The 282,317-nt window shown below is 52.4% G+C and overlaps 6 protein-coding genes and 2 long non-coding RNA genes across 21 annotated transcripts; 3 read left to right on the top strand and 5 right to left on the bottom strand.

Moving 5' to 3' along the window:
* Positions 1–2,537: 2,537 nt before the first annotated feature.
* On the bottom strand, positions 2,538–20,109 carry SH3D21 (SH3 domain containing 21). The gene is made up of 16 exons (XM_030539366.1): positions 19,846–20,109; positions 19,175–19,235; positions 16,837–16,952; positions 15,793–15,883; positions 15,383–15,477; positions 14,914–14,989; positions 14,399–14,499; positions 13,488–13,586; positions 12,740–12,776; positions 9,199–9,267; positions 8,271–8,388; positions 7,817–7,902; positions 6,605–6,720; positions 5,312–5,484; positions 4,595–4,658; positions 2,538–4,091 (listed from the first exon to the last, which is right to left on the bottom strand). Exons 1-16 carry the CDS (start codon positions 20,107–20,109, stop codon positions 3,996–3,998), a joined length of 1,662 nt encoding a protein of 553 aa, XP_030395226.1. The 3' UTR covers positions 2,538–3,995.
* A 1,546-nt stretch (positions 20,110–21,655) lies between these two features.
* LOC115637666 lies at positions 21,656–27,279 on the top strand. 2 transcript variants are annotated; one of them, XR_003997322.1, is made up of 3 exons: positions 21,656–21,884; positions 23,739–24,302; positions 24,594–27,279. It is a non-coding gene; the product is annotated as an uncharacterized LOC115637666 (long non-coding RNA). The 2 variants fall into 2 exon arrangements; XR_003997321.1 differs by having other exon boundaries at positions 23,739–27,279.
* Positions 26,636–99,211, bottom strand: THRAP3 (thyroid hormone receptor associated protein 3). Of its 7 annotated transcripts, XM_030539145.1 has the most exons (15): positions 99,104–99,210; positions 88,008–88,091; positions 63,603–63,694; positions 61,140–61,167; positions 60,778–61,018; positions 48,348–48,509; positions 43,757–44,662; positions 41,080–41,820; positions 38,037–38,209; positions 37,352–37,463; positions 35,751–35,835; positions 33,266–33,450; positions 30,257–30,449; positions 29,471–29,620; positions 26,636–28,169 (listed from the first exon to the last, which is right to left on the bottom strand). In XM_030539145.1, exons 6-15 carry the CDS (start codon positions 48,482–48,484, stop codon positions 27,948–27,950), a joined length of 2,904 nt encoding a protein of 967 aa, XP_030395005.1. In that variant the 5' UTR covers positions 48,485–48,509; positions 60,778–61,018; positions 61,140–61,167; positions 63,603–63,694; positions 88,008–88,091; positions 99,104–99,210; the 3' UTR covers positions 26,636–27,947. The 7 variants fall into 7 exon arrangements, with proteins under 7 accessions (XP_030395005.1, XP_030395004.1, XP_030395007.1 ...); XM_030539144.1 differs by lacking the exon at positions 61,140–61,167; XM_030539147.1 differs by lacking the exons at positions 60,778–61,018; positions 61,140–61,167 and adding an exon at positions 92,449–92,525 and having other exon boundaries at positions 99,104–99,202.
* Positions 99,212–104,771: 5,560 nt separating this feature from the next.
* On the bottom strand, positions 104,772–141,459 carry MAP7D1 (MAP7 domain containing 1). 5 transcript variants are annotated; one of them, XM_030539170.1, is made up of 18 exons: positions 141,388–141,459; positions 121,149–121,991; positions 120,584–120,652; positions 119,081–119,244; positions 118,470–118,584; positions 115,140–115,250; positions 112,420–112,542; positions 111,442–111,587; positions 110,794–110,930; positions 110,330–110,601; positions 109,617–109,785; positions 109,120–109,300; positions 108,366–108,470; positions 107,719–107,772; positions 107,193–107,256; positions 106,576–106,693; positions 105,903–106,099; positions 104,772–105,484 (listed from the first exon to the last, which is right to left on the bottom strand). In XM_030539170.1, the coding sequence occupies exons 2-18, from the start codon at positions 121,852–121,854 to the stop codon at positions 105,474–105,476; spliced, it is 2,742 nt and encodes a 913-aa protein (XP_030395030.1). In that variant the 5' UTR covers positions 121,855–121,991; positions 141,388–141,459; the 3' UTR covers positions 104,772–105,473. The 5 variants fall into 5 exon arrangements, with proteins under 5 accessions (XP_030395030.1, XP_030395026.1, XP_030395027.1 ...); XM_030539166.1 differs by lacking the exon at positions 141,388–141,459 and adding an exon at positions 141,021–141,313 and having other exon boundaries at positions 111,442–111,584; XM_030539167.1 differs by lacking the exon at positions 141,388–141,459 and adding an exon at positions 141,021–141,313 and having other exon boundaries at positions 110,794–110,927.
* A 16,067-nt stretch (positions 141,460–157,526) lies between these two features.
* LOC115637760 (probable beta-D-xylosidase 7) lies at positions 157,527–169,411 on the bottom strand. 2 transcript variants are annotated; one of them, XM_030539354.1, is made up of 15 exons: positions 169,294–169,411; positions 167,915–168,090; positions 167,181–167,341; positions 166,806–166,965; positions 165,075–165,245; positions 163,782–163,873; positions 163,008–163,165; positions 162,419–162,522; positions 161,879–162,103; positions 160,774–160,859; positions 160,279–160,415; positions 159,687–159,776; positions 159,064–159,272; positions 158,478–158,684; positions 157,527–158,125 (listed from the first exon to the last, which is right to left on the bottom strand). In XM_030539354.1, exons 2-15 carry the CDS (start codon positions 168,059–168,061, stop codon positions 157,838–157,840), a joined length of 2,235 nt encoding a protein of 744 aa, XP_030395214.1. In that variant the 5' UTR covers positions 168,062–168,090; positions 169,294–169,411; the 3' UTR covers positions 157,527–157,837. The 2 variants fall into 2 exon arrangements, with proteins under 2 accessions (XP_030395214.1, XP_030395213.1); XM_030539353.1 differs by lacking the exon at positions 169,294–169,411 and adding an exon at positions 168,774–169,043.
* Positions 169,412–172,290: 2,879 nt separating this feature from the next.
* Positions 172,291–192,829, bottom strand: LOC115637673 (angiopoietin-2-like). 2 transcript variants are annotated; one of them, XM_030539159.1, is made up of 9 exons: positions 191,225–192,829; positions 184,831–184,986; positions 183,523–183,644; positions 181,318–181,550; positions 180,600–180,724; positions 179,807–179,908; positions 177,832–177,998; positions 173,296–173,426; positions 172,291–172,880 (listed from the first exon to the last, which is right to left on the bottom strand). In XM_030539159.1, the coding sequence occupies exons 1-9, from the start codon at positions 191,528–191,530 to the stop codon at positions 172,720–172,722; spliced, it is 1,503 nt and encodes a 500-aa protein (XP_030395019.1). In that variant the 5' UTR covers positions 191,531–192,829; the 3' UTR covers positions 172,291–172,719. The 2 variants fall into 2 exon arrangements, with proteins under 2 accessions (XP_030395019.1, XP_030395020.1); XM_030539160.1 differs by lacking the exon at positions 191,225–192,829 and adding an exon at positions 190,753–190,833.
* Positions 192,830–218,230: 25,401 nt separating this feature from the next.
* Positions 218,231–228,388, top strand: TRAPPC3 (trafficking protein particle complex 3). The gene is made up of 5 exons (XM_030538892.1): positions 218,231–218,348; positions 223,573–223,670; positions 223,948–224,047; positions 224,873–225,055; positions 225,626–228,388. Exons 1-5 carry the CDS (start codon positions 218,307–218,309, stop codon positions 225,743–225,745), a joined length of 543 nt encoding a protein of 180 aa, XP_030394752.1. The 5' UTR covers positions 218,231–218,306; the 3' UTR covers positions 225,746–228,388.
* LOC115637553 lies at positions 219,318–222,671 on the top strand. Its single transcript, XR_003997289.1, has 2 exons — positions 219,318–219,946; positions 221,825–222,671. It is a non-coding gene; the product is annotated as an uncharacterized LOC115637553 (long non-coding RNA).
* Positions 228,389–282,317: the final 53,929 nt, after the last annotated feature.

A 282,317-nucleotide genomic window follows, 5' to 3' on the forward strand; every position in this document is an offset into this window, starting at 1 on the left:
ATGTGCTTTTATAAACAGCATGAACCCTTCCCTGAAGCTGCGTGGTCTCTCATGGCATCCGGGGCTAGCCCCCCTTCCAGCCCCAGCTATTCTCCATCCTGGCGCTCAGCTCTGCCTGCTGGGAGCAGCCTGGTCCCGTGCACCAGATGAGCGCAGGGAGCCCCATGCTCCAGCGACAGACTCCAGTCCCCCGAGGGCTGTGCCTGCCCCTGCCCAAGGATTCACCCAGCACAGAGTGAATGCAGGGCAGCACCCAGGGCCTGGGGGAAGGAGCCCTGGGGGAGTGGATGCAGCATGCTCGAGACCTGGCTGATGGCAAGGTGGAACCAGGCAGGGCCAGCCCACAGCAGGGCCAAGGGGCTGGCCTATAACATTTTGTCACGTGAGGCGGGGAGCTCAAGTGATGCCCCCTTCCACCCTTGCTTGGGCCAAAACATTGAAAGGTCTCAATTCTGGGTCCTAGTAGTGCCCCCTGCTCCCTCCACACACATACAGAGTCTGGTACCTGGGGCAGCCGCCTCAGTTCACCTCATGGTAAGGCCAGCCCTGGCAGCTCTCCAGCCCTGGCCCTGCACCCTAGTTGCTGTGCAGTTGGGTCAACATCCCCTCCCCTCTGCACCTCAGTTTTCCTGGCTGGAGCCTGGGGGTGAGAACCCTTTTGAGCAGCTGCCAGGGCAGTAGGTGCAAGGAGCAGTGAGGTTCCAGGCATTAGAACCTGCACCCTTGGCAGGCAGATGCCCCAGGGCACCTAGGAGCCCCAACCCAGCAGCTGTGCCTGCCTCCAGCCCCCATCCCCTTGGTCCTGAGCCCAAGCCTCCCCCTGCCTTGCAGGAGCTGCTGTCTGGAGAAACCTTCCCAGGCTCCTTCCCCTCCCCTGGCCCCAGCATTCCTGCTAAAATTAGCTGCTGTCCCTTTCCGGCAGCATCTGACTTGCCCCATCAGTCACTCCTGCTTCCTGGATGTTGGGGGAGGGAGGGAGAGTACTGCCGGTTCTGGGGTGGCTGCCAGCAGGGTAGCCCAGCGGCCTGCGGTTAGTGCAGCCAGCCGCAAGCCAGGGCTATGGGGCGGCTCCCAGCTCGCTGGGGTTTGGGCTGCTTTCAGAGTCCATGGCAAGCTACCACCCCCCCATCCCCAACCCCTCGAGCCAGGGGCTCCCAGTCGCTCTGCACCCCAGCCAGCTCTGCTGTTTGTTCAGGGCCTTGTGTAAACACGCCCCAGGGCACATGGGGATGTGCTTGCTGGAGCTGGCAAGGTGCCCCCCTGGCCAGCCCCCTTTAGCCCCTTGACTAGCATGAAGGACCCCCCCCGTGCCTCTCACCTCCAGGAGTTGGCACTGAGCCCATGGCAGCCCAGAGCCACCTGCCTATGATGGTGCAGTGCCACATGGCACCAAGGGGCCGACCACTCAGCCTGCTGGCTCCTGGGCAGTGAAGGGCCCAACAGCCCGAGCTGTGCTTAGCCCGGTCCAGCCCAGGGCTGCCTCTGCCAGGCCATGGCTGCGCTAACCAGTCCTAGGGCAGCCCCTCCCTGCCTTTGTGTGGGAGAAGAACGAGACCTTCCCACGCCTGAGGCCACAGCCCCACTCTGTCCCAGCCCAATGTACAAAAATAGCTGGTTCCCACCAGGGCTGGGCCCCCTGCCGCCAGCTGTAACAGGACCCAGATGTTTTCCAGATGTGCCCTCCTAGCCCCAGGGTGAGCAGGCTGCCAAGAATGCAGAGAGGTTTGTGTCGACCTGCACCAAGCTGATAAACAAGGGCAGGGGGCTGGGTGCCAGGTGGGACCCTCCGGGACTGAGGCCTCTGGGGGGGCAGGGGCACCAGGCTGACAGCACGGAGACGGGCTTTGCCTGGCCAGGATCCAGTAAGCAGCTTCCTGGGGACGCTGCAGGGTGTAGAAGGGATGCCTGGAGCCTTTGTGGGGGGAGGGGACAGGAGCCCAGAGCCAGCCAGCTGCCCTCCCATGCCAGCCTTAGGCAGCTGTGCATGATGCCCCTTGGCTTGGCTGTGCCCCACTGGCTCATCTCAGGAGCCTTTGCCCTGCCCTGCTGCCCAGACAGGGACTGGGGGAATCACCTGCTTGCACAGGGACAGATTCTGATCTCCCTGCTGGTGCTAGGAGTGGGTATGCACCAGTCATCTCCCTCTGTGCAGCGAGGGGCTTGCTATCTGTCCCTGGACCTCAATAGGCTGATTCCTTGATCCGAGCTGATTTAACTGCCCAGCCAGGAGGGGCTGGAGGGAGCCGGGAAAGCGCTAGGACACAGACTGCTATTTAACCAGGCAAAGAAAACCCAAACTGGCCTTGCCTCGGTTTCTCGCCTCCTCCCTACCCCAGACTGAGAAACACTGCGTGGAGCTAACCTGGCCTGCTGATCAGCAGCGAGCTCCTGGCTTTCAGGCTGACCCCTCTCCCCAGCACTTTGCCTATGGCTGGACTGTTCCAACTCATCAGGTCAGGGACCGGCTTGCCCCTCAAATTTGTACAGGGCCTTGCACGTCGCAGATGCTGTCGACACTACAGCAGCCAGGCAGCAGCTAAGATTTGTATAAAAATAGTTTATTAAAATTTTACACATTTATAAAATAGTTTTTAAAACCTCAGGCTCTCGGCAGTGGGACAGTTTCTGGGGGCGAGGGACACTCACAGCTGTCCCAGCCCCAGCTCGTCAGACACGGATAGCCGGAGCGGAACCGGTGGGCACTGCAGCAAGCTGCTCCCAGAGCCAGGGAGAAACGCCCAGTTCTCAGGATGAAAGGGCAGTGGAAGCACCAGAGAGGTCAGACAGGGCTCCTGAGAGGGAGGGGGCTGGCGGAGAACTGGGTCACTCTACAGACACCAATGCTCGGTCATGTTTGAACACATGCTCACCAACACAACTTGATTCTAGTGCAGACAGAACACCAGCACTGGCTGACTTGTGGGGGACCCTAGGGCCGTGAGGGTCCAGCCTGCACGAGTGATCACAGCTTAACTAGGATGAGGATTCCCGCACCTACGTCTGATCCAGGGACAGCTTAGCCAACACATCCGAGCGCCCTAGTGCGGACAGGGCAGGATGTAACATGTTAGCTGGGAGGAAGCAGCTCACTCCACGGGGCCAGCTGACCAGGACAATGCAGATGGTTGTCTGCACTAGGGTGAAGCTGTTCCAAACCATTACCCTGGTCTAGTCAGAGCCTGGGGCCAGGTGATCCAAGGGCTGACGCGCAGCAAACAGGGCTGGGGGCAGTCAGCACAGGGATTTTTGTCTGGGAGGGGTCAGCATCAGCAGCCCCCAGGAGGTTTTAAGGCTAGGGTCAAAGTTGGGCTCTGAGAGCTGTGCTGGGCTAAAAGATGGTTATTTCCCCCTCCCCCCCTCAAACACCCCCCACACCAACGGAGTGGCTGGGAACAGCACAGAGATGAGCACAGCCCAAGGCTGGGACAGGTCAGGGGCGGGGGGAAAGAGGAGAGCCAGGAGCTCAGGACCAGTCTCCAGAGAGGGACACATGCTGCTGGGACATGGGTGGCCTCTCCTGGGGCAGGGGGATGGAGGGGCCTCTTTTGGCCTAGATGCAGGAAATTCAGAGCTGAGCAGGTGACGGGGGGTGATGACTGCCCAGCGCTGGCTAAATCCAGGCAGCAGCCAGTCGCTCCAGCGAGGCCAGGCCTACGCGCTGCCGGCATTAGCTCTCTGGTCCTGCTAGGGCATCACTAACTCTCCTGGCAGCCCCCAGCCCTGATTCTTTCCCAGCAGGCAGGTGCCCCATGCTGCCCATCCCCCAGAGGGTCAGCGCAGCAGGACTGCGCCCCACCACAGTGCTCCCCCTGAGGGCCCAGGGAGCAGACGCAGCAGATGAGCTGGAGGGGCTCTGGGCCTTCTCCCCACTCCCCGGGGCAGGGATCTGGCCTTGGGGTGAAGAGACACCAAGGGGAATCAGTGGCCAGTGATTCTCTTGTAAGTTTAACAGCTCCCGTCAGAGTTTGCAGAGCGAGGCCTCTGCACAGTGGACATCACAGCATGGCCAGCAGTTCTGCTGATTCACTGCCCTGCACAGCTGCTCCTGCTCCTTCGAGGGCAGACATCCGCTTCATGCTCTCAATTTCCACCTGCAAAGGAGAGACGAGGGGGAGCGAAGGGAACCAGGGTAAACCCCAGACCCACTCCCTGTGCTGTCCAGGCAGGGCACCTGCCTGTCGCTCAGAACGGGCATCCCTGAGCACTCGGTGGAGAGCAGCAAGACACCCAGGCCCCAGGTTACTGATGGGAAGAGCGCAGGAGACAGGGTCAGTGCCCATTTGTGTGGCATTCAGGCACTACACAACGAAGACTCAGTTACCCTCCATCCACAGGCTCAGCTGTTAATCCTTCTAGATCCAACTCCAAGTGCCAGCTCTTGCTCTGACCCACCCCCTGCCCCATGGGTGGAGGCCAGGGGGATTTCACTGACAAGACACAGAACTCCCTGCAGCAGCAGCATGCGAGCTGGGGTTCGTGGGGGTAGCACCCTGATGACAAGCTTTGGGTTTGAGAGATTCCAGTGAGGGAGAGGCTGGGGTAACCCCCCACCCCTGAATTTTCCATGCAGCGCTGCATCCCCAGTGGCTCTCACCTGCAGCACCATGCGCTTGGCCTGCTCCTCCTTCATTTCCATCTTGAGCTCCTCCATGTCCTTCCTGCAAAGGGCAGTGCACAGAGCTGGCCGGGGCTGGCCCTCTGGGGGCCCGGGGGCTGGGGCTCAGGGCCAGAACCTTAGCCAGCTCCAAGAAGTCACCCCAGGCACATGGGCCCTAGGAGCACCCAGCTCTGCAGGCCACTGCTTCTCATGCAGGGCCTCCCATGAAGTTCAGTGCCAAACCTCGATCTCCCCAGGCCATCACCTGACTGTACAAACATGGCAGGCACTCAGACCTCATTCCCCCTCCAGCCATGGTGCCTTGGGCCGATTCACCGCTCTTCCGGCCCCACTGACACGACCGGCCAGTGCTGCTCCAAGACGCTGGCCACAGGGCTCTCAGCCAAGGCTGGCACCAGGCTTGCCCCCCCCAGGGCTCACCAGCCCTGAATGGGACACTGCCCACCAGGGCAGACGTGCACAGGGGCTGGCAGACCAGGCCAGGGCGGAGGCTGCTGTAGGCAGTCACCCCCAGCCCAGGAGAGAGGCAGCTCCAAGCACAGCTAGGAAGCAGAGACTCATGCTGCCCTTGGGGATGGGGAATGCTGCATGCAGCAGGCGACTCGGGGTGCTCTGGCTGGCCGTCAGCTTCTGGGGTCAGCCCCTGCCAGGGCTCCAACAGCCCCCACCTCCCCTACACCCAGCCCCACTCACTGGTGCTGCACCCTCATCAGGTCCATCAGGATCCGCAGGGACCGGAGCTCGGCCACCAGTTCCTCCAGAGACAGCTTCTCCTCTGCCTTGGGGGGGTCCCCCAGGCTCTCCGGGGGCTGCAGCTCCCTGGCCTGGATGCTGCTCTTGGCTGGGACCAGAGGTGCCTGCACATGCTGCAGAAGCAGGGAAAGCCAGTCACTCTTTGCAACTGGGGAATCCCACAGCTGAGCACCCCCACCTGTCAGTCACAGAGCTGCGGGCACCAGGCGGGCATTCCCCTAAGAGCAGCACCTCAGGGAAAGCAGGTCTCCAGCACCCACCTCCCCACTGATGCTACCTGGCTCCATCAGCTGACAGGCCAAGGACAGAATGGGTCCTGCCAGCCAGGTTCCCCCTTGGATGCTCCTTGCTGGGCAGGGCCAGACATGTGCAAAGCCTCGCCAGGTGCACGGAGCTGGCCCTGGCGCTGCCCATGCTGCAGCTTCTCCCCAGCTGGGAGGAGAGGGGCCAGTATGGGATCAGAAAGGTGGTGCAGGTGCAGCTCCCCTGACCTGAGTGCAGAACCAGGGAAGTGGCCCCTGCCCTACCTGCCCCACACACACACTCCCATCCCTGTTGTGACCCTGGCAGCGAGGTGGCACCCTGCTCTTCTGCTTCTCCTCACCCCCCGCACCCAGGTGCGGCACCCCTCCCCTCCCCCATTCCTCCTACGGGAGCTCCAGAGAGCTCTGGTGCTGCTGACCCATCCTACAGGGCTCCTGGGGCCGAGCGCTGGGGCCCGCCCTCTGGGAGCCCAGCCCCAGGGCACAGCAGGGCCAGGTGAGTAGCCTGCACGGTGGCTGATATCAGGAGACAGTGACTCCTGCTGCCCACTGTGCCACTCTGCTGCTGTGTGGAGCTCCTAGGTGGGTTTATGCCGCTCTGCCTGTGCATGGAGTTGGTTCTACACCCTGCAGTTTACACTCGCTCACTTCACCAGACCCTGCTCCCGTAGGCCAAGCCTGGCACTGGCCCATTATTTCAGCACCTTTAAAACCAGTTGGTGCCAAGGCCAGGGTCCCTGCCCTGGTGCTGAGCACACACCAGCCCCTGCTTGACATTCCTCCCCACCACAGGGACTCTGCGGCTAGGGGAGTGGCACAGAGCGGTTAGAGCCACTCACCCTCCGGACAAGGCAACTGCAGCAGAGAAGCTGTGGGCAGCAAATGCAGCACAAGGAGCTTGACCACACAGCCCAGCAAGTCCAACCCTTTCCCATCCACCCCCAGCAAGGGGTGCTGTCCGGGCACTCACCGGAGAGCTAGCGGGCGGCTGGCTGGGCGGCTTCCTGCCTGGCATTTTGGGACGAGTCGTGGTCGGGTGGCTCAGTTTGGCATTGGAGATCAGGACAGCATCGAAGCCATTTGCATCTGCAGAATCAAGAGGCACCAGCAGCCCTCTCCCCATCAGCAAATGCGGCTGGTGCCAGACTCCAGGGCAGGCCCTGAGCTCCAGGGGCTGGGGGAGCCCTGGGCACAAGGACTCCACCAGTTCCAAGCTGTGCTGTCAGGCTGAAGAGCTCTGCATCCAGACCAACCACACCCTGCCCATGCACCCTTGGGCCAGGGCGACCCACACTCCTATAGCCAGACAAGGCAGCCAGGTGCAGGGCCAGCTCCAGGGTTTTCGCTGCTCCAAGCAGAAAAAAAGCAGCGCGATCGTGATCTGCAGCTCTACCGCCGCCGCTTCAGCGGCAATTCGGCAGCTGGTCCTTCACTCTGAGAGGGGATGAGGGACCGGCCGCCGAAGACCCAGACATGCTGCCCCAAGCAGCTGCTTGCTGGGCTGCTGCCTGGAGCCGGCCCCGGCCAGGTGGCCCAAAGATTGGCCAGCGAGGCCTCCACAGAGCTCACCCACTCGAGGGACTGAGCTCTTTGGAACGCCCGCGCCTTGGGCTGGGCACAGCACAGGGCTGTAAGGGGACTGACTGCTCCCTGCCCTCCCAAGGCAGGGCCCCCTTTCTGCTCCTGACGAGAGGTAGAGATTTGGGCAGCTGCAGCAGGGGACTGGCCAGCAGGACTCCCGGGTTACACACCGAGTGGATTAGCTGGGTGAGCCGGCACCTGGAGGCCTGGAGCTGCAGCAGGGGACTGGCCAGCAGGACTCCCGGGTTACACACCGAGTGGATTAGCTGGATGAGCCGGCACCTGGAGGCCTGTTGCATCGTGTGGGCTCCTCACATGCAAACAGCAGCAATTTCCTCACTTTCCTAGCCCAGGCCAGAGGGGCGTGGGGGTGCTCAGAACCCAGGGCAGAGCGAAGTCTGGAGGTGCCAGCCCTGCCCCAATGCCCTCAGTCCTGCCCGGGGCAGAGACTCCACCCATGCAGGCCTGGCTCCAGTCACCGCTACCGGTGGGCAGCTTCCGCTCGGCCCAGGGCTCTGCTGGTGGACACCGGAGGGAGTGATGCTACTTGCCCACCCAGTGAAGGGAGGGGTCAGAACGTGCCAGATGGCAACAGGCTTACCCGGGTCCTTGGGCTTGCTCTTCTCCGCACTGGCTGGGGCACAGTTCGTCGGGGTGCAGGGGGGCCTGCCAACGGCAGAGACATTCCTGCACATTAGGGGGCTGCAGTCCTGCCCCCTCATGCCTCTTCCCCCCCTTCAACCACACACTGTGTCCATCCCACTCCTGCCACTTCCCCACCCACCTGGGGGGCCAGGCCGGAGGGAGGAGCCTAACTCAGTTGCTCCACCCCTTGCAGAGGTAACAGCCGGCGATGGCATTAGCGGTGCCAGAGGCAGGCGTCCGCCCCCAATACCAAGATTAACCCCTGGGAGGTTTGCGAGAAGAGGCCCCCACCCGACAAGGAGGGGGGTTAACATCCCCAGCAGCCTGCAACAATGGCTAGCTCGTGCCTAGACCTCCCCTCCAGCTAGCGCCTGCCCTCTGCCCAAGGGAAGGGGGCAGGGGCTCCTTACCTGCCGGCAAGGCTGGAGGCCAGTTTGGTCTTGGCAGGGACGGGAGGGGCTGGAGCTGCTTTCTTGCTGGCAGGGAGGTTCATCTTGGGCAGGTCCATCTTCTTCTGCACCTTGGGCTCTGGGGGCAGAAGGAGGGGTGAGCAGCAGGAGACTGGCTGTTCCCCAGGACTTACCCTCCCAGCCCACGACTGGCCAGGGGCTGTGGCCTGGGTCCCAGGACAGTCCCCAGCCAGCAGACAAGGGCCCGCAGCTGAGACCCCATCATGGCCAGGTCCCCTTCAGAGGCACATTCTTGGCCAAGTGTCAGGGGAGTTTCCCCAGGGGCCATGGAAGTGCTGGTGTTTTACTGGTGTTTGAACGTTTGCCCTGGCCTGGGCCAGCAACTACCAAGTGTTTCAGCCTCTGGGCCCGGCTGGCAGATTGGCAGTGCGCTAAGGTGACACCTCTGCACACACCAGGGAGTCACACAAGGCAGGAAGCCCTGCCTGCTGCGCTCTCGTCTCTTCCCCAGCTGCCTCGAGCCTGGCTGGCCCCAAGGGGCACGGACCGAAGCAGGAGGGGGTAGGCAGGCTATAGCCTAATGCAGGAAGCGGACTGCGACGAGCTGCTGTCCTAGCCATGCCCTCCCCCTCAGCTCCCCTCCTGACCAGGGATCCTGAGCAGCCTCTCTGGGCTGAGGGGAGGGAAAGCTACGGCCTGTCGCCCACGGGGAAGGAGGCAGACCCGGCTGAGGCAGGACTAGCCCCTCACACCCCACCTCTACCAGCCGGCTCCTTTTTAGTCAGCTGGGTGCCCACGGCACATGCCCTCGGCACGTGCCCTCGGCACGTGCCCTCAGGCGCATTCACTGAACTCACTGGCACATGCCATGCACCCCGCTACCAGGATGGAGACTTGACGCTTCCCCCAGCCCCCTGCCCTCATTTACCTTTGGGCTCGTGGGGGGGCCGCAGCTCTGCTTTGCTGGCGCTGGAGACTTTCTTCTCCGGCCTGAAGACTGGCAGAGAGGAGCAAGACGAAGAGTGAGGCACTGGCTGACTTGGGTTGGGGGCAACATGCTCCCCCCGGCACTGTCCCTGCTCCCTCAGCCCCAATAGCCCCCAGCCCTGTTTGCCCCAGGCCCTTCTTTTGGGGGGGTGGGGGAAGAAGAGGAGGCTGGGCTTGGAACCACCTGGCCCGAGTGGCCGCCAGGGCCCTGTGAGGGCAGCCAGCCCTGCTCCCTCCTGTGCTGGGACCGGCTACATCCACCCGGGAGTCTCACCGCCCCTCAGAGGCCATCACCTGCAGCTAGGCCTGGGCTGGGGTCACACCAGGCCACCTCCACCCATTCACCTGGGTTGGGGGCACCTCAGCAGACACCCCAGGGAGATCGATGTAGTTCTGCTTACACCAGAGACTCCCCCTGGCTGCCCAGGGGAGGGGAGAACCTGCCCTGCCCAGGCCTGGCAAGGGGAGCAGAGGTGCTCGCTCAGGGTTGTCAGACGCTCCCAGGAGGCGAGTGAGTCAGCAGCATGGGGCTGACACCCACGCAGCCCAGCCTGGTGCATCCGGGGAGCTACAGCAACACCCAGCACGTGTGTGTGAATGCGCACGGGGGGGGGAGGGGAGAAACAGTCAGAGGGGGCCGAGCTGCCCCAGGGGACAGCTCAGAGCAGGGCTTTTGGTTGGCTTCACGCTGGCTTGGACTCTGCCTGCACTGCCAGCCTCACTGCCCCTGCGCCAAGGGCACCAGGAGGGGGAGCTGGGCACTGTCCCTGGGGGTGCTCACAGCAGCTGGGATCTCAGATCACAGGGTGCCCCCAAAATACACCCAGAGTCTGACTCCCATGGTGGGATGAGCTCAGAACCGGCCCATCCCCCAGACAGCGCTGAGCACCTCCCCACAGCAGCTACAACCCCCCCTCCACTCGCTGCCACATGCAGCCCACGGTCCCCAGCCAGAGCTGGAGTCTGCAGCCTGCACTTCCTCTGCCGGCTGCTGCACCAGCTCACTCCCCGCGTAGGGATGGGCCCCCCACTGCAGGGCACGCAGCCCTCTGGCCGACAGCCTCTGCCCCAGCCGCCTCCCTCCCGCCCCGGCGCCGCAGTCCTGCTGAGGGCCCATCTGGGAAGCCAGCCCCAGCCCCGAGCTCTGGGGCGACTGGGCCCTGGGGACAGGTTACACCACATAACACCAGGGCAGCTCAGCCCCACCGCAGCCCTGCTAGCTCTCACCAGAGCAGTGCTGCCTCTGCTAACCAAGCCCTGACCCCTGAGGGTTCACACAAACCAAAGCCACCCACTGATTTTGTCCCTTTGCCAAGCCCCGAGGCTGGAGCACCCCTCCCCACAGCACCCCCACCTGGGTCTCACGCCCCTCCCCACAGCACCCCCACCTGGGCTCCACACCCCTCCCCACAGCACCCGCGCCCCCCACCTGGGTCTCACGCCCCTCCCCACAGCACCCGCGCCCCACCCCACAGCACCCCCACCTGGGCTCCACACCCCTCCCCACAGCACCCACGCCCCCCACCTGGGTCTCACGCCCCTCCCCACAGCACCCCCACCTGGGTCTCACGCCCCTCCCCACAGCACCCGCGCCCCCCACCTGGGTCTCACACCCCTCCCCACAGCACCCCCACCTGGGTCTCACGCCCCTCCCCACAGCACCCGCGCCCCCCACCTGGGTCTCACACCCCTCCCCACAGCACCCCCACCTGGGTCTCACGCCCCTCCCCACAGCACCCCCACCTGGGTCTCACGCCCCTCCCCACAGCACCCCCACCTGGGCTCCACACCCCTCCCCACAGCACCCACGCCCCCCACCTGGGTCTCACACCCCACCCCACAGCACCCCCACCTGGGTCTCACGCCCCTCCCCACAGCACCCGCGCCCCTCCCCACAGCACCCCCACCTGGGCTCCACACCCCTCCCCACAGCACCCACGCCCCACCCCACAGCACCCCCACCTGGGCTCCACACCCCTCCCCACAGCACCCACGCCCCACCCCACAGCACCCCCACCTGGGCTCCACACCCCTCCCCACAGCACCCACGCCCCCCACCTGGGTCTCACACCCCTCCCCACAGCACCCCCACCTGGGCTCCACACCCCTCCCCACAGCACCCACGCCCCCCACCTGGGCTCCACGCCCCTCCCCACAGCACCCACACATCCCTTCCCACAGCACCCCCACCTGGGTCTCATGCCCCTCCCCACAGCACCCGCGCCCCACCCCACAGCACCCCCACCTGGGCTCCACACCCCTCCCCACAGCACCCACGCCCCCCACCTGGGCCCCGCGCCCCTCCTCACAGCCCCCACACATCCCTTCCCACAGCACCCACCCTGCCTGGGCCCCGCGCCCAGGCAGGGGTGGGCACGAACCCCTCCAGGCAGACCCAAGGGGAGAGCCCTGGTGATGGAAGCTGTGCCCGTCCTGGGGCCAGAACCATTCCAGTGGGTTCAGTCTGCCACTTCCTAATAGCCCCCTGCACTCCCCAGCAATAACCAGTCGTCAGGGGACACTGCGTGGGGCTGAGAGATGGGCTGGGGAGGGGGGTGGAGGCTGAAAGCTGAAAGACGACAACACTTCTGGAGCCTACAAAGCCCCTGGTCCAGCAAAGGCCCCCATGGTGCAGATCGCCAGAGCCACTGAATCCAGCCCCAACCCCCAACCAGCCAGCCCCAGGGTGCAGCTGCTGTGTTCCCACCCCAGGACGGCTCCTGTACACCCAGCACGTTGGGATCCTCCCAGGTGCTAGAGCGGGAGGGCACAGGGTTGGCACAGCGAGTGGTTGCTCGCAGCGGGGACCGCTCCCCTCCATACCACTCTGCACCACACGCATGCCATGGACAGCGCAGAAAGCAGAGGGGATGTGGGTACCTGCCACCACAGCCACGGATGGGGCCTTCACAAGCTGTTTGCAGGATGAGGGGGTCCGGGGCCCAGGCTCCGGCCTCCAGCCGTCGGCTGCACTCACCGGCCGTCAGCAGGGACCTGCCTGCGGCGCCCCAGAGCTCTGCTCCGAGCCAGCCTTCCCCAGGATGCTGCTCAGCCCCTGTACCCTGGGCACGTGACGCAGAGGAAACTAGCACCTCGCGGGAAAGGAAGTCACAGACGCAGAGCACCCAGGGCTTTGCAGCTCAGGAGCCTCTGCCATCACCTCGGCCCTGCCAGCTCCCCTGCTGGCTGCCCGGCAGCGCTACCCAGAAGCCAGCCAGCCTGGCAGGGGGAGTCTTGGTGACCCTGCAGCACGGGCCATGCACAGACTGCTCTGAGCTGCACTTGGACCCACAGCTGCTCTGTTGATAAGCCCATGTCCAGGCCAGCCTCTGGGGCTGGCAGGACCCCCAACTAGCCAGGCTGGCTGCCCCCCCCTTGGCAGCTCCAGCCCATGGCCTCCACTGGGTCTGCTTCACTAGGGAAGGGCTTGCAGCCAGGCCCCCCGCCAGCTCTGACCCTCCCGCCATGGGCTCCTTACTCACTCGACTCTTGGCTCCGCGCAGGCACCACCGCCTTGATCTGCAACAGAGCAGAGGACGATGAGCAGGAGGGGGCACATCCTGCGGTGGTTCCTGGCCACTCTTTGCCCCATGTTCAGAGCATCTCTGAGCTAGGTGAGGCCAGCCCCGCACAGGGCAGGAAGAGGGGCCGTCGGCGACCCTGCAGCTGGGAAGGATTCTCTCTCTCTCCCCCCACCCCAGCTCACCCCCAGCCAGACGCGTCCTGGGCTCTTCCATTTCAGCAGCTCCAGGGACGGGTGCTGGCCGGGGCAAGCTGCTGGCCCGGCGGAGGTGAGCCCAGCGGCTGAGCAGGAGCAGGGTACCAGGCTAGGAGGGCAGGGCTCAGCTAGGGATTTATTACTACAATTGCCAGCTTGCCCTGCGGATTTCCTCGCCCAGCCCCAGAGCCTGCGTGCCCAGCCGGCCCAGGAAGGAGAGGGACATCTGGCCCCTGCCCAGTCCCTGGCCCCTGCCCGCGTCTCTCACCAGCTGAGCGAAGGGACGGGCATGGGCCACCCCTGGTTGTTCCCTCGGGGTCACTGCGCACCTGCTGGGGGAACACAGAACCTGGAGCGTGGCAGTTCCCTCCCCCCTGCAATGGGGCCAGGAGCCATTTGCCCAAGTGACTGGCTGTCCCGGTGTCCGAGCCCCTGTCCCGAGGTCTGCGCCCCCCTGCCCCCCACAGGGCCGCTCGCTGGGCCCCCCACGCCAGCCAGCCCGAAGCACTCACCTTTGGCACCAGGGGCTGCAGCAGCATCACAAAGTTATCGGGGAAGAGGCCTCTCTTGCCATCACATTCCCCTTCCCACCAGCCCTCATCCTCTGTCTCCTGCAAGGCAAGCAGGGAGTGCCCAGCTCAGGCCGGGGTGCTACCCCCATGGCCCAGCACCCCAGCCACGGCTCAGACATCACGAAGCACCAGGCCAAAGCCCAAGGGGGTAGCACCCACTCCAGCCGGCTCCCTCACAGCACTGCCAGCAGAGCCCATCCAGAGTCAGACCCCTTTAGCAGGAGGGGCTCAGAGTGCCCCGAACGCCCTGGCTCCAGCAGGTCCCTGGCAGCAAAGGCACTGCGGGGGGCATTGTGATGCCCACAGCTCCCGCCATGAAGGGAGGGGATCGCAGCCCTGTGCCCAATGCCTCCCTGGCCCACAGGCATGGTGCATTGCTGGGGGTCCCTTCAGGGCACGACGGCTGGCACGGGAACCTTCCCCCAGAAGCTGCAGCCAGCAGTGCCAATGGACCAGCAGCAAGAGCAGCTCAGCTGGGCTCCTGGAGCCGGGAAGCCAAAGGGGGACTCTGGAGCCCTTCTGAGACAGGACAGGGTGTTGAGGGAACAGAGCGCGGTGAAGATGTGGGGCTGAGACCCAGAGACTCACGCCCTCCAGCAGGCTCCACCATTTGGGTTTCCCCGTCTGGTTGGTGGAGCAAAGGGGCCGGGGATGTTGGCTGTGTCCCCTGTATCACGCCCAGAGGCCACAGTGATGGGCCAATGACACGCTACTGAGCTGGCTGGGGGGCAGGCAGCTGCGAGGGGGCTGGCTACCCCACCAGTGAGATGGGCAGATCAGCACCCCCTCCAGGGGGGTTCACAGCATGCCCTGGCAGCCCCACCACTGTCTCCCACTCCCCAGGCTCCCACCTTGCAAAGAACCAAAACGACATCTCCTCTCTTCAGCTGCAGCTCGTCCTGGAGCTCTGGCTCGTAGTCGAACATGGCCTTGCAGTACTCGGCCTCGCAGTCTGGGCAGGAGGGGAGGGAGTCAGAGGAAAGCCCCACACGGTCGCCAGAGGGGGGGCGCTGTGCTGCTCAGAGGGAAAGGAATCAGACCCTGCTCGAGTGGGGGCAGGGGAGGGTCCATGCTCCTGCCCTGCAGATGCAGCGGGAGCACAGGCCTGGGGGCCTGGACTCCAATCCCAGATCCTGGCCCCACCACTGCCTAGGTCAGAGGCCCAGGGGCAAGTGGCTTCCCTGGGATGGGGGGACCCATCCTGCCCTGGGGCAGTGGCTGGGAATTGCTCCTTGAGGCCTGTTGGGGGCATGGTTCTCCCTTCCATCCACTACAGCCCCAGGGACGGCCCCACAGGGGACACGGCTGCTCAGCAGAGGCAGCAGGCTCCATGGGGCGGGGGGAAGTGCAGGCAGGTCTCACTCACACGGCTGCAGGGGCTGGCTTGGCGGGGGGCTCTGGGCTGCGGGGATGGGCTTCTCCAGCTTCTTGGGGGGCTCTGGCTGTGGAGGAGACAAGGCTCATTAGCGCTCAGGGAGTGGGTGCTCAGAGCACTGAGCTTCAACCCCCCCCCCCCCCCAGGACCACCCCAGAATGGGGGCTGACGCTCCCACTGACCCTCCTCCTAGAGCCGGAGGAACCTGGGCCCAGGTGAGCCTGGGGTAGCCAGCAGTGCCTGGAAGAGCCTGGGCAAGCACCCATCAGCCCAACCGGCCACCCCTGGGTGCGGCTTTATGGCCTGGGCCCAGGAGCAGCCAGACAGGTTCACCTGCTGGGTCAGGCCACCCACTAGCCTGTCTCCAGGGAGCCGGGGGTGGAAGGTGAATCCCAGGACTGTCCCCCCCGTCCCTCTGCCCACAGTGCCAGGGGCTGCCCCCCAACGAACACACACTCACCTTCGCTGCCTCCTTTATGATGAAGGTCTCATCAGTCAGCTTTGGCCTCTGCTTCCTAGCCCCATTCTTTGGGACGGCCTCCGGGGCCAGCAGCCCTGCACACACCACGGGGGACGGGTTATCTCAGGGCACCTGGGATGGGACAGCCCCTCTGGGGTGGGCACAGATGCTGCTCTGACCCAGAGCCCCAGCAACCTGCCAGCTCTCAGGGCACAGGGGCCCTGCCCACCCCCCACTGGTGGGGACAGAGCACTGGGGAAGCTCACACTTTGCACCTTGGAGTCTTCCCAGCTCAGCCCCTCCACATGCCACAGGCTGCAGCCTGGGGTCTTTCCTGCAGGGAGGATCAGGGCAACAGAAGAGAAGAGAGCCAGGCCCAGCTACCCAGCCCCATTGCCGCTCCCCCCTACCTGGGGGCAGCCGGTCCAGCTCCTGGACGAAGTTGGAGGGGAAAGCACCAACCTGGCCGTTCTTCCTGCCCAGCCACCAGCCATCCTCAATCTGCCGGGGAAGAGAACGGCTCAGAGCTGAGCCCCACCAGCCGCTGACCCAGTGCGCCCAGAGCCTCTCCAGCAGCCAGGCTCGGAGGGTGCCATTGTACCCACCCCTGCCACCGGGGGGACTGAGCCCTGGCCCACGCCCCCCCCCTCCATGGCATTTCCCTAGGGCATTGGGAGACAGTACGGGTGTCTCAGCCAAACCCCAGCCTCCTGAAAGAACTCCCTGTAATGTCCATTGGACACAGACTACCTCTCCTCCCCTGGTCCTGACCCACCGCGTTGTGTGTGCTGTTACGCCACGGCCAGACTCCACCCCCGACATGGCTGCTCATTTCAATGCCAGGTGACACAGCCCTTGTAGCTCGAACATGAGATCCAGAGGGGCTAGAATGGGGCCAGGCTGCCCCTCCTGAGGTCTCCCGTCACCTGCCCAGCTGCCCACCTGCCTTTCCCCACCCTGCTTGGCCTTCCCATGCCCCTCCCAAAGCAGACATTAGAGCAGACTTCGGGGCACTTGCCTGCCCCTGGCTCCCTGCTGCATGGAGGGGTGGGAGCTGTGCACACCTCTCTGGTGGAGTTGGGAAGCAGATCTTACCCTGCCAGCTTGGCCTCGGTGCTACCCACATGGCACAGAGGGAAAGGGAGGCTGGAATGGAGCAGGCTTTGGCAGCACACAAGTTGGCCTTGGCCCTGTGCTGCTGGGCTGTAGCTAACTGAAGCCTGGTCCCTGCTCCCGCTGGGGTCTGGCCTCCCTGCCCAGCAGTGCCTGCAGCCAGCACCGCGACCCAGGCACAGGGGCTGGAAAGAGCCCTCCAGCCACCTCCCACTGCTCCCTGCCCCCCAGGAAGGAACAATGCACCTGCACCCCACCCCCCAAGTCATTCCCAGGCACATCAGCCTTGGTCTCTGGTCCCAGGCTCCTGGCTCCAGCAGCTTCCCCCCAGCCCTGCTCACCTCCTGCAGGATCTGCAACAGCTCCCCAGCTTTCAGCTGCAGCTCATCCGCCTTCTCTGGGGTATAGCTGAAGTTCACCTTGCACCAGCGCTGCCCTTGTAGTGGTGGCTTCTTCGCTGGCGTGGGAACAGCACGAGACATGTCACTCAGGGAGGGAGGCTGGGGGACGGGCTGCACCCTGCCTGCTGGGGGAAGAGCTCAGAGACTGATGCACTAGGGGCAAGCTGGGGTCCTAGCTTCACAGCTCAGCTTATAAGGCCCCCTCCAAGACTTAACCTGCACTGGGATTCCCCCCCTCCTCTGACTACCCCACTGCAAACCCTGGTAACCCCAGGAACGGGGCTGACTCCCAGCAGGGTGTCAAACCAGCCCTTCTCCCGCAGAGGCTGCCGCCTGTGCTCCACAATCTCAGCTCTCACTAAACAGTCAGGTCTCCAGCCCTTACAGGGGCAAAGGAAAGCTTGAAAACCTGAAACAAGAAGGAAGTGAGGCAGCAAAAAATGAGAACTCAGAGGTGGAGAACTGCCCTGTGCAACTAGAAGGGAGGTTGACTCTGAAACCTAAGGAGGGCATTTCTGGTCTCAGCCCTGATAACCATTTCACTGCTGATCAAAGCAGAGGACAAAGAAGGGTGATGGTGTGGTGAGCGGGAACCTCATTTTGCTGCTTTGTGGAGACGGAGCTTGGTTTGTAGGTGGAGCTTAGGAGACTCCCACTACTTCCACCTCCCACCCTAGTTTGAGCTCTGCCCTCGACAGGAGATGGCTCGGTCCACAATGTGCTGCTTTGCTAGTGTAGGGCAGGTACCTCCTGGGCTAGTCTTGCTGGCGGGAGGCCAGGCTGTGGGGCCGGGAGAGGGAGAGAGTTGTCAGTGTCTGGCATGGCCAGGCCCAAGTTGCTCCCCCTACACACTGCTCCCACACTCCAGGCAGATCCCTGTCAGCTCAACACCCACTGTGGCCTGGCCAGCAAACATGGCGCCTTCGGGTGTAAGAGGCAGGAAGCCCATTTCCCACCTCTCCCCAGTAGGAAACTTGGCTGCCTCCCTACTGCTGGAAGAGCCCTCACCCCCGGCTACCCCCCCACTTCTCTTCCTCTCACAGCCTGTCCCGAACCCCCATGGCCTCCACGCTGCTCCCCCACGCTGGTTCCTGGCCCAAGCAGTGGGTCCTGTCAGGCCCTGGCACACTGCAGTGGCAGGGCAGGAAGCAGTAGCACCCCCCAAGTCAGGAGCCAGCAACACCCCCCAGTATGGTGCTCCCTAGCGACTCCCCCTCCTGGCCCCAGCCACAGGAGGCAGATCAGCAAGTGGGTCCTGAGCCAACGGCAGTAGGCGCAGGCACGGGCCCTTACGGGGAAGGCAGCCAACGTGCCCCACTGCAAATCTGTGGTGTGCAGCACCACAGGGAGCCCAGGCAGGGCAGGGGTCAGTGGCATGGCACCTTCCCTCCCCAGCCCTAGTGCAGCAAAGATGCTGCTGCCCCACCAGACCCATTGTGATCTGCTGGGTTCCCATTGGGCTGGAGAACAGGCCCATTGTGTATGTCAGTCAATCAGAGGCCAGCATGTCAATAACAGGTTTGCTGTCAGGCAGTGAAAACGCCACAGCTGGGCTCTGGGTCCCGAGCTGACAGCTGCCACCATGGCACAGAGCCCTGTGGGGACCCCACCCCAGCTCAGGGGAAGGGAGCGGTCTCTGGCAGGCAGGACAGAGGAAGCAGGGGTCTTGTTCCCCAGGGCTCAGCGCACACAGTGGGGGCAGGGGGAAGGAGACACAGTCAGGGCACCTGGGAGCGGCAACTGGGGGACCCGGCTGGCCAAGGCACAGAGACTAAGGATGCCGCTCGGCTCCGGCAGGACGAGGAGCCGGTGAGTCTGGGACAGGCAGGTGATTCTGCACCAGTGAAAAGGGCAGTGCTATGCCCCCACTCTGCCCGCTGGCTGCATGCGTGGGAGAACCACTAGCATTGCCAACAGGTCAACTGAGCCCCCACCCCCCAGTCAAAGCACCTAGAGAGCCTGTAGGCTCCTTGCAGAGATGGCACTAGAACCCAGGAGTCCTGGCACCCAGCCCCCACCTCTACAGCTACCAGCCCATTTTCAAGTGTGTCTCCACCCCAATCTCAAAGCCTGAGTCCTCAGCTGCCCCTCCCCCCGGTTACTCTGGCACCCACCATTTGCACGCCCACTTGATGGTTCATGCCCCAGCATCCCTGGGAGTGAGGGAGTCTGGAAACCGTGCTCTTTACTCTGGTGTCCCACCAGCAGCACCCCAGGCCCTGGGTCTCTTGCACGCCCTGCCCGAGGGGCCCCGCAGTGCACTGCACCAGCCACTCACCAACGCGGGTCGAGCGGGGGCACCTCCGACCTCCGTCAGCCATGAGAGATGCTGGGATTTCCTGGGGCAGACAGAGCACAGGCCAGGTAAGGAGCTGATGTGCTGGGCCGGGGGGATGTGAAACCCACTGCAGCTTGTCACCCCTTGGAAGTGAAACTTTTGCAGCCACAGGGACGTAGCAACCTTGGAGATCTGCTCCCAGGTAATGGCAGAAGCTCAGGGTTCACGAGGTGCCATAATCTGCAGAAAGCAGAGAGTGCAGCAGGACCCAGCCCCACCCCAGGCAGGGCCAATACCAGCATCAGCCCTTGCTCATTTCCAGGTGCACCCCACCGGGATTGTCCAGAGAGGAAATGCCACAGAAGGCCCTGCCCAAGGGAAGGGGGGGTGCTCAGTGCTGTGCCTGAGGCAACCTCTAGCCCTGGGCTGCAGAAGGAGCCGGCTTCCACTAGCTCACCCGTCTTGCACAGCAGCCCCCACCCACAGCAAGCATCTGGAAAGTAGCTACTAGGAGAGTGGAACTAGCTGCCTGTCCTGCTTATATAGGAGACTTGGGAGGGTGTGGCCCAGGACCCCGCCCCTTTGCCCTGCCCCCAGAGAGGCCTAGGGGAATGCTGGGACACTGGAGGATTTGGGGCCTGTTTTGCATGGCATGATTTGCAGCTGCACACTGATTGCTCAGCACCCCTGAACTTCAGGCCGTAGGTGGCTCTGGAGTCCTGCAGGTGTGTATTGATGTGCACGCCTTCCAGATGGCTGCAGGGCGTGGGCGTGCGCACCTGTGGGGGTTGATGCACATGGTCCCCCGCCCAGGTCAGGTTTGCTTTGGGAAGCTGCCACGCCACCTCCAAAGCCCGGCCCGCCAGGCTGTGTGGGTAGGTCAGGCAAGCAGTAGATTCAGCCGTGAGATGGGCCTGTGCTGTGGGCAGGAGCATGTGGAAGATGGTCCCGTCCCCCAGGCAGGGCAGGGGAAATGCTCCCGCTTCTGCTTGGCAGCGTGTCCCTCCGTAACCCGACAGGATCCCCCACCCCACTCACCTGCACAAACTGCCGGGGAAAGAGCCCCGTCTTGCCAGCCAGCTCCCCCTGCAGCCACCCCTCCTCCGGGCCCGACTCCACCTTCTGCACGATGTCCCCAGCTTTCAGCTGCAGCTCATCATCCCGCTGCCCAGAAAAATCCACCAGCACCAGGACCTCCCCTAGCACCGCGACAGAGTGAGGCTGAGAGTGGGGTTCAGCTCGGCAGAGCCACCACCCCGCACCCATGGGGGCAGGAGCGGAGCTCCCTGAACAAGGCTGGGCGAGTGCAGGAGCCTGAGCCCATGAGCTGCCCTGTTTGCCCAGCCTGGTGCCAGGGCGCGGGGCCTGGAGCCATCTCTCTGTGCTGCCCATGGGGGCGCGAGCGTCAGGGCTGAATGGTGCCTTCCCCCCCTCGGTTAGACTGTGAGCCTGTTGGGGCCGGGACTGGCTGTGTCTGGGCCGCACCTGCCAGAGGGGCCCTGGGCACTTCTACAGCCAACAGTTACGCTAGCGGGGCTGGCGCCCAGGTGCTCAGTGGGGCCGGGCCTCGCGCCGGAGAGCAACGCCAAGGGCCTGGCGCTGCAGGTGGGACAACTCGCGCAGGCCCCGGGGGGAGAGGGGCGGCGCGGTCCCTGGGCCCCAGAGGGGAGGAGGTGACATGCTCCCCAGGCTCCGGGGTGGGGGCAGCACAGTCCCCGGGCCCCAGAGGGGAGGAGGAGACGTGGTCCCTAGGCCCCAGGGCAGGTGAGGGGGGAATGCGGTCCCTGGGCCCCGGGGTGGGGTGGGGGTGTGATCCCTGGAGGGGGGTGCACTCCCCAGGCTGGGAGGCTACTGAGCATTTGCGGGCAGGCTCCTGGCTTCTCCCCTCTCAGCGTGTGGACGGGGAGTGAGCTCTTCAGAGCCAGCCCTGCAGGGGGGCCCTACAGACGCCAAAGCCTTAAAGCTCAGGGAGCTGGCTAGCCCCAGTGACACGTGGGCGTGGGATCAGAGGCCCCTCTGCCGAAGGGGCTGCTCAGCCGAGGCCCAGCCCCGAGCCCGTATAGTTCAGTGTCGCTCCGTGGGGTCACGGGCAGCATGGCTCACTCCCGTCTGTCCTGACCAAGGGTTAAGGTGACATCCATGGATTGCCGAGTGTCTGTGGGGTGAGATGGGCAGTGCCCAATGTCCCCAGGCACGTCTCCTGCCTCCCACCCCTGACCAGAAGGTCCCCGCGAACCCTGCCCTGGGCAGACCAGCCCATGCGCTCTGGGCTACGTACCCATGGTGGTTCCTGCAGCCTCCTGCTAGACAGCGTGTTGGCAGCTCCAGCGCGGCGCAGGGAGAAGCGACTCGTGGAGCTGGGAGGGGAATGCCAGTTATGACAAGCCTGGCGTGGGGGCCGGGCTCCGGGAGGCAAACAGGCGAGGCCAGTTCTGATAAGTGCAGGTGACAGGGCCTTTTACAGCCTGGAGGAGCCGGGAGTGGAGCTGGAGCTGCAGGAACTGGGAGAAAGGCAGCAGCACGGCAGGACTGGCTCTGCCAGAGCTGTGGGCCAGGCAGCTCTCACTCTCCAGGGTCCCAGCCCAGGCTGGAGCAGTGATCGGCGGGAGTCTCCAGCAGGACAGGCTAAGGGGGCTGTGCCCTGGCCCTGGGAAAGAAGCCCAAACACCACAGCAAGAAGGCGAGGGACAGGGGCTCCCAGCCGGGCCAGGTGCGTGGGTATCCAGGAGCCGGGGGGGAGCAGCAGGGAAGTGTCCAATGTTGCCCTGTACCTCCCAGGCCTAGACACAGAGCAGAGCCACCATGCCCCCCTGAGCTCAGCCCCAGGTTAGAGGGGAAAGGAACTTGCCCAGGGTGGCACAGAGCAGGGAACAGAACCCAGGAGCCCCTGGCTCTCAGCCCGTGGCCCCGCAGCTCCTCTCCATTGTGCCAGTTGCTGCCCCAGTGCCTCTGCATCTGCTAGGTGCAAACAGATGCCCAGCAGGGCCTGACAGGCTGCAGGCCCTAGCACCAAAGCAGCCTCTGGGTGAGCATTAGAGCAGCCCAGAGACATGGCTGGGAGGAGCCTGTTAGATCTGGCTATGGTTAGGGCAGACGGGCAGCCCAGCCACTGTGTGGGGATCCCAGCATGCTGTGCTCCAGGCAGACAGCCGCCTGCTGCGTCAGGGCACAGTGTTCTGCTGTGTGTGGGTTAACAGCACCCATCACTGGGCCACTGGAGCTGTGGCGGGCAGCCCCCGTGACTAGCTCTGGAGCAAAGCCCGGAGCCCCTTCTTGCCTCTCCCACTGGGGTCCAACCATGGCATGGGTGTCAGCCTGGCCCTGTAATTCCCCCAGTGGCTCTGGTGGCAGCGTCCCAGGGGCACTTTGTCCAACAGCACAGGGTGTATTTTGTGAGAAGTCCCCAGGCAGGGCTAGGTGGGAGGGGCCAGACCTCTGGGATGGCATGTGAGGAAATACCCTCCAGCACTGTGGCCGGCTGGACCAGGGAAGGGCGGAGGAGGTGCGCTGACGGGGCAGGACTTAGGGGCTCTGTCTTGGGAACAACTTGAGGACTTCAGCTGACACCAGGCGAGCTAGTGATTAGTCTTTCTCCTCCCTGCCGAGCTGGGCAGGGAGCCCTGCCGAACACTCGGGTTAGTCCCAAGGCTGCAGTCAGAGAGTTTGATCCAATACACTGGGACTCCAGGGGCATCCCAAAGGACGCTGCTGCACCTGTCTCCTCCTGGGGAGGGAACGGCCCCGCCAGACGGGCTGGTTGTGCGCTGGTGGAAGGCGCTTGGCTCGTGGGGAGGAGCACGCTGTAAGACCCTCTCCAGCTGCAGGGCTGGGCTCAGCTGCCTAACAGAGTTAGCAGGAGTGTGACCTCAGCTAAGGTGAGAGCATTTCAGGCCAGGCACCTGCAGCCTCATGGAGCAGGGCTGGGGTTTGTTCCCAAGCAAGAGCTGCTCCCCACCTCCACCCCTTGGCTGAGTCCTGCCAAGAGCCCAGAGGGGATCAATACAGCTTCAAAGATGGGGGGAATTGCCTACTGTAGGAGGCCCTGACAGAGGTCACTGGCGAGAGCCGCCAGGGATGTCTGCTTTGCTCCTGCATCTGCAGCCCAAGACCTCCTGTTTCCTGTCCCTCTGCCATTGCCCTTGGAAATGGAGTCAGGGGTCGGGGGGAATGAGAGAACTCCACTTGCCTCTAGATCTCTGCTGCCCATTTAGGCACCAAAAGACATGCCCAGATCTTTAGACGAGCCCAACCCCTTGGGTGCCGAGCCTTGGATTCTGTCCCTCGAGGGGGCATGTGGCTGACAAGTCAGAGGCTGCTGCTCACAGAGTGCCAAGCTGGGACTTTGGGGCTGTAGCCCTTGGCTCTGCTCTGTGGTTTAGTCTAAAAAGCCCCCGTGGGGCATCAGCCCCCTCGCAATCACAGAGGGCTGGGGCTAGGCCAGGTCACTCACGCACCATGTCACCACACTGTTGGCAGGGCTAGTTACATTAATTTATTTTTGTTGGTTTGTTTTTTAAAGAAACTATATGAACCCATCCCCCCTCCGCATTTATCTCCCCACCAGGTGGTTCCTCAAGTCGGGGGTGAGTATAGCTGGAGACGATGGAGCAGGAAGCACCCGCCTATCAGCAAAGGAGACATTTGCTTTGGATAGGAGTAGCAGAGCAAACCGCAAAGGCTGGAAGGAAATACAGGAACATAAACAGCACCTGATGACATACATCCCTGGGTTGATTAAACCTCAGTCTGGCAAAGGGTCAAGGAACAGGAGAGCTCCTTGTCCACCATCTCTGCGCCCTGCCTAACACCTGCATCTTACCCCATTTGCGTGACCTACAGGACAAGTGGCAGAGGAGGAGTTGGTCCCCTCCTCGGCCCAAGATCACCTAATTGCCTTTCCCACTGTCTTTGGGAAGTTCCAAGATGTCAGCTCAGACAGAATCCTCTCCCCACAGGCAGGTGCCTCAGACTGAGGATTCAGACTGACCTGGCCTTTGCAATTGACCCTGTGCTGCTGGCTCAGGGGACACGGCCCATTGGCTGCAGGTTGAAACTAGAGCTTGTACCTTCAAGCTGCTCTTCAGCAACTCTGGATTACGCCAGTCGAGCCCTCTCCCCCACTTGCTGGGTAAGCAACCTAGGTCTGTGCAGTCACAGTCCCTATGCTCCTCTCCAGAGCTTTGGCCACTGGCCTGTCCTAACAGCGGAACTGTCCAGAATTACCAGAGCAATTAGCCTCTAGCCCTAATGCTCCTTCTATGGGCTGTGAGCAGATAACCAGAGCAATTCATTCCAGTTCTCCCCCAACGTCACTGCCCTGGCTCCCCTTGGGGTTGCTATCACTACTGCCATGCTGGAATCTACCTGGCACAGAGCAGCTGTAAAAGGGGTGCACACAATGTGTATTGATTTATTGCAGGGTGATGTCGGACCAGGAGTGGCAGCAACGGACTTCAACTGTGACAGAAGATCCAGGAGGCAGTTTCACTTGGCAATTCCTCATTTACAATTGCACCTTGAGAGCTTTCAGTTAACCAGCCTTTGACCCATTTTTCTGATTCAGTTTTTCCCAGCTGGGTTGGCTCAATTGTTTTCAGCTTTGTGAAATTGGCCCTTTAAAGCACCGTGTGTGTGTGTGTATATCAAATTACCTTTCTGTGCAAACAAATTTATATATATTTGTTTGCACATAAAGGTAATTTGATAGTTGTACATTAGGTTTCTGGCACCTTCCTCTGAAGCAGCTGGTACTGGCCAGCCGCAGTAAGAGAACACTGGGCCAATAACTGATCTGGGATGAAAATTGATACTTCCCTATTTAGGTGTTACAATGCCCAGGTTCTGCGAGGTGACAGGTTTCTAATCTGGGTTTTGTGAGCACTTCTAACAGCTTTTTACATGACTGCACCTCATATTGGGGGGGGGGGAAGGAGACCACATTTTCATGTTTAAATATGTAATTTTCAGAGAGTTACAGTTCTAAATTAACCACGAGTACTGCTGTTGAGCAGAACTATCACCACACCCCTCTGATTCAAGTACCAAGGAGTAGTGACCTCAGTGAGACAATAGTTCAGCTTTGACACCAGCGAAATGGAATTACCAATTCATTCTCTGCCAATTTACGGAGCTGTTTGTTTTATTGATGGCAAACTGGATTGGTGACTGTGGGGGCCAATTATAGCTTCAGTCTCTCGCTACCAAGCAAGCTCATTTTTGGAGCACGCTGGTGGGTGGTTTCCACGTTCCCCAGTCATAAGCATCTCTCACCAGACTGTATCATAATACTCTGAGTACCCTTTAAAGCTACTGAGCTTTTTACTACTCCTAGCAAGTCAAAGAGAAAAACGTTTCAGCCTGAAAAGGAAGCCTTGGGACTCTTACACTCCTCCAGTCTGCAGCTCTAATAACCTCGTCACACCAATAAAACCCAGGAGACAAGAACTGGACTGGTGATATGATACTGCAGACGCTAAAAAGATGGTGCAGCTAGAAACTAGCTGACAGGTGACGATGGGTGCAGGAGACACTCCCTCTGGATGCATACACTGATATTCTAACATCATTGCTCTGAGTTTAAGTGTTACAGTGGAGCTGCCCTCCCAGTGCCATGTGATCCAGAATGCGCAAGAACCATATTTCAAGAAAAAGCAGAGTGCATGCGGTGCATGCAGTTCGCTACAACAGTACCTGCCAGTGACACTCCCACCCTAAAGCAAGACAACCTGCCCCAGTTCTTGAGAATTTCATTTGCTTAAGAAACTAAGTCTTTACAAGAGAGAAGGCTGCTTTGTGTGAAAGACAGTGAACAATTCCCAGTGGGCAAATCCATCATCATTTAGGCAAAGGCGTGTTTTAACTGATCACCATTAAGGAAAAGTGTAGCACCTAGTGCCTGATTACTGTATCTAATCTGTACTGTACAATCCATGGGATAAATAATCCCTCACTAGATGTGTTACTATAGTAACATCTGAAATAATACAGGCAGCAGTGAGTGCATGGAGGCGGCTTGTTGTATTCCTCAGAGCAGGTCTCGTTTCTACACTATAGAATGAAATAACGCTGTCAGTTTTCCGCTCTCTCTAAGTACAGCCCTTCACACCCAGCTAACCATGTGGCCTAGGAACGTCTTGTTCTGTGCTTTAATTAAATCTGGAGTTAAGTGCAGTCAGTGCAAACATATGAACAATGCAGACAACCCCAAGTGCCTCAGCTCAGAATTCCCTCCCCCCACCTCTGCGTCACTTTGGTTGATTCTAGTTTCTCTCTTGCAGCTCAGTCAGCAGTTTTTAAATCCTCCATTTCCAACAGCAGCATCGATTGCACTATGATTCTACCCTGTTGCTGGACACCGCAGTTGCTACTTTTGGCTTCCCCTCTCCACTTGGAAGGCAAAGGTCTGGTGCAAGGGCAGGCCCCGTACTCAGCATGAGAAACAAACTGAAGTTACACCTATGCTTATTTTATTGTATTTTTATTTGCATGAGGAGTTGAAACAAACTTTAGGGGTTTACTAAACAGGAACTGTTCAAGTCAAACAAACTATAGTTAGCAGGTGATGGGGAGGGGAAGGGGGGGGCGCACAGCAATCCTGGGGAAGGCAGAGATGGAGGGGGGAAGAGGCTGATGTCTTTTTACAACATGTGCACACACTAAACCTGTGCATGAACGGGCCTCTCCTCCCTACAGGCTCACCAACCACAGAGCTATTTGCTAAATCTCTTCAGAACATTGTAAATGTAAAGCTGAAGGTAAATGAAACCACAACTTTCCTTAGCCAGCACAGGAGGGATTTGCTTTTTTTGTTTTAGAAAAAGATTAATAAAAATATTGAAAAAATTCTTCTCCTTTTATATATTTTAACCTAGAATTCAGCAGTTTCTTAGAAAACTATGTTACCCTGGAAAGAACATTCAAGTTCACAACCAGCTGCAAAGAAGATACACACAATGCCTACAAGCAGCTTGGGATTCCAGCACACAAGGACCAGGTCTAGCGGCATACACACTAAAATGGGTGAAGAGCAGGGTGCATTTTTGCCATGCTAACTATAACTTTCAGCAAAAAAGAAAAAAATATGGTGGTTTTAAAAAGGCTCTAAACTCAACTGATACATACAAAAATTAGTTTTTAAAAATAATCATAGCAGTTTGGTCCCAACTCCAAGTTAACATTTAGATGTTTATTCACGTGCTTGTTTTCTTATAAGAACCAAAAATAGTTTCCAAAATTAGCCATCTTTAATTGGTGTTACTACATATGCAAAGGCCTAAAATAAGTAGAATATGAATTTAAAAAACAAAATACACAAGAGGGGAGAAAAATAAGCAGGTGAGTTAATCCCCACCTTTATCATCTCAAATTATAAGAGAAACAAAAAATGTCAAGATACTGGGTTAAGCTGGGCACAAACTGAAATCCACACCGTCTTCAAAGACTGTTGCCAAAAAAATATCTGACCATCTAATAAGGTCACAAACAAGAGACAAAATTTATGATCACACTCGATATTGGACCTTATTCAGGCCAGCAGGTAATGTCTTTGGGAAGAAAGATATACTCCAAGAGTGGATCCGAATATAAGTGATCAGTCCCAGTCCACATGTACGGAGGCTGAGTTTTAAAAATGCAGTTAACTTAAGATAATTTCAAAGCTCCTTGGCAGAGCTCTGTTCAGCACTTCAGCATTACCCTGGCAGAGACTCCAACACTGCCTTGCAAGATCCTCTTTCTCCTTGCCAGGGTGCCCAGGGACATGCAGACTCCCTGGCTAGTCAGCAGCTGATTGTAGGTTGTCCTTTTCCTCTCGATTCTCCGTTCCACTTTCATCATCCTCAATTTCTCCCTCTTCTCCACTAAATTTGTCGTGGGCCCACTTGGGGCTAGTGCTCGATTTTCTGAACATGAAACGACCTCTCCCGCGGGGGAAGGAACCCCGGCCTCGGCCTCTATTCACCCACTTCTCACCACCTTCACCCTCCCGGTCATCGTGCTGCACAGGAAAGAAATCAGCCAGGTCAGACAACACTCAAATCACTTTCATCAATAAAAACGTACATAGGCACAATATCATCTGCTAAAATAACCCCATCTTAAGCTGTGCAACACTGCAGCACAAATTGGATCCCCTTGTTGTTTAGGCAGTGTGTGTCAAGTCGGATGAATAGTGAATTCAGTACATAAAAGAAGTACAAGCACATGTTTGTGTTTGAGAGTAGCAGCCCCACTGATTAAGGCTGGAAGGGCACAGCTCACTAAGCATGCTTTACTTTCCCCTCTACTTTTGTGCATGTGTTTCTTTTTCTGGCACAAAGTTTTTGGCAGTTTTCAGGAACAGTTAGGACACTGGGGGCACCAACACACTCCAGACTCAATGGGCCTGCAACTGATTCTGTGCTTATAGCTAGGAAGTTATTTTATGGAGGATTTTACATGCAGTTATGTTCGTCCCACCTAACTCTTCTGAACAGCTTCGCACCTATTTTCAGATGCTCTTTCGACCGTGTATGTCATGTTTACCACACATTTTAAAAATGTTTGGGAACATTTTGCATAAGAGAAAGATACTATTGGGACAGCTCTTTTTGATTAGGTTTATGGACTGGTTACATGACCTGGAATATTGTATCTAGGAGAGTAAAGTAGAGACCAACACACTATAGAATAAAGACTATGTCTTCAACAGCAATCAGAAGAGAGGGCAGAAGATGGGACAGCAAGAGTGATTTAGGACTAAGCCACATATGACCTTTATAATAACCCTGAAGAAAGATTAGAGGGATCTCAAATATCTAACAGAAAGGGGCAGGAGGTGTTGGTGCAAAAAGGCCATTTAAAGCGGATGGTACCTCAAAAGGGAAGCCCTGGGAGAAATCTATGCAGGATTTTGCCAGACTAGCAGATGGAAAATGAAAGAATGCTACAGCCAGCAATAAAAGTGAATTGCATTCGCCAATCCCAGAAGCAGCAGGACGCTGTGAGATGGATTCTAACTGGGTTAAGATGCATTTCCCATACTGCCCATGGAGGACATGTTCTTTTCCTGGGCCCTCCAGATTTTGATTACTGGCAAACAGCTCTACAACGGTCAGAGCCAACTGCTCCCTAGTTGTGAGTAAAGATTTCTAGAGGCCTCTTACGGGGGGCAGTGAGGCAAGAACCCCAGAACTGGTATTTTAGATAGTTCAATCGTTGCTGGTTCTCTCTTCCCAGAAGATGACACATAACCTGTAAGAGCAGACAGGATGCAGAGCAAGGCATGTTCATGCATATCCTGGTTCTTCCGAAACATACCAGATAATACTTTTTACTCTTGGGTGTGTACTCTGGGTCCCACTCCTCATCCCTGTTTCGCTTCTGAAAGTCATTGCTGCTGCTGCTGTTGTTGTTGTTATTGTTTCCCGAAAAGGTGCCTCTGTTCCATCCTCTCCCCCTTGCTCTGAACTGGAGTAGCACCAACAGAAGAGGGGTACAGAGAAAAGTACTTAGAGAAATGGCATTAGGTCTTTCTTTCATGTAACTAACTGTTCCCAAGCAAACCTTTAGCCTGGCCACAAGAAGACTGTCAAACACCTACACACTCATTACCTATTAATATTTTTGACCTTATCTGATCACATAGATGTGTAATTCTGTGGGGAGCTATCTATCTGTTTATATGCACGTGCAGGGAGTGCAAGGGAAGGCATTTCACCCATACAACGTGCAAACGCAGCAGGGCTATTTGTTTAAAACATCAGCTATTTCTAAGGAACCAGTGCAACTGCAGCCAGAAGAGTTATTAAAATGGCTTCATCGTAAGTTCTCTGACACAAGCTTGTCTACTGTCAGTGCTGCTGACACACACTAGAGCCTACTGGATTGGATACGGTCTCGGACATCATCAGCAAGACTGCCAATTTCAATCTCCAGAACTTATGCGGGGCTGGTGACTGGGAGTCACCATAGGGTGTAGAATCACAACCAGACTACTGTATTTCCAGTCACCTTTAAGATCACATTCTACCTGGTAAAAGCAGCAATTTGCACAAAGTCTTCTGCAAAGGTTTTTTGCTGCTGTTTTTTTAGGGGGTAACTTACGAAGGTCCCTCTAGCTCTTCCTCTCTCATTTGGGCCAGCAAACTCTTTTGTCCCAAGCCTGGATTTGTCAAAGCCTGTGGTACACTCCTCCCTCTCCTCGCTCTCCTCTGGATAGTCCTCCCCTTTGTACGAACGAGAAGATGGTGAAGATGAAGAAGTGGACCTGGATCTCTCACGCACTCTCCTGTGTTTCCTGTACCACGGATTCAGAGGGGGACAGGGGAGAGAAAATCACCAGTGTGGTCATTAACTTGGTACCGTCCTGTCTTGGCTGTGAAGTCACGTTATCACTCCTCCACCCTCCCTTATTATGTCCATGCACAGCCAAAGTCACAGCTCAGGATCAGCTACAATGTGCAGCTCTGAGGTCACAGGACAGCTCCTTTCCCAGGATTTCAGCTTATATTATTTGTAATAAGGTAGCAAACTGAAGCCCAACTGAGAACAGACCCCACTTTGATAGATGCTGTACGAATACATAGACAGTACCTGCCCTAGAGCTTACAGACTAAACAGATGAGATCAGGGAAGAGAGAGATGGGAAGTGACTTCCTTAAGGTCAAACAGCAGGGCAGTAACAGAGCTGGGAATAGGATAACCCAAGTCTTCTGACCCCCAGAGTCCAAGGCCCTGTCCACCAGGCTGTGCTCTCTGATCAGAGGTCTTTAAACCTATTGTACAGCTATACAGCCGGGACTGATTTATTCCTCCTACTGGCCTCCTTTCTCCAGTAGGTACCTCGACCTGCATCACGGGAGAAAAAAATCCATCCAGTTGAAGGGGCTTTTTTGGTAAGGGTTTCCAGTTATGACACATTTGTAAAAGAAATCCAGGTGCATTCTGTGTTATATGAGAAACTTCTATTTAAGGTAATGTCACTCCATGACATGACCAGATTTGCAAACTGCACCTTTCTGAGAGGAAATAAAATGGTCAGCAATTGCATGGCTAGAAGAACATTACAGAACAATTCCATGAGGCTGAGCTGTTCCTCTAGGGCCCTGATCCAGCAAAGCAGTTAAACGTGTTTAACCTGAAGCACAGGAATAGTTACATTGACTTTAATGGGAAAATTCTCAATTCATGGTGAGCACAAGTTTTGATGGATCAAGGCCCAGCCTGCCAGTTCTGTCTGAATGTATGAATATGCACGAAAAGGCTATTTCTTTGCCAATTTTGACAGCCATGGTGTCATTCAAAAGCCAGCAGCTTATAGATGAGCAGTACAGATATTTAAAAATTAAGTCACCTATTGGTCCAGTGAACTCAAAAACACATCACAAGGTTTCTCCTGGGTTACATACAAGTCACAGTGCCAAATTAATCTCTGTGCATTAGTTAAAAGGAAAATGGAACCAATGGGAAAGTATTAAAATGAACCGAAGAGCAAATAAGTGGAGTCACTGACCACATTTCTCCATTCTGTGTGAAGCGAAGGCAGTAACAAAACAAAAAGGTCATCTGCTCATCCTGGCACAAGCAGCCACTTAGTTTGTTTCCCTTGATTATTCAACATGTACGATAGCTGCACTTCCCCTTTGTAGTTCTGCATCTAATCACAGCAGCACAGCTCAGCTCTACTAGTTACAGCAGCAGGCACACTTCTAGGGCTGCCAGCAATTCATTGCACTGTTAAACAGCAGAATATCATTTATTTTAAATATTTTTGGATGTTTACTACATTTTCAAATATATTAATTTCAATTACAACGGAATACAAAGTGTACAGTGCTCACTTTCTATTTATTTTTTATTAAAGATATTTGCACTGTAAAAAATATAGTATTTTTCAATTCACCTAATACAAGTACAGTAGTGCAATCTCTTTACCATGAAAGTTGAATTTACAAATGTAGAATTATGTACAAAAAACCCTGCATTCAAAAATAAAACCATGTAAAACTTCAGAGCCTACAAGTCCAATCAGTCCTACTTCTTCTTCAGCCAGGCTCTAAATAAAATTTTACATTGTTTTTGAGTGCACTTGTATAACCTACAATTGTACGTTGTACTTTCATGATAAAAAGATTGCACTACAGTACTTGTATGAGGTGAACTGAAAAATACTATTTTATCATTTTTACAATGCAAATTTTTGTAATAAAAAATCTAAAGTGAGCACTGTACACTTTGTATTCTGTGTTGTAACTGAAATTGATATATCTGACAATGCAGAAAACATCCACAAATATTTAATAAATTTCAATTGGTATTCTATTGTTTAACAGTGCGATTAATTGTGATTCATTTTTTAAAATCATGATTTTTTTTGAGTTAATCGTGCAAGTTAACTATGATTAATTACAGGTGTCAGAGTTGCAGCCGTGTTAGTCTGTATCCGCAAAAAGAACAGGAGTACTTGTGGCACCTTAGCCTACATCCACACTACAGCTTTAAATCGATATTACTAAAATCGATTTTATAAAACAGGTTTTATAAAATCAATTTTACGCGTCCACACTAGGGCACATTACTTCGGTGGTGTGCGTCCATGGTCCCAGGGTACCATCGATTTCCAGAGCGGTGCACTCTGGGTAGCTCAGTAAAAGAATAGGACCAATAACTTCGATATCCGTCCACACTAACCCTAAATCGATTTAGTAATATCGATTTTAGGGTTACTCCTTTCGTTTAGCTGGAGTACAGAAATCGATTATAAGACCCCTTAAAATCAATTTTAAGTGCCTTGTAGTGTGGACGGTTACAGCGTTAAATCGATTTAACGCTGTTTAAATCGATTTAACGCTGTAGTGTGGACCTGGCCTTAGAGACTAACAAATTTATTTCAGCAAGAACTTTCGTGAGCTACAGCTCACTTCTTCGGATGCACGAAAGCTCAGCTGAAATAAAATTGTTAGTCTCTAAGGTGCCACAAGTACTCCTGTTCTTTTTATGATTAATCGACAGCCCTAGATACTATCAATTGCATAACGCAAGGTCTTGTTTCCAATCACAATAAAAGTGGCAAGGATCATGCAGTAAGGAAGTGAAGATTAGCCTTCTACATACTTCTTTTTTGACCCTTTGTGACTTCTCTCTGGTTTCTCAGTCGATCTTTCCCTTGAATGGCTTGAATCTCTTGAGTCCACGGATTCTCTCGACTTCTCTCGTTTAAGATCTCTTTCCTTATGTTTTTTACGACGTTCGATATCAAGGCGCAGGTCAACTGGGTCGTCTTTATATTTCCCTTCACTCTGCAAAAGCAGGGAATGGGTGAAAGAGTTTAACAGAAAGATTTAGCAGCTTATTAAAGACTTCAGCACCATTACTTTGCTACTGTCTGCAGAAACTTCTGGAGGGCATAAGTTTATAAACCAACCATTCAAAAATGCAGAATGATTCACTACAAGAATATAACATCTTCATTTGAAGTCTTCTGTTTTCCTACATATTGTATTATAGATACACTTTCCCTCTTTAAAACAGTATAAACATACATTGATAGTCCAGGGGTGGGGGAAGGGGGAGGAGAGGGGAACCATATCAGGAAACCAAAGACTAACTTGGATTATGTATCATAACCAGAGAAAATGGAGAACATTAGCAGCTAATGGTCCTCTAATGAGAAGTCAAGTCCCACTGATTTTGTATCACAACTGGGGCGCACACGCAGCCCTAGCTCTTTGGGTTTCTCGTGTCGCCCAGGGGATTGCCACCAAATAACAGAATTCCTCCCCCTCCTCAGACAGATCAGACCCATCTCCCTAAATGATAGAAGAAAATTTAAAGTGCTAGACCTGAAGGCAGCACTGGAGAGAGGGGCAATAGCGGTTTGCCACTTGGAAGATGTGATGCTAACATCACGGTTACTAATTCAAGCGGTGGAGTTACACAGAGGCCAGAGAAACGCAGCTGTTGAATTTATCTGGGAAATCTCATGAACATTCTCGGAATCTTGTTTTAATCACTGTCAATTGAAACCAAACCTCCTTACTAGCAGTGATCTTCTCTATGAATGACACGCCAGTTGCACTTTGTTCACAGAACCGGGGGCATTCTACACAAGATTTTCCCCTCCACGTATCTGTCTAGTAGGTCTATTAATGTAAATTACATTATGAAGAGAAGAGAAAATAGCCAATAACCAGAAAAGGCAGAATCAGGAATAGTACAATTAATTGTATGCAGAAAAACCTTCAACACTAAGTACAATCTTTTAAATTTAGTGAACAAGAGGACATTTTCTGGGTGTGTAACACTTGTCTTAATATCGTTTTCCAATTAAGAAATTCTCCCTTGGAAAAGGAAAATAGTTATTGGGCTAACTGAGTAGGCTCTACAGTATTTGCACACAGTGCTATGCTTGGGAACGGCATGACTGGATTTGCAACATGCACCAGATGATTAGATTTGCCTTGAATAAAAACAGGGATTAGTAATTCTCTAGCTATTAAATTTTTACTTACATGAATTTCTAAACACTTTTTTGTTTAAATAAAGATTAATTTCAATTAGCAGCAGGAGTGGGAGTTGGTGCTTTGTTTGTATTGTTTGCTCTTCTGCTTTCCCCAGGCAAAGGGTTTTAACTCAGAGCAAAAATGCTCCCAACACGATGGTTGACAGGTAAGTGACAAAATCATCAGCAGCAACCTTATGTAGCGCAGCAGACACCTATTTGCATTTGTGAGGGCACATCTGTTTCATGAAGGGCTGGAGAGCTGTTTGAAAACCACGTTTTTTATACACACTGCCAAGCTGGCGCTCAGAGATCAGGCCCATCAAATTCATCTCACCATCGTCCATGTCAAGCCACAAGTGTGTTTGGAAAAAATCAAAAACAAATATATGAAACAAGTAAGGTTTCAGCAGGACCGTTTAAATCTCTTCACTGTAAATATGTATGAAGTTGAACAAACAAAGGTTAAAAACCCCAAAATGTAACATTTTAGATTAATCCATTTTTATAATTGCTTATAGATTGTATAATGGCTTAACACTGTTCTACTCAAAATAGCTAATATACTGGATTCCCAGGTGCCTGTTCTATCAAAACAGATGCTGAGTGTTAAAGCAACAGCAATCAACAGAAATGATACAGTAAAGTGTTAGAACAAGCTTTATTATCTGCTTAGTAATAGTGTATTTGGTTTAGATATGGATTTATTTTTACTTTCCTTTTTGACATGCATGTCTTTTGAAAACATGGTTGGAAATATCGCATGTATACAATTGATTTAATAATACTTACAAGCAGAAAAATATCACAAAAAGTCTCTTCTCTCATCATGGGCACTTGTTCCAAATATCCTCTTTTTTTTTCTCAAGCTCACCTCAATTGACTTTGGGGTCATTTACCATATTCTAACCACTTCACAAAGGTTGTTGATACATTTTTAATAAAAATTAACCCTTTGTAGTTCATTTTTAGAATTATGCCCATCCTTAAAAGAAAAACACAAACTTAAGTAGAGAGTAATTTAAACAAAAACATCACTGTTAAGTTCATGCCCAATGCACTCATTTGGTTCAATTACTGATCAGATCAACACTTCACCTTGTTGCCTGGCTCTCTGGTGCTCTTCATTTCCTCTGGAGCGAATCCGTGTTTTCTGAAAGTACTGGGAGAAATATCTATCCTCCTAAAAATAAAGCAGAGAGTGAAGCTATTACAGCCTTCCCATAAACTGTACTCCAAGTTCTCCTAATCCTAATTCTATTTTAAAACAGGTAGTTTCTCCATTACAAACACACACACTATACGGCTTTTTAAGGAAAAGCTGAGCAGGCCATTACTCCCTGAAAGTGAGATGCTATGCATACAGAGCAACACAGAATCCTGATATTCAGACAGTAACAGGTGCATTATGTTAACGAACTGATCATTAGTGTATTAAAAGTCCTTGTAATATGATTTTCTTACCCATGATTGACTGGGAAGCTGCTGAGCATGTGTTACTGTGCTGGCCCCCACAAATCACAGGTCTCTTGTACAATATTTCATTGCCTACTTCAATGGCAAAGCCCAATAGCTCCAAAGAAAGAGTTATCTAGCAGATTGCAAATATGGTAAAGAGGTTATATTTATTTACAAAAAAGAGACTGGCAAATTTAAACTGGGTTTGGGCTGAAAATCTAGAGACACTTCTCTGTGCCTAGATAATAGGATAGATGACCACACATTCAGTGCAGACAATAATACTTAGCCCCTACTTGTGTTTCTGCCTATTTTAAAAAGATAAATTAATATAATTTGGGAATAGCCATATCATAGAGGCACTGATGTCACTCACTTTTGTGGGTTTAAAATTGTGTGTGTGATAAGACTAAACAAGAACAAGGGGACAGTCAATAAAATTGAAAAAAGAGAAATGTAAAGGTGAGAGAGCAAAAATGTATATGTGATGATTTTTTTTTTTTTAAAAGGACTAATCGATCTGTGGAATTTATTTCCTCAAACTAGAAGCCTAGAGCTAGCACAATTCAAAGACAATTAAGCATTTCTGTGACATGAACATGCAATTACATTAGACATCATCAAAACAATTTGATAAGGGATATAAGCCTTCATGCTTCAGAGCCTTAAGCCATCTAAAAAGGCCTAAGAACCACCTTTTCTGAGTCAGGTTATTCCATAGTTGTCCTTATAGGGTTTTTTACACCTTTCTCTGAATCAGCAGGGATTATCAGAGAATGGAAATCAAACTAGACCAGGGTTTCTCAAACTTCATTGTACCGTGACCCCCTTTTGACAACAAAATTACTACAAGACAGCAGGAAGAGGGACCGAAGCCTGAGCCCCCCACCCTGGGGGGTGACAAAGCTTGAGGGCTTCAACCCTGGGCGGTGGGGCCTGGACTTTGGCTTCAGCTCCAGGCCCCAGCAAGTTTAACGACAGCCCTGGCAACCCCATTAAAACAGGATTGTGACCCACTTTGGGGTCCTGACCCACAGTTTGAGAACCACTGAACTAGACAAATGACTGACCTTGTCCAAGGCCCAGGATGGCAATTACTATGTTCCTAACTAGATGGCTGATAAGTTGTGTTTACTGTTGGCTCCTCTTTTGTATTTTTGAATTATGCCCCATAGTTAACTATTGATATTTTAAAAATACCCCTGGAGGTTTAGAAAAAACATTAAAACAATACTCCCCACCTGTGGATTTCAGGGCTCTTCTTGTTTTTAGCTTGATCTTGCTCCATTCCTCTCTTTAGGTATTTTGTAAAGCGTTCGTTCAGTGTCATTCCTGAAGACCCAAAGTGATGCTCTGTCGGGGTTTTCAATGAAGAAACATCACACAATTAAGACAAGTCAGATTTTAGGAAAAGACATGTGAGCTCTACCATCATGTCTGCAATGGATTCAGAAAGTAAAAATGTGTCGCCAGAGGACAAATGGATGAGAGTCAATGGGCCGAGCAAATGAGGCCACCTCCTTGAAATCAAAGAAATGGCGCATGCCTGTGTCAGTGGTGAATTCTGCCCCAAATCTCTTTAACAATGAACATATTTTTAAAACAAAAACTAAATTTATGCAAATTGATTAGAATACCCCAAATATCTGCAGATCCCATGCCAGTCTGCGGCAAAAGTATTGCTTTTTGCTGTTTCAAGGGCAGGCAAGACTGCCTTCCCCCATCTCCTCCTACAGCTAAACGCAAGAACTTGGGGGAAAACATCTCACTTGGTTGCTATTCTACTCTATCACTTGCCCTGTTAGTCAGCAATTCTCTTGGGTAACTAACTAGCATGAATGGAACACTGTTCCAAGGAACAGACATAGTGGGGTGGAGAAGCAAGGGGTGAACTTTCAACCAAGAACGCATGGACATTTGACTCACCTTTTACATGATGGACTATAGTCACTATGTGCTGAGCAAACAATTCTGAAGGACTTCGCTGAGACTGAGCTGACTGTATATGGTGGAAAATGGAGCGGAACTCCTGCTCTTTTTTGTTGCTGTGCACTAAGTCACGACATAGCTTCCGCTCCTGTGCCAATAAACCACTTGGACTAGAAAAGAACATACATTTTAAAAATATAACCATCATAAAAGCAAGCTAAACAAAAGCAGCCTTCAAACTGCAAGCTGACAACCTTCAAAGCAATAAACTGGACTTATTCCAGCCATTGCATTTTATGTACTACTAGGAAAGTCATCTGCAATACAATTTTCAATGGTTCTGTGTTTGTCCCCTTATATGGCTTCTGAACTATGGGTTCCTCTTTTCTGCAAGGTTCATCACAAACTTCCCTATTTATAGCCAGATCTTGTTACAATCTGCAAATGATGGGCTATCTGCATCAGCCTCATATAGGAAGAAGTGTATTTTACTTTTTCCTTCTCCCTCCAACATCTGCAGCTAGATTTTAATCTCAGAAGCAGTAGAGAAAACTGGATAGGACCAGGCCCAGAAGCTCTTCTCAGCCATCATTTATTTGAAGCCCAAGTGTGTTAAATATCCCAAAAGAAGCGGAGGCAACCACAGAAGATGGAAGGAGGATCTTCAAAGCCCTGAAAAGGTTGGGTAAGACCTTAATATTGCCCTAGAATAAGTCTAATGAAAGCTGGATCTGTTAATAATAAATGTGCCTCTCACCACAGTGGGCAATCAGACCCACACTGAGGATGAGAGAGTAGAAGTAACAAAAGGTTGCTCAGGAAAAGGAGAGCTGACCGTCCAGTATTGCTCAACCAACATCCCAGTTCTTGCATGTAAGTCAAACCCTTCCCATCACATCATGGATACCCCCGACCCCATCATCCCTGGAGAAGAACAGCAGTCACCATCGCCCTGCTGCAGGACAGAGAGGTCTGATTTAAACCAAAGTGATTTAAAGCACCAAGCAGGAACTGTAAACTTTGATTTTAATCTCTACATTCTACATTTGTACTTCAGTATAACCTTTCTTTAGGAAAATAACTCACCAATGAGACTGGACCTTTACAACATATTGATCTACAACTAAATATAGCCTTGACCCAAAATTTGGTACTTTTTGCTAGCCAGGAAGATACACTGTATCTATACACATTTATTTAAGCAATTATATAGCATTACTTACTTTTGTTCAGATTCTTACATTATAAACTTGTGACTGATGCATTTCTTACATACTAGATGCTAATTTTTTTACGTGTGATTTGTGTCAAGCTGTATTTGGATGAAAACTGAAATTCAATTAAAAATGCACAAAAACAGCATTTCAGAATTTTTGATTAAATAAAGCTCCCTCTAAATGTGCCAGATACATCAGAAAAAAGTTTATCAAAACTTGTTTTGCATTTAAACCTGACTAAACAAAGGAAGAACAAACTGTAGTGAGCGAACAGACTACTTCTGGTCACCAACAGCCAGATTTTCAAAAGGTATCTAAGATGCAGGTATGTGTCTAATAGGATTACAAAAGCACCGGAGTTAAGCACCTGACTCCCACTGAAGTTAACTGGAGTTAGGTACCCTGGGTGCTTAAATGCTTTTGTAAACGCAGTAAGCACCTACATATCTTTGAAACTCTGGTCCCATGTTCTTCAAATTCATCTTTGAATGAACTAGTCCAACAGAAGACAGTTGTTTCACTACACCTGCTAGCTACACTGAAACCAAAAATAATTAAACTAAATGCTTTCCAGCCCAACAGAAACCGAAAGCACTTGCTGAAAGCATTTTCTCCAGACTAAAAATAATGAAAATATAGATCCATAATGCAGAACATAACATTGTTTCCCCTCGATTCTGTATAAAAAAGCAGCACCCTTTAACTCATTAAAACTGAAGAGGGCTCACTGATGCAGTATTTAATTACATTATTTTAACAGATTATAGTGAATCTAGGCCATGTTGTCATAATTTCAAATTTAATTTTAAACAGATTTTTAAAAAGAAAAATGTATTTAATATAAAGTCTGATTTTATTTGTTTAAAGTGAGGGTTTTTCCATCCACCCTGCTGCAGCAGAATATAATCCACCCATCTCCACAGCACACACCTCATGCATAGAATTGCTTCAGTAAAAGCAAATCTTGTGGCTCAGAAAAGGCTGTTTTTCAAAGCACATCCAAACTGCATAACACCACTAATGATCATTCTGATTGCTTCTTGTTTGCATGTTCAAAGTACTGTTCAGATATTAATCCCTGAAACCTGTGATGTGTCTCCTAACATCTCACTCACATGCTATTAGCAGCCATCTTAGTTCCTTTCTCTTCATGGCTGCTGAGATTTAGCGCTCCCTCTAGTGTTCCACTGAGCAAACTGACCTTTATTGCGTAGAGGCTCTTCCCTTTAGCAGAACTAACTTTACTCAGAATCCCCCTAGTGGTCTCCTGAAGCACCAGAGCCTTACAGAAAAATTTAAGTGGCTTTTGGGGCTTCTAGGATTTCACTAACAATGTTCCCATATATTGAGAAGAGGAACAAAGTGCCCTACAAACATACATTTTTTAAGCTGTAATGCTGACATTGCAACATTCTGAGTAGCTCTGGACAGTGGGGAGCAGAATTTGGATTACTGTTGAACACGGAATGGTGTGGTTTGAATGAAGGACTGGGATTCAGAAACTCCCGAGTTATAAACTGGTCTCTTTGCACTGACTTCCTGTGTAGCTGAAGGACAGTCACTTAAACTTTATGCTTCACTTTCTCTATCTGCAAAATGGGGATAACATGATTCACCTTCCACACAGGAGACTCATACTGGTGCGTTAACATTTAGAGATGCATGTGCTCTCTGTGACAAATGACGTGTTGGTAGCTGATTGTACAATATTCTTTATTTAACCTGCCTACGTTTTAGAAAGATCCACAAGGGGTTGGGGGGGAAGGGGGGGAAATAGACTAGTGAAGCCACTACCTAGATTTAACTTAAAGGCAAATCCTTACCGTGCAAGATCTTCATCAAAGGAATCCATTCGGACATTGACCTGGGCCTCCCGGGTAATGGAAAAGGAGGATTTGCCAGTGGCTAAACCATCTCCTCTGGTTCCAAGCTTTTCCCGACTCTCAGAGGCCTTTCTCACAGGTGGTGAAGTACTTTTTTCCTGACTTGCTTTGTAAGCAGTCACTCTAAAATTCTTTTCGGGAACAAACCCCCTGTGACCAGCTTCTGCTCTCTTGGATGCTAGCTTGTCTTCCTTTTTAGATCTTTCAGAATAGGGATCCTCCTCCATTTCCTCAGCTTTCCTTTGCTTCTCCTTTGCAGATGGTAAGAACACTACGCCTTCCCATTTACCTGGTCTATCCTCATCCTGATTTTTGCTGGAGGTTGCTACCACTTTAGACATGAATTTGGGCTCATCATCAAACTCCGAATCCTTTCGGCCCTTGGCCTTGTCTTTCTTATCCAGCTCATCCATCTCCTCTTTGCCATAATGACCTTCCTTGTGGAACTCAGCCATTTTCAGCTTCTCAAAGTCATCCCGAAACTTATAGCGTTTAGGAGACTGGCTGCTGCGATAAGGCTTTTCAGGGTCAGTTTTGGAGGTGTACAGATCTGATTTCGTCTTGCCATCTGCTAAACCCAACTCAGAGAAGCCTCCCTTCTCTTTCATTTTTTCCTTTTCAACATTTGTTAGTTTCTGTTCCTTGTCTTTCCCATTCTCAGTCTTCTGTTCTTCCAAATACCTATTTAAAAAACAAACACACACATACACACACACACACACATTTAAGCAATTCTCTTATAGAAGTATAGACAAGAGTCTTCCTAAAATTCAAAGCAAGCAAACAAGTCTTAAAAATGCCAAGACTTAAAAACATACAGAAGGCTCTCTCTGGTCCCTAATAAATAAGGTAAAATGTAAAGCAGGCTACCCAAATTTTTACTTTAGAAGACATGAATAAGGTCTTAATATATTCAGCAAATGTGCTGGAAGATGGGTATGCAAAATGGATGATGTGAGGTTCAAGAGCAAAGAGGAACAGCAAAAGCTCTTCTTGAGCAAATAAAAAGAGAACCAACTTACCTATATTTTCTAAGGAAAATATTAAGGTCTTACCCAATCTGTTTAGTCACTTACAAACCTGGTTCAGAAGAATTAACACATCAAAACTTTCAACTTGGACTGTTCTGCTTTAAACAACACACTGGAAATAAATGCCTCAAAAGCTACGTCACATTTTGATGCAAGTTTCCTAGGAAAGCTAAACATTTCATATACTGTAAACACAAATAAAAGCAAAAAAAAAAAAGGTTAATGGGAAAAATATTTCTTCTCCTGGGAGAAAAGATAGACACTTTATTCTAGTCCTGGGAATGACAATCCCCCAAACCAATTTGAAGTTTAAAGGTATGCTGGTGAAAGATTATCAGCACATATTTCAATGGGATAGCGGTGGGTTAAGTCTAAAAAGCACCTCAACACACTATTTTAAAAGTCAAGAGTGGAGCAAGATCTAGTTCTGCTAATACACCACTACCTTGATATAACGCCACCTGATAGAACACAAATTTGGATATAACGCAGTAAAGCAGTGCTCTGGGTGGGTGAGGCTGCGCACTCCAGTGGATCAAAGTAAGTTCAACATAACACGGTTTCACCTATAACGCAGTAAGATTTTTTGGCTCCTAAGGACAGTGTTATATCGAGGCAGAGATGTATCATCAAAGGTCTTTGATAATTAATAGAATTTGCCCCCAACAATCTTAAATTAACAGAGAGAAATGAAAATGATTAAGCAGCATTTGAGAACACAACAGTACCTTTCGAGCGAGGAGGTCCTTTAAAACAAAATTAATTAGAGGGACACTTGTCAGGAGTTTGGGGTGCTGACTGGATCAGACTAGAAAGATACTCCTGTACTGAAGATCTTTTTTCTCCTGATTCCAATCATACATAAAATTTACCCCAATGCATTTGCACCATGGCTCTCACAGTGCCTGTATTGGTTTGTTTCTATTAGGATATGCAGTAAGTTATGTGTTTAAGTTTTTTAAACAAAATTTTTCCCTTTGCAAACTTATAATATTTGCTGGAGCCCAAGAGCCAGAAGCTTATTAACTCAGATAGATTTCAAGAGGGAATCAATATTTTGTCTGTTAAACTTGACAGTGCCCAAAAGCAAGCAAACAAGCCTTCTGCAAGTGAAGGTTTTAGTTGCATCTGCACCTCTTCCCCAAAAATCAGCACGTCTGGCATCAGTACCACCAACTGAATTTTTAATGCTCTACTGTCCATTTAAAATTGGGAAATGCCCCAAAATAAGTAAGTAACCATAAGTGAGCCAAGGAATATACAACCACAAATATATATAAATTATATGCAGTGATTCAAGAATGTGACAATTTTTAGACTAATTAAAAAATCAAATTACTGGAAAAACTCCTTGAGCACTTAAATTTATTAAAATAACTTTCCAGTTCAGAAGTGAATTCTGGGGTATCTATGTAATCTTAACATCTTAACTTTGATAGTGCTGTAAAGAAGACAAAACTAGAGAACTACTTCCAATAATGCAGAATAAGGCCTACCACTCAATGAGAGTTACACACACCTCCCCAATTCCTGCCCCAGAGTACCTGGCATGGGAACTGAACACAAAGGAAAAATGCACAACTTGCCTCTTTGAAAAGGCTGCCCCGCCAGGAGCTGCTGCTTCCTCCTTCTGTGAGGCACCATAAATTGAACCGATTGCCGTGGGACTTTTACACACAGGACTCTTCCTCGTTGGGCTCAATCCTGATGAACCATGGTCAAATGGACCCTGATGTGAGCCTGTCTGAAATGAGGCACTGCTTTGTAAAACAGATCCCAGCTGTGAGGGGTTTGACAGTGGAGGACTGGGCTTCTGCAATGGACTTGGCCGAGGAGAACGGCGCCTCACCACAACAGACTGGAGAGGACTTTTTAGCGCAGGACTGCGCTCTCTTGGGCTAAGCTCAGGCACGGCAGACACTCTTGACACTGAACTTGTGCTGTAAGTGGTCATGTCTTGCCATGGCTTTGACCCCTCAGACACCTTGACATCTTGAGTAGCTCCTCCTGAAAATGGCTGATCCTTCGAATCATCACCTTGATTATCTCCTGCAGCCTGTGATGCCCGCGTGTCCTTGGAAGAGGATTTTTTTTCCTTTATGGACCTACGCTTGGAAGACTCAACTCGGCTGTGGTTCGAGGAAGACCGGGAAGACGAAGACCTCCTTGACCTATCAGAAGATGACTTATCAGAGTTTCTAGAATGGCTTCTTGATCTTGGTGATGGAGACCTTCTCTTTGGCGATCGAGAGCGGGAACGCCCTCTGCGAGGGCTGTAGGCTTGGCGATAATTTTGCCAATTTGACCTGTAATTTCCATAGCCTCCTCGGTTATATTGGCCCCATGGATAAAATCCTCGGTTCCGCCCACGGAAATAATATGGTCTCCTGTACCCTCTGTTATGACCTCTGAAATCCCGGCTCTGATACACTCTTGGGTGGTTCCTTTCTCTGTTGTGAGACGGAGAATATGATCTTGAACGGGACCTAGAACTGAAAAAGAAAAAACAGTATTTGGAAAACTCTTTCCCTCAATGCAGCCTTCTAGTTGAAAAAGTTTTAAATGTTATTTTACTGGTTTTGTGTAGGGTTCACTGCCCCTTAAGTAATTTTTCCTTTTCTCCCAGTGAACACTGTTGCCCCATCCACATACAATCCCTGGCAGCAACTTCATGACATCTGAACTACAGCTGGACAGGAAACCAACCTCCTTAGAATCATGGCTGAGACCATGATAGGGATACATTTGTTCTGACTGTCCTCGGACTAATATGGCCGGTACCCACCTTCAGAAATCCAAGTGGCATGTCTCTCAAGTGTCCAGTTTTCACAATCCAAAGAGTGCCAAGGGTATCTCTAATCCTTGGTCTCCTGCATGGCGGGAATGCATTTCTACCCCATAAGACCAGCGCTGTCTCATGTAACAGACTGAATTCTCCCTTCTTTGCAGCCCCAAATCTCATATGCTTTTAATTTTAAATTTCAAGAGGAAAAACCTTTCCTTGCCAGAGAAATTAAACGAACTTCAACACTTGTAAGTGAAAATGGTAGCACTGAAGAGAAAAACCAATGACTGACTTCTCTATATTTCTAATCTCAAACCATACATGAACTGCTGTTGTTCTTAATCCTGATCTCCATCAAGTAAAATAAAGACAGAGCATCAAGAAAAGATTGCCTAAGGCATTTAATGTATCCCTAGCCTGATGCCACATGATGGCACTGTTTATCAACACGTCGGCTTGCTTTTCAAAGGGTAGATATGAGCATGCAGGTTATTAGTGGAAGAAAGAAGAGAACGGAATTTAGGACTGAATGGGAGTGCTCATATCTGGGGTCACAGATTTAAAGAACACAACATTTCAGGGGATATGTAAATGCTGATCAGAGCTGAAGAAGTTCAAAGTGTTTTTCCAATATAATTGGATTTTGCTCAGTTTTATCAAGTATTTAAACAACTGAAGCAGTTGCAGTTTTAAAAGTAGCATCATGGCTCAGGATTGATCAGGTTAATGTACTTAATGAATATTGGACAACTGCAAAGTTGTACTGACAGGGAAAGGTATGAGCAACTATGTTCTTGTAAAATATGAAGGAAACTCCAACACTACACAGGGTTAAAAATCCCTGCAGCAAATCTCACTCATTGTTTATGATGATGCATATTTATTGGAAACATTAAAACTTTTCTTACTGTATTAATAAAGTTCCAGTTATCTAAAGAGTTGACTAACTCTGGCAGTAACAGTATTTAGATATCTTATCCTGACGGGCATCAACTTCTACATCTCTCTCTCCAAAATATTAGTAACTGTACACAACATTGCCACTGAAGTGTCTAAAGCTTAAAATCGAATCTCACTTTTTAATTGGGTTAAAATGAGGTTCTCTTTTGTCCAATTATCAAATACACAAATATTTAACAGGCAACGGCTTACATTACAGCACTAGTAACATCTGGTATGAATCTGCGTTAATATAAATTGCTTAATCGTCTGCTAAAAGAATTTGTGCTCCTTTATTCAAAATAAGAAAACAATGCAACTTACCTTAGATACTTTCTCATTCGAAAACAGTATCAACACAAGAAAGAAGGAAAGGCACATGCAGATGCAGGCAGTGAAAATGAACTGATTAAGAGAAGTGCTCCAAAAGCACTAAGCAGAATTCACATGCTCCTGTCCCCAGGCGCCTACTGCATTTGTTACCAATTACTAGTGAGGGACCTGTTGTATGCTGCTTCCAAAATCCATTCTGTCATTTTACTGAGGCATGGAACATGAAAATCTCACTCCAAAAATCTGCAGAGACTGTTTACAAGAAATCATTTAAAAAGGATGCAGTATGCAAAATACAATATACATGTGCCAGAAGTGAATTATTTTTGAAGTCTTTTGCACTGCATGGCTAGCCAGTTAATTTAATATACATTGTTCTAAAGTTCTGGCAATTCCACTCTTTTTACAACAGTCAAAAACGAAAAGAAATAGCAACATACCTGACCCTACAAACAAAAGTTAAATACACAAGACTAATCAGAAGCAAACATGGGGAAAGAGCATGGAATGCAAGTCAAACCACCAAAGAACATGGAAAGCAAAATGATGTCCCCAATTTTTTTCCCTAAACACAGATACATTTTCTAGTCTCTTCTCCCTAAGATATCACACTACACCTACCTCAGTGAGTACGCGAAAGCCTTGCAAGAAGAGGACTTGTCTATATTAACCCTCTCCATTCCAATTCTCTTTTACCAATTTATTAACAACGTCCAAGTTGTTTCAGCAGCAACACAAGACAAGATGTGTCCTGTTCGATTTAACGCATCTGGATTCCATAGTTACTTCAATGCTGGCCAGATGCTCCAAACCTATACTGCACCTCTTCTAATACTTCACCTTCCCTGCAAAAGAACTCAGTTCCACTTGAGTCTCCATCTCTGCTTTGGTTTTGTCCTGGCTTTCCTGTCATTCCAATAGTATTTTTATTATATTTCTGCATCCTGAAAAAAATCCCTTTTAATTATTAACAGTTGTGTATGTTTACAAGCCTAGCAATGTTCAGAATCTTCAGGATACATTTCAGATTCATGAAAAAACAGATGGACACTATAACATCTAGCCCAACTGGAATAGAGGGTTTTTTTTGTCTTGTTTTTTTAAAGTGAAGATCATTACCAAATGGTGGTGGCCTTGTAAGATATAAAAGCCTTAACTAGTCATATAGGATACTGGGTGATGGAAATCCACGCTTTCCTTTTATTTAGTCTTAAATTGGTCCAGTCAGAAGTAATTCAGAGATGCAGCAACTACCATGCACACCATAGATTTCTCACCATAGATCTCAACTAATTTACATGATTGGCCCATAGTTACCATTGCAGAATTCAGTTACTGACTCCCCTCATGATGGAACACCCCTCAACCTCCACACAGACATCCACCTTTCCCGTCTGAGGCTTAGACTGAGACTCTGGAAAAGACCGTCCTGAACTCAACTCTAAGAAATGCATGACTTTTCCTAAAGATCTTTTTTTAAAGCGGTTATCAATAAAGTTTCGGGGGGGTGGGTGGGGGAAGAGAACAAAGAAGCTAATAAATGAAAAGGAGCATGTTTCGCTGTGGAAATCTCTCAGTTGTCTTTCCCATTTGTCAGTTCTGACCAAAAATGTCAACACTCTCTGATTTCAGCCCCTTAAATCATCAAAGTGAATAATCTACAAAAAATTTGATCAAGAACAACTTCGGTCTGTTAAGAGGTTTAAAATGAAGCCTTAGGTGAGATGTTATTTACTGCACAAGAAAGTAAAGTTTATCCGTTCCTCCATTTAGTCTGGGTCAACATTCCTTCACTAACAGCACAGCATTCTGAGGAGCTACATCTACTTACATAACATACATATGGGAATATTCCATTAAAAGGATCAGCGATTATTCAAGAGTGCAGAAGAATGCAAGACACATGCGTGTTGTAGGACACCCTATCAATAGCATATTGCAAGACAGAACAGAGAGCAAACGAAATCAGTAACCCAAGAGACAGAACACTTCAGCTACTCTAGAATCTAACACAAGGCTTTTCACAGGAGGGTTTGTTAGTGCAGCCAACATCTGAGCAGGACAGAGGAAGAAGAAAAACTCTTTGAAGTAAAAGGGTGCAATCAAGCCGCATGCATTACCTGAGCCTGCGTTTTCTTGATCGTGAGACAGAACGGGAGCGGGAACGGGATTTGGAGAAGGACCGGGAGCGTGATCTCGATCCAGATCTTGAACGAGACGAGCGGGATCCAGATTTTGATTTGTTAGTTTTCGACATCTTTGAAAGCTCCCTTCAGTTACACCTGTCGATATGGGGGAAGGAAAATAGAAAACAGAAAACATGTAAGTGAATAGTTCTGACTACTTGGCTTCTCTCTCTGGCAGTTTAGATAGTTCCAGAGACTCATGCAGTTGCTGCTGAATCATGAAACCTTTTAATTCCTCTTTGCAAAAAGAAAAACCCTGGAGTGCAAATTTTTTTTTAAAAGAAGCAATTCAGCACAGAAACAGGAAGCAGGAGGCGGCCTCTGTGCTTTTTTAAGCATCCTTTTGCTCCAGATAAGTGAGTTAATCTCACCCGCCATTACCAATAATGATGGTGCCTGCACAAAAAAAGTGAATTAGTTCAGGTTTTCCATAAAGCTTTCTTCTGCTTTATATTTTCAAAAGGAGAAGCAGAGTAAGAGGCCATCAATAAAATAATCATCCTCCAAGATACCCTAATTTCACTCTTTTAGATGTAGATCTATTAAACCATGAAGTGAAGTTCTAGACATCTTACAAGCCCCACTGCTCCAAGTGTGGTTCATGCACTGCTACAATCAGTTACAGGAGTACACCACTCACTGATGAGTCCTGCTGCAGTGAAAATAATTCCTACGTCCTTCTCAGTATTCACCCAGTGTTTCAAATACTGACAATAAAGACGAATATCCCAAAGCATTAAATGACTTGAGAGAACCACTATATTATATAGAAACTTAATAAAAAAAGTGAATTTACCTGTGCTAGTTTCAGGAATATACCCAAGAAAAGCCAAACCAACCTCTTTGAACGAGACCTTAATGCCTACACTTTGAAACAATTGTGTAGTCACATGCCACTACCCAATCCCTACCAGATACACAATTCTTGAGGAAGGAACCAATAATGAAGAGCCACTGGAAAACAACATGTTGATGTAAAACTTGTCGGTTATTCTTGTTGTGGTTTTCCAATGGCTCTTCATTATTGGCTCCTCCCTCAAGAGTTGGATAAAATATAGCTAACAGATATAAAACATCTTAGATTAGGAAGTTTATTAAACATTTGGAACAAATAAACCAAGTAAAATTCAGATGTGACATTTTGTATTTAAAAACTGATTAACTATTCTTCTTTATTAGTATCCAATTAAGTCACAAAGTCTTGGTACACATTTTTCAGGGCCCAGATGTCGATCTTAAAAAGTCTAATCATGAAGGTTATAAATGCCCTCCCTTGGTAATGCCTTTCCAAAAAGTACTAGAAACAATTCTAACATACCACAGTCAGGGTCACAAAAGCTCTATTGTCATTTCTACCTAATAGCTCCAAAGCAACAGTAAGTCTCATTCCTCACTTTGTTCAGCTATAAAGCAAATCTTCAGAACTCAAGTTCTATAGTGCTGCAAAGAATATACCAACTTTCAATTCCTACTGGCTTCAACAAACTTTCCCACTCAAAGTGAAAATGCTTCTGCCTCTGAATTACCGGAGGAAAGTGCTGTTCCTCCAAACCTCAGGGTAAACTCTCTTTATTCTTCCTTCTACTCCATTCATTCCACAATAGCACTTACTGGGGTGAAACAAGGGTTAAATGCTAATGTTTTGGGATTTCTAAGGGGTCTTCACTGGCCACATTAACACACTACTGGAGCAGCGCTTTAACGTGGCTTGCATAGCTGTGGCATAGTGCTGGGAGAGAGCTCTCCCAGAGCTCAAAAAAACCCCACCTCCGCAAGGAGAATAGTTCCCAGCACTGGTGCACTGTCTACACTGGTACTTTATAGCACTGAAACTTGCAGCGCTCAGGGGGGTGTTTTTTCACACCCCTGAGCGAGAAAGTTGCAGAGCTGTAAAGTGTCAGTGTAGACAAGCCCTAAATATTCTACATTAGTGCTTGGCATAAAGCAGTTCAGTTTTACCTCCAAATGGCAGAGCAAAACTGAAAAGAACAAATGCTCCCAGTTTTAGCAAGAAAGCAAGATGGTATGCAATTCATCAAGCCCTAAACTTCACTGAATAATAGAACCAGCACCAAATTATTTAGCATGTAACACGACATTGATTGTCAACTGGTGAAACGCAGACCCCATTAAGAATCAGAACTTTAATGGAAGCATGGTTGGAAAATGGTACCAAAATGGGATATGTAATGCAACTTCTGCCTGAAAAGTGAGCAGAAATTTTGGATCGGTTTCAACACAAACTCCTGCCTCTTCAGTTTTCCTCAATTCTTTTCCTACTTGCCTCCCACACCCTACTTTAGAATTCTGAAGTATTAAGAGGTTTTAGCGCAGGGGGCCTAAGAGAACAGACAAGTAAGAAAGACCCAGTTAGGTTTCTGGGGAAACACTGGAAAATATTTGCATTCATAAAACAGGTCTGACAACATTTTCTCCATGATACTTTGTTTGCCATTCAAATACATACATATCAGGAAATTCCCTACATCAAGAATCAGCTGTTCCCTCCACCTCCACCCCTAACAACTTTTTCCAGATGCAAACTTTGTTTGCAACATGCAATTTATCTAATAAGTTGCCACAGCAAGACAGACAGACTGAAATTATAACTAGAAAAATGAACGTGGGTTTGTGTTTCAGTTTTACTAACATGGAGTACTGTATCTTTTGGGGACAGATGATAGACACAAGACATTTTAAGAGCATGAAAAAGGCAGGAAAAAGGAAACCCCTTGTCTCCAGCAGAAGGAGCACCCATGTCCAGTCTAATGGTTAGAACAAGAGACTAAAAGTGTGATGGAAAGCCCATGAAATCAACAGAAAGATTCCCACTGACTCCAGTGGGCCTAGAGCAACCCCTAAATCCAGATTTCTTGACTTCTCATGTAATCTTAGATTCTTTTTGTGACTAAATGATCTGTTCTAATTTCCTCTGCCTCAGGGAGATTACATAATTCAATGGACTGTTGTAAATATTAGTGCCAAATTCTATCTTCTGATATCTGCGATTCAGACGACCTGGTTCCAATGGGAAATGCATGTGCATATTCCAGGGTAAAAAATGGCTCAATGTTTGCAAAATGTGTTGACTGTTGACTTTTTAAAAAATTCTTTACATTGCATCGTCATTTGTCTAGAGTAACAGCAGGGATACAAAACACTACAGTTATAACTAGAAAGATTTTGCATTTTGAAAAAGTCGTTTTGCCTTTCCTGACATGTTCATTTCAAACAGAGGTCAGCTTTAAACAATAAGCTTTTCTGTCCATTTTGGAAAGTGACAGATGCAGACAGCACATCTAGAAATGTACATACCAGAAAAGTATTTACAGTTAGACTGCTTGGGACACAGGGATGGAAAAATTGGTAAAGTAAATATGCCTCTTAAGAGATACAAGGAACAGATTATAGGATCAATTTCCTCAAGCAAAACCTCTCAAGGACAGTGGCAGCTGTCTCCATAATTTCAAAATAAAAAGTAATATAATCACTTGGAATTTCTTTATAAGTGTTACCAGTTAAATTTTAAGATGATCTCTTTCTAAAATCTGTGTTGGCCCACAGATATTCAAGTTGGCTCTCAAGACAGGCTAGTATCACCTGCTTACTTCATTTATGGTAAAAATATATGGAAATAATAGTAGCGTAACCTGATCTTGTCAGAGGAAAAGCTCCCTACCATGCTTCATTAATTGCTTTAGCTATAAAATATGAGAGCACAATATGCCAATCCTTAATTACGATAACAGATAATTGTATTACTTACTTTTTTACAAATGTATTTATTCAGCTGCCACCATTAAGTTATACCTGTGTTCACACGAAGAAATTTTTGTCCCTCAAATCATGTTAAAACATTAACCAACTAGAACAAAAAACCCGCCAGGTTATTTAATATTCAGTTTTAAATTACCCAACGCCCCATATATCAGTCACATACAAAACCTAGCTCTAAACCCTCATTAACTTGGGACATGAAAATCTGTGTTTTGGAAGACAGTGAAAATCACAGCACTACACAACTAGATTATGTTGACTCGGTAAGATTATAGCTGCCATCCAGAACATTTCCTAAAAAAATGCAATCAAATACCTGCCTCTCAAGGTCACCAAATAGATATCTTATGCATTAATGGATGTACTTCCAATTAAGGAGTCAATCTCTCTGTTACTCTGCTCTACTGTGATATGTTGCCAACGCTCATAGTATTCAGTAACAGGTTTTCATTGCTGAAAGCCATCTGAAAAGTTTTATAAATCCTTATTCCTTGGCCTGTGTTTAACTATTTTTAGTAAGTTTCACATGCACATTTATTTATTTTCAGTAATTTTCTCCATAATCATCTGAACCAGCAATGTTTGATGTCACTGAGTTTATCCACATATCCTCAGAACAAGACAAGCCACACCGTAGAAGTAGACTATTACTGCATGGTACTTAAATAGGGTTGTTAATACCAAAGTACTGTACTTACTAATCAGTACTTGGTTTCGGTTTAAAATATAACCAACAGCACAATCCAAAGGCTCTTTCAGACATGGTGTTTATGCAGAAAATATTAAAATGAATAAGAGTGGTGAGGAAAAAAAAAAAAGAGACCATAGGTTCTTAACCCTGAAACTAAAATTCTGAAAGAAAAACCTCTAGGGTTATGTGCCTTCTAGCAGATGTTTATGCAGCTTTAAAGATGTTCTGTTAAAAATTTATGTTATGAAAACTGATTTTACTCAGTGCTATAAAGGAACATAAAACTAGACTGAAAAGTATTTTGCCAAGGCTAAAAACAAAAATACCAAGAAGCTATTAACGAAAGGACAACCATTACATGCTATTAAGCATGCAAGAACGGATTTATAAACTGGGCTCCTCAGTAACCCCTGAAATGTGTGCACTACAATATTACTTCTGGGCAGAGGAAAACAGGGGAATAGTTTAAAGCTAAGAGTAATGTTAACTGAATATGGAAAACTGGTCAAGTTAACACAAGGTTCAGTAACTTTTTTGTGGATCTGGTTAAAATAGTAAAACTTACGGTATGAGACCAGAAAGAAAAAAAGGAGCTAAACAGGTAAAAGCCTATTCTTTACCTGCTATTTAAATAAGCTAAATAATTCTATCTGCTGCTTGTGTCCATTTTAAGTGAAGTCCAGTGGATTGACTTGAAATGTTTTCATTTCCAGTTGCCGTCTTTGAGTCCAAAGTGTGTGGGATACTCCATCAACCACTGTCATCAACATCTTTTCAGGAACAGCATGATAGCATTAACGGAATCAGCACTATACAAAGTGGGTTATGCCCAAGAATAACAGATGAAGTTATCAAGGGAGATGTTACTTTAGTTTTTTCATTTTAAAAATGACACATGCCTCCCCATTTCAAGAAAAACTGGTAATGACAAATCTATTGACAACAGTTATAATATTCCATACTGTAAAGCATATGGAAATACATGTTTGCTGCTCTGGATGCCGAAAAATAAGCAGTAACAGATCACAGATAAGAAGCATCATCAGCAAAGTAGGAAAGCCCCAAATGACAGCCACTTTTCAATGAGAGAACACTTGTGAAAGGACAGTTTTTACATAAAAATTAAAAGAAAATCTTTATAAAATAATTATGTTGAGACATTGGCAGCTTTTCAAACAGCCATTAGCCAAACATGGACCAAAGATTAGATGGCCAAACTCAAAATACAGCGGAAACGAAGGATGTAAGTAAAATATAATGATGGAAGGAATTCAACAGTCCCTGGGCTTAAAAAGATATTAAAGGCCACAAAAGATGGTCCAAGTTGCACCTTGAACAATTAAGTCTTTAGTGGTTTTCATATAACAAAACTAACAAGAAGCTATGGCCTGGCCTGCACTAAAAAGTTAGGTTGACCCAACTATCTCTCAGGGACGTGAAAAATCCGCACCCAAGTGGCTAAGTTAAACCAACCTAACTCCTGGTGTAGAGAGCGATAGGCTGGCAGAAGAATTTTTCCTCCAACCTAGCCACTGCCTCTTGGGGAAGTGGAGTACCTGTGTTGACAGAAAAAGCCCTCCCATTGGCGTAGGTAGTACCAATACTGAAGCAGCTGCAGCTACACCACAGTAGCATTTCAAGCACAGACCAGCCCTGAGTTCTCCAAACAGGTTACCCTACTTATGGGAGTCTGAACCTTGACTATACCTTGATCAAGAAATTTGGATCTTGACAAAAAAACAACTGACTACCCCAATCTACAACATGCTAGACTCACACACTAGGGAGCCACCTTAATGAAGTCCTGATAACAAAGAGACTACTTTTTACCCAGCACAAAACTTTTAGAGGGTCTGAAAACACTATCACCTCCTCAGACTACTACTGACCACTTGGAGAAAACACTACCCTCCCTCATCCCAGGATTAGGTATAGGAACACGACCATGCTTAGAATAGGAAGATGCTATACTTTTAACTGTTCAGAGGTTTTAAATTTATGCTTCTCTTTCATGCAGAAGATCATAAAGTGGCCTGAGATGATCACAAAACAGGATCTTAAAGCTGAATATTGTTTGTTTCATCAAACTAAATATTAGGGGATTTTTTTGTTGTTGTCACCATGAGTCTACTTTGGTGTACAACATTTACTAGTCAGTCATTCTTTTGTCTGGTTTAAGTGCCAGAAATTCTCCCCTCGTCAAGCTGTTCTGGTTGCTTCTTTGACCGTCAATGTAACTGCATGCAATAAAAATAGGAAACTCATTCCTAGCAAGTGAGCTGGCTCCCAGATATAGCTCTTTTTAAACAGCCTCTGGACTCAAAGGGTTAAAACAGAAGAGCAAGCCAGACAGACTCCTCTCCCTCACTATGGTAACATTGCATTTGTAATCTAGAGTTCTGTCCTAAAGGAGTTAAATGATTTGTTTACCAAGATTGCCTCTGAACTTTATACTACAAAAATCCTAAGAATATAAATAGTTCCCTCTCTCCATTTCTTGTAGAAACTTGAAATAAATTCTCAGATGCTTGACGGAGGCAACGTTTCGAAGGAATTTATTTACTGTGACACAAGACTCCTGAAGATTACTCTGGTTCTAATGGAAAGGTTACCTGCAGGGCCGTCCTTAGGCATAGGCAACATAGGCAGCTGCGTAGGGCACCTGAAAATTTGGGGCACCACTGGGTCTTAGTGTCCACCCTCTTGTTTTCCTATCCCTGTTCTGACCCTTCCTGCAGGCTCCCACAGATGGCTGCTCTAGCCTGGTGAGTCTTCCTTGGGAGGGAATCTAGTAGTTAAAAGTGAAAAAACCTCCAGCCTGCCAGACCTATTAGCACAACATTGAAACTGTTAAAGAGACATTCAAGGGGTAATAAAGCCATTTAACAGGCATTTGCCAACCCCAAGGTATATACTGACAGGTTTCAGAGTGGTAGTCCTGTTAGTCTGTATCAGCAAAAACAAGGACGAGTCCTTGGGCTTGTCTATATCAGAAAGTTGCAGCGCTGGTGAGGGAGTTACAGCGCTGCAACTTTGAAGGTGTACACATCTGCAGGGCACCACCAGCGCTGCAACTCCCTGTTTGCAGCGCTGGCCGTACTCCCGTTTTGTCTCGGGTGTAGAGGATCCAGCGCTGGTGATCCAGCGCTGGTGATCCAATGTAGACATTTACCAGCGCTTTTCTTGACCTCCGTGGAAGGAGGAAGTCTCTGGTAATCAAGCTGGTCTCCTTTCCCGGTTTGCTCTCTCGTTCCCGGAACCCCGAGCAAGCAGGTCTCCTTCCCTGCGGTTTGCTGGGTGGCTCCGGGAACGCGAGAGCAAACCGCGGCGAAGCTGGTCTCCTTTCCCGGTTTGCTCTCGCGTTCCCGGAACCCCGAGCAAGCAGGTCTCCTTCCCTGCGGTTTGCTGGGTGGCTCCGGGAACACGAGAGCAAACCGCGGCGAAGCTGGTCTCCTTTCCCGGTTTGCTCTCTCGTTCCCGGAACCCCGAGCAAGCAGGTCTCCTTCCCTGCGGTTTGCTGGGTGGCTCCGGGAACGCGAGAGCAAACCGCGGCGAAGCTGGTCTCCTTTCCCGGTTTGCTCTCGCGTTCCCGGAACCCCCCTTGAAGCCACCGAACAGCGCTGCAGTGTGGCCACATCTAACACCACTTGCAGCGCTGGTTGCTGTAAGTGTGGCCACTCTGCAGCGCTGGCCCTATACAGCTGTACTAATACAGCTGTAACAACCAGCGCTGCAAAATTTTAGATGTAGACATGGCCCTTGTGTCACCTCAAAGACTAACAAATTATTTGGGCATAAGCTTTTGTGGACTAGAACCCATTTCATCAGATGTCCATGAAAGCTTATGCCCAAATAAATTTTTATACTGTCAGTTTCTGACTTTACTGACAAAAACAGTTGTGCATTAATGTAATATTTACACAGAACATGTCAGTCTACAGGACTTTAGTTTAAAATTTGCTTTAAAATATTTCATTAGTGAGCTGGTGAAGATTATAAAATCACATTTCTAAAAAATGCTTGCATAGAGTTTTAGATGCACAATCACCTTTATTTAGCCTTAAATGTGTGGATCTTCACACACAGTTTTTTAAATAAATCCTTCAAAAGACCTCCTTTATCTAAAATACACATTTTAATTACTATAGTTAAAAAAAAAAGTGCTTCCAAGTCTTCCTGTCCTTTTTGTCCATCCCTTCACCACCTCTCCCCTCACTGCCCACTGAAGAGAGCCCTTAAAGGGACAACAGTCCTTCCCTTCCAGATAGCTGGACAAAGAGTTCCCTTTCTTTACTTCTGACTATCCGACAAACTAGTTTTAAAAGAACCCTCCAGCAAAATCAGTACCTTAGTAAGACAAAATCCTTGTTATACCTAAAATCTTTGGAAACATTTTTTTTTAAAGTTGGTGAAATTTCATAACCATGTCTCTTGTTATGGAGATCACACAAAGTAAATTACTGTTCCCTTTTTCTAAAAGCAATGAACATTGTTATGAACACACTAAACCTCTCTGATTAATTTAAAAGAATGTCTTTGTTTCAGTGAGTTAAATATGTAGTAATCTGGAATGCTGGCTTAAGATTTGAGTATATTTAAAATATAAATTCAACTTAGAAATACTGATGAAGAAAATGTAAAACAGAGAAGAGCTGCATCATGTATTCCATTATATGTAATATTGTATTCAGCAGGACAGCTGACTCACCCTTACTATGAAGTTTTTGCAAATAAATCTCTGACAAACTTCAGGGCATATCAAAAAACCTGTGACTGACATTTTTTATTCCCAAATTTTAGTGCTTTTAATTAGGTACTTTCTTCATGTCCATTCTGCATGAGGGAGAGTGCATGGAAGTCTCTGCAGGGAACTGTGACTCTCTGCCACCATGAGGCAGGCTGGGCATCTCATTATCCTTTGCTGTCAAGTCCCTCCTCCCCCTCCCCCACCAGGCTGTGAGCTTGGGCTGCCATCCGGCATAGGGGCACCAGTTTAATAATACTGCGTAGGGCCCCATAAATCCTAAGGACGGCCCTGGTTACCTGTAAATGAAAGAGAGGGATTAACTAGGAAAGAGGCCCGGGCTGCACACTTACCTTGTTGTTTGGACTTCTTGATTGGATGGGGGAGAATCCACGTAAAGGAAACATGTGCACAATGCCTGACACGGCTGATAGAAGAAAGCAGCTCTGGAAGTGGGTAGAAAATGAAAACGTGCGTGGCCCTGCGAGTGGGGAGTGCAGCGAGTGGGGAGTGCAGCAGAAGCCTGTTGCACGTTGCACAGAGAGCTATGGAGGCTCCTCTTTAGGAAAGAAACTGCAAGAGGTCACATTTCCTTCCTGCTTTCAGTCCTGACGACACTTCAACCTCCACCCCCTTTCACATTTAAAGGGCAAGGACTGTTTTCCTCCATTGCAAAGTAGGTCTCATCTGACAGCAGAAAAAAAGCTTTAGTGATCCTGCCTGATCTGTTGCAGAGAGCAAGGCCGGAGCACGACTTGTGTGTGCACTTGGAACTGTTTTCATACAGAGGGAGCCAGTTTGACAGCCAATTTTCAACCAAAGCTGCTGATTTTGTCTGGAAACCAGGCGGCAACCTTATGTTAAAGCTGTTAAGTGTTGAAATAATCTTCCCAAATGCTGGTTTAAGTGCAGTGGGTCTCAAACTTTTTTTTTAATGGTGACCCCTTTCACATCGCAAGCCTCTAAGTGCTACCCTTCTAATAAATTAAACACTAATATTTTTAACACCATTATAAATGCTGGAGGCAAGCGGGGTTTGGGGTGGAGGTTGATAGCTCTCGACCCCTCATGTAATGATCTCGCGACCCCCTGAAGGATCTCAACCCCCAGTCTGAGAACACCTGGTTTAGTGAGTCTGATATCTAGGAACAGGATACACTCAAACTATCTTTCAGAGTCAAACTTTAAGGCAGTTCTACTGATGGATTGTAACTATTTCAACAGGAGAGAACAAATAGGAGCAGAGGCTTTACATCAACATGCTGGGCAGCCTCAACAATCCACAGCCCAGTTAAAATATTAATGAGTTAAAATACGGCCACACTGTGGAAATCTTAAAACAAATCTTTATTAAAATACAATTATATATCATGAACTTTTTGACATTTCATTTCTGATTACATAATCATTTCTGATGATCATTACTGATTATTGTAGGAAGATGTTTGGTACAGGGACCTTGGCTTACTGGTTTCTAAAGTACCATACACACTTAAGATGCTGTATGAACAGCAACCACCATTAAATCAACTTGGAATATAAACTGCTGCGTCTTTTTAGAGTTAGTTTAGTAAATTCATTCATATTTCAGTGGTTTAAAACATAACAGTTTCTTCCACAGTGAAGATACAAAACAATGAATCTGACACTGCTAAAAGAATCAGAATAATTAGTTAACAGGAACTAGCCAGCTTATTGGTCTAGTTGGGTCATAAGTACTTCACATTCTCAAAGTACTTAAGTATTAGTAGCATCATGTTCCGTTATACTATGTGGTATTTGATCCTGTTGATCACAGAACGCCACTGTTCCACCTTAGAGATGTAGCAGGAGTTAAAGGAAATATGCTCAGATGAACATAAATATGTGGACATCAGCTTGCTCTACCTCAAATGCAGTTAGCACCATCTACAATGCACTGTGATAGCTGCACAAGATCAGCAACTAGGTGAAGAGCAGCTGGCTGAAGCTAAATCTGGGCAAAATGGATCAGATACTGGTGGAGAAAAGAAGCACTCCAAAGAACTAGTTGCTATCACCAACATATCGCTTTCCTTGTTGGCATCTAGCAACCGATCAAGATGGTCCACAGCAACTGGATCCTCAGTGCTTCAAAAGGTGAACATTTCTTAAACTACATCATGTACTTGTTGACAAATCTGACCATCTTGTAGTTTGCATATTTCGAGAGCATCTACAGTTGTTAGATCTCAATAAAATGTGCTCACTCCAAGTTAACTATACTTCTCAAGTGTAAAAACATGTGTCTGAAAAGAGTTAGGAATTTTTAGTAATTTTGGCTAAACATTCTGTAGCAAGGTTAAGGGTGTTAAACATCTGAAACCAGAGTTCTTTTAGCCACAAGCCAAGAACCCTTATAAATCAAGCAGATGCAATGCAGATTCCACGTCACATCTATTCATTTGGTCTCCACCTTAACTGCAGAAACTAAGATTATACAGGCCACTAGAAGCCTTTGATTGCTCTGTCACTGCATTGCATTGTCTGAATAAGGAATGAAGTCAGTTTTTTCTTCTGATGGTTACTGAGTCATGGTTTTAAAGGTGAAATACTAATGCTGTATTTTTTTTTTTAATACAAACAGTCTGATAAAGATGGCTGAGAAATTCCATACTAGAAGGCCAGGGCTCAAACAAAAATGCAGCATGGTCAAGTTCTGGCAGTGCCTCCCTGCACAAAGTGTTCTCTCTTTCAGCTAGTGGCACAGGGAAAATGAGAAGTTCCTAAATGAGAGATGATGCATTTCCAGTCGCATAATTTTAAAATCAAGTAATCTTGCTAAAAACTAGATAGCATTGTTAAATTAACAAAACTGCTGTGATTTCCTGATTTTAAGGTTCACTTCACAGAAAAGGTGCCCCCCTCTAAATGACCACAGATTACAAATAAAGAAATCCCCCAGAAACAAGCCATTTAACTATCTTTTTTAGAACTTCATTTTATTCTATGTAGGAATTGCACTGCTTTATCTTTTTTTGGAGCCTAAACAGAAGTTCCTTGAATTCGGTCAAAATATTATTTGCTTGACTTGTTGAAAAGAATTCTCTCTCCCCCCTATCAGGCAAACAATTTGAACTAGATACTTTTCCTGCATAATGGAAAATAAAATAAGGACATATTTATGGACTTACCCGGGGGCCAAGTGAGAGTGGAGTTGCAGTATCTCCAACAGTCATTCCTTTTGGGTTCCGTGTAAATGCTTGCAAGCAGCAGCACTTAGAAGGAAATATTTCAGATATGTCTTTGCAGCACTGAGGTAAGGATAATCAATCCAGCCTTATTTAGTCACTGGTTTTCTAGGGACTAACATGAAGCTTAGTTGTTGAGTTCAATTACTGCATCTGATTCATCTATTTCCATATTAAGACACTTCTGCAAATAATTGAAAGCAAAATGTGTACAGCTACCATATCAAAGCATTAGTGTGTGTATACACACAAAATGTGGGTAAAATGCATTTAAATTAATTTGTATTTAAGCAAGGTTATTTTACCTTTTTGTTCTGTGTAGTCCTTGCTATTCTGCAGAAGATATGAAAAAACCATCAGCTAAAGCCTGCTTTTCTCTGAGCGTTGTGAGTACCACTAAACTAAAGCAACGCAATATCATCTTTTTCGAAAATCCTGAGCTGCATTCAGGAATTCTCTGTACTATGAAATTCCTATGGCAATAATCTGCTGTTGGAACAAACTTTCTTTTCAAACTCTCTCCTGCTAAGGGTTTATATGGAAATGTAAGTTAGAGTTTTCCAGAACTATGGAAATTTCACTTGGTGCTCAGAACTGGAGTTGACTCTCAGAATTTGGCTTCTCAGATAAGTAAAACACCATCGCACTTGCTTTTGTCTCCATTCTAGCAGCAAAGTTCTACATATCAAGCTTAACTTCATTTCACACATTAACCAAAAGAGCACACTGGGGGCTCTTGCTTCCACAAGAAATATATTTGGAGAGCAGGCAAACATAAGCTGGTCACAGTGCTGTGCGCAGGTCTAGTAGTATTTTTACTGACATTGCAAAGGATCCTGAAGCACTAAAAAGTATACACATTTGGTATAGCGCCACTAAAATGCTGCTACCTCAGAGATGGAAGGAAGACAAGCAGAGCTCTGAAGGGTACACAAGAGTGGAACAGGGACAAATTTTGGCCAAGAGCTATGAAACAAAGCTTAGTTCTCACAAAAATGCCACAGGGACTTGAACACCCATGAAGAAGAGGCAGCAACACTTGTTTTTTAAGGGCCTTGCCCCAGTGTTGCCCTCCACCACAGAGTTAAGTGAATGAAACTCAGTTAATCTATCATGGAAGGATGAAGGCCAGAGTCAATCCTACTGTGATTTGAACATGAGGTCTCAAGGTTACTGCAGAGGAAAAGCTGTGGGCAGCTTTCTGCAAAGCACAGGTAGCTATTTTCTGTACTTTATTAAAAACCAGAACATAGGGTAGCCATCTGCTAAAAAATAGCTAATCTGGGAAAGGTTAAACATACTATTTTAATAATAATGATGAAAGTAATACTAAGTATTTCTATATATTTCAAGTGCTTTACAATGGAGGACAAGGGTTAATATTCCCATTTTACAGATTAAAGATGGAGGCAGAAGGAAGTCATGGAAATTGCCTAAGGCTATAACAGACAGTGAATGTCAGATCCAAAAACAGAACATAGGGGGTCCTGACTCCCAGTGTGTACTTGCCTCAGTCCCTCCACCTATGTAAGAAACAGAGAGAACAATGCCCTCCCTTAACAAAATTTTTATCGTGACTAGCCAAAAAATTATCCTTTGATATACAAGCTGCACTGTATTGAAAACCACCTCCTTTTACTGTGTGCAGGTAACAGAATTAACCTTTCTGAGCAAAGACGATACTGGAACAAGTCAAACTGGATGTGTGGCAAAACATTACTTAAACGCACAATATTAGCTATTGTGTCTGAAACGCCTTATGCCCATTAATTGGGAACATTTTCCTTAGGTTTGGAGGCTCTGTTTCACATTTTGTAATGTAATGAGGGATTTTATTTCCTTTGGTATCTCAGCTCACAAATAAGACCCTTTGTCTGCAAGACACCATGGCATTCAAACTAAAAAAATGGAAGGAGGAGCTTCAGCTGAGCTACTAATCAGGACTTGTTGGCATAGAAGGCAGAGAACTGGTGTTGCAATATGTACACACTGTAAGGGAGGTTAATATTTTACAAGTGTTGAACTTTCGGACTGAACTCAAACAGCTGAAGATTTTTTTCAGTGCAAAAAGCAAATCCTTCTTTACACTGAATCCTTTAAAAGATTTGTGGTTCAGACACCCCCACTCATCATTCCTATTCTCTCCCTCCCTAACTTTTGAGTTTGTGGTTGAACTATCTTGATCCCCTTCCTTGCTAAGAGGTATCCATTTTAATGGCACAAGCATGTTACTCTTTCACAAAATTCATAGCTCATGACAGAGCAGGTTAGTACAATTAAACAAACAGCAACTAGTTTTTCTCCGTGATTCTCAATCTAAAAAAAAAGCAAGCTGTTGCAACTCCTATTAGTTGCCAGTGTTATAGACTATTCCAAATACCCTTTTCACCTAAATTAAAGGTTTTTGTATTCTGTTTTTCAAAGAGCAACCACTTCAAGTAAATTTTAAGATAAGAAGCATTAACTGCCAAGGTTCTATAAGGGGGAAAAAAAAGATTACATGCTACTCTGACCCAAGTTTATGACACAATGCTCAAATAAGGTCCACGGAAGGGAAAACATGGACTCTGACTCAGCAAATATTGATGGGTTTTAAGTACTCAAACAAGCAAAACAAATTCCATTTACGCAGTCAGCGCTTAAACTGTGAGGCAGCAATGCTAAAACTATAAAGCCTTGAGCTATAGGGTATAGTCCAAGGCTCAAAGAGAGGCACTCCCCCGCTCCCCCCTTAGAGATGTTAGGTCTTAATTTTGTAATAAACTTACCTGGCTGCTGGAACACGCACTCACACCTTCCACCCCTCAACAGTAACCTGTCCCTGTTTCAGCTTCTCCAATTATGAAATCAGGAAACAATTCTGCACAAAAAAAACACTGTGTTGAAGCAGCTGTATATTTAAGCTATACACCATTGGTTTTGTTTTAAGGCAAGAGGTTTTATACACAAAACTGTTGGCTTTAATCATTATCACCTTAAACCTGGGAATTGGTCACCTTCTGAGAAAGGAATTTGGAAAGTCAATCCATTTACCAGTCTTTCCCCAGTCACTATTTTTTCTCCCTTCTAATCCCAAACTCCAAGCTAACAACTGTCAGTGATCAAGTAATCACTTCCCCCCCAAGACAGTGCAAGCAAGGACAGCTGAATTCTGGCACCTACTCTAGAGACACCCTCCCTTTCTAGACCAATGTTCATACTTTGTCTTCAAACAGAACTGTAACTTGGTCTGCACTAACAGAGTGCTCCTAAACTGTGCGACAATCTTGCTTGGGCTGAGGAAGAAGTCTGCTGCGTGGTTCTGCCCAGCACAGTGAAGTATGGGATTTCTAAAATCCCTGTTCGCACTGAAACACCAAACTGAGCTGGTTACAACAGTGTGAGGAAAGGCTTGTAACTAGCATGGTTTGTGCCTCAGGAGGAACTGTGGCACTCCCAGCTGCTACCCTATAGCCCAAGGAGTGGCCATCAAACATCACTACAAACAGATCACTGCTTCAGCCATACAAAGTGGTGGCAATTATATCCAGGGCACCACTTTCAGACTCCTGCTATTTTGACCACAAAATAAAATTAATATTGGGTTTAAATTAAAGCAGGTGGACACAGTATTATGTACAAATTAATAGAGATTTCAAATGCACTGTTTATAAAGAGCCTTAAAGATAAATCACACTATATGCACTAAGCAATAACAAATGGGGAAAAGAGCCAGCCTGACTCTGCATTTCTCAAATCTCTCCAGGTGTGCTGTAAAGGGGACATGTATCTCCTGGGAAGGGAAGGGAAAAAACAGGATGCACCACACTTGATCACTACCACAGCCATACTAATCTGGGGAATGGCATAAACGATTATTGTACCTGAAACTTCAGAATGCCTTGGGGATTTATTCTCTTTACATTTAAGTCTTATGTCCAATATAAAGACAAAATTACAAGATATAAAGGAACAACATTAAGGGTATAAAGGGAGAAAAAAATTCAGAGGCACAAGCATTATTTTGGGACAAAATTTTAGATTAGCTATTTCACAATGAAATATGGTTTTTGACTAGAAGACGAAACATTTTTGGCAGTGATATCTTTGACACAGATACATCCATTCCTTTCCCACTGAATTAAGGCCCCATTCTGCCCTCAGTTGAATGAGTGTAACTAGAGTTAGAACCGAGTCCTAAGTCTAAATTGAAAATCTGCTAAAACTTTCTTTACCAAAGGCTTTTGCTGGCATCAGTGCAACAAGACAGATTAAGTTGTGATGGCCCGTGTTGAACATTTTGTCTGGGGACCAAGTCTGTTAAGGAGTTACATAGCAATGGAGATTTTTCAATAACAAGCTATGCATTTTAATGAATTTATTTAGAGTAAAGACTAATAGGTTCAAAGCAGCAAGAAAAACTCAACAAGACCGTCATCTGTCCAGGAAATATTACTAATTAATACTGCATTTTATAGTAACTTCCACACAAGACACTTATACTGTTTTACAATCTACTAATAAATTAAACCTCAACTTCACTGTAAGGATGCTATTCCAATTCTAACTACGGATAAACTGAAGAACAGAGGTGAAATGGCTTGCCCAAAGGACCATAGCAAATCAGTGGTTGAGCTGAGTATGAAACCTAAATCTCCTGATATCCAGTTCTGTGCATTACCCTCCAGATAAGGCTTTCTTCCTGCTCCAGTCTATGTTTAGCTATATGCACATTAAAGCAACTGCTGGTGTGTATAACTTCCACTACAAGAGGAAATGCAGATCTGAACTATTCATTTACAGCCTGATCTGAAATGGATGTCCACGGGTACCACCTGTTCAGAAAAACCAACTCAGCTGATAGCTAGTGGTGAAGTCATATTTTTGCTAACTACTTAAAAATAGACCAGCAGAGAATCACAGATTTCTGAGAGAAAAATACAAAAGCAACTGCAGACTGTGAATGTCACCAAAGTCCCTGGCTGGCTGAAGGAGGGCTCCTCGGTATCATTTGCCAGCTGCACAAACCAAACATGTGCTGTGTGACTGTATAACTAAAAACAACACTGTTTAGCAGCTCATCTTATTTAAGTTCACAAGTAGCGGGTGGTTTCAGGTTTAGCACCACTGCTGTCATTTAGTCATCAAATGCAGATGAACTTTCCAGTACTGTTAATCAGCATAGCAAGTAGCCCAGTTTAGGCTCAAAAGTAGTTAAGGCTACTAAAGTTAAAGGAAGCTATTTCCTGTTTCCAAATTCTTTTGTTTATTCATCCTTAAGTTCTGTTCTTAGATGTGGCTAGGAAGTACCTGGAGACAGCTGAACATAGACAAAGTTCACATCTTTATTCTTACAATTTCTGTGAGGGCTGGGGAGGGATTCCATACAATTGCTATGTTTGACCTTTCATTGGCAACGACAGTTGTCATTGTCATACCTCTAGATTAATCTATTTACTGAAATGCTGGCACATAGTTGCTACAGCGCAAAGTTAGGATAGACTTTTCTATCAGACTTTCCCAAGTTCTGAGGTGCCCCTGGAAGAGTACAGACAATATATAAATTAAGATGGCTAGGCTTTTAACGCCATATTACAGTGTGGGAGCGCAACTGGTTTCATTTTCCATGCCTGCATGACATAACTTCTTAATCTGAACCTGTATTTTGTACTTGCTACTTAACCCTGCACATATAGCCAGGATTGCTATTCTATATTGTTCTCTAAATTGTGTGTTTTACAGCAACCTGTACCTCCAATCAGGCATACCATGGGAGTCTGATATTTCCCCTTCTGGATCATTACCAGTGTTATCACCAAGGAAACCATGGGACTGATTGCCAAAGGCACTGCCTGGAGCTGTATTACATTTCTACATTTCCATGACTACGGATTGACAAGTTAACTCTCCAGACAAAAAAAAACCCCACTACTTTCCCCATGAGCATTTGTTTCACAGTATATGACAGTTCAAAACACATTTCATTGTTAACCTATGCTGGTTTTCCTTTTATTCTTGTTAGCGATCAGAGGACCAGGAGCATGTAATTCTCTTGACGTTAAAGGGAAACCACAAGCCAAGAGACATAGTTCCTTACTTTACACATTCATGTCAGCGTAACATTCCCGTAGAAGACCCATCTATTTAAATATGAATACATTAAGGCTTAATGGCTGAATCACGTTTTCAGGTTTCATTACATAATTCTGTATAAAGGGTTGCAATTTTCAGAAAAATGAGACAAACAGTAAATGTAAATGGCTCTTCAAAGATGACCACTTGCACAAGTAAATCAGATCAAAGATTCCGACAAACAGACTCGTTTCAGCAAGGACCAATAGTGAAAGTGTCATTTTTTCTGCGTATGCAACTGAAATCAAATTCACAAGCCCCTTTATCCCCATTTTTTTTTTGTTTGTTTTAAGTCAACTATTCACCACTAGTTCCACTTTCTTTACTGAATGCACAATCTCAAAGATTTCCTTTGGGTCTAGGCTATTATCAATGTTTTGTCAATCCTCTGAGAAACTCAATCATGAGATTTATAAACACACAATTAATTCCATTATTTTTATTGTGATTTGTTTTGACTCGACGGAAGACAGGGACATTTGTCTTATGCTCTATGAAAAATAAGCGCTCTGAGAATTTGCTGCCTTTCATAATCTTAATAGAGGAAAAATTCACCCATGTTAGATCCGTTTTCTCCTTTTACTATAAAAACCCTTTTCTATTTTTATAGCTTATTCCCCAGCACACTGATCTCAAGTATTTTTTTGTACTGATCTTTTATGTATTCCAAACATTTTTCTTTCAACTAAAAAGCTCCAATTAATTTAATTCTTATTATTTAATATTGCTTTTTATCTTCAGAGTAGTTTATCATAAGCATTAATCCAACACATCCAGGAAGTAAGCAAGCTTTATTATTCCCTGTTTTACAGATAGGGAAAGTGAGGCAGAGAGGTAATGCACTCAAGACTAAGGTACTGAAGCTGAGATTACAGATCAGAGGTTTTCCCTTTCAGCCCATTTTTAAGAACGCTTTCATGTGCCAAGACATGGGTCAAAACAAGAACATTTCTAAAGTTTACATGCAGTGCGTTTTTCTAGAACCGTTTCCTCTTTTTTTCCTTGTGGCCTCTGTTACATTATTTCTCGGGATTCCCTCTCCTCTCAATTCCTTTTTTGGAATATCTTTCAAGGAATCTATAATTATTACTTTAACACGTGAAAGGATTAAAACAGAAAAGAATCCCTACATATCCAGGCAAATTCTGTAGATACTATCGTAGATGAAAACTCTTAGCTTGCTAGATGACACTCAATAATCCTATAGAGAACTTCCATACCACAGATCACCACACGTTTCCAAGCCTGGCAAGCAAAAGCACAGCATACTGGTCTCTACCAAAAGAAACACTTCATTTGTCTTAGTATTTGTCTGCAAAGCATCTACCATAAAGCTAGGAACATTCAGTAATCAATGGAATTAAAAACAAAAAATTACTTACATGTACACTTTAATGTTTAAATGGCCACAAAATGACACAGAACCAATTGGGCTCAGTATTCTCAGAGACCAGGAAAATGAATAATGCTTTGTAAAGTTTTTGTAGGAAGATGCATTTAGTTGGAGAAAGAAAAATTAATTTTTACCTGCTCCCAATCTGGCCAGTTCTATTACCAAATTAGCCAATAACAAAAAAACATGTAGTTTGCTTATTCTATAGAAAGCACCCAAAATGAAGTACATGCTGCCTACAGAAAGGCAATTCCTTACCCAAACAGCTCACAATCTAATATAATTTAATAAATTCAATGCCAGAAAATAAGTCAGTTTTAGCTACAACCATTAAAATTTTCTTTATTTGCTTAAACTAGCCTTCATTTCATTTTCAGTAAAGATAAAATGCATTCTCCTTTAACATATTTGTACTCTATGAATCTGAACTCCAATAGCATGCTAACCAGAAAACCAAAGAAACAGTTGTGTTTAAGTTCAAAATGTACTTCGAATAATTAAACAGTGGCAGCCACTTGCCTAAACAGGGAATTAACAAAACTTGAGTAAAGGAAGATAATTTGAAACCTCATTTTCTTTGAAAACAGCAACTTTCCAATGTCTAAATTACAGACTTGAATGACTTATATTGCTTCAACTCATCTAGCCCTTGCCCACAGCCACAGAGCTGCATCGTTATCATTTGAAGACCACTTACTGTTGGTTGCCACAACTCCCAACCTATATTTTCCAAAATGGAGTCAGGGTTCTATACTGCTGACGTGAGTGGAAATGCAGCTGTTCAGTTCCTTCTGAAAACATTCAGTTTGCCAACTTGGGCCTTGGCTACACTGGCGCTTTACAGCACTGCAACTTTCTCACTCAGGGGTGTGAAAAAACACCCTCCTGAGCGCAGCAAGTTACAGCGCTGCAAAGCGCCAGTGTAAACAGTGCCCCAGCACTGGGAGCGTGGCTCCCAGCGCTGCAAGCTAATCCCCACAGGGAGATGGAGTACCTGCAGCGCTGGAGACCTCTCTCCCAGCACTGGCGCCGTGACCACACTTGCACTTCAAAGCGCTGCCGTAGGAGCGCTCCCGCAGCAGCGCTTTGGAGTTTCGAGTGTAGCCAAGCCCTTGGTAACTACCTGCAACAACAGGCTTCGGGATTCAACAACTGACTACTAGCAGAGGGAGAAGTGTGATATTGATCAAAGACGCCTGGTCCCTATTTTTGATGCTGTTATGGACTCTTCATCTGATCTTAGACAAGTCACTTACACGCTGTACTTCAAGTTAGCATCTGTAAAAAGTGATGACAGTTGCGTGCCTTCCAGAGAGGGGGCAGGGATCAGAGATGTACTTTGCATCTGTATAGTACTTCGGGATCCTGGAATGGAAGGTGATGTAGGAGTTCAAAGTATTAGCTCAAATTAGGGGCATAGAATAAGAATCAGGTTATTATAAAACAGAATAGACAGCTACCATCATATTAAGTATGTTTTATAATTTGTTTAATAATAATTATTATTATTATTAAACAATTAAACAAATTAAATAATTTGTTTAATAATAATTATTATTATTTCACGTTAATAATAATCCATGTTTTATGAACAGCAGTGTGACTGGAGTAGATCAAATTGCATGAGAAACAAATACTGAAAAACAATAGATCAAATTGCATGAGAAACAAATACTGAAAAACAAGGCAGACATCCCTCTATCTACACCAGACATGAGCTACTAGAATAATCTAACACAGACAAAACCAAAATAAACCATGTCCCTAGCACGTTCTCTTGTATGCAGGTACTACAAACTTACTGAAAACTGCTCCAAAGCAACATTGTAGCATCATGACTTTCTTGCTGTCTTCACATGTTTAATGTGTACATTTGGCAACTGAATGAGAAGGGGCACTCTTTCCCCTTCCACTCTAGAGCCCAAGTGGGATATTTTTCCTACTATGCATTAACTCCTTGAATAAAAGAAACCATACTCCAATGTTCATTTATCACTTGCACCTGTCATAGCTGCTGTATGGCCATCTGAGAATCAAACACAGTGACAATCAAATGTCTAGGGGCAGGTTTACGTTACAGGGCTAAGTCGACCTCAGTTACACAACTCCAGCTACGGAATAACATAGCTGGAGTTGACACACCTTAGGCTGACTTATTGCGGAGTCTACTCCGTGCTGGGTTGACGGGAGAACTCTGTCGACTTATCTTATGCTTCTCATTCTGGTGGAGTACTGGAGTAGATAGGAGAGCGATTGGCGGCCAGTTTTGCAGGTCTTCATTAGATCTGCTAAATTAACCCCCAGGGTGGATCAACTGCCACATGTTGAACCCCTGTAAGTGGAGACAAGCCCTAGAGAACAACCCAAAATCTGGACACTCCTGCATGCTCAAACCAATAGGCACTGTTTATGCTAAGAAATATGACACTTGTCCGCTCTCCTCCCCTCCCCCCCATCAAGACCTGGGAAACTTTTCATATCAATCTTGAGAAAGAAATCCTTAAGGTAACATTTGGATTCAAACCAGGTTTCTCAGAGAAGGATTTATTATCCCGTTGGCCCATTCACAAAGAAAATAAGCATGCCAGCAAGGAGTGACCATTTGCAATTTTCAAAAGGTGCTGCATTGCCATTTATCCTGCTCAGAAAGAAACATCCTTACTCTGAGAGAACTTACTGCAGTACCTGAGCCTGCTGTGGTTACTTTATGTGTTTTATTGTTAAAGCAAAAAAGACGGTTACTCACCTTTGTAACTGTTGTTCTTCGAGATGTGTTGCTCATATCCATTCCAGTTAGGTGTGTGCGCGCCACGTGCACGTTCGGAGACTTTTTACCCTAGCAACACTCGGTGGGCCAGCAGGTCGCCCCCTGGAGTGGCGTCGGTATGGCGCCTGATATATACCCCTGCTGGCCCGCCCACTCCTCAGTTCCTTCTTGCCGGCTACTCCGACAGTGGGGAAGGAGGGCGGGTGTGGAATGGATATGAGCAACACATCTCGAAGAACAACAGTTACAAAGGTGAGTAACCGTCTTTTCTTCTTCGAGTGCTTGCTCAGATCCATTCCAATTAGGTGATTCCCAAGCCTTACCTAGGCGGTGGGGTCGGAGTGAGATGTTGCAGACTGTAAAACCGCTGCGCCAAAAGCGGCATCGTCTCTAGCTTGCTGTACCAGCGCATAGTGTGATGCGAAGGTGTGTACAGAAGACCATGTGGCCGCACGGCAGATTTCCTGTATGGGGACATGAGCCAAAAACGCGGCCTAGGAAGCCTGAGCCCTGGTAGAATGGGCGGTAAGGGGTCCCGTTGGCACACTGGCCAAGTCGTAACATGTCCTGATGCAGGACGTGACCCAGGATGCGATACGCTGGGAGGAGATTGCCATGCCTCTCATGCGTTCCGCTACTGCCACAAACAATTGTGGTGAACGCCGGAAGGGTTTAGTTCTCTCAATGTAGAACGCGAGAGCCCTTCGGACATCCAAGGAGTGGAGCTGTTGCTCTCTTCGGGATGAATGCGGCTTTGGGTAAAAGACTGGCAGGAAGACGTCTTGGTTAATATGGAAGGCGGAGACGACTTTAGGGAGGAACGCCGGGTGCGGTCGCAGCTGTACCTTGTCCTTATGGAACACCGTATATGGAGGGTCCACTGTCAGAGCCCAAAGCTCCGAGACTTGCCGGGCCGACGTAATAGCGACTAGGAAGGCCACCTTCCAGGATAGGTACGGCAGCGAGCATGTGGCTAAGGGTTCGAAGGGGGGCGCCATGAGCCTGGTTAGAACCAGGTTCAGGTCCCAAGTAGGGGTAGGCCGTTTGACCTGAAGGTAGAGTCGCTCCAGGCCCTTGATAAATCTTGACACCATTGGGTGAGAAAATACGGACTTGCCAGCCTTGCCTGGGTGGAAGGTGGATATAGCTGCGAGGTGGACGCGTAGAGAGGAGATCACCAAGCCCTGCTGCTTGAGAGACCACACGTAGTCCAAGATGGTGGGGACTAGCACGGCGAATGGGTCGTGGCCGTGCTGACTGCACCAGCAGCAGAAGCGTTTCCATTTCGCTAGGTAGGTTGAACGCGTGGAAGGCTTCCTGCTGCCCAACAACACTTGTTGTACTGCATTGGAACAGCACAACTCGGAATGGCTTAATCAGCCAGGAGCCATGCAGACAGATGGAGGGACTGTAGATCCGGATGGCGCATCCTGCCGAAGTCCTGCATGATCAGGTCCGGCCAAAGAGGTAGGGCAATCGGATTCGCCAGGGACAGATCGAACAGCATGGTGTACCAAGGCTGCCGCGGCCACGCCGGAGCGATCAGGATGAGGCGGGCCTTGTCTCTCCGGACGAGAGGGAAGGGTGGAAAGGCGTAGCAAAGACGAACCGTCCACGGTATGAGGAACGCGTCCGACAGGGAGCCCGGGGAGCGACCCTGTAGAGAGCAGAACACCTGGCATTTCCTGTTCGATCTGGAGGCGAACAGGTCTATCTGGGGAAACCCTCACCTCTGGAAAATGACATAGAGGACGTCCGGACGGATGGACCATTCGTGGGACAGAAAGGATCTGCTCAGGTGATCCGCAAGGGTGTTCCGCACTCCCAGGAGAAAGGAGACCACTAGATGAATAGAGCGGGCTATGCAAAAGTCCCACAGACGTATTGCTTCCTGACATAGCGGGGAGGACCGGGTCCCGCCCTGCTTGTTGATGTAATACATGGCCGTTGTGTTGTCCGTGAATACTGCAACACAACGACCGTGCAAATGGCGTTGGAATGTCTGGCATGCTAGGCGAACGGCCCGTAGCTCCCGCACATTGATGTGAAGAGTCAACTCTCTCTGCGACCACAGACCCTGTGTACGCAGGGTCCCTAGGTGCGCACCCCAGCCCAGCGATGATGCGTCTGTTGTCAGGGACACTGAGGGCTGTGGGGCGTGAAACGGTAGGCCCGCACACACTTGGGAGGGCGTTGTCCACCAGCCTAGGGAACCTAGAACATTCGGTGGAATCGTTATGATTGTGTCTATGGCATCCCTGCCTGGTCGATAGACCGACGCGAGCCAGGTCTGCAACGGGTGCATGCGGAGTCTTGCATGTCTGGTGACGAAGGTGCATGCGGCCATGTGCTCCAGGAGAGCGAGGCACATTTGAGCAGATGTGGTCGGGAAGGCCCGCAGGCTTGTGATCATGGACACTATGGCTTGGAATCGGTGCCGGGGGAGGCTGGCCGTCACGAGGTTGGAGTCCAGCACCGCCCCTATGAATTCTATGCTCCGCGTAGGCACCAGAGTGGACTTGTCCGGATTGATGGTCAGACCTAGGCTCACAAACAGCTCCGTGATGATGGTGATGTGCCCGGTCACCTGCGCTTCCGACGTGCCTCGAACGAGCCAGTCGTCGAGGTAAGGGAAGACATGGATACGACGACGTCGCAGGGCAGCAGCGACGACCGCCATACACTTGGTGAATACCCGGGGGGCCGAGGAGAGCCCAAAGGGGAGGACCGTGAACTGGTAGTGGTCCTGATTCACCACAAAGCGGAGATACCGTCTGTGCGGGGGGAAGATCGCAATGTGGAAGTACGCATCCTTCATGTCGAGAGCAGCGTACCAATCTCCGGGATCCAGGGAAGGGATGATGGTTCCTAAGGTTACAATGCGGAACTTGAACTTTTTGATGAATTTGTTCAGGCCTCGCAGGTCCAGGATGGGTCGTAGGCCCCCTTTTGACTTGGGGATTAAGTAGTACCGGGAATAAAACCCCTTGCCCCTTAGCTCCCTTGGCACCTCCTCTATAGCCCCAATGGACAGGAGCTTGCGAACCTCCTGGATGATAAGTTGCTTGTGAGAGGGGTCGCTGAAGAGGGACGAGGAGGGAGGATGGGAGGGGGGTGGAGAAACAAACTGAAGATGGTAACCAAACTGCACCGTGCTCAGGACCCAATGATCCGAAGTCAGCTGGGACCATGACAGTAGGAAGTGGCGGAGGCGGTTGAGGAAATGAAGTGGATCCAGAGAGGGGATTGGTAAGCTGCTCTCGGGTGCACCTTCAAAAGTTCGCCTTGGGTCCCTGCGGTGGCTTTTTGGACCTGGAAGTGTTACTCCTGTGAGGACCTGACTGCCGTCTACGGGTTGGCCCGCCTCGCCTCCGGTTGAAATCTTGTCTGGGGCGAGGCGGGGGGTAAGTGCGCTGATGGTAGGGGCGGAATGGCCTTCTCTGAGTCTGGGGCGTGTGCATTCCCAGTGAACGCATGATGACCCGGTTATCCTTCAGGCTCTGTAGCCTGGGATCCGTCTTTTCAGAGAAGAGTCCCTGCCGTTGAATGGCAGGTCCTGGATCGTGTATTGTAGCTCCGGCGGTAGTCCGGAAGACTGCAGCCACGATATATGGCGCATGGCTACGCCCGACGCCAGAGTCCACGTTGCTGAATCTGCGGCATCTAAGGACGCCTGTAGCGAGGTCCTGGCGACCCTCCTGCCCTCTTCCAGGAGAGATGAAAATTCCTGGCGTGAGTCCTGGGGGAGCAACTCTGTAAATTTGCCGACAGCCTCCCAGGTGTTGTGGCTGTAACGGCTCAGGAGGGCCTGCTGGTTCGCCATACGGAGCTGAAGGCCTCCAGCAGAATAAATTTTACGGCCCAGCAAGTCCATGCGCCTGGCTTCCCTGGATTTTGGTGCAGGAGCCTGTTGGCCATGGCGTTCCCGCTCGTTGACTGATTGTACCACCAAGGAGCAGGGAGCGGGGTGTACGTAGAGGTACTCATACCCCTTGGATGGTACCATATACTTCCTTTCCACGCCGTGGGCAGTGGGTGGAATGGAGGCCGGAAACTGCCAGATGGTGTCCGCCTTCGCCTGGATCGACTTAATGAAGGGGAGGGCTACCCTGGTCGGTGCCTCTGCCGAGAAGATGCTTACTACCGGGTCCTCTACTTCCGGGACTTCCTCTACAGGAAGGTTTATGTTCTGGGCAACTCGCCTCAGCAGGTCTTGATGTGCCCGGAGATCAATCGGCGGGGGCCCTGATGAAGATGTGCCCGCTACCGCCTCATCCGGGGACGAGGACGAAGACACCCTAGAGAGGAGTGGTTCTTGCATGGAAGCCTCATCCAGAGGGGCCTCCGTTTCCCGGGCATCCTGCTGCACCAGGGGATCCGTGGGGTCTTCCTCCATACCTGAGGGGGGGGCCGATTGACTGTGGCCTCTGGTGCACGACGCTCCGATGGGTTGGAGCGAGCTTGTCCCGAATGTTCGCCCTGGGCTTGGTGGTATGCCCAGGGCGTCCAAAAGGACTATTGAGGTGGACCCTGGTCCGTGCGGGCGTGAACATCCGAACCCCTGTAAGAGGCGCTGTCCATATGAGAAGAAGCGGACGAGTGCCTCGAAGGCCATGGAGGAGCCGTCGATGACTGTGGCAGGCCTCTGCGCATCCCGACGTCGCTGCGCGGTGCCAGTGAACGGTACCGGGAGTCATGGCAGTACCGCGATCTAGACCGGGACCTGCTACCAGCTCGATGCCGGGAGGTCGACCGGTGCCGTCCACTGCCGTGCCGGGATCGGCTGCGGTAGGAACGTCGGTGCCGTGATCTAGACCGGTGCCGAGAGTAGTACGATGGCGACCGGGATGTTGAACGGTGCTGCGAGTACGACTGGTGCCGCAGGTAGCGGCCCCGGGACTGCGAGCGGCATCTAGATCTCAAGCGGCGACGCTGGGAGCGGTCCCTCGATTTGGAACAGGACCGATGCCCGGTAGTACCCGGCGAATGCGGCCGTACCATGGCGGGCTTGCCCATCGATTGGATAACCCGCACCGGCGGTGCCGGGGGTTGGGGCAGCTCGGGCTCTGTCAGTGCGATGAGGTCGCGTGCCACTGAGAAGGTCTCCGGCGTGGAGGGCGCGACAAGCTCAACCCCTGTCCTCACTGGGGAGCTGAAAGGCACCGGGCTCAACGGTCTCTGAGGGGCTGGAGTCGATGGTGCGACGACGCTCGGTGCCGCGGCAGATGACGGTGCCGGGCGGTCAGGTTTTGAGGCACGCTCTGACTATGGTGCAGTTGCAGGCACCGCAGGAGCCCTGTGCTTTTAGCCTTCGCCAGCGCCGGGCGGTCCGGAGCGGCGGCGATACTTGGTCCCAGTGCCGGAGTCAGTGCCAACGGTGGGGGAGTCAGCACTGCCTCCATCAGGATCTGCTTCAGGCGACTGTCCCGCTCCTTCTTCGTTCGGGGCTTGAACGCCTTGCAGATCCGACACTTGTCCACAAGGTGGGACTAGCCTAGGCACCTCAGGCAGGAGTCGTGCGGGTCTCCTGTTGGTATCGGCCGATGACAGGCCGCACAAGGCTTAAAGCCGGATGAACCGGGCATGGGCCCCGGCACCGCGAGGAGGAAAAAGGGGCGAACCCCCGATCCTCAGTATAACTATTTACAACTACACTTAATTAACTTTATAACTATAACTATTACTATAATAACTGAACTATATACACTAAACTACAGAAGAGTGAAACGCTAGGGAGGTGGAGAACGGCTAGCCGTGCTCCACAGTTCCAACGACCGACATGGGCGGTAAGAAGGAACTGAGGAGTGGGCGGGCCAGCAGGGGTATATATCAGGCGCTATACCGGCGCCACTCCAGAGGGCGACCTGCTGGCCCACCGAGTGTTGCTAGGGTAAAAAGTCTCCGACGAATGTGCACGCGGCGCGCGCGCACCTATTTGGAAAGGATACGAGCAAGCACTCGAAGAACTACATTTGTGCTAATGATTGTGGATGAAAGCTGAACTAAAATCACTGTCTCCATCTCAGTGCAAGGAGCAAGATCTGCCAGTTTGATTAAAGAAAAACATTATTGGAACAGTTTTTGACGAGCCTGAATATCTATAATAATAATAAATGAAGGATGAAAATGATACGGTGTTACTTCAGTATCCTAGACAGTTGTCAAATTTAATGACTCAAAGCCAATTAAAGTTGCTGTTCTAATGAACAGGCTAGCCTCATTAAAAAAGGATAATATCTGCTATGTGTGACAACTGCATAAAAGCTATTTACCAGCAGCATCACTCTGCAACTCTGATAAGGTAACAGTAAAACCCATCTGAAAAGTAAGAGGCACAGCTAACAACGTCATTGTTACTTCTCTCTGACAAGTGTACAAAAACATTTAAATTTTACAGAACACTGAAAGCACCTTTTGGTTTTGTTACTTCAGAAAATGAAGTCTCAGTATTTTACTTTTCTAGTAGGTTTTTACTTCTTAAGTCAAGGCTCAACCCTGCAGTGGAAGCCATGCAGGCAGAATCCCTTGAAGTCAGCAGGAAGGACCACTCACGCACATCCTGCTATAGTACTGGGAGCTTGCATAATTAAATATCTTTCATTCACAGAGTCCACAATCTCCACTAAGGCCTGGTCTATACTTAAAAATTAGATCGACCTAGCTATGTTGCACAGGGCTGTGAAAAATTTCACGCTCTCAGTGCTACAGTTAGGTCAACATAACCCCCACTGTAGATGCAGCTAGGTCAATGGAAGAATTCTTCCACTGACGTAGCTACCATCTCTCAACGAGATGAATTAACATCAACAGAGAAATGCCTTCTGTCGACACAGGATGCATTTACACCAGGGATCGGCAACCTTTCAGAAGTGGTGTGCCAAGTCTTCATTCATTCGCTCTAATTTAAGGTTTCGCGTGCCAGTAATACATTTTAACGATTTTAGAAGGCCTCTTTCTATAAGTCTATAATATATAACTAAACTGTTGTTGAATGTAAAGTAAATAAGGTTTTTAAAATGTTTAAGAAGCTTCCTTTAAAATTAAATTAAAATGCAGAGCCCCCCAGACCAGTGGCCAGGAACCGGGCAGTGTAAGTGCCACTGAAAATCATCTCGCATGCTGCCTTCGGCACGTGCCATAGGTTGCCTACCCCTGCTTTACACTATAGTGGCATAGCTGCAGTCCTGCAGCTGTGCCATTGTAGCACTTGCAGTGCAGACATAGCAAAGAAGACTGCATGGATCAACATAAGCCTGAACACTTAACACTCGTTACTAAAAATGTGACATTCAGAAACGTGTGCACGTCGGGGTGTGGGGTGGGGAATACTGATGATGGGTGATCACTTGTTACCAAGTAGGATCATCTTCCATGGGAGTTATGGGTCCTCAGGTGGCTAATAAGGCCAATCCTTGAATTACAAGTTCTATGACAACGAGGGCAGATGTTTTCAGGCTCAGCAGGAGGCTGTTGACCATGACTGAAAGCCAGTCTCTCCTTCCTCCTACGCCTCTTGTCCTCTTCAGCCTGTCGGTGAGCAGGTTCAAAATACAGAGGATCATAACTTAGGACTTCACCCATTTTAAGCAATCCTGGGCAAGTGGGAGTGTGGGGTGGGGAACATTAGGCACCTTAGCAACGACAGAATTCAAAAGCCAAACTAGAAAGGCAAAATTTAAAAATGATTTGAGTTTTTCAGTGAATCCAAAGTAAAAGAAAAAGGGTATTGCGGGTAATGCCTTACTGGTGTATGAAAGCTTAAGATAGAAAACGATATCGACATACTCAACATTATTTATTACAAGAATTTTCTAAGAACATAACCATGCAAGTCTGTTGAAGTTTCAAACATATCCCACATTAGTCAATTTTTACAATTTTTTCTTCTGTTGAGAATTTTATGTTTTTAATCACAAACACAACCTGTCCATTTAGCAATGTTGAAGCAGACTTTGCTTTTTATTTTCACTGGGCGCTTCCACAGAAAGCAGAACACTTCAATTCCCTTTTATAGATTAGAATAAAAGCAAAATGCTGGGTACTTAATGGAGATTCATGAGAGAAATTAGAGTACAGTACACAGAATATCAGTGGTTTAAAATAACTGCACCTGCCATACCATCTTGAAAGGAAACCTTCCTGGTCAACACTGCCACTTTAACTCATGCCAAATTTGCTTTAAAAACAAGGTTCTAATTACTTGACTCCTGCAAGGAGACACTAGCTTTGTCAAATATAGCTCTGCTTACCCTAGTTTCTATTCACTTTCAAAGATTGACTTTTTCCATATGAAACTGTAACCTAACTTTTAAGAGAGGTGTAATGGCATCAAGCTGTCAGAAATTTGGTTCATAGCATGGTAGAAAAGTTATTTACAGATATTTTGGAAGAAAATGTTTTACCCTACTGCAAGCAAGGGGTCAACTTCAAGTATATTTTTCAAGGCTGTTCCACAGTATTATACAGAGTTTTTTAAGCATCAGCACCAAGGATCCTCAAAAAAATTGCATTATGAATTTACATGGTGCTCTGAGGAATTGCTTGGTCAGTATTCTAGGGTCTCTAGAACAGCTGTTCTTCCAGATTATAAAGCAAAACTGTTTTTTGTCTGAATTAACAGTGTGGGATACTCCCTACGATACAGACACAGCAACATTGGGGCCCCATGCAAGTGTATTCTAAAACAATGAAATATGAAATGACAGAATAAATCTATTTTATCGACATTAAATATGTTTATTCTCTTCATGTAACACTGGAACAGAACAACCTATGTATTTGTTAACCAGCCTGAGGAACCATTCCCCCCAGTACATGAAATTACAAGGATAGAAACATTTAGCCAATTGAGTTTGCTGGGTCTGCTGGACACTAATACTTGTTACATTCTTTAACAATTGTTTCATGCAGAATGAAAAAAAACACACTTGACCAAAAACAGTACAATTCAGATATCACAACCACTTTAAAAAATAACTTTTTAATTTAATTCCTGATTCTACTAAAAATTCACTTATTTTATGATATTTGGTGATAAAGTTTTCTAAAGACAAAGCACTAGTGATTTTTCCAGCAATTACACTGCATTTGAAAAATGGAACTATGAAATTAGCACAAACCTCCTAAGGAATAAATGTCATGCAGTGCAATTTCTTATTTTAGGACATCAATTGTTTGTTTTGCAACAGATGTGTCACTGCTGAGCAATGCAGTTATGCATAATCAGTGGAAAGTACTGATTTGGAAAAGTTACCACAGAAAGCAGCAGCAATCCTTAAAAATTAGTCTTATTTCATTTTACACGTACAGGCACAGTGAGAAAACACATGCTTTCAAGCTTACATGAAATGCAGAACAAACAGCTTCCAGCAACAGCTTACTGCATAGCAGTAAAAACAATCACATAATGTATAATTTATGGTTTGATAACTTCCTGGTACAAGATCATTTGGTGTACTAGATGTTGCTAAGCTTTCTAAAACTGAACTTATGTTTCTAAGGTTAAGTATTTGCTGTCTCTGATACCATGAATCAATGTCATGGCATAACAAGAATTTAGGTATCATACATTTTTATCATGAAGCAGAGGGGTAGCCCCTATTTTGATATCTGAAGAACATCCAAAAGTATAATTATTAATTATAAAATATAAAATATGATAGTGTCTCATTCTCAAGAAGTCAATTAACCAAAGATCACTCATATTCCAACAACAAATACTTACTATGCTCTGCAGCTCTGTTTATCCAACACCCTCTTTACACAGAGTAGTGTTTGGGAGCATTGTGCTTCTGATGGTGCCAGATGTCCTGACCACTCAATTGTCAAAGATCCCCTGTTGCCTCCCCCCAGGCATAGAGACCTTCACTCTAAATTCCAGTTTAGGTATTCCATCTAACTATTGCTTCACTTGGCTATAACAGCCATTGCATGCTGTCTTACTGAATGTATAACGCTGATGGCTACTAGCTAATGCATTCTATCCCAAAGGCAGCTTGCAAAATGCTGTTAAAAGCACTTACCCCTTCAACAATTGTATTTCTTCTTAATCTAGGTTCGAAAAATAGATCTTAGCATCTCCCCATGATGTTTGGCATGGTGCCATTGGCTAAAAATCAATTTAAAGCTAAATTAAAGTCCTATCCACCTGAACACTTCTAGCCCATACTGTACAGACAGATTTCAGATCATCTTTCAGGAAGGAAGAAAATGGTGGTTAAATTCTATTTTACCAGCTGTGTAGAATTAAAAAAATAATAATAATAATAATAAAAAAAAATAAGCTCCTGAAAGCTAAACCAGCATTTGACTATCCAATTTCACCAACTGTTTAAAGGTTCTGCAATACACAAAATTTCTGGAAAAGAGGCCAGAAAGCATGCAAAATCTCTAACTGAGAAGTAATAAATTATTAGACTATGATGACCCAGGCAGAAGAACTGGTGAAACACCAAGAACTTATCTGAACTGGCATCTCTTTAAACTGCCTTGAATGGAAGAAAGGAGGGGGAATACGTTCTGGTTAAACTCTAGACACAAAATAAGAAGTACAGAGACCTCCTTGGGAAGGGCAAATTATAATCCATTTACCCAATCACTTGGTTGCAATTAAGGATACGATTTGGTCACGGAGGTCATGGATTCTGTGACTTTAACAGATCTTTGTCAGCCCTGGGCGGTGAGGCTCTGGCTTTGGCTTCAGTTCCGCTGTGACCATACCCTGATTTGTTTCTTCCCTCCACCCATGACTGTTCTGTGATTTTTACTGAATTTTACCATGAAAAAATTGTATCCATGTTTGTAATATACCCAGAATGTTGTTTGTAAACACCAAATGAGGGTGGACTGATACTCCAAAGTCAAATTTACATAAGAAAACAGAACACACAAAAATCCTAAACACTAGTAAAAAAACAAACAAAACCAAACCCACAGCTGTCATTTTTATGTTCCTTTTAAAAACAGTGTCCTAGTTATCATAACGCAGTTGGGAATGTCCTCTAGATTTTAAAATGCTTTTTTCCACTTGTTACTATACAAGAAATATGAACAGCCAACAGAATAGAAACATAATGGTGTTTCTCCTGCTGCTGCAGCAATTAAAACAAACTGTTCCTAGTGCCAAACTGACCCAAACAAAGGAAAAACATAGATCACTAAAAACATGGGGATGGGAAGGAGAAGATGTTTGCCAAGCAACAAACTCTCAAAAGGGCGTGACAAACAATGGAGAGAGAAAAAATAATAAGAACCTATAAATTTCACTGATTGCTGGAAAACAAATTTGCATCCAAGGTATGACAAATACAAATGATGAGTTTCACAAAGGAATGCTTTATAACAAAAGAAAACCCAACATCTTTTAAAGAATATAAATCAAAATCTTTATATTACCCAAAAGTATGATCCGTAAGTTACACCACTAGCAAGTCAGTGGCTGATCTGCCAATAGAACTCAGGTATCTCAACACCCAGTCCTGTGTTTTAAGACTACTCTTCCTAAACATACATCACACCCCACTAATAGTTTATAAGCTAATTTCAGGAGTTGTAGCTGTGTTTCCATTAGATAGCCACAGCTCACGTTTACAAAGAAACTCCACTCATAACTCCAAATAGCCATTTCACAGATAGGTTCTGGAATCAAACATGGAATATCATACAAATCTCACTGAGAGCGAGTCCCTAATGCATAATAAAGTGGATGAGGAAACTACACATCAAGGGATGCAGTTCACACATTTATTTTAGAATGGAAGAAAATAATCATGAATGCTTATGATCAATATTCTAATAGAGAAAGCACAAGGTGGGGTATTAACAGGTGTCTGCTACAGACCACCAAATCACACCTGAGAAATGCAAAAACCGAGGAATCTTGAGCAGCAGCAGAGCGGTTATTTTACCTCTGTATTTTGAACTGGTGTGACTGTTGCTGGAATACTATGTCCAGTTCTAGTATCCACAATTCAAGAATGGGATTGATAAACTGGAGAGGGTTCAGAGAAGAACCACGAGAATAGATTAAAGGATTAAAAAAACAAGCCTTATAGTGACAGACACAAGGAGCCCAATCTATTTAGCTTAACAAAGAAGCTTAAGGAGCGACTTGATTCCAGTCTATAAATACCTATGTGGGGAACAAAATATTTGATAATGGGGTCTTCAATCTAGCAGAGAAAGGTTAAACAGGATCCAATGGCTGGAAGTTGAAGCTAGAGAAATTCAGACTGGAAATAAAGTGTAAATTTTTGAGAGGGCAATTACTCATTAGAAAAATTTATGAAGAGTCATATCATGGTGGATTCATGCAATCTAGGAACTGGGAACTTTTTGCAGTTTTCCCCATCTCTGATATGAAGGAAAAATTGGTTGTTTGATGCAAGTGTCTCTCCTGAAGCAAAAAGCTTAATTGTATTCCTTGATCTATCTTTCATCTTCTTGGAAAACCTGGTTTCAAGTTGCGTTCTGAATTTTAGTCTCCTGGCATATTCATTTAGCAGTGCAACCATAGAGAAGTAGGGTTTAAATATAACCTCTCCACAGTATGAATTGAGAATCTGCAAGACATTTTACTTTCTGGGGGGAAAAAAAAACCCCAAAACACTGCCCTGGGTGCTATTTATCTGATGACAGTGTTTGCTTTTCCAGCATTCCCAGATATGCTTTTCTATAGCCTGGATTGCTGAAATTCTCCAATACTATTGACATAAATCAAGCTATGTATGTGACCGAAGACCGAAATACTCGATAGCAAGACATTATGGCTCCAGGTCAAAGCACTTTTCCAAACAGAACAAATGACGTAAAATGAGGAATATTAGATTTCCAATATTCCTATATATTAATCAATGTCTCCAACTCTGGCGCTAGTTACTTTACTACTAAACTGAATGTACAAATTACACAGAGTAAGAAGCCTTAGACTTCCATTAAAGTTATTAAATAATTTGGATCTCAAACATACCAACACATCCAACAGAAAACCCTGACTGGGTGTCCAGAACATTTAGATATTTGTAATAGGAAGCTGGAGACCTGGATTTTCTGTGACAACAGTAAAAATGAACAAAGGAAAAGTTTCCACAAAATACAGAGAAAAAATGGATTTTGCAGACATGACTTTTTTTTTTCAAATGCACGCAAAGAAACAGAGATGAATGAATGAGAACACCCACCAAAATTTCTCATTTCAAAACTAATGATAGTTTCCTCATAGTGATGTCCTGCTGATACTGAGTAGCTGTTACACTGACTTGTGCCACTGTGGAAGCAGTTGGAGATCCATTAATCCTGTTCAGATTTTCACACCCCACAAAAGGAGCAGGAAATGCTCCAAAAAGATCCTCTTTGCTTTGCATAATAAAACTACTCACCAATCAGTTCATAGAAAGGAAGACCAGACTCATATGCATAATTCAAGTTATTGTGCTACTTTCTATGAAGCCAAAGAAGAATAAATTGTGTGCCTGTCAGTGAAGTTTCCAACCCCCACCCGTCACTAATTCCAGTGTAATCTGGAAACCAGCAGACTCCACATACTAATCTAATTTACCTCATTAAAACTGCATAACGTTCCATGCAAAACTTTGGAAGTCATGTTTCCAAAGAAATAGTGAGTAATGTTAAAAACAACTGAATCCCAGTCCCTTTGGGGTCTTTTCTGATGCATAACATGAACAACTACAGCCAATATTGAATAATTAAGACCCTTTAGACATTTAGCCTACTATGAACCCGGAGAGCTTTTATTGACAAGCTGCAAAACCAGATCAGATGTCTATTCCCAAGAAGTGTTTTGATTGTTTATTTGAACCTCGACTTTAACTCCCACCCTGACCAGCAGAAAAAGTAGAAAGACAAAATGGTTTCAGATTGTGACAGATACGGCAATTCCCTGTGATATTTCAGTAAGGTCTTCCAAGGATAAGTTTAAGTATCTTTGGGATCACTTGTATTAAATGGTTTACTTATTATTGTGGTCTGGAATTGTATGTAACCTCTCAAGATGGGGACATGTGACAGAAGTCAGACCTAAGGGTTCAAAGGAATATATGGAAAAAATGTATCAAAACAAGACTGTGAATGGCTAGCCAACTACAAAAGCATTTTCTCCTTCCTTGGTGTTCACACCTCAACTGCTAGAAGAGGGCCTCATCCTCCCTGATTGGAAATACCAAGGTTAGTTCAGACCGATTCTGGTCTGCATATTTATACCTGCCTCTGGAAATTTCCATTATATGTGTCTGATGTAGTGGGTATTCACTCACAAAAGCTTATGCTCCAATACATGTTAGTCCATACGGTGCCACAGGACTCTTTGTTGCTTTTTACAGATCCAGACTAACACGCCTAGCCCTCTGATACCAAACAAAAGAACTGACTTGGGACAATATGTGTGAAAATGGATTTCCTTGGGAAGTCTGAGGAGAGGTTAATGCAAATTGCCCATCTTCAGTTATGCAAAACACAAGCCTTTTGAAGCTACTCCTGATGGGTTATTGTTTGCTGATCATCTGTTACATGAGACCAAGATCAAAGGCCCAAAATGTATAAAGGAAAGACTGAATTATTCACAGTTGTTCTGGTTCTGAATCAGACAACTATGAATTTGTAGTCATGGGGAAAATCCAGTTACAAGTTTTGAAGGACTGACACCTACCAGAGCCCAAGGCTGGATCTGGGGTTATCTCTGGTAAGCTTTTTTAGCATGTGTGTAGGTTCTTTTATTGGTTTGAATACATTTTCTCTGAAATGTTGCCACCTCAAGAATAAACATGCTTCCTTAAAGGGCTGTGTGGTAACTTCTAACTGCTGGCAATTATGTTGTTTATAGACTTTGGAGAGAAAGTAAAGCACAGAGGCTGGTCAATTTAGGTAGTCTGGCTACATGGGGATCTCATAGCATAGGCTGGGAACTGTTCAGAATGGAAAAACCCCGGTCAGGAGGGAGGGTCATGCAAGTCTCCACTTAAAGGAGGTGATGTCTGAGGAGCCAAGAGGCTAGAGTGGATGCCCTTGGTGGACCACAGGGGGTAAAAACAGGTGCAGTTGCCCTGAACTGTGCACTGATTATCTTTTCATGATGTAGTCCTATACTACATATTTAAGATTATGGCCTATCGCCACAGAATATACCATACTCATGTTTTGCTAGATTGCAGCACTGCTGTTCTAGAATATAGATTATTTATTACATTTTTACGTACTTCATTTCTCACCCCCCCCTTGAACTAGAGGAAAACTAACCACACTCCAGACATTGTTCTGCTACTATTTTACAGCACTCTTTATAAAACCCACTCTTTTTGCTAATAACTTTCTTGCTGCAACTCTCTTTCAGCCCACTGCTTCAATCCATCGAAATGCTCTTGTATTCTCAAAAGTGACTGCCTAAAAGTGAGATTGTGCAGTTCCATCTGCTGTTCCAGGGTTCTAGTGTTTCAGAGTCAAGATGAATTTTTTCTGGCTCATGCATAGACACCAGTGATAAAAATTATCTGCATCTGGAACTTAGTATAATTCAGTGGATGATGTGTGAGCCAAGATAGACTCCAGGTCACTCTCCCAACTAGCAGAAGGAGGGAAAAATCAGACTTTTTTTTTTTTTTTTTACAAGAACTGTGCACGTATACATGTATCTGTATCTATCTTTTATTTTAGATATTTACGGGGCACCTATCACTTTGACTCAGAAAACAGGAAATAACTCTTAATTAAGATGTCAAATTTTGAGAGCTTTGTTCGTTTGTTTACTTAGTTCAGAATCAAGAAGGCAAGAGGGATAACAGGCTCATTGAATGGCAATGCAGCAGAGGCTGTCAAGCAAGGACAGCATGGTATTTACCAGAGGTGGTTTTTACCAAGAAAAATACGGTCTCTTCCACTCCAGGAAAATCTAGTTAACACTGGTTGAAGGCATTTTCTATTTAAAAACTGTTTCATTAATGCACATCACATTACGCTTAGCTTTAGTTATATATTCAAACTGTGATGACATAAGGCAGTTGATACACAGATTAATTTAGGGTTGTACAAATAAAAAGTCAAACTGCATAGGTGTAATACTACCGTAAATATTATGTAATATATGTAAGTATAATATTGAACACTGGAATGTCTGCATATATTCTGGTTCTGTATTTCTCAAGGAAATTATACGTCATGATTCATATTTCAGTATTATATAAACAAAAGACAAAAACTATTCAATTATATGCAAACAACAATAATGCAGAGTTGCAGGCTTGAAGCATTAAGCAATCAGAAGCACGCAGAGCTGCAGATACCAGTCCAGATCCATTTGCCCATGCAGCATTCTGTAGCAGAAGACCAACTCTGATGCAGAGTATAGGCCAAGCCTATTCCTCAGTTTTGAATGGACGTAACCATAGTTTGATAAGATTTGCTGTATGCCTGCTGAACTTGCTGGACATTGACGCAATTATTTTTCCCAGTTTAAGGCAGGTTTAATCTGGTATTTACCAGCATCTTGTCCTAAACTAGCTTCTCCTTGGAAATTGCCAACCCAGCTGTCAAGAGAGATTTCCTTATTGATGTGATAGCCTCAATGAGTAGAGAAGATAGGAATAGTGTATGCAGTTAATTTTTATTCCCTCTGACAGAAGAACAATTGTAACTTTCAGGTAGTGGTGATTTAAAATACCCAAGATGTCCCATTTCAGGCAGTGAGATATTCATATCATCTAAACTGGCCATGCAGGACTCTCCAAAGTTCTACCTATCCAAAATGATTATTTACATTAATGGTTTGCTTGGTTTTGCCTTCAATGAGGTTCTGGTATCAGTTCCACACCCCTTATCATAACTTTTCAGTGCACATATTATTTGCAAACATGTAACATTTGAAAATTGACCAGACACAAGACTGTATTTACATACCTTGTGAAAGTCTCCTATTAACTGTGGTTCTCAGCTCTTAAACACCTTGTCTTTGTCGCAAATGGTTAAACTCTCCCCCAATTTCTAAATAAAAGAAATCATGTATCAGCAAGCACGTAGGTTTACTGTGATAAGACAGACAGACTACGAGTTTAGTCATTCTTCCCTGCAGTCCTCCCCACAAAGTACCAAAAAGTTTCAAATATTCAGTTGCATTAGCAAAGTAGTTAAAGACCTAAGTCAGCAAGTGATCACAACTATGACACTATACAAATAATAAATTAAGCTAGTTTCCAATGTATTTTATATTTGTTGCACATAAATAGGAACTGGCTCTCTTAATAACAGAATTTAAACATGAGAAGCAAGGAGCAAAAAAGCAATGTTTCCATGATCACAGTATGAAACCCAGGGGTCTATTCACTAAGCTTAGTAGTTTGTTTGCCCTTCTCACAGCAGAAACTGAAATGAAATACAAATGAGAACAAGCTTGACACACAGTAGTCTGGCTGTCTCTGGAAACTACAGCTCTCCTCTTCTTATAGCCAGTATCTTCTTACAGCCACATTACCACTATAAATCAAAAAGGAATGATCAAAGTGGCTGGGAGCCAGAATTGCCAGCTGACATGTGGGGCCAGGGAGACACCAGATGGGCCCTCTGTACATCTCCCGCCCCCAGAAGTAGAGAGGCCCCTTTGAAATGGTCAGGAGAAATTTTTTTATTGTATTGCATTAATTACAACCAGAGAGAGGCCACGTGTCATATATGGAGTGGGCAGGGATGAAGGAGCGCACTTGGGTTGAATTAAGGGCTGAGAAGGAGATTGACTAGTAGCTGAACTGAGGGAGGAAGGGTGAAAAAGGCTTATGGAGTGACAAGTGGAGAGAAACAGCACTGTAACTTCTGCCAAGTTGTTTGTTGTCAGTTTCTGTTTGTTTGTCTTATCATTTAGGCCCTTATCTTCATGGCCCTGTTTTCTATGTTTGTACAGCCTTGCATAAGGGGGCCCTCAACCTTGGTCAGGACCTACAGGGACTACCAGAACACAAATATTTCCCTCTTCCATGTACAGCAATAGTGCACTGTATATGGAGGGATGTGGTGTGACAGTACACTAGGGCTGTTGTAATGAAAAATGCAGCGTGATCATTATTATAGTGAAAATAATTTACAAATTTCCCACAGATCAGATACCAGTTAATATCACTTTATACTGCCATGAAACTATACAACGATGAAACTTGATAATGGAATATGCAAATTATCCACAGGAGATAATTGAAAATAAGATCCTAGCATACATGCAGACATCTATAAAAGAGCTGAAATCAAAATGCATGCTACTAGCTGGTACACAAGCCTAAGGGGGAAAACCACACACACACTTGACTCATTACATGGGGAAACCAAAATGGAAGTTCATTCTCAGAAGGTATTCCAGAGAACAATCCCAGCAACTGCCAGTCATCCCTTCAACATGCTGCATCATTCTAGGATAAAGTTACATGGCTCTACTGACATTGACCAGAACGGTCAGTGCACCATAAATTATTTGCTACGCAGCTTGCATATTCTCATATTTGAAGAGGCTTGAATTTTTCTGAACCTGTTCATCTTTACAGAAAAGGAAATGCCAGTGAAAGGCTTTTGAAAAAAAAAAATCAAATGTTGTCTCAGAGATTAGTGTGTTCCACCCATCACTACCCAATACTTTAGTGTTCTCTGAATTGCCACTGTGTTCTTTAAAACAGCAACTTCTGGTTACCATGGAGTGAAACCATGCAAACACGCATCTCATGCCAGTGAAAAAGTAATCCTATGGTGTTATCACTGTTCATAGCTCCAGTATTACAGAGTGAAAAAAGTAGAAATTCAAAGCTCTCTTACATCTAGTAGCAGTGATCACCTTCATTACTCTGCCCCTCTTTTTCAGATGCAATAATGTTCTTCACCAAGGGACAGAATGCGGAAAGACCTTTTCCAGCATAAGAGACCCAGGGAGTAGACTGAAGTAGTCACCCAGAGAACCTTCAAAACGGCAGCTATTTCTCTCCAGCCACTTCAGAGCATTAACAGAACAGAGTAGGCCAAGATGAGCTGCTGTAGGCACTTAAATGTGCTTTCATCCTCATTCAGGGATCTGCCATCAAAATGTACAAGCCAGCTTCTAAAATCACCCCACACACTGCTGTGGAGTGGTGAAACCAGCCAGTCTCTCTTTCCTGAAGGACGGACTCTAGTAACATGTCTCCAAGTGTGCAGCATGTTTGAAGGACACACACATACTGACCGCCACCATGGCTGTAATGGCTACAATTAATTCATGAGACACTGCAAACAGTTACCTTCCAAATATTTTCCAGTGAGTCACAGTACCTTTTGAAACCTAATGCTATTAAATCTATTTCAGATACATTTGTCAATGCCAGCAGATCTACACTAGTTTATATAAATGTAGAGCAAAAATATTCTCTCGCACACATTCAACAATTCTTCTTGTCACCATCATAACTAGTATTGAAACAAAAGAGTCAGATGACCTCACACATTCTATGTGCCAGGCAACTACTATCTGAACACATGCAGGTAGTAAACACAGCTCAAAGTAACCTAACTTTTCCAGCTACGGAAAAGCATTAAGGATATGCTGCTGCTTAAACAATTATCAAGTTCTAACAAGTCAAACCATCATTCTGTAAAGACAAAACCAGAAGAGTTGAAAATCCAGCAACTGGCCACTATTATTTTACACAGCTGGTGGTGAGAGTGGACAGGGAATGCCATGGCCAAAGACACCTTCAGACTTCATCTGTCCACCTAGATGCTTACATAGCCTCCAACAGCATACTTTTTCTTTTACGCTACATAAAATGAAATCTCTTGATGGGAACAGGTGCAACTCCACTGACTTTAGCGGAGTTGCACCTGCTTTATGAGAGTGGCAAATATCACTCAATCCATTTTGTTTTCTACTAACATCCTTGAGAGTCTGACCACAATTAAAGGAAATACATATCTTTAACTGGCTACCAAATTTCAAAATGCCTAACTGGTAGTAAACATTCAGAACACAGTTCCAATTTAACCTGAAAGGCTGATTGCTTGATTTTAAAATGGAATTTGCAAAACTCTTTGAATTAACCAGGCTGGATTATGCTGATAAGCCTCAATAACCTTTGTGCTAAACTAAGTGGTACTAAAGCACTATAATACAGGCTACACACATTTCATTTAGAAGCACCCATATCACAGAACAGCTCCACTAAAGCAATTCAAATTAAAAAAATTTGCAAGGGGCCTGCTTTACCATATAGGCAAGGCTGCCATCAGGCATGTTTAAATTTGCGTCTCAAGCTCCCAAAACTGACAGTGCATATAGCTCAAGGAGGACAATGCCTCACACACTACTCAAGCAATCCTCCTCCTAATGCTTGTTATTCTATAAAGGGTTGCCACAATGCCCTGGGGCTTGTCCAGGACAGGGCAGAAACATAGGGCAGGTAAAGTAATTTAGAGATGAGGGTGATTTCAAAGGTAAGATGAGCAGAAATAGCAAAGCATCTCTCAGCATGATCATAGACAGGACTTCTACAACTATTTGAGTAAAGTACAGAGCACCAAGTTTGACCGCACGTAAGCAGGGTGGACTTGATTTAAATCACTAGTCAGGAAGACTCGGTTTAATCATGGATTTCTACATAAAAGTGCATTCCTGTTGGTTGTTATAACCTTAATACATATTCTTCACAAGTCAGAGATGGATGTAGGTTTCATAGACTCAGACTTTAAGGTCAAAAGGGGCCATTATGATCATCTAGTCTGACCCTCCTGCACAGTGCAGGCCACAGAATCTCACCCATCCACTTCAGTAACAAACCTCTAACCTATGTCTGAGTTATGCTACTCAGAAAGCTGAGAGGTGCTGCTAGTTGCTCCAACTTGAGCCAACCATGGTAGAGAAGGAACTGAGGGAGGGCTGGTCGCACAGCACCAATTAATCGCCTGAAGTGGTGCAAGACGGGGACCGTACATGTGTGACCCAACAGGATACTGCTACCATAAATCTCCAATTACAAGCACAGGGATGCACAAACACCTAAAGTGGAACATCCATAGGGACATCACTCGAAGAATTACTCCAATTTCCAGTGACACTAAGTGTTTAAATGGCACTTACCAATTGATTGTATTTATCTGTATCCCATGGGCCTATTACCCACCTTTATTCCCCAAGCATAGGGCCTGGAACCTTCTCAGAGTTTAGAAACCTGATCCAGTTTGGGCCTGGGTATTAAGTAAGAATGCTTCTTTCCATGTCTTCCAGCATGCCATAGCCCCAAGAGGGAATGCCCATCTCCCTAGGCAGCTAATGTATGGAGAACAGAAGGTGCTAGCTGGGTGCTCATGCTACCCCTTTCAAAGACTAAAATCTACTCACATCTGCTGAAGTTGCACTTCAGGGGAAGTGGGAAGCTGAAAGATGACACTGCACAGTGGCTCCTAGAGACCTACATCCTGTAGTGGGCAAGAAGGAACAAGTCACAGCTGATACACTACTTCTCCTTTAAAAAGCAGCAGATGCCCTGGGAAATGTGTTGCACACTGTCCAGCTGCCTGAAAGGATAGAACCACAACTCCTAGGCAATATGGCCCCACATGGGATGGGCAGAAGTTAGCAGAGACATGACCCCAGTCTATAGGCTCAGTGGGACAAATTCAGCCTTGATGTGTGTTTGTTTCAATCAACAGGCTTAGACCAGGGCTGCATCTGTCCCAGTACCTTTGACACAGATTAAGGAAGGGAATTGTTCATTCTCAGAACATGGCTGGCTAAGAAGCAATGGTCTCACAGTAAAGGAAAGTTTAGGTTAGAAATAAAAATTCTTAAGTGTAAGAGAAGTTAAGCAGAGGGATAGATGTTCAAGGCACCATCAATCTAGACAGGCAATTTCATTTTTAGAAGGTACACACTATACATTTTTTACATGATTTATTTTGAAAACTTTTCAGATTAGTTTTACAGCTATATCAGAAAATGAATTGTTTAGCTATTTCATTTATCAAAGGTATTTGAAGTCATTGGGAGTTGAACTATCTCCAATTCAACAGATTAATCATTAATATTTGGAGGATTTTCTTGCCATGCTGTATTAGGAGAAGATCACCACCAGACAGACATTTAAATTGTTTTATTTAACTAAAACAATAACGTTATGTATTCTGGATTTTTTTCTTCAACAGCAAACATATAATATTTTAACAAAACAAGCAAATGAATTTTTGAATTTAAACATTCAAGTTTTTTTAAAATCAGGTTTGTTTTTGTTAAAATTGTTTTTAACTAAAATAGTTAAATGAAATATTTAAAAAAAATTAAATCAACTATCAGCCAGTTCAACATGAAAAAACTTAAATATTGGCTTCTTCAGCTAACTCAGTCATTTTCACCTTCATTTTCCTGTTTGTTCATAACTGGAAGAGAAAAACAAGCTTTCCTGCTTTTTCAGGTCCCAAATGATTTCTCAGTTTGGAATGAATTAGTCCAAAGGAAGAAAATATTCTTTCTATACTGGCAGAAGAAGCCACCGCTATTAAAAGTGAGATTATCCTTCAACAGTCTCTGAATCCAAGTGCTTAAGGGATTTCCACCAGTTCACTGGTGTGACTTTCTTTAAAACATCATAATCAAACAATGGTATGGTAGATCTCAAATCAATGGAGGCTACACTCAGAAAGACCTCAAGACTCCTGGAATATGCTGCTCAAACAGTTTCACTTTTATCTCCCTCCCTTCTCACATTTATCTCCAGACTTCTTCTCTTTGTCCAGATCAATTCCACCCCCAACAATTTCTATTTATTGGACTTTTTGAAACTTTGCACTTTTAGAGAGAGGTAAGGGATTGACTCCGTGTACACAAATTTGTAGGGGGACAATAGGGTTGAGGTCTGTTATTTCTCACCTCTATATATTATTTATTTATTTAAAAGCATATTTGCTGTTAACAAGCATATTATCTCTGGACACACAAACCCACAGTTTGGGAACTGCAAAACTAAGCATCTCTGATGGCATCTTCTAGACATAGTCCTGAGTCTCATTGGGTAGACAGAAAGATCAACCTAAATAATCTATGCAGAAGCCCCTGGAACCCCTTGAGATTGGGTCCCTAATTCATGAACTATTGGAGCTCATTTACAAAACTTTTCTTAAAAATTACATGAATATATTGTCTCATACTATAGAACTAGAATTTATAATCCCTATTCCATGATGAGATTATCTTTGAGCTATAATGTATCTACCTTTAGATATGCTTTTTGAGGAAATAACCTTTTATAAAAAAATCTGATTTAAAAAAAAAACAGATTTTTTTTTTTAAATCACTGATTTTTATCCACCCTGCACATAAATTAGAACTTGTACCTGATGGTTGCTAATATACAGCCACCACTGACTACCAGATAGCTCAGGAGCACATTAGGCATCAAATATTTTAATAAGGCACTAGATGGGGAGTGATATGAACTCATATTTACAAGATAAGGTTTGGTCTCCTTGCAAAGTGTTGGATGGTTAATAAGAACACAAGGCTATGAACAGAAAGAGAGAGAGCTTGGCAAAATGTTTCTGCACTGTCATTCTGCCTTCAGAACAGCAATTACCCATTCCTCACGCCTGCTATTCCTTCCCATAAGGAAGGTGTACACCCAAGGCTACCAGGAAATCACTTTGGCTGCCCAGGCATGTCAGCTTGGATTTTTCCATTAGCACGTGATAAGATCTTCTGCATCTTCACAGTTTACTACATGCTGTACAGCACTGCAGTGGAACAATCACTTTGCCTCCTTCTGCAGAGAGAAACCCAGGATGAAGACAGAGCTATATAACACCACAACTATTAGTCCAGAGCTGTAGATCATTCTTCCTTCAGTGCAGGGAGAATTACTCCTCATAAATTAATGACACATTCTTAATCTTAAAGGGTCAGAAAAGATTTGTTAAGAGATAAATAAATACAGTGACTCAAGATGTTAAAACTATCAATATGTTTCAAAAACTGACCAAGGTCACTGGTTCCTCTGGTTTGAGATAATAGTCTCAAAACCAACAGTGTCTATAATGGCACACTCCAAAATTTTTTGAGGCAGCTTTTTTCCCTTGGCTTTCAGCATAGTGTCGTCTGTACCTGGCAAAAGAGAGACCAGCACTATTTTTTGTACTACTGTAGATATGCTGGAACAGGAGGAAATACAGATTCCAAGAAAAGCTGAACTATGGCAAGGCACCAGAAACTCCTTGAGGTATTCTGTGCCTCAAAAATATGCATTTAGCATGACTCTCCAGAATAACTATCTTGCTTTACATGCCTTTCCAAACGACCTTATATCAGAGCAGGTGACAATGTCTCTCATTACTCAGCCCTTTCCTCACACTGCTTTGCTTTCTCCCAGTGGATAAGTTCTTGCCTGTCCTATCTCAGATATCGCTGAGGTGCTTTCATTGTGATAGCTAAGCATTTAGATGGTCACAAAAAGAAGGAATCAGATTCCTTCAGCAAATTCCAAAGGCCTAAGATTTACAAGCCAACTGTTGAGAAATACATCCTTTTCCTGGACTGCAAAGAGGGTCAGAATTCACAGCAGCAGACAGGACAAACAGAAGCCCTCTACTGATACCAGCATCTAACTGATGAGATGGCTATACACATACACAGCATGTCTTAACACCATAATGTACCTACTGTCTTACTAGGTACATATATTACGGTTATCACCATAAGCATGCACACTAGAGCTCCCTGATTTTGGTGCCAGAGGGAAGAGGAAAAAAAAGTAACTGCTTTGCCAAACCTTAATGTGAGGAAAAGCACATAAGAAGAGCATAGGCATTGCATCTGCTGTTGTGACTCAATGTACACTCCAACAAGCACTCTGTTTTGGCACTTCCACAAAGACTGAAGCAGACACAAAATGAGGCAGAGGGCTCTCTCCCTGCTTTTAAATATCTAAGTTAGCATACAGCACCCATCATTGTCGTGTCTTGGCACTGGCACAAGTTGGTCAGTTTTATGAAGTGGACAAACTGTTGTAGTCTCAATCTTTTATGTCACAAAGTACTTTGCTCCTTGTTCTATTCTGTGTGTTTGCCCATAACATTTCTGAGTAGAAACATAGTTTTCCTGAGGGTTATCAGAAGATTCATGTTGGAATATCTGTCTCCTATCCCAGCAGAAGTCTAGTGAGAAATGATGTTATGCAAAGCAGTTGCAAACCTCATGCTCCTGAGCCTATAAACAGTTATCTGGGCCCAGACTTACAAGCCTAAAGCAAACAAATACCCCATAAGAAAGATTCACTGAGGTAGCATGAACCTTCAGCACCTGCCGCACTCAGAGCAGCACTCCTTCTGAGCTTGCCCAGCACAGTGGTTGTCATATCGCCTTCAACTTAAGGGAACACCAAGTGGCTTAGCAGATGGCAAGAGTGATGACAAAGCCCATACTAGGCACTTGTCAGTTAGGAATAGGTTTAAATATATATAATTTATTATATTTAGATAAAAGGTAAAGGTACTGGCCTCAGCTTCGGGGAGCATCAAGTTCCAGTCTAAATTACACGAGTGAGCCCAGTTACACAGGACTCCAGCTTGTCTTATATTTTTACAAGTCACATTAAATACGTTTCCCAAAATAATCCTTATAGTCATTATGAAGTAAAACTTTGCCACTTCTAAACAAATGATTTAGAAGCTGGATAGCCAGACAGCCTAGTGACAACCTACTGCACTGCTGGAGACTCCAGCTTAGTGTTCTAGCTCATTTCCTACCTTGAATAACAATGTCTAGAAGGGGAGCAGATTTAGTCTTTGGGCAAAGCGAGCAAAGTCCCTTCCAATTTATCAAAAAGTGACCTAGATGGTCTTAGATAAAAGTCTAGTCCATTTTAGTCCTCCTATACAGAAGGTATGAGTATGATTATGAAACTTACAACAAAAGTGTCATTTAGAGCAAAGTTCCAGTGCAACCACCACATTCTCTGCAGTTTTACAGATCCTTACATTCTAAACATGGTGGGGAAAAGTCAAAGGATAAATATTATATTAGAGACACAAAGTGGGTAAGGTAGTATCTTTTATTGGACCAACTACTGTTGGTGAGAAAAAGCTTTCAAGTTACACAGAAGACCAAAGGAAGAGCTCTATGTAGCTTAAAAGCTTGTCTCTCTCACCAACAGCAGTTGGTCCAATAAAAGAGATTACCTCGCCCACCTTGTCTCTCTAAACAATAGGTTACTAAATTATTCTGAGGAACTGCATTTTCTCAAGGGACTGGAAGTGGAATACACAGCATTTCACATCCATGTCACTAGGAGTCCTTTATTAGATGTTCAGTGACTAGCACAAGGGGGCCCAACCTGGTTGTAGACTTCAGACTATACTGCAGTATACCTGTTAAATTATTTAACATTTTAACAACATTACATTGGCACTGACTAAATATCTTCAGGGATTTGGAAGGATATACGCAAAGGGAGACAGATCTTCTAGAAAAGTAGCTTCTCAACCTTTTTGGGCTCAGGACCAATTTATAAACACTGATAGCCCATTGCAGGGGTCAGCAACCTTTCAGAGGTGGTGTACTGAATCTTCATTTATTCACTCTGATTTAAGGTTTCACGTGCCAGTAATACATTTTAACATTTTTAGAAGGTCTCTTTCTATAAGTCTATAACATATAACCAAACTATTGTTGTATGTAAGGTAAATACAGTTTTTTAAATGTTTAAGAAGCTTCATTTCAAATTGAGTTAAAATGCAGAGCCCCTGATGACAAGACCCGGGCAGTGCGAGCGCCACTGAAAATCAGCTCACGTGTGCATGTGCCATAGGTTGCTTACCCCGACCTATGACAATCCAGTAAACAGGCAGGGGGTAGAGGGATGAGAGGTGTCAGGTTGCGGATCCCATCCTGCCCCTGTAGTGGCAGTTCTGGTTCTGAAGGGCTTGCTGGACTTGGCTTGCAACTCCAGGCACTGCAACATCTGGGGTTGCAGCACCACTCAAATTGGGCTCTGCTGGCCCCACCATTCTCATGATGGCAGCCCAGTTCTGCCAGCCCTATGGGACCAGAGACACAGCAGCTATCACGTGACACTATGCAACATTCTGGTGACCCAATTTCAGGTCACAACCCCAGGGGCTGAGAACCCCTGTTCTAGAGCAGGTCAAGCCCCATCAACGCTGGCTGCGTGAAGTGTGTGATAACACACGAGCCATGTTACAGCCTGGTTATAAACACCAGACAGGGGACACGTGGGCCATTGTGCTTACCCTCTTTTGCAACAATAAAGACTTCAACTTCGTTCTTCCCCTGCCCCTCATGCTGCAGGCTCCAGTTTCACTGCCTCGCACGGGGCAGCGGGCGGGAAGGAGGCAGCGCTCTCCCCATGGGTCACTGCTACAAACCAGTCCCGCAGGGGGAAGCCAGAGCCGGAGGGTTTCTTGGGCCTAACCTGCGCCTGAATGTTGCCGATTTCAGGCCCGGCGTAGCTGCACTTACAGCGACCAAAGGGCGCTCGTGCCTGGCCGCGGGGACCGTTACGTAACCCGGGACAGCAGCCACCCCCTCGGCACGCGCCCGTCTGCGCACGAACCCGGGGCCCGCCGCCGCCCGGGCCCGTGGGGGGCGCAGCCCCGGGCCGTTACCCCGGGGGCGGGGGGGGGGACCGGCCGAGGGGACCCCGGGAGCCCGCCCCCAGCGCGAGCTGCCCGCCCCCAACGCGAGCTGCCCGCCCGGGGCCCAGGAGAGCGGCGGGGTCACGCAGGCCGGGCCCCAGGCAGGCAGCTCGGGACGGACGGGAGGCTGCCCTGGGCCCAGCCCCGAAGCGCCGCCCGGGAAGGGGGCTCGTTCCGGGTCCGGGGGGGGAGCCCCTCGGAGGGGCCCCGCCCCTGGGCGGCCAGGCCGGGATCGGCGGGACTCGCCCCTCAGGCCGGGCCCGCGCGGGGCTCCGCCCTGACACCGAGGGGCGCTGCGGGCCCGATGCCGCACAAGGGCTGAGGGCCGGGGGGAGGCGCTAGGCCCGTTCACTCACCGGCTCCTGCGGAACCCGCGGCCTCCACTGCTGCTGCGACCGTGCCGCTTCGCCTCCTACGACGCCGCCTCACAGGCCCCGGCTCCCGCCCGCCGCGTGGGCTGCTGGGAGACGCAGTCCCCGAGCGGCCTCCGCCCATTGGCCGCAGCGGTGGCGGGGACTACAACTCCCGGCAGGCCCCGCGCGCGAGCCGGCCTCCTCCGCAGCACGCGCCGCACGTAGAACGGAGGGGGTGGTGCTTCGGGGGGGGTCAAAGGTCCCCTGACTGGGAATGGGGCCTCATGGGAGGTGGGCCCAGGCTGGGGGGTTAAAGCCCCTCACTGGGGGCAGGGAACGGGGGGGGCCGACCTGGGCAGGGAGAAAGATTTTAACAAGAACTAGTAGGTGCTGGTGGAACCGTGGCCATGAACCCCTGCCAGCCAGCGGAGCGGCTCTGTCCCTGGGAGCCGGACTTGACCCGCTCTGGCTCTGACAAAGCCTCGAGCCCCTTCTGTGTCAGGGCTTCTGAAACCTCTGCACGTGATGGGCCGGCCGCCAGGAGTTGGGAAGATTCGTTACTGGCAAACCATGTGGAGTCTGGTGGCACCTTAAAGACTCACAGATTTATTTGGGCTCAAGCTTTCATGGGTAAAAAACCCACTTCTTCAGATGCATCCACCCACGATGAATGGATTTGGAGACTCAGAAAGAGGCACAGACCCTTCTGCAGGGCATGGGGAGCTATGGAATCATGGGTGTTACAGGGACATCATGAAGCCTATACTCTGCTTCTCATCAGTACTGGGTTAAATTCATTCTCTACGTGATAGGAAATGTCAGGACATGAGACACAATCCAGCCTCTTCCACAGAGTGCATAGAACCCTCTCTGAAGCTGGGAGAGGCTGTGCCAAGCTGGAAAGTATACCACAGAGGAGGTTAAAGGGGAAAGAGCTAGTTCACATGAATTAGCTGCAGAAAACATAGGCAGCCTTTTGCCAAAGCCTGGTGAGAAGGCAGTGTCAGAACAGGCCTGCACTGAGTTGCTGTGTCTGCCTTTGCTCAGATGCTGCTTCCTTGTTTAGAGTTCTCCTGCCTGCTTCCTGTGGCCATCTCTGCAGTCGAATAGGATAGAACAAGAAACCCACAAGTTATGGCCTAAAAATTCATGTGCTGAGGCAGGCACATGCAGTGCAGCTTTCACAGCAGGCACTGGAAATGTGCAAACTGGCCTTGTGAGTGGCAAATTCAAGGGATTGGAATCTGGCTAGGAACCAAGAGAGTTAGAGCAGAGGATCCTGAGTCTGGACTCTCAAGTTCTATTCCTGGTTCCTCACTGCTTGAGTTTAGGCAAATCACTTCACTTCTTTGCCTCAATTTCCTCACCAGACAGCGAGCAGTAATGGAGTTCATCCAGGACTGCAAGGGTCAGTTTGTAAAGTGCTGCCCAGGCTTCCTAAATCTAGATCTGTAAAGCCAGGTGGAGAATCTCCTGAAAACTGACTTGTAGTTTTTCAGTATTTGGGTTCCTGCCTCTGCCTGAAACTGGAAATGAGGCCATTTCTCCTGGCCTTTTGAAAACTGAACATGTATGTATTTACAGTTTGGTTTTAGCCTTGGGCAGCGACGGGAGGGTCTGGACTTGTTCCAAGTCACCTCTGCCCAAAGCTGGGAAATTCCTCATGTGGATGCTCACTCCTAGGGATTCCTTTGTTGCACACTGCAGTTTTAAGACTCGTCCCTATGGCTGTCAGGAAGTCTGGCTCTGGGGACAGCAAGGCATTGCTTTCTGCAGGGGTGGGAAGGTGGTGGAGCAGCACAAAGGGGGTTGTGAGGTTTAGAGGCTGGGTAGAGTAGGACTCTGCCTTTCCTTCATAAAAGCACCTGGTTTCAGAAGCAATTAACCCACAGTCATTGTTGCTTATAGGCCCCAAGCCAGAGGAGTCTGGATTGTTTTTCCCTGACCTTTGAAATTACCCAGGGCTGCTCTTCTGATTTGCAGGACCCCAAACTATCAGGGAAAAACAGCAGGGAGTTGCCTCCCCTCCTGTGTCTGCTGCTAATGAGATGGTCTGTGTCAGAAAGCTGCCCTGGGATGGGGACGCCATGGCAGCAGAAGCCCAAGTGATTGTTTCTTTCTTCGTAAGCCTTGTAGCCGGAAAGATTTGTGTGTTCACAGCAGGGCCCTGCTACTGCCCCTACGGAGCTGCTCCTAGTCCACACCTGATTCACACCAACTTCTTCCTTGCTGGCCTGCCCAGGGTCTTACTGGTCTAGAGATCAGAGCCTGGGGCTTGATTTGAGATTCTGCCACTGACTCACTGTCTGGGCCTCGGCAAGACTCTTAATCTCTTTGTGGCTCTGGTTTCTTACCTGTCCAATGGGGCTGAGAATAACTTGCCTTCTTCAATGAGGCCCGCTCCCTTCGCGGGTGTACAGGGCTTCCAGCAGGGAAGGAGCTGTGTGTTATTTCCTTTATTAGTCCTGCTGAAGGGCAGCTGGGATGGTCCCATGGCAATTAACAAAACAAACAAAGGCCCAGCTCAGCTGATGCTGATTTCCAGCTGCTGCCTGCAATCTTTCAGGAGCCCACACACCACAGTGCCTGATCAGCCACACCAGTGCACTCTTTAGACGGGCTCTTGTTCCAAGTGGTACTTCAGGGAGTTTTGCTCAGAGCTGACACCTGTTTCATTTATTTGCCCAGTTGAGCCTCAGGCCTCAGAATTCAGCCAATAAAAACCCAGCTATGTACACTTAGGGCTCAGTCCTCAGCCAATGGAAAGTCTGGCCCTTGCTGCAGTGGGGTGGACTGGGCCCACTGGCGCTATGCCACCCAGCCTGCTTTGGAAAGATATTGCAGTACCCAGATAACTGTCCCCTTCCCTGGGTGGCCAGTGCAGCTGGGCCCTTCCTAGTGACAAGGGAACATGCAGGGGACTTGTTGGCTGGCCTTGTGCAGAAGCAGAGGACAAGTTGTGGGAGAAGACAGAAGATCCTGGTTTGATTGTGAACCCTGCACTGCACCAGATGCTGCTCCGCCTCCTGGAGCCAATGCGTGGACTGTTCCCCACCCATCACTCGGCAGGGTCCCTCTGGGACTGACACATGGCCTGATCCCTGATATTTACAAGTGGAAGGAAATTCTGGGGCTTTCCATGCTCCCAGGCTTCTTGGAATATTGCAGGGCCTGCCAGCGTGGCCTGTGGGTTTTTCCACCTGCAGATGGGATTGTTTTAATTCCTCCTGCCGGAGGCCTGTGATCCATCAGCCTCAGGGCTGGATTGGTGACATGGTGCTAATTCAAGGCCTCAGATGTCTTTTATGTGTGAATCTGTGATGGCAAGAACTTGCCTGCCAGCCTACCACCTGATGTGTCCTCTGTTGGAACAGATCTAAAGGATGTCTTGGGCATGGAGGAGGGTCCTGAGATACACACCATGGTTCAATTCCCTACTCTGCCACTGGCTCCCTGTGTGACCCAGGGAATCACTAGTGTCTCTGGGCCGGTGCAGCACCTGGCACAATAGGACCCCGAACACAGTTGGGGCCTCGAGGTACTGTTATAATACAATTAATAGTGAGTCATTTGCAGTCCCATTAAAAAGCATCGCTCCTGGGTGGCTGGGCTGGATGCAGCACAAAGGTCTAATAAATTCATGTTTTTGCTCCATGGCTCCAGCAGTGCTAACAGGCCACTTCACCTTGGATGGTCCCTTTGAACGTGTGTGAACTGCTCGTGCGAGCAATCCGGTCCCCCCTGTACTAAGCTGTGATGCTCCGAGTTCCTCTCCCAGGTAGGTTCAGAGCTCATCTCTCTCACCAACAGAAGATATTCCCTCCCCAACCTTGTGTCTGATACTCGGTGTCATTGGCCCGTGGCTCCTTCCCCATGGTTGCTGCTTGCTGGGCTGGGCGGGGACATTCAGCTCACTCTGTACTGTCCCGGCCTCTTCCTGGGAGCAGGAGCACTGGGAGAGGGACAGCACTGCTCCTTACTCTGCCTCCAGGGTCCGTGCTGAGTGCTGGGAGGGTCCCCCACACTCCCTCCCTCCATGCGAGGTTGTAAAGAATGATGAGCCATTTGCTCTGGATAGATGCCACAGGAGAGCAAAAACTGTTGAGATGGGAGGCCTAGCTGAGAGCAACGCTGATCCAGGTGGTGGAACAGCCAGAACACTCTCTCCTGTGATGGTTACAAGCAGACACCCAAGGGAAGTCTGAAATGCCAGAGGAGCAGCAGACTTACTGCAGAGCCCTGGGGCCCCTGGCAGTGCTCCAGAGAGGAGCAGCACCAGGGAGCCCAGCAAAGCAGTGTTCTCGGGGTACATCAGACAAGAGCTATGGGGAGCGCAGTGTCCCCAGCATTGCTGCTGGAGTCAGACCCTGTCACTCAGCTAGTCACCTCCTGGCCTAGCTAGATGTGGGAGGAGCGTCCTGCAACCAAGGGATAGGGATGGGCATGCTCATGAGAGTGGGTTGCGTGACCCACAGCTCCATCAAACCCACCAGCAGAGAGCACCCCGCTGGGCCTGGACAGGAACTCCCTCCCCTCAGGGCACCATTGAGGTATATGACCCACCACCTTCCTATCTGGTCTGGAGCCCTGGCCCTTTAAGAAACAACAGCCTAGTGCTGATAGGAGGTGACTTAGAATGTCAGATTCCAGCTGCCAGAGATGGGAACGGATCCTGGCTTCCGCTGGTTCTGAACCCCTCCTAAGACCCCAGGGCTTACTTCGAATGGTTGGGCGCAGCCCTGGCACAACCTGACATTGCTTTTGAGCAGGAAACGGGGAACCAGGAGAGCTGGGCTCTGTGTTGACTTTGCCAGGCTGTGTGACCTTGGAACCGCTCTGTGCCTCAGTTTCCCCATCCGTATAACAGGGGCACGACCCTCTGAGCACTGTGAAAGGAAGAGTCTCGCTCTTTGGTTATTATTAGCAGCTCTACTGCTTTAGTGTTGGGCTGCAGCCAGACCTGCCCTGGCTCTGCTCCTGGCACTGGCAGAGCCAGCACCATCAGTGCCATGTTCCTGCTGATTTCCAGCCCAGCTTGATGACTCTTGGAAAGAACGTGCCCGGAGGCCCCTTTCCCCACCCTTGCCAGGCTCTGCGGGTGGGCAGGGGAGGAAGCCAGCGAGAGCCATGCACCAGGGCCAGCCACGCTGACCTTGGTATGCTGAAGGGGGCTGAAAATAGAGCCCCAGAGTGACATCGACATATTAGAAGGGAAGAACAGCTGAGCAGCCAGCTCGAGGGGGAAGGGAGTCCTGGGTATCCTGTAGCTAACTACATTTTGGCACCTGACTAGGCAAGAGGACAGGGCCTGGTGGGATCTCCGGGACCATGAGCAGAGAATGAAGAACATGAAGGTTGCTGCCATCTCCTGGCCTGCAGCAATAATGCGGCAGGAAGCTCAATGCCCGCAGCAGCATCTCTCACAGAAGAGCGAGGGGTGAGAGGCTGGGAAAGGCCAGGCTGAGCCCTGGTTCTCTGCACCGGGCCCAGCGCAGCAGGGAGAGGCTGTGTGCACTTGGCTCCAGCTTCAGGTCCGAGGCACTGGCGTCACCAGCTGGAGATGGTAAGAGAAGCCTGAGCCCTCCCTTCTGCCCAAGCTGCCCCCTCCCGGCCCAGAGCAGCGAGGGGCTGGGGCCGACCGGTCGGCTCCGAGCACACACACAGACGCGGAGGCGGGGCGGCTCTTCCATTTTATTGTTCAGATGCATAACACTGTCACATTGACACCGAGCGAGGCGGGTGTGGCCCCAGTGGCCCCCTCCCCCCCACACAGCACAGACACCCGCGCCCGCAGCGGCCCAGAAGCGTAGCACGTCGTACGGGGGGCACCGAGTGGCTGGCTGGGCCTGGCTGCAGGAGGTTAAATGAGATTGAACCCTAGACCCATGAACATGGCCGGGGAGCGCCAGCCTCCTGCGCCCTCCAAGCTTGTGGGATGGGCCCCGCCTCCTGCACAGAGAGAACTGGGCCCGGCGCTCGTCCCTGATGTCACACGGAGCTTTATTTACATTATTCACATACACTGTCCCCAGCAAGTTAAATAACGACATCATTACACCACACGTCAGGGGCGGCGCGGTGGGAACCGCTCGGAGGGGCGGGGGTGTCAGTCTGATAAGGTGCATGTTAATAACGAACAAAAAGAGAAACCAAGAGTCCCTGGGGCTGGCGGGGGGGGCACATCCTGGCCCCCTGCCCTGCCCGGTTCATCCTCTTCCTGGGGCGGTAGGTGGGAGTGACGTGGTTTTTCGTCTGGTAACAGCTATAGTTCGGTGAGAAAGTCCGGAATTGGCACTTCGCCTCGCCCCCGCACCGAGGCAGCCACGGCGCAGGCCACCAGGGGGCGCTCTGCCCAGGGAGACGCACCTGCCCCTCACAGCACTTCTGCGGGCAGAGGGCGAGAGAAAGCGAGAGGCGGATTAGGCCAGCGCGGCTCACGGACACCCTGCCAGCCCGGCCGGCGAGCAGAGCCGTGCCCGGCCCGGGGCTCTGCGCGCAGCATCCGGCGGCCGTGGCTGCAGAGCTGGGGGGAGACCCGGCAGGACAGCCCGGGGCACAAGGGGCCATGGTGGCGAGAGGAGGGGGCGGCACTCGTGCTGCCCAGCTGACGCTGACGCTCTGCCAGGATCTGCTCCAGGGCCAAGCCAAGCCCCTTCCCCCTGCTTGGGCCACCACCAGCCCTCCCTGCTGGGGCTCTATGCCACCCCCCCGAGCCCCATGCTTCCTGCCCCCCGGGCCCAAGCAGAGGATCCATGTCAGGCACGCACAAGCTCCGGCAAGGGCGGGCAGGGGAAGCTCCTACCTGTGACCTGGGGGGGCTTGACGACGGCCGTCTTGAGGAAGGGTTCCTTGTCCCCGAAGGGGATGAGGGGGTCGGCGCTACCACTGTGCGGTGAGAGCTCCAGCACGCCCTGGCCCACCTCCTTGCCAGGGAAGCCATTCTCATGCTTGCCGGGCTGCACGCCGTTCACCAGGGGCACCATGTCCTTGCTGGGGGGGCTGTGAGGGGAAATGGGGGGGCTGCAGTGACACAGGGGGGTTCACAGAGCCCAGCCGCAAACCCCTTTGCTCCAACCCTCACGGGCTGCAGAGCTGCAGCTCCCCTGGGCCCCAGAGCTGGGCACTCCCAGCTGCCCCCGGTGCGGTCCCGGCTCCCCCCGGCCCCAGGGGCTCCCAGCCGCCCCCGGCTCCCCCCGGCCCCAGGGGCTCCCAGCCGCCCCCGGCGCGGTCCCGGCTCCAGGGGCTCCCAGCCTCCCCCGGCGCGGTCCTGGCTCCAGGGGCTCCCAGCCGCCCCTGGCGCGGTCCCGGCTCCCCCTGGCCCGGGTGCTCCCAGCCACCCCCGGCGTGGTCCCGGCTCCCCGCGGCCCCGGGGCTGGGCACTCCCAGCTGCCCCCGCGCAGTCCCGGGGCCAGGGGCTCCCAGCCGCCTCTTGCTCCCCCTGGCCTGCCCAGTGCCTCCCCCCCCAGGGCAGAGACCTTTGCTGCGGCCTCGCAGGGACAGGGCCCATCCGCACACTCTGGCTTTCTGTGCTGGGCGTCTCTGACTCAGGGAGCTCCTCTTCCTTTGCCAGCGGCCCTGTTCGCTTCCCACAGCCTGGGGAGTGGAGCAGAGATGGGTCAGCCCCCCTGGACCGGACCCCAGGAGGGATGGGATGCTCAGGCCCAGCAGGGTAGGGCTGTGGGATTGGTGGGGGGTGGGTGTCCCACACAGGCCTGGCCAAGGAAACCTGGTGTGTGTCACTTGTGGGTCTGGGCTGCGTGTCTCCCAGGGCCAGTGGGGTGGGCTGGACCATGGGGAGGGCCCTGCATGATTGGCCTCGTGTGTACGGGTCTGGGGCATGGAGGGGTGGGATGCCTGGGCTCAGAAGGGTGGTGTAGTGGGGTGTGCTGCCTAGGCCTGGAAGAGGGAGGTGGGGGTGTGCCGCCTGGGGCCCGGAGGGATGGGGTTAGGGGCGGAGGGGTGTGTGGCCTGCGGCATGGGAGGGCCGGAGTAGACGGGTGGGGGTGGCGGTGGGGGCGGGTTGGGGCAGGGGCTCTCCCATGCAAGCCTAGTGGGGGAGCAGCTTTGCAGTGTCCCCAGGCCCTGCGTTTACCTGGGCTGGCGTCAGTCTCCTGTTTGGTTTCTTTCCCATTCACCATTTTCTTCTCTTCCTTCTTCTGCAGAGAGGAGAGGAACATGCTGAGCTGTGTCCCAAGGCCGGGGGGGCAGGGACAGACCTGGGCTGGCAGCCCTACAGACTCACGGGGAATGCCCTGCTGCTGGGACCCCATGCTGAGGGGAAGGGGACATGGCCAGAGGAGAGACCTCAACTGCTCCAGGCCCATCCCAAGGGCTGCTGGGATGTGGGGTAGCCTGCTAGCCCCCATGGGGGCACTGACCTCCCCAGCCCTGGCACCTGCCTACTCACCACCACCCGCACCCACCCGAGGCAGCCCTAGCCCAGGAGGGTTGGGCACAGGTCAGGCATGCGGCATCCCAGGGTCTCACCAAAGAACCAGAAGGAGCTGGGCCCAGAATCTCCCCCTCGGCCCATCACCGCGTGGCACACGCTCACACTAGATGGGCAACCCCGCACACAGCAGGGCACTTGCTGGCACGCTGCACCCATAGGCACCCACCTTGGCATCAGCTGCGTCTGACTTGCGTGTCCTCTTCATGATCTCTTCCAGCCGCTGATGAGGGAGAAAGTGAATCAGTCTCCAAGCCCTCGCCTGGCACCCCACACTCTGCCCAGCTGGGCTCGGGGCGGCAGAGCTCCGCAGGACGATGGGTCCAACTCTGCTTGGCTCACCCAACGTGGGCTTCAAGGGCAGCTGTCCCCACTGCACCAGACACCCATGGGGAAAGCGCTGGCAGCTGCCCCCCTCCGGCCTGTTCTCTGGGGCACAGGGCTCTGACCCGGCAGCTCACTAGGCGCTTCCCCAGAGTCCCAGCTGCCATCTGTGCAGCACCCGGGCACCGCTCTCTGCTCCCCATCCCCAGGGCTCTGCTTTGCCCTACTGCCCTTGCACCACTGCCGCCTTTCCCCTCTCAACTCTGCCTGGACCATGCCAGCCTCCTGGGCTCTGCCCCCCCACACCCCGACACTGCCCTGCCCCATGCCCCTCTCCCTGCCCCACCTTTCCCTGCTCTCTGCCCCATCCCCTGCTCCATTCCCCCTGCCTCACCCCCACCTTCCCCTTCTCTCTGCCCCACTGTGCCCCACTCTCCCTGCAATGAACCACAACCCCCATTCCCGTGCGCCCCGCCCCACCTCCCTGCTCACCTTCTTCCTCTCCAGTCGCTCCTGCTCCTCCCTCTGGAAATGCTTCTCCCGTTCCAGCCGCTGCCTCTCGGCCTCCTCGCGGGCCCGCGCCTCTGCCTCCTCCCTCTGCAGGACAGGGGGGAGCCAGCCCCCAGAGTTAGAGCAGGCAAGGGCCCCGCCCCGCCCCGCCGGGTGGGGGTGTTTCCCACCGCTGGGCCTCGCCAACCATCATGCCGGGGAGACAGAGCGAGTGGCTAGTGGAGGTCCCAGCCCTGCCCTGTGTGCATGGCACAGGCACAGTGGGCTGCTGGGGCAGTAACACAACCGGGAGCCAGGCCCAGGCTGGGGTGTGGGTTGTGAGTGAGGGGCACTGTGGGGGAGTACAGGCTGGAACAGCAGGGGGCCAGGGCTGGAGGCTGTTCCCATGCTGAACCTCAGCAAAGGCTGGGCTGATGGCCTGGTCCAGGCAGTTCAGCAACACCCCAGCTCCCCACAGAGCCTGCCCTGGCGCAGCCCCTCGCAGGGGAAGGGCCAGCTGTCGCCAGCTGCCTGCCAGGTGCTGCCTGGGAATTCCAGGCCACTGGTGCTTCTCTCCACCACCAGGTGGCAGGGCAGGTACGTGGCTCCCTCCCACATTGGGGGTCTGTGCCCAGGACCTGGTGTCATCCCTGCCCACCCCATGCCACCGCAGACCCCATGGTGCCACCCTGTGCCAATCCCCTCCCAGAGCCCCCCATCCTGCTCCACTCCCCATGTGCCCACCCCCCACCTGCACCTGTTTCTGCAGTCGCTCCATCTCCTCCTGCTCGGCTCGGGCCCGCTCTTCGGCCTGGCGCTCCTCCTGGCGGCGCCGCTCCTCCTGCTGCCGCCTCTGCTCCTCCTCCAGCCGGCGGGCCTCTGCCTCCCGCTGGGCCTGCTCCTGGGCCTCCCGCTGGGCCTGCTCCTCCCTCTGGCGCCTACGGCACACGGCACCTCAGTCCCCGTGCCCGATGCCTGGCCCACCCTGCCCCCAGACCTCCACGAGCTGCCAGGCCTGTGACATGGCAGAGGGTTCCCAGGGGAGCTGGGTGGGGCACAGGACACTGCTGCTCCAGGGTCTGTCCCTGTGAACAGTCAACGCCCCCAAGTGCCAAGCTCCAATGGCCCCTCTTGGGCCCACTGTGGGGTATAGGGGCCACTGGCAGTGGGGTGAGTGCTGCCTTCCCATCCCTGGGCACGGCGGGGAATCCCAGCAGGGAGGAGCCCCGCACTCTGAGAGGCTAGGCCACTGACCTCTCCTGCTCCTCCTGCTCCCGGCGCTCACGCTGCTCGCGGGCTTGCCGGCGTTTCTCTGTCAGGAGCCGAGCTGCCTCTTCTCGGTCTGTGGTGCCCGCCATGGGTTTGCCCGAAGGCGTGGCAGGAGCTGGCATGGGGCTGGCGGTGCCAGAGGGGGCAGCAGCGCCTGCAGAATGCACACAGTGTCACATATAAATCCATCACACCCACTTCCTCCCCAGGGACAGAACCCAGGAGTCCTGCTCCCACTCCCCATGATCTACACCACTAGACCCCACTCCCCTCACAGAGTGGGGATAGAACCCAGGAGTCCTGGCTCTCACTCCCTCCCTCCCCAGGGCCAGTGACAGAACCCAGGAATCCTGGCTCTCACTCCCCATGATCTACACCACTAGACCCCACTCCCCTCACAGAGTGGGGATAGAACCCAGGAGTCCTGGCTCTCACTCCCTCCCTCCCCAGGGCCAGTGACAGAACCCAGGAATCCTGGCTCTCAGCCCCCCTGCCCTGAAGGCCTGGCATGGCCATTCCCAACCAGGGAGGTGTGAAGCTGTTTGATGCAGGAAGAACCGCGCCCACACCCGAGTGCTGTGAAAGGTGCCCATTGGCCCAGGGCCCGGTGCTGCACCCGAGCCATTTCCCGCCTGACCCTGCGAGGGGCGGTGGTGGTTCTGGGAGACGTGGCTGGATCACGGTGCGTGTTCTCAGACCTGGGGGCTGCTCAGCGGGCCCGGGGGTCTTGGGAGTGTCGAGTGGGGCCGGGGAGGCTGCTCCCCTCTCCTCTTCCTCCTCCTTCCTCTCGTGCGCCTTTTGCTGGCTCACATGCTCCTTGCGCTCCTCCTTGGCCCTGGGCCGCCCCTTGCGGGAGGAGTGGGCGCTGCGGGGCAGTGGCGGCTTGTGGGGTGAACTGAGGCCTGGGCTGGGGGAAGCCGGCCAGTGGTTGGGGGTGGCAGGCGATGTGGGCCGATTCTTTGGCCCTGGGCTGGAAACGAAGAGGAACAAAGCATTAAGGGGGACCGCAGCTGCCCCCACCCTGAGCCTGCCCACCGCAGCTTAAAAGCAGTGGCCCAGGGCTCTGCAGAGCCCGCCGTCTGGGCCTGGGCACTGCGGGCAGGGCCCCCCCGCTCTCGGCTGTGGAGTGGCTAACGGTGCCCAGGCTGAGGCAGCTCCTGACCTGCTGTCCGCGGCGGGCCGGGGCAGTCTGGGTTGGCTGCCGGGCTGGGGCTGGTGCTTCCTGAGGCCCCGCTCGCGAGACAGGGCGCTCCGCTCCTTGGCGTTCTCCCGCTCCTTGTCCTTCTTCTCCTTCTTCTTCTGTGCAGGGGAGGAGAGAAATCAGAGCCCAGGAGCAGGGGATGATAACGAGGGGCTGGCGACCTGCCAGCTCACTGCGAGATCTCTCACAGTCCCCTGGCTGTCACTCCCCAGTACAGAGGGGAAACCAAGGCACAGAGACCTGTCCAAGGCCTGGGAGCAGCTCAGGACTGGGCTGTCTCTATGGGGCACAGCCTGAATGGCAGCCATGAGACCCCTCCAGGGGCAAGGCCTGCTCTGCAGGGGACACTAAGGCCTGGCCAGTCCCTCGAGGGCTGGTCCGGTCCCGCTGGTGGGTGGCAGGCAGCAGCAGTGACGTGATCCGTTCCTGCTGGGTTTGCTGCCCGGCCAGCACCCATCACGGGCTGGCTGCAGTGGGGCCCTGCCTGACGAACCACCCCGTCCCCCAGACACCAAGGGGCAGAGCCCGGGGGGCACAGAGGAGCCAGGCCCTGAGATGTGCCTAGGGAGAGCTGTGTTCGGCAACAGGCTGGAGCAGGGCAGCACTCACGGGCGAGGACTCAACTCTCCGGCGCAGCGTCACGTCCGGGCTGCTGGCCACCACCCTGCGGCGCTCCCAGCAGCGGTGCTGCACCCGGTGGTTGTTGCAGGGGTTGAGGGGGCTGGTGGAGGCGGAGCGGGGGCACACCGGCACTGCTGGGGGCAGAGAGGACACGGTCAGGCTGGCCGCCCTGGCAGGGGCAGAGATCATCAGCCAGCAGGCTGCAGGACCTTCCCCCCAGAGGACTGGGGGATCCCCAGCACGTGGGGGTCTCCAGAAGAACAGAGGCCTGGTGACAGACCAGGCTGAGATTACTAGCCCCCTGCCACACTGCGTTAGCAGCCAGGGCACCACGGTGTGGTGTCTGGGGGCGGGAGCCGCACCCCGGGATAATCCCCAGCTCCAAGAACAGCCATGCAAAGCCGAGAGGCACAGACCCAACAGAGCAGAGACCCTGCCAGGCTCAGCCCCAGGGGCCAGCGAGCAATCGGCCCAGGCCCCAGCCCACAGTCTCCAGAGCGGGTCTCAAGGGCCGGGTCACCAGAAAGGGGCTGTTGGGTGCAGATGTGCCCAGGACAATGTAAGGCGGGGCGGGGCGGGGCTGCAGGAGGAGAGAAGAGGCAGGTTAACATAAGGCTTTTCTAGCTGCACTGTCTGTGACTGTCCCCTCAGCAGGGAACCAGGGCACAGGCACCCAGAGACCCAGCATTCTCCAGAGACACCCAGCTGTCCTCCCCCGTCAGTGTGCCAGGTCCGGGTACTGCTCTGCAGGGCTCAGGATCCCAGCAGAAGCCACGTCTCGCCTGTCTGCTCCCCCAAGCTGGGTGAACTGAGGCCGAACAGCCGTGTCTCTGACCTCGGCTTGTCACGGACCTAGTCACCTGGCACCTCCTCGGACGGGGCCTTGTGCTGATCGGCCCCTGCCCAGCCCCATTCCATGGCTTTGGCTCTTCCTTGCTCCATGGACCCCCGGATAGCCCAGCTTACCCTGCTCCTTGCCAGCACCGGCCAGCGTCACGGCGCTTCTGCTGCGGGCCAGGAAGGAGAGGGTGGGCGTCATGAGCCGGTCCACGATGCTGCTCTCCCAGGGGCTCAGCTGCAAGCTCCGGTCTGGAAAAGAAATAGAGTTCAGGGGAGGGGGACCTTAGCACCTCTCCAGGCCCCGCTGCACCTCTGCCCTCAGGCCCTGGCTCCATGCTGGCACCAGCTGGCTAAACATCTGCCCCTTCCCCACCATCTCCATTCCTCAGTCTCCTCGCTGCCACCCATTCAGGGCCTCAGTGACACCCCAAGCCCACAGAGAGCTCCCCAGGGGGCTAGGTTAGGGCCCCGGTGCCCCCGGACGCCTGCCAGCGCCCGCCGGTAGCAGTCCCACCTGCAAGGCCTTTGGAGCGGCTCAGCTGGGCAGGGCCCCTCCCTAGGGCTGTTCTCACCCACCCAGCCTGTGGGCCCTGCTTCAGCCACTCTCCTGGTGGGCATCCCACAGGGCCCACCCAGCACGGGAAGGGAAGGGGAGCCCAGCAGGCCTGCAGTTCCTGATCCGACGGGGTGCAGCTTGCGCGAGGAGCCTCCAGGCCCTGCCTGTCCACTGCAGAGCCGCCCTCTGGCGCAGTCCCGCCAGCCCGGACTCAGCAGAGGGCCAAGGACTGAGCCAAGCATGGAGCCCTTGCTCCTGCTGCACTGAGGTCCCACTCTGCTGCTGCCCCGGTTGCCGCTTGCCAGCACCTTCCCCAGCCCAGTGCTCGCCTCGGGGAAGACGGTGAAATGGGGGCAGATGGGCAAGGACAGACGTGTACATAGTAAGAGGAGACCAGCTGGCAACTGCACCACGGGATGACAACGAGATAGGCACTGTCCATGCCAGCTCCTCAGAGCTGGGCAGACATTCATCCCCAAGACCTCTTCATGCTGTGGTGACGCTGGCTCTGGGCCCAGACCCACCGCTTGCATCACCCCAGCTGTGAGGCAGGGGCACTGGCTTTGGCGTCCTCATGGACCCTGGGCCCAGCTCCCGGCTCAGCCTCTGGACGGCGAACACCTGCTCAGCCACACAGGCCGACGCTCCAAGTGTGACGGCTCTGCAGGGCTGGCACCGCAGCTCCAGGACCATGTGACGCCCTTGGCAACCTCCCCTCGCCCATCCATGTCCTGGGTCCTGCTGGGATCCATCTGTCCCTTCACTACAACCCCCACTCCCAAAACAGCCTCAGCCACAGGCCAGCGCCCTTCCTGGGAATTCCTCTCACAGGGTGGGAGCAAACACCCTCCAGGCCAGGGTGGGTAAATCGGGGACACGAGTGACAATGGGGGGCACCAGACAAGGACCCCCAACCCCGAGTTCTCTGCTCCTTCTCCTGGCACCACACCTGGCTAACACAGCCCAACAGCTCCTGGGGCTCAGACCATCACACTCCCGGAGACAGCAAGTTCTGAACTCGGGTCAGCTGCACCTCTGTCCCACTGAGCCTCGAGACCCATGTGCCCTGGGGTTTAACAGGCTGCCGCACCTGCTGCTTGGGCCCTGACTCGCAGGCCTGGAGGGCGGCCCGGCCCCTGGCAGAGCCAGCTCCCCTCAGCCCCCATGGGGCAGCTGAGCCAGGTTCACACAGCCCTGCCCCTGCCAGTCACCGCCCCCATCAGCTGCTCAGCTTATTTATACCTCAGTGGAATGGGAGGGCTGCAAACTCCCATCACTAGGCAACCAGCAAACAGACAAGCAGCTTGAGGGTTATAAATAGTCCCCCGGCTCGGTGAGCCATGGTGCAGGGCTAGGCACAGGGCTCCGGCTCCTCGGGCAAGCTCCTTGCAGAACCAGGCAGCCCAAGCAGGCAGCCAGCCTTGTTCCTGGCGAGCCGCCCGGCCTGGGAGCCCGTATGGAGGGGCACGGCGCAGACACACTCCTGCTCCGCCTGCCAGGCCCCCACGGCCCATGCTGCCAGAGCAGAGGCGGAGCCGGCCCAAGAGCTAGCCCCTCCCGTGAGCACTGCGGAGGTGGTGGGGGGACAGTCCCAGAGGGCACCATCCCTCAGCAACCCCCCCGCGTGGCCCCATAGCCAATGGAGCCCGCGCAGCTGGCAGTCCAACCGTGATCCCACGCTCTGAGCACAGCAGCACCATCCCCGTCCCCTCCCCCCAGGTCACACATGCATGCAACCCGTTGTGCCTCACATGCCAGTCACGCTAACAGATCACAAGCACCCTGCCAGCTCAACCCCCAGCCCTAGTGCATCTGGCACCAGCCCCTCTGGTGCTGAGTTCACCGGCCCTGCGCAGCTTTCCCCCGGCTCCCTTGGGTGAGAGCTGCCAAGGGTGGGGGGCGGTGCCCGAATGGCCTCCGCTCCCACTGAACATGGAGGAGTTCCCCAAAGAACCGGCTGGTTCCCCACTGGAGAGCTGGGTCACGGAGCCCTCAGTCACAGGCAGAGCGGCATCCACAGAGCACCATGCTGGAAGGCCAGGTGAGGGGCTTCGCCCAGCAAGCAAGGAGATGCCTGCAGGCTCCTGGCTCTCCCTGCAAGAGAAAACAGCAAACGGCTTCTCCCCTTTCCACGAGCGGCGCACTGCGAGGGCAGGGATTGGGGGGGATGGGCACTCCTTGGCACTCAAGGGGGCATCTCCCTAGTGCTGGGCTGGAACTGGGGTCAGCTCCCTCAGCTGCTTCTCCCCACTGGCCCCATGCACTGGTGGGAAAGGCAAAGGTCTCTTACTTCTACTGGGAGAGTTCCAGAGAGTGGCGGAGGATTTGGAGAGCCGCTTGTTGATTATAGAGTCCACGTGTTTGGGGAGGTTAACAGCGGACACTGAGCACCGGCTCGCACCTAAAGGAGGGAAAAGACACAAGGGCATTATGGTCACGGCGGCTGGAAGCCGGGGGAACCTTGCATGCAGCATCGTGTGCCCCTCGAGTGGCAGGATGGCGGGGATGTGGGCACTGGGGCGGCGGCCGGGGCTCCGGGAGGACGTCTGCCCCCACCACAGGACTGCAGGGGTGGAGGGGCAGCATCATAGCAGCCCTGTGCAGACAGGAGACAGAGCCCTGGGCGCGGCACATGGGAGGCACAAGGACAGCTGCTGGGATCCACTGAGAGCTGGCACCTGCTGGAACATCCATCGGGGGTGCTGGACCCTGTGCCCAGGGGAAGCATCCACTGGAGGGAGCGATGAACGGCACCAGTGCCCTGTGGCACTCTGGCTTCCTGGGGCAGGAGGCTCGGCTTGGCCCGGCCCGTGAGTGGTTCTGCTCATCAAGTAGGGATCTCCTCTGCCAGGACATAGCAGGGTACTTTGGGACGATGCACCTGGGCCCATGAGAAGCCAGGTCTGTGTCTGGCCCTGGAGGCTGCCGGGAGCAGGGGCGGTGCCAGGAGGGGCTGAGAAGTTGCTGGCTGAGGACCCCAGCTTGGGGTCAAAGGGCAGTTCACCTCTCCCAAATCCCAGCCCCATTGGGGCAGCATCTCCAGTGCACAGCGCAGCTGGTGCCAGCAGAGGGAGAGCAGTGGAGTTTGGTTGGAGAGGAGGTTGGGGGGCTGCAGGCACTAGAGAGGCTATCCCCAAACATACACACTGAACTCAGCCCCCCGACTTCACCAGTGCCCCTCGATCCTGTCCTGCTCCAGTCCCAACCCTCTCTGAGGATACCCCGGCCCTCATCACTGCTCTGGCGCGGGGGGAGTTTGCATCAGAGTGCCAGGGGCCGGGGGCTAACCCCCGTCTCAGACATGGGCCAAGGCAGGCTCTGCCCACCCAAGGGGCTGCCCCAGGATGGACCTGCCTCCTCCCATCTAACTCACTGCAGCTTGCCCTGGTCGGGGTGTAGCCCTCCCTGGGCAGGGCAGGGGAGGGGGAGCAGCTTGGCCACTGCCAGAAGTCCCAGCCAGGGACCAGCCATGGGAGGCCTGGGAGCAGAGTCCCTTCGAAGGTTTCGTCCCACAGTGCTCCAGGCAGCCACACGCCTTGGAGGTGGGAGCTGGAGCGTTTTCTGCTCTGAGCCAGCAGCTGTTGAGTGCCACAGGCTGGCAGCCAGAGCAGAGCCCTGAGGCAGGGACGTGGCACTCAGGCTGGGGCTCCAGAGCTGTCACCATCTCCTCCCAGTGGGGCAGGTTTGGGCACCCTGAGGGAGCAGACCTCCTGCCCCACTGAGAGCCCTGCAGCAGGGCGGGGTGTCAGACGGGGCCGGGGATCTCCTGGTCAGTTCATTGCGCAGGAAAGAGCCATTTGAAAAAAAGAAAAAAAAGAGCAAAAAGCGGGTTTCCTCCCAAACTGCCTAGGGATGGAACCTGCAAAAGCAGCTGCTGACAGGCGGAGCTGGCCCGAGATGCCCACGGAGCGGCCCCATTGCGAGCTTCCCAGCCTCTGGGAGAATCAGATCCAGGGCGTCCCATACTGGGCCCACCGGAACCAGAGAGCAGCGAGTCAGAATGACTGGTGCCCCCAACTGGCTGGGGTGCTCCAGGCTGTTCAACACCTGTCAGAATTTGGGGCAGGGCTGGAGCTGGGCTGAGCTCTCCCAGGTCAGGACCCTGCTTGTGAACCCAGCTCCATCGATGGCTCCCAGCAGAAACCAAACCAAACTCAGCCATTCCCACCAAGTTCCCCCACAAACGACACTTGGACTCAGCCAGCGCGCATCCCGACATCTCTCATGCCACTGCCTCTCCAGCATCTCGGCCTGCACCCCTTACAGCCAGCCTCTAGCTCCTCTGGCTGCAAAGAGAACCCCAGAAACGTGGCCTGCATGTAAATGAGGCAGAGACATTTACTTGAGTCTGCAGAGAGCCTGCACCCACAGCTCAGCAAGGAGAACCCCTCCATTTGCTCAGCGGCCCAGCCACGATCACATCAATGCCAGCACTGTTCACTATTTCACGCCGCACATGTGGAAGAGCAGAGAGGGCTGTGGGGGTGCATCCCCGATCTGCACAACTCACAGGGAACAACGCTGCATTTTGGTGCCACAGGTAGGCGGCTTGGGGAGCTGCCTCAGCAGGTTTCTTTCCCCTCAGTCAAAGCGGAGCTGAGCCCAGCAGAGCCATAGGCATGGTCAAGCCCCCCCCGCCCCCGGAGAGGTGACCTCACAGGGTGGAGCTTGTTTGTGGGCAGAGCATCCCGCATTCGGGCCCTGCTCAAACCTGTCCGTTGGGGGAGCCGGCGCGAACCCTGGGCAGTGCCAGTCCCAGCTGAGTCCCCAGGAACGGGTGAAGACGCAGTAAGGGGACAAATGACTCGGAGGCCCGTCCCACCTGGCCATAAGGGGCTCCCCAGAAGGTGGAGCGAACGTGATGGATGGTGCTCTGTGCAGCGCCAAGCCGGCAGCAGCCCCAGCTCAGCACACGCAGACCAGACGTCTACTGGACCGTGCCACATCTCCGCCCGGGAATGGGGTAACAGCAGCACAGGCCCCCAGAACACTGTGCCATTTCCACACGTGCTCACTCGTGCCACATTCCCAGAGAGACAGAGGACGACACGGCACCGACGCAGCTCCGTATTCACAACAACCAGCTGACGTGACTCCCCTTTCTGCAGGCTGCCCAGGCACGGCCAGATGAGGGCACGGACGGAGAGCGAGCGGGCACCAACACCCCTGCCCACGGATAGGACACCAGCCACTGAACTCCGCTGGGCAATGTGGACCCGGAGCACCCACACACAGGGCAAGGGTACCGAGAGTGACACCCTGGCACAGAGGGAGGGGCCCCGATGGGCACAGGGTATCATGCTGGTGCCGTTGCGCAGACGGCAGCTGCTCAGGGGCAAGGAGGTTCTGATGGATCGCCCCAGCCCTGCCACTGCCTGGGCACTGCAAACCTGCCAAGCCCCTCCCTCGGCCACTCCCAGCAGCAGCCTGGAGGCAGGCTGTGGTGGGTGAACCCTGGCACAGCCAACTGCAGAGCATGGCCCGCTGCAGAGAGCTTGGTGCCCCACCTGGGCACGGGAGAGTTCCTAGGATTCCACATCCCCCCCTTCCATCTTCTCACGCCAACAGAGAGCCCAGGCAGCTTGTGCCAGCCATGCATGTGCCTGAGCCCCCAACTCACCATCCTTGTGCCTGGGGGAGCTCTGGTGCAGCGCGCCAGCCCACGACCACCTCTGCTGCCGGATCTCAGCCCAGGTCTTCTTGGCTGACCTCTGGATGGCGGCTTCGTAGCGCTCCTGCGACAAGGAGAGGAGGGGTTGGGGGGGGTCAGGCGGAGAGAGCAGGTGCAGAGCAGCCTGCAGCAGCACAAGCTGCATCCTGGCCTCGGAGCCCAGCCTGAGGGGTCAGGGTGAGGGACTGGGGCAAGGGGCTGGCTCTGAAACTAGTCCCTGGGGAGGAGGAGGAGCCGTGACGTGGGCCCCAGAGCGAGCCAGGACAAGCACCTGTCGCCGGCTGCACCCAGCACTGCCAGGACATGTGGAGGGAACTGCAGGAGGGGAGAGCTGGGGGGCAATTGCATTCTGGAAGGGTGCAGGGGCACAGGGGAGGCAGGGGATGGGACGGGACAGGCAGTGGGGGTTACAGGAGCCCAGGGCAGGCGGGGGCTGAGGTGACTGGAGAGTTTGGGGTGGTTTTTCCTTCCTGTTTTGTGCCCGGGAGGTCCCGTACCCAGAGGCACTGGGTGCCACCCAGAGGCTGCCCATGCCCTGCCCTGCCCAGCACCGTGCCCACCTTGTTCTTCTCCAGCTTCTGCCTCTGGCGCTCCTCCAGGACGGCCCGGCGCTTCTCTGCCTTCAGCCTCTGCTCCTCCAGCCGCTTCCTGCGCTCCTCCAGCTGCCTCTCCCGCAGCATCTGGGCCTTCTCCTCCTTCTGCAGCCACAGCGCTCGCTTGGTGGCTGCGAGAGAGCCCGGCTGTGAGGGGACGGAGCCCGCAGCGCCCAGCCCCCAGCGAGCTGGCTGGCCCTTGCCACAGGGTCAGGCTGGGCCGGGTTCCTGCCCAGGGCCTGGCTAGGCTCAGTCTGCGGTGCCCCACCCCGGCCCTTCCACTTAAAGGTCACAACAGTGCAGGGCCTCTAGAACAGCCCCCTCCCCTGCCCTGCCCCCGTCACGTCCGAACAAACTAAGCCGCTGATGGGACCCAGCACCTCAGCCTCTGCCAGACCATGCAGAGAGGGCCCCCGGATACGCTGCCCCACAGCCCTTTCCATCCTGGGCCTCTCGGCTCCTGGGGCCAGGCAGTGCCAAACGCGATGGGGACCCCATCTAAGCTGGCCCCCTTTCACTGTCCAAGGCAGATACAGCGAGAGAGGGCAGCCTGGCCAAGCTCCCATGCCCAGCATGCAGCCCTCAGCACAGCACTGCTGGCCACAGGGATGATGGGTTTTTCCCCCTTCCTCCGGACACTGGCCAGACAGCAGCAGGTGGAGCAGTGGCCACTCTAGCCCTGCAGGGCACGGGGCACTGCCCGAGGATGGGTGGGAAGCCCTGGGACAGCACCTCTGACTGCCTGCTCGCTTAGATCCCCCAGGGAGTGCGGGAGCAGAAGCTCTGGAAAGGCCCAGAGCTGGGCACAGTGGGGCCGTGGAGCCGCTGGGGTGAGGTGGCCAGAGGAGCTGGGCTCTGCTGAGCTCCCTGCAGGCAGAAGCCACAGGTGTTGGAGGAGGATTTGGGGCAGCAACGGCTGGGCCCGGAAGGGAGGAGTCTGGGGCCAGGACAAAAGGGAGTGGAGAAGCCGGCCTAAAAAGCACATTCAGGGAAACAATGGGGGAATGAGGGTGGAAATAGTTGGGAGACAAGGAGGCTGCTGTGTAGGGACGCGGAGGGGGCCCTGCAGCGCGACTGCCGGGAGCTGCGAGAGCACGAGGCCCTGGCTTGCTCGGGACTCCTGGGGCAGCAGGGGCGCCGCGTTCCACCGAGATCCCAGCGCCCGGGGCTATTTGTGCTGCCCCTGCTCCTGCAGGGAGTTGGCACCTGGGGCTTTGTCTCTGCTCCAGGCACCTGCCTCTCCCGGCTAATCAGCCTTCAATGAACCCACAAAGCTCCTCTAACTGGGTTTGTCTTTATCCTGCTTTCCCCTTTCAGAACCGAATCCAGGCCCCGGCCCTGGAGCCCACGGCGCCCTCTCCATGCTCCCGTGTGCCCATCGCCCACAGGAGCCCCCCCAGAGCCCAGGACACCTGCACACACGGCCCTCTCCCCCAGCTCCCTTCTGCAGGGGCCTGGCCTGGGGCTCACCCAGGTACTTGGCCCGCTCCTCCCTCCGCTCCTTCGCCTGCCTCTGCCTTGCTTCAGCTTTCTGGGCACCTGCAGAGGAAAGGAGAGAAAATCTGCTCAGCACAGGGCTCTGCAGCCCCACCCTGCCCCCATCTGCCGGCCAGCGGCGGCTCGGGACATCTGCTGGACAGAGGGGAGGCGCCAACGTGTGATCCATGAGGGTTGTGCCTGTGGCCTCGGCCAAGAGCCACCCAGGGAACTGGACCGTGGCATGAGAGCACAGGCAGCTGCTCTGCGCAGTCCCTGGTGCAGCGCTGGCCAGGATGCTCCCGCTAATCCCTGCAGAGAGGTGCTCTGGGGCCGCACACCCGCCTGGGCCCCAGCTGGCCTGTGCAAAGCCTGGCCCAGCATCCGCAGCCGGCTGCAGGGATCAACACACCAGCTCCTGTGAGCCCCCTCGGGTCATCCTAGCCCCACTGCTCTGGGCCTGTCCACCACGCAGGAATCGTTCCCTCTGGCCAGGGCTCTGGAGACAGAAGAGGAGGTACCCAAGGCCCTGTGCAGCACTGCCCCGGGGCGCACACACCTTGCTTGGGCCTGGGGCTGCTGGCAGCTGCGGCACGGAGTGGAGAAGCGGCGGTGGCAGGGGATGGCCCATTGCTCCTGCGGGGTAGCGCTTCTCCCGTGGGGGCGGCTGCAGCTGGGGAAAGCCAGGCATTTCCTGGAGGGCTCTTTGCTCCTGCAGGGATCCCTTCCACAGCGGCTGGAGAAACTACTGGGGCCGGCTGGTCTCCCCGGGGGGGAAGAGCTTCTCCTGGAGGTGGGGGGGCAGGGGCTGGTTGGTCTCCCTGGGGGGGCAGAGCTTCTGGAGGTGGGAAGGCAGGGGCTAGTTGGTCTCCCCGGGGGGGCAGAGCTTCTCCTGGAGGTGGGGAGGCAGGGGCTGGTAGGTCTCCCCGGGGGGGCAGAGCTTCTCCTGGAGGCAGGGGGGCAGCGGCAGGGGCTGGCTGGTCTCCCCGGGGGGGCAGGGCTTCTCCTGGAGGTGGGGGGGCAGTGGTAAGGGCCGGCTTGACTTGCCAGGGGGGCAGGGCTTCTCCTGAAGATGGGGCAGCAGCAGCAGGGGCTGGCTGGTCTTGCCGGGGGGGCAGTGCTTCTTCTTGAGATGGGGGGGCAGTGGTAGGGGCTGGCTGGTCTCCCCAGGGGGGCAGGACTTCTCCTGGAGGAGTCACTGCAACAGGGGCAGGTGTGGCAGGGGGGGAAGGCTGGTGGCTCTGGGGGGGGATGCACTCTCCCATAGGGGTCGCTGCGGGAGGGGCAGACCAGTCACTCCTGGGGGGCAATGTTTCTCCTGTAGATGGGGAGGGGGCTGCAGCAGGAGCTGGCTGGTCACTCTTCGGGGGGACGCTCTGCCCTGGAGGGGGTGCTGCTATAGCTGAAACACAGAAGCAGAAGAGAAAGAGGTCAGTCCTTCCCCAGAGCCCAAGCCAGCCCCACACATGGGCCCCAGGGCACATCTCCAGCCACATGGGGGCAGGTCAGCGTGACAGAGCCCCCACACTGCCACCCCACCCCAGGGCTCCTGACCGTGGCCTCACTCAGCAGCCACCCCTGCCGGCTGCGTTCTGGGGCCAGGGGTGATCAATGGCCGGGCAGGGCCGTCCTGGCATCACGCTGGCTCCATGGGGCCACCAGTGCTGCCCATCTGCCCTGGGCCGTAGCAGCAGAGGGGGAGCCAGTCGGCGCCGCCCTCCCCAATGGCCACCAACTATTTTAGCCTCGAAACAGGAACCAAGGACAGGATTTGAGAAGTGACACTGAATGCTGCTCGCTTCAGCCCCAGGGCCTGTGACTCACAGCCTGCCACCTCGCCCCCAGCTCCCCGAGTACCCCTCTCCCCCAAGTCCCTCGGCAGCCCCCCTCCACCTCTGCCAGGCATGGGGCAGCCCCTGGGGGCCCCCATGTGTCTCATACAAGGGCCACCCAATGCTCGTTCTCTCAGGCCCCGGCAGACGGTTCAGCCCCATCGGAGGAGGCTGGGCTCAGAACCACCCTGTCGGTAGCTGGCTTGGCCAGGGTGGATTTCTGAATAAAACGGCCACGTACCAGGCAGGGAGCTGGCCAGAGGGGCAGAGTGGGGGTCTGTGGGGACCCAGCCAGCCCAGCCCCCTGGGAGTGACCTTGCCACAGGCCAGCCCATGGCAGCTCGCGCCCTATGTGGCCTGTTCCCTGTCCCCATGAGGTGCACAGTGCCATAAGGTGCCTGGAGCAGAGACAAAGCCCCAGATGCCAACTCCCTGCAGGAGCAGGGGCAGCACGAGTAGCCAGGGTGTGGGTCTCGGGGGGGGAGGGCGGTGCCAGAACCCACAGGCCGGACTGGGGGAGGGGGAGATCTGAAGGAAGCAAAGGGGACCCAGTGCCCAGGAACCAGGTATGTGCTCCCATGGGGCTGCATGGACGGTGTCACAGCATTGGCAGGACCAGTGAAGACCCAGAGCGTGAGGATGGAGGGGACAGGGCAGGGGCTGGAGCAGCAGCTGGGTGGGTGGGACAGGTTCCAGCTGGGACACAGAGTTCCGGGTGTCCCAGGGAGATGGTAGGGCCAAGCCGGAGGCTCCTTCAGCCAATCCACAACTATTGGCATCCCCAAGGAGGGGAACGGCCTGACCCCCAGAGACAGCATTGGGCACTCAGGGCATTGCAGGGGTCTGATCCCGCAGGCCCTGCCTTGCCCCATTCCAAACACAGCTGTGTCCCCCCATGGAGGGCAGAGTCCCACAGCAGTTAGTCGACCACACGCCCCAGGTGCCAGGCACAGCACGTCCCTCCAGCCAGCTCACACAATGCACAGAGTGCCCATCGGCGAGGGCCTGGCACTGCCCGGCACTGGCCATCAGCCAGCAGGGCACAAAGCCACCCTGTTTCCTGTGGGAGCAGCTGCCTGCCCTGCTCCCAGGTGGGGGCTGAGGGTCCTGGATCCTCGGCTCAAAGTGGAGCCTGCCCCAAAACAGCACCACTCACAAGGGAAGGGGAGCACCTGGGGCTGGACACTGCACAACAGGAGGCAGGAACGCCCCCCCAGCTGACTGGGAGTGCAGTGCCCCATCCCTTCCCAGCGCTGGAGCGGGAGCACCCAGAACAGTGCCATCCCAGCTCCCCCAACATCATCGCTCCAGCCCAGCTCTGGTCCCAGCAGCAGAGACAGAGCCTGCGGCAAGTGCCTGCACACAACAATTGACTAATGCTGCAAGAATGTCCATGTGAGGCCGACGCATCTCCAGCAACCGAAGGCCGCCTCCCCCGCGCGGGGCCACCCAACGCCTCTCGCACCCCACCCGCTTCCACAGGAAGTGACAGACTGGGCCTGACCGGACAGACGTGCAGGCCTCTCCCAGGCCAGCGGGTGCGAGACAAAGCAGGGAGAACACCCCCCAACACACACACTGGGGGTTGCTGGGAGTCAGCAGAGAACGGGGCCGGCTCCTGCCCACAGCTACAGGAGGCCATTAGGAGGGCATCCCATGGGCCATTCGGCAGAGCTGGCAGGTTCAGCGCCGGTTCAGATGCAGGCTAGCAGGGGCTGCAGTTCAGGACCGAGGGAGTGAAGGTGCCATGACTCGTTTGCCGCCTGGGGTTCAGGACACTTCCCCCTCTGCTGGAGGTGCCCAGGTCCCTGCCCGTGACACCCCCAGAGACAAGCGAGAGGCATTGGCCCCCTCCGGCTGCAGCGGGGCCTGTGTGCGGGTTTGGAGACCACGTCTCCTTGGGAGCAGTTTATTTTGGCCCTGGTGTCGGGGATGCCCATGTCCACCACAGGAGCCAGGCAGGGGGTGGAGATGGGAGCAGGGCCTGGATCCGGGGCTGCTGCATTAGGGTGTCACTATGGAGCATCCACAGAGGAGTCCAACGGACAGACGGACAGACCCATAGGAAGGGCACGGACAGTGAAGCCAACACCTGTTCCCATAGACAAGCATTGCCTCAGCCTGCCCACCAGGCCCAGGCTGCCCCATTCACACCAAGGGGTCACAGCTGTATCATTAGGCAGCATGGCCAATGGGAAAAGTGCCTCCAGACATAGGGCCCTGGGGGAGGAGGCCCTCCAGATGCCAATTACCAGGCAGCAACACAGCCGGTGGCTGCACCATGGCCCCACGCCCACACCATGGCAGCAACATGGCCGGTGGCTGCACCGTGGCCTCATCAGCGCAGGCCCAGGAGGGAAGCAGCTGGGCAGTTTGGAAGGGGCCAGGATCCCGCAGCGGATTGGGGGGAGCGGGGCCTGTAGTGCCATGGGGTCCCTGGTGGGACGTGCCCGCAGTCCAGGCTGGGGAAGAGCGTGATGGCAGTGCCCTCCCAGAGCCATGGCCACTCCTGGGATGCCAAAGCCATGGTCAGTCCCTTCCCCCCACCCCTAACGAGGACCAAGAGCTAACCCGTCCATGCCAAGAGAAGAGGCAAAGCCACCCTCCCCCTCGAGGAGCTGGCCCTAGAGTTCTGCTCTGTGGCTAGGGTGGCTCATGCCTGCTCCATGCACCTGGGCTCGTTGATCCCCGTGACCCCCTCCCCCAAGCACAGGGCCCTCGCTTCACCAAGCGGGTCTCACCTCTGAGCACCTGAGCCACTCAATACAGAACTCAGCTGGGGCAAAACTTGCCAGCACTGGCCACCCCCACAGCTGGGAGGAGACAGACAGACATGCCACCCTGGAGGGGCACAAGCTGCACCAGCACAGGAAATGATTGAACCCACAAAGGGCCTTCACCATAGTAAAAAACTTAGCGAGCAGCTGGGCACGAACGGCTGCCTGTGTGTGCCAGGCAGAGGGGCATCGGCAGCGCCATGTATCGGGGGAGACTAGGGCTAGGGGGAGACTAGGGCTAGGACAGCAGCAGGGGCTGTGGGTCGGGAATGAGGGGCACTGGCAGAGGTGGGAGGAAGGGAGGTAGGGATTTGCTCTTGCTCACTGGCATTGCCTCCAACACACCCAAAGAGCCCTTCCCAAACAGGTACGTCCCTGACACACAGAAACCCATTTCCCCCATTGCAGGACCTGGACCCAGTCCCCGTGCCCACAGACACGACAGGGGAACACACCATCCCTGCCTCTGTGAGGAATTGCTCCTGCGTGTGCCTCTCCTGCCAGGCTGCTCCCACCCATCAGTCTGCATCAGCGTGGGCGCGTTACACGCCAGATCAAAGGGGCGTTTTGTTTACAAGGCAGCGGGTGTCAGTGCTGGCATCACAGCGCCAGGTTCCCAGCAAAGCTGCAGCACAGGCAACGTGAGCCGGATGGCTCCATGACTCACGGCCTCTGTGCAGCTGCACCAGCAGAGCTTTGGCCCAGCTTCTCACCAAGCTCAGCACCCTCCTGAGGGCTGGGTTCCTGGAGAGCTTCACCCATAGTCAGGCTTGGAAACGAGAGCTGAATTCTAGCAGCCAGCAGCTCCCCACGGGGACACCAAGAGCCAGCATCTCCAGAGAACCCAGCACCCAGTGTGAGCTGAACAGGGGCATCGAGAGCCACAGACCCAGCTCCCAAAATGTGGTGCCAAGGCTGTGGGTCAGTAACACCTCCCCACCCACCCCCAGCCTTCTGCTGCACTGTGTTCTCCAGCCACGGCTCAGAGCCGTGGGGCCAATCACCGTTCTCTAGCCGTTAGGTTTCAATGTGCCACGTTCTAAGGGCTGCCAGCACCTCGATCTCAAACTGCGAGGATCCTGCCTAGGCGGCCTGGCTTGGCCTCGGAGGGGTTTGGGAGCTGGGGTGGCTCCAATGGCAGTGGGAACCCAGCCCACACTTTCACAGCTCGTGAGATTTACTGCACTGTGTCCTTCCATGCCCCTGCTCAGAGAACGCGAGCACTCAGCAGCCCCTGCCCATTTACAGAGCAGCATACGGGGTAGTGCGAGAGAAAAGCCAGGCCATGCTGCAAGGGAACACACGCCGGGCACGCACCAGAGGGACAAACGCCACTTCCAGCCCATTCGCCAGCCCCAGAAGCGGGGCCAAGACTGGATCAGAACCAGGAGGGGGTGGAAACTGTAACCCGGCGTATTTGAGAAGTCTCAGGATGGGCGTGTGCCCGTTGTGGGGACAGGAGAGGCAGGCACACAGGCGTGTGTCTGTCCATCCATAGGAGTTTGCCTTCGTAACTCCCCATTCAGACACAGGCCTGCCAGGTTCGAGGGACTCATGCTCACACCCAGAGACTGACCCCCATGCCTGGCAGTCCAGCAGCAGTGACTGGGCCAGCCTGACCCTCGGAAAGCAGCTAATTCCCTGGCTGGGCTGACTGCAAAGCCACCGAATAATCACTTGGACTAAAACAAACAGAGAGCAGCCTGGCAAGCACAAGAAACCACTGCAGCAGCAGCCAGGGAGGGGCAGGAGAGACGCCCAGCTCCAGGGCCGAGTGCTGGCAGGGGGAGGTCACTTCAGGGCAGCCCAATCTCATCCTTGGCACATTTCCTCTTTTCCTGACCTCGCTTGCCTGTATCTAAAGGTCCAGTCAGTGCCAAGCTCTTCCCTGGCCCCCACGGCGATCCTCTCGCCACCGGGCACAGTGGGAGGGCACATGTGCAATGCAGTGTGGGCACACTGGGTGTGCAGTGCAGCTGTGCCATCCTTGCACACGCACAGAGCACCAGCAGGGTGCGTGGAGACACCGCTGCCCCATGGGGTCTCCTGGCCTCAGCCTGCGTTATGGATCCAGTATGGATGAGTGAGCCGCAGACGGCAGCTCACATGGGAACAGTTCAAAACCCCTCAGTAGGAAGTGCCAGTTATAAGCAAGCAGTTGTCAACTGATTAGCATCTATTAACCCTTTATAAATGTGACCTTAACACAGCGCATGACCCAGACCCCCGCCTCTGGCCAGACCCTGCTAATAGCATCCCTGGTGTGAAGGGCTGCCGGAGCCCTGTCTACACAAGGGCACCTGCCCAGGGAGAATCTTTCCTGAGCTTGTGGGTCACCCAGTCAGCTATGGCTCCGTGTTCCCAGCACGGGAACACACCGTGTCTGGGCTGGGATCCCAAGAACCCCACCGAGTGTGCCCCAGACGGGAAGGGACCAGGCCAGCAGAAACCAGGCACTGGGGGGCTCAAAGGCCTGAGAGCAGCTCTGCCTGCAGCCCAATACTGTCCCCACCCCGGCCCGCCAAAGGAGCAGGCTCCGAGCCCCAAGGAGCATGCCAGGTGCTAGCACAGTCTGGCTGTCGGAGCGAACTCGGGGCATCATTCAGCTGCTGCATGCGGAGCTGGAAGCTGGTGCCCTGCTCTGTTTCGGGGAGAGGGTCTGTGTTCAGCTCCCTGGGTGCTGGCTGTGTTTCTCCAGGGAGCCATCAGCCCCAATCTCCTCCAAGAGCCCATGGTAGCGGCAGCACCAGGCAGGAGACCCCAATGGGATCCTGGTGCTTGGGTCCCACAAGCCGCTGATGCTGCAGCGCATGGCACGGAAGGGCGACGCTGTGGTGACTGGTGAGCATTTGTGTGGGGACCAGCCCATTCAGACACACATGAGCACAGGGGCACGTGCATGCGGAGTCGTCGCTGTGCCCGGGGAAGCGAGGCCCCCTCAGCTCCAGGGCCACAGCCCTGCGTATCACAGCAGCATGGAGCCTCTCGGGGGGTTCAGACCTTGCACTCTAGACTGAACAGACCCTGATGTAACGGTTTGTAAATAACGGTCTGATCCGGCACTATCTAGCGCTTAGAGCAGGGCCCTGGGAGCCAGGACTCCTGGGTTCTGTGTTCCTAGTTCTGAGAGGACAGCGGTGTTTAGAGGTTAGCATGGTAGGGGGTGGGGGTGAGAGCCAGGACTTCCAAGTTCTATTCCAGAGTCTGCATGGCTACATGCCTCAGTTTCCCTATCTATAAAACTCACAGGACAATTGGGATGCCCAGCCAATGCTCTCAGATCAGTCTATACATGGAAAACTCCCAGCTGGGATGTGCTCCCTGCACTAGCAGTGGGGAGGCTGAAGTGCAGGCAGGCCTAGGGCAGTAGGCGCATGCCAAGCTGCACGGGAGGTGAGATGTGGCTGCAGAGCTGGCCCCTCCCTGCAGGGTGACGTAATGCACCCCGAGAGCCGAGGGCTGGGTAATGTTTGCAAAGCGCTCTGCAACCTAGGGCTGGACAGGGCCACTGAGACAGACAGACACAGGCACTGTATAAAGGGCCCCAGCCACAGCCAGGACAGGAGAGAAAAACAAATGCGCAAGGACCAGCCCTGGCTGGCTCCTGATGGCAGCACAGTGCAGCCGCAGGGCCAGGGCCTGGCAGGCCAGAACGACCCCCTGCCTTCTCGGCACTTTGGCCACAAAGGCAGCAAGCTGCCAGTCAGTATTTCTAAGCACAGACCCAGCCTGCGGCTGGCAAGGGGCCATTTGCACTAGCCCTGGGGCTGCCCAGTGATAGTGTCCCCAGGGATCCCTGAGACACCCCGCGCCACTGGCAGAGGCATGCTCACCCCAGGGGCTTTGAGAACAGTGCTGGCACGGGGAAGGGATGGCATCGCTTTCCAGTAGCAACTAAGCTCACAGCTGCAAGGGGCTCGTTCCAGGGGAGAACGTGGAAAAACCGCCTGTGATGGGCACCCCACCCGTGTCTCCTTCCACCGCATGCACGTCCCCCCCAACACAGGCTGCACCCTGCCTTGCAGTTCCTGCAGGGAGGCATCCTGGCAGGCAAGCCCAGCCCCTGGTCACTGCCAGGGCTGAGGATACAGAGGGAGGAGCGGGAGCTGGCAGCCTCATGGGTTCTTGGCTGTCTGGGCTGGACCAGCTCCATCCTGCTGCGCTGTAAGAACTGCCCCAGCCCTCTGCCCACAGCACTGGGTGTGTCTGAACAGTGCTCTGCCCAGTGCAACCCTGCAATCAACTGAACCAGCTCTGCCCACAGCCCCTCTTCCCCCTGCCATTGCACAGCAATGCCCCCTGGCCCCGTGGCAGCATCCCCCCAGTGGGGCAGGCAGGAGGGGGACCAGCGGGATCCCCCATCCTGGGGCTCGCGGTGCCCTACACAGCAGCTTGGCTGCTCCAACGGGTTAGACACACACGTGCATTTCCACCTGCAGCGGCAGTTCCAGTCTGACCTGTGCTAATGCCCCAAGCCCTCCAAGTGCCACCTGCAGCGATCCAGCCTCCGCTCTGCCCGCCTCGGAGCTAGCACGGAACCAGCCACCCCAGCACTGGCCTAGTGCACACAGGCTGGGGAGGGAGCCCAAGGGGGCCTGGCATGGGGAGACATGACATGAGCCAGAGACAGCCCGTTCACAAACCTGGCCTGTCCCATGCCCCCCTTCCACACACACTGCACCCCTTCTCTGCCGCCCCAAGGCAGAGCTGCTGGCACTTTTGGCTGCACGTGGAGCCAGATGTGGCAAGGAGACTCTGGCCATTTACAGGCCAGGGGGAGTTGAGGGTATCACCCCCTCCTCCTTCCAGGGTCCCAGCTTTCCGGGCACCCACACCCAGACAGCCCTCCATGGCCAAGCCAGAAAAACACTCTGAGAGAAAGGCGTGTCCTGCCTCACCCGGGGCCTGCAGCCACCAGATGAGGGAAAGCTTCAAGCCCAGGATGACGCCTCAGAACAGATGGCAATACTTTCCCAGATCCCCAAACGTGCCTAAGGCAAGGCCGGGGGTTGGGCGACTCTGCCCAACGCCCAGCCCAGTCAGGGTCCCCCTGCACATGATTTCCCTTCAGGCCTCTTGGACCTGCAGCCAAACCACCGTGGGCTGCAGAATTCGTGGGCTCAACAGGGTCAGGCTTGGCCAGTGGGCAGATGGGAACCCTCCTAGGAAAGCCCAGGCAGTGCTTCGGGAAGCAGGCTGGGGGGACGCAGTCGGGCGCTGACTCCAATGCGCCAGGGCTGCATGAGGCCAGGCCATGCGGCAATATTGGCTGTGCATGAGATAAGATGTAGCATGGGGACCAGGCTGCTGGTGGCCATTAGGGACCCCCAGCTCCCTCGCTTTCAGCTCAGCCTCCTGGGAGAGCCCACGGAGAACATGGTGCCACAGAAACAGGCCTGGAGGCGAGTTCCTGGCCCCCAACGGCTGCAGGTTGCAGGTCTGGGCCCTTGACACTGCAGAGAGCTCCCCTCCCTGCTGTGGGGAAGGGCATGGAGTCAGCGAGGCTAATGCACATCCAGTTAGTACCAGGCAGGCAGGGAACACCACCCCCTCACTGGGGCAGCACGGCAGAGCTGGGGCCACTAGGGCCCATCTAAGCCAGTTCACCGGCCAGGCCAAGACGCTTCCTGCAGCCCGTGACTAGGTGACCAAAGAAGCCAGAATTTCTTCGGCTGGGGCAGCGCCTGCGTCGACCCCTGAGCTGACCCAGCTGAGGCACAGCCTCGCCTCGCCCTGCCCCAGCCTGTCGCCAGCTGTCGCTGTCTCGTCCCAGCAGCTGCCCCGAAACCCGACGCTGTTTGTCTGCCAAGACAGCAGTCAGCGTGGGTGTCCTGCGAGCGGGGAGGGAATTCCAGAGGGGATGAACTCTCCCCACGCATGCGCAGAATCAGGCTCTCCCCCGTCCCTCTAGACACAGGTGTTTCCCATTCGCCTCGTGCAGACTGGCGATTCCAGGACATGCCAGGCAACTCCACACTTGCTGTGGTGAGCCCTTGGGCCCAGAGTGCCCCAACTCCCGCGGCTGGCATGCAGGGGGGGCATGGTGCTGAATGGCAGGGCCTGCTTGCTCCCAACTCGGTGGTGTTGGCGGACAGCAGTAGGGATGCTCAGGACAGGCAAAGTGCTGCTGTCAAAGCCACTGGGGCAAGGCAGGACACACACACCCCTGCAGCCAGCTCACAATCCTGCCATCACCACAGCACAGAAGAACCTGGGGGCATCTCTGTTGGCGAGGCCTCGTCTACACTAGGCGAGAAAGCACTGCAACAAGCCAACTGGAGGGACACTTTGCTCTCTCCGGGCACATGCCACAGGTCCATGCACACGTGTTGCCCCAGGCGTCTGATGAGCGCTGGCAGGGGTGCCCTCCTGCAGGGCCCCCACCAGAGAGATGGAGCTGGGCACAGGCCTCACAGCTAAGCAATGATCAGGCCCCCTCCTCTGCTGCCTGCACTCCCCATGCCGCCTCGCTCCGGGCCCCATGGCAGACACAAACACATGCAGCTGAGCAGGTCACGGGGGCTTAGCCTGGTAACATGGGGCAGCTGCTCAGAGAGGCTGAGAAGCACACTGCTAATGGACTGGATGCTCGCTGGGACCCCTCAGGGCTGGGCTGTCCTGAGGGTCAAGGAGGGGCCTTGGATCCCTCCTGAGGATGGAGGGGCATGGCACCCCTGGCCTGGCTGCTGAGCTCTGCCCCAGCAGGGTGTCTGCTGGAGGGGATGGAGGCACTTTCCCAGGGCTCCGCTGGGAGCTGCCAGATAGAGAAAGGATCAGAGCATCACCCGTCCCCACAGTCCCGGGGCCCTGGCCCTGCCCCTTCCCAGGCCTTTGGGCTGACGTCACTTGTCCCTAGCAGGCTGCAGCATGCCAGGCTGGGGTCCCTGTGCCCTCACCCGGCCCCACTTTCCACCAGTGTCTCTTCTAGCGTCAGCAGCTTACGCAGGGGAAGATCCAGGCTTCACACACGCCTGGGCCCAGCAGAGCTCTGAGCTAACGCCCTTACCTAGCACAACAAGGGCAGGGCATGGTGGTGACGCCAGGCCTGGCCCCGAGCCAGGGGCCGCAACTCACCGGCTTGCTTCCCTTCGTCCCCAAGCAAGGCTGATCCTGAAGAGAGGGCAGCCCAGTCACAGCCCCTGCCTTCCTCTGCACTTGGGAGTGGGAGATACACCAGGACTCCAGCTTTGGCCTTGGCTCCCTTCAGAGCCACGGCGCAGAGCCCAGCCCACATAACACTGCCCACGTCACTGAGGCCACTGCCTCGTTGGTCCTGGTGCTCCCCCAGCTCTGCCGGTGCCCACCTCTTCGACTGGAAGCACCTTGGGGCTTTGTCGTCTCTGTATCGCACCTAGCGCAGCGAGCTCCTGGGTGCTGCTGGAGTGCAAATGAACAGCAATCTCTGCTCTTGTTTCACGTATGCCTGGGCACTGCCTGGCCAACCCCAACCCCAGCAGCCAGTCACGAGCCTGTGGAAAGCCCAGCCTATGGCATTGCCTGCCAGAGCGGGGGAGAGGGAGAGGAAGAGCCAGAAGTCGCCGCTGGATGCTCCGGCAGCCCAGAGTCAGGCGGGGCAGAGGCTGAAGAAAACCGAAGCGGAGCTAACTCCCAAGCATCTGTGGGTCCCCAGTCTCCATCTCAAAGGGCTGCCCTCAGCTCCGTGAGTCCCTTGGCTGCTTGTGCAGCACTGACACAGCAGGGCCCTGGGGACCCAAGTACAAAAGCAGCCATCCTACGGGTACCTGCGATCTCCCAAGCAACACTGCAGGACAGGCGATATCCCCGGGGGTGCACACGTGCACGGGCTGATGGCACCAGCGCAGCTTTCCTGGGAGGGTCTTTCTTGTGTAATCTGCTGCTGACTCAGCTCCCTGAGCTGCAACCCCTAAACTTGCTTAGCTCATCCACAGCTCATGGGGAGCCTCTCGCAGCCGGTGGGGCGGGGTGTCAAGTCTCTGCATGTACACAGCTGGGGTGGGATGTCGCCAGCAGGTTCCCAGTTACCGGGCAGCAGGTGGGCAGCCCAGCATTGAGCCAGGCAAAGGAAGTTAAAATGCCGCTTTCCAGAGCCCATCTGTGCAGCGTGCAGTCCACAGCCAGCTCGACGTGGGCTTTGGCAGCTCCCTATCCAAGGCCATACAGCGGCGCAGAAGGACCCCCACCCGAGAGCAGGCTTCCATGGAGGGTGGACAGAGAGGTCTGCCACCGGCTGCCAACGCTCATTTCCAGCTGAATGCTGCCATGCTGGATACCGCTGCCAAGGGCCTGGATGTGGGGCACGAAGAGGAGCCAATAGGGAATTCAGCTGAATGCTCAGGTCAGTGCAGCTGGTTACTGGAAGATGCGCGAGCTGCTGGGGTTGACTCTTGTTGCTCACGGACAACAGGTTGCAGGGTTAGGCTGTTTGAGGCAGAATTTGAACAAAGAACCCAACGCTGAGAACCTGGGTAGCTAAGCAGTCACCTTGCTGGGCCCGGCAGAGCTCCTGTCCCTTGAACAGAGGGATTCTGTTCCTCTGGGCAGAGGCCAAGTAACAAAGCTGCCTCGGGCATGAGGCCATTGGTGTGTCGCTCCCTCTCGGGTTAGCACAGCTTCTGCCCAGGCCACTCTCACAGCTCGCAAAGGGCCAACTCCTACCCCAGCTCAGCACATCAGGGCACAGCAAGTGCCTCTGAATCCGGCCGCTGGCCTGTACCCCATAGTCCAGCCCCTGGCAGACGCACCTGGGCTCTTCCCTCGTTGAGGAGCATGCGGGGCTGGAGAAAGGCACCCTGCTGCCTGCCCCAGGAGAGGGGTCCCCTCCCCATCCCCAGCAGGGGTTCAGCATGGGGCCACCTCCTCTACCCCCACTCGGGCCAATGTGTCTCAATGACTCAGAGAAAGCCCTCTAGCAGGTAAGGGATGGTGCAATCTCTGCAGCTCATTCAATCCTTGGCCTCCTCACTGCAATGGCCAACTAGGGTCCATTGCCTGAGGCACCCACAGAAACCTGGATCATGTTACACAGGTCGGACCGTCATCAAGTGGGAACGACTGCTGGTCACTACTAACCTTATGTCAGATTGGAACCAGCACCCTAGAGAGGAAAAGCCCCCATCCCATTCCCCGCCTCTGAGTCAGCCAGCCCCTGCCCAGGGGCTGGATCAGAGCCAGGACCCCTAGAGGGGAAAGCCCCCGGACTCCATTCTGCAGCCTTCCTGTCTTCCCACGGGATGATCAGGAGCAGCGGAGCGTGTCTCAGACATGCTGCAAAGCCACACACCCAATTGCTCACACACACGCAGCTTCCGGAGGATTAGCATGAACAACTGTATCCGTCACACCTGGATGACAGCACCTGAGATAGTAACTAAGCAGCCCGCGCCCGGCGCAGCTCCTGGCAGGTACAACTGCTCCTCTGCCCACAGCGCCACTCACGCCCACCCCATGACAGCTCAGAGCTGCAGGCCTGCCTGCCCTACAGCAGGAAGCCATGGCCGACCCAGAGAGCAGCCACCACAAGTCTGAGGGCAAAGAGCTGAATGGAGTCCCTGCCCTTCCTTGCCAGCCCAGCACAGACAGATACCACACAAAGGGGCACTCATGACACAGAGACTGCAACCCTCCCCCATCATTGGCATGGGCTGGCAGCACCTGGGCTCGGTGCCCAGGGGAAGCCAACATCCCTCCAGCATCGTCTTCCAACACTCAGAAATGAAAACTGGGCTGCTCCCGTTGGGGTCTGGCTCCCAGCTGCCCTGGGGCATGAAGGGGGTGCAGCAGGTACAGCCCCAAGCCCTGAACTTCCCCTCAGGCCTGGCAGGGGAACTGCAGCTGGGTTTTTGAATATCCACAGACCATGCCCCCAGTACCTTCCCCAGCATTCATTCATCCTCCCAGCACAAACAGGGCAGGGGTGGGGTGTGGGTGTGGGTTGGGTTTAACCCTTCCCCTGCACTGTTTGCACCAGAGTCCTCAGGGCCCATGAGAACCCAAAAGCTAAACAGACTGGAACCAAAGGCTGAAGCTTCCCAGCTCTCCCCAGACTCTGGCAGGGGGTTGTCCAGATGCCCTCTCCAGGTCAGCAGCCTGCATTTTAAGGGGCTCTCTGCTTCCTACGGTGCCCATCACATTTCTGCTTGCTCCTTATTTGGGGGATCTGGGAAGGTTGTTCTACCCAGCACACAGAAGCCTGCTGAGCTGTCACTGAGCTTAGGGGAGAAACAGACACTGCCCCAAAGACCTTCCTAACCCTAAATCGACCTGCAATAGGGTAAGGGAGGCCGCACCACAGCAAGGGGCCTGCCGGTGTGGGGTTGGGGACCACCCAGGAGATTTAGGGTCCATTGCTCTACAGACCAACCCAAAAGAACTTGTTCTAAGATGAGGATGCTCTGAGGACCATTGGCTTCAGCCAGCTCCCTGTCCCCCCCGTGGATAACCTGCTGCATCCCTACAGCTAGTGGCGCACCGGAACAATCCTTGAGGAGCAAGGGAGGCCTGCTTGCGGGGCAGGAGCTGATAATACTTCGCTGCAGTGGTGACCCCTGCCCACCAGCGCCAAGGCAGAGCAGCCATGCTACAAGGCAGTGCCCCGGATGTGGAGCGAGGCGTGACAGGGGAACTCAGAGAGGGAGGATCTCAGGGCGGTGCTGGGATGGGGCCTCGGGTTGTTTCCAATTCATTTAAAAATAAACATAAAGGAAAATGGTCAGAGAACCTGAGCTGCTTTCAAGCCCCATGCCTATATCTGCACTAGACCGGCCCCGAGTCAGCGCTAGACCCCCAGGGCACGCTCTGCGACTTGACACCCATCAGGCTAGTGACAGCAGCTGGGTAGGAGGAAGTGCCTGAGGACCAGGGACACCCTGAGCAGCAGCAGCAGCTTACAGCATGGGCAGAACTGCTAGTAGACCTCGGTGAGTTGGGTGCTGAGCTCTGAGAAAACCTGCCCATCAGTGCCACATGGCTGCTGCTGGGCGCTTTTGAAAGTCTGGCCTTTGTCCCAGTGCCTAACTAGGAGCTCAGCTCCTTCCAGAAATCAGGCCTAGCAACCTCATTTGCAGAGGTGCTGAGCATCTGCCACTCCCCTTGACTCTAACTGGAGCAGGAGAGCCCAGCACCTCTGTGAATGAGGCCACTGGCGTTAACCCCTAGGTCGCTAGCAGGACCCAGCCTACAGAGCCTGATTTCACCCAGCGATTAGGCCGGCCATTTCCCCAGCGCAGGGCTCTTGCCCCATGCCGGAGTCAGTGCCTCGCAGAGCTCTCTGGAGTGAAAGCTGCACTAAGGCTTTTGGACAATGCACTCCAGGGCTGACACGCTGCATTTCTGCATGTTACATCGCCCAGAAAAGCAATCGGGCTGGCCTCGGCCAAGCCCAGGCCTCCACCCCACGCCACCCCTTCTTCCATTCTCTCCCTGACCTGGCTTCCTCCAAAGCCCCTGCCTCGGCTGATGACCCAAGGTCTCTGCATTTTGGGCCACCAGTCCCAATGGGAAGAGGAAAAAGACCCTACAGAAAAGGCCTGCGCCCGCTCTGTCCTTGCCCTTGGCCGACCTCACCCAGCTGCTTGCATTTAGCTACCATCTCTCTGCTGATGGCTCCACAGAGCAGCCCTTCCTTGCCCTGTCCTAGATCTGTGCCACTAGCACCCTGGCTGGCTTGCTAGGGGACATGGTGAACCTGTTGTTCGTCTGCCAAGCCCTGTCCAGGTCAACTGGAAGATGCCCAGCCCTCCCCTGCAGGCCAGCCAGCTCGAGGCCAGCCAGAGGAGTGTAAACACCTCGGCCAGGTGAAATTCCAGCCCCACTGAAGTCAATGGCAAAACGGGTTGAGCTGGGGCCAGATTTCACCCCGTGTTTCCTTGTCCCCATGGGCTCAGGGCTGTTTCACGCAGCCAGAGCAATGGGCAGAGACAGGGCGATTCCACTCTCCAGGCAGTTTGGACTGACCAAAATTAACAGAAAGGGGGAAATGTTTAAACAAACCCCTTTCCACCAGAAATACAAACTCACTGATATTCATGCCAGGCTTCAGAGAGACTCATTCTGCAAACACAACTCGATAAAATCCGATAAAGAGCTAACTTGTCCCCAGGACTGAGGCATGCTGCAAACCCGTTACATCTTCCAGAGGCTTAGCACCTGGATCTCTCTCCCTCCCTTCCCCCACCCCATTCCCATTGTTTTCTTGCTAGAAGATTAACAATAAACTAGCTTCCCAATATATTGGTGGGACACAAAAATCCCTTGGGTGTCTGGCAGCAGGGCACTATTCCCAGGGATGGGCAGGGAACTTGCCCCCAGCCAGTCAGAGCACACGCACACACCGTCAGGCACAGGACATCATCACCAGGAGGGAAAGAACAGTTCTGCTCAGCTATAAACAACGGAAAGCCAGGCCCATCGGAGGAGCCGAGAGCCAGGCCCAGACAATACGTCTGCAGTTTTCTGTTTAAACACAGTATTTATCAAACGCTGCAGGGCCCCAGGGCTGCAGCTCAGCATTTAAGGCTGGGAGCTCTGAAAGGTCCTGGCTCTCTTTCCCCTGCCAACACTGTCCTCCCCTCCCCCGAACGGCCACCACAGGCCCTTGCAGACTCAGGCCTCCATGAATCACAGCAGCTGTCCCTCCCACTCCTGCAACAGGGCATCAGGGACTGAGGGGGAGGGGGCTGCCCGGCCTTCCCTCTTCCTCCATCAGTGGAAAGACAGGCCTGCCACAAAGCCATGCTTAGTCACAGTACTGCCCTGCCTGCACCCGGAGATACCAACACAGACAGGGCCAAAGAGCATTTGGCTGGGCCCCTTAGAGAGACTCGGAGCCAAAACAAATCCTGGCTCCTGCAGACTCAGCTCCAGCCAGCCGCTGCCCTCCCTCCGGCTGCCCAGGAGCAAGAGAATCCAGCAGCGCTGGGCAAAGCTGCAGCTTCAGGCCTGGCTGCTCCTGTGACCCAGCAGGGAGATGGTAAACCCCTGGCCGGGGGAGAGCTGCACTGCACCTGGGAATGCCATGAACCTGCCCAGAAATGCAGCAGGAGGCAGCTACTCGTGGATGTTGCATCCTCAGCATCTGTCCCCCAATTGTCCTCCCACCCCGCAGCCACCATGAAAGGCCTTTTGCCTTCCCACTCATAAGACCAGCCTCCCGCTTTCCTCACCAGATCTAGGAGGCGGCTATGCTGCACATGTAACCATGCTGGGGGAACCCGGTTATGGGCTAACACACCATTGCATCCTGTGGTGTAGACAGGACCTGACAGTGTTTTAACCATGTCTCCAACCAATCCCAGGGTCTGGACAAGCTGTAGCACAGTTCAGGGACACAGTGAGCTCCACAGCAAGATGGAGCAGTGTCAGAAGGCAGGCGTGTTGTACCCAGGTTGCCTGACACTGCGGAAGATCTGGGAAAGCTGCAGAGATGGGTACTGTGGCACTCAGCAGAGACCCAACAGCTAATCACACGGATGCCAACCAAGCTCTGAGTGGGACTGGCTCAGCTCTGCCCTCAGCCAGAGCAGGGGTATGAGGAGCAGCGCCAGCGCCAGCACACAAACGGGGCAGGGCAGGCACAGAATCCCCTGCAGGTGCCTGCTTCAGTTCTGGATTTCATGAGCCAGTAGATGTGCCCTGCACCCTGTGTGCCAGGGGGCTGAAGCTGCTGGCATTGGGGAGGGGCCACTTGTGCAGGGTAGGAGAAACCTAGTGATGAGGAAGAATAAAATTAACACCCCCTTCACTCCAACTCTGCTCCTGAAGAAATGGGGGCCAGCAGGCAAGAGGATGAGACCTGGGGGAAGAAATTCAGCTGACCTGTGTCAGTGCCACCCTCCTCAGGCCTGGCCCATGCCCCTACCATGCGTCAGGGCTGGAGACACATGCCAGTGATGCCCTCGGGCAAAGGGAAAGGAGGAGCAGGCAGGTCCTGGGGGAACACTGGCCTGACCCACAGCAGTCCCAATGCCCCCTGCAGCTCAGTGGGCAGAGGAGCAGCACAGTGGGGGACCAGGCACACCCAGAAACACCAAGATCTGCCCTCTTTGCACTGCAAGACCGAGGCTGCTACTGTCTGGAAAGGTCTCGTCAAGGGCAACGTCTATCTTGCAGCCACTTGAGTGAATCTAATTAGATCCTAGAGGCTGCAGGCTTGGTCATCTGTGGGCCTACTGAGACCACGTTAGCTCCTTTCCTCCTGCTCCCTAAAACTCCAGGGAGGGGGCACTGCCTTCCCCTGGACCCTCCATTTCAACTGGGTCTATCTGCCTGCCCAGTTGGGCCTTCATCACCCCCCAGTGAAAATGAACACATCATTCACAACTGGATGGTGAGGAGACCTCTCTGGAGAGCCTGAGGCTTGTCAAAATGCCCTGAGCTCTGCGGAGCTCGAATGCCCGCAGGAGCTGGTCGTTCAGAGGGACCCATACCCCCAGGGGCCCAATTCTCCCTGAACCTTGCTTAGACTTGCCTGTTTCCCCAGAGCGACTTCTGATTTATGCTGTGATGGGCGAGCGCAGAATCAGGTTCCCTCTGGCACCATCTGCTACTCAGGCGCCAATTCTCCTGGTGTAAATCATCACAGTCCCACAGCCCCCACGTCCTGGTCAATGTATCTGGCCTGTTCATTCCAATGGGAGCTGCATCCATTCACACCAGCTGAGGGGCCTAGACTGCAGGAGTCACTCCCAATTTGTATCAGAGGGATACCCATGTTAGTCTGTACCCACAAGAACAACAAAGAGTCTGGTGGCACCTTAAAGACTCACAGATTTATTTGGGCATAAGCTTTCGTGGGTAGAAATCCAGACATGGTGTTTTACCCATGAAAGTTTATGCCTAAATAAATCTGTGAGTCTTTAAGGTGCCACCGGATTCCTTGTTACTCCTGATTTTCAGAGCCCGGTGTCTCTGTGCCCCAGCCCGGTTCAGTCACGTCTGGGCTGCAAACACTGCAGGGCGAGGCTGACGTCCTGGGCCTGGCCTAAATTAGGACATCTCTGGGACCTGGCTCCAAAACAGCTGCCGTCTGCTTCTGCTGGGGGAAGATTCCAAATCGCCTCCGTGAAACCCCAGGCCCAGGACTGAATTCAGGGGTTTCTACCCAGCTGGAGGAGGGGCTGTGCCCCCCCCCATTCCCTCCTCCAGAGAAGGGGTCTGAGCACCCCCCCCATTACCCCTAGCACAGAAGCCCCCGGACGGGCAGGTCTGGGCGGCGGGGAGCCGGGCCCGGGCGCAGCGTGGCGCACCCCCGGTTATTCACACTCCGCAGCCCGGCTGGGGTCCCCGTCCCGCCCCGCTAGCCTGGGCGAGTGACTGTGCCCAAGGCCAGCGGCCGCCTGCCCCCCCCCAGCAAAGGCGGCTGGTGCCAGCCAGCAGAGGCGCGGGGAGAGATGCTCCAGCCTGGGCCCGGCGCTGGGGAGGGACCCGCGACTTCAGACCCGATGATCTCTCGGCTCCCGGAGCTCAGGGAGGCGGCCAGGCCGGGAACCCCCCCGGGGAACTCCCCCGGCACCGCCACGAGCTTCCGCCTTCCCCACCCTGCGAGCGGGACCGGGACCGGGACCGGGACCGGGCCGCGGGGAAGGGCCAGAGTCCCGGGCACGTCCCGGCAGCGGGGGGGGGGTTAACCGCAGAACCTCCCGCTGGAGAGGGGCCGGGGCGCGCCGCACAATGGAGCTGCGGGGCGGGGGGGGCCGGCTCCGACCGGACGCTGCTTTCGCCTCCCGGGCTGCAAACCTCCTCCCCCCCCCCCGGGGAGGCTGGAGACCAACCAGTGGGGGAGGGGCGCGAAGTATCTCCTGACCCCCCCCCCCATGCTGCCCAAGGGCCCGCGCAGCTATTTACCCTGGACTCGGGGCCGCATCGCCTCGGCCTCCGGCCGCCGCTCCATGCCGTGCGGGGGAGGGCGCGGCTCGCTCTGTTGTGCCCCCCCCGCACACAGCAGCGGGATCGGACACGAACCAGTCACGGCTCCGCCTGGCTCCGCCGCAGGCTCATCCCGCCCCGGATCCAACCCAGCCCCTTCCAGGGGGCGGAATCAGCCCCGGCTCGTTCCCGGTGCCTGCGGGGAACGGGACGCGGGGCCCCGGGGGGCGCAGCCCGGGGACCGAGACTCCCCCAGCAAAGGCCCCCGCCGGCGGCAGCAGCAGCGAGCCCCGGCGCTATTCTGCAGCCAGCCGGTCCCTGCCCGGCCTCCCGGACAGGCCCCTACCATGTCTGCACGCCCAGCCGAGAGGGGGGTCTCCGCCTCGCCCCGGGAGCGGCCGGGGGCAGGGGGCGCCTGCTCTGGGGCGTGGGGTGGTCACAAATCCTCTGCGCTGCGCCGAGGGCCGGCGCGCCCCGGGCTCCGCGCTGGGTGCTCGGCGCGGGAGCGCAGGGGCCCGGGCAGCTCAGTCTCCCCCCCGCCTCTTGGTTGTGTCCGGCAGCGCGCTGAGACTATCTAGGGAGAGTTGGGTTCTTGGGCGAGCCCTGGCTGGTGACTCACTTGGGAAAGGGAAGAAGGGGCAGGAGCAGCTGGGAGCGGGGTCCTTCAGTCATGGGGTACCCAGCAGGGGGATGCTGGGAGCAGGGGGGGTCCTTCAGTCATGGGGTACCCAGCTGGGGGATGCTGGGAGCAGGGGGGGTCCTTCAGTCATGGGGTACCCAGCAGGGGGATGCTGGGAGCTGGGGGGTCCCTCTGTCCTGGAGGTACCAGGCTGGGGGATGCTGGGAGCAGGGGGGGTCCTTCAGTCATGGGGTACCCAGCTGGGGGATGCTGGGAGCTGGGGGGTCCCTCTGTCCTGGAGGTACGAGGCTGGGGGATGCTGGGAGCAGGGGGGGTCCTTCAGTCATGGGGTACCCAGCCGGGGGATGCTTGGAGCTGGGGGGTCCCTCTGTCCTGGAGGTACCAGGCTGGGGGATGCTGGGAGCAGGGGGGGGTCCTTCAGTCATGGGGTATGCAGCTGGGGGATGCTGGGAGCAAGGGGGGTCCTTCAGTCATGGGGTACCCAGCTGGGGGATGCTGGGAGCAGGGGGGGGTCATTCAGTCATAGGGTACCCAGCCGGGGGATGCTGGGAGCTGGGGGGTCCCTCTGTCCTGGAGGTACCAGGCTGGGGGATGCTGGGAGCGGGGTCCTTCAGTCATGGGGTACCCAGCCGGGGGATGCTGGGAGCTGGGGGGTCCCTCTGTCCTGGAGGTCCCAGGCTGGGGGATGCTGGGAACAGGGGGGGGTCCTTCAGTCATGGGGTATGCAGCTGGGGGATGCTGGGAGCAAGGGGGGGCGTCTCTCAGTCCTGGAATACCAGGCTGGGGGATGCTGGGAGCAGGGGGGTCCTTCAGTCATGGGGTATCCAGCTAGGGGATGCTGGGAGCAGGGGGTCCCTCTGTCCTGGAGGTCCCAGGCTGGGGGATGCTGGGAGCAGGGGGGGGGGTCCCTCTGTCCTGGAGGTCCCAGGCTGGGAGATGCTGGGAGCAGGGAGTGGGTCCCTCAGTCCTGGGGATGATGCTAGGGTGAAGTAGTTTCCCTACCTAGCCTGTATGTTCACCTCCACGTCTGCCCTGTCTGTCTTCACTCTCCGCCTGCTGCTGGCTGTCCCTGTCACCAGCTGCAATGGGGCTATGGGGCTTATTACACACACAGCACCTGCCAGACCAGTTAGTTGCATTGACTGGAGTTTGAATCATCCTGCAGAGACGCTGGTTTCCTGACCAGGAATCACAATCCCAATTTTAATTTTTGCCTCTCCCTTGCTAAATTCTCTCCCCTCACTGCTCCCCGCCTGCACCCGGCTCTGAACACCAGCCACTTACTGACAGCTCTATTCTGAACAGCACTCAGCTCACCCTGCATTTCCCTTATACAAGGGGAAGGTGAGAAGGTGATGGGGATCAGGCCCTGTATCTCTCACCCACCACTGCAATGCAGCCCCCTTTGGGGCAGCCCCCAGCGGCTAGCAGCTGGGACCTCAGGTTCGTGTCTCTCCCAAGGCTGGGGTGCCTCCCTGTGCAGCACACCCTGGTGTTGGGTCTTGCTATCAGGTGAGCCTGCTCCTTGATGGGGCCCCCAGAGGCTTATAGAATCACAGAATATCAGGGTTGGAAGGGACCTCAGGAGGTCTTCTAGTCCAACCCCCTGCTCAAAGCAGGACCAATTCCCAACTAAATCATCCCAGCAGGGATGTCAAGCCTGACCTTAAAAACCTCTAAGGAAGGAGATTCCACCACCTCCCTAGGGAACCCGTTCCAGTGCTTCACCACCCTTCTAGTGAAAAAGTTTTTCCTAATATCCAACCTAGACCACCCACACTGCAACTTGAGACCATTACTCCTTGTTCTGTCATCTGATACCACTGAGAACAGTCTAAATTCATCTTCGGAACCCCCTTTCAGGTAGTTGAAAGCAGATATCAAATCCCTCATCATTCTTCTCTTCTGCCAACTAAATAATCCCAGTTCCCTCAGCCTCTCCTCATACGTCATGTGCTCCAGACCCCTAACCATTTTTGTTGCCCTCCGCTGGACTCTTTCCAATTTTTCCACATCCTTCTTGTAGTGTGGGGCCCCAAACTGACACAGTACTCCAGATGAGGTCTCACCAATGCCGAATAGAGGGATATGATCATGTCCCTCGATCTGTTGGCAATGTCCCTACTTATACAGCCCAAAATGCCGTTAGCCTTCTTGGCAACAAGGGCACACTGTCGACTTATATCCAGCTTCTCACCCACTGTAACTTCTAGGTCCTTTTCTGCAGAACTGCTTCCTAGCCATTCGGTCCCTAGTTTGTAACAGTGCATGGGATTCTTCTGTCCTAAGTGCAGGACTCTGCACTTGTCCTCGTTGAACCTCATCAGGTTTCTTTTGGTCCAATTTGTCTAGGTCCCTCTGTATCCTTTCCCTACCCTCCAGCATTTCTATCACTCCTCGCAGTTTAGTGTCATCTGCAAACTTGCTGAGGGTGCAGTCCACGCCATCCTCCAGATCATTAATGAAGATATTGAACAAAACAGGTCCCAGGACCGACCCCTTGGGGCACTTTGCTTGATACCAGCTGCCAACTAGACATGGAGCCATTGATCACTACCCGTTGAACCCAATGATCTAGCCAGTTTTCTATCTACGTATAGTCCATTCATCCAGCCCATACTTCTTTAACTTGCCGTCAAGAATACTGTGGGAGACCGTATCAAAAGCTTTGCTAAAGTCAAGGAATAACGCATCCACTGCTTTCCCCTCATCCACAGACCTAGTTATCTCCTCATAGAAGGCAATTAGGTTAGTCAGGCATGACCTGCCCTTGATGAAGCTATGCTGACTGTTCCTGATGACCTTCCTCTCCTCTAAGTGCTCCAGAATTGATTCCTTGAGGACCTGCTCCATGATTTTTCCAGGGACTGAGGTGAGGCTGACTAGTCTGTAGTTCCCCGGCTTGTGCACGGCAAGTTGTGGTGCTGTCACAAAGGCCCAGGGAAGAGGGGTCAAGGTAGGTGCAACATGCTGCCAAAGTGACCAGGCTGGTCATGAGGGGAGCAGGGAGTAAACCCACAACCCGACTGCACCAATAATCATCCTGCCCGTCCCAAAGGGGGAAGGGACTGCTCCAGGTAGCAGCTGGATCCTGGACGTTTGTCCGTGCCAGGTCTCCTGCTTCCAACCACAACCTAGTCACAATTGTGGCTTCTCACACTCAGCGGAGGCCAGAAAGCTCTAAGAGGGGCCGATGGACACAGCTGGCTCAGAGAGGCATCACAAGAGGTAACAAGCCTTACTGTCCCTACATCACTGACCCAAGTACACACCAGGTCAGCAGCAGCCTAAAGTCATTACCATGTGATGGCTGTTTGGCCAGGGGCCCTGCGTGCGATGAGCTTCATCGGTCTCAGTCCTGTTACTAGTGGGACCCCCACAATATCCCCCCCCCTTGTTGGGGCTGGTGGCTGGGTCCTGAAAACATGCAGGGCCTAAATGAGAGCTTGTGCTTGGCTATTTTAATTAGTTTGCAGCTAACGCGATGCTGCATGCCAGTCTAGATGCTCCCGGACACATTTCTGGTCATGTTCTTTAACTCAAGTTAAAACAGGAGCAGAGTCTCCTCCAGAGGTACCCTTCACTTTCCCTGGAGCTCTGTACTTGGCACTGCCTGGGCCTGCACCGGAGAGGAGAGAGTTCAATCCAGCATGAGCACCCCTCAAACAGGTAGAGGGAGCATCACCGGGCTTTCCAGCTGGCCCCCTCGCCCCCAGTCTAGCACTCGCTCGCTGGGCTCTGTCCCGCCCGGCCATGCCACCAGTACAGGTCCCTTTGGGCGTATGGAACTGGGGGTGGAGCAGGGTCACTGGGACGTGGGACTTTAATGAAGCAGCTCCTGGATGTTTTTTGCTGCAGCCCAGGGGTCAGATACTTGCAGGGTGTAAATCACTGATTTTAAGGGGGTGACAGATTTGCATCAGCTGAGGCTCTGGCCCAATGAGAATGACTCAATGGGCACTACCCTGCACACCCTGTCACACCCAGCTTGTCTCTGACTTCGGCACCAGGAGGGCTGCTCATGTTTGCTGGCCCCATGCACACTGCTCTGGGTGGACGCTCACAGCAGCGCTGTATAACAGTTGGCTGGAGAAGGAGCCACCTCCGCTACATTCTGCCTGCAGAACCTAATTACCCTCATTGGAATCCAGCCAGGAATGTGCAGAATAAAGTGAAAGATTAAAAAAAAAACAACACCCACTAGCGCCTTCAATCTGTGTTTTGAAGCTGCCAGTGGCTCAGTGGGATCGGCCTATTGATTGTGCTGCAGGGGTAGAGCTGTGCTCAATAGGCTGCTTGCCTGGCCCAGGGAATCGTTAGATTCAATACATTATTCAGCTAAACTGCCTGTGGCTCTTTGAGGTCAGATTATCAACTGGCAGCATTGTGGGGGGATTAGCAGCATCTCGCTGGGGACTGCGAATTCCGGCGCTATTTGCATGTTTAAGGAGGGCTCCGGTGCCAGCACTCGGATGTGCGGGCAGGAATCCGGCAGCAGGGAGGAGCTGGGGGAAGATGGGGAAAGCAGCCCATCCGGCGTGGAAGCCAAGGGGGCTTGGGCAAGGTGGATGGATGCAGGGACATGGCCTGCTGCTGCTTGGGGTCAGTGGGGAAGTCGGGGCTCAGTAGCTGGTGGCTGCTCTGGGGTTCAGGGCTTCGCTCCCCTATGGGATCCGCAAACACAGGGGCTGCCACCACCATTATCACATGCTGACCCACATGGTCAGAAGCAGCAATGGGGAATAGACTGGAGGAAACAGTCCCTTCCAGGAGAGGGAGCTGATGGGCTTCCTGGTCACTAGCCTCTGGGATCAGCCCATTGCCCAGCAAAGTGCATCCTTCCTTTAGCCAACTGGCTGCCCATCAACGAGGAGCAATTTAGCAATAACGAGCTTTGCCTGTAATTCGATCTTCTGTCCTCACCCTGCCATCACCCAGAAGAGCAGGGCCCTATCTTTATCGAGCTCTCAGAGCCAGGCTGTCTGTCTCGACCCGCTACCAAACAGTTTACCCAAACCCTCCCCTCTCCGGGAATGCCAGGAGTGACTCAAGGGCCGTGGAGCCTGGTGGCCCCAATGAGCTGGCTAACCTGGGGCCAGTTTGGCAAGAGCAGGAAGCCGAGGGCTGCGCCCGGAGTGCCAGGAATGGAATGCGGGGCAGCTGCCCGTTCAGAGGGACGGCCCCGCAGATCCCACTGGGCAGCATCCATTTTGGCTGCGAGTAGAGCAGAGCATGCTGGGATCCAGCCCTCTCTGCTAGTGTCTGCCTTGACAAGGAGGGAGAGGAGGCCATGAAGCTGAGTGCCAGGCGCAGACAGCCTGCACTGCAGGAAAGGCTGGCATGGGACAGAGCCCATCCAGCCTGTGCTCGCCAGGAGCCCTTCCTGGGCTCAGCTCCTTGGTATATTGGTGCTGGCAAGGCTGGTCTTGCCTGTCAGGGCAATAAAGACACTGACACTGAAGAGTGACTTGAAAGCAAGAGAGTGGAAGGGAGGCGGCCGTGGCGTGGGTAGGATTGCTAAGCTGAGCTCCTAGTCCAGGGCTGAGCCCAGCTCTTGGCATCCCGTTCCCAGCCCTGGGGCTTTTCACCCAGCTCAGCACAGTGCTGAGGTTTCCCCGAAACCCCATCTGGCCTCTCCCTCCCGGCTGACTCCACACTGAGGAATGTTATACGACAGAAGGGGAGTGAAGGGAGCCGCTCAGCCCGATCCTGGAGAGGGGCAGCTGCGTGCCAGGAGTGCGTGGAGCTCAGGCACAGAGCCTGGGGGCAGCTGGGCAGCTCCCAGCCAGCCTGTGCCCCCGGCAGAGCCCCTGGGGCAGAAGGAGACAGATGCGAACGGGCTCACACAGGCCCCTGCTGGTGGGTTTGGCGTGGGGGGGAGTGCTCTCAGCATCAAGGAGCAGGAGGCACAAAGGGGGCAGGATCCTCCTCACCACATGCTGGCATCATGCTCAGAATAAACCTGCAGACACTTGGAGTGGGAGGGGGAAATCAGCCCAAAATATCCAGGGGACAATTTCCCAGTGGCTCTGCTACTGATCGGTCCCCTATCCACCAGTCAGAGCTCCAGTGCCCCACTGGCTGGGGTGAGCAGGGGTACAGTGGACTCAGGAGGGCAAACAGCAGCCAGTAGGGACGGGGACGCTGCTTTCCAATGCCCAGCGGTGGCTCACAAGGTCAGAGAAGTGCCAGGTCAAGCAGGGCAGGATTGTTCCCTATGCCCAGCCTGGCTTTAGAGGAGGACCCTCCCCATACACCAACAGGGCAGCTCCCAGAAAGGCTGGGTAGCTACCGTCTTTGCCCAGTCAGCCCTGGCTGCAGCCACTGGCTCTGCATGACTGAGTGGCCCAGCGAGCCACTGTATTGTCACTCCCCTTCCGGGGGTCTCCAGCAGCCCCACACCCTTTCATTTCCATGACAAATGACATTGGACAAGGGACCCCCAGCAGAGTCCAGATGGGGCTGCTCAGCAGAGACCCTGCAGGCTGCCACAGACAAGGCTGCCGGGCAGCTCTCAAAGGCATTTTTGCTTGGTGAGGCAATGGCACCTGTAGAGGGGTCATACAGGGACACAATGGGAGCAAGGAGACCCCTCCCTGCATCTCCGGAGTAACCCACTACCCTGCCCCTGCCCCTGCAATGGGGCTTTGCATCTCCCAGCCACAATCAGAGGGACAGGGATTGGAGCTGCCCCCAGCAGCGCTCCGTGGTGCTCTGGGATTCTCCAGCGGCTCTCAGCCTGGGGGTCGCCAGCCTTGGGGAAGGAGTCCTTCCTTCCCCCTCCTCTGCTGCCAGGCTGACTCGGACACGCTGAGTTTCTGGTATGGCGGGGAGTTGCTGAGAGGAATGAGGGCAGGGGATTCGAACCACGATGGGTCAGCTCTCACATGGGGTCTGCTAGGAATCGAGGTAGAGAGTGGGGGAGGATGTAAAGGAGCTGGGGCAGGCTCCTGGCTGGACGCATTCGGAGTAGGGCAGGAGAGCTGGCATCTCACACACCCCTCTGTCTCTCCCGGCCCTGAGGACAGGATCATCTGCCTGACCTATTGCTGACCCAGGGCCTCACTCTTCCACATCCTCCTCTCCCAGGCCTAGTCCAGCTCCTCTCTCTGGATTCAGGGCCCCAGCCAGCCCCCCTTTCCTTAGCATCCCCATAATGCACCACCCCTGGAGACTCCTTCCATATGCCAAGGGATACGGAGCCTGGGCAAAGGGGGAGGGAGTGTGCTATGGAAGGGGCGTAGGAGTGCTTCGCTGTCATGGCTCCAGCTGAGCACCCCTTCTTAGCCACTCACCGGCTTGCTAGGAGAGGAGACAGATTCTGGATCCTGGGTGTTTCAAGCCTCTGCAGTCTGAAAGGAGTCCAAGCACTGTTCCTACGTGAGGGCCTCTGGGCACACTCCTGGGGTGCAGATCTTCTGTCCAGCACACTGTCCTGAGAGCTATGGCCGTGCAGTCCACTGCTGGGCCCCTGGAGCCTCCCAGAGCTGATACACACACTCCATACCAGAGCCCCACCTGTGAGCCTGCTGCATCGCCTCTCCAGCTGGGCAGGTGGTAGGTGTCAATGCCTCGCACACACTTTGCGCCAGACTCTGAACCACCACTGCTCTTTACTTAGTATTATAAGAAATACACAGAGCTATGCAAATATCAGAAACCCAACCTGCATTGCCCTGCCTCACACCCCCCCCCCGAGCATTCTTTGGGCTGGGATCAGGCTCCTCTGCCATTCAGGGTCCTCCTGCTGCAGTGCGTGGCTGGGTTGTGAGTCATGGAGCCTTCTCGCACCAGCTCGTCTCCTCTTGCCCCATGCTTCCTGGGGGGCTGTTAGTCTGTCCCTTCCCACATAAGTCCTTTGTGAGGATACACCCTTGGAGCACCCCTTTGTGGCCAGGCATAATGTCACCAGTGTCCTCCAGCCAACACACATTACATTCAAGCTCCTTCTGGGGTAACCAAACGGCAATCAAAACAAGTCTGAATAATTCTTCTGCCCCCTTGGGCTACTGCAACCTTCTCTTCTGCTTCCACTTACAAACCCTGTCTCAGATCTCCATCCAGGCGCCTCCCCGGCTCCCCAGAGGCTTCTCTTCCTACCAGAGTCCTGCCCTGACCCCTTTCCAAGGCCCACCACAGCGATCATTTCTGACCCTACCGCCTTCCTCAGCCTGCCAACTCCGGCCTTCTCAGGGAGAGGGGGAGCGTCCTTCCTCCTACGTCCTCTCTCTTCAGCTGAGCACCCCAGCTTCTTATCAGCCTAGCTCCACCTCCTCAGGCCAGAAGACATTAATTCCTCAGCCCTCCAGGTGCAGAGCATGACTAACTGGAGTTCTTTCCCTTGCCCAGCAGCTAATGGGGGTTAAGCCCCATCACTTCCTTTTATAACCTTTCAGTCCCTTGGTCCAGTGACTCCTGGATGCAAGTTGACAGGTGATCACCAGCCCTGACCAGGAGGCTTCCTTGCCAGGTTCCTTCTCCTCTGGCAGACCAGTTCCCCTGGATGGGAGCCAGTCTCCTGCCTGTCATGCGTGTATTAGAATGGAGGAGCATCCCAAGTTAACAACCCTCTGTTGGCAGCCCTCTACCTGTCCCCTTGGAATTTCAGTCCAACATGGAGGTAAAGAGGCAACAATGAAGGCAGCTAGTTCCCTCCCCATTCCCAGTGACGTTGGCAGCATAGGGAGAGTTCTGAATCTCACAAATTCATACACGCAGATCCCCCAGTTGTCACCTCTTAATTTCCCCAGAGACAATGTGAGGTGAGCTGGGTCCCCTTCCCTGTGCATGAGACAGCTTGGGGCCCTCTGCCTTGGCAATCCGTGTGTGATCTGCCACAGGACCCGTACTCCTGCCTTCCTTGCCAGACGGTGTTTTGGGACCCACCAAACTGTTATTTCTTGCCCTGTTCCTGGGAAGAGGCAGTGTTCCTGACTGGACAGCAGCGTAACACAAAGAACTACGTTCCCCGAGCTGCCCTCTGCCCCACTGGCCTGTGGGTCTCTGGAGCATCAGTCCCCAGAGAAGTGGGATTCTGGTTACTCTGGGAATCGTCATTCTGAGAACACCCAAGTGGAAAACTACAATGTAGACAGAGCAAGAGCAAAGAGGAGCAAGTGCGCAGAGCCCTCTGCGACCCCGGGACGGTCAATACGCTTGTATAATAACCTCAGTACGTATTGATCGCTCCTAGGCAGATTGAGTCACTGCTGCATCGCTTGCTTTTTGCTGGTTCCTGTGGATACTGGGAGCAACCAGCCTCCCAATCCTTATGGAAAAATCTATGAGTTAATTATGATTGTGTCTGCACGTGCTAAGCTGGCCCAATAGAGAGTCCCTAGTCCTCAAGGCAGAGATAGCGTGTTCCTCATTCTCCTTTGCACCACGTGCAGAGCCCAACCACAAGGCAGCTCGACCTTGAGACCTGGGAGGCGGCTGTTTCTGGGCACGGGGCATGGGTATGTGTGGGGGTTACAGGCAAAGTCCGCCCCCCCTTTCCAAGTGGGATCTGACCAGGAAGACGGGGATATGATCCCAGAGGCAGCTTTGCACACGGATCGCTGCTCCTGCTCCGGCCCCTGGAATGCTGCAGTCTGCTGGAGCTGCGGTGTGCACAGGTGCTCAGCGCCTACTGTTCATTAGTGGTTGCTAGGCGCCCAGTGCCTCAGGGTGCCAGCAGCCAGTAAGAGCATGTGTGGATGGGGTGACCCGTGGGTCTCTCCTGTGAATTGGCCCAGTGCCACGCCAGCAAGGGACAGGCACAAAACTGGGATGGATTCGGGGTACAGATGAGGCGCAAGGTGGCTTAAGCTGCCAGCCCAGGCTGCGCCTGCCTGTGGTGCTGAATTGTGGCTTTGGGCCGAGCCTGGCGGTCCTTGCTCACTCAATCTGTGTGTGCCAGCGGGAGCAGGGGACGCATTCAGGGAGGGCCGCTGAGTTTGGGGCTTTATCCATACGGAGCATTGCTCTTTCCTGGTCGCCTCCTGTCGATACACTCCTGAGCCTCCGGAGCTGGGCACGCCAGAGCCTGGGACACAGCACAGGTTCCTAATGGGGGCTGGAGGGAGTGCAGGCGCAAAGGGCCCGTTCCCCTCTCTAGCCCTCAGCAATCAGGGGGGGTGGCTCACAGCCTCGCCGCAGCTGCCCCAGGAACGACCCCCCTGCCCACACACAGGAGTCAGCCTCTGTGGCTGCGCTGTCTCATCAGCAGTGTTGGAGCAAAGTCTAGAGCCAGCTGATGAGCTGGGCACGTTGGCTGTGTCCGGACGGGTCCCCGGCCTTGTGCTCTGAGCCAAAAACAAACAGGGAGGAGGTCGGGGCAAACATCAGGCGGTGCTGAGATCATCGAGCAAAGTACTCACTAGGGCTCTTTCCCTTCGGCTTGCCAGTGCCCAGGGCTGCTGGTCACTCTCTTCTTGTAGCCAACACCCAACAGAGCCCCTGACACACATACAGCTCCATCCCAGAGCCCCTGACACGCATACAGCTCCATCCCAGAGCCGCCCAGAGCCGGTGACACGCACACAGCTCCATCCCAAAGCCGCCCAGAGCCGGTGACACGCATACAGCTCCATCCCAGAGCCCAACACACACACAGCTCCGTCCCAGAGCCGCCCAGAGCCGGTGACACGCATACAGCTCCATCCCAGAGCCCGACACACACACAGCTCCGTCCCAGAGCCGCCCAGAGCCGGTGACACGCATACAGCTCCATCCCAGAGCCCCTGACGCATACAGCTCCGTCCCAGAGTCACCCAGAGCCGGTGACACGCATACAGCTCCATCCCAGAGTTCCTGACACGCACACGGCTCCATCCCAGAGCCGCCCAGAGCTGGTGACACGCATACAGCTCCATCCCAGAGCCTGACACGCATACAGCTCCATCCCAGAGTTGCCCAGAGCCGGTGACACGCATACAGCTCCATCCCAGAGTTCCTGACATGCACACGGCTCCATCCCAGAGCCCGACACGCATACAGCTCCATCCCAGAGCCGCCCAGAGCCAGTGACACGCATACAGCTCCATCCCAGAGCCCGACACGCACACAGCTCCATCCCAGAGCCGCCCAGAGCCGGTGACACGCATATAGCTCCATCCCAGAGCCCGACACGCATACAGCTGCATTCCAGAGCCCGACACGCACACAGCTCCATCCCAGAGCCGCCCAGAGCCGGTGACACGCATAGAGCTCCATCCCAGAGCCCCTGACACTCATACAGCTCCATCCCAGAGTCGCTGACACACATACAGCTCCATCCCAGAGCTGAGAGGCTCAGCCCATTCATCACAGCTATCACTGTCCCTTTCATTCCTGAGCTGGGGGATAGATCGATCGTGGGATGGATGGGGATAGATAAGGGGATGGATGGGATAGATAAATAGATAGATGGTGGTGGATGGGGATTGATAGAGGGAGTGGATGAGGATCGGGGTGGCTGCTGCCGTGGGTTGTGCTCTGCCGTAGCCTCAGCCAGGGATGTGGCGAGCATCCAGTTGTGGCTGTGGGTGGCTGGGAGGCTGAGTCACCCCTGACGTGTGAGTTTCACCACATGTGGGGGGACAAAGGGTCCAGCTGGCTGCTCCTACCCCATCCCGGCGTGGCCACACACCCAGCTATGTGATGACGCTGGGCAGCACTTGTCATTAGCATCTCAGTGTGATCTCATCATGGCCTGTGCAGGAAGCCAGTGTGCCAGCCTTGCTGGACAAAGCTTACAGCAATGGCATTAGTTCCGCCAGCTACTCCTTCAGCTCTCGCCCTCCGTGCCCATTTAGCTGGGCTCTCTCTCCCCTCCCGTGGCCCTGCCCTGAGAAGGGCACCTGCTCCCTCTGGGCCATTGCCAGCTGAATGCTCCACAGCACTCCTGGGCTTCTCTAGGGCCGGGGGAGGGGATCCTGCCCGTCAGGGCCTGGAGTTGGGCTGGAGGGATACCAGAGCAGGCCCTGGCGACTCCTTGGCCCTGATCCAGCCTGGCACGCTCCCTACTCCTTGTCACCAGACCCCACAATTGTTACCGGCCTCCTGCCTGACACCCCTTGTCCACCACCTGGGGGAGCAGCTCCCTACACAGCAAGGACAGTGCATCCCTTGGGAATCTGCAGCAGGGCCGGTCCCTCACTCTTGGTGACTCTGCCCTGCCCTCACCCACCTGGAGTCCATGGCCCAGCATGAATTCCCAGCACATTTAGCTCAGGCTGGGCTCTCACCCTGCCACCAGTGCCAGGGAACCCAGAGCTGGTGCCACTGGCCCAGTGCTGGGGGCAGTACCCGAGTACTGCCCTGCAGCTGGCGTGGCAGGACCCTAACTCAGAACTCTGCTTTGTCCTATGGCTCTACCTGCTTCTCGGGCACACGGTGCCCGTCCGGTTCCCAGGGGCACCCTCATACCTGGGCGGCTGGGGAAGGATCCCCGCAGACAGGCAGCTTGTATCATTCCCTAGAGCCAAAGGCAGCGGCTGGAAACGCCAGGGCTTATCTTCAGTTTGCTGGTGGAACAGATGCTGGCGATACTGACACACAGACACACAACCTCCGACACTCTTGTGCACCCACGTGCATACACATTCATCCACACACCCAGTGCTATTCACACAACTGGTCACAGCCATGCACACGCCCATCACCCTGGAGGAGGGGCAGCTCTGGGGCCGGCTGCACTCAGATGCCCTTGCAGCACAGGGCTCAACCCCACTTGGCTGACTGGTTTCTCTGGAGTGAGGACAGGTCTGGGCCGCAGGGCCAGACTACCCCAGCCTTCACCCCAGCAGTCCCCCCATGCCCCTCCTGCATCATCCCGGGGCCATCTGTCCAGCCAGCAGAGAACCCAAGGCCCTTTCAGTAGGGTTCAGGTGTCCCACCAGGTGTCTCACCCAAACTCCACTCCGCTCACTCTGCTCTGCCAACCCAATCCCCAGGAGCCCTCCCATGGGATCCAGCACCAAGCATCACTCCCCACCCTAACCGGCTGGGCAGCATTTGCTGTGTGCCATTAAGCAACTTCCATGGCACACCCCAGAGGCAGCTGCACTTCCGTGGGGGAGCTAAAGGATCCCACGGCAGTCGTTCACGGCATCTAGAGAGAGCTGGGCAGCACCCCAGGTTGCTCATATGGGAAGTGCTGTAGAAGAGCCGGCTCCATCCCAGGCGCAGCATCTGCCTCCATCACGTGGCCCCCAGTGCCACTGCTCCCTGCGTGGCGCCGTACACCCGGTGGGGACCCGGCCCCGGAGTCTGGGGAGAGCTGAGCAAGGAGTCCCGGCCTCACCCTTCTCTGCCCACAAGCCCAAGCCCTGAGCCGTTTGGCAGGAGATCAGCCACAGACCCCGACGCACTGGGGTCTGCAGCCCTCATCCTTGGGAAAGTCTCTGTGGCAGGGGGCAGAGGCTGGTGTAGCCTGACCTGTCCCCACACACAGCCTGGCACAGAGGGGAGGGGGCATCCGTGAAGCTGGCCACCGCCTGGCCCCAGCTGCTCCTGCCAGGAAGGGGGCTGCACTGCCTGGGAAGCAGGAGCACAGAGCTGTGCCATGGCATTGTCCAACCAGCCCTGCCAGCAGCATTGGCTCTGGGCACAGAGCCCACACCGGGCAGGCCCAAGCCCTTGGAAAGGGCCCCACCGGGTCCCTTTCGTTACCCCGCTGCATGGAAGGTGGAGTTGGGTCCATGCTCACTCCAGCCCCATGGCAGCCCAGGCACAGCCAGGGCCCTGCGCCATCCTTCCCCTGCAGACAGGACTGAGGCTGGCGCGAGACTCCCTATGGCTCAGCACAGACCCCGGTCCTCACAGCTGCAGCTCAGATGCCGCCTCAGTAACTTACAGAGAAGCAGAGGGAGCAGCCGCGAAGGCAGCGGGGCTGGGGAATGCCCACACCGGGTGCCAGGGCTATGAATTGTTCCCCCTCCATGCCAGGGACCAAACTGCCACCCCGTGCCATGCCACAAATGGTCTTCCCCCACCCAGTGCCCTGCCCCACCCCTGCTATCATAGAGAAATCAATGGAGGGCAGGGCTAGGGCGGGCCGTGTGTTCCTGGCATGTGCCTGGGTGCACACGCGTGTAACACAGGGACAGGTGTGCCAGTCTAGTGACCATACAGCCAGCCCCATCCATCCCTGCTGTGCCTGAGGGCAGGCCTACCCTGGTGTGGCACTCCCAGCCCCCAGTGCTCCCCAGCTCTGGGGAGGTACACGTGGCCAGTGACTGAGTTCCAGCCTGGGCCCTTTCCACTGCCTGCTCTATTCCCAGGGCCGCCCCTTCCTGCTGGGGCTTGTTGACCTCAGGCAGCTGCGGGACTCCTAGTCCCTTCCTGCCCATTGTGTGTGTGTGGGGGGGCATGCTGCCAGGCGGAAGGGGGAGAGTCAACAGGGTTTGTCATCCCCCTCCCCCCACACATCCACCCCTCTGCCCCCACATCCTCCATCCTTCCCCTGCACCGTCCCCCTTCCTCCAGCACAGCTCCCGTGTCCATCCCTGTCTCACCTGTCCCCTGGTGCCAGACTGAGCTTGGTAACTCATTTCATACAGGGCACTGCTGCCAGCCCTTGGCTCCCCCTGCCCTGGGCGGGCCTGCAGGGCTTGCCCAGGCAGGAACAACTCTTTGCCCCGTCCCTGAGCCAGCCAGCCCAGGCTTCTATTCAGCCAGACAGGCGGGGGCTGCCCAGGGGAACTGCTCCTGCCCCACTCACCCCTAACCCAGCATGGCCCGGGCACAATGGCACAGATGGCCCTATTGAATCCCGTTGGAACAGGAGCAAGTGCTGTCTGGAAACCAAGCTGCCCCGGCAGACACACGGGCCCCACAGCAGGACTGGGCTCAGCAGGAAAAGCCCTGGCTGCTGGGAGGGGCCTGGGGGAGGCAACAGGCAACGGCTTGGTCCCTGCAGCCTGCCAGAGGGGAGGGGATGTGGGCTGGGATCATGCCCTCTTGTGCCAGGCTGGGGAGGAGGGAGCTGGGCTCCAGGTCTCTCCTGACCAGGTGGCACCTGTGGCAGCAGGGCCCCGGCCGACCCACAGCCGTTGGGCTGGGAGGTGGCAGGGTTGCCTGCTTGGCCAAGTTCCTGCCCCAGGGCAACGCCCACAGCAGGGTTGCTCGCTGGGCACAGCTCCGGCCTGGCTGAGTGCCCATCGATGAGTCACTCTCTGTGCCTGGGCTGCCCTGTCTGCGGTGGAGTCTGGGGGTCACTGGTGCTGTGAGAGCTCAGTGATCCAGGCAGAGCCCATGGGGAAGGGCGCTGGAGAGACCGGCCCAGATGGCGCAATGCTCCTGGCAGGGGCGAGCCCAGGGCTGGGTACTTGCTCTGCTCTGCCCCAGTTTGCAGCCCCTCCCTGCACTTGGCCAGAGCCTGGCTAGGCTGTAAGGAAGGGGGGCGCCACCCAGCGGAGAAATGGGGGCATGACAGCTGGGAGGAGGGTGCCTGGGGGCAGGGCAATTCAGCACGTCCCAACCTGGTGCCAGGAGCTTTGTGCCGCTCCTGTCGCCTGGGCACAGTGGGGGAGACGTGGCCCCCTTGGGGGTGCTGTTGCTGGGGGGGTCAGGTCGGGGGGAAGGGGCCTGTCTGAGAAGCACCCCTCTGGTCTAGGGGGAGACTCCTACACAGCAGGGGTTCGACCAGCACCCAGGTGGGCTCAGTGCTAACCAGAGTGTGTGGCCACATGGCCCATGCAATCCCGCTAGGAACCCCTCCAACCCCTGCCATGGCTCCAGCCCCTGCTGGCCTGCAGTGCGTGGCTGCAGGTGGGGGACAGCGCTGCCAGGTCCCGGCAGGGGCTGGCGGAGAAAGATAGGGGAGCCCAGTCCCTCAACACCTCCATTTCCAGCTGCAGCTTCCATAGGAGTCAACACTGGGCAAAGTTTATTGTGCATCGAATGAATGAGCTCCCATTGTCCCCAGTATAGCCAGGATGGCCCCCCGAATACAGCCAGCCAGGTGCCAGGCCGGTCCCCCGAATACAGCCAGCCAAGTGTCAGGCCGGTCCCCTGAATACAGCCAGCCAAGTGCCGGGTCGGCCCTCCCAACTCTGATAGAGACAGTCACGTGACCCTGCTTCCGGGTACAACGAGCTGGGTGCTGGGCCAGATCCCAATCCTAATGCGTATGGCCCCATCCTAGCCCCCCGCAGTTCCCATTCCAGTGCCCCAGGAACCGTCCCTGTCCCTAGCAGTGGCTCAGGGGTCGGGTGGTGCCAGTCACAGTGAATTCTGCCCGCAGGACCTCAGAGCTGGCATGTGTCTCCTGGCCTGGCTGCTGCCCGCCCACAAAGAGCGTGAAGGCGCCTGGCTCCAGCTGCCACTGCTCAGCCCAGACGGCGCGCTGCCCGTAGGTCACCAGGAACAGCAGCTTCGCTGCCCGGCCTGCGGCAATGGGCACCCGGCGGAATCCAACCAGCTGCCAGCGGGGCACCGGCACGGAGGGCTGCACCCAACGCAGGTACAGCTGCACCACCTGCAGGGAGGGGAGAGGTGGGCTAGGAACAGCAACGGGGAGCCAAGCACCCAGGGCAAGGCCAGCAGGGACCGAGGGGTCCTGCCAGGTGCTGCTTCTCCCTGGGCAGCGTCACCCCTCAGGGACAACCTGAGACCCCGGCTGGGGCAGAATCATGGCACTGCCTCACTCCAGTGCCACAGGAGTAAGCAGGACACCACCTCTCCTGACCGCCCCAGCCCAACGGGGGTGGAGCCATCAGAGCTAAGTGCCGACCTGGCACAGGGCCCACATGATAACCCCATTCCCCCCAAGCCATGCCCTGCCTCACAACCCACCCCACCACCCGACCCGGGGCAGAGAGAGCTCTCACCTCTTCACCATCCCTCTGCCCAGTGTTCTCCACCACCACGGAGACGCTGAGGTTGGCGCAGACGGGCAGCGCCGTGGGGCTCAAGGCCAGGGCCCGGTAGAGGAAGGTGGTATAGGACAGTCCGTAGCCGAAGGGGTAGAGTGGGGCCCTTGGCCCATAGTACCGGTACGTGCGCCCCTCCATGGTGTAATTCTCCATGGCTGGCACCTGTAGCCACAAGGGAGGGAAGACGTGAGCCACAGGCCATGGTGCCACGTGGGCATTGAGGGGGCCATGGTGCCAAGCTGGCCTCAGGAATGGGTGGGGGAGGTGGGGGTCCAGGGCCACACAGGCTATGGGCACACGGAGGGATGCCCACAGGCTGCAGGGCCGTGCCAACCCTGGGAGGGGGAGGCAGAGCTTACAGCCCTGTCCTGTGGGGCTGGGGCTGTGTGGACAGCTGGGAGTCGCAAGGGAGGTGCCGTGGGGCTGGGAGAAAGGTCACGTGCTTCCTGGATCGAGTGTCACCATGCCAGGGCAGCTGGCGTCCCCCACTGAGCACCCAGCAGATTTCCAAGCCCCCAGCACCAGTGCCCCTAGGCCTTACCTGGTCCATGCCAGCTGGCCAGGTGGCCGGGAGCCTGCCTGCCGGGCTGGCCCCCTCTTCCCCCAGCAGCACTTTGATGATGGCGATGCCCGCGGCCTGTGCTGGGAAGAAGCACGCCAGGATGGCGCCTACTCCGCGGTGGGCCTGGGCCCAGCCCACGTCCAGTGGCCCCGCGTTGAACAGCAGCAGGATGACAGGGCGCCCCCCGGCTGGAAGGGACAGGCCAGGTCAGTCCAGAACCCATCCCCTTGGGATGGCAGCTTGGGGGACGACAGCACCCCAGGGCCCCACGCTAGCTCAGGGGAGCCCACGGGGCAGTGCGTGCTGGTGTCTCATCCCTACACCAGGCCAGCTGAGGTCGGCGATGCTCCAAATACCCCAACTCTCTGTCTCGCTGGGCTCTTCCGTGGGAGCCCATCACTGTGGTCTCTGGGCTGGGCACGCAGAGCACTGAGATCAGTCCCTCCAGGGCCACCCACACGCAGGGGCAATGGGGAGAGGGGCCCTCTGAGGGTGGCTGGCTTACTGTGCCCACACATCCGGCCCCCTGGCAGCTCCTCACGGGTGCCCAGATTCCCACCCCTGCAGGCCCCAGAGTGTGAGTGTGCCCCAAACCACCGCACCCCAGGCCACGGCGTCCTGCAGCAGCTCCTGCTGGTGCCCGGGCAGGGACAGGTCCCGTCGGTCCTTCGCCTCTGTCTCCAGGTCAGTCCCTGAGCAGGAAGAGCAAGCGCCAGTCAGTTGTGATGCCCCTGCCCGTGCAGTGCATGTGCCTCATCTCCACCCCCCGATCCGGCAGGGACATGATGTGGGGGGAGCATCCTGGTCCCCCCGGCCGAGGGCACCATGAGGCTGGCAGGGCTCCCGGCAGAGCATGGAATTGTGGGAGTTGCCATGCTGAGGAGCAGCCCATGCTGCACCCTTTGGGGAGCAGGCAGCCCGGCAGGGGGCCCTGGGCCCTACCCGCCTTGGGCACTCGTGGGCTGTCTTGGTGGGAGGCGCGTCACACAACCAGCAGCCTGAGCCCTGGGTCCGCAGGCCCAGCACTGCCCTTGTGCCAGGCTCTGCCACAGCCTCCTGTGGATCATGGGGTGGGAGAGGGGGCAGGAAGGCAAATGCCAGAGCGGCTAAGCCCACTCACTCAGATCCAGACCAGGCCACCCATCACCGCCCGGAGACCCTGCTGCCCCCCCGCCTGCCCTGGCCCCCCGGTACCTGTGCCCAGGCACACCACGACGACGTCGGCTGCCAAGACCGCCCCCTCCACCTCACCCGGTGAGTAGTGCTGGCACCTGGGCTCGCTGCAGCCTGCGGCGAAGCTGACGTTGGCCGGCAGGGTCTCCAGGCCTCTCCTGCACCGGAGGGACCAGCCTGCCATCAGCTATGTCGCTGATACAGGGGCTGTTGCCACAGCACCCGGGCACCCCCCTCCAGATGGAGACTCCACCCCACTGGCAGGGCTGAGTGGGACCAATGGGCAATTCTGCACCACGTGTCAGACGGGAATGGGGGAGTCCCACCAATGCCCCTTTGCCCTGGGGGTTGCCCGGCTCGGACCAGGAACCAAATGGTGCCATGTGCCCAGCCCGTGGAGCAGAGAAATTCCACAGCACCCTCCCCACCCAGCTGACAGATGGAGCAAGGCAGCAGCCTGAGCTCTGGGGTTGGGGGATCCAAGTAACTGATGGGAGGGGGTTGCTCTTGCCCTACCTGGGGGTGTAGATGTACTGGGGGTCCGGGATGGGTGCGTAGTCCCCGAACAGCACCCTGGGGTTGTCAGCAAAGGGACCAACCACCTGCAGAGGAAGGGAAACAGCCGAGGGTAGGACAGGAGCAGCCGCTCCACCCTGGCAGCCCCAGGCAGTGCACAGAAGCCAGTGGGAAAAGGGCAGGGGGGGCATGGAACGAGTTGTGTGGGTCAAGCAGTGGCCTAATGCAGCCCCTGGCAGCTTTGAGCCTCACTCTGGGGGAGGGCCTGCCGTGCTGCCCCCCCCACTCTCCCATGCAGCGCCTGCCATCTCTGGGCCCCCTCAAGCAGTGCCCACCCCAAGAGCACCTGTGCAGTGCCCCCGCTCACTGTGCAGCCTCCGTCCAGGCCCCCAGGTTCCACTGAGCAGTGCCCGCCCCCCATCGAGCAGCGTCCACCCCCCCATGGAGCACCCACTGCCCCCCATCAAGCAGCGCCCACCCCCCATGCAGTGCCCACCTCCCCATGCAGCACCCACTGCCCCATCGAGCAGCACCTACCCCCGCATGCAGTGCCCACTGCCCCCCATCAAGCAGCACCCACCCTGCATGCAGTGCCCACCACCCCCATGCAGCACCCACTACCCCCATCGAGCAGCACCTACCGCCCCCCATCAAGCAGCACCCACTCCAAGCCCCCCCCCGTGCAGTGTCCTCCCGGTCCCCAGACCCCACCACGCCTTGCTCCCTCATGGTCCAGGCTCCAGTGCCCTCCAAGACCCGCAGTCTGCACAGGGCACCCTTTGGTACTGCAGGGTGGGGGGCTGCAGCTTGCTCCGGGGGGGTTGTCTGTGGGGCCCCTGGCAGGCTGTCAACATGGCAGGGTGCCCCGGAGTCACGCAGTCCCCAGCCGAGGTGTCCGGTGTGGGGCAGGGAGCCCCAGTGCAGCCGTGGTTCTCTGGGGCAGGGCACACAGAGACTGAGGATGCCAGGGGCTCTGTGCTCTGCTGGGTGGTCAGCACCCCTGGGGCATGCGAGCCAGGAAGTCCCAGCCTGGGGTCCCCCGCGGCCTCCCAGCCACCATGGCCTCAGAGGATCCCCCCACCCGCGTCCCGAGCGGGACACTCACCGCGATGCGCTTGCCGGCCAGGGCCTGGGCGCGGAGGGGCAGCATCCCCCTCTCGTTCTTCAGCAGCACAAAGCTCTTGATGGCAGCCTCCACGGCGAGGCGCCTGTGGGCGGGGCTCTGCACGGCGCTCAGGTCGAGGGTGCTGTAGGGGTTCATGGCAGGGGGGTCGAACTCCCCCAGCCGCAGGCGTGTGTAGAAGAGTGGCTGGACCCGGGCCCTCACCGTCTGCAAAGGGCAGCGAGAGCCCGTTACACCAGCTAGGGGGCAGCCGGTGCTCAATCTGGGGGGGCCACTGCAGCCCCATATCCCAGTCACACCGGCGCTGGGGGAGACGGGCTCTCACCCCGTATCCACTCTCCCGCCAGTGCCAGGTACAGCCAGTGCTCTCCCAGCCCAAGAAGGGTGACCCAGCCCAAGCAAGTCCATGCCCTGCGGCCCGTGGCCCTAGTGATGAGCTTGCTGGCCCCATGCCCTGCTCCGGTATTGTCACCCCACAAGGGCAGGGGGTGTCCCATCCATGCTGCCCCCAGAGGTTCTCACCTCCAGCGTGATGTTGCCCTTGGCCACAGCCTCGCTGATGCTCATGAAGACATTCTCCGTCAGGCCGAAGGCCAGCTCCAGGTTGCAGCCAGCATTTACCGAGGCTGCAGCATGGGGGAGAAACAGGAAACAGAGCGTTACCGCTGGGCTCAGCCTCTGCCCCCCCTTTCCTCCCCCTACCCAACCAAGCAGCCTCTGTGCCTGCCAGGCTGGGGGCAGTGAGCTCAGCTCTTGAACTGAGGCTCCAGAACCCTTGTTAAGTAGACGTCATGGGCCCTTGGGAAGGGGAGCAGGAGGGATTGTACAGAGGGGAAACTGAGGCATGTGTGTGTGTGTGTGACTTGCCCAGGGTCACGTAGCAGGTCAGTGGCGGACCTGGGAATAGAACCCAGGAGTCCTGGCCATCAAACCAGTGCCCAACCTTCTCCCTCCCCCACCCCCGACACCCCACCATAGACTATGCCCCTGCCCTCAGGTGCCATTTCTGCTCTAGTAATACCAGCAGCAGCTGGGCCCTGCCCCGCTCCCAGCTCAGGCAGCTCTCGGCCAAGCGGGGCCAGGCTCCTGGGCCGTGTGCCTCCACGCTCACCGATGGCCGTCTCCAGGAAGCTGTGTGTGTACTGATGGGCCAGCATGATCAACTCCACGGCCCCCTCGTCGCTCACCACGTAGCCCTGGAAGCCCCACTCTGCCCGCAGGATGTCTGTCAGCAGCTTCTTGTTGGCACAGGCGGGCACGCCGTTGATCCTGCCGGGTTGAGTCTGGCAGTTATTGCAATGCCGAATGCAGCCACCTCTGGGGCGGGGCACGGCAGCTGTTTAACAGTGCCTGGCAGTTTGGGACAGGAAGTGAAGGACAACGCTGCACTCAGTTGGAATTGCAGGGGGATTTACTTCAGCAGAATGTAACTGCCCACTGGGGAACCCCAGGCCACGGGGCTCCCGCCCTGACTCCCCCCGGAACTGCCATGAGATCACTAGCAATGACAGATGGAGAGGACCGAGGTTTGACTTCTCTTCGAGAGGACAGCGCCCCGAGCAGCGTGCAGGGGCACTGGCTCAACAGAGACGTGGGTGGAATAGCGCCTCCTCCTGAGTCACTTGGGGATTCCACCCAAATCCCAAACAGAGCCAACCCTGCTCAGCTCGAAAGCCATGCAGCTGCAGTGCGGTGCAGGCTGCTGACCTGCCCCCTTCCAGGGCAGAGGGGTGTGTGTGTGAGAACAGCCCTCGTCTCCCTCAGGAGAAGCTAATGCTGAGCATGGGCAAGGAGCGGCCTGCAGCAGGCAGAGCGCCCTGCCCCGTGCACAGCTGCACGCCCAGTCTCGGAGCCTGTCCGGCCGCAGGCCTGCCTTGCCCGGTACCTGTTGTAGCTGCACATGACGCTGTAGGAGCCAGCGCGCACACAGGCCTGGAACTGGGGCAGGAAGGTCATTCTCCAGTCCAGCTCTTGCACCTGCAGGACGCAGAGTTACTCGGTCAGGGCCGCAAGCCTGGCGCAGACCCCATCCCCACCCTGTGGCCCCCAACATCAGCCCTGGCAGAGCTCACCGGGACCCAGGAATCTCTCGGTGCCAACTGGCAGAGAGCACAGACACACCACAGAATCGTACAGGGATGCCCTGGGCCAGATATATGCACCCAAGAGTGGCACGTGAGGTCTCTCCCACTGGTTGTAATGTGTGTATGGGTCGTATTTCAGGCGTTCTATATCTACACTGAAAAAGTATGTTCTGAAGATAAGGCAGATCACCGGGAGGGGACACACCTCAGCCAGGTTCCTGGCAGGCAGGGGGTGACAGAGGCTCGTCTATCTGTCTGGTCACATGCATATTGAGCATCGTAGGTTTTACAATGGATGCCAAGCCACGCACCAGGTGTAGGATTGTGAAATCTCCAGGAGAAAAAACCTACAGGAAAAACAATCAGGCAGGAGTGGCGGGGGCGCTGCTTATGACTAAGATCAAAGGATTAGGCTGGTATATCAGGTACCGCAAGGAAACACACAGTAACCTTCGCCTAGCAGGCAAGCTGACAGCCTGACTTGTCTCCTGAACGAAGATCACAGCCAAGCCTGGAAGGATGGTGGGTGAGCATTGCTCTATCAGGCAGAAAAGGAGCTGGCTCAACAAGCCTGGGTTCTTCACACCTTCAGAGATTCCAGGGCCAGAAGGGAGCACTGGGCTCCAGACAGGCCCCTGTACTGTGCCGGCCAGAGACCTGCCCTACAATCGTTCCTGGAGCAGATCTGCAGACAAACTTCCCATGTGGATGTGAAACTGAGCAGGGATGGAGACTGCCCCCCACCCCAGGGTTGCTCTAGCATGTGCATGATGAGTTTATTTGAGTTGGTTTCCATCACTCAGCTTGCTCACTCCAGCCTCTGGACTGTGTTAAATAAACGTTCCCTTGTTCTCACTGCCCAGGGCTCGGAGGTGGAACTGGCCTGCTCCTTTGGGAGCTGCAAACCTGTGACTATTGCACGCGTCCAGTGGCTGGAGTGGGCCTACTGCTAGTGTGTAATGAGCCAGCCAGTGGGGCCTGTGGGGCAGCGCTTGTGGCCGGTGGAGTGGGGGAGCTGACCCCAGCAGGCACAGACCAGACTCTCACGCTAAGGGTCCCTCACGGCCCTGCATATCGCCAGGGATCGCACTCACCTTGGCATCAAAGCTGAGCCGCGAGACGGGCACGTTCTCAGGGCCCCCGTGCACACTGAAGTGCTTGCAGCCGGCGCTGGCCTTGACGTAACGGGGGTGGTCGCCCTGCAGCCCCTGCACGAATGCCACGGCCAGCTCTGCGCTCAGGAACGGGTCTTCGCCGTACGTCTCCTGAGGACAGACAGACACATGCGTTGCTGCTGCCCCCCCACCCACTGCCGGGGTGCTGGCTGCAGGGATGCAACCCCTGCTCCCCCAGCCCCATCACACATTGCTCTGCGACAGCTGCCAACTCCCCATCTGCCCTTCCACACAGTCCTGGAGCAGCCGCTGCCCGGGGACTTGGAGAAATGAGAGTGGTGGGGGGCTCTGCAGTCCCTCGTGGGCCCACATCTCAGACACATTAGTGCCAGGGGTGATAAGGGCAGCCTTAGCAAAGAGGCTAAGGGGCCACAAGCCATGGGGGAGAGGGAGGGAGCTTGCAGGGTCTGTCAGAGAGGCCCTAACACATCTGGATTCAGGCAGGGAGAAAGTGCGGGGGGTGTTGGGAGGGGATTCCAGGGCACACACCGCTCTGCCGGTGCCCCTCAGTCCCACCTACAGCCCCCTGCTATCCCAGTCCTCCCACCCCAGCTCTGCCGGTGCCCCTCAGTCCCGACCCACAGCTCCCTGCTCTCCAGCCCTGGGCTCCCCCCACCCCAGCTCTGCCGGTGCCCCTCAGTCCCAACCCACAGCCCCCTGTTCTCCAGCCCTGGGCTCCCCCCACCCCAGCTCTGCTGGTGCCCCTCAGTCCCGACCCACAGCCCCCTGCTCCCCAGCCCTGGGCTCCCCCCACCCGAGCTCTGCTGGTGCCCCTCAGTCCCGACCCACAGCCCCCTGCTCTCCAGCCCTGGGCTCCCCCCACTCCAGCTCTGCCGGTGCCCCTCAGTCCCAACCCACAGCCCCGTGTTCTCCAGCCCTGGGCTCCCCTCACCACAGCTCTGCCGGTGCCCCTCAGTCCTGACCCACAGCCCCCTGTTCTCCAGCCCTGGGCTCCCCTCACCACAGCTCTGCCGGTGCCCCTCAGTCCTGACCCACAGCCCCCTGTTCTCCAGCCCTGGGCTCCCCCCACCCCAGCTCTGCCGGTGCCCCTCAGTCCCGACCCACAGCCCTGTGTTCTCCAGCCCTGGGCTCCCCCCACCCCAGCTCTGCCGGTGCCCCTCAGTCCCGACCCACAGCCCTATGTTCTCCAGCCCTGGGCTCCCCCCACCACAGCTCTGCCGGTGCCCCTCAGTCCCGACCCACAGCCCTGGGCTCCCCCTTCCCCACCTCAGTCCCGACCCACAGCCCCCTGTTCTCCAGCCCTGGGCTCCCCCCACCCCAGCTCTGCTGGTGCCCCTCAGTCCCGACCCACAGCCCCCTGCTCTCCAGCCCTGGGCTCCCCCCACTCCAGCTCTGCCGGTGCCCCTCAGTCCCAACCCACAGCCCCGTGTTCTCCAGCCCTGGGCTCCCCTCACCACAGCTCTGCCGGTGCCCCTCAGTCCTGACCCACAGCCCCCTGTTCTCCAGCCCTGGGCTCCCCCCACCCCAGCTCTGCCGGTGCCCCTCAGTCCCGACCCACAGCCCCGTGTTCTCCAGCCCTGGGCTCCCCCCACCCCAGCTCTGCCGGTGCCCCTCAGTCCCGACCCACAGCCCCGTGTTCTCCAGCCCTGGGCTCCCCCTTCCCCACCCCAGTCCCGGTCCAGGTGTTACCTGGTTCCTGCCCCACAGCGGGTGTCTCATGATGTTCAGCACTGGGCTGAAGCAGCTGAGGCCCGTGTGGTCGCCGTAGTTGCCCGTGGACATGAAGTAGTTGTGCTTGGCTCTCACTTCCGTGGCAGTGGCATTGGCCACGCGGTGGATGAGCTCGGGGCTGTGGGGGAGGGGAGAGCAGCTGAAGCATCAGGGGATGAGCCAGGGCTGTGCCCAGAGATGGCACAGGTCCCCTCAGTGCCACAGCAGCTGCCCCTGCCCTGGGCAGAGCTGGGGCAGGCACACGCCCAGGCACAGAGCCTGTGCTAGTCTAAGCCCCAGCACGGCCTGGGGGGACACCCAGACATGGCAGCACCCCCCTCGTTCAGACAGTACCTGAAGGAGGCCGCCAAGCCCAGTGCTTGGGGGAAGGCCGTGGCCCAGCCAGGGGCTTCCCCATCCCCCCTCAGGCACTCGGTGTTCCAGTTGTAGGGCTTGATTCCCAGCCGCTCAATGGGGGGCGCTGGCCCGTTGTACTTAGCGCCACCTCTCGCCATCTGTGGGGCAGACACCAGGTGAAGGAGGGCACTGAGGGACACATGAGGCTGGGCACTCTGCCAAGCGGCTCCCTCGTTCGCCCAGCCTGGCCCTGCAGAGAGGTGGGGCAGCCAGCCCCCTCGGCTCCTCCATGCCAGATCTCATTCTCCGTTCCCAGCAGGAGACATGGACAGGGCTGGGGAGGCACTGTCTGGGGGGATCTGGGGGATGGGAGATTCCAGGAGATCCACTCACTCCAATTCAGAAACTTCACCCCACTGGACTTCCTCCCAGCTCCCTCCCCTCGGACACAGGGTCTTTATAGGGTGCCCTGCCAGGCCCAGACTCCCCCAGTGGGACTCTGAAGCCCCAAGGATGCTGCCCTCATCTCACCCACCCCCCACGGGGAGGGCAGAGGCCCCAAGGATGCTGCCCTCATCTCACCCACCCCCCACGGGGAGCGCAGAGGCGCCAAGGATACTGCCCTCATCTCACCCACCCCCCACGGGGAGGGCAGAGGCTGTCGCCGCCCCACAGAGGGGATGCAGCTGTCAGTGGGGTTGCTGTTCTGGCTGCAGAGACCCTCTCCATACCTGCAGCACCAGTTCCCCCAGGGTGAGCCGCCCAATGAGGTCGTCCAGGCGCTGCTCCCAGGGCAGGGTGGGGTCCCGGAATGGGTAGTCCTGGGCCAGGCCCAGCCCTGCCCAGAGCAGCAGGGCCACAGCACCGAGCCACCACATGGTGCTCAGGGTCCAGCACAGAGCACCGGCTGAGGAGAGAACACATCCATCGATAGCACCTGACAGCACCAGCCCAGGGCCCAGGCACAGCTGGGGCAGGGGCTGGACTCGCAGCTGGTTCCAGCATGACTGAGCACCCCCTGACCAAGTTCCTCACTCGGAGGGATCCCCATAAATCCATCTGGGGCTTCCCACAGGCTGCACCAGAGCTCTCCAGCCTCAAACATGTTGTTTACCGGTGGGGCCGGCCCCCAGCCCCACACACAGCAACAGAGTGAGTTACTGGCCACCATCCGTGTGGCATGTGCCAGAGTGGGGCGCATCCCAGGTCGGTGCTGTGATAACAACCCCAGATCCATGGCACCAGATGTGGCACAGCTGCCCCAGATCCATGGCACCAGATGTGGCACAGCTGCCTGCCACGCCCAGACTGGAGCCCCCAGGCCCGTCAATTAACCACACTTGGCAGGACCGGGGACCCCTGCTAGAAGCAGCCCCCCGAGACCAGGAACGAGGGTGACTGGGGAAGGCCTGGGGCGCCTGGGAGCCCCGATCCTGCCCCCTCCCAGTGCAGCGGGGCAGAGCCCGACCCTGCAGGGGCGCAGGCGAACCGGCGCTCGCCCCGGGCGCACGGGGCGCTCCCAGCTCCGGGCCCCGCCAGCGCCCCCCGGCGTGTGCCCAGCTCCCCGCCCCGCCCCGCGGGGTCAGTCACCGGCCAAGCCGGGCTCGCTGCGCGCTGCGGTCCGACGGTGGCTGCGGAGCGAGGATCACCAGGGCTCCCGGAAGGCCGGCGGAGGGAGGCGGCGCTGGGGAGGAGCGTTACGCGGAGGGGATCCGGGACACCCCCGCAGCGCGGGGACGAGCCTGGCGGTGCCCTCTCAGTGCGGGGCCAGGTCACCCCAGGCTGCTTTTCAGCCAGGCCAGGAGCCAGGCAGGGGCTTCTGTGACCCAGCAGAGCCCACCCCTGCCCGCAGCTCCTCGGGACCACGCCCCGGGGCTGCGCCTCGGGAGAGCAGCGCTGGCTGCAGGCGGGGCTGAGAGAGACCCCGGGGCTGGGCTGAGCCACACTGGGTCCAGACCGTACTGAGGCCTGGCGCCCCTGGGCTGTGGGTGCAGCGCCCGCAATCCCTGCTGCGGAGTGCCAGGAGGCCAGGCCCGCTGGAGCCGGCTCTCGGGGGACAGGCAGACCAGGCCATGTGCCAACAGCAAGGAATCCTGGCAGCGCTTCTCACTTGGCTTGGAAACCCCGGCTGGACGGGGGAGCCCTGGCCTGGTTCTGGGCTCACGTCCCTTTCACCCTGGAGCGTGTGCACAGAGCCCAGCGAGGTCATCCTGCCTGTGCTGGGGGAGATGAGAAGCAGCCATCGTGCCTAGGGCATCTCGGTACCGGTATCCAGCCGGACTGGCATGGCATCCACACGCCCGAGGCCAGCAGAGGGCAGGGCTCACTTACATATCAGCCCTTGGGCACAGCTGGTGTGTCGGGGAGCATGCCTGGGTACTCAGCCTCCATCCAGGTGGCACCATGGGGAACGGGGTTCCCTTGCTCACTCGCCCCCTTGGCGTATCATGTCCCCCTGCGCCAGGCTCAGGGGCTGTTTATCAGAGCCCATGGAAGCTGGGGTGGATCCAGTGAACTCCCCAGCACCCTACAGCCCTTATCCTACAGTTTGCCCTCTTCCCCTATCCAACATCAGCTGGTTGTGTGGCGCTGACTGGTGGCCAGATGTTACTACGGCAGTGCTCACAGCTGCTGGGGAGCTGGGCTGGAGAGGGCGGGTGAACTTTCTCACGTGTAGACGGGATAGTAACAGCAGGTGCTGCCTCTGGAGCGGCATCCTCTCCGGCTCAGGCTGTGCCCTGTGAACCCCCTGGAGCTGGTAGCACCACCAGCCATAAGAATCCTTTGTTTCAGCTTCCCATTCACTCAGCCTCTCTCTTGCCACAACCCTCTGCAGCCCAGCCACCAGGGGAGAAGCAGCCCATTACAATTTATTTAATAATAATAGGGATGAAATTGCTGCATGTGGTGGGATTCTAGGCAAAGGCCACTGTCCTGTTACAGCTCACTATGAGGTCAGAAATGCCAAGCATAACCCACAGCTATAAGTGTTGATGTGGGGCTATTTTATGAATTTGCCAGTGGGCCAATTAGATTTTCAAGCTGAAATCTAACAAAGTAGATGGGCTGCAACATTTTTCAAAGTGGCTAATGTTGCAATGGAATTTAAATAGGAGAACCTCTTTTGTTGAGTCCAGAGAGCGTTAGCAGGCTAATTTTAATACTAGGTTCTTTTGAGGTCAGCTTTTACCTTGGAGAGTAAAGGGGCTGCTTTTCCCACAGGCCTAGCTCCTTCCCCAGGCACTGAGCTGAGAGGCCTTGCTAAGTCTGGATTGGCCAGCAGTGCCTGCCCTTGCTCAGCTCTCACCTCTCCCTGCTATGACCAAGGTCTTGGAGGTTCAGAGGTGCCCTTGAAGAAGCCAGCCCCATCCACATGGATAATTAAAAAGCTGGCCTGAGAGCAGCTGCCAAGGCAGGGAAACTAACCCCCTGGAGTGGGTAAGAGGCCTTTGAAATGCACCCACAAAATCTTCCTGTACAACCTTTGCTTGCATGGAAATTCACACTTGCATCTGCACTCAGATTCTCATATGCAACCCTACAATAATATACCCATGCATGGAGCCCAGTGCTCACGAACACAGAGCTCGTTGGGATGGGAAGCGAGAGCCAGGAGGCATGGGCATTTTGACTCTGGCACATGGCAATTCTGGGGTCAGCATTTCAGTGCCATCCAGAGTGGTGCCCCACGCCAACCCGAGCATGCCCCTCCTCCCCGGCAAGGTGGGGTCATTGCGCTGGCTGTTTGGGGGGTGTTGCCCCAGGGAGGGGGTTTCAGCACCATAACTTTGCCTTTCCAAAGCAGACCCAGGCCCCAGTGCAGCTCTGACTCCTGCATGGTCTGGGGTTCCCTCTTTGCTTGCATGTGGGGGAAGTGGCCTCCTGGCATCACCTCTGTAGAGCTGCTTTGGAGAGGGTGGATGGCGGCTGGGGGTCATGAACAAACCACAGTGCCAGGATCCAAACCACCTGCCTTCCAGGGGCACCTGGCTCAGCCCCTCTGCTCACTGGGCCCCGGACCCTTGTGTGCTGCGTGTGGCACACCTGCCCTCCCAGCCACACACACAACCCCAGCAGGTGCCAATCCTGAGCCCAGGGCTTCGTTCACTGAGGGGCAGAGGCCTTGACATGACCCAGTCCTGGGCTTTACCTGAGCCTGGCCCAGTTTCTGGTGCCAGACTTCGGGGTGAGCAGCAGCCGGGCGAGGGAATCCGCTAGCTTTGCCCTCTTCACGCTTCAGCGCCTTGTGGCTTTGGGACATCTCCATGGGGCTGTAACCGCCCCAGACTCTAGGCTCTGCTGGCAAAGCCTGGCCCCGTGCTCAGCGGAGACGCTGTGCTACTGTGACAGAGGGGCAGAAAGAGCTTAGAACAGGCTACTGGGGAGGGGGAGGTCAGGACCCCTGGGTTCTCTTCCCAGCTCCTCTACTGCCTCCCTGTGTGACCTGGGCACATCCCTTGCCCGCTGGGTGCCCGCCTTTCCCTGGCTGTGAGGTGGGGATACCTGTTCATACAGGCTGGTTGCAAGGCACTGCAGACTCACCAGGCAAGAGCACAGAGCCTCTTGGCCAACCTCTGCCAGCCTGCGTCTCACCTCCCAGCCCGAGTGCTCAGCAGGCCCCCATCTGGGGTTTCTGAGCCCAGGGGCTGCATGTTCTCAGAGCAAACCCTCACCCTGGGCTGAGACCCTGCCCCTCCCTGCAGCATGAGGGGGGTGGGGGTGCCCATTTGGTCTGCATGCCAAGTGTTCCGGACCCAGGGCAGCACGCAGACTGGGGAAGTACGTGCTGAAGGATGGACCAAAAGGCAGGCTCAGAGGGCTGCAGCCCGCCTTGGTCCCCACAGCACTTTACAGTTGGAGCAGACGGGCCTGCAGCCAGACCCAGTGGCTCCAGGTACAAGCCTTCTAGCAGCCCTGCCTCTGCTGGGTTGACCTGCAGCCCTGGATTGGCACCCCCCTGCCTCTGGGGAAGTTCAGCATCTGCCGTAGATGTGGGATTTAAGCTGTACAGCGGGTATGTGAGAGAAACCCCATTTTATCTGCAGACCCTGCTCCCCACTGTGGATCAGCCCCCCAGCTCATGCCCAGGGATTCATTCCAGCACAGCTGCACTCTCCACAGATGCTTTATCTGAACAACTTGACACCAGTATCACAAGCCCCCGGCTCCCCAGGAAACAGCAGGATGTTTGTGAGCCAGCTCCTGAACGGGGAGGAGATTAAGACCTAGACGCAGGCTGTGTTTGGACAAGTGGGAGGGGGCTGCCTCTGCTCAGGCCCATCCTCGATGGCCGGCGCCCGGGAATGAGCTTCTGGTGCTGGGGGAGGAGGCACCGCACAGAGGCAGGGCTAAGCAAGTGTCCAGAGCGCTGTGCAAGCTCGCCCTTCAGGGCCAGACCCACATGCTGGAGGCCGTTCACGTGGTGCCACAGGAGCCTTGGTGTAGCCGCAGCCCAGCCCGTCTTCCCTGCAGGGACGGCCCAGCCCCAGCCCCAGCCCCAGCCCCAGCCCCAGCCCGTCGGCCCGTCTGGGGCCTCTCAGAAGTCTGCAGCCCGGATCATCAGGGTGGTGGCCTTGAGCCTGTGGCTGGGCCCTTTCCAGTAGTGCCACTTCATGCCATTGTAGCGGAGCGTCGCGGGGCTAGCGGGGTAGTAAATCCCATTCAGGTTGGAGGGGCCGCAGGCATCGAACCACCAGCCTAGGGCACAGAGAGGGGGTCAGAGGGACGGCGCACCAGAGCCTCAGCCAGCGGCCACTTGGCGAAGGGGGGGGCTGGGGCTGGCTGGCTTGCTGTGGGGCTGTCACTTTCCCAGCGCTGCCCAGGGAAGGCCAGCAGCGAGCTCCTGCTCTCCTGTGTCTCCCTAGTCAGGCGGCCCGGCCTGCTGGGCAGTTTATCGGTACCATGATATCGCCCGGGGTGGGGGTGGGGAGGGCTGCGGGAGGAGCGGCTGGGACGTTGCCAGAGCTGGAGTCATTGGGGGCGTGAGGAGCAATGGATGCTGCAGGAAGGGCCTTTGTTATCTCACTGCAACGCTAAGGAGAGCAACAGAGCGCATCCCCAGGGGCCCCACCCAGCCCACCCACGGCCCTGCAGCACTCCCGGGGGCAGTTACCTCCGGTCGCCATCTGAGCGCACTTGCAGCCGCAGCGGTCGTTGTCGGCATCCTTGGTGCTGAAGGCCGTCCCCGGGGGGCTGAGGCTGCTCGTCCTGCCGGCCGTCCCGCTGTAGTCCCGCACGTGGAGCCTGGGGAGACACAGACACAGCGTGTCCGGGAGGCGCTGCTGGCGAGTCCCCACCAGAGCGGCCATGCCAGGGCTGGGCTCGCAGGAGATCAGGGACGCGAGAGGCCACATGAGCACGGTACAAGGCAGGCCTAGAAATGGGCAGCACAAAGGGAGCAAACCCCAGAGGCTTCAGCGCCTTCCAATCCTCAGCTTTCCTGGCACACACCAGGCTGTCTTCCAAACTGTCCTTCCCGCGTCCCTCCTTAGGGCAGGAGTTTTCCCCAGCTCGGGGCTGGGCTGTAGCTCAGGCCAGCCGCAGGGCTTCTGACCAGCTTCTCTGCCAGTGAGGCGGTTTTACCAAACAGTCCTTCTCCTGCCGCTGCCCTCTCCCTGCTAACTCAGGGCCCTGCAGGAGCCTTCCAGCCGCCCAGTGTCTACAGACACCTGCCTTGTGCTAGGCAGAGGCAACATTTACACTGGCCCCTTCTCCCAACTCATTCCTTGTTGGCTGGGTGAGCAGGGAGCCCTGCCCTGCTCCTCGCAAGGCTCCGGGTCCCAGGCCCTTTTAACTGCTACTTCTTCCCTGGACCCCTTTCCTCTCTCCCTATATCTCCTCAGGCCTTGTGTGTCCAGCCACCTGAAACCTTAAAGGCCAAGTCACCTGGTGCCCCATGGCACTGCCCATTTTCTATGCCTGCCTTGTGCTGGGTGCTGCCCGAACACAGAGAGCGACAGGCCAAAGTAGCTGGGACTTTGTGAGCAGCACCAGAGCTGGCAATGGCCCCATTCCCTCCCAACCCAGGAGAATCCGCAAAGGGACAGACGTTGTGTGATAGGTCCCATGCCGTGCCTGTCACACCAGCTGTGCCTGGCCTCCTTTGCTGGCTCTCTGGAGTGGGATGGCGTGGGGGATCTGCCGGAGGGCACTGACTGGGGGGTGGAAAGGGGAGGTTGGAGTCATGCCAGATGTCCCCAGGGTCCTGGAGCCGTGCGGCTGGGTGAGAATAGGAGCTGCAGTTTCCAAAGCAGTTGCCAGTATTGTCCCCTCAGCAATTTGCCGTGGGCAGTCCTTGCCCGTTCCTGCCTACTCTACAAAGACAATGTTTGTTTTGCTTCTGTCTCACACAAAAACACACTGCCTGAGACAGGAGTTATTTAGCTTGGCACTAGGACCCGCAGGGTCTATTGTTCTCGTGGTGTCCTGACTAGCTGAGGGAGCTGGTGGTTTTATAGGTAAGAGAACCAGCTTCCCACCCTGTAGATACACAGACACAAATATTATTGCCGGCAGGCATCAAGGTTTTGTCACTTGCTGCAGCTGTGAAACTGAGTGCCCCCTGCTGGTGCAACTGTGTTTGGCCCAATGGCCAGGTCAGGCAGAAACCCAGGGCCCCACTGCATAGCTCCAGCCACCCAGGGGCTCCGAAAGCAAGATGCAACAGTGGCTTAGGGTTTTCAAAAGAGGCCTCCCTGCACTTCCAGCTGCTGCAGCCAAGGAGCTGTTGTGGCTGTGTCTAGCCCTGGAGACCACGGATGGGGCACTCGGATGGACAATGAACCCTTTTTGCTCATGGGCCAGCTATGGAATAACAGTGTAAGAACCCACAGTCCACATGGTGCAGTGCTGCCTCTGCGTGCTCCAAGCTGCATGGGTGGTAAGGGCTACTCTGGGCTGCTGGGCTTGGAAAGGGACCCGCTGGCCTTGCTTTTGATGCTGTCATTGGCCAGCCTGTCTGGAGCTGGGTGGAATGCGAGGAGTCGAGTGAAGGACCTGCCATGGAGCAAGGGCAGCTGTTGGATGTGGGTTGTTACCCATGACCTTGTGTTTTGCTGGGGCTGATTGCCAAGGACTCAGCGAGAGCCCTGCTTCTCATGGCACAAAACAAAGACAGCATCAGGGCAAACCACGTACACAAGCTGCGAGGCCTCAACTGGCTGGTGAGGACTCTTAGGTGTCTGCAGATGGAATTTCACAGCAGAGCCCAAAGCTGCCCCAGCATCCAGGATAAAAACGCCTCTAAAATTCCTGAAAAGACTGCCTGTGTGTCTCATCAGGTTTGGGGACTCCAAGCCAAATTCTCAGCACTTGGGGAAAAGCTGTTCAATCAAACAAATGGAGAACGAGCCCGGTCTCCTGCCAGGAACCCTGATCCCCATTCATTAATGGGGTGTGGCGCTGCGACGGCCATTCCAGTAACCACAATTTGTATTCATTGGAGGGATCAATTAGAACCAAATCCCAGTGCAGCCACTGGAGAGACTCCCCCTGATTTCCACTGGCTGTAGATCAGGCATAGCCTAAGATTTCTGCCCTTCATCATAGAGACCTGAAACTCAGGAGAGCAGGATTAGCCTGCCAAGCACAGAATCCACTGGAAAAACCCAGCTTCGGGATTTAAAGCAGCTCTCAAAGCTCTGAGGCCAAGGTTCCACTGGGTTTTAGCACAGGGCATGTGCTTGGATGCTATAAAAAGCTGTTTAATTCCTTTGGCCTCTTTCATTTGCAGAGTGCAGGCCACCCTGGAGGCAGCAGGACTCTCACTGTAAAAGACATTTGCATTAAGATGATTTCAGTGAACTGGGAGGAGGCGCGCAAGACTCTTGAAAAGGTTTCATGGAATGGTGTCCTCACGTGAGAAATAGCTGGGGGATTCTTTGCCAAACTCCAGGCCAGGGCTGCCCGTCCTGTATTGACTCAGCTTATTGGGAAAGCTCTTCCCAGCAATAGGCCCTGTCTGTACGTGTTTGATTCCACAAGCATTACTAACATGGGGCCATCGGAGCCAGTGCTTTTGGTGCTGGAGCTCCCTGGAGTCTATGGAGCACAGAGAATCATGCGTTTCTGCTGATCACGGCCAGGACTGAGCCAGCCCAGGCTCCAGCTGCAGTGCCAGTAGCTCTCTGTGAGGTCACGTGGGTGTTGTATGGCACAGCATCCCGATTCCCATGTCACCAAGCTGCTGCCATGTACAAAGCAGACCCAGGGATTACTGCAGCCCAGCTAGGAGGAGCCGTGCCCCAGGTGCCTGGTAAAGGAGCCGATTCTGAGCTGGCTTGGATGGTGGGTATGGGTGGGGTTGTTGGCACTACTTGGTGTGGAAGGAGTCCACTGTCTCTTCAAGAGTGGTCCTAGACTGTTCCCCAAAAGCCAGGCTAGACGGACAGTGTGGACAACCAGTATGGTGCGGCGCTCTGCCGCATGGGGAATCTAGGCTCAATTCCTGCTCTCATGAGTACGGCAACGTGCCCAGTAGAGAGCAGGACAAGGCACTTCACAGGATCATGTTCCTCCTTAGCGACCGCTCCGCCCAGTTAGTGAGTCAGCATCTAATCAGCGGCTCTGACAGCTCGGGGGTGTTAAAGATAAAGGGGGTGAAAATGGGAGGGAGCATGGACAAAATCCCAATGAGACTTAGCAGAATGAACTGTGAGCTGGGGGTGCTCCAAGCTGGCTTCTCCAGGAACAGGAGCATCGGGACAGAACCGAAACATCACTGGTGGGCTCCAGCGCATGGTGCAATGCATGTAGTGGAAGTGCCTTGGGACAGAAAGTGCCTGTACTGGGGGCGGGGTGGGGTGGGGAGGAGCTGCCCTTTTGAGGTCCAGAGACCTGGAACTGGCCAGCCCCATAGAGTTAGCCTTGCGTGCCGCACCTGGGATGAGGTCTCTAGTTCCTCCCCCAATGTCATCTGGGATCGGGGTGCGGTTTAATTGGGAGAACCAGCTGGCACGGAAGAGCGGATTCTCCTCCAAAGAGCAGCAGGAAGCTGCAGAGGAAGGGGGATGTTCAGGGACAGACAACAAGAGTGAAGCTGGAGTGAGACTTCAGCAGAGGCCTGCCACAGCAGGGAATGGCTGGCGGGAGGGAGTAGGCTCCAGCAGGGAATGCTGCGTCTTCAGGGAAAGGCTCTGGGCAGGGAAGGCCTGAGAGACCCCAGCAGGAAAGCCTACCTGTCTGGAGTTGCTGCCGATTCGAGAACTATATTTTGGAAATGATTTGATGTTAATCAATCGAGCCCCCAGGGGGAAGGGGTGCCAAATGACAGAAGAGCTTGTTTGAGAGAGTTCTGAGAAGTGGGGAACTGAGGCAGGGCATCTGCAGAGCAACTTCAGGCCACAAGGGGGTGCTGAGGCAGGAGCTGGCTCCTGCACATTGCAAGAGATGCTTCTGCTGCAGCATGGGAAAGGCAGGGGATTCTCCATGCCACATGCTGTGCCCACGAAATCTCTCTGGACTCTGCTGTGTGGGATAAGAGTGAGCAGGGATTAACTTCCCCTTCAGGAGACCCAGAGGCTGATCCTGGATCTCCAGGACCAGCTGGGTCTAGTGGATTTGGCAAGGGCTTGATTGCCATCGTGGGCAGGGCGGGGTCATCCTTCATGCCCAAATCGTGACGCAGCAAGCAGGATGGAGCGAGACTCACCGATAGAGCTGCTCCTCGCTGCCCAGCTGGAAATGCCCGTACAGGGAGTAGGCCTCGTTGCTGTCCCAGTCCCGGAGCTGGATTCGGAGGGAATAGGAGCCCTGAGTGGTGAGCCGGTGGATGAAGTCATTTCCCAGCCAGTATTCTCCAGATGGGGACCCAAAGCCCTGCATGAAAGACCAGAAACCCAGTGAAGCAGGAGGAAGCTGCCCAGAACCAGCCGGCGGCACCGGGGCTCACGTGGCTTTGTGCTTAGTGGCTGCTACCGGAGAGAGCAGAGTCCCCAGGTTCCTGCTCTGTGATTTCTGTGCTGGAAGGGGCCAGTTCTGCTCTGCTCTGGGGGAATTGTACGTACAATGGTAGCTTTGTACTCGAATGTCACTGTGAGGATTAAGATCTCACTTCTGGGCCTCTGAGATGCCTCAGGCTCTGGCATCTGGATCTGGTTAGGACGGCTTTCCAAAAACAAAGACCGTGGCACCACCATGTTCAGTGCAGCCGGGCAAAGGCCAAGAGGTGCCGTGCCCAAGATGGGCTGAAAGAAGGAACCTGGAAGGAAGGAGGTTTTGCAGCATGTCATTTGCTCTCCCAGCCCCACAACAATGCACGTGGCTGATACAGGCACGGTCCAGGGAGCTCTGTGCTGGGCTTTGGAATTCTGAATGAATCCAGACAATGGTTCATTGACCAGTAACTTCTCTGGAGAGCCCACAAGTCAATGGCCTTGGTTACCCCTGCTGTGCCCAGAGATCTCCCCTGCATCACATTACAGCTGAGACTCAGGCTACAAAAGGCCAACCAGGGAAGCACCACACAAAACCAGTGTATGAGGGGAAGGAGTTTCAGAGCCCCTGCATTCCTGCTCCTGCCCAGGCCATTTGTTGGAAGAGACACAGAATCCCTCCTGCACCAGATCCACACCCACGTACCCTCTCTCAGCATTGTGGCTACAAAACCGCTTTCCAGGGCCAGCCACACGACTCACATGTGAATGAGCTGAAGCCACAGCCAGGATCTGAGATCTTTTGCCAGCATTTGCACAGACAGCTTTTCCACGGGAGCATTTCAAATGGTGGAGAGTGTGTGTGCGTGTGTGTGTGTGTGCACCAGACACTTCACCATGTCGCCGCTTGCCCATGGGGCTCACAGAGCCAAATCCATGCCTGGTGCATCTCTGCGGACTTCAGTGGGCAGTCCCTGCGGATGGATTTGGTGGGACTGGCTGAAACATCACCTTCCAAAACTGTCCCACCACATGGAGGAAGCCCTGCAATCCGGGGCTGACTTGGAACAGCTGGGGTCTTTCCAAACGCCAAAGATATGGATCCTGATGTTCCCTTTCATACAACACACGCAACCAACTCCCAGCAGAGGGGCCACACCCTGGTATCCGGGGGAAACCCTCCCTCCCTTGCCCACAGCAATTTGGGCATCTACGTTTGACGCCCCTGGACCCTGGGCTGTCCGTGGAAAGCAGGCCTGGCCTGCTTTGATTCAGGAATGCTGGTGGCACAGAATCTCCAGGTCATGGCCTCTCTCTGTCGATGGGACTTCTGTGCCCCGTTACCACAGTTTCTGAGCGCCTCCCTGTCTTACATCACAACTCCCCAGTGAAAAGAGCCCTGACCCTGCAGCAGGGGGGCAACCTCAGCTCCCTCCTTGCGGTGCAGGGGCAGCCCCGTTCTGCATCCCTTCCCCCATTGCTGGGTTCCTGTTTGCAGCCTCCCGTGTACCCTTCACCACATGCCCTGAACAATAAGGCAGTAACCTCTGCTCCTCTTCTTCCTTCCCATGTGTGTAGGGCAGCTGGGGGCTGCAGGTGGGAAAGCGAGGGCCCTTCGCCCCTGGGAGTGGGCTGGCTATTCCTAGCCTCCACGGGAAGCTCTTCCTGCCCCAGGGTGAGGAAATGCCGGGGGTCCCACACCACGGCCTCACCGGGGCGGTGCTGGCTGCCGACAGGACAGGGAAGCCTTACGTGTTTGTATTCCTTCCAGGTGCGGTGGAAGTCCACGGAGCCGTCCTTCCGGTGCTGGATGACAGTCCAGCCTCCCCCGCTGGTCTCCATGTCGCAGAACGCCTGTGAACGGGACAGCGTGGCCACAACTGGACAGACACATACAGCACAGTCCACGAGCCGGCGTGGCTCACGCCAGAGCGCTAGGGCCCCACGTCCAAAGCAGGGGCTTGGCTGTGATCCTCAGGCCTGGCTGCAGCCTTGTGGCTAAGCACACTAGTAACCATCCCCACTGTGTCATCCGTGAGAGGCAGAGGAGGTCAGTGGGGTGGGTGGATGTGATGGGCGGGGGTTGTTTTGGTTTGACAAGCACCATTTTTCAGGGCCGGGGATACTAGCCTGCATCTCAGGAATGCTAATACTCAGCCCCTCTCTGACACATTGCCCCCCAGGTGCTCGGCATGCTTTGCCTGCACTCATTAACCGCTCCCCGCCAGCCAACTTGCAGACCCCATGTGCAGATGGATACGCGGCGGGGCAGAACTGAAGTGATTTGCCCAAGGCCAGACAGCAAAGCAGTGGCAGAGCTGAGGAAAGACCCAGAATCTCATTGCTCTGCTTCAGACACTAGCCACCTGCCATCCCCCAGAGGTGGGACCAGAAACCAGGAGTCCTGACTCCCAGCCCCTCTCTGCTTTACCCTACTCCCCGCCCTCTGCCATGTGCTCGCATATCTCGGACCCTGGGCCAAGTCTGCCAGGGGCTGGGGAGGGGGCCCGGCCCAGCTGGCAGGCTGCCAGGCTCGGAGACTTACCCTGGTGGTGACTGTGGAGTTGGGGAAGTGCAGCGTGTAGACCCCGCTGGCAGTGAGGCCCGATTTGTACGCAGCCCCGCAGTCCCGGAACACCTTCTGCTCCTCCTGCGGGCCTGGGGAGATTTCTAGGTGGAGCAGAAAAGGAGACACTCAGCTCTTCCCCCAGCTGCTTCAATTCCAGATGCTGCCCAGGGGGACTTACCCCACCATCCCCCCTCCCTGAGACTCCCCCCAACCCTGCACCGCCTGTGGCTCTGCTGCCGTGCCATGAGACCTTGCTCCTTGTGCACCTCTGATTAGCAGCTCATGGCGCACTGTCCCAACCACACTGATACCGGACCCTGCTCCAGCCGCATGAGTGGAGCCAATGGCTCAGAATCTGCCGGGAACCCACGGGAGGAGGGAATTCTCAACAGGTGTAAACCCAGCCCAGCGGCTCCTACGCCAGCCCTCGACCCCAGCATAGGGGCATGCTGGGAAGGGATGGGGCCTGCTGGCGATAAGACAATGCCCAGGGTCCACAGGGAGCAGAGCCAACCCTCCAAATTAGAGCAGCCCGTAGGCTGCTCAAATTAAAGTGGGGTGGGGCAGCTTGAGAGTCGGGGAGCAGCTCCCCCGACACTCCCCAAGTCTTGCACCAAGTGAGCTGGGCCATTGCTTGGGCCCGACTCCAGAGCAGCCACTCCCAGCCCTCCCCCCCACGCCCCGCAGTACTGACTGTTGCCCTGAGAGACCAGGCTCAGGAGCCGGTGCACTGTGTCCATGAGAGACGCCTGCTGTCTCTGCAGCACCGTGTTGTTGGCTGAGGCTGTGGCGAGGTGCTGCTCCAGTTCCCGGATGAGCTGGGTTTGCTTGGACAGCAGACTCTGCATCTCCAGCTTCTCAGCTTTGATCCCTTGCAGCTCCTCCTCGTGTTTGGCTTCCACGTCCAGGACTTTCTTCTCCAGAAAGCTGGAGGCAGGGAGCCAAGAAGGGGGGGATTAAGAGGAGCCTCACAGAGAGGGAGCCAAGGACGGGGGGGCCAGCGCTGGGCTGGGGCCTGGGAGCCCTGGCTTCCCCTCCTGGCTTTGCCAGACTCCCGGTGTGACCTTGGTGGGGTCACTTAGTTTCTGTGCCTCTGTTCTCATCTACAGAAGAGGATAGTTGCCCAGCCTTACCTCAGAGGGGTGCTGGGAGGAGAAACACACTAGAGACCAGAAGGAGCCCAGATACCACGGTACAGGGCAGATGAGGACCAGACAGACAGATCGTGCACACTCTGCCCACTGCCTGCTACAGTCCCCAGGGAGGCACGGTTCCGGGGCTCTGGCTTTCGGCCCCCACTAGCACAGTGCTGCCAGCCTCACGCTTTCCAAAGGCAGGGTGTCTTTTTCAAACTCCACACCCCAGCTGTTCTTCAATCAGCCTCCTGTGGTTTGAGCTTCTAGGGGACGCGTTTTCAAGCTGTGCCTCTATAAAGCCATCAGCCCTAGCACAGTGCTCAGCAGTGCCGGCAGGCCTTGTGCCATCTCCCGCCAGCGTCCTTCCCAAATGCAATGAGCTGGGCACAGGCCGCCCGCCGCCCGGGCTAGGGGGGTGGAGAAGAGCCATAAACCCTTTAATGACAAGTCCCTGCTCTAGCAGAGGCCCCTCTCGCAGCCAGAGCTGGTTGGCTGGCTCCCAGGCAGGCTCTCCCAGCTCCGGTGCCGGGGCATTAGCTGCAGGGAGATTTACAAGGGAGAATGTTCCCAGAAGCATAAGTCGGGTGGTCACCTCCAGGAGATCTCACCAGAGCTCAATCTATTCACGGCACCTGCACTGGGGGCCTTTGACACAAGCCCTTCGCAGTTCTGGGGTGTGCAGTGCGGAGCTGCCTCTCTCCAAGCAGGCGCCCTAAGCCGGCCGGGCCCCTCTGCGTCTGTTAGTCACCCTAATCATGGGGGCAACAACCTATTTATTTACAAGATAGGATGGGGGAGGGAATATCTTTCATTGGACCAACTCCTACTGGGGAGAGGGCCAAGCTTTGGAGCCACGCAGCGCTCTTCTGGAGGACTGGGAAAGATGGTCCGAGCTAAATGCAGGTGGGACAGATTGTTAGCACGTATTCTAAGGGAGTGTTCAAGGTGGAGTGCCCATTAACACCTCTGCAGTCATAGGACACAAAGAGGGGGTGGGGGGGGGGTTACAGATTGTTGTAATAAACTCACCTCTCTCTCTCACCAAAAGAAGTTGGCCCAATAAATGACATTCCCTCGCCCACCTTGTCTCTCCAGTCTCCTGGGAGCAACAGGGCTACAACTGCACTGCCTGTGTATTTCCAGTCAGCGCAGGCAGCAGCTGCCTGAATTTCAGATACACAGTCGCCCACCTCCCTACGCCGCACTCCAGGAAAGGGAGCAGGGCGCTTGCCTGGAGACGCTTAGAACCACTTCTGGAAATGTAGGTTCTGGGCAAGAAGAGAACTCCAAAGATCTGGAGTTTGGGATCCGTTTTGCAAAACAGAAGTTCCCATGAGCTGCACTGACTTTTGTATTTGATTGTATTTTTATTGGTTGTTCTGCAAGCCAGAGCAAGAATTTCATCCAAACAGGGGTCTTTATTATGATCACAACACAGGCTGCCAGTTAATTAGCCATATAGGAGCTTAAAATGAGATTTTATTGAATTTGCCATGAAAAATATTTGAAATGAAAGGGGGAAATGTTCCATGAAATGCCAAAGAGTTCCCTGAAACCCACAACTTAGGTCAAGTCCTATGGGCCAGATCCTCACCTGGAAGGTGAAGTCATTGGAGTGGTGTGGCTTTACGCCAGCTGGGGATCTGGCCCTAGAAACGCTGCTAAGTCCCAGACTACCCTGGGTTCTCCTGTTTCTATTTTGTGTGGTAGAGACAGCCAGATCCCAGCATGGTCACAGCCCTAACCAGAGAAGGGATTTTTACCTGTTCTTCTCCTGGAGCTTGTTTATTTCCTGGGTCTGCAGCAGCAGCTGTTTCTCCAGCTTGTTAGTGGACAGAGAGTTCTCCAGCAGCTGGATCTCCAGCCTTGAGGTCTGATTGAGAACCTGCGGGGGAAGAAACCAGACTGGGGTGGTCAGGAGGGGATGGGATCTAAGGGGATGTGGGTTTGGGAAACACTCTCCAAAGCCCAGCAGCAGGAGGAGCAGCCTGCGTGGGGAAATGGATTTTGGCCTAAGTTTGGGTGGGGAGGAAGACTCTGGAGATTAGGTTTCCTGTCCCAGTAGAGCCCTCAGTGCAAGGGCTCAGCACCCACGGAGTGTGGGGGAGTCTAGACCTTGCAACCCCCACTTCCTGCGATTCACCGGGACTCTCAGCCAGCCAATACAACAGAAGGTTTATTAGACGACAGGAACACAGTCCCGAGCAGGGCTTGTAGGTACAACCAGGACCCCTCAGCCAGGTTCCTCTGGGGGCAAGGATCTTAGACCCCAGACTTGCGGTTCCCTGCCTCTTCCCAGTAAAAGTAAAAACCTCTCCAGCAGGCTCTTTTTCTTTGTCCAGCTTCCCGGGCAAAGGTGTTGACTCCCCCCACCCCCCTTCCTGGCTCAGATTACAGGCTCAGGTCCCGTCCCTCACCTAAAGTCATCCCCTGCTCTCCCATCCCCCATGCAGACAGGCCCAGTACAACTAGACAACGTTCCCAGGTCGATCCGCCCCGCTCCCTGCTGCGTCACACCATCGGGGCTGGATTTCTAGACCCCTGCACAGATACAAAATGTGCATTCGCATCTAATCCACAAATATGGTCCACGGATATCCACATGTGGATATCCACAGACTTGCATGGGCTCAGCTCCCATGTAGGCACCAAAACAAAAGGCCAGATTTTCACAAGAGCCCAGGATGCAACATGCAAGCAAGGTGCTGAGCAATTCTGAAGTGTCCAGCCCCAGTCCTCTGAAAGCAGAAGTGCACCTTTTAAAACTTTGGGGATCAGGGAGAAGCTGTTTGAAATCACAGCAACTTCAGTGGTGCACTTGTCATTTAGGTGTCTTCACCGGAGGTGGCATCAAATTCCCCTCTGTTTCTTATAAAGATCCCCAGCAAAAAATACAAATCTCAATGCATGGAGACTAGCAAGATGCAGCGGAACAATCTCTGCCGTGACCGGGGAACCCAGTCTAGCCCTGGTGTATATGAATGCAATCTTGTTCCAGTCCGTGGAGTCACACACGACTCCAGGGCTCAGCGCCTAGAGGACAGTTGGATGATAGCCCAGCCAGCAGTTACCTGCGTCTCCACATCGGTGAGCTTGCGGGTCTGCTCAGCCGTCTGGCTCAGGAGGCTGCTCCCGATCTCCAGTATGGCAGCTGTGTGGTTCTGCACCGTTTTGAACTGGATCTCGGCAAGCTCCATTTTCGCATTCTCCTGGATATAGCTCTCCAGCTGGGAACAAAACACAGGCAGAGAAGGGGTTGTGTCGGAAACGATGACTTCCCTCAGCAATGGGCGTGGAACTGGGGGGTTACACAGTGTGTCAACAATAGGTGATGGTGTTACACTGGTACATACAGGCCATGCTGTAGCTGTAGCTTGATGTGCGGACTTGGTTGCCTGCCTGCTTACCTACTACCCATCTATCTCTCCATCCCTCTACATGTCCCTCTAGCCAGCCAGCCGACCCCTGCACTCCCCTCTACATGTCCCCAATCACACTTCTGTATCTATCCGTCCATCCATCCGACCCCCGGCACACACTTCCATCCATCCATCCATCCGTCCATCCATCCATCCATGATATTTAGGCACCTGCCTTCGGTGAAACATGCAACATGAACTCTAGGAAACATGCCTCATAGTCAGGTTCTCACGTTAATAATATCAGCCAGCAGCACATATATTAGCCTCCCATGTCTGAGCTGCTCCGCACGCTTTGGTTAAACCTCACCTGTCCCCCGCCCCCCCGGAAAGGCCAGGCGGTGCTACTGATCCCCCCCAAGGAGACAGGTACAGAGACGTGTAGTGGGGTCGCCCGCAGTCACACTCCCTCCGGGCCTGGCAGAGCTGGGAATGGGTTGTGCTCTAACCACTAGACAGTTCTCTCTCCCTGTGCTCCTTGCACTGGAGGGGATGAGTGGTAAACAAATGAGAGCCTGGGAACGGGTGAACCGAGCCCCACTTGCTTCTTTCTGCCTATTGTTTTGTAACTGCCCCCCTGCCCCCGAAGGCTGTGGCAAGGGGGCCGCGTGCTTTTCGCTCTCAGGGCCTCCTCGCTGCATAAATATTGATCTCCGCACTGTGTATGCAGATGACATGCCCTGTCCATGTGCAAACACGGTCGTCCCCACAGGCATTTGCCAAACTTCCTCCCATTGTAACCGGGGAGCGAGGAAGGGAATTCAGCTCATCACACCCGCCTGCACTTGAATCCTCTGCATGCCCGAGCCGAGAGCGCACGGGGCACGCTGCTCTGGAGCAAGGGCTCAAACCCGGTCACAGTCTGCTTCCACGGCAGTACGCACACTTCCTCCCTGGACTGGAAGCTCCCCAGGGCAAGGACCATCTAGCTGTGGTGTGTCTGTACCAGTGGCCCATTTCATTGCATCGCTTTGCTTTCGTCTGTTACACACACAGATGTAAACCAGGACTCATTTAATCCCTTCACAGTGTCATGGAGCCCATTCTGAAGTGATGCAGGACGGGCCCAGCTTTGCAGTGACTGCTTGAACTTGGAGAGAGATTTTTAAAAAGCAAATTAAAAAAAAATGTGGGGGGTAAATTAGTAAACACTGATAGCTTCACGGTGACTCTGGGAGCGCCTCCAACACTCTCAGGTCTGGAATGAATGTGATTCCCTCCCTCACACCAACCTCTCTCCTTCGTAAAGCAGGATGGGAGCAGATTTTCAAGGCACTTTTCCTACCCCAGAAAGAGACTGATCCTGGGTATGCAGCGGCTGTGACAGGTACACCCATTGCACCAGCCACATTGTACCTCCTGACGGCTCACACACAGGCTCACATGTTCTGAAGAGAGGCTGCTGCCTCAGACCCCCAGGTCCTTGCCTCTTTCCGGGGCAGTTATCAGAGATTGGCAGCTTAGTTTAATGATGTCTTGGAAGAGAACAGCAAGGTCTCTCTATAGCCAAAGCCCCGAGGCTCATGGTAGTAAACCACCACCTCCAGCAGGACATGTCTGCAGGACCAAGCCCCTTGCTGCTATTTAAAGAGCATCTGCCGGTATTTAGTGTTGAGTTCTCTTTTATTAGGGAACTACAAGCCCTTGAGAACTAGGGCTAGGAACCAGGCCAGAAACACCCATTGGAAACTGGGATGATACTGACCTTAGAAGCTAGTCGAATCCCTAGGGGAATTAAAGAGTGGGGCAGATTTAAAATCTGCCTCAGGCAGGCAGTATGCTGGGGCTGATTGCAGGGACTGCTTGGCCCACTGAATCCTCAGTCCTCTTCCTTGTGCCCAGAAGTCCCACCTGAGTCCAGGGCCCCTCGGCGGTGGGTGCGCACTGCACGTGCACGTAGCAAGAGACAGGCCCTGGCTCCGCGTGGCTCACAGTCTCACTAGACAAGACAAAGAGGAGGAGAAGGGCACAGAACTGACCTGACCAGGCTCGCACCCACAATCTGGCAGAGCCAGGAACTGAGACTAGAGCCCCCGAAGCCCAGGCCAGTGTCTTAACCACGCCCCGTCCTTCCCAGGCTGCTCCGCCACAGGACCACTCTGCTCAGGCAAAGCCAGGCTCGTTGAGCTGCAAATGGGCCAGGAGGCTCCACTATCATTTCCCTCCCCCAGGGGGTTGGCACAAGGCCTATTACTCAGCTAGGCTGACCAGATGTCCCGATTTTATAGGGACAGTCCTGATTTTTGGGTCTTTTTCTTATATAGGCTCCTATTACCCCCCACCCCCTGTCCTGATTTTTCACACTTGCTGTCTGGCCACCTTGTACTCAGCAAATGCCCTTTTATTTAAAAATCTGGGTCTCTTTGATGTTACGCAAACCCACCAAAACTACCCTGAAAGGGCAAAACGCTCACTGGGTTTTGGTCCTGAGCAGCCAGTAACTGCTGATTCGGATCAGGTTTTTCCTGCAAAATTGCAGCGTAAATCAGAAAACCTCCTGCTAGATTCCAGCTGATTGTCGGCAAGGGGGTGGGGTTTATAACGACCCCCGAAATGGGCGCCGGTCAGTAAAACGCATGGTGTTAACTCCAGTGGTACCACCCCGATTTGGCCACTTCCAAGCCACAATGGCTGGAAAGCATCTGACGGGCTTCCCCTGCCATATCCCATAACAGCAGGCCCAAGGCGGCCTCTCGCATTCCATTCCTGACGTGCTGGTGGCTGAGTCACAGCGGGAAGGAGTTACAGGGTGGGGGTTGTTTGGGGAGAGTCGCCCGGGGGGTCTCAGCAAAAGGAAGATTATAAACAGGAAGCTGGGTGTCTGGCAGGAATACCAGGCTCTGTCCATTGGAAGATCTGAAAGCACTTTGCAGATGTTAATGAACTGAGTCAGGGTCATGATCCCCGTCAATGGAGGAGACGCCTGAGGTACAGATTGTCATGGTTAAGATGGGGTCAGCTGGCCAGGACCAGGCGACGTGATGTTAAACCTGGCTTGTCCAGGCCTGCTCGATACTGTAACTCAGCAGGGTCGTCTTTCACAGCACAGACAAGCTGAAGGACTTGGCCAAGGTCACGTGCTGAGTCAGTGGCAGAGCTAGGAACAGGCCCCAGGTCAGCCAGAAAACCTTCGTTCCTGTGAGTAAGCGATGGCCAAGCAGAGTCATTCACAATACAGCAGTGCCAGCAGCGTCAGCATGAGCTGTAAAATCCCCCGTCCCTTTGTCCTACCTCACCTGACAGAACTAGGCTTCGGTTCCCATGTGGCACCACCAGGGGCATGAGCCTGGCACCAAATGTTTGGGCGGGAGAGTGAGGGTAGAAGTGCTGGCAGTTCAGTGCTGGGGAACTTGTGAGTGGGCCACACAAGACACCTGGGCTTTCGCTGCTGCTTTCCCTCTGGTGTCCAGCTGACACGGCTGGTCCAGCTCAGTGCCCGGGGGAGAGACAGGCCCTAACGTCAGCACCTGTCTTCTCAAGGAGAGGCCCCAGGGTGGATCTTTAGCAGGCGATGAAGCCACCAGCCCAGGGCATCTTGCTCTAGGTGACCACCACAGCTACACGATCGGAGTCCGAGCGACCAGAGAAAGGCTGGTACGGAGCAGCCAGCTAGCCCCTGGCATTCCTCTTTGCTGTTCCCTCCCATTGCCCCTCACTCAGCCACCAGCGTTAAGGCTTTACAATTCACCAGACCATGTCTCCTTTCCCAGCAACCTGTGACAGAGCCTCTGGCTGGACTCCCCCTTCTCCCAGGTGGCCATGGAGGAATCCTGCTTCCCCGATGAGTTTGCATGAGAAGCTGTGGCTGGATCCCAGCAGTGCTGAAAACATGAGGGCCTCGGAGCAGCACCCCGGCTCTGCTCGCAGCTCTGGGTCCCGCTCAGCAGGGAACCAGATCAGCACTGTTTACCTTCCGCCCTAGACAACATGATTCATGGCTTCTTGGGCAATAAACACACATCTGGGTGTCCAGGGAAAGGAAACAGCTGAGGAGAATGTTTTCCAGTCCACTTCCTAACAATCTGTGCATCTCCATTTAACCCCTGCAGTGCCAGAGGGCCAGCACCCTCTCCCAGCCAGACCGGGCTCTGTCCACTCTGCCCGCCCTGCACATTCAGGGTGTGGTATGTTTGTAAAAGCAGTATCAGGACCTGAGCCTCTGAGAGGGCAGCAGCCTCAGGAACCTATAACATGCTGGCAGACAGAAGGGGACTTTTCTATGCAGAGCAGGTTCAGTGGCACTGACGACTAAATTGCCACAGTTCCTAGAGACAAAACCCTGCTGCCTCACCCCAGACACATGTTTTCTGCCTGCCTGGAGTCTGGGTCAGCTGCTGCGGCTTCCCAGACTGTGCCTCCATATGGCACAATCACAAGAATCCTACGGGTTATGTCATTGCAGCCCCTTGTCTTTCAACGGGTCCTCAAAAGACACGCAGTATATTCTGCACACAGCACCATGAAAATTCAGCCACCACTCCAGAGGAAGCCACAACTGACCCCGGAAAGGACAGAAGTGACACATCTAAGGATTCTGGGGCAAATCCCGTCCCGTGGAATCCTTAGAGTCCGTGCTGAGCTGGCAGGACCGTGGGAGCTAAAGTCTCATCCAGAGATCCCTACACAACAAACAGCATTGCTCTCAATGCTGCACCACATGCAATCCCAGTGAGTGGACAGGAATATGTATTAACACAAGGGCGTTGTAATGCTCGGTATTAATCACTTTCAGACACTTTCTCCTGCGCTGCACACATGCCTCAGCCTTTGATCCGATGGGTTTTTTATTTGGGGGGATTTATTTTTAATTACATTCTCCCCTAGTGCAAATATTTGCTTATTGCTTTGGTAGAGTGTGAAGAAGTCTGTTCTGCCCTGCATAGGTCATCTTTGGAAAGAGATGTAACGTAGTCGGAATTAGACACATGCCCTTATAGCAGCCTGGGAACAAAGAGGAAGGAAATAACCCCTTTACTGCCCGACTGGTATCTGCATGCTAAGCAATAGATATTTATGGTTTAGGAAGGAACCCGATATATCCTGCAGGCACAGGGTGAAATCCTGGCAGCAGAGAAGTCAGTGGCAGAACTTAATGACAACAGGATCAGGATTTCACCCAGGCTGCTCAATTCTGAAATTGCTTCTAAACTCATTTTACTTTGATGTCAGTTCACTGGTGTATATGGAGTTATTCCCGATTTACACTAGTGTAACCAGTACCAGAGTCACTCTCAAACTCTCGGCTCGCGAAGGAGAGACCTGTGAACCCAAGTGACTGTGATTTCCTGGGTTTTAAAATAACTGGAAAGAAAAACAGAAAGAGAATTTTTCCGCTCTGGCTCTGCCGGTAAAAGAACATCAGGCACAGCCAAGGAGCAGAACATGGGTCTGATAACAGAGACAGAAAGCATGTCACACTCAGGAGGGGGCTAGCAGAGATCTAACCTTTTAAACAGTTTTAAAGGGGTTTTTAGTATTAGGCGAGATGATAGATTCCCAGGATCAATAAAGAAGTTGCCCATTTAAATGATCCAAGCCCTTGTACTGTTTTCCTCATCTATAGGGGTAACTTACCTGCAATAATGCTGAGACTGTCTGGATCAAGGCGAGAAGCCTGTTTGGTCCCTTTCACAAAGTAATTATACAGCAGTTCCCAGGCACAGACTTTGACCAGGTCCTCTCGAGGAAGCCAGCACCACATGGTTATGGCCAGAACAGTGACAGTGCAACCTTGAGTCACATCCACCCACATCACTGCGCAAAGAAGATTTTGCTGCTGCAGAGGCAGCACAGCTAGGGGAGAGCGAGCTGGTTCCTAGCCTGGCCTGTGCATCAGCAGCAGAAAGGTAGCAAGCTGCAAGAGGTCGCCCCTTGATGCAAGAGACAGAGGGTGCCCCGTTTGACTCTTCGATCCCAGAGGGAGGTTGGCAACGCTGCATGTCCGCAGGCCAAGCCCTGTGTTTGGAAAGGGACTGGCATGCTGCGGGCACTGCTGCAATCTATACAAGAACCACTGCGATCCAAGCGGGCCCTGACTGGATCTTACCTTCTGCAGCCACTGAGTGTTGTTTTCCATGATGTTCTCCAGCTGTTGGAGCCGCTTGGCTGGCCACTTGGGCTCAGGCACGGACGGAGCATCTCTCTGCAGCGAGTTCGAGACCTGGTATTCGGCGGTGGAGGGGTAACAGCCCCCAAGCTCTGGGAGCAGGAAGGTGTAGCTGCAGGGCCCATGCTGCACCTGGTGCTGAGGTCTATCAAGGCTGTTCTTCCCTTTCAGGTGGGACCCAAGTCCCAGAGCCATCGCAGCCCATGCAGCCCCCACTAACCACAGCAGGGCTCCCCCGGCTCCCATGCTCACCTTGCAGGGGGCTTATTCCTACCCAGCTGAAAGGGTCTGGTTTGAACTTCACGTGCACGCACGTTTCCCTGCTTCTGTGCTGCCTGGTGTGGGACACTGAGTACTCCCCCTGCTCGGCTGCTGCTGCTGACATGTGGCGTCTGACAGCTCCGAGGCTGGGCGTGCAGCTGGCCAGGAATCCTGCTCCCTGAGCCTGTGTTTCCACGATAAAGGCCCTCGATTGCTTCCTATATCTCTGGCCCATGTTCTCCTGAGAACTGCAGGAAGTTTTATTATTATTATTATTATTTTCAGCCCTCCCCTTTCCCCTCCCTCACCCGCCAGCTCCTCTCCCGCCCCCTGCGGGGCTCTGGAACGGGTCCCAGTCCCAGCCCTCTTAGAGGATGCTTTGTCCCTTGGAATCCAGCTCCCTCAGAGGAGATAATTAGGCAACAAGAATGTGTGTCAGCCCCCAGCCCAGGCCAGGGGCGCTGGGGCTTTCCCTTTATCTTAGGCGGCTGCTTGGCCTCGCCTCCTTCCTGCTGTTCCCTGCAGATTCACTTTGCCTGGCAGAGCCTGGAGAATAGTCAGCCTCACCCCCCAGAGGGAGCTGGGCCTAGGGTGACCAGATGGCAAATGTGAAAAATTGTGATGGGGGGGGGGGGTAATAGGAGCCTGTATAAGAAAAAGACCTCAAAATCAGGACTGTCCCTATAAAATCGGGACATCTGGTAACCCTAGCTGGGCCCCAAGAGAGCTTCCCAGCACCCCGCTTTCTAATCCTGGCAACCCCCCTCCCGCACAGACAGTCAGTGGCAGGTCTGTCACGGGGGGGGAAGGTCTGGAAAACCTGCCCCACGGGGAGAGACTAGCGAGGCTCTGACCAGGGGCGGCTCTAGACATTTTGTTGCCCCAAGCACGGCGACATGCCGCGGGGGGCGCTCTGCCAGTCGCGCTTGGCGTGCTGGGGCCTGGAGCCACCCCTGGCTCTGACTACTTTGCTTGGTGGGGTCAGAGGGGAGCTGCTCAGTCTGAATGCAGCTCCCAGGGCTAGGAGCTGAGCTGGCTTGAGGGGGATGTCATGGCTTGAGAACTGTCCCCCACTTGTACGAGGGTCAAGTTAAGGGGCCGCATCCCTCCCCCGACCACACCAGATTGGGGGACATCCAGGACAGCCACAGGGTCACATACACCGACTGGGAGAGTCTCGGGTGCTGTACATATAGCTAAAATGGACGTGAATGTTCTTTGCCCTGCTAAGCTCGGGTCCACGAGTTTAAGGGTTTAATGTATTTGTTTTTAACTTGCACAGGGTTGTTTTGCAGTGTTTTTGTTACTTAATAACATTCTATTGTTTGGAAAAGAATCATGTGTTTCTTGTGGCAATTACCCTGGGTGCCTTTACCCCCCAAGCAGGAGGGAGATGCTTTGTTGACCCTCAGGGTTCTTGATGTTTGCTGTTAGGTCTTCTGTTTCCAGGGAGCATTACAGGAGGGTCAAATCACTGCTGGCCGAGGCAGGGTGTGGCCTGTGGAAACCATGGCTCTGGGCACTGGTGTCGATTTTCCAGTGTGCCGGGAGTGTGTGTGTGTGGTTGACCCCCGGCTCTGCCCCAGGCCCTGCCCCCACTCCACCCCTTCTCCCAAGTCCCCACCCCTACCCCCCAGAGGGGATTGTTTTAGACACTTCCTGATGCCTTGGGGAGGGTGGGCCTCCAGGGATTACAAACAATCCCATTGCATTTGAGGCCAGCAGCGGCTGAACCCCCAAAGATTCAGAGGCTGGACGTGGTCCAGATGAGCTCCCAAATGCTTGGTCGTTCAGTTCTCCAAATGTCCTGCATCTGCAGAGCTGGGCTGTGGAGTGGGGGGGAATCTCCCAAGAATGGGCTCCCTTGGGGTATTCGGTCATTTCCAGTCGCTGGTTAGATGCTGACCCAGACATTTCAGGACTGGGCTCGCAGAGTTTCCAACTGGCTCATACACTCCTACTCATGACCCAAGTCACACTTGAACCCAGGCCCCCAGCCAACCCGTCCTCAGCAGCATTTCTAAGCAACTCTCCCCACCCGTACCGCTCCCTCCGAGAGGCCTGAGAGGTTAGCAGGGTTTCTTCCGGCTCGGAAGGGTCACTTGTAACATACTTGTTCCAGTAAATATTTACTGAAGTTCCACGGAGCTCCTGGCAGAACCGACTTCCGCAGCACCTCTGCCCTCAGCCGCATTTCCACAGGACCAGTGTTTGTTTCTCATGCATCTCAGCTAAGGAAAGCCCAGAGGAAGGTTTCAAGCTCCTAGGAATATACCTCCTGCCCACGCCCGTCATTGTGGCTACAGTGACATTCCCTGATGCCAGCGCAGGCGGGAGCACCCTACAGGATTGTTTCCTGAATCCATTTAGGAGAGAGTACACTCAGTGGGACAGTGAGCAGGTGAATAAACATCCCTCATCTGAATTCGGGGCTTGCAGAAATTGATATATAGGCCCCCCTGCAGGTTCAAACAGTAGGAACTTGCCCTACTGCTTCAAGCACAGGACGCAGATTGTCTGATTCTCAGGCAGACAATAACGCCTGGAAGTTTGCGCACTGGGGCTGCGTTACGCAGCTGCAGCCTGTGAGGTGAGGCCCCAGGATGGCAGCGCTCCTGGCGTGCACAGCAGAGAACATGTAGCCAATACATGTCAGTATCTGATCCATAGTCCTATTCTTGTGGCCTCCCTGGCTTCTCGTGTTCCACACTGGAGAGCAAGGCCAGGTGGCCCCTGGCTTGGAAAGGTGCTGTTAAAGCAGGCCCCTCGAACAGAAACCACTCACCTTGCCGGGCAAATGACTTGGGCAGGAAAGTTGCTTCCGTACATTTGCTAACAAGAGCTGAGACGGGGTAGTTTTTTCCTGCCCCCCGAACAGCAAAATAACTCCACAAGGGCATTTGTTGACTCTAGCAGAGATGGAAAGGGCAGCTGGAGCTGCAGGGACTGGGCTAATTTGTATTCCAGCAGCAAGGCTCAGAACTTCTGTAAGGGACCCAGTTGTGGGCAGTCACCCACTGAACGGCGGCTGCTAATTACAAGCAAGGTCTCATGCTGAAGCTGGGGTGTACCTGGGGTGCAGCCCAGTGATGGAAGATTGGGATGCATGTTTGATCGTTCCCAGGGACTCAGCCTCGGCCTGGCAGGGAGCTCGTGGCTGGCCCAGCAGGTGAGCACGGTGCATAGCTGTCACTGCGATCCCCAGATACTGTCAGTTACAACAGATCTGTTAGTGCTCCCCCCAGTGTAATAACAAGGACCTACTCTGAGACAGGAGGGAGGTGGGGAATGGTCCCAGATTAAAGCACAGCAGTGGGCATCAAGAGACTTGGGCTCTATTCCTGTCTCTGCTGCAGGTTTCCTGTGAGATATGGGCCAAGTTACATCCCCCCTTCAGTTTCCCTGTCTATCAGAGAGAGGGGTGACAGGGTCTGCTTTGAGATGCTGGAACAGAAGGTGCAAGGGAAGGGCAAAGAAATAGCTTTAAAAGGGATACTAAATAATCCAGCCTGCCGGAAGCAACAGCTTGTAAGAGCTCCTGCCTCGTCTCACCATGTACCAAACTCCTGGACAGCTGTGTCCTTCCCAAGTATCTGGGCTGGCCAGACTCTCAGGCACACAGCTCTGCTCACAACAAGGGAACTCCTCCACCCCTCTCTCCAGTGCACATGGGGCTGCACCTCTGGTCTGCTGGCCCTCGCAGTGCCGGTCCTTCTGCGAGAGCCCCGGCCCCAGGTGCTGGACCAGCACCTTGAGTGGATGGGGAGGACGGAGGGGACAGTTCGGGCACCCACATACCTAGAAGAGCCACTGTCAGCATGGGTTCTGCTTCAGACAGAGAAGGGAAAGGTGATTTTAATTCCCCTCCTCACCCACGCCCCTGTTCTTTCTGTCTTCATTAAAGTAACAGGGAAGCCTCTTGGTGTGTTGCCCGCATGAGATAATTCCCTGCAGAACGGGCCATTGTTCTGCTATAGCTGAACCGCTCACAACTCAGAACGTGCACAAATGCAAAGCAAATCCACCCTCCATTAAAATATTTAAAAAACAAACACCCCACCCCAACCACAATCTTTTTGTCTCATTCTTGTTCTCTCCAAGCCAGATTTCCAAACACAGCTGCCACAATTGGAATCTTTAAGCCTGAGTTTGCACACGCATGGCGTTTTGACACTCTGGTTTTGGTGCACACAGAAATATGGATTTGTCATTTTTACTTAGTATTTGGGACAATGCTGCCCAAAACAGCGGGTGCACGGTCCCTGTCCCGTTGAACCTACATTCTAAATTAGACATGCTACATTCAATGAAGAGTTTAGGAACAATGGTCTAATTACAAGGGGATGAGATTGGGGATTAATGTTGAGGAGGGTGATTTTATTCTGTGTTGTTGCAAATTTTATTTGCATGCACAAATTGTGTAGTTAGCTGCCTCGCTACTCCATTTGCAAGCACAAAGCTGAGGATTTGCATGTGCAAAACCTTTGGTGTGAAATATCACACCTACAAATTGGGAGGCCAGTGTGAAGATCATTTAAAATTCTCTGTCACCTCCCAGTTTATTTTTTTTTACATTAATAAACTATCTGGCAAACTCCCAGCAACGTAAAAAAGTCTTGACTGCTTTCCAAGGAGCAAAGAAAAGTGTCGACCAGCGAGGCTGCTTCCTCTCTGATAACCTCCCAGTGAGACAGTGCTTCAGCCTGGCTTCACTTGTTCTTGACTATCTGGATCTGGCACAGAAAGACAAATTGCCGTTCAAGTCCTGCATGTGTGTCCTGTCTGAGGAGAAGGAATGCAGAGCAGCCAGCCCAGGGCTAAGGAACCTGCTTGGGCAAGCTTCTGGGGAGGAACCCTGTTCAGAACAAAATCCCCAGCCCTGTGCCCTGGTTCAGAGTTGGGGGGGGGTGTTCCCCCAGTGGTAGTTTGTCTAACTCCAGAGATTGATGGGATCCAGCACTGTCCCTGCACCCAGTGAGCAGAAACTGGAAATGTGCATTGGGGAGCTCACCAATACACAAGGGATCTTCTGCTTGTTCAGAAGCTCTCCCTCGGGACACTCCAGTGGATCCCTGGGGACTGCACAACCCCAAGTCCAGACTGCCAGGGATGGTCCCACCACTTTATCCCCCCATTCGACAGACAGGGAACAGAGACTAGAGAGACTCAGTGACTTCGTCAGGGTGACACAGAGAGTCTGTGGCAGAGCCAGGAATGGGACCCAGGAGCCAGGTCCCTTAATCACAGCATCATCCTTTCTCTCACCTTAGGGTCACCATCGATGGGCATTTAGTCACCTGCGATTAAGTGTTTTATAATAAGGCCTCTCGAACTTGGTTGCTCATTGCTCCAGTCAGCCAGTGTGAGCTGGGGTGGGGGCAGGGGGGAAGAAGGGTGGCACAGGGAGGAAGCCTCTACACGCCATCTCCCGGCTATCCCAGTCCTGGATCCCTTTCTTCCCTTCCTCCACAGCTCTGCCAGTGCCCCTCAGCCTCTACACGCCATCTCCCGGCTATCCCAGTCCTGGATCCCTTCCTCCCTGTCCTCCACAACATTGCCAGTGCCCCTCAGCCTTGCCCTACAATACCCTGTGCTGTTCCAGTCCCAGGCTTCTTCTGAGCAGATTACGTTCACCCAGGCAGTAGGCACTGGCGAGATCAGAGTGGGCACAGTCTGCCATGAGTGTAATCCGAACGGCTGACAAAGACCTCAGGCCTCAGCTCACAAACCCTTGGGTAAGAGCAGAGAGAATACGGAGCGAGGCAGGTGTCACGGAGTCCCCGGGCGATGCTCTGGAACTGCTCCCCACCAAGCCAGTCAGGACTTTGGGGAGCCTCCTCTCCCTTGGAGCAGACTTGTTCAGGGCAAGAAGCTCACACGTCTTCACCTCTGGGTCTCTCCTTGGAGCATTCAGCATCCTCTGTCCCTTCTTGCGCTTCCCACAGCGAGCCTGCCCCAGCGGGGTCCTGGGGAAGCCACCGGGTTCTGCACCCGCACTTTGCAGTCAGATGTGACTCAGCCAGCCAGTAAAACAGAGGTTTATTCGGTGACAGGAACAGGGTCTAAAACAGAGCTTGTAGATACAGCGAATCGAACCTCTCGGCAGGGTCCATTCTGGGGGGCAGTGAGCCAGACCCCCATGTCTGCCCTCACTCCTTGTCCCCAGCCAGCTGCAGACTAACCACCCCCTCCAGCCCCTCCTCTGCTCAGCTCCTTTCCCGGGCTAGGAGGTCACCTGATCTCTTTGTCTCCAACACCTTTAGTTGGCACCTTTGCAGAGGGAGGGCCCAGGCCATCAGTTGCTAGGAGACAGAGTGCCAGGCATTTAGGTGCACTGGCCCCTTCCTCTGCCAGATACTTAAGAACTGCCATGGGGACACTGAGGCACCAACACAATATTCAGAGAAAACATTAAGAACATTCCTAGTTCATCACAGCAGGTACAGCACATCCTGAGCCAGGGCTCCTTGAGGTTCTGTGTCTGGCACGTGTGCTGCTGGAACCAAAGAGACACAACTGTGTTACTTAGCTAAGGAGCTACCTTCCGTGATGCTTGTCTCCTGGAGACAGAGGGGCAGCCCTCAGAGAATTCCCCAGGCCTGACGAACAGGGATGCCAGACAAGGTTAAATGTTTTCTGGGAAAGTTTTAGCTCACTCTTTATATGGTAGTGTTTTAGTTAGAGGAGCTTTGTGGCTTGATTCAGCGGCTGGGGGAGACTTAGAGCAGTGACTGCATAGTGGGTGGGAGCAGCAAGAATATCTCGCTCTTATTTAGCACTGTCCATGGCTCTCAAAGTGCTACACACAGAGGAGGGGGCAGGATCACTATCCCCATTTTACAGAATGATAAACTGAGGTACAGAGAGGGGAAGTCACTTGCCCAAGGTCAGTCAGCAAACTAGTGGCAGAGACAGGACTCAGGACTCCCAAGTCCCAGTCTGACACTCTATCCACTAGGCAGCATAGTCTATAGCCTGGTGAGAAGGAGCCTTATGGAGAGGGAGGCTAGGCTCCTGGTCTCCATTCCCAGGGCTGCCGCGAACTCACACTGACAGCTCATGCTGTCTCTCTGCAGCACACTTGACCCACTGGTAAAAGGGGATACCAATGCTCAGCTCACAGAGGTTTCTGGGAGGCTGGTAAAGTACTTTGAGATCGTTGGCTGAAGGAGGGCTAGAGACAGGCTGGGGCAGTGGCCGGGCATCCCTTGCACCTGTGGCCTGGAGCAACTCTCTACTGGGCTGAGGGTGCCTGGTCAGCCTGTTTCTTTGCTGAGGCTGTGGCTTGGGGATGTGGCCATTAAGCTGAGAGGTGTCCCCAGGCTGGCTCTTAGGCCAGTGGCTGCTCAATGCTTACACTCACTCCTGCATCTGCCTTGCTGTCCCACTGCCCAGCCTGCTCTAGCCCTGTTCATCAGCTTGGCTCCTGACTCCAGCTCTGACTCTTCGTTCTGGCTCCTGGTTCCCTACTCTGGCTCTGAACCCTGAGGCTGTTTCTGGCCTCTGACCACTAGACTTGACTGCCCACGCCCCGTCTGTGCCACAGGGCAACCATGACACGTGTGAATTTCCAGGTGTTAGGTTCCATACTGTTCATTCATTCATTCATTCATTCATTCATTCATTCATTCATTCACAGAGCATCCTCGCCTCTGGTTGCCCAATCACAGAGCTTTCGCCAGACCAGCTGCCCAATCCTGGAGCTTCTTCCCCACAGGCTGCCCGGACAGGCCCCAGCCAGACAGTGAACAAGAGCCAAGCAGCATAAACATGTCAAACACACTGGTTGTGAGCCAACACAAAGCACCGTCGATGTGCAAAGAGGGGTCAGCCAGCAGACCCTGTTCAGTGCTTCCCGCCACCACCAAGGCTGCTCCTTCCGGGGCCTCGCTGCACAGAACGTACTCCCGGCTGGAAAGTCCCAGCTACTGCTGAGCAAGCCCAAGAGAATGCAATGAAAGAGTCACGCCCTAAAGCCTAGAGCCAGGAGCAAGCATGCGAAGGAGTGACAGCTGAAAGTAAAGTAGGGACCTCAACCGTGTGGAAGTGTGTCACACACACTGCAGCCCTCCCTGCAGGGCCGGCTCTAGCCATTTCGCTGCCCCAAGCAAGGCGGCACGTTGCAGAGGGTGCTCTGCCGCTCGCCAGTCCCGCGGCTCCGGTGGATCTCCCGCAGCCATGCATGCGGATGCTCCACCGGAGCCATGGGACCAGTGGACCCTCAGCAGGCACGCCTGCGGGAGGTCCACTGGAGACGCTTGGCGCGCTGGGGCCTGGAGCCGGCCCTGCCTCCCTGGCACTCCTCATGCACAGGCACTCTAACCCACTGCACAACATGTGTGCACACACATTGCGGCGCTCCCACTCATCTGCAAACCCGTAATGCAGCGTGTTCATGCCACATTCTCATTCCAGTTCCCCCACCCCGATGTCAGACTCACGAGGCTCAGAGCCCCTGCACCACGCCATCCCCACACACAAGCACCCACCTCCGGTGTGGACATTGCAAGGCTTGCCTCCCAGTCCCTTACCGGGCAAGCAGGGGAGAAATAAGATGATGAGTCTATTGCACGCAAATGAAAATCCATCCCATCCCAGAGCTCTGTGGTTTTTACCAGATGAAGCACAATAAGGGTTTTGTTGCACCAAGGTGTTGCTTTGGCAATGGCGAGAAAAACAAAGCTGCATCTCCCTGGCATGGTGTCAGTGGGGTTTGGAGAAACCATGTGCGGTTTCCAGAGAATGGGCCCAGAACAGCTGCTATCCTGGATGGCTCACCCCGACCTCACCCCCATCTCAGGCAGACAAGAACTCTCTCTCCCTTTGCAAGCCAAAACAGAGATATGCACTCAACAGCCCACCTCAGCGGTGCTGTATCCAATCCTTCCTGACTGGCAGATGCCCTGTGAGCAATCCTGAACTGCCAAGTGAGAGTCCAGACCACATGGCAGCATTCATACCTGGCATGAACTTCCCAAGACTGTTGGAGGCTGGGACCCGGGAGTTTACCTGGCTGATTCTAGAGACAGGAGCTAGGATCACAGGTCAGAACTTCCCCAGGGTTTGTTGGCCTTCAGATCAAGCATGGAAGTTTTTAGGGGCCAGAAGCCTATTTTCCTGCCTCAGAGTATGGGTAACTCCCATCAACTTCATGTGCATCTCTGGGAAACCAGCGTCTAGCATGAAATGGACACCCAGCCCGACAGCTCTGTGCTGGTGGGGTTTTGCCTGGGCACCTCATAGACTCATAGACTCTAGGACTGGAAGGGACCTCGAGAGATCATCGAGTCCAGTCCCCTGCCCTCACGGCAGGACCAAATACTGTCTAGACCATCCCTGATAGACATTTATCTAACCTACTCTTAAATATCTCCAGAGATGGAGATTCTACAACTTCCCTAGGCAATCTATTCCAGTGTTTAACTACCCTGATAGTTAGGAACTTTTTCCTAATGTCCAACCTAAATCTCCCTTGCTGCAGTTTAAGCCCATTGCTTCTTGTTCTATCATTGGAGGCTAAGGTGAACAAGTTTTCTCCCTCCTCCTGATGACACCCTTTTAGATACCTGAAAACTGCTATCAGGTCCCCTCTCAGTCTTCACACTAGTTGTGAGCCAACACAAACCATCTCAATGAGTTCTCCAAGCCCGGCTGATTAGGAAGCCTCAGGATCTTGCTGGGAGGTTGTTTGCTTGCAGACCATGTGCGAATGTGGATGAGTTATGGGCCCCAAGGCTCCCCACGAGGGCCCTGCACAAACACATGTTCATGACCACACTCGAGCAGATAGGCCTTCAGAGCCATCTGCTTTCAGAGGATAAACACCAGGGAGGAGGAGCAGCCTCTGTTCTCTCTCTGCGTTTCATCACGCAACGCTCAGCGCTTAGAAAGGGTGAAGACAAGCGCTTGGGACTACAGGCTCCAAACAACTGGGAAGGTCGCTCTGAGCCAAGCTCCCAGTATCAGTATTATTGCAATGGACCCTTCAGAACAATGGACCAGGATGTCCCCAGCACATGGGATGCTCCGCTCAGGGATCTGGTGCAGGCCCATCACTGACTGAAGTAGTTCAAGACTTCCATTCCACTTTACTATTAGTGAATTCACCACTCCTGAATCACCTGCGTCATTGGACAGTCCCTGGGGAGATTGGCGCACCTGTAGTCTCGGGGCCTGCAAGAGCTATTTGCATGCACAGCGTTGGTGATTGTGCACACAAACTCTCTGTATGCATGCAGCTGCTTTGGCTGGGATCTCTTGCTGCACAGCAGCAGCACACAGAGATAACAGTATGTGGAGCCATGCAGGAGTCACACAACACAGGCAGCCGCTTGTCTCTTAGGCTGGAAAAAAGACAGTGCTGTTCTGTGCGGCTCCTTGCATCACTCATCACCAGAGTAGCCAAGCACCTTCCAGCTGCGCATTAAGCCACAGGACTAACAGCTGACAATGTTCATTTTCTCCTCCTCTCCCTGGGGGAGAAGGTGTGCAGTGGAGGGTCTTGGCTAGCAGGGTTCTCGGGTTGGTGTCTGGGAGTCAGAGACTGTCTCTCCCTTTGATCTGTGGAAGAATTTGTGACATTTGGGCTGCTTGGCACTGCAAGTTTGAATGTATGGAAATTAAAAGCCTTAAGGTCTGAGTGAGTGAACCTGGATGCATCACAAACTGGCATTGCACAAACAAAGCAGGTGTTTGCTCAGCTACCTATCTAGTTGCATGTGCAGTGATCCAGTCATGAGCCACTAGAGCTAAAGGGGAATCTCTATAATGTATTTGCAGTACAGGGTCTATGACACAACTGAACAGGGCTGATTGTGTCCAACAGAAGGCAGGGCCTGTCTACCCAAACACTTTAGTTTGTGGCAAACTGTGGTGTGAATCTATCTTCCTGGCCCCCTCTGCTGTGCACTGGTTGGCCATGTGGACCTGCTGTCGCACTCTAGTTCTGTTGCATACTTTGTTCTCCTCGCTTTGAAATGCGACTGGAGCACTTGGGAACTTTCAGTGAGCAGCAGAGTCTCCATGGCCAGTTAGCGCGCAGTAGACTGCCGTCGGGTAGCTTTATACCCTCGCTTGCTGGGAGCTAAGTGCTCATGGAGACAAGCCCACACATCAGTCACCAGGTACCTCAGTAACAGGCTGTCCCTGTCTTGAGACAAAACTCTCTAACCTGGGGGGATTGAAATCCCCTTTCTGAAATGTTGTAGGTCAAGATGGGGCATGCAAAGAGGCAGATTCGTGCTGCAGACTCTGACTGAGCCCAAGCCCCCCATTCTGCAGCCCCCACCCCTTCCCCATTAGGAAAAGCCACAGCTTGCTGACAAGCAAGTGAACACCCACAAAGACAGATTGATCACACCCCCAAAACGTGGCTCCCATGCCAAAACCCACAGCTGTTTAAAATTGGAGAATAGAGGAGAGGAAGCAGGCACAGGGGACTAGCAAAACAAGAGGAAAGAGCCAGCACTGTAGTTGTTTAAAGCAATTACATGCCGTTTATTAGTAATTCTGACAGAGACTGAGGGCTGGACTGGGAGTGGGGAGCAGGGGTGGGCAGTGGTGGTTAAAATGAGGAGGGGAATATCAGCAATGAGTGCACGGCTGGATAGACCAGGCAGGCTGCAACTGTTCCAACCGTCAGATCCTCTTCCTCCCCATCCAGCAAGGGCTCAAAGAACCTTCTGAGATGAGCATCTTTGCTGGGTGGCATGAGAAATAAGGGCCAACTCTTGAAATAAAGGGACATTTCAGGGAACCACCCTTTCCCAGGGCACAGCATGGAGTTCTCCCTCCAGCCTGTCCTTCTAGCGCCCTCAGGCCCACAATGCAATGATCACAACGTACAAGCTTCAGTGTAATGTTTGCCGTGGTGCCTGTCATCAGCTTAAATACATCTTACAATGAGGGAGGGGTGGTCACCCTCAGAGACAACTCAATGAAGTAAGGGGCAGGGGGTCACCCTAGAGCGGCACACGTGGGGGGACAGGCCTGCAGAGCTTGTTGGCTGGGCTGGGAGCTCAGTCCTTCCCCCCACCGACCAGCTCACACGATGGGGCCGGGGGACATCAGTAAATGGAGAGGATTGACAGGCATGACACTGGGGTAGAACTAAGAGTCCAGCCAGTCCTTGCCCTGTGCACTCACCTCCATCCTTCTTCCACTCCCACAGGGGCTGTGTCACCTCCCAACGTGGTCTCTTGGCAGCCCCGGGGGTCCCATTTCAGCAGGCGAGGGCAGGTCATTCGCTCCCCATTCTCCTCAGGGAGGGGGCAGCTGGGGCTGTGCACCTCTCGCTGAACCCCCCTCCCCCAGACTGGGGAAGTACCCGCCCTAGGAGGGTTTGGAGCTGGGCTGGACTAAGCAAAGGGCTGGCTAGGTCCCCTCTCTGGAATAGGCAAAGGCCCGACAGAAGTTGTAGCTGCCCCTCGCCCAGCACAAGGCCCACGTGCAAAGGTGGGCAGCACAGCTGAACCGGAGCCCTGAGCCCTGGCTTGGGCATTCAGCCCCTTCCTCTCACGCATCAGCAGAACCAGGAGGGTTCTGCCCCTCCAGGGGCTGCATGGATGGCGGGCAGGGCAGGAGGAGGTGTAAGGGCTGATACAGGCTCCTTCACCCGTGGAGCACAGCCTGGAAGGAGAATCCCTCCCCCAGTGCATCTGTCCAGCGCCCATCCAGGATCCTCAGGGCTCCAGATTTGCTCCTAAAGTGGCATCTCTTGGGGTATCCACTGAAGCCAGAGGGCACCACTAATTGGCATGATGTACATAACAAACAGACGAGAAATGGAGCACTGTCTATAGATGCTTTATAACCCGCATGTGCTGGAGGTGGTAAGGAAAGGAGGATGTGTGTCTTTGCATTTTAGAAATGGCAGGTGTAATATATTGCTGCAAATGGTGGAACCCAGAGCTTGGTCCAGAAAGCCATCGATCTGAGCTTAATATTCCCTGTTACACTAGAATAAAATACAAGTCCCAGATCTGGAAAAAGAAAGAGGGAGTCTGTTTGGGGAATTAGGTCGTGGGCACTCAATGTATATTTGATTCTTTCTGGCTCATTGTCAGTCAAACCGAGCCTTTGGAAAGCTACCATAATTATGATAAGTTTAGTCATGAGTAACGGCAAAAGATATTATTTCCTGGAGGTTACATATATCTTCGGTCCAAGCTTCTCATAGTCTACCAGGTGACAGTGAAATAATACCAGAACCACTGTGATTCTCCACCTTGCTCAGTGCTGTCTCTGTGTGCGGAGCAGAGGTGGGGAGAGTTTTATAGCCAGTGAAGTGCTATGACCCCCCGGGGAAGGAGATGTTCATTTAGGGCTCTGTTGCAAGAAACCAAGCACAATGACAGGACGGCACCCTGCAAACACAGAGGTTGCAGCTCTTTGCGGGTTCTTCAGTGCACCCTCATTCACCACCTTCCACACCAACGTGTTCCCATCTCCTAGCCTCATGGATCTGCAGCTGGGAGTGAGATGTGTCTGTGTAACCTGTGGGAGGCAGTCTGGTCCTGTGCGTTTAAGATGTTGAGGGCAGCTATTCTCCAGCTACCCCATGACAGCCCTGCTGCAGCAACGCCCCTAAGCACATGCTTAACTTTAAGCCTATCCCTGCTCACAACAGCACACAGGAGCTGTTCCTGTGAGTGAGTGTTCCTGTATTCCACTCATTCTCACTGGAGCAGGTGCCCTGGGATGCCCTAGGATCCACGGGTCAGATTCGGATCCAGAGGAAAGTATTTTTCACACAGTGTGCTCAGTGGAGAGCCTGTGCACAAAGGCTTAGCTGAACTGGGGCCCAGGGAAGGGAGGTGAAAATGCCAAGGGGCACACATAGTGCTGTGGTTATGGGATGAGGTGAATAGTGGGACCCGTGAATGTGGAGCTCTCTCTCCATCTATGGTCTTTGGAGCTCTCCTTCCATGGCATTTTGAAGGTGTTATCCCCTAAGTATCGAGGGAGATGGAGCTGGGTCTGGAAACGTTTGTCTTGCGCTAATGCAGAGCTGACAAGCCACGTGGAGTAGGGGGTGACACAGGGAGGTGAGATCCCTGGGTCTGTTTAGTCTGGAGGAATGATGAGTCTCGCTTTGTCATTGCCAGGAAATACGCACACCATGGGGGTTGGTGTCTTCAGGGACAGTGCAAGCATTTAGGCAACCAAGCTGGTCACCTAACTAGGATTTGGGAGGCGCCATTTTCTTCGGCAGTGACCGCGGCAGCTGGATCTTCGGCCGCCCCAGTCGCTGCCGGCATTTAAGTGGAGGGAGCTGAGGCAGGGGGGTGCAGGGAGGGCCACCTGCAGCAAGTAAGGAGGGGGGCACGCAGGTGAACTCCCCTCCTCAGCTCACCCCTGCCTCACCCCCTCCCTGAGCACGCCGTGGCCGCTTCACTTCTCCCACCTCCCAGGTTTGCGGCACCAATCAGCCTAGGCGTGGGGATGGGGGGCGCAAGGGGAAGGGCACAAAACATCCTTACACCAGCCCTGGGTGTCTTCAGGGGAACTCCATCCTGCCCGTCACTAGGACAGAGCATTCTGGAGTGAGGAGCCCCTCCAGCGAGTGTCAGCACCTGCTCTGAGACCTGCTCTTCCTCCTCACACACCTGGGAAACCGTTCGCCACACGGGAATAAACCCTGCCCTGGGAGTCTGATGGCGACCCTCGCTGCGCTGAGTCTCCAGGGCCAGCCTTTCAGCACAGGATTCAGCTGCAGGAACCTGGTTGGGGCAGAGAGGAAATAGCTCCTTGGCTCTCTAAAGGGTATCGCTGGATGTGCTGTGAATCCTTTTAGCACTAGCGTGTCCTTAATACAGCTGACTGAGATCAGCATAAAGGGCTCCACGCTAACCTCTCTGGGAAGCGGGTGCCGATTCCAAGTATGAGGCCTGGGGCGTGGAACATGGAATGGACTCTTTACACCCATCCCAAACTGACTGACCTGTCATGGGGTTAGCTGAGTTATACACACACACACACCCCATAGTCCAGCTGAGCAGCATCTAGAACACTTTCCTCTGTTCTAGAAAGTGAGTGTTCCTGTATTCCATTCATTCTCACTGGAGCACGTGCCCTGGGATGCCCTAGGATCCACGGGTCAGATTCGGATCCAGAGGAAAGTATTTTTCACACAATGCACAACTAACTTGTCTGTCCTCACTGCCACGAGGACGGTGTGATGGCCAAAAGTATGAGTGAGTTCAAAAAGGAACAGGACAGGATCATGGAGGATAGGTCCTACAATGGCAATTAGCCAAGATGGTCAGGGATGCAATCCTGTGCTTGGAGTGACCCTAAAACTGACTGCCAGACACCAGGATGGGTCTCTCCCATAGTTGCCCTGTTCTGTATCCTCCCCGGGAAGCTCTGGTGTGGGCCACTGTCGGAGACAGGCTACTGGGGGAGATGGGCCATGATCTGACCGAATATGGCAGGTCTTGTGTCTTCTGGCCCAACACCGGACAGGCATCTGACAGTGCTGCTCTGACACCATCTGTGTTCTCTCCGTGTCAGGGAGGAGGGACGGAGAAGTAATGAGCATGGAAAACAGCGGTGTGAGGCTCTATAGGGTTCCCTCAATTCTAGCTAGGCAAGACTGTGCAGATGAGTACCCCATCCCTGCGGCTGTTTGGAACAAGTCAGAAGCGCAGTTGAGTCTGGCATCTGATAAGGCCCGGGGCATTAGACCCTGGCAAGGAGCAGCTATTGCAAACCTTACCTGGCCCCATTCCCACCAAGACGTCCACCACGCCTCTTGGCCTCCTGCAGAGGTGGCCACAGCGTGCAATACTGTATGAGGATCCTGTCTGCAGGCTGGGCTGGGGACTGGCTCAGCCAGTTGTAAAATCTGAGTTCAGGTTCTGAATGGCCTGGTAGAAAGAAGGAGACTCCTGAAGAAGACAGGCAGTTAGAGACTTGCAACTGCTACTGTAGTGTGTGTGTGTGTGTGTGTGTGTGTGTGTGTGTGTGTGTGTGTGTGTGTGTGCGCGCGCGCGGGGGGTGGGGGGGTGGTGTGCGCGCGGGGGGTGGGGGGGTGGTCTGGGATGGTGCCAGTATGTGATGCTTGAGACAGCCCAGCAAAGCACCATGCAGCAGAGACTCCAGTGCCAGCGGCAGGTGGAAAGGATGGACGGCACCTGTTCACAGCCGTGGCGGCATCATTGGCAGCCAGAAGGCAGGAGGAGCTGAGGGAGAACAACCTGGACAAAGCTGTGGATAGACAGCAAAGACCCTTCTGCTCAGTGACTGGGAATCCTGAATCTCTAGAGCTTGACACACAGGACAGATCGGGCTCATCAAGGGAACAGAGGATGATCATGACATTGGCCATGACTGAGTCACGGTGTGTCACGGAGTCCCCGGGCCATGCTCTGGCATTGCTTCCTATGGAGCCGGGCAGGACTCTGGGGAGCCTCCTCTCTCGGAGCAGACCGTCTTCAGGGCAAGAAGCTCCCACGGCTTCCACCTTCCTGGGTCTTACCTCAGAGCATCCAGCATCCCCTTCCACACCGTGCACTTCCTGCAGCGAGTCCATTCGGACGGGGCTCCTGGGGAAGCCAGAGGGCCCTGCACCCCAACTCCGCACTCAGACGTGACTCTCAGCCAGCCGGGAAAACAGAAGGGTTATTAGTCGACAGGAACACAGCATAGAACAGAACTTGTTAGCACAGAAATCAGTGACTTTCAGCAAAGTTCATCTTGAGGGGAAGGGAGCCCAGAGCCAGGGCTCTAGCCCTCCTCCTGTGCCCCAAGCCAGCAGAGACTGACTCACTTTGAGCTGCCTGGCCCCTGCCCTGTTACTCCTCCTCCAGCCTTTGTCTCGCTCCTGGGCCAAGAGTCACCTGGTCACATCCTCCTCCTGGGCCTCTGGTTCCGAAGGGGCAGCCATAGCATCCATGCAGGCAGCTGGAGCAACCCCCACAAAAGTCACACACCCTTATTCCCACCACCTAGACATTAGTGCAATACACAGGGAAACTGAGGCACACACAGCATTCATGCAAAACAGTAAGACTCACATACAACATAACAAGGGAAAATCTCAACTTTGTCACACAGTGCAGTACGCATCATGGATCTTTTCCCAGCAAAAACATGTATTGATGTTTCAGTGACAAAACTGAGCTCCAGACGGATTCCATATTCTCTGCAGCTAAGTGTACGATGCATTCATTTCCCTTCCTGCTTATACTGCTTTGCTGCATGTGGAGGGAGGCATAATGGTTCGAACAAACAACTGAGACCCAGTTCCCAACTCTGCCACTGCCTTTCTGTGTGACCTTGGGCAAGTCCCTTCTGTCTTTGAGCCTCTGGTTTTCTATCTGTGGAATGGGAATGATAACGGATGGGTCTCGTTAAGGAGAGGTGCAAAGTATTATTTTATTACTGACACTATGGAAGGAAGTTGGTTCATGACTAGCACTGCTGCTGAAACAGGCTTAAGCTGGCAGTTATAAAGAGAAGAGCAGCTAAAAGTCCATTGGAAGAGATTTTTCAGGAAGGGTCATTTGCAAGATCTGTGGAGATAAGACGTCTCAACAGGGCTTTCTCCTCATTTTGCAGCAGATGCCCCCAAACAGCAGAGTGCTGCTATTCTTGTGATCGGCACCTTCCTCTAGAGTCCTGGTTTGGATTTCAAACCTCTTGGAGAGATGGAGGGAGGGATGCTGCCTCCCTGCAACGCTTCGCTTGAAAAGTTCCATTATGATGTTTCCCATAAGGTCCCTGTAAAACCCACATATATTATAGAGCCGAACTGCTACGCCAGGCTCTCTCCAAGGCCTGCTCGACATATTCCTGGCACTGCAGTGCTCTTCGTCAGCTCTTGTATCTTCAAAGCTTAGCGAAATTCCTTGGCCAAAAAAAAGAAAGAGGAATTATTGGTCTCTGGTAATCATGGAGCCTTGGAATGCTCTGGTTAAGTCTGGGGATAAACATAACGCACTCCGGTTAGCATCTGGGGCTCCCAGTCCCCTGGCTGCTGCCTGGTCTCCATTCATAGCTGTTCAAACTTAGCAGCCAGGCAACGGCCTTGAGACGGTGATCTGTTATGCTACAGCCAGATGGAATATGCCTCTAGCCAGGGGTTACAGGCTGGAGCAAAGTCACTCACCTCATTGCTTTGTCACAGACAAATTATTTGCCAAGAGTTATACATCCAGGCCACGATCTGGGAGGCACTGGTTTTAGGGCACCCACCCGGAGACACCTTAATGGGGAGCCTTATCTTCAGAAAAGGTGGAGCACCCACCCTCTGAAAATCGTGTCTCTTGAAAGCATCTCAGTGGGCACCCAAAACCACTAGTCACTTCTGAAAACCTTGGTCCTGGCATCTGTAAGTGGCACTGATGCACATAGAAGAAATGCAGAAGAGATGCTGGGATAGTGCTCGCTCTGTGGAGCAGCTCTCCTCTGAAATGGCTGTCCCGGTCCAGCCTGGGGTGGTGTTGGTAGCTCAGGGAACCTTCCTTGATTGTTTCTTTAATGAGGTAATTTCACTGAGAGGCTGGGGCGAAAGCTTTGTGTGTGTAAAGTCTGGTTCAGTGGGACGTGCTGGCTGGCAGCCCTGCACCGTGGGAAGGCTCTGCTTGTTCACTGAACATGGAGTCCTAGAGCTGGAAGGGACCTGGAGAGCCCAGCCCAGCCCCTGCATGGAGGCAGACGCGTAAACCTGTCCTAGACCATCTGTGTCAGGGTGCTGAGCATTAGCACCTACTGAGTTCTGGGAACGTCTGAAGCCCCTTCCCCAGTGCTCAAGCAATTAATGAGAAAACAGGCACAGGAAGGAGACCTACAGGTGCAAACTCAGGGATCCAGAAGGGGATTTTGAGACTATGCCAGGGATTCCACAGGTGTGGCACAGGCAGGCTTTCCGCGCTCTGTGCTCTAGAACATCACTTCTAGGGGATAGTGCGGTCTCTGTTTCCCATGTGGTCTTTAGCCTCTCATCTGAGCCCACAAACCAGGAACCCAAACAGGCTGGTGGGGGTGTGATATGGGCATCTGCTTGCTGGGAACAGAACTGAGAACTCCCAGAAATCATCCCCCAGCCATCCACGGCTACCTACAGTGAGTCAAACGCAAACCAGTGGCTGAAGCTAAAAGGCCCTGGGTACCCCCTTTGTCCACTTGAGCGGCAAGCCAAAGCCTTTACAATGGTGAGAGTTTCTGACATTCAGCACTGTTTACCTTCAGCTTTCCAGGCAGATGCCTGCTATGTAAGTATAAGAGCCTCATTTATTACCCAGCTTGGATATGACAGAAGATGGGCCTGTAGTGTGTGTGCAGCACTCATTTCCCCTTTAAACACATACACAGCAGATGTCTTGAGACATGAAAGCCATAATCCTTCATAAAGCAAACGACACCACCTACTAATCTCAATCAATTTAAACCTTCCCCCATGGCAAGTTGCTGCAGTGTTTCCCCCGGCTGGATTCATTTCAGAAGGGGCTGCAGCGCTGCACCAAGGTGCTCTGGGCAGAGCACGTTTCTCCGGGCAGAGCACGTTTCTCCTGGCTTTCTGTCTGCAAAGAGATATCTGAGCTTCATTCTGATTTCCAGGGAGAACAGACATACACATCTGGCAAGTACAATATATGGCATTACCTTGCACCAAGAGCAGCCAAGGAGTGCATTAATGTTGTAAAATGGTCCTGCTCAAACAGCTGAGAATCCCAAAGCTAGAGTCTTTCAGCCTAATAATAACCAGCTCATTGCTCCCTGGGAGCCTGTTACTACTCAATAGGTACCCTAAACATTTCATTTAGCAATCCCATCAGGCACTCTGAGTGCTAGTGCTGCTGCAACAAGGCAGAATCTGCCAGTCCTCTCACCATGAACCCCAGACACTTAGGGGTCCTGAAAGCACATGGCTTTCTTAATCAGCCTCTATCACATCTCATGGATGCACATTGCTGAAGGGCCAAGCTGACCCCCTTCCTGGGGGGGTTCCTTTGATGTTATACAAACTTCCTACTAGGACTGCACCCTACTAACTCACTATAGCCCTGTTTCCCTGCCCCAGGCTCAAACCCTTATATATCTTGGATTGGAGGTAATAGGATCCACCTGGTCTGATCGCCAGGGTGAGTCAGCAGAACAGCTCTGCACCTTAATGCTGGGTCCTGGGACCTGACCACAGCAGAAGAGATTAGGCACTTGGTTAAAGGGCTGTACCAGAGATTTCACAAATTTGCCTCATGACTGAAACACCACAAGAAGCATGAAAGAGAGTCAGTAAGATATATTCATTAGAAGAAGCAACCACCCTTCTCTGGACCTCCCCTCAACCAGGCCAACAAGGCACTACATGTATGCACTATACTCCTGTACCACATCTGCTGAGAATGCCTACTGTAGAACTCCTGGCACAATGTCAGCCCTCACTCTGTAGGTTGAAACCAGTCACTGCAGGCCGATGGCTCTTTACAAAGGCATTGCATGGGCTATTAGCTCCGTGTTTCAGCTGGTGCCGGCTTTGCTTCGAAAGGAGGGTGACTACTCTGAAGAACTGCTTGTGTGGCTTTGTCTTGTTGGAAAGTCATGCAGGAGATTTTGTGTTTGGGATGTGTAGGAAATACAGGGCTTTATTAGGCAACAATTAACTTTAAACACATGAATATTCTCATTGCGTTCAGGGGGCAACTCCTGGGGTTAAAGTTAAGCAAGTACTTAAGTACTTGCAGGATGGGGCCCAAATTTACTGAGAGAATAACAACAATTCACATTTATAGAGGGAGCCCAAAGCATTTTATAAACTATGCGCCAACAATGCTTCTGAAAGGTAGCCACTTGTGGAGCGCAGGGTGGCAGAATCTCATTGGTCTGCAGGGGAGGGGTCTGTTCAGCGGAGAGCTAACTGTTAGATCTAGGGATTTATTCACCTTGGATCTGAGGGATTTATTTTGATTGATTGATTATCTTTATCACATCTTTTTAATGATCACATACTCATTGAAAAGCTGGAAATGTAAGAATAAATATTGCATCTGGAGAGTCGTTTTGGGGGCCGCTTCTAGGAAGAACCTACCAGAGAAATGTCTGACAGCAGTAAGTGTTGGTCTAGGCTCAGACCAAGCAGTGAGCCACTTGCATATAAATTCACTTTTTGCTCATACATGCTTTATGGATCCACATAACCCCCCCTGACATTTCTCATTATTAATCATGCCCTGAATGTGTAACAGGAGGCGTAGAAAAACCACTGGAGGATGGAGAACACAACCTGTCTGCACAAGTATATTTGAGGGACTTTTTCAATTTTTAATGAATAGGGCCTATATTTAGTAATTTCCCTTTCAATATTATTCATCAGACAAAAATTTAATTTAAGCTCCACGGGCACTGAGGAGTCTTTGCAGAGTCAATCAGATATTTGCTGGTCCTGTCTGTAGCTGGGGCTCTGATGGATTGCCATCTTGACTTAATTTGAAAGAGACGCCTGGAAAATATCACGAGGAACATTAGCAATTTCATCAATAGAAAATAGCTCAGCTCTCCTTTCTGTGTGTTTAATGGGTACTATTCCTAGCCATCATACGAATCATGTAACATGATTAGCTTAACTCCCATGCAGAGACTCAAGGAACTCAAAAGCCAATGGGGAAAAATAGCTACAATATATTTATAATCGGGAGGTAACTCTGACTGTAGGCAGAAAGGCAGACATGTCTGAGGTGTGCCAAACCAACATACTGATCAGCCTTCTGACTGTCCCAACTGGGCTGTTTGATCCAACACTCTCCAGAAATTGGCTGCACTTATAGTCAAAAGCCTTTGTATTCTAGACTCAAACCAGAGCAAAGCTACATTAATGTCCCTGCTCTCTGGGACACCTTGTATTGAATGCCACCCGGTGCTCCAGCAGATCTTAAAGCACTTTGCAGTGATCCATGAACTGAAGCTTCCCTCATCCTTCTGAAATATCAGTATCCCCCATTTTGCAGATAGGAAGACTGAAGCACAGAGCAAGGCAGTGACTTGCCCAAGGTCACCCAGAGAGATTGCAGCAGAGTGGGTAACAGATCCCAGATTGCCTGGCTCTCAGCCCCACGAGACCAGGCTTTCCATGCTGCAAATAAAGTATCTATGGCAGCTGAAGTTGGAAGCTGAAATAAAAACATTTTCTGCCACTAGCCTTTGCTTCTGGGGCTTCCATCTGCTCTTCGCACTAGGCTGACACACCTGATGTCTGTAAGGAAAGGTGAGATCTTCCAGAGCCACGAAAAGGAGCTACTGTTTCAGGGGCAGGAGGTCCAAGGCTTTGGAACATCGGACTAGCCCTGAGTGTGAGGAGCTGTCACAGGGGGATTAATGAGCACACCTGTTCTTAGCTTGCTTTCAGTGCCTTTCAGACGGGGATCCCAAAATGCTTCGTTAAATTAATCAGCAACGTCTCACGGAGTCTGTGTGGCAGGCAAGTGTGTGTTACTAAGTACATTTCGGGGGTGGGTGGGAGCGGGACTAGACGTGAGGTGGTTTACTCAAAGTCACACAGACACAGCCGAGTGTGGAAGCTAGGAGCCTCGGTCAGCTCTGTACAAAGCAGCACAGGAATACCATGAATAGATTTCAACGGCTCTCAGGGCCCTCATCACAATGGCCACCATGAAAGCTTTGTCCTTGTGGTTACCATGACCTCAGGAGAAACCTGTGAGAGGTGTGTGTGTCCGATAGACCATTGTGTGTATGCTGCAGTCAAGTATCCGCTGTCCCGTCCTCCCTCTCTCTGTAGGGATAAAACCAGTAACTGACTTCTCTCAGGACCCCCGTGTCCTCCCCAGCTGCACAGAAAGCATTTCACTCTCCCAGGGCCTTGGGTATCATTGTTACAACAGAACTTCCTGTTATTCCAGCGGTGTCAGAACAAACAGCCGGGCACCTGTCCACCCTTCCTCAGCAGGGGCCAGATGGTTGTTTTTCTTGAAGTGTTAAAACACTGCTGATGCCAATGGCTATGGGGCCTGGGCTCTTTTGTAGTCTAGGTGCTTTGACAAACAAGAATCTGAGCTATTACATAAAAGTCTTGACTTGCTGCAGTGAGAGGGCCAGATTCTGATCCCTTTACTCCCACTGAATGGTCCCTTAGGCCTGGTCTGCACTAGAAAGTTAGGTTGACCCAGCTTGTGAAAAATCCCCATTCCTGAATGACATAGTTAATTCTTCCATCAACCTAGCTACCGTCGCTCGGGGTGGTGGATTACCTACGCCGATGGGAGAACCCCTGCTGGCAGCGTAAGCAGAGTCTTTGCCGAAATGCTGCAGTGGTGCATTTCAAGTGTAGACGAGCCCTCACTCCACAAATAAGCTCCTTGAAGTCTGTGCTAGCCCAGATAAGCAAGGGGATCGGAACTTGGCCCAGATTCTACTGTGCTACAGAGCTGTGGCTTGAACAATGTACTTGTGGAAGAGATAGGGCCAGTCCCTTCATGGCACTGTAGTGGGGGCAGCTCTCTGCGAATGGGATCTGTGAATACTCCATGCTCCATGTTGCTGCTGGAAGTGGTGTGCCCTTATAACAAAGGGATCGGCAGGAATAGTTATCTGGGTAACAAGCTTTCCAAAAGCCTCAGTGAAGTAGATTGGGCCAGAAGGGGAGAGAGAAGCCAAGATGGAAAAGGACCCTGGGCAGTGACTTGAGCTTCTCCCACTTCATCTGCTTTCGTTGTTGACCTAACTTCAGGCTATTGGTTATTGTCTTTTCTTATATCGTTCTGGAGAAAAAACCCTCCTAATTTAATATCTTGATGTTACTTTGTAATGTAATAATGACAACCCCCCCTTCCACATGGGTCATCAGCACAGTGTGAACCTGGCACCTTCTGCAATGCAGCACAAGTATCTACAGCTTGAGCTAAACCAGTAAGTATCTGCAGGCAGCAGTAGTCGCTTGCTCGCCTCTAGTGGACCAGCAATTGGAAGGAGACAGACACATGGACCTACGTGTACTGCCAGTATGTTACACTAAGAACATGTCAGACTCTGGTAAGAAGGTAGAAGTGATTCAGACACCACGGCTCTAGTAGATAGTGAGGTAGAAGCCTGCATTTTAGACTTCAAGCTGAGAGAAAACTGATGCTGGACAGATTATTGTTCCAACCGACTACACCAAAGAAAATGGGACGGCAGTGGTATCATTATACAAACTGACAGCAACATTTCTGGCCAGATTAATTTTGGGGTAAACTATTGTTTTCCAGAATCAGACTTCTAGGCGTGAAACACTCAGCTAAACTACACAATCTCTGCAAAGAACAAGGAGTGCCTCAGAACCCTGGCATTAGCTGAAGCATCATTTCTCCATGAGATAACGCATACTGTGTTATCTCATAAACGGAAGGCCTTTAGATACTGTCACTATTGTGCAGTATTAACACAGGCGCTGTGGGTCCTTATCTCCAAGAGCCAGTTATGTTCTGTTAACATGTGCAGTATGGAGAATATGGGCACCGAATGTTGGCCAAATAACTAGGGTGACCAGATGGCCCATTTTTAAAGGGACAGTCCCGTTTTTTGGGACTTCTTATATAGGCGCCTATTACCCCCTGCCCCCTATCCTGTTTTTTCACTGTTGCTATCTGGTCTCCCTACCAAATAACGCACATGGCATATATCACCCATCAAATACTTAGTGACAGGCTTCCTTGGATGCAGCTGACTGCTTTGCTTCTGGGCGTCCTGCAGACAATGAGCTCTGGTTATTTAGCTATGGTATGTGATGGAGTTTAATACTATTTTCCGAACTCAGTGGCTATGAAGCAATTTCAGGAAATAGGTGACTAAACCAGCCTTTTGTTTCTGAGAAATCCCACTGCAATTCAAAGCTCGGGTCACAAGTTCAAATGTTTGTGGGTTCCCAGCCTATTGTCAAAGGTTCACACTGCAAATCCAACAGAGAACTTGGCCTGATGTGCCTAGTCTCTGCTCAAGAAGAGCCAAGACTGGAACAGTAATTGGAGTTTCAGGCCGGGAATAAGGCGCATTGGCAGAATTGTGTAAGTCCTAGGATTGGTATTGTAGGAGGGCTGCAGGTCAGGAATGAAGGACACTGGAAGAGAGGTTTGGTGAGCTGCATGTTTAGCAGCCAGAAGCAGATCCGGGCTGAAGTGAATCAGTGAAGTCACTTTCACTTCTCTCCCCTGTAGGTTTCCTGAGCTGACTCTTCTACCAGACAAGGACATACTCAGCTACAAAAATGAAAAGTTTATATTTCCAGTCAGTTTCCAAACCCACTTCCAAATGGGCCTCCTGGTTTCCAAAGCTCTCTCTGGACTTGTTCCTTCACTTCTCCAGACTCCAGCTCCCTGATTTTACACCCTATAGCTGTGCTCCTCCAACCCCTGCACTTCTCTCCTCCAATTCCCATCCTCCTGCCTCCCACCACTTCCCCACGGGGACTCTTCAGTTAGGTTTGCTCACTCGCACTGCTCTATGTCTCAAGGAAACAATTACATACTTAGAGAACAACATATAAAGTAACATAAAACAGTCGTTGCACTTTGAGGACTCCAAGTCTTGTTAATTCAGACTTAACTGCAAACAAACCGCCCTCTTTTGGTCAATTACCCCTAGCCAGTTGCAAGAGTAACTGTGGAATAACAGCAGCAAAGAATCCTGTGGCACCTTATAGACTAACAGACGTTTTGGAGCATGAGCTTTCATGGGTGAATACCCACTTCCTCAGATGCATGTAGTGGACATTTCCAGGGGCAGGTATATTTTTACAGATATATGCTTTTACAGATCCAGACTAACACGGCTACCCCTCTGATACTGTGGAATAACAGTGGTCGCAGCAGGAACATAAACATACTGTCCCACATTTGCTAGTGTAGCATTCATGCGAGGGAAAGCTACTGTGTGAGACCAGGGTGCCTGAGAGGCCGCAGAGCTGGTTCACTCTGTGCGTGTTTTTGTGTCTGTATGTTAAGTTAGCAGCACATGGACTGGGGTTTAGCGTGGGTCACGACACACACACCCTTCAGAGCTTCACAGGGACCAATGGGGCCCCCCTCACCCAGACATGTGGCAGCCGTACCCTCCTCCCGGGGAGCTCCCGGGCTGGCCTGCCGAAGGAGTGTAATCCCAGCCAAGAGCCAGATGACCCTGTGCGAGGACTGCGGGGGGGGGGGGGGGCGCGGCCAGGCATGCCAGCAGGCCCCACTCCACTCCCATGCCAGGGAGCTGGGTTCTGCCCCACCTGCCAGGGGTCACTGACCCCAGCCTGGTGAGACGGACACACCCACCCCCTGGCGCTGCCCAGGGCACCCAGCTGGCCAGGCTGGCGCTCCTGCCTACACTCCAGCACCTGGGCCAGGCACCACCCCACGTGGCAAGGCCACATGGCAGAGGATGCAGCTGCTCCTCCAGTGCTCCCTAGAGGCCAGGTTCGCCGTCGCTGGGCATGCTGGGGATTGTAGTCCTTCCACCCTGAGTCCGCCCAGGGCATGCTGGGAGCTGTAGTTGAATCACGCGCTGCTCTCCCAAGGCATGCTGGGAACTGTAGTTGAGTCACGTGCTGGTCTCCCAGGGCATGCTGGGAGTGGCAAGTCTCCCTCCCTCTCGCCTCTCGTTCCGAGCATGCCCCGTGGGCGGCGCGCGGTGCATTGTGGGGGCGGTAGTTCTCCGGGCGGAGCGGCCGCGCCGGGGCGGAGGAGGCGCTGGGCCGAGGGGACTCTCGTTCCCGTCACACCCCGCGCCAGGCCCTGCGGGAGGCTGTGGGCTGAGCGGGTCCGGGCCGACGCACACCGGGCCGGGCAGGATGTCGCGCCAGGCCGGCCGGGGCACCGAGAGCAAGAAAATGGTAACGGGGGGCGGGCGGGCCCGGGCCGGGCCGGGCCGGGCCGGGCCTGCGGGGCGGCTGCGGAGAGAAATGGGGCGGGGGTGTTTGGGGCCTGGCCGGGGGGGCTGCAGTCGGGTTTGTGTCTGGGCCGTGGGGGCGGGGCGGTGCCTGGAGCTGGGGGGGGGGTGTCCGGACCGGGAGGGGCCTGGAGCTGGAGGGGAGTGTCTGGATGGGGTGTCCGGGGCAGGGGGTGCCTGGAGCTGGAAGGGGGGTGTCCGGGGCAGGGGGTGCCTGGAGCTGGCGGGGGGGCGTGTCCGGACCGGGAGGGGCTTGGAGCTGGAGGGGGTGTGTGTGTCCGGACTGGGGAGGTGTCCGGGGCGGGGGGTGTCTGTACCGGGTAGTGTCTGGATGGGGTGTCCGGGCGGGGGGTGTCTGGAGCTGGAGGGGGGGGCGTGTCCGGGGCGGGGGGTGCCTGGAGCTGGCGGGGAGTGTCTGGATGGGGTGTCCGGGCGGGGGGTGCCTGGAGCTGGCGGGGGGGCGTGTCCGGACCGGGAGGGGCCTGGAGCTGGCGGGGAGTGTCTGGATGGGGTGTCCGGGCGGGGGGTGTCTGGAGCTGGAGGGGGGGCGTGTCCGGACCGGGAGGGGCCTGGAGCTGGAGGTGTCCGGGGCAGGGGTGTCTGTACTGGGGAGTGTCTGGACGGGGTGTCCGGGCGGGGGGTGCCTGGAACTGGGGGTGTCCGGGGCAGGGGGTGTCTGTACTGGGGAGTGTCTGGACGGGGTGTCTGCGGCTTGAGGTGCCTGGAGGTGGCGGGGAGTGTCCGGACCGGGAGGGGCCTGGAGCTGGCAGGGAGTGTCTGGATGGGGTGTCCGGGGCGGGGGGTGCCTGGAGCTGGGGTGTGTGTGTCCGCACTGGGGAGGTGTCCAGGGTGGAGGGGTGGGGTGCCTGGAGCTATGTGGGTGTGTGTGTCCGGGTGGTGCCTGGAGACCAGGGAAGGGAAGGGGTGGGGAGCCCAGGCCCGCTGCGCCTTCGGCGGGTTTCCAGCTGTTTTGACGTGGGGCAAGCGCGGTGGAGGGGCCGCAGTGCCCATCGCCAAGCTGCTGCCACGAACCCGGCTCATCCTGCCAGGCATGGGCAGCTTGCGCCGTCCAGGGACTGGCTGCGTCCCCCGGGCTGCCCTGCAGGGAGGGGCTCGTGGGGGTCAGTCTGGGCACCGTTTGCTGACTAGCGCCCTGGGTACCCCAGTGCCCGCTCCAAGCTCTGCATCGCAGAACAGCGACTCCACCCCAGGCGGGGGGGCATCTCGCATAACTCTGTGATGCCTTAAATACCTGCCCCCCGGATCCCTGCCATGTCTCCCCAACATGCACCCCATGACCCCACGGTGCTTGGAGGCTGCTGCTGCGTTAGGAACTTAGCACTGTGTGACAGTGGTGGATGTTCTGTCAGTGTAATAGTAGGGGCCTGTGTTAATATTTATGTGGGGAGTTATCAGTCTTAAACCATCGCTTTCCTAATTCTGAGAGCAACACCCACAGTGTAAGGAGCTGAAGTAATGCTGAGTGCAATAGTGCTGCAAAACAGGGCTTTGGAGTGGAGCCTGGAGCTGGAGCGTGGACCAGTAGGTTTTTGCCCAGAGCCGGAGCGGAACAATTCAAAAATTTGATTGCTCCAAATCCCTGCTGCATAATCCTGGCTTCCTTAGGTTAAGAGCAGGAAGGCTCTCTATGTTTATAGAAATGTGCCTTTGAACTGCACAGCACATACCACACATTGCCTTTCCGAAAAGGTTATTCCACTTTTGTGTCTTACCTCTTATAATCTTATTCCGTGTTACCACTCCAGATGAACCTAGGAGTGTGAAAGATAAGAGGAGTAAAGGTATAGAGCTTAAATTTCAAAACTAAGATAAATGGAGCCAAACTCATCCATCCTTGATATAATAGCTCCATTAAGTCACAAGTGAATGTGGCCTGTTGACTTAAATAGAACTTCATTCGTTAATTTTATTTTCTCCCTCAGCCTTTTCTAAACTCAGATGAATATCTGTTGCAGTTTGCAGGTTTCAGCAGTGGGTGCAGATGCTGAATTTGATTTGTCTGTACTCAGCAGTAATTGAGCTCCATCCATTGCAGACCCCCTTTGTCGGCCACTGACTCCATTTTTCTTGTATGGACACGGCTTTTGTGTTTAAGGCATTGGATTTATTTAGTTAGCATCAAACACTCTTGTTACCACAATAGTATTATGCTACTGATGATGGTACAAAAGGCCAAATAAACTCGGGTTAATGATTAGTTTGCTGTGCTTTCATATATAAATGAGAATGAAATACGAAAAGGCTACCTGCTGTAAAGCTGATAAACAATTTGAGTCTATCACATTATGTAAAAACCAAGCACTGATCTACAGGTCAGGTCTCTGTGACTTTAGGTATTTTTAAATTGTATAGGCACATTGAGTGGAACATTGGAACATTACTAAATGACATCCTCTAGCCTCTTCCTTTCAATTGTGGGCTCCTTTTATACACTTCTTTCAGATTGATACCAGTAGATGAAAGCTTGAGGACAGGATGCAGTTAATTTAAACACTTTGGACCAGTAACAGCTGGATTTTCTCCATCTATTCACCCACTGCTCTGTCCAGCTGCCAGGCATGTGACTTCGCTGAAACGACCTGGTCCCTTACCAATAATTTTATCCTTTTTGGCATGTTGGTTAATTTTTCCCCCCAGGTTCCTGACTATACCAGTTGAGCTAAAGGAGCCTTCTGTCATGTCATTTTTGAGTAATGTAAACTTAATCTTTGACTTTCAGTGATGGATTTAGCATTGTAAATGCTAAATAACGAATAAATGCCAAAGCTTTGGAGCTGTAATTCTAGTGGTTTTCCTCCCGGTTTCGCTGATTCTCTTTTAACCCAACAGGAGAGTCTAGATCTGTATTCTCTCCAATTGTTGACCTTGTTAATTAACATTAGATCTTAATGACAGGACAGAATACTCTATAACTTCTAACAAATCCAAGTTCTACTCACTGAATGTTGCAGCTTGGGAGTGATTCCTTCCTGTGTTTCAGACTTGGCTGTGTGTGAACTTGTTCAGAATGTGATGTGATCAGTGTGTCTCACTTAACTCTGATGTTCTCTTTTCCCTTCCTTTCTGCCTGCCTGCTGCTTTCATTCTGTAGTATTGGTATTTGCCATTCATTTCACCTTCTGCATCTATGCATCTCATGGTAGGTGATAGGCTACTTAATTTGAGACGAGACTTTCCATGATATTTCTAACAGTTGCAAAAAATGAAACCAAAAGTCTTAAATATTAAATTTAACATGTCTCCTTGAGTAATTACATTTATTTCAGATAATGTGAAAAACTAACTTTGGTGTGGATTCTTTGCTTTTGTTTTTCAGCAACTTAGGAGCGAATGAATTGGTAATCACTGTTCTGATTAATGGTTACTGAGAAAACACTAACCATCTTTTAATCACTTCAGGCTCAGGAAATAGTGGGAGTAGCTGTGAGAGAGCATTTGTTCTTTTATTCATCTTCTGTATGAATCTGGCACTTGTGGAAGAAAAATAATCTTGATTAGAAGTGGGCATAGTGGTGCAGATGCATTGCATAGGTCTACGAGTGTACTTCAGTCCAGACCTGAAACAGTCCCAGCTGTTCCTGTCCTGGTCTTTGTGAGCAGATGCAGTCTTTTGTGCTAAATTATGTGCTGTGGACAAATCATCTTTGAGGGCTGGGATGTAACTATCAGACTCTCCAAAAAAAAAAATCAGTTTATGAATGCGGGGTGTTTTATCTTCTAATGAAGAGAACTGCATGTGGAATCTGAGAAATACAGTGCAGACGTGACACAGGTAAAATATGGATTACAGAGGTTGAGGGCTTTTATGGGATATTTACACTATCACTTCTTTAAGTCATTAGTCCAAATCTAGCTCACATTGCTAGTAGTTGTAAATTGTTGCGATGATAGAGATTATTTGGTGGTCTATATGAAATGACTTGGAGGTTTCACTCCAGTTCTTAATGGTGTGTGCTGATTATGATCTAGAGCAGTGGTTCCCAAACTGGGGTTTGCGAAATGGTACAGGGGTTCTCTGGGGAAAAAATTCCCTAATGGCGGACAGAGCTGTCCCTAGGGACCCCGGGCAGCACAGGGCCAGCAGCTCGCAGCCCTTGGACTTCCAAGAGCGAAGCAGATCAGAGCAAGCATCTCTATCACATTGAGGAGACTTAAACTTCAAGATTCCTTATAAGAAACAGAAAGAGAGGTGAATATTTTTTCTGTTTTAAAAATTAAATAGGCAGCTAGAATTGTTTTTAAAATTATGATGAAGAACAAGTTTAAGCTTTGTTGTAATGTGCGTTGTTTGTCTGGACTGCTCAAGATCTGAATACCTGTGTAGGAGAAACTCTTGAGTTGGCTTCTTAAATACCTTCTTGCTGTTTCACATCTGATACTCCTTGATGAAACATAGGAGCCTTGTCTTATAACAGGCTTATTCAAAGTGAATCAAGCTATGAAAGTGAGATCTTGGAAGTGTTGCCGTTTTCATAATGTAATAAAAATACTGTAACAATAAATAATAATAATATAGTGTGCAATAAGCATGTCATAAAACAAATTGTATATTTCCAAGATCACTGCTTTTATAATTTATATTCAGGTAAAGGAGAAAATCCCTGGAAATATTCATTTTTATGAGGGGGTCTGTGAGACTTGACGGGTTAGTGAAAGGGGTTCACAGGCTGTTAAAGTTTGGGACCCACTGATCTAGAGACACTGACTGGCAGTCCACCAGAGAGGCTAAGGATTGAACGACAGTGGAGACTGAACAGCCCTATAGATGGCTCCTTCAGGTCGGGGTTGGACACACCTGTGGGGAGTGCAGTGTGTACTGGACGTGTGTAGGGGAATGTGCTTTGCCTTTGCCCATGTGGTTCATATGCTGGAGATGGAAGATTTCTGTCTCTGGGGCAGTCAGTTTGTCACCTTTGAGCAGCACCCCAAAGATTTTAAAATACACAAAAGTTTACTGTGAGGTTAAAGTTTCCTTAAAATAGGAAATCTGGGACCTCTGTAGAGTTGGTTTAGTAATTGATTCCTTTGAATTGGAAGCTTTCTGGCCCCCTCTCCAGGCCAACCAAAGTAAAGGTGGGAACAAAACCCAAAAGTGCCCAGGGATTTTTCTGCCCAGCTGATGATAAATTCCTTTTGAATCTGTTTAGAGCTCGGAGCTCTTCACTCTGACCTATGGAGCTTTGGTCACTCAGCTGTGTAAGGATTATGAGAACGACGAAGATGTCAATAAACAGCTTGACAAAATGTAAGTTAACATGTTGGAGTTTGAGTCCTTTGGGAAAGTTTGTACTAGGCAAAACTGTTTAAACTGCTGTTCCTTATTTTCTGCACCCAGCCCAGCTGGCAGACTGAACACTGTTCACTTGTGTTTTTTTCAGAATCTAAAGCAAAATATTTCTCCCTCCTTTGGTATCTCCTCACATAGTTTCAGAGAACAGCTTTGCATAGATTTAGAACATCTTCCTGGAGCTGAGCTGTGCTGTTATGATTCTATAGTTTGTTGCTGTTTGGTGCATTGACAGGGGCTACAACATTGGAGTTCGGCTAATAGAAGATTTTCTGGCCCGGTCCAATGTAGGTAGATGCCATGACTTCCGGGAAACTGCAGATGTAATTGCAAAGGTAATCTTCCAAGTACAGCCTTGCATGCCTTTATCAGTGCTGGTCCCATGCATGTCTCAGCACCATATCCAGGCTTTCCATGGACTGGTAAGAAGAACCATGCAGTGGGTCACCAAGGGCACAGATTCTGATTTAGAGTGAGGTAATGAATGGTGCACAAATTGTATTCTCACAGACTCATGCCCTTGAAGATCATAATGGTTCCTTCTGACCCTATAGTCTGACCTCCTGCACAATGCACGCCACAGAATCTCACCCACACATTCCTGGAACAAACCCCTGACCTATGTCTGAGATATTGAAGTCCTCTAATTGTGGTTTAAAGACTTCAAAGTGCAGAGAATCCTCCAGCAAGTGATGTCTTTAAACCACAAGTTGAGGACTTCTAAAATGTATCTTGTGGCTTCTTGCTTCCTGAGCTTAACTAGAGACTTTGAAGTATTTTGTATCCAAACTAGAGTTTCCTGAATATGGGGAGAAAATAACCCAAGGAAATGGAAACTGCTCCAAACTAGGCAAAATCTGATTCAAATAGTGTTCTTGGATTTTTTCCCCTTGGGGAGGGAATATTGCTCCCCTCAAGTTCCCCACCTGTGAGAAGGGGATAAAATTACTCACAGGGCTGGTGTGTGGCTTTGGGTTGGATTTTCCAAAGCACCTAAGGAAGTTAGGTCCCTGACTCCTCTTAACTTTCGATGGGAGCCAAGGATCTGATTTCCTTAGTAAATATTTGTGAAGCTCATTAAGATTCTTTGATGAACAGCATTGACAGGAAATATTACCATTTGGATCACTTGCTGGTCTCTGCTCCATATCACCCAATAGGTGGCATTTAAAATGTATCTGGGCATCACCCCGAGCATCACTAACTGGAGCCCAGCAGGCGATGAGTTCTCCCTCATCTTGGAAAATAACCCTCTGGTGGACTTTGTGGAGCTGCCTGATAACCACTCATCTCTTATTTACTCCAACCTCTTGTGCGGGGTGCTGCGAGGAGCCTTGGAAATGGTGAGGCTTTACTTCTCTCCCAGGAAGGGTGGGGGAGTTGTGGAGGTCTTGGCTGGAAATGAAAACATGGAACCTTCTGCAGACATTTCAGCCCACCCCCTTATGCAAGCTTGTGGTCTGCATGTTTTCTCTTGCTGTGAATCTATGTCAAGAGCAAAATAGAACTGGAGGAGCCAGTTGGTTGGTATTGCCAAAAGGGAAGGGTCTGTGCTGAGTAAGGTTTATAACTCCGCCTCGATTAATAGAGGGAGTGTGTAGATGCCCTGGGGATAAGAGTTAGCTGGACTGTGTTCTGGAAGCAATGCAGAGTTCTGATGGGAATCCCAACTGCTGCTCTTGTTGGGAGATCTGTCTAGGGAGTGATATGGCCCCATCCCCATAGTATCTGAATGCCTATGGCATAGGGGGACAAGCCAGTGATCTTTGATACAGTAATCTGTGCCCTTTCTAGGACCCCATATGAGTGTCCTGCACTATCTTAAGGGGTGGACAGATAACAGGGAAACTGTTATTTTAACTTCAGAGCAACTTTCCTTTTGGTTTTGCTTTTGCTTCTCCTCCATCTCCCAGGTTCAGATGGCTGTGGACGTGAAATTTGTCCAGGATACATTGAAAGGAGATGGCGTCACAGAAATCCGGATGAAATTTGTTAGGCGGATTGAAGACAATCTCCCGGCTGGAGAGGAATGAGCCACAGCGCTGTCTCCCCAAGGGACTGGAGGGACCAGCTGCTGTGGCCTATAGCTCTTGTCAGGGATTCATAGGGATTTAGTGCCCCTTTTAAATTCCAACTCCTAAAGACTCACTGACTGTTTAAGTTGTTACATTTTCATTTTCCATATGAGACAACTCTCTGGGTTACTCTGCTTATCCCACAGGCTCATTCTAAAGATTTTCATAGGGTGGATAACTTTTTCATATGACCCACAGAGACTCTTTCTACACTCAGTTTTTAACTGGATATTCGGCTGTGGTCAAAGTTTGCTCCTTAAGCGCTAAAAGATCTCCAGGCGATTCAAGTATGGGACTGAGTTTCATAACCAAAAGAGAACCCACCACGGGAGCTGTTTTCTCCTTGAGACACATGCATGCTCCCACTGGGGCTTGTGAGGGCTATGCTAGGCTTGCCGATGGAGGGGGTGAAGCATGTGACTGACTGGGCAAAGAATGAAGCATATAAACTGAAAGGAATGGGAGCGCCTAATGGAGCACAGAGTAGGTCCTACTCGTTCCAGCTGTGCCTCTTCTCACTGAGGACACAGTATCTGTTGTTAAAACTCTGCAATAGGCTCATGGAGTGAGAAAGGGATGGCAAAGCACTTCAGACCAGGCCTTTTTGTCCAAAATAAAGCTTGGGGGCTTTTCAGTGCAAATGATCTGCATCCATTTGGGGTAAGGGTGCTCTTGGGTGAGAGGGGTTTGGTGGCAAAGCGAACTTCTGGTTTGTCAGGGACTGTATTTGAGGGTCAGCAGCATCAGGCTCTTAGTTCATTTCACAGAACAGAATTTCAGTCGCCATATTAGAACCCCGAGGCTCTCACTTTTGCACTAGTCCTATGAACATTTCCAGTCTCTGCTGAAAAAAGTAGCCCTGGTTAGCTTGCTATGAATATTAAATATTGTTCTCCAAAATATACACTGAGATACTGCAGTGGTCTCAGTTTCTTACTCAAAGCAAACTACTCATAGCTAATTCTGAGTTTAATAATTAAATACACATAAAATTAAAACCTCATTATCTTATGGATTAGCCAGGGAAGGCTGCCTTAGAGTGTAGCATCCTAACAGGAGACTGGGTGCCTTCCTTCAGAGGAAAATGGTATAAAGATGAAGAGCATAACCAGCATCTCGGGAGAGGCAAGAATTTTCAGTTTTTCCTCCCATAACGGTGCTGCTAGGAGCCGATCCTGTGGACCAATCTTGTCTGGGTATATTGTGCAGTGGTGGTGTTCTGACTCTGGTATATGATAAGGTTCATAGGGAGACAAGTAAATTGCATTATAATGCCCTGAATATTTTTAATAGAAAAAATAAATTACAGTGGCTGAAATGCATTCAGCATTTCATAGTGTGTACAGCCTGGATTTTATTTCCACTGTCTGACAATACGTAGATATCAAATCTAAACAGTACAAAGTACTAAACGCATTTCAGCCAATGTAATTCCACTTTCCTGCTATGATGTAGTAATACTCCGCGGTGTGAAATGAGGCTTTGGTACTTTCTGTTGTGCACAGTTAGATTAAAATAGAAGTTTCCACATTATTTTAATTGTTAAGGTACAGCAATTTATATCCTCTGCTCTTGTTTGGAATAACTAAATGAATTGAAGCAGTGGTACTGGGTCTAAGATAAACCAAGAGGCTGGAAAATTCACCTCTTTTGACACTTTGTTCAAATGAAAAATTCAATTGAACATTCAAAGTGCTTGGAGGATAAAAAGCATTTAAGTGCGACGTTGTAAGAGACAAATTTTAATAGGCATTTTCAAAATTAACCCCTCTGGGACATGAGTTGTGACTACCTTATTTCAGCCTTAGCCAGGAAGTCGTGGACTGGACTGTGCAGACAAAAGTCCCCTTTTATCTGTACTTGGAGGATGTTTCCAAGTTGAAGATGATGAGCGTACACTGAAAGATGGTGTGAATGAAGCTTGAGCTGCTGCCACCTCTGCTGTATCTGTTCTGCCAATCTGTCGCCTTTCACTAGCCTGAAGTGCCCTTTAGTCCGCTTCTGTAAAATCCTTTACTGGGTACGTCTGTGACCCTGAAAAGCTCCCCCTCTCTGAGTCACAAATTACCTTGGAGTTCAGTGCAGTTACAACTCTGAACAAATCCTGCCTCTTTCACTTGATTCCAGAGGGCAAAGGTAGGTATGGTTATGAAGTCACCAAGTTCATTTCACCCAGTCAGTGAGTGGGGTGCAGAAAGGTTTGAAAGGGAACTGTCTAGATTGTGAATGCTCTTATTGTGTATTGGTCCATCTCCTGTCTTATTTATATCCCTCTGTGGGATGCCAGTTCCTGTTTTGAACATTGAGCTGTCTGGAATGTCACCCCTTGTGGAATTCCTGCCTCACTCAAGTGAATTCCGATAGGGTTACAGGAGTCGAATGCCCAGAATAGTATTTTGCAGTTCTCTCTTAAGGGGGCAGTAAGAATCTCTATTTAAAGAGTTGCATTGACAGAGCTGATGTTGGGTGTACAATTGCAATGTGGTGTTTCAAAGGTGTGTAAGGATCACTCATTTGTTTCCCTTTATTGGTCCTTGTAAAGCATTTTAAGGCTGCATTTTAATAGCCATTACATTAAAAAAAATCCCAGTGATGACTTTTCAGTGGTCTCCTGATCCTTTCAGTAAAGTCTGGGAAGGGACTGAGATGAGTGTGGATGTGGCGTGCTTACTTGGGGTGACAAGGTGATAGGAGTGCCGTAGAAGGAATGTGTTCAGCCACGTGCATGTGTAGTGGGAAGGAATTTCAACAGTGGCAATTTAGAAACAGTCATGATTGGTTATCTTAAAGGAAGTGTGTGTAATTCTTGCCCAGAAGGATGGTAGCTTGGAGAAGCTTTTGTGCGTGGATCCCAGACTCCTTGCTGGGTCGCATTTGGGCATGACACAAGCTCTGCTTTTGCTCATTCAGGAACTGGCATTCTGGCAAAGTCATCTCTCAGGTCTGCATTCCGTGTGCCAGTGCCGGGTGAACATACTCTGCAAACCAGTCACTTAACTTTACAAGTGGCTCCTTTGTACTGGAAATGTAGACTAGGAAAACGCCTTGGCCATACTGCAAGAGGGGAATCTAGCCCTTATCCCCCCGTGCTGCCTCTTTCTGTTCTGTCTCTTTAAAGAAATCACAGGTTTGTTGGCTGTAGATGCACCACGACTATTTTCTGTACTAAACAGCTTAATCTTAGTCCTAGTTCAACATTTTTGATGCTTATCTAAGCACCAGTGCTTTGCTCCCTCTTCTGCCTACAACCTGCTCCTACACTTATGGTCCAAACAGAATTTGCTTAACTATAAATGAAGATAACTTTATCTGGAAATGATGCAGAAAACTTTCTCCCACACTAAACACAACGTGAGCAATGGCGAAATAAGGCTGAGGTGGGTGAATGGACACTAGCCACAGGTCCTAAAAGGCAGCAGAATGTAGGTTGTGATGCACTTTCTAGCTCAAAGATACTAATCTTAAAGCTGCAGGAATGGTGAGGTAGCTGACTGAATAATTTACAGTGGATAATGTTCCCACCAGAGGAACTAGGCTTAAAACTGATTGAAGATGCTTCTGTTTGTGATGGTGTGGCCTGTATTTCTTTTCCCAAAGAGGTCCTATAAATATGAGAGATTTGCAAGGGATTGAACCAAAACAGTTAGTGGTTAGTAGAGGAAAACTGCTGTCAGTTTAAACAGGAATAGATACCCAGTGACTGAGGGACCCAAATTCTGCTTTTGAGACTTCTCTAACACTGTTTAAAACAACTTAAAACCCATCTCAGCATGGAAACCTTTTACTCTCAGCTGAGTCTTCAGCCCGTAGGAACTCTTGTCTGCAATACTTTATTGTGCCAAGGGTTCTTTGCTGGAAAAGTTCAATGCCAAACTAAAAAGGTGGCCCTGAGAACTATGGCACACAGCTGCCAGCAGGTGTCTCCAACCATCAAATGTAGCAGCACAGAGGCAGTTTCAGAATGCATTCTGTTGGCTGCGTAGCCATGTCCGAAACGTATACAGTCACACTGCGGTGACAAGCTGTACGTCCTTGGTGGGAAGAATGGATGCTGGTTGAGGGTGCAAAAATCTCTAATTCACCATCACTGCAGCAGCTGCAAGGTAAAGAGCTTTAGAGACTAAAATCTTAGCTTAAACTTCCCTTGCACTTCTTTCTTCACTGCTGCCTAGGAGCTTGTGTGACAGCAAGGGGCTCTGTGCAGTGCGGACCCCAGTCCTATACAGGCTTCCTGGGTACAGCTCTGCCTGTGAGCCTCAATCCTCGCCACCTGCCACATGCTGTTAGTCCTGACCTAAGCTCCCCCTCAGCTCTGCCAAGGCATAGGAGGAGAGACTTTAAAGCTGTTGGTTGTTAGTAGTAGGTAGCAACTCTGATGCAATATCACTATCCACACACAGTCCCTTCACTAAAGAGCTAATGGAAAGTATCTCTCTAACCTGTAAAACTCTTAAATCAGTATTAAAATTGTATCATGCCTAATGTGGTTATAAATGTCTGGATACTGGGTGTGACGGGTTGGATCACAGAAACCCTCTTGGGAGTTGCCACCTGATATGCCAAGACTACTTCTAGCCCTGCTTTTCCTGCCAGCTCAGGACCCCAGCACCCTGTCTTGCTGAGCCAGACATGCCCATCTGCTCCAACACAGACCCAGGGTCTGAATTACTTGCCCCAAAGCTGCAGGTTTACCTGAAAGCAGCTCACAGAAGTTTTCCTGCCTTTAACATGCAGATGCCCAACTCCCGATGGGGTCTAAACCCAAATAAATCCGTTTTACCCTGTATAAAGCTTATGCAGGATAAACTCATAAATTATTTGCCCTCTATAACACTGATAGAGATGCACAGTTGTTTGCTCCCCCAGGTATTAATACTTACCTAAGTTAATAAGTAAAAAGTGATTTTATTAAATACAGGAAGTAGGATTTAAGTGATTCCAAGTAGTAACAGACAGAACAAAGTAAGTCACCAAGCAAAATAAAATAAAATGCACAAATCTATGTCTAATCAAACTGAATACGGGGGAGATTCCAGAAGACTGGAAGGGGGCAAATATAGTGCCCATCTATAAAAAGGGAAATAAAAACAACCCAGGAAATTACAGACCTGTTAGTTTAACTTCTGTGCCAGGGAAGATAATGGAGCAGGTAATCAAAGGCATCATCTGCAAACACTTGGAAGGTGGTAAGGTAATAGGGAATAGCCAGCATGGATTTGTAAAGAACAAATCGTGTCAAACCAATCTGATAGCGTTCTTTGATAGGATAACGAGCCTTGTGGATAAGGGAGAAGCGGTGGATGTGATATACCTAGACTTTAGTAAGGCATTTGATACGGTCTCGCATGATATTCTTATAGATAAGCTAGGAAAGTACAACTTAGATGGGGCTACTATAAGGTGGGTGCATAACTGGCTGGATAACCGTACTCAGAGAGTAGTTGTTAATGGCTCCCAATCCTGCTGGAAAGGTATAACAAGTGGGGTTCCGCAGGGGTCTGTTTTGGGGCCGGTTCTGTTCAATATCTTCATCAACGATTTAGATGTTGGCATAGAAAGTACGCTTATTAAGTTTGCGGATGATACCAAACTGGGAGGGATTGCAACTGCTTTGGAGGACAGGGTCAAAATTCAAAATGATCTGGACAAGTTGGAGAAATGGTCTGAGGTAAACAGGATGAAGTTCAATAAAGATAAATGCAAAGTGCTCCACTTAGGAAGGAACAATCAGTTTCACACATACAGAATGGGAAGAGACTGTCTAGGAAGAAGTATGGCAGAAAGAGATCTAGGGGTCATAGTGGACCACAAGCTTAATATGAGTCAACAGTGTGATACTGTTGCAAAAAAAGCAAACGTGATTCTGGGATGCATAAACAGGTGTGTTGTAAACAAGACACGAGAAGTCATTCTTCCGCTTTACTCTGCGCTGGTTAGGCCTCAACTGGAGTATTGTGTCCAGTTCTGGGCACCGCATTTCAAGAAAGATGTGGAGAAATTGGAGAGGGTCCAGAGAAGAGCAACAAGAATGATTAAAGGTCTTGAGAACATGACCTATGAAGGAAGGCTGAAGGAATTGGGTTTGTTTAGTTTGGAAAAGAGAAGAGTGAGAGGGGACCTGATAGCAGTTTTCAGGTATCTAAAAGGGTGTCATCAGGAGGAGGGAGAAAACTTGTTCACGTTAGCCTCTAATGATAGAACAAGAAACAATGGGCTTAAACTGCAGCAAGGGAGATTTAGGTTGGACATTAGGAAAAAGTTCCTAACTGTCAGGGTAGTTAAACACTGGAATAGATTACCTAGGGAAGTTGTGGAATCTCCATCTCTGGAGATATTTAAGAGTAGGTTAGATAAATGTCTATCAGGGATGGTCTAGACAGTATTTGGTCCTGCCATGAGGGCAGGGGACTGGACTCGATGACCTCTCGAGGTCCCTTCCAGTCCTAGAGTCTGAGTCTATGAGTCTGAGTCTGAATCTCACCCTCAGAGATGCTTCAGTAAGTTTTTTTCCTCAGACTGTACTCTTTCCAGGCCTGGGCACAATTTTTTCCCCTGGTACAGCCCTTGTTCCAGCTCAAGTGGTAGCTAGGGGATTCTTCATGATGGCTCCTATCTTTCCTTTGTTCTGTTCCACCCCTTTATATATCTTTTGCATAAGGCGGGAATCCTTTGTCCCTCTCTGGGTTTCCACGCCCTCCTTCTCAATGGAAAGACACCAGGTTAAAGATGGATTCCAGTTCAGGTGACATGATCACGTCACTGCAAGACTTCATTGCCCACTTGCCAGCACACAGGAAGACTTACAGGTAAAACACACCCATCTGTAGACAGTTGTCCTGGTTAATGGGAGTCATCAAGATTCCAAACCACCATTAATGGCCCACACTTTGCATAATTACACTAGACCCTCTGCTAAATTTCATATATCTAGATTCAGATACAAGAGTAGTACATTTATACAAACAGGATGATCACACTCAATAGATTATAAGCTTTGTAATGATACCTTACAGGAGACCATTTGCATGAAGCATATTAAAAGTTACATTATATTTACTCATTAGCATATTTTTATAAAACCATATAGAGTGCAACGTGACACTGGTCTTCAATATAGCTGGCATGGTTTAAATAGTATAACAGTAGCTAATTTCATAATAAAAATAGTTAAAAGATTTGTAAAATATTTTAGCATAGCATCTTGTGCCCCACCCAATTCAATTCTCAGGCCTCTCAGTGCAGACAGCTCTTCCACTCCCCAAAGCACCTCTGCCCTTGCTTTTTGCTCTCCAGCTATTCCCCTTGTAAGCCTAATTTTGATGCCATGATGCCACTTGGGGCTATACTAAAATCTCCAAACTCATTCCCCCACCCTTCAGAGCTGGGACTCGAACCTGCCTCCCAAGAGTCAGACTTCCTTTTTCAGCTCGCTCCCTGCAAAAACCCAGCCGACCCCCCCACCCACATTTGAAAAGAATAATATCCGGGTTAGATCTCCATTACAGCACTTTGTTTTAAGATTACAAAGCCCAGTGTGCAAGCCTGCATGGCCTGTTTCTATTGTAGTATAACGCTTGTTACAGCACTGGAGCTCTCCTTTGCTTTCACATGGCGATGGGATTGAGTCCAAGTCAAACATTCCCAAATGCCAATTTTCAAGTCTGTTTCCCCTGTAGATTAGAAAAACTGTGAGTGAGCCCCTTAGCCTTTCAAAGGGAGGCCGTGTCAGCCTCCTGCTGAATTCACTCAGGAGGTGGGGAAGTAGTGGAGAGCTGCTAGAACCAGGAAAAGGAAAATGTGCCCCTGGTTAGTTTGCTGAGGTGTTGAAAGGGGAACAAAGCAATTTCTCACCTCCTGCCAGAGCTGGGCACAGAGAAGGGTTTTCAGAGCTGGATCCTGTTTTAGCCAGACCCTGCGGGGGGAAGTGGTGAAGGTGTTGGATAAATGCCCTCGGCTTTGCTTATTTTGCCATGAAGCTCACCTCGGCCCCATAGCAAGATTAATTTGGTTACTCAAAGTTTTCAGGAAAAAAACCTACCTGGGCCCCAATTTTGAAGTGGATACGGCTTATTTTCTGAGAGCAGATTTTGAAGCAGGCTCAAACTCAGCCTTACCTATGGCCCAGCTGCTGCAACTCCATCATATAGGGATGCTGAGAGCTCTGATGGGCCACAGCTGAACTGGACAAAGTGTGAGGTTAAATTGGCTCTGTGAGAGGCTTTACGGGAGTAAAGCGTGGGTTCACATACAATTAGAGAGAGCAGAAATTGCCAATGATTTATCCTCGAGTGGAACCAGCCTGTCATGAGTTTGAATTATTGAGGGCTTGTCTACTTGGGGAGAGGGACCAGACTAGCTCACTTGGTGAGCAGTTGATTCTGGAATAAAAGTCACTGTATTCTGGAGTAATTAGTGTTCTCACAAAGCCCACTCATTATTTCAGAGTGTCCACATGGGCAGCTATTCTGGAATAGCTATTTTAGTCCATTTCCCCATGTAGCTAAGCCTGGACACTCCCTGTGTTGCTCAGCAGAATGCTGGTTCTGAATAGTGACTCTTCCTAGTAGGCTGACCAGACAGCAAATGTGAAAAATCGGGATGGGAGTGGGGGGTAATAGGAGCCTAAATAAGAAAAAGACCCCAAAATAAGGACTGTCCCTATAAAATCGGAACATCTGGTCACCCTAGTTCCCCATAATAAGGAAATTGCATTCCCTGTCCCAAGGAGGCCATCGCTTACTTTTTTCTGGGGGGGAAATTCTTCCCTAGATGTTGAATTCCACTGGCCGTTATATCCCTGCTGGTTGTTTATATTTAAATATAAAACTCAATGTGTCCCTAACTATGAAGCTGGGCCCGATGCCTCCATGTTGACAGTATCGCCTGGGAGCTGAGCCCTGCTGTGCCAGGCACTTCAGACAAGCACCATACAGTCCCTGTCCCAAAGAGCGAGCTCAGGCAGGACAGAACTGACAAATGTGGAGAGGGTGCTCTGAGCTCATGAGAGAGCAACATGAATAAAGTTGTGCAAGAGTCGCAGCTCACCACTTGTCTGAGCAATTCCAGCAGGACGCAATTTGTGGGCATCACCGCAGAGGTAGGATTTGGTGCTGATGCTGTGCAGCTCCTGCAGGAGAGAGTCTGAGCTCCCTATAAGTGCTAAGACAGCTTCATCTTTGCTTTGTGGCCATTTCACCCAAAGAGCGTGAATGCACCTGTCGAGCTCTTCCCCTCTGTTGTACCTATTCGTAGATCTGAGTGTGCTTTTGCTGCTCAGAACTCTTGTTGGAGACCTCAACCAGCAGAGGGCATTGACAGCACATCAGTGCCGCTGCTGTAGCTAGCCCAGCGAGCATCTCTGAGTTGTACTTTAATCCTGTTGCATGGTTGCAGATCTTGGTAGTTATGTAGTTTGTTTCAAACGGGCTCTTTAAAGAGCCAACCTCATGCTTTGGTTGTAACACCACAAAAATATGCAATCCTCACGGAGCAAAGTCTCTGTCTGCTCCGGATTACGTCTTGGGCTGCTCAGCAGAGTCTGCTGATGTAGGCTGGCAGATAGTAAACAGTCCCAGCTCAGACTGGGTATCTTATACTGAACGGACAAGCCTGAAGTGCACTAGCTGGCATGTTGGCAGCTGCACCTCTTGAGCAGCTGTGTCCAGCTGTCTAAGGCGAAGCCCTGGGAAATAGGAACTGGAGCGCCAGTGGCTTTCTAGGGAGCCTGAGGTCAGAGAAGAGGTTCAAGAGTGCTAACGAATAGCCAAAGCCCACTGCAAGAAATGGAGACCAGACCCCCACCCCCGTACCAAAGGTAGGGCTAAGCCATAAAGGCCAGCAGTCAAACCTGGCCGGGTAAATGCTGCTAGGGCAGCATATAGCGGCGTCCAGGTACAGACCTAGCAAGAGGCAGTCTCTGCCCTGAGGAGCTTAGTCTAATTAGACAAGACAGAGTGCGGAGCAACAATCCCAGAGACTGGCTGACGGTCACACCGCAGAGCTGGGACTGGCACTAACATTGCCTAGCCCAGGGCCCTGTCCACTGCGCCAGCAGCTTGTGGGTACTTGGTATAATGGCAATTGGCTCGTTACCTGAAAGCTGCAGGGCGCTGAGCGGAATCCCACTGATGCATGCAAACATGCGGCCCACTTGGAGTCTGTTATTAAAAACAAGCCCAAACGTCTGATATTTAATCTGTCTGCTGAGGTGGCTGGATGCGATGCTGAGGATGTGCCCCAGACAGCTCTAAACTACAAAACAGTGGAAGCCTGAGTGTTAGTGTGAAAAGTGCTGGTGTTCTGGGCTGTGGTAATAGTGCGGGTGGTGCCATTGCCAAGGGAATTCTGGACACGTGCAGGTAGAGGGGCAGGTGCTGTGCCAATCGCGGGAGCAGGGGAGCCACCCATTCCTTATTTCTGTTCCCCGAGGAATTCCTGGCCTTTTCCAGGCAGTGAGAGCACCCCTTGTCTGGTGAGAGAGGAGGACACACCAACTACAGGAGGGGGAAGAGGGACTTGTTTCCCCTGTTTAGGGTGAACGAGCATCCCACTCACATACCCGCAACTCGGCACTTTGGGCCTACAGCTGCCTGTTCGCAGCTTTCTCTGAACACAGAGTAGCAGCAGCTGTGGCTCTTTGGTGCATTAGCAGGAGATAGGCTGCATGCCCAGTTCATTCATGGCTGTGCACATCCCTGGGGTTCTGCAGTTGTCCGAGGTGTGGCAGTCAGGCCTGGTTGCTCATTGTTTAGGGCTGCCTGGCCAAGACAGGTGAGCAAGAGAAAAGCACAAAGCAGTGTATCCTCTCCTGCATCCCCAAGGCTGTGGAAGGGGGGACTTCAGAGCTGCAGCCAGTTAGCTACCACGCTGCTAGTGCTGTTACCCGAGTGAGAATGAAGGGAGCGGAAAAGAGCCCCACAGCACACAGGGGATCTGATTCTGATCTCATTTACACTGCTCTAATTCCGCTGGCTTCAGCAGAATCACTCTTGGTTTACACCAGTACCAGTGAGGTCAGAGTCAGGGCTCTGGTCACTGCACAGCCCAGTTGGCGGCGAGCTTTGAATGCTGAGTATTGAGCTTGGGAACTCTGCTGCCTGCTCATCCTTGCCGTGCAGATACGTGGCTTGATTTCCAGCTACGTGGCTTAGCACCTTCAGCTCCTGCTGCTTTCACAGGGGTGGGCTGAGAATCAGTCCAATGGTGCCATGTCCCTGGGGGCCCTGCATCACCCTGTTCCTCTGACCTTTCACAGGCAGCGATACTCAAGGCTCTGCTAGACCAGAATGCGAATTCCCAGGGCACCATGCCTGGTGGTGGGAGCCAACCCAGCCCCCCCCCGGAAATCTCCATGGCAGAGTTCACGGCTGTGCGATAGAGTGGTAAACTGTACTGAATGCTTGGCTCTGCTCTGGCTCCCAGGGAAAAGCATCACCTCCTAAATCACGAACGTCACTGCCTGGGTTTGCAGTGGAAGTCTTCCATCCAGTTTCACTTAGCTTATCAGATCTGACATGATTTCAGCTGGTGGTGGGATGGCTTCTGGTCTTACTGAGCCAGGGCAGGTTTTAACATGGGAAGAGCAGATGACAAAAATCCATCCGGTCACCTGTACGTCCCTTCCTTGCTTAGTGAGCCCTGGGCATCTAAACTCAACAACAGCCATAGAGCAGGTTAGGATTTAGAGCCACAGTGTCTAATCTTCTACACCTTTGAGAAATGGCTGCTCCTAATCCTACCCTGCTACTAATGAATCCTAAAAGCCTGATCTCAGCGACTTTTATTAACTTTGCAGTCTATGCTGGAGCTGCTGAGCAGGGCTAGGAGAAGGTGTGACTGAGTCATTGGAGTGGGGAGTCAGGATTTCTGGGCTCTGTTCCTGGCCCTGGGAGAAGAATGGGCTGTAGTGGCTAAAGCAAGGAACTAAGAGTTAGAAGTCTTGGGTTTTATTTCCAGACCTGCTACACACTTCACTGTGTGATAGTGAACTAGTCACAGCCCCAGTCAGTGCCTCAGTTTCCCCACTTGGGAACAGGGGTAGTGATCCTTGCTGGTATGGCTGTGAGAATTAATTAGCATTTGGAAAGCACTTGGAGAACTCCAATGAGAGCTGCAGAGTACTAATGATCGATTAGCATCGATTTATGGTCTGGGGAAGAGATGCTGCCGAACAGCTGCGGTTGTTCCTACCCTCTTCTGGCAGGACTGTCACATTTTCCCTACAGCCAGTCCAGTACAGATTGTCACAGTACAGTCCCTGTCCCGCCAGCCCTGGAGAGAGGGAGCAAGAACACGCTTTTGCAATGCAGTGGCTTTTTTAACTGGAGCAGCTGGGAGTCACATGACTTCCTACCCAGCCTGTAGCAATAGAACCAAGGCCCGCCAACCAGAACCTCCTTCAACATCGACCGCCTTGAAACGCTCCCAGCTTTTCCTAAGATAACCTTTTGTATCGTCAAGGAATTCGACCACCCTGGGCTCTGCTGGGGGCTTGGAGGAAGCAGGACTGTACTAAACTTCCCTCTAACTGCAGGTCTGCCTGGAGAGCCGAGATTCCTGGTCCCACTGATGAAGCATCCCCTCTTTGGCTTAAGCTGCATCCAAAAGGGGGTTATGTTGCAATGGGCGATTTGCTCCAATTAATTTTCCCTTCTTCATCAGAGAGAGAAAATGCATAAGCTTCCTCCAGATCCTCCGGGGAGGGAGGAAGACTGTGGAAAAGCAGGTTCTGAAATCTCCCTCTCAGCCCCCACAGGAATTATAAAGCTGTGGAGTAATGTTCTGGGGTGACTGGGTCAAAAGCAGCCCGGCCCCGCAGTGAGAACAAAAAGCAGAAATTGCAGTAGGTGAATTAACTAACAAGTAGCTCATTGTGGACAAGGGAGAATATGCAAAAAGCTCTGTCTGAAACCTACTGAATATTACCATGTGCTGTTTATAGGAAACAAATGGGAATGGCACGCGGCATCAATAAAACCCAGCCGTGGCTGGAGTTTGGACGAAAGCTTTTCCAAGGCTTTAGATTATTGAATACCCTTCACTTTGATGTCGTGCCAGGCCTGACCCCTGCACACATACCATGGAGGGGAAAGTTGACTTGTGGGAATAATAAACATTCCTGGTGAACAATTTAACCTGGCAGGAAAAGAGGCAACTTGCAGCTTTTCATATCTCGGCCTGATATTAAAGATGACAACAGCAATGTGTAGACAAGGAATGGAGAGAGGGAGAGAGGTGGGAGGGATGACTGAGGCTGGGTGTAATGTAAAGTCGTGTCTTGCATGAAAATCTGCCTCCGGACTGCAACACCGAGTGTGCACACACACAGCCCACCCCACAGAGACATGCCTGGCTCACACACAGCCACACACTATCCTCCAGATATACAAAAGCACAGAGAAGCACAACCGTACAGACGGGTGCACACACATGGGAACAACCAGAATCCAGAGATTCACAAACACACAAAGTTCCATAGACAGGCAGCTAGGTGCACACATAGACATGTAGACAGGAAAAACACAAGCCCACAAAACCCCTCACACACTCAATTTGCAAGAGAAGCCAAATTTGGATTAAAACAAGATTGAAATAGTTGTGAACTGATCACTTTAATCCAGAGGTTCCCTGGGTCAGGGCCAGGCCTACATCTGGGTAAAACCTGCTGCTTGTTTGAGTTACTTTTATAAATTGTCTCCGCTCCTCCTGATTTGCTGGCAAATAACGGGAGCCTTTCGATCCTTATAGGTTCGATACCCTTGGGTGGGTTGTCTGTGGGGCCTGAACCCAGGACGTCAAAGCAGAAACCCCTGCCAGCTGAGCAAAAGGATCAGCTCGAGTAGTTCACAGGCAGGAGCAGACTCATAAACCTCGACACTGGGCTAGGCACTAAATGGGGACAAGGCTCAGCGGGTATTACACATGCACCCTGCAGTGGGGGTTGCTTTGGCTTCAGGCTACATCTCAAACTCCGTGGGAACTCGGTGGGAACTGCTGAGTTGTACCTGGATTTATGCGGCCACAGGTGGGCCCAAGAGTTCACTGAACACAGGACTCAGGGTCCCTGGAAGCGCCAGGCTGCCGTCTGGGATGTGACAAACCGGGAATGTTCTTAATGTTTTCTCTGAATACTGTGTTGGTGCCTCAGTGTCCCCATGGCAGTTCTTAAGTATCTGGCAGAGCAAAGGGCCAGTGCACCTAAATGCCTGGCACTCTGTCTCCTAGCAACTGATGGCCTGGGCCCCTCCTCTGCAAAGGTGCCAGCTGAAGGTGTTGGAGACAAAGGGATCAGGTGACCTCCTGGCCCGGGAAAGGGGCTGAGCAGAGAGGAGGGGCTGGGAGGGGTTGTTAGTCTGGAGCTGGCTGGGGTCAAGGGTGGAGGGCAGACCTGGGGGTCTGGCTCACTGCCCCCCAGAATGGACCCAGCCGAGGGGTCCGGTTCGCTGTATCTACAAGCTCTGTTTTAGACCCTGTTCCTGTCATCGAATAAATCTCTGTTTTACTGGTTGGCTGAGAGTCACGTCTGACTGCAAAGTGGGGATGCAGGACACTGTGGCTTCCCCAGGACCCCGCTGGGGCGGGCTCGCTGTGGGAAGCGCACGGAGGGGCAGAGGATGCTGAATGCTCCAAGGAGAGACCCAGGAGGTGAAGACGTGTGAGCTTCTTGCCCTGAACAAGTCTGCTCCAAGGGAGAGGAGGCTCCCCAAAGTCCTGCCTGGCTTGGTGGGGAGCAGTTCCAGAGCATCACCCGAGGACTCCGTGACAGCTACGCGCACTGCACAGCACGGGGTTAATGAGCCACTGCTGCTCCTGAGTGAGCAGGTTCAGACCCTCGGGGTTCACACACCTCTGCACCTGTTCTTCCCCCAGGGGGATGACACCCATCTAACACCCTGCCACAGGACGACACCTGTGCTAACACCCTGCCACATCATAAATCTGAGATTGGAATTAAGCAATAAGGCACCACAGGGCGTGAATTGTGTCGTGCTGTGCCAGTCCCGGTCTGCTGTTAGACTGGAAGCTGAAGGTGGTGTGAACCGAATCCAATGCCATTCCCACCCTGCAGTGGTGGGCTGCCAGGCCTGTAATGCTGGAATACGGCTAGGGTATGGCAGTGCTGACTCTTGGGCCTGTCGCTGGCACAGCTCAGGATGCCCCGTAGCAGCAAGTGACAAGCCGAGGTTTGTACAGGAACTATGCTGGGGGCCAGATCCTGCTCTTGGTTACACCTGTGTCAATCCAGAGTAATTGAGAACCCTTTGTTTTTTTTCCTTTCCTATCCCCCTTTCTCGGTCTCTCTCCTTCTTCCCAATCTCTCCTTTCTTCCCTCTGCATTTCCTTCCATGCAGCAATTCCCATCCCCTGGCTTTCTCTCCCACCTCCCTGTCTGATCCATCTGCTAAAGCATTCAGCAATGCAGTCGTTAATATTGATGTCAGTGTCATCATTTCAGCTGCTGCTCCATTTTTAATAGGGGCTGGGAGTTCATGCCTCTTCAAGCAATGGTTTCAGGCTGTCTGCAGACTCCGGAAGGCAATGCTGCAGTGGTCCCTTCTCTTCACATTTGGAAGCTTTTCTTTGCAACCATAAGGGCTATATGCTTCCTTTCTGGTTGGCAGCTGAGATGGGTGCACTGGTGGGATGTGTCGTGCAGGCCATATGAGTATACCACACAAGTTGGAGCTACTCCGGGGGCTGCATGTTTGATGCCCCTGCTGTATGCTGCCATACTTTGATTTTGTAATTTGTTCATCCGGTCAGCAGCCCCTCAGCATCTTCCTAGTATCACCCCCAGAGATGGGCTCAGCACTGTTGAGCTGCCTGCCCTACTTCCTCCAGCACTGAGCCTCCTTTCAAGGTCTCCCAGCCCAGTGCTTACCTACTCCAAGCTCGGGAGCTGCCTGGCTGCAGGGCCTCATCCCCCTCCCTGGTATCCTGACCAATCAGCCCCTTAGGCCGTGAGCCAAAGCCCTTGGGAGGCCTTCCATTGACTTCGCTGGGCTTTGGACCAGGACCTGGGAGAGGCCTGGAGAACAGATGTCTCGAACCTGGGTTTGGATATTCTGTGCCCCTGCAGCTCCTTATGGCTCAGAGCAGCTCATTCCTGGCCGACTCTGCTGGGGAGGCGGGGAGCCTGGGGCTGCTCTTCTCCCATGCACCAGGAGAGTCGTTCCGATCAGCTGGGAATGTTTTGGCAGGGGCTTTGCAATAATAAACTGGGCTGATGCAATCCCTCAAAGCCTGACAGTGTCAGGAAGCGTCCACGTCACCTGCACTGACCTGGTAAAGGCGGTGGGTATGGAATCATTTCCCCCCCGCACCGCAAAGCATACGTGCATTGAGCAGAGCCCAGTGGGTCCCAACCTGCTGGGAAATGTGCTTCTCCTGCACTCTTCGCTGCTCGGCCGCCGCCTCCTCCTCCCCTGGGGTCCCGCGCCCAGGGAAGGAGCGCGCTGTGACATGGCAATTGCTTCCTCAGCATGCAACTTGGATGCTTCAACCCTTCAGAGCCAAAGTCTCGTCTCCCCTCTCTTTCAGCCAGGCCACCCCTGTGACGTTAAGGGGGCAAACGGGGAGCAGAACCTGGCTCTCAGCCTGCACAGGTTTCCTCCAATGCAGAGGGATTAGGAGTCCCTCTCTGGGCACCCTGGAGAAGCCTGTAATGTCTGTCCCGTTGTTTGAGAGAGGAGGCTGAATGCCGTGGCACGGCTGGGGCACAGAGCGTGGCGTTAAATCAGCCCCCTGGGAATTAGAGATGGAAAAGGCTGTGAGGAATGTGGGTAGAATGGGCCCGGACGTGTTGTTCTCAGCTCGCTCTGCGGGGTTATTTCAATCCCAGGCGCTGCTGTGTGTGGGATGAAGAGCTCTGCACTCTTTCAGGAATTGTCTCCGGTGGGTGTCATGCACAGAGATCCATGGGGAAGAGCCACTCCTGTAGCAGGCCCATTTCGGGTTTAACTTGCCTTTTGCTGTCCTGGAACTCCAAATTTTACCCAGCATGACTCCTCTTGCCATAGGGCTGCAGCACTGCTTAAGGGGTGCCCTGACCAGCCCTAAAGTTTCACCCCAAACCAACAGTGGTCTGGCAGAGGTTGGGCACAGGCCCTCATGAAATTAACCCATGAGATCTGGAGGTGAGAGTTATGCCCTTTGGCCATGTTCGTTCCCTTTGCAGCAGAATGTGGCCTGGAGACAGATTCTGATCGGCTGGGACAAACCAGGAATGCCACATCCTCACTGGATGGCTAGGCCAGGGTGAGGGTCCCTGCCTGGCATAGAAAGTGATGGTGGCTGGTGGGGATGTGGTTTTTTTAATGCATCCATAGAGTCCGACACTCAAGGAAGAAGCAACATTTGAATCCTTTCCTTCTTCAGTCAGCCAGGCTGCGACAGAGCTTTCCTTCCTCGAGTGGGATTGCCGCTCCATGCCGGGGAAGGGACCTTCCCAGGCTGCGTCAGGGATTCTGAAGTCATGTCCCATATTTGAAGCTGGGGGGTGAGGTAGGGGGAGCCATGATTGTTTGAAGCCAGGGCACCCGCTCCTCCTGATTTCTGCCTAGGCCTCTCGGAGAGGAAGAACGAGCTGCTGTTGGGGTCTTATTTTCTTGTCCTTTTAAGGCCTGATCCAAAGCTCACTGGCATCAGCAGGAGTCTTTCCATTGACTTCAATAGGCTTCCCTGGATATTCCAAGGCCAGAAGGGAACTCTCTGATCGTCTAGTCTGACTTCCAACACAACAGAACTGCCACAGGGTTACTCCTAGAGCAGAGCTCTTAGAAAAACAGCCAGTGATGGAGAATCCACCACAACCCTGGGTAAATTGTTCCTCACCTCCCCTTCCCCTGAGCTCACCATGTTCGCTAAAGCCAATGCCTAAAGCTAACATGCTGAAGCTGATGCTGGTGTGAACAGATCTGGCGGAGTGTGAAGCCCAGGACTGCTGGACTGCAGTGAGCATGGAGACGGCCGCTCGCTACTCTTGTGTCACCAACAGTGTCTAGGGAGCGAGCCAGTGGTGCTTTGTGCTTATGAGGTGAGCGCCACTCCTATATAGAGGGCCAACTGGCACAATGAATGGCAGATGATGTGTGTGGGGGGGGGAAGCATGAAGTAGTGCGATGTTTCTCAATGACTGGTCCATGGACTGGCGCCGGTTCCTGAGATCTCCCTGACACAGTTTAGAAAGGCAGCAAGCCGGTCTTTGGAATCAAAAAGGTTGAGAAACACTGGGTAGGACTGGGTCTTCTGGGAACCTGGACTCTATTCCTGGCTCCATACAGGCTTCCTGCTTGGTGCTAATTCGTCAGTCTCCTTGTCTGTACAATGGGGATAGCCCTTCCTGAGGCTAAATCCATTACTGGTCGGGAGGTGCTGAGGTGTTGAGGGCCAGGACAGGGAGCTGGGGGTATGGAACCTCTCAATCTCAATGACTGTCCTTGCTCCGGGTGTAGCTCCCCAGCTCTTGGCCAGATGTGCGGTGGGTCGGGGCCCTGTGTGCTAGCAGGAGCTGTGTAAATGTCTGCCTGGGCTGGGATGTGTAAGAAGGAGTCGGCTGTTTCTCAGCTGACCTTGGCTAAGCTGTCTGGTTTGGGGCCAAGCCCTCAGTAGGTGTAAACCCATTCAGGCTGCTGAAGTTGACACCGATGATGAACCAGGCAACTTGATAAACAGTGCGTTCCTGCCCCACAAGCTCGCTGCCAAACAACACAAATGTGGAATGACAACAACCCACATTTATTTCTTTCCAGTGCTCCTGGGCCCCGCATGTCAGAACACCCACATTCGGCTCAGGCCAAGGCACACACGCATCGCTATGGCGACGCTGGATGCCTCTCCCACAGTAGCGGAGCGACCCGGGCTCTCGACCCAGTGGGATGTTTGTGCTGTAATCAGGTTTCTGCTCCTTCCTCAAACACAACAGACAAACCACATTTGGACAAGCAGAAAACCGCGATTGGCTGCGTGTTCCTCCGCTCCTGCAGGCTGCAGGATGCTGGGAGGTCGCCAAGCACCCACTCCACCTGCCTGCCCCGCGGATAAAGCCTTGACTGGACCTCTGCTGGGCCCTACCCGGCTTACTGCTCACTCGCTCACTCTCACACCCACCCCATCTCCCTCCATTTTTCAATACCCACCTCATTTTCTCCACAGAGTTTTAATGTTACTTGTATACCAGTTGTGCTGACTGAGGTAGGGTCCCGCTTTGCTAGGCACTGCACAGATACATAGTGAGAGAGTCCCCGCCCCAGCATTAATTTAAATAGGCAAGAAGATGGACACAGTGGGTACTATTCTCCCCACAGTAGAGCTGAGGAACCAAGGCACAGAGAGATCAAGTGACTTGTCCAAGGACACACAGCGTGTCGATGACAGCCGGAAATTGAACCCAGATCGTCCTGAGTCCCAATCCAGTGCTTTAACCACTTGGTGGGGCTAGTGAGTATTATACTTTGGTCTCGTCTCGATTCTTATTACTTCTTAGATTTGTTTATTTTGATTTATCACACTTTGAAAGCACTACTCCGGCCTCCTGGGACGATGTTATTTCAAGAAACAAAAGAACTAGAAAGAGTCTGCAACACCCTGAAAAACTCCACCTTCTGTGTGCTGCTGTAAGGTTCTCCCGTGTAGTCACTCTGCCCTAATTAAACCACCTCCAATGACTGGTGTTAACTGTCCACACCAGCACTTTTGTCAGTGATACTTATGTGGTCCCGACTGACAAAAGTTTTGCTGACAAAAGTACTAGCATAGACAAAGCCTTAGTGTGATCATTCCTGGCTTTCCCATGAATAATACGAACTAGCTGAATTAATTGCTGTGAATAATATTCATTAAGAAATATAGTCCCTTTCTCTGTTCACATATCAGTCCTGCTTTCTGAAGCTATCTATCTAGCAGGACAGGTTGGAAAGCCAACATCTTCCATGCAAACAACATTTTGCCTGTCTGAAGTTTTTTCAGCTGCAGAATGTTGGTTGTCTGCAAGAAATTTCATAGTTAATCACAATGAAAATATTTGTGTGTTTCAGGTTTTGTGAACTTGAAATATTTTGGTTTGCCTGTTTCAGGTTTGGACTTGTTTTTTTAAAAAGTCACCGTTTTCCCCCCAGTGGAAAAAGTTTAAGGTACAAGAAAGTGCTTGTGTGTTGGAGGGGAGAGCCCATCTCTCACACTTGTTTTTTCTTTTTTTAAACTGTTTTTTCCAACTGGAGAAAGCATGAGAAAGTAAGCTTCCCTATTTCCCGATGGGCTCTAGTGACTGTCATTTAATTGCTCATCAGCTCTGGATTCTAGGGGTGCCCCGCACTGAACTGCAGTTCCTGCATTGGGTGACGCAACTCCTGTTCATCCACCAGGGAAAACCAAAGACTTTGCTGAGTCTTTAACGTCGGTGGATTTGAAAATGGTTGAGAAAGAATCCCTTGTGGGCAGGGCTGTGTGGTCAATGCTGCAGGCTGCTTTAACAGGAAGTATGTGTGGTTTTTTAGTTTGTTCCCCTGAGCTTTCTGGCACCAGCTAGACAGTAAAACTACAAGTGTGCTCCTGCCAGTGCCATGCATGGGGGAGGAGAGGGAGCTCTAGACCAAACATTCAGCAGGGCCTTGAATCAGCACCTTTCAGGGTATTAGACAACAAAGAGCTCACACTGGGCACAGACACTCCCATCTTGCAAAGGGAAACCCTGCAAAACTGCATGGATGGAGTCAAGGGATGGTGGGGAGATCCGTGATTTGCTCTGCTTATTGCTAGATGTGGCAGGAGGTGGTCCAAGCTGCTGCCAAAATATCCTATGTTAATCTTGGGAAAATATCCTGTTTTGAGTGTACATGGATGTACAGAGATAGACCAAACATGGGGCTGTGGAAAGACTTCAAGGTACTCAGTTATTGGAGTGTCACTTAGAGGCTTTGATCCTATCTGCTCAGGCAAATTAGCCCTGGGGGAGTTAGTGCAAGTGCTTCTATTTGCTTTTGTTACATACAGAGCAGGGCAAACAATTTGTAGGAAACAATTTAGTTGCAGAATTTAGGTCTTTTATTCTGCAAATATTTTCTAATCATGGATGAAAAGAAGAAGGTCATCATCTGCTTGCCGCAAAGGGGCAGGAGGCCAGTTAGTTATTCACCTACATTCATGAAGGAGTCACATGACTCTGTCCGTCCAGCCAGCCTGCCCACCCTATGCTTATTTGTCTGTTTATCCATCCATCCATCCATCCAGTAACAGACTGCCCAAGTGTGCCTTTGTCCCTCTCCATTGGCTAGACCGGTGGTAAGTGGCTTTGCTACTTCCTCCAAGATAACAGATCCAGTCTTTTAGATTGGGCAGTTAAGGATCATGGTCTTAGCTCCAGAGCTCCTGGACTCAGTCCCCACAGATGACTCAACCAGGGGCACTGCTGGGTGAGCTTTCCTACCGTACCTATTGCTGTACTATCTGGGCATAATGGAGGCTGTGCAGCCTTGGAAAGGCCCAGGAAGGTGATGGGTCCATCATGAGAAGATATAGTATCTACAGGCTGGACAGGATGGTGCTTGGGATGGGCCATGATGGAAGAGTTGCGGGCTGCGGAGGGGAGACCACAGGCCGAATGGGCAGGGATAACGTCAGGGTAATCCTACCGGAAAAGGGATTAATAACTTCAAGAACATGGACTACAGGGAGGGCAGTGATGCTGAGTGGTACTGATAGTGCTGCAGAAGTGCAGCCCTGGGAACAGTGACTGGGTTAGGACTTGAACGGCCTGAAGTGGAGGAGGAAGATTCAAGAGAAGGGGAAGACACCAAGCTCAGCCTGCTCTCGGTTACATGTAGACGATGGAGACTAGTCACAGCCAAGGCCTGGAGGAGCAATGCTGAAATGATTCAAGTGCAGGATGGGTGGGACTGGACTGGAGAGGGACGTTAGCAACAGGATATGGAGACTTTCGCCTTGCAAGAAGATGGAAAATCCATTGGGGGCCCTGGAAGATTACCAAGAGAGCAACTGAAAAGGACACTAGGGTCTTCCCCAGAAATATCCCACTGGTGCAGGCCTTGGATTGGTAGAGCAGTAGGAGCACTAATGCGGGGCTGGGGCAGCAGGGAGCTGCTGCCTTTTGAAGTACCACATTGTCTAATCCTGCCCAGAGCAGGTGTAGAAAGGGATCTGAAGCAGATGTGGATTGAGAAGCCTGAGTAGCACAGGAGCAAAGTGGGCTAATGGGAAACCCGACCCTGGTGACAGTAACAGGCCAGGGGGAAGAAGGAAGGATTTAGTGCTAAGATGTTTTAAGGTCCCTGTCTGAGGCCCAAGTGTCCAAAGGTAGGAGCCGGATGCTGCCCACCCTCTCTCAGGCTTAGGGAAAGTTGAGCATGCAACAAAGAGTAACAGCTTGTTGCTTAAATATGGACCAAAAATGATTAAAATTCCTGCGTGTGAAAGTCCAGCGTGCTGCCCTTCCTTGCTGTGGCTGGCCCAGGGCTGGATGGGAGCTGGGAGAGCCCCTAGCTCCTGTAGTCTCTCCTCTTGTTTACACAAACATGAAATTTGACAGCCATTTTTTTTGCACACTTGCAGGGTGTGCGCAGGGGCAGCTCCAGGCCCCAACACGCCAAGCACGTGCTTGAGGTGGCATGCCGCAGGGGAGCGCTCTGCCGGTCTCCGGGACGGCAGCAGGCAGCTCCGGCGGACCTCCCACAGGCGTCCCTGCGGAGAGTCCGCTGGTCCCGCGGGTTTGGTGGAGCATCCGCAGGCACACCTGCGGGAGGTCCACCAGAGCCACGGGACCGGCGACCGGCAGAGCGCCCCCCGCAGCATGGCCGTGCTTGGGGAGGCCAAATGGCTAGAGCGACCCCTGGGTGTGCGTTTCAGGCTCTCTTTGGAGTTGGCAAGGAATGTTTTGAGAAAGGGCCCTACCCTGTCTATGTATCCTCTGGGAGCAGCAGGATTAATTTACACATCCTGTGATAGACCCAGGCCAGTTGGGAACAGCAGAGTAGCAGAAGGGCGATATACTGGTCACTGGATAAGCAGTTTTCTGTTCCCTGAGGGGGCAGAGCAGGGGCTGCTCCAGGCTAATGAGAACACCTGACTCCAATTAACCTGCTAAGAGTCAGGTGAGGCTGTTAAGCACCTGACTCTAATTAAGGCCCCTCTGATGCTATAAAAGGGCTCACTCCAGTCAGGCCAGAGGGAGCCAGGGAGCCAGAGGAGAGGAAGTGCATGTGTGGAACTGGGAGCAGGAGATGTGCAAGAAGCTGAGAGTGAGCAGGCACACTGCTGGAGGATTGCGAAGTACAAGCATTATCAGACATCAGGAGGAAGGTCTGGCAGTGAGGACAAAGAAGGTGTTGGGAGGAGGCCATGGGGAAGTAGCCTAGGGAGTTGTAGCTGTCGCGCAGCTGTACCAGGAGGAACTCTAATCAGCTGCAGTCCACAAGGCCCTGGGCTGGAACCCAGAGTAGAGGGCGGGCCTGGGTTCTCCCTAAACCTCCCAACTCCTGATCAGACACAGGACGAACTGACCTGGACTGTGGCTTCTACCAGAGGGGAAGGTCTCTGGGCTGTTTCCTGACCCACAGGGTGAATCTGTGAGGCGAGCAAATCCGCCAATAAGCGCAAGACCCACCAAAGTAGAAGAGGAACTTTGTCACAATCCCTAATGACTAATCCAAGAACAATAAACTTCCAGTCCACCCTTTGCATTACCTTTCCCTTTTGGCTCTGGAGTCACCACTGGACAAATTACAAACATTAATTAGATATCAGCCCATGTTCTCCCACAGGGGATTTTTTCATTATTTTTGCTGGAATATTTTTCTGTTATTTTTATCCTCGTAAAAATCTTTAATATCTGCTTAATCTGAGAAGCATTTTCTCCAGTGTTTGGGCTGATGTTTCTGAAGCATCAGGGTTTAAGAACAAAAGTAGAGTTTGTTAGAACTGGGTGAATAAGGCAACACAAGATGTCATGCCGATATCCCATCACATTTTAAAAACAATCTTGCTTTGGTCATGCCATGTTTTGCTTTTTGCAGATGTTCAAGTGATCAACTTTTGATGCCAAAAATGATTCACTGGGGGGAATTTCAAAGTTAGATGCACAAGTTTTTGTGGGAATCTGCATGTAAATTCATGACAAATATTGTCAGGCAGTCAGGGGAAAGTGAAACAATACCATGTGACTTATCTAACCAATCACAATGAAGCAAATCAGTTCACATTTCAGGTAGTCCCGATCAGCCCACTGAATAAAACATTTTGGGGGAAGCATAGTAGCAAGCTAAAATCAAACAGTGAAGAAGTTTGAGGAAATGGTTCTTAAATATTCCACAAGCAGAAAATCTATCTCTACCCAATTATTTATTTGGCCCCATATCACAATACCCAAGCCCACTGTATCTGAGAACCTTCCATAAGCTACATTTGTCAAATAAATTCAATGCAAATTATTCCCTTGGTATTATGTTATCTTGTTGCATTGCGTAACATGTGCTCAGAAACTAAAGTGCTGAGTGTGGTGTTAAATAAGATAGATTAGACTGGATAGAACTACTATTATTCTGACCAGATACGCAGCTAATATACTTCAGCCAGAAATAGTTATCTGACTTTTCTGTATCAATGTGAAAGAATAATTGTGACATTTACATTAGTGAGGGTTACCTGGACTGACCAGCCTTGCTTTATGTTATAACTATACTGTAACTTTCACTAGCATTTCCCATCAGAGCAGATCAGAGCACTTTACTGGCATTAATTAACGTAGCCTTTAATAATGTGGCCGCCGTTGGAGACAAGATACTGGGTAAGATGGACCATGGTCTGACTCAGTAGGGCAGCCCTTATGTTCTCTCTCCTCCTCTTGCATTTGGGTCACCCAAGAACCTCCCTCATTTCCAAGATCCACAGTGAACAATGTTATTGAGCGGAACGGTGCTTCCCCAAGCGCATTCCACACTCAATAATGAATCAGGCCCCACCCCACCCCAAAAGCTCCCAGCCAAATACTTTCAAACTCCCTTTTGTGATAAAGTCATGAGTTCTGGTTTTAATAATACTGCTGGAATTCCATCTCCAGGATCTGACCTTAAACAGGCTGAAATGGGAATGGCGTGAATCATCGTTATCCTTCCAGCGTAGCCCTTGGCCATACCAATCCCCAGCACAGGATTAAAGGAGTGGCCCCATCAGCGGCCATGACACGTCTTACAGCCAGCACCGGGGACTGTGTCATCATTCCTTCCCAAGATGAAATAAATATAAAAACAGAGGCACAGAACAGGATCTGATAGAATCACAGTATAAATAAATACGCACATTCTTCTCCATGGGAACCAAGCCGGGCCGTCCATAGGCGGGTGGGCTGCCCTGACTATTCCCACACTGAGTGTGCTATGTCAATAGAAGGCGCAGCGGCAGGGTTACAGGGAGGGAGACTGGATGGGACCAGTGTCTGTGAGGAGGCCTTGTTCGGGTGGCATGGCTAGACCGCAGTTTGCTTTGTTCTTTGGTTGCATCAGTGTGATGCCCAATGCAGAGGGAATTGTGCTTAAATATGGGAGAGAAGCCAAATTCTGAGTGTCGATGTTCTTCACCCCAGGATCTCGGGCAATGAGTTCTTCCTGGTTCGGTCCAGCTGTGATAGGGCATTCCCTCGAATCAAGGCCTACTGCATCTTAAATACACAGGCTGGTGGATTAGTTGATTAAATGGGACATTCTATGAAGAAAAGGGAAGTTTAGGCTGATTATTATGTCCTGAGGTTGGGATCTATTAAACCAATTAATGTTCTTCCCTAGAGAAGTGGTAGATGTCTAAGGCTTGGGTCTCTTAAAGGTGGAGCAGGCAGGGCACTAGTGACTATATGGTAGAGGTTGAGTCTCCGTTAGCCCAGGGGAATAGAGTAGATGGCACAATAGGCTTTTCCTACTTCTACCTTCCCTGGACCAGGTTCTGATCTCATGTACTGCAGGTTATATTGGAACAACCCATTGAATGGAATTGCACGAGTGGGAGATCAGAATCTGTGAGCCATTGGCTTGTTTTACTCTTGGGGGATTTCAGGCCACCAGGCTCCAACCAGCTTTGAAATCGAATTAGCTGAGCCAATTTTAAAACAGCTTGGAAGGTTTCGGGAAATTTCCCTTGTCTACACCAGTGCCATGAAAGGTAATTGGAAATGAAGGCCGGGATTGACCTCTTTGTAGGTGTAATGATATGTGCCTGCAGTCATGAGGTGTCTCTGTGTGCTGTGTATATTTCCAGGCAAGTGTGGAGGCAGGTAAACAAGAGAGACTAATCTGGAACTCAAGCTGTGTGGAGGCCTGTTTCTCTGTCTGTGACCATAGCTGTTTACTTTAATAACGGTCTCCTAGTTTAGAAGGACTGAATCTGTATATCATGCTAGCACCCAAGGCCACCAAAGGAGATAGTGCGAGACCTGGGATTTGAACTAAGGGGTACATGGCTCCTTAGTCCTGGGGACCAAATCAAGCCTTTTTGTAATACTTTGATCAATGTGGTTATCAAACATCTTTGCTAGAAAAGAATGTGGCAACTTGGCATAAATAAATTTAAAAAAACCTCTTTGTGAGCCCCTGGATCTTGAATGTAGAGTGCCTGGCTAAGTCTATTGGTTACCATATAAGTCAACAGCTACACTGTTTGCAATATTCCAGCTATAAAGCAGACTAAAGCAGGGACAATCTGGCAGGGCTGTGTATTGCTCTGTGCACAGAAAGTGCTTTGGAGCTAGAAAGTATCATTGAAACTGGGAAAGAATGGCTGGAAGTGCTTTGATACACTCAGATAAACAGTGACTGGCTGGAAGCTTGTCAAGAAAGATTAGAGGCTAGATCCCGCTCCCATGGCAGGTATCACAAGGATTCCATTGGTATAGGAAGAACTCCCAAAAAATAAACTAAACCATGGATAGTTTAGCTAAATGATAACTGTCCACAAATAACTGAAGAGTGCGAACACTGTGGAGGGGGAGGAATTACTAGCAGCTGTAACGCACAGGGATGAAACCGAATGAATGAACATTTAGGTTGCCTATCAGAAGAAATGTCCTGCTAGTGAGATGTCAGCCTGTAGAAGCATCTCTGGAGGGAGACAGTGGGGAGCACCATGGCCTGGAGAATGTGAAATGAGGCTGAACAAAGCACATGGAGGGTGCAATCCTACGGTGGAAGCTAGGAGATTAGAGGAACAGTTTTTTTGGCTCCCGTTGATGAGCCTGGGTGGAATTCACCCCCGTGTGGAGGGCCCATGTGCCATGAGAATCCTCAAGATAGCTTTTAAATAGTGCACAGGCCTAGCGCAAGCAATGGGCATGAGGGTAAATCTCTCCCTCCATGAATTCAGTGTGTGCCTGAGACAACAAAACATAACCTTGCCAGTGCTTGTGGCTGGGAGCAAGGGTCAAGGGGGTAAATGCCAGTTACCATCAACCAAGGCTCCTGCTTGCAAACTCAGAGAGCGCTTGGAGTCTTGAAAAAGCAGAGGGGCAGGAGGGTTTGGGACTTCACTTATTGGCACTGATAGGAATGGTGCATCCTTTGCCTGCTGCCCTGGACATTGTGCAGGGGGAAAAGGAAACTCCCAGCACAAAAGGATCAAAACCAAAACGGGATATTTACACCAGGTTATATTGCTTTACTTTCAGAAAACTAGGCATCCTTCCACAGGCTGTGCTCAGTGCCAAAAGAGTTGCAATGGCAGCCTATCGTTCTAATTAATGTTATTATTACTATTGCAAGATACGATCCCACTGTTATGGAACAATTGTTTGGCCGACAATGCCTGCAGAGTACAAAGTCGATGGGGAACTTTCCAAGAACACAAAAACTAGCCCTACCCCTTCCCTCAGACTGCACGGTTATTTCAGAGGAACGTAGTAAGGAGCATCATGAAAGGGAGATGGAAAAATAAATTCCACTCAAAGGGAGACCTCCCCGCTGCACTAGAGAAGAATGTAGAAGTCAGCCAGTTTAGTTAATGTCATTGGAATATGTAACGGTTACTCACTGGCTTTGTTTCTGCTGCACTCTGGAGGCTGTGCTAACATGCAGTAGCGCTTGCTCAATAATGCTGCTCTAGCAACACACATCACCCCGTTGGCAGTGAGCTTACCATGCCACTGGGATGCTGCATAGCTTTCGGCGCGGGTTGGACTGTCTGTTATGGCCATGGAGACTGTGAGCAAAAATTCCAACTCTGGAGGCCCGACTGAGTCTCCTAAATCTGTATTTCGGCCCCTTATGTGAAAGTGGCCTGGTCTGGGGAAGTGCCAAGCATCAATGAACCCTGCAGAAAATCAGGCCACGTTTATCGAGGCAGCCAGGCTTGAAACTTTGGCGTTAAGGTTTTGCAGTTATCTGGTTGAATCCCAGCCCAGGTCCCACTTAAACCTTCATTGTGGTGTTGAGGCCTTGTGCTGATCTGCACAGGAGTGAATGGCATCCTATGGCCAGAGCTGTCAGAAGGGAATAGTGATTTTTGGCACTCAGTTTGAGACTCCGCAAAGGGGGCTGATTTTCAGCAGATGAGTGCCCAGCACTTTCTGAAAACCCAGGCCTGCTTATGAAACCAAAATCTCTGGTCACTTAAAGAATCTTGGCCTATGCGTATAGTTTATGCCATCACAACACTCCAGATTGCCGGTGGGGGAAGCCACTGGCAGGTGTCATGGGCAGCTGGACTCATCAGGGTTGGGTGAAGGTGACAAAGGAATTGCAAAGTTTAATTGAAAATATTAATAGTTTTGCTCCAGGCATGAGGCTCATGCTCAAAATCAGGATTGTTCTTAGGTGCAAACCAAGGACACTTCCCAGATTTGTCACTAAATTGAGCCTTTTCTTCTTCTTCAGCTTGAGGTTACTATTAATAGCGCAGATACAAAGTACCAGACAGCACTGACCTTGGAATGCAGATTCCCTTTGGGAGGAGGGTTTTCTTGTTGAATCATTTCTGGGCAGACGTGAAACCCACAGGAAAACAGAGGTCAGACCAGCAGTTTCAGACAGAAAGATACTGCTCCGCTCTGTAATGCAACGGGCCATCTTCCCACCAGGTCCTCGCTGCACTCCCACATCCTCATGCAAAGGGTGTTAGATACCTGGGAGGGTGAAGTGTCTATTGTGCTCTCCTATGGCCATGGTTTGACGTCAGTCTGTAAAGCAGTTAACAAGGCTGTGGGCTGTCTCTGAGGTGTAACCTACCGACCACTGGATGTTACGAGTCCCTCCAGTGGGTCAGAGAGACTCAGGGCTTTAGTGCCTCAGTGTGAGTCTTAGACCTTGTCTACACACAGACTTGCTCTGGTTTAGCTAAGCCAGCATAAACCCCATGTAGATACTCTTGTTTGGGTCTGTTTTGCTTTAGCTTCAACCTGTCCCTTATGATGATAGACTGGGCCTCAAAAAGCTGAACCAAAAGAAGCCTTATTTAAACTGAATTTCCAGGGCAGAAGTTATTAATTTTGCTCAGCTCTACCTCCAAGCTTCCCGCTGGAAGAATATGAGGCTTGTTGAAATTCACAGCAGTAAGAGGAGAAGGTGCAGTGACTGACGGGCAGATGTTTGCACAGTACAGAGTAGCAAGAGCACAACCTCCCTTCCAAGGCAAGCCAGCGCTAAGAGAAAACAGTACCAGAAAACTTGATACAAACCTGATCTTCCTGCATCACTGGCCTGAAGCAAGGCACAGCTGTGAAGAGGCAGGGTGAGAAAGTGCCATTCAGACTACATCAGCCTGGCGGGTTCATCAGAGGGAAAGGATGGGGTTGTGGTTAAGGCACTGGATTGGGACTTAGCAGATTTGGATTCCATTCCTAGCTCAGCTGCTTGACCTTTGGTGAGTCACTGAATCTCTTTTGGGCCCCAGCTCCATGTCTGTAAAATAAGAATTGTTCTACTTCCTGCCTCCCACCTTTTGTCTGTCTCCTTTATTTAGACCTTAAGCACCCCCAGGCAGAGATTGTCTGTTGCTGTATCTCTGCATGGCGCTTGGTGTGATGGGACTGTGGTCTTGGATGAATCCTCTAGGTGCCATCATAACATGGGCTGGGATCTTCAGCACCTAGTTCCATGAGACCCCTTTGGAAATTCCAGCCAGAATTAAAAATAGTCAATCTGACCCCCAGAGACGAAGCCAAACCAGCTACGTTAACGTCTGGACAAAGCACCGTCCTCAAGTCACACTGCTCCCCTGTGTCCTTTGTGGTTTTACTCAGACTGCAGGCTGCAAAGCTAAGTATCTGTGTTAGTTCCGAGGCACCTCTGGGGAGGAGCTGGCATGCTTGGGTGCTGTGGGATGCAAATGCCCGGCTGCAGCACTCCAAGATCTTGTTGCTGAACTTCACTCGACACCAGCATGGGCGCCGGGCCGCCCAGACCAGTGACTCAGGATGAACAGCATGGGGGGGACTAGGTGACCTCTCGAGCTCCTTTCCAGTCCTACAATTCTATGATTCTTTTCAAAAATACATCTAGTTCAATCACAAGTTGTTGGCAGAATTGCTGGGTGAAATCCTATGGCCACTCTTATGTAGATCAGACTAAATAGTCATAACGATCCCTTCTGGACTCAACAGCCATAAATGAGATCTTTTGAGTACACACCCAAAAGTATGCAAGGGGGATGCTACTGGAGTAAGGTTCTACTCCACATGAATAAAGATAGCAGGATCTTGGTTAGAAACTCCAGTGCAAGTTTTGCAGAGTCAGAACTGAATAACATGCTTTCCTCACTTTGTGAGAATCTTAAAGAAGGACTTGGAACATTACACACATGTTTTATCACCTGCTGGAGGGAAAAGAACATTATCATTAATAGCCAGAGGCTTCTTCAGATCAGCCACTGGAAACTCAAGAGATGTTTCAATGAGTCAGAACTTTCCAAATTTTGATGGAACTTTGATAGAAAATAAAATAAGATAAATTTTTCACAAGTTTTTTTGGGGGAGGCAGGGAACGGAAGGGAAGATGAAAATTCATCTCATTTCTTGACCAGCTGTACACAGCTCAGAGGATTTTGAAATGTAAAGTTTCAATGAAAAATTTTCATTACAAAAACAGAGATGAATTTTTCACAACACTTGTTATGAAAAATGTTTCTGATACTCAACCAATTCTCTTCACCTGTTTAGAAAGCAGGAGCATGCAGTAAAGCCTGGCATCTGAGCTTCTGGCATAGGCGAAGAAGTACGTGCAGTGAATTGCTACAGAAAGCATATGTGGCAAAGCCTCAAAGGATATTTGCTCAAGAAAAATCTGTCTGCCTTGGAGTTCACCTGCACCCCATTGCTCTGCATCCTGGTGGGACTCTCTTTCTGTTGATCTAGCCAGCAGATCTCTAGTTTGTCATGTAGGTGACAGCAGCTGAGGCTGGGTCTTGTCAGGAAAAAATAGCTACAGGCAATGCAGTGACAGTGGGGAGAAACATTGATATCAGTTTGGCTTTACAGTCAGTTTGTTCTAAAGGTCTGTTTTACTACACGTTGCAGAAAGGATGTTAGCGTGTTCCCATTAAATGAGGACTGGCCCTGCCTCTTCTCTGAGCGTGAGAAGACTCCAAGTGGGCAAAGTTGTTTTGTCATCATCCTTGTGGTTTCGTTGCTTGCAGTTTCTAATTATACTAGACACAACTAAACGCTGATTATTAAAAACGCAACCTGGCAACACAAGAGTTACCATTCCTAGCGTTCCAGGCCAGAATGGACGTTAGATCAACTAGTCTGATCTCCTGTAAACCCCACCCAGATAGCCCTGTACTGAACCAAGTGGCTAATTAGATCAAAGCATTTCAGCCCTCCAAAGACAGCACTGGTGTGTGCCAGAGGCAGAGAACAGGAGGGACTGAAGTGCTAACAGTGCCCAAGGCCCCTGCACTGGCAGGGAAGTCATTAGGTGAGACATGCCCAGATAATCCAAGCGGGCGACCCAGGCTCCACGCTGTGGAGGAAGGTGAAAAACCCAACATTCCTGCCAAGCTGACCTGGGGGAAGATTCCTTCCTAAACCCAAAGCTGCAGATCAGTAAGACCCTGAACATGTGAGCAAGACCCACCAGCCAGGAACAGAAAGGGGATTCTCTGTACCACCTCAGAGCACTGGTCCTCACCTGTCCTGCATCCTGTCTTCAGCTGGGGATTAGGGAACCTAGGGAAATGGTGCTAGAGGAAATAGTGATGTCTGCTGATGGTACTGCATCAGCTCCAAGCTAATAACAGCATGATGTGCTGCTGGAGGCTCTACATTTGGATGCGACACAAAAGCAAGCTCCTGTGCACTTGTTTGTTGACGAGCTGAGGCTCTGTGCTGGTTGCTGTGACAGCCAGCTACTACTGCTATTTGGCAGGGTTACTCCTTTGGCTTGCGTGGTAGAGGGATGTGTTTGGGTGCTGAAGGACCCAGGGTGAAACCTGGCTGATGGATGGAGGATACAGCACTAGCCGTGATGGTGTGACTCAAGTCTGCTTTAGGGATTGCATTCTGCTGAAATTAAATCCCTCCTGCTGTTTCAGCTGGATACAATATTCTTTTCCCCTTCCTGTCCAAAAACCGTTGGGTAGCATTACTTTGGCTCTGATGTGATTGCCTTCAGTGGAGGGTGAAGTGACTCCTGAATGCCTATACACACGTTTGTCGGTACTGCCAGGGATAGCCCAACCGGGTGACAGGATTAATCCTGGTGGGGAAGTTGAGTACATGTAGAAGTGTTCGCAAGATCAAAGCCATAGCTTGTAAAGACCTTCTGGATGAAAAGAATGATACAAATGTCAGATGTTACTCATTAGTCAGAAGAACTGGAAGATCCTGGAACGATCAAGGCAGTCATTACAATCCATTATTTCCTGCATAGTCTGATGCAGAGGGGGTGCAACTTCAAAGGCCATCTTTGCAAGTGCAATAAGGCCCTGCAGAGCCAAAAAGCGAGGGAGCTGGGCTTTGGGGAAAAGTTCTGGTGGATGAGGAGCAATTTGGGAAGAGTTTAGAAAACAGCAATTTTGGGATGAGCATGTGATAAGGCCATTAGCCAATGGCTTCCTGCTGATGAGGCAGAAAAGAGACATTTCCATTAAAACTCTGGTTTGGTTTGTTTATTTTTTAGCTGGAGAGAAATTCTGGAACCGTCTGGGTTTGACAATGAACATCAGTTTTAACTGCAGGAGGGAGGATGGTCTTGCGGTCAATGCGCTAGAATTCAAGGAGTTTGAGCTCAACTCCTGGCTCTGCCACAAAGTCACAGTGTGATTTTGGGTGAGTCCCATGACCTCTCTGTGCTTCAGTTCCCCACTCGTGAAATGGAGATAATGGCACTTCCTTTGCCTCTCTTACCTATTTAGATGGCAAGCACTTTAGGGCAAGGACTGTCCCTTGCTATGTGTATGTACAGAGCCTGGCACAACGGTAGGCAGTACTGGCATATTAATACTGTCTAAAGTCTATTTCTTGCTAGTATGGTTGGACCAGCAAATCCACCTGTCACCCACCGGGGTGGGAGTGGGCAGGAGTTGGCATTGACTGTACTACGCTCAAAACCCAGTGTCTGGATTTAATCTATGCATTCATCAGGCTCCTGCATGTCTCTCTGCCACCCTTTCTCGTGCTGGTGGGCTACCTTCTTCCTCTTGGCTTAAGAAACGTTTCTTCACATGCATCCGACGAAGTGGGCATTCACCCACGAAAGCTCATGCTCCAAGACGTCTGTTAGTCTATAAGGTGCCACAGGACTCTTTGCTGTTTCTTCTCCTGTGACTATAACCACCAGCATGTCTGGAAGAGGAACATAAGTGGCTAAAAATAGCAGGGCGCTTCCAGAAACCCTGCCCTGATTATCAGCCTCATGGGAGAAGCTCCTGAGTACCAGCACTGCAGCCTGCCTTTACTCTTTGATCCAGGCTTAATTAAACCTTGGGAAGAAGTCTGAGGCCTGAGAAACAATCTGATACCCTGGCTCCGTGGCTGTCCCCTCTGCTCCCCCAGCCATTCCATTTGCTTCCATGGTAATTTCTCCAAATCCAAGTCATGTGACCTTCTCGGCTTCTTTTGCTGATTTCTTCTTTTCCTGTTATCATTAGTCTGTCTGTTAATCCAACCACCATCTGTCCCTGGCAAACAAGAGCCGAGCCCAGGCCCCTGCCGGCATGGAGCCTGAACATTGGCCAGCCTCAAAAGTATTTCTCACTGTTTGCTCTTTACATCTGGACAACAGCTGAAATAGTCTGCGGGCATGGGGGACGGTGGGGAGAGACCGAGTGAGGCCATTGCTTGGCTCTGTGAAAGGAGCTCGGATTTGGCCACTTGGTCCTTCCCCTGGCTGGGGCACAAAGAGTGAATACGGTTGGATCTTTGCATCTGTTGGACCCTGAGCCAGGAACAGGTGTGTGTGTGGTGGGCTATTGAAAGTGCCCAGGGGGTTGGATGGCGCAGGTCTCGGGTGACAGACAGTGCCTCCTGAGTAGTAGTTTGTAGAGGAGGAAGCCAGGGAAGCAGCAATGCCCCCATCTGAAGTGCACAGGCTCTTCCAGCACCTGCCCATGTCCATGTGGGAAAGCAGGGAGGGCATTCAGCTCACCGGGCCCCAGACAACAAAGGAAGATGGAGCACCGCCCACCTGAACACTCATCCTCCAGCGATGCCTTGCAGGGCTCAGAGCTTCCAGCTAATTTTCCCAGGTCGGCTGGCAAATCCAGTGCTCCACTGGGGAGCAACCTGATACATTTGCCTAGGATCTGTTTGTACCGCAGTTGGAGGGGTGACTGCAGCACTTGTGGACACACCCAAGATAACGTTAATCTGTCCACCGATAGCAGTGAAGCTGCAGCAGGATGGACGTCAGTGCAGGCTAGCCTTGCAAGGAATCACCCAGGGTCCCAAGCAGGTTTGTGAAGCCCATGCTGCCATGACTTCGCTGCGATCACAGCCAGCTAGATTAAAGCTGGCACAGGCACGTTGTGCCATCATACATCTCAACTGCAGCGCGCTCTGATGGAAACCAGCAAATGAAGCACTCCCGGATTGGGAGGCTGTGCTCACTAGTGGTTAGGACAGAGGACTCCGAGTTCGGACTCAGGTTTATTCACTGCTCTATATAGCAGCATCTGTGGTCAGGGCAGGGAAGCGGTAGCCAGGACTCCTGGGTTCTTTCTCCAGCTGTGTCACTGCCCTACAGTGTGATGTTGGCTGAGTTGTCTCAACTTTTCTATTTGTTAAACAGAGGATAATACCACGATCACCTCGCCCCCACCAAAGGGGTGGTCGTGGGGTTTCATTAATGTTTGTAAAGCATGTTGAGAACTGGACCAGGGTGAGCTGGTATGAGTGGGGCTGTTGGAAAAGTGGGAATTCTTTTTTCTGCAAAAAACCCCCAACAACAAATAGTTTTGTTCAAAATTTTCCCAAAATTTTTTGGGGAAAAAAGAGTGAGGAAAAACCCAGCCTACCATGTTTGTTCCCAGCCTGGGCCATGGAACAGGGGAATGCTGTGCAGTACCAGTGCATCTGGTCCTGAGGGGCTGCTGTCGCCTACTGGTGTCCCCCTCTGTGACCAGACCAAAGAGAATACGGGTTTGTTACAGCCTCAGCCAAGGCAAGGTGGCTCTTCGGCTCAAGCTCGAGCAGCTTATGCTCTGATCCCTGGACGTCCCTGCTTCAATCCCCTGGTGTATCAGCCAAGTTAGCTGTCGTCACACTGCTGTGCTCTCTGGAGACACCTGGAATGTCCCACTGCACCGAAGCAGGGAGTGTTCCTGTATCTCCCCCATTTCATTAGCGAGGAGCAGAGCAGAGCATGAGCAGAGGCCAATACTTGTCACTAGCAGCCTGGCTTGAACCCTTGGTGTCCCCCTTTAAATGTCCCCCCTCCTCCCTTCCCAGTCCCCATGCTACATCCCGTTGCAACTAGCAGGGTTCCCAGTGCAGCCCTTGGTCACAGTTAAGGACAGGAAGGCGAGCGGGGCGGATGCTGTCACTGACCTGCTCTTGCTGCAGAACCCAGGCTTGGAAGTGCTCCCCCGTGGCCTCTGTGTGGCTGGGTTTGGCAAGAACTTCCTGCCTGCTTACAAAAAACAAACCAGCTCTTCCTAGTTATTTAATGGCTCCAATGTGCTTGCCATGGTCCGGTGCTTAGACAGAACAGGAAGCCGGGCGGCGCGGGGCTGTCAGGAGCTTTAACTTTGCGTCAGGATGAATCTCGTTCTCGGCTCTGGGAACATGCTGTACTGTTTAGCACACAAGCTGGCAGCCTGGGCTTGCACGGTAACTTAGGCTGAGCGCCGTCCTGAGGGCCGAGAGGCCACACGGGGAGGAGCAGCACATTGCACAGAGGTTGCATGTACGCCCCTCACAGCAGTCCCTGGGAAGCAGTCAGTGGGGCGTGCACATCCAGGACGGGAGCTCAATGGGAGTAAGGGATGTGGGCAGGGCTGCTAACTCCCATGATTTTGTTGCAAGTCTCAGATTTTCTTAAAGCCCCAGCTCCTGGAGTCAGATGATTATGGGAGAATCTCAGCTTGCATTTTTTTCTAAACAAGTCCATGTCTAGCTCTTTTGGTTGCAGAGAAAAGCTTGGGAATGCGACCCTGAAAGGCTCAGCACCCAGAAGGCCTATAAACAACTCCCAGACTTCTAATTTTACTTCTCTTTATTTTAAAATCCAGCTCTTGGGTCTTGGGAGCCTGACTCGATCTTTGAATGTGGTGGGTGATAGTTCAGTGAAGATGAGATGCCATGTTTGGCTTTAAAAGTGTCAGTATGGCACAGTGGTGATACACAGGGCTGAGAGTCAGGAATTGCTGAGCATCAAGGCTGGGTTTTCAAATGGGCCCATGTGACAAAGAACATGAGTTCCAGGGACTTTCCTGGGGCCTTGTGTGACCCAGTCATGTAAGGTGTGTCACCATCGCAGTTAGAGACCCATGGCTGGCCTGGGTCAGCTGGCTCAGGTTCATGGGGCTCGAGCTGCCGGGCTCTAGACATTCGGGCTTAGGCTGGAGCAAGGAAACAGGGTCCCACAGCTCAGGCTCCAGCCCAAGCCCTTTTGTCTCCACTGCAGTTTTACTGTCCCACAGCCCAAGCCCCTGCACCTGAGTCAGCTGACCCGGGCCATCTGGCTGTGTCGCAGGTCTGTTATCACAGTGGAGACATAGCTTTAGGGGCTTCTGAAAATCCCAGGCTAAGCTCTCAGCTCTGGCACTGACTCACCGAGTGACCTTGGCAAGCAACGTGACTCTGATATAGATCCTTCCATCCATCCATCCATCTATCCACATAGTATTTAACAACCAAATTATGAGTCACATGACATTTGCCTGTAAAGGACGCTATTTTACATTGCTCTTTTCATTCACGTAATTGTCTCTCTCTCTCTCTCTCTCTCTGCTTTCCCTCTCCCCATCTTTTCCTTCTCTCCTTCTCTGCCCTTCCACAAAAGACCATTAGAGCATTTACCTACCCCCCAGGGAGTAGAACTCTACAAAGACTACTAAGGTTTTCCCCTGGATGAGGACTCCTCCCGCAGTGGGAAGTGGTTTATATAGTGTGAATAAACTAGTTACTCTAAGGAAATACCCACAGATTTCGCCTCTGACCTGCAGGGTTCCAACAGCCACTACCACTCCACACAGGGACAATGTTATCATTAAATGAAAATCCCTGAACATACGGGTACCAATTAAGGCATTACACACAATAGGCTTCAGCTCCAGAAGTCACATGATCACCTCTGAATCTTTGCTGTCATTGGGGAAAAAAATGTTTTGAGCCCTCAGGGATGCAAAGAAAAGTTTGAAAGCACAACCCAAGCTCTGCCTGAATCTGCAGAGAGCCTGAAACAATAGTTCTGAAAGGTGTGAACTACCCTGTTCATCTTAACTCTGAAATGTGCTGCCATCCCAAAGAGAAGCAGGGCTATGGGGCCGCAGAGTGCCTTAATGGTCCATATGAGAGAGAGAGAGAGAGTGTGTGTGTGTGTGTGTGTGTGTGTGCTTGCGCACGCACGCTAGTCAGACACTCATGTCTTGATTTGCAGTGACTGTTGGCAAGTAGATGTGTTTCATGCCTGCAGCTCCAGCATCGCAGTCTCGGTGAGAACCAAGGAGCTGTTGTACAAATGACTATTGCAGAAACCACTTTCTCTGGGCCGTGATTAGGGATATATGTTCTGTAATTTACTTTCTATCCAGGTTTGATACGAGGCTGGATCCCACAGGTACCAAAGTCTTTTAAAGTAATAAGAGCATGCATGTGGAGAGCTTGCGCTGAAGGAAGTTGTCAACTTGTTTGGTTGCAGGGACACCGGGCTTCTAGATTTTAGTGGCTGTCACTTCTGAAGCAATCGCCCCATCGCGCGATGAGAAGAGGGATTCCAGATTCCAGGGGTTAGGTATGGTGGGCAAGATTCTCAGCTGGTATAAATGAGCCTAACTCCCTTGACTTCACTCCCTGGATCTCCATTCATATTCACTATCTCTGCATCTAGTCTGCTGCAGATTTCATGCAGTGGGAGTCCAAGGGCCAGGCCGAGGAGTCAGAAATAGTTTGAGTCTGTGGTGTGCAGTGTGCATTGGATATTGGGAAGGACATTAAAGGTCTTGGCATCCCCTCCCTACCGTCTGCTGGGACCGAACTTACTCCCAACAGCCGGGGGCTGTCATGCAAGTGCAGCTCCTCAGGGTGGATGCAGGGGAAAAACGAAGGCAGAGAAAACAAAACAGGTAGGAAATAGAAAGGGGGAGGGAGACATGAAAGAGAGAAAGAGGCACGAGAAAGATGAGCAGCAGGAGATGGGTGCCTGTCTTGTGTGCGGGAGGGGGGACAATTTATGGAGGTTTTCAAGCTTTGTCCTTTTATTAGTATTATTTTATGATTATTTTGAATAAAAAGGTCACTACCCCAGCACTCACTTGCAGCTCTGCAATAACAATCTAGTCTGTGCTGCCTAGGGTCAGGGAGCGACCCTGCAAAGCTCAGCGTTCAAGAGCCCCTAGCAGTAACAAGCTGATGCTCACACCTCAGAGCTTCACAGCAACCTGACTCTAACCAGCCAAGCCGCACACCGCCGTCCAGCCCACAGTAACACACCTCGGTAACAATAATAAATCTACGTCTGCAGCTCAGTGTTCAGCAGCAGCCCGACAGCAACAGGGGGTGCACATGTGAAACCTATGAAGGAAAATTAATCTCTGTAAGGATCCCAGCTTATGTTTCCAAGTGGTTATGTTTCTAGTATTGGAGAGAGGAAAATGATTATTTAAAAAAGACCTTTTATCTAAAATCTGCCTCCCTAACACAGCATTTGTGTGTGTGTGTGGTGCGCGGGGGATGTGTCGAGGTGGTCAAAATATGGGAACATTTACATTTTTAGGGAAACTGTTCACAAAAAAGTCTCTTTCTAATGGCAAATGTTGAAATTTGAAAATTTGTTAACTAGCTCTAGTGTTGAGTTCTGCCTCAGGTCCCGATACAGGAAGACATCTCTGTCCAGGGGAGCACAGGCAATCAGTGCCACTTAAGCACATGAATAAAGTTTGGCATGTGTTTAAGTGCTGCCCTGAATCGGGGCCCGAGATAGCAGTCTGGGCTGTTCTCATTTGGTAAGAAATGGTTAGAGCTGGTTTGAGCTATGGGTCCCCTGAACCCTGGTATTTTTAATGTCAGTTTCATATTTTAAGCATCTTCTCATTCAGGCTTTGGGTTTTAAGCTGAGGTTGTGCCTTTATTTCTCAGACCCACTTTGCTCTTAGCAGAGTGGTTGAAAGCCATTGCTGGGAAAGCTGTTGGGGGAGAGAAATCACAGACAAGCTTGAGCGCAGCCACTGGGAGAGACCGTGCTGCACAGTGTCACTCAACCCACACGGTGTTCTGGGAGGGAAAGATATCCCCTGAAACTGCAGGGACCTTCAGCAGCTGATGGATCACAGCCACAGTCCAAACCACCAGGTGCTGTCTGTATGTCAGTAGTGTGTTCTCAGCAGCACTGGCTACCGCCAGCACATCAGAACTGCCCTCTGCTCTGCATCTGCTTCTCTCATAGATGAGAGAGCCCAGTTCAAGGTCGTTGTCCTTATCTTCAAGGCCTGGGCCCTGTATTTCTACAGGTCCCCTGAGCTCCAGGTTGAGGACTGTGGTTGGCAGCTCTGCTCCTTGGATTCTGTGGATCTTTCTACCATCAGGATGAAGCTTGTGTATGTAGGTGATAGAACATGGAACCAGCTCCACCATCAACAAAGGACCCTCCCAACCCTCCCCACCTTCCTCTCCAAATGGCAGGTGCACTTCTCTGGCTGGCCTTCCAGAGCAGTGTGCACCTTGGAAAACAAAACGCTGCCAGAACAAATGTGCACTTCTGGGAAGAGGGGTTGAGAGATGCTGGCCATACTACTCAGTGCGTGACTGGAAGGTGCTCGGACGCTGCAGTGATATGGGTGGGCCAAGAACCTGAATGGAATAGATGGACTCCCAGAGGGGTAGGCTCAGCATCCTCTGTTTACAGGTGGGGAACTGAAGTGACTCCCTCAGATCACACAATGACTCAAAGAGAGAAAATTGGGATTAGACTCTAGGAGTCCTGACCGCAAATCCTCTGCAGCAGCCCCTAGACACACACTTAGCCACCCACCTGGAAACTGCCTGAAGAGGCCACGGGACTCGGAAGGAGGCCCAGAAATGCTTCACCCCTGAACCTCTCAGGCAGCTTGGGAGCACATAGTGGAGCGGCCTGTGCTGCGGGTCAAGAGAGCCGATGGAGTTGTGCAGCGGCAGGAGCTGCAGCAGGTGGGCCTGGTTGGGGCCTGCTGTGGTTTTCAAGGCCCCCCACAACCCACCCTCACCCCTGTAACTAAATAACTGATTTCAAACCGGTGACTAAGAAGGGACTGACGTGGGGTCTAGGCCTTGTAGGTGTGAAGTGGTTCTCGAGGGGCCACTGCAATGATCCTCTGCACCCTGAGAGCGCAAATCTTTCCTCACCCGCCATCCCTTTTCTGCCCCCTCATTTCACATTAAGGGCCATCCTCCCCCTCAGCTGCAGGAATGAGGGACCGGATCGGGGGAGAGAACTAAGAGGCCTCCCCAGTGCTGAGGAAACCAGACAGCGCAGAGTTAAGTCAGGAGGCTAGAAGTAATAATAATAATAATAATCAGAGCCTATGGAATGAGGAAGTTAAGGGCTGGGTACCTCGTAGTTTGTGAACCTCTTGGCAAGCGCTATGGAAAATGGAGGCCTAGAGAAATGTCACAGCGGGCTCAGCTTGTTCGGAGAACCACACAAGTGTATTTAAACCATCAAGCCTGCCATTGTTCTCCCCTAATTATTCCCACTCCCTGAGTCCTACACCCCATAATTCAGGGAAGCTGAGTAATGGAAGAAACAACAACAATTTTAATCTCTCAGTACCGGTGGTCTCCACCAACAAAAATACTTTCAAGAGCTCTGCGGTTGCGGCTTCCTCAATTTGGTGGGCAGTAAAAGAAGGGGAAGAAAAAAAGCCATTCACCTATTTAGGAAGGTCTTTTTTTAAAAAAAGGACTAGGAGGAGGAGGAATCTTCTTTCAGATGGAAGGAAAAAAGAATTAGGAAGAAGATGTGTTTGAAAGCTGGTCAAGGAGTCGCTGGATCCATACCGAATGTGGTAACGAGATGTTGTATCACAGACTTGGTTAGGCCGTCGATGGGTGATTCATGTTGTACCAGAAGCCATGATGCCTAGTAGTGATAGAAGAGGCCTGAGACTTCTGGGTTCTGTTTGCCAACTTACTAGGTGATGTCTGCAAGCTGCTGATCATCTCCGTGTCTCAGCTCATCCATGTGCAAAGCAGGACTAATAACCCCTGTCTTACAGGCCTGCTGCCAGGATTAACTGGTGCTTGCGAAGGGCTCAGCAAGCCACTACGTGCAAGGCGTGGTGATTGTGACGGGAGCTCACTGTCCAGGACAGCATGGCACTGAGGAGACGTTTGCAAGAGCAATGGCTCTTTGATGGCAAAGACTACATCACCCACGTGACCACCATTGGCAGGTTGTCATCCTCTAGTGGCTCCCTCTGACAGACAGAGAACAGAGCTGGGTGGAACTTCTTGGTCGAAACATTTTTTGGGCTTTTCAACTGAAATGAAAATGTCCATTTCTGTAGAAATAAAACAAAACAACATCATTTTTTTAACCAAAAATTCAGTTTTTCATCTACCCACCTGTCATAAACAGATAGCTAAGGGTTAATGTTCTTTTACCTGGAAAGGAGTAACCTGAAACACCTGACCAGAGGGCCAATCAGGAAACAAGACTTTTTCAAATCTGGGTGGAGGGAAGTTTGTTTGTGGGTCCTTTGTTCTTTGTCTTGTGTCTGTCACTCTCGGCTATGGGAAGGATTTTTTTTTTCTAAAAAAGTAAGCTTTATAAGAAGAAAGAAAAATACATAAAAATGGTCTCTCTGTATTAAGGTGACAAATACAGGGTCAATTGCTTAAAAGAAATATGAATAAACAGTCATCCACAAAGAATACAATTTAACACATTCCAGCAACTACACACATATAAATACAAAAAAACAAACCTATGGTCTTCCTATATTTGTACTTACAACTTGGAAACAGAAGATTAGAAAGCAGGAGACAGAAAAATCCTTCCCATAGCCGAGAGGGACAGACACAAGACAAAGAACAAAGGACCCACACACAAACAAAATCACTCTCATAGCCGAGAAGGTCAGACCCAAGACAAAGGACAAGGAACTCACACCCAAAACTTCCCTCCACCCAGATTTGAAAAAGTCCTGTTTCCTGATTGGTCCTCTGGCCAGGTGTTTCAGGTTACTCCTTTCCAGGTGAAAGAGATATTAACCCTTAGCTATCTGTTAATGACCCCCCCCCCAAGTGGTCATTTTTCACTATAGAGGTTTTGGAGTCCACTGCTGCATTTGCCCTAATAAACCCAGTCCTTTTGGCTCAAGCAGCAGATACCTGTGCTTTTAGATCCCCAGGTTCAATCCCCACTGGTGACCCCAAGGACACTGTTACAGATATCACTTTGGGTATATCTACACTGCAATAGAACACCCATGACTGGCCCAGGTCAGCTGATTCAGGCTCACGAGGCTCAGGATGCAGGGCTATAAAATTGCAGTGTAGATATTTAGGCTCAGATTGGACCCAGGCCTCTGGGACCCTCCTATCTCATGGGGTCTCAGAGCTCAGACTCCAGCCTGAGCCCAAATGTCTTCACTTGGCGCTTAAATGAAAGCAAAATCTCTTCTCTCCCCTCTGGCTTTTGGAATCTAAGCCCCTCTGCAGCCTGCACCATTTTCTGCAGTAACTTTGTGAAGGCACCTTAAATCCTTCGGGCTTGGTTCAGCTACTGAGCCCCACGTTCCCTAATGGGAAAGTACTGCGCAGTTCTGGTGATGGCTCCATGGGTCGTTTGTTTCTGGAGCCCTGGGCTGCCGGCTGGCACAGAGCACAAGTACAATGAGTCGATGGTTTCAAACGAGGCTCTGTGGCCAGGAGGGGCCCGGGAGTGGACTACCAGGGGGCAGGACTGAGGTGTATTGGCAGTGTGTGTTTGGGGCCCAAGGATGGAATAGCAGCAGGGGCTGCAGGGCGGGACTGAGGGGCATTTGCAGAGCTGTGTTTTTGGAATCCTATCCAGGGCTGGAGTAGCAGGGACTGCAGGCTGGCATGGAGAGCACTGGCAGTGCTGGGTGTCTGAGCATGGACAGTATGTGCCCACTGAGGTCTGACACTAGCCACTGATGTCAGTCCCTGACTCTCTCACGCATTAAAAATTCACCCCCCAAAAGGAGAAAATTAAAGGAAACTATTTAACCCCCTGGCCCCACTAACCTTTCAAACCCCTCTTCCTCATGCCGCACTCATGCCTCCGCTCTCTCCCCACACAATGGCCCAAACTTCAGCTGTGAGGCTCAGGGCTTTACCAGCCAGCCAGGAAATGGCATGAGCAAGAAGAGGGATGGTTGTAGTGTGGCACTGCCTCCCAGGGCTGCCGAGTGCAAGCTGAGCCGGGCTGCCCCGAGAAGCTGCTGTGGCACTAGAGTATCCTGGAATTGCCTTTCTGGGATGTGACTGACGCAGAGAATCTGTGTATCCAAGGCGAGGAGCAGATTGGAAGCGGGTACGAAGGGCAGGCAGCGTGGTCTAGGGTTTAACACAGGATTGAGAGCCAGGCCTTTCTGTGCTGCAGTTTCCCTTCTGAGACGTGGGGACCATAATGCCGATGTGTCCCACGTGGGCATCATGAGACCAGCTGACTAATGTGCGTGACGTGCCTGGAGAACTGCAGGTGATGCTGCAAGTGGGAGCAATTATTATTGCTGTCAACCTTGTGCTGACTTGGCTGGAATCTGGGCAGGGGAAGAGGAACTCTAGGGCCAAATCCATGCCAAAATATCCCCCTGTTGCTAATGCTGGCTCAGCAACCCTGGAGCCCTGGTGCGGGTGGGGCGACTGGCTGCCATTGCCAGTTAGAGCTGTCCTGGCCCAGGCCAGGTGAGGGGGTGAAAATGCCAGAGCTCTGTCCCCACTAGAGCTGCGCTGGGGGGAAATGTCCCTAAATGGGCCCGATTCACCCCGGAGCCCCTAGACCCCATGCTGGCCTGCTGCACATTGGTCTTCGCCACGTCATATCCTTCATCTCTGCCTCCTCCAGCCATTCCTCCCCACTCTGTCTAAGCTCCTTCCTCCCCTGCTCTGGCCCCTCCCTGCTCTGTGCCACTAACCGTTTTGCCTGATCTGCCTTAGCTTGTTTCATTTGTTCATTCATTCTGCGGGGCTCTGTACTCCTGTCCCCCTGTAACTCCTTGCAGATTCCTTTGGCTGCGCTGCAGATCGTCACAGGTGTATTTATTTGCAGTCAAGCTCTTTATTTATGTCCTTTCCCATTTTTTCCCATTTGAGACATGTAGCCCTTCCTTTAGCTAGGGTTCCCTACCCTGCAGCTCTGGAAAGTCACTTTGTGCCACTAGACTATTACGATGTTATTAACCAGTCTCACAGTCTCTTTCTCAATCTCTCTCTCTCTCTCTCTTTTCTTCCTTTCTTTCTTCTTTGGCTCTGCCTTTGCAATACATCAAACAAAATGAGTCCCACCGTATTCCTACTTGGCTTTCTGCAGTTGCGGCCACTAACCTATAATAAATTTAAAATGACTGTTTTCCCTCCTGTCTGATGTTGCTGCTTTCCCCAACCCCTTGTAAAAATAATAATAATAATAAAAAATAATAATGAATCAACTTGTCATACACAAAACCACCTCACAAAGGGTGGCAGGATTCTAGTCTGACACAGTCACACTTGAGGGAAGGAGCCAGACAAGAAGAGAGTCATTTGGATGCAGCATTTAGCATCAGTTTTGAGCAGCTGAGTGATAGTTTATTCTAGAAGACTCAATAAGGTTTCCTAGTGGCTGGTAAAGCCTCTAGCAGGCTTCTTGTTCCAGTGGGATCTATTTACCTGTATGCAGATGTAGTCATGTGAAGAAGGGACTGATAGTGCTGGATAAAACTGGGGTTTCTATCCACCAGCCAGAGAGAGCAGCGCAGACTCCTTCTGCCCTGCCCTGCCAACATCCTTCTGGAATGACCACCTCTATGGCGAGAACCACCTCTGCCTTTCAGCTTTTGACTGCTCTGCTAAGTCTGATGGCCTGGCTATCTGATCCATCTAGCTCACTGTGCAAAGGCTGATTGATCCCTGGAGCTTCAGGTCAGAAGCCAACCATCAAGCATTGGGGGTTTGGAAGGAACTTACACGTTGTGAAGTTTATTTATAACTGCTCGTGAGGGTTAACACTCCCACTCCTGTGATAAGTTCCAAGCGATTAAAACCTGACCCCTGGGACCGCTTGCAGCAGCAGGGAGCCTAACACCAGTCTGGGGTGGTGGGTCAGTCCTGCCTCAGAGGGGCGAGCATCTCTACCTGAATCAACAATGCTTCTCACTGCACCAGTGTGTTCCTCAAAGGGCCCCTCCCCGCCCTGAAGGCTACCTTTGAGCTGGCACGATTCAATGGGATCACCGCAAATGCTGGCCTGGCTGCCAGCAGAGTATCAATCCATGTGTGCATGACTGTCTCTGGGTGGTCTGCAGACATATGGCCATGTTGAGAGCCTGGTTACAGCAATTGTTAATTGTTAGGGCGACCTGGATTCTTCTTGCCTTTTTTGCATTTTTGAGGACTTCAGTCTGCAATGTGACAGCGAGGCAGGGCTGCTGTCTGGGCTGCTGAGGGAGGGTTTGGCACGGCCTTGCGGAAGCTCTGAGGGCCTTTGGCAAACTAGGGCAGGGGAGCTCTGCAAGGACTATTCTGACATTGGTACGCTGGCAGCATTGCAAAACCGCAGTGAGCCACCTGGAGAACAGCTCGAGGAAATGTTCTGCTCTATCGTTTGTTAGTATCTTGTGCGCAATCATCAGAATTGTGCCAGGCTCCTGGCCCGGAGATTTTCATTGCAATGGGCACAGAGCTGCAAGAACTGCAACTGGCAGGAAAATGCTGCAGCCACCTTCAGTCTATACTTGACACCCCCAGTGAAATGTACATGAAGAGAGACGATCCGCCAGTGGGTGAGGAGGCGGGAGAGATAGGGGTTTCTGAAGGGGAGCTGAGGCGCTGACTTACGGTGTGACTTCTGACACGCCACCCGCTCTCTGCTCCTCCATCAATCCGGCTGTAAAATTGGGCAAAATACAGAAACTTCATGCTGAAAATCTTCCTGGGGGAAGCATGTCTCAAGAAAACAAAGAAATCCCCTTCTGCCTGAAATGGCAGCCGAGCCTAGTGCAATCCTTTGAAACCCAGAGAGGAAATCTGCATCACTCCCAAACCAAAATAAAAACACTCCAAAGGGATATGTGTGTAAATGCAATTCAGTGCCTCCCTATTTGGGTCACTGCTTAGTCTATAGGCAGGAAGGGAGCCAATGCCACGGTCCCATTAACTGTGGGGGACAACAGCCACCTCGCACTCAATAGCCAGTCGTCTCCCCACGAAAAGCAAACAGTTCAGCCGAGGGCAACGGTTCTCCAGCTGTGGGATGGGGGCTGCAATCAAGTGGTGCGTGGTGAGGTTTAAAGTCCGATGTCGGAATAGAAACCCTTTCTAAGGACACTGCTTAATAGGAAGCAGGTGGCACACCGGGTGCTTTTGCATTTTCGATGTGGTATGCTAGGCTTTAAAGTCAAAGCTTCCTAGGGCCTGGGCAGTGAGGATGGGCTTATGGAACAAGTTTATTCCTGGAGGAACGGGCACTACACTCATGTCTGTACCTGGCCAAGCATACGTGTTGGAAACCAGCTTCAGCCCCGTTGGAGGACAGCCTCAGCGGGACTGTGGCCTGTGCTGTGGATAGGCGTTAGGAACCATGCTGGGCAGCGAACCCAGGGCACGATTGCTTAAAACAAATCACCTCCACACAACTGTTGTTTATTGCCTGTGTTACCATAGCCCTGAAAGGCCTGGATTGAGACTGCACCAGGCGTTGGATGGACCCAGAGAGGGCGTCAGTCTCCACCCCAATAAGCTGACAGTCTTACTAGGCATGCTAGCATTATGCCCATTGTACAGACGGGGAGCCGAGCCGAGGTGCAGAGGGATAAACGGACTCACCCCAGAGCTCGTAGCACAGCTAGGAACTGAACCCAACTAGTCCAAGGCCATAGCCAGCGCCTTAATTACAAGACTGGTTTCTGAATGTTGCTGTCAGCAGCATGGGCTCGTTCTGAAGGTGGGCAGAGGTCAAACAATAGGTGCTGAGTATGGAACGGTCTTCAGCATGGAGTGCAGGTTTGAGTTCTCTGTATGTTCTTGATGAATCGAGAGTTGGCACTAGTTGTTGGCTCCAGTGACTTGTGACTGGATGTGGATGGACCTGATCTGGGGGGGTCTGTGTTTGCAATGGGATATTTAGAATTCTTGCATTCTAGGTTCTAAATCACTCTGTTTAACGCTGGATAGAATAATATTGCTGACAGTCATTCCCAGTCACCCCCAGCACTCAGAGGCTACCATGTCAGTGACCAAACAAGTACTTACATAGATAGATGGGAACTTGGGTGTTACCAGACTGGATCAGACCAGGCCATTTGATCCTGTCCCTGATAGTGGCCAGCGCCAGCTGCTTCAGTGGCAGGTGCAAGAAACTGAACCTCTGTATTATTGGGGTAACCTGCTCCTTGTGGAAGTTTCCCCTGTCCCCATCAGTTCAAGGTTGGTTGTGCCTTGATGCAGGAGGGCTGAGATCCCTGCCAAATTTCTCATTGTTTTGTTCTTTGTCATTTTGCTCTGGAGATTCTTGTTATTATAGAAATGTCTAACCCTCTCCTGATACCTGCTACGCTCTGTCTTAACACTTATCAGCTCCCCATTGCCTTAGACCCTCACAATCTGCCACTGTCTGTCCCCTCGCTCAGCCCTGCCTGCACGGTGGGCTGAGCTGTTACCCCCATTTTCAGAGGGGAGCTGAAGTGCAACACACAGTGATTCAGGCAGTTGCTGAAGGCTGCATAGGGAGTCTGTGTCAGAGCAGCAGATAGAACTCAGCTCTCCCGAAGGGCAGGCTGGTGTCCTCAGGGTGGGACCAACTGGCCCAGCCTGTCTCTCAACACTGAGTTCTTGCATTCAGCACTGTTCACGGGCTGTGAAAGGATCCTGCCATGTCCGTTACCATGCATATGCATGCTGGGAACCTGTGCTAATGGAGCGATGCAGGCAAGCCAGAGTCTCTGAGCGCAGCACCCTGCAAAACACATTCCTGCGGTGCACGCAGCGGCGTGAAATGAGAACAGGATGTATGCCTGATGTCTGGGCTCTTCCCCCACCCCCGGCTGTAGTTACATACCTGCTGTCAGAACAACATCTTCCATGGACATGCCCCAGAGCGAAGGAAACCACATCAGAGACGGGAGGGGTCTTGTCTATACTGCACCCGCTGGCTTCGCTATTTCGCACTGGAGCCTGTCCTGGGCTCCTTCCTTCTCTCTGAGGCTGCCCCTTCCCTAGGGCCTTGGTGAGTTGCAGAAGCTGCCCCTTTGCCCACTTTCAGGAGAACGCCAGCCTAATCTTAACTTTCCCCGTCTGGGAAAGGCATTCAAGAGGAAAAGGGGTAAAATCCCCCCATTCCAACCCCAGCTGATTTCAGGGTGGGGAGATCCCCTATTGTCTTTACTGCCCTCTAAAGTCCCACCTGCTTCCTGCTTGAGGCCGTTGAACTTTTCTGAAAGCTGCTGTGTATTTTTAGTTCTCCTTGTGCTGCTTTCCCATCTTGAACACTGTCCTGGGTTTCTTATTGCCTGGATGGGAGAAACTCCACCTTGTCCGGCCTCACCTGGCAACATCTTTGGGTCTTTATTAGCTACCTTCATACAGACAAGCACTTAATAGCTGTTCCATTCTTCGTGCCAGGCCCAGCCTGCTGCCATAGCAAATAGCTCTCTGATGCAGATTTTTGCAAACCAGAGAAAGCATCTGTTTGAATATGCTGTGGGATCTAGGATAGCCCCCTTCTAATCAACAGCAGATGTCTCACCCCCCATCAATCCATATCACCTCTTGGCTGCACTAGCCTACGGTGGATGGTCTGGATTACAGATGGCAGATGTGTTTTGTGCCAGCCACACCTGTAAGGTTTTTCTTTTCAATTCCCTTTGAAGCAAAGTGATATGAAATATGTCAGAAAGACTAGTGCATCTCCATGGCTGGAGCTGGCTGGAACTAGGTTCTCAGAACTTTGAAACAGAGCCCACTTCTGCACTGATTTCTATTAGTTTTTTTTTTTTAACTTGTGAATAAAGATGGCCTAAGTCCAAACTTGTGCATTTGGATTTCAAACACTCAAAGCCTGAGGTCCATTTGGATCAGATCATTATAAAAATTGTATCAGCTACCTGGGGCTAGGAACCCACTTCCCTAGGGCTGTGCCTGTGCAGAATTGTCTACGATGGGAGCTTTTCTCCAGCTTCCTTTGAGGCAGCTGGCACTGGCCACTTTTGGAAACAGGATAGTGGAGTAGATGGGCTCAGGCTGTTTCTGATGCAGCAGCTCCTATGTGACTAACAACTGATGGCTATTTGGGACATTTGGCTGCAGACCCGAGTTCAGATGCAATCACCCTAGTGGATTGAGGACGTTCAGACCCAGGTTCTTGGCTTCGGCCCATCTGTGTTTCTAAGTTTTAGCGTTTACTCAGCCCATCACAGACTGCAAGTGGCTCTAACGCAGGGGTCTTGGCAAAGGAGAACAAAGACAAAGCAATACTCACAGGGACTCCGCCCCTTAACGCCCATGTTCCCTCTCTCTGTTTATAATGGCATGTTGATACAATGCATGGCCCCGATGCTGAGAGCTGGGAAGCCGTTGTTTCTGCTTGGCTTCTGCCGGTGTTTGCACAGAGAGGAGGAAATGGCACTGGGTTTAGTGTGCCCATTTCAAAAGGCCGCCTACATCTGTATAAACACAAGCTTGTTACGAAAGCCCCATTAATTGCCGAAGCCACATGCTCAGTGTTTAACTAGGACTCAGCTGAATGGCAACATGCATCCTAATGTTGTAGCACCAGGCGATGGCAACCAGGGCAGGTCCATCAATCAAACCCTGGTTCAGATGTGTGTGCTGCTCTTTAGAGTTCAAATCCAAACAAGCCAGCAGGATCTAAACTTTATTATTGTAACAGCAGATCAAGGGAAGGACCTTTCAACAGAGTTCCCTCTCCTGGCCCAAAGTGTCTGCAGAAAAGTCGCCGTGTTGATTTTGGGATGGGATAAAAGTCAAGCTATTCTGATGGTGTAGCTATTCCACTCACCTCTGATAATTCAAGAAGATTTGCAGGTTTTTCCTGTTTGTGGCTGGGGTTTATTAGGGTTCTGGAGGGAGGACAAGGGCAGCAGTTTGTTTCAGTGTCTGAGAGGTCTGGGGGATCTAGTCAGGTGTTATTTTTTTAGACCAAGATTCAATGGGACTCAAGCATGTCTCGAGCACTTTGCTGAATAGAGTTGGACACAAGCACGTGTTTAAAGTTAAGGCTTGCCTGAGTCAAGGCCTTCGTATCTGTACAGCATTCAGACATGGGCAGGAAGCTTTGCAAACCACTAATAACTGTGAAATCTTTCGGGTACATGATGCAGGAAACAGATTCATCCCTGTGCAGGGAGCCAGTCCCAGGCCTAGGAACCACCTAAGTGTTGCAACCCTAAGAGGTTCAGGAACTACTGAAGCCCTCACCCACTCAAGGAAGAATTCACACTCCGTGGAGGCTCTAACCTCCACCCATTTGTCAAATGTTTTTCAGTCCCAACAGAGCAAAGTGTGTGACAAGTCCCCTTGCAGGAAAGCTCAGGCCTGACTCCGCAAGCCCCACCTGGCATGTGTGTTCTCAAGGCTGTCAAAGCTCCCAGGTTAACACATGAGGCCAGAAGTCAAGAGCTCTGAGTCTGCCAGATTTCCTCTGTGATTTGGGGCAAGTCACTGCACCACTGAACATTAGTGTCCTCATCTCTGACATGGGGATATAGTAACATAAGAACGGCCATACTGGGTCAGACCAAAGGTCCATCTAGCCCAGTATCCTGTCTTCCGACAGTGGCCAATGCCAGGTTCCCCAGAGGGAATGAATTGAACAAGTAATCCTCAAGTCATCCATCCCCTGCCGCCCATTCCCAGCTTCTGGCAAACAGAGGCTAGGGACACCATCCCTCCCCATCCTGGCTAATAGCCATTGATGGACCTATCCTCCAGGAATTTATCTAGTTCTTTATTGAACCTTGTTATAATCTTGGCCTTCACAACACCCTCTGGCAAAGAGTTCTGCAGACTGACTGTGCATTGTATGAAGGAATAGTTTCTTGCGTTTGTTTTAAACCTGCTGCCTATTAATTTCATTTGGTGACCCCTAGTTCTTGTGTTATGAGAATGAGTAAATAACAGTTCCCTGTTTACTTTCTCCACACCAGTCATGATTTTATAGACCTCTAGCATATCCCCCCTTTTTTCCAAGTGGAAAAGTTCCAGTCTTATTAATCTCACCTCATATGGAAGTTGTTCAAGACCCATAATCATTTTCGTTGCCCTTTTCTATATGTTTTCCAATTCCAATAGCTCTTTTATGAAATGGGGTGACCAGATCTGCCCGCAGTATTCCAGATGTGGGTGTACCATGGATTTATATAGAGGCAACATGATATTTTCTGTCTTATTATCTATCCCTTTCCTAATGATTCCCACCATCAGCCCTCTGACAATACCCGAAGCTGGGGAGGTCTGACCCACTGTTGTGTGCAAAGGGCTTTGCAATTGTACAGAAAGAAGGGTCTATTAAAATACAGATTATTCTCTATGCAGCCACAGCAGGGGCTAGTGCTGTCAGTGACCCTCTGGGTGCCAGCAATCTCCTTTTCAGTAAGCAGTGGTGTCTGAGTGCATGGGAGGGGCTGGAGATACATGCAGGGGGCTCCTCTGCTTTCTGAAAGGCTTCACACGTGAAGCAAAGACCCCCCCAAGCCCATCCCAGACCATTTTCTCTTTCTGCCAGTGATTTAGTGACATGTTCCCAAAAAATCCCTCTTTGCTGGTGCAGTTTAGAGCCTGAGTTTCCACCAGGAGTGAGAGATTTTGGAGGCTAAAGGAATGTTTTTATCAAGAAAGCATAAGATATCGGAAAAATGGCTAGTTCTGGTGCCAAAAGAGTAAGTGGGGAAAGTACCTAACCATCAGTGTGTCACTTGCAAGCTTTGCCCAGCGGAATCCAAGCAGCGGATCAAACTCTTGGCCTCCACCCTCTGCACTTAACCAGATGTGGTCGTGCAAAAGGCTGGTGCACTGTTTTTCAGAGTGGCGCTCAGCTGGTATTGATCCCTCAATTCCAAGATTTTAAGGCCAGAAAGAACCATTTTGATGATTCCCCTAGTGACTAGTCCGACCCCCTGCATAACAGGCCAGAGAATCCCACGAGTGATTTATTCCTGCTGTGGTGGGAACTCGTCTTCCCTACTGTGTGAGTGACACTATTGAGCCTAATCTGCCTGTAAGTGCTTCACATGGTGATGAACTGTTCACCTGGTTTGTGTTCCTGGCACCTTATCTAACCTCAGCCTCCAGCCGCTGGCCCTTGACCCCCCTGTGGCTGCTGGAGAGTTCCTCCCCAGGAAGGTATTTACAGGCTCTGCTCAAGACATCTTATTAAATAAGCTAACTAGACCCAGGGCCAGAGCCTCAGCTAGCACGAATTATCAGAGCTTCTCCTGGAGTCAATGGAGCTATGGAGAGCTTGCCTACACCAGCTGGGAATCTGGCTTATAATGGCTTTCTATAGACCAAAGCAAATAATTTGGACCCTTGGCTAACAGCTGAACCGGGCTGCTGCCAAAAGATCCCTCTTTTGATGTTAAAATGAATGGTCTCACCAAAGAGAGACTATTTCCCAGTTTAACAGGGACAGAAACATTTTGAATCCCGCTTCCCTCACTGGGAAAGGCCTAGGATCCCACTCCTACTTTGGCCGGCAGTGGTGAATCATGGGTCTTTCTCTAATGCATAAACAAGATATTAATTATGCTTTGTGAGTGAAACGTTATCCCTTGTATTTCTCTGCAAACTTTTTCAACCAGATCATATCTGACTTCAGGCGCTGGCAAAGAGGAAACCAAAAGAGAGGTTTTTAAAGAAGAAAAGAAAATGCACGACGAATGTTACCCTCTGTGCTTTTCAGTACAGCTGTGTGACTTTTGGAGAAAGGAATGTTTCATTAGGAAAATGAGGTAGTGTTACAAGTCCAAATGGAGTTCCCTCAAGGGCAAATGTGCATCTGTGTTTGAAGAATCAAAGCTCATGATCTCATATCCAGCCATGAAACTCCACTGCCTGGCATTGTCACAAATACCCCTATGCTTTCAAAGCCAAGCCCATTTAGAAGCCACCACTGCTGCCTGATGTTTAAGCGAAGGGCAACAAAAATGATTAGGGGGCTGGAGCACATGACTTATGAGGAGAGGCTGAGGGAACTGGGATTGCTTAGTCTGCAGAAGAGAAGAATGAGGGGGGGATTTGATAGCTGCTTTCAACTACCTGAAAGGGGGTTCCAAAGAGGATGGATCTAGACTGTTCTCAGTGGTACCTGATGACAGAACAAGGAGTAATGGTGTCAAGTTGCAGTGGGGGAGGTTTAGGTTGGATATTAGGAAAAACTTTTTCACTAGAAGGGTGGTGAAGCACTGGAATGAGTTCCCTAGGGAGGTGGTGGAATCTCCTTCCTTAGAGGTTTTTACGGTCAGGCTTGACAAAGCCCTGGCTGGGATGATTTAGTTGGTGTTGGTCCTGCTCTGAGCAGCAGGTTGGACTAGAGACCTCCTGAGGTCCCTTCTGTCACAAACAGATAGCTAAGGGTTAATGTCTCTTACACCTGGAAAGAAGTAACCTGAAACACCTGACCAAAGGACCAATCAGGAAACAAGACTTTTTCAAATCTGGGTGGAGGGAAGTTTGTGTGTGAGTCCTTTGTTCTTGGTCTTCTGCCTGTCTCTCTCTCAGCTATGAGAGGATTTCTGTTTCCTGCTTTCTAATCTTCTGTTTCCAAGTACAGAGATCATAAAACAATAGGGATTATCGTTTTTTTCTTTTGTATTTACATGGTGTAGTTGCTGGAGTGCTTTGAATTGTATTCTTTTTGAATAAGGCTGTTTATTCATATTTCTTTTAAGCAAATGACCCTGTATTTGTCACCTTAATACAGAGAGACCATTTTTATGTACTTTTTCTTTCTTTTTATATAAAGCTTTCTTTTTAAGACCTGTTGGAGTTTTTCTTTAGTGGGAAACTCCATGGAATTGAGTCTGTGCTCACCAGGGAATTGGTGGGAGGAAGAAGTCAGGGGGAAATCTGTGTGTGTTAGATTTACTAGCCTGACTTTGCATACCCTCTGGGTGAAGAGGGAAGTTCTTCTGTTTCCAGGACTGGAAATAGAGAGGGTGGAATCCCTCTGTTTAGATTCACGGAGCTTGCTTCTGTGTATCTCTCCAGGAACCCAGGGATGAAACACCTGGAGGGGGGAAGGGAAATGGTTTATTTCCCTTTGTTGTGAGACTCAAGGGATTTGGGTCTTGGGATCCCCAGGGAAGGTTTTTGAGGGGACCAGAGTGCCCCAAAACACTCTAATTTTTTGGGTGGTGGCAGCTTTACCAGGTCCAAGCTGGTAATTAAGCTTGGAGGTTTTCATGCTAACCCCCATATTTTGGACGCTAAGGTCCAAATCTGGGAATAGGTTATGACACTTTCCAACCCTGATATTTTGTGATTCTATGAAAGCACTTTGCCCGTGTGCTAACTGCTGTGTGGAGAGTGGCCTGAGGGCACCTGGGGAAACACACAGAGAGAAATAGAACCTTAAGGGATTTCTACCAGTTGGGTGCTGTAGATATGAAGAGATATGGAAAAATCTAGGCCTATGCCTAGGACAAGATGTTCTTAGCAAGTGTTACCAATCTTGCCCTTGAGATGGGAGGAGCTCTTGGAGCACTGTTTATATAGGGAGATGCCTGAGACAGAGTTAGAGACTGGACTCCACCCACATCACATTCGAATGCACCCACAGCGGGAGGGGATATAAAATGTGAGCTCCAGGAATGAGATCTAGGGTTTGGAGTAGGAAAGGTCTGTGATAGCTGCCAGGGCAACAATCAGATCAGCTGTAGAAATGGGGATTAGGTAGGGGATCCCAGTTCCCCACCCCAGCTGGGATTGAAAGGAGGGTGTGGCTGGGACAATGCCAGGATGGGACATATGCTTCCTTCCCAAAGTCACTCTGTGCTGGGGCTGGGAGGTGCAGTATGTGCTTGCTCCAGGCTTGGCTCTTCACTGCCTTGTGCAGTCATTTACCCTGGTGCAATGGGGTGTGTGTGTGTGTGTGTGAAATGTGGCTCTTTGGGTTTGTTAGCCTTGTACACCCACTTTGCCCCAGGTGAATGGCTGCACAGGCTGTGGGAAATGAGGCCTTGTGCATTCCCCCCTGCTCTCTCTAGCTTCTCTTTTCTGTACCTGACCTTCCAAAACAGGTGGCTTGTTCTGTAACAGGCTTGGTAAACTGTCTCATTCAGTGGTGTTCAACCTGTGGCACATGGACCCCTGGGGATCCACAGACTACGATTTCCAAAGGGGTCTGCAGCGCCATTTGAAATTTTGTAGGGGTCCATGAATGATGAAAAGGTTGAAAACCACTGGTTTAGTTAATGGCCACATGAGGTTGCTCCTCTTTGCTCTGCATCCCTCATCCAGCAAGAGTTGTGATCCAAGATAAGTGACAGTCAGACAGGTGGGTACCTTCCCCTCGCACTGCAGGACCCCCATCTTATCTGGAACCTTCTTTTGATGAGACTCCCAGTAGCCTTATCCCCTGCTCTGATGTCACTAGGGGGCCGCCGGCTGTTGTTCTGATTTGTATTGCAGTGGGACCCAGAAGTCCCAACCAAGGATCAGGTCCCCGTTACGCTAGGTGCTGTACGCCCATGTAACAAAAATAAAGTCTGGTTGGCTTCTTCCGCATCTCGG

Source organism: Gopherus evgoodei, chromosome 20 (genome assembly GCF_007399415.2).
Source record: "Gopherus evgoodei ecotype Sinaloan lineage chromosome 20, rGopEvg1_v1.p, whole genome shotgun sequence".
NCBI classification, from domain to species: Eukaryota; Metazoa; Chordata; order Testudines; family Testudinidae; genus Gopherus; species Gopherus evgoodei.

Excerpts from the sequence above, each read along its gene's own strand:
- MAP7D1 (XM_030539165.1), bottom strand. The coding sequence starts at position 141,066 with ATGGAGCGGCGGCCGGAGGCCGAGGCGATGCGGCCCCGAGTCCAGG. Across the intron at positions 106,694-107,192 it reads GGAGACTGACGCCAGCCCAG|GCTGTGGGAAGCGAACAGGG; the intron begins GTAAACGCAGGG and ends TCCACTCCCCAG. Across the intron at positions 106,100-106,575 it reads CCTGCGAGGCCGCAGCAAAG|CCCCCCCAGCAAGGACATGG; the intron begins GTCTCTGCCCTG and ends TTCCCCTCACAG.
- LOC115637673 (XM_030539159.1), bottom strand. The coding sequence starts at position 191,530 with ATGGGAGCCGGGGGAGCCCTGCTGTGGTTAGTGGGGGCTGCATGGGCT. Across the intron at positions 180,725-181,317 it reads CCTGGTCTCTCAGGGCAACA|AAATCTCCCCAGGCCCGCAG; the intron begins GTCAGTACTGCG and ends TGCTCCACCTAG. Across the intron at positions 173,427-177,831 it reads AGCGAGGAGCAGCTCTATCG|GCTCCACGTGCGGGACTACA; the intron begins GTGAGTCTCGCT and ends GTGTCTCCCCAG.
- THRAP3 (XM_030539142.1), bottom strand. The coding sequence starts at position 48,484 with ATGTCGAAAACTAACAAATCAAAATCTGGATCCCGCTCGTCTCGTTCA. Across the intron at positions 37,464-38,036 it reads TATAGTCCATCATGTAAAAG|AGCATCACTTTGGGTCTTCA; the intron begins GTGAGTCAAATG and ends AAACCCCGACAG. Across the intron at positions 28,170-29,470 it reads AGAGTAAAAAGTATTATCTG|CACGATGACCGGGAGGGTGA; the intron begins GTATGTTTCGGA and ends TTTCCTGTGCAG.
- TRAPPC3 (XM_030538892.1), top strand. The coding sequence starts at position 218,307 with ATGTCGCGCCAGGCCGGCCGGGGCACCGAGAGCAAGAAAATG. Across the intron at positions 218,349-223,572 it reads GCACCGAGAGCAAGAAAATG|AGCTCGGAGCTCTTCACTCT; the intron begins GTAACGGGGGGC and ends GAATCTGTTTAG. Across the intron at positions 223,671-223,947 it reads AATAAACAGCTTGACAAAAT|GGGCTACAACATTGGAGTTC; the intron begins GTAAGTTAACAT and ends GTGCATTGACAG.
- LOC115637760 (XM_030539354.1), bottom strand. The coding sequence starts at position 168,061 with ATGTGGTGGCTCGGTGCTGTGGCCCTGCTGCTCTGGGCAGGGCTGGGC. Across the intron at positions 162,523-163,007 it reads CTTCCTGGAGACGGCCATCG|CCTCGGTAAATGCTGGCTGC; the intron begins GTGAGCGTGGAG and ends CCCATGCTGCAG. Across the intron at positions 158,685-159,063 it reads GGCCAGCTGGCATGGACCAG|GTGCCAGCCATGGAGAATTA; the intron begins GTAAGGCCTAGG and ends TTGTGGCTACAG.
- SH3D21 (XM_030539366.1), bottom strand. The coding sequence starts at position 20,109 with ATGCTCCTGCCCACAGCACAGGCCCATCTCACGGCTGAATCTACTGCT. Across the intron at positions 16,953-19,174 it reads CCCCCGCTCGACCCGCGTTG|CGAAGAAGCCACCACTACAA; the intron begins GTGAGTGGCTGG and ends TTCCCACGCCAG. Across the intron at positions 8,389-9,198 it reads GCCCCCCCACGAGCCCAAAG|AGCCCAAGGTGCAGAAGAAG; the intron begins GTAAATGAGGGC and ends TTCTGCCCCCAG.